Source organism: Bombina bombina, chromosome 6 (assembly GCF_027579735.1).
Source record: "Bombina bombina isolate aBomBom1 chromosome 6, aBomBom1.pri, whole genome shotgun sequence".
Lineage (NCBI taxonomy): Eukaryota > Metazoa > Chordata > Amphibia > Anura > Bombinatoridae > Bombina > Bombina bombina.
The window spans coordinates 58,298,690-58,564,702 of record NC_069504.1 but is presented as its reverse complement, the minus strand read 5'-3'; the positions used below and the strand labels follow the sequence as shown (position 1 = coordinate 58,564,702).

The following is a 266,013-nucleotide window of genomic DNA, read 5'->3' as shown; positions in this document are numbered from 1 at the left end:
CTCTGCAAGATATCTCACTATTTTTGACTTTTCTGAGCCTGTCAAGTCCTTCTTTTGACCCATTTTGCCAAAGGAAAGGAAGTTGCCTAATAATTATGCACACCTGATATAGGGTGTTGATGTCATTAGACCACACCCCTTCTCATTGCAGAGATGCACATCACCTAATATGCTTAATTGGTAGTAGGCTTTCGAGCCTATACAGCTTGGAGTAAGACAACATGCATAAAGAGGATGATGTGGTCAAAATACTAATTTGCCTAATAATTCTGCACCCCCTGTATATATATATATATATATATATATATATATATATATATATATGTGTGTGTGTGTGTGTGTGTGTGTGTATATATATATATATATATATGTGAGTGTGTATATATATATATATATATATATATATGTGTGTGTGTGTGTGTATATATATATATATATATAGTATATATATATGTATATATATATATATATATAATATATATATATATATATTTATATATATATATACCACTGAATAAAAGTAATTATGCCCAAATATTGAATGTGTAGTGGTGGTGTTGTTTTTTATTTTTTAAAAAAACATTTTTGTACAGAAATGAAAAAAAAATCAATAAGCATAAAAATAAACAATCCCTCCTGCTTTGGTATTACTATGAGCATAGTACATGACAAAACAAAAAAAAGTAAAACAATACTTTCTAACCTAGGAATCTGTATTTATCATGATCGTTTACCCTGAGAAATTCATCTTCCCAAAAACGTTTTCATTATATTATATAATAGACATGTATTTTGTTGCAATGCTTCAGACTTTGTTTTAGATACCAATTAAAGCCTTCAACCCGGGATACAGGGAACAAAAAAAAAAAAGGAAGAAGTTACAAAAAAAATAACTAAATAATTCTCTCTTCCTCTCTCCCCCCCCCCCCCCCCCTCCACATTTCCTCTCCCCTCCCCCTTTTAATGAACTTCACCAAAATTAGCAATCCATGACTGCGGGAAAACATTTAGTAGGGTCAATTCCGCAAAGCTAATAGATGATAAAAAATGGAAGAAGAATCCGTTTTTGGAGTGACATAGTATATGTTGTAATAACAGGTGTCCAGCTCATCAGAAAATTCTTAATTCTTTTCTCTAAAGCAGCCTGAAGATGATATGATTCATACACAATTTGATCCTGGACTTCCTTAAGAACCACAGCAAATCCCGGGGCCCGACTGGCTTTCCAGTTTTTAAGTATACAGTGTCTAACTGCCAAAATAATAGTATTTAAACTATTTATTGATATATTATCATCGGTACCTTGTGGAGGAAGTAAAAAAAAGAATATCCTCTAATGACAGAGCTTATTTACCCTTATGATTCTCAGATACTTTGTAACTATACTCAGTAAATAGATTTTACCCACAGGACAAGGGGTCACAATCTAAAGTTACAGGGTAGTAGATTCAGGAGAAATTTAAGGAAGCATTTTTTTTACAGAAAGGGTGGTGGATTTATGGAATAAACTTCCATTTGAGGTGGTAAACACAAAGACTGTAAAGGAATTCAAAAATGCCTGGGACATGCATAAGGCTATCCTAAGGAAAACGTAACATGTAATATGGGTAGACTTGATGGGCCTTTTTGGTTCTTATCTACCGTCAAATTCTATGTTTCTATGTTTCTAGGTAGCAAAAACTGACCAATTCATCTGAGAAAATCATCTGTTATCTTAAGCTACTGTAATGAGTACAGTATCTTTCTATGAAACCAGCCTTGTTGTGGAGATGTGGGATCAGCAAACAAATACAGTATGTTAGGCTTAGACCAGTCCGGACAGATTTACTCTGGTCTGACCAGTATAGTATTTAGCATTTGTAAAGCTCGTCAATTAGTAACAGACACCTACTCTCCTGTAATGCAAAACAGTTAAAGGGACATTGTACACTAGATGTTTCTTTGCAAAAATGTTTTGTAGATGATCTATTTATATAGCCCATCTGGCAGTATTTTTATAAAAAATGTATAGTTTTGCTTATTTTTTTAAGAACATTGTGCTGATTTTCAGACTCCTAACCCAGCCCCACAGTGTCAGATGTATACACGGCTTAACAGACTCCCGGAGACTCCTATTTATGTTATTTGTATATGTAATATGTAAATGTATACATGTTTAGTTATATCAGTATTACATTACTGTACTAAACTTTGTACTTTACCAAAAGAAAATAATTTACTCCATTCAATTTTGGATCCTAATGGACCCAATGGGCTAATTTTTTTGGCAAGAACAAGAAAAAAAATGCTGAAAATCTGGCACATTTTTCAGACGTTATTTTACATTTAAATTGTGAGTCTCTCAGGTCCCTGAAGGACACAGCAGCCATATGACTACAGTCAGCATCAACTCACTTAACAGAGGAGGAGATTTAGCACAGCTGAGTACACAGAAATATGCCATTTATTGCTCAGATACTCTGTGCTCAACTTCACACCAGATCTTTACATTAGTAAAGCCCAAGTGTTGTTTTGTTAGCCTGGGGAGTAAAACCTGACTTCAGTCACATACACCCCTGCACATAGTTTGTATCTAAAGATAGCGCTTCTTAAAGGGAGAAATAGGATATACAGTATATTCTGGCTGCAAATCGGTAGTGTATAGACAGTCATCTTTTCAGGTCCACATTTCTGAGCAAAGATAAAGAATATATTCTCTAATAGGAGGAATAAAGTAGATGTACGGGTAAAGTAAAGTAAGAAATCCGGGTAATCCCAGGATTACCTGGGTAAAATGGACATTACCCAAGCGGCTGTGGGTAAAGCCCAATGTATTGTAATTCCCCTATCAACACTTTCTTTTGCCTCCGCCTGGGGGGGGTTCAAGGAAGGTGCCCCGCTGATCCTCTGGCATTCGCCCCAAGTGAACCTAGGGGAATGAGGTCCCCCCTTGAACCCCCCAGGTGGAGGCAAAAATATATTGAAGATGGGGGAATTACAGTGCCTGCTATATGTTTCATGCAGTGACTTATAATATCAATATGTGACTTTACCCATAACATATACAGTATATATATATATATCTCAATATGTGACTTTACCCATAACATATACAGTATATATATATATATATATATATAATATCAATATCTGACATCAATATCTGACTTTACCCATAACATATACAGTATATAGATCAGGGCCGGAGTGGGAAATCAGACCACATCGGCAAGTTCTTCTCCACCTGACCCGCTGCCCATGATGATGTCACACTGGGCGTTAATGTCGGGTGGGGCTAACCGGCAGCCTGGTTTTATTTATTATTGTGACATGATGTAGTTTTAATACGGTGATGCATATTAAAACTACATCATGTCACAACAATAAATAAAATTTGAGGGCAAAGTAACGGCCACTGCGCTCCTTAACACTGTGCTGTGCTCACACTCACTGCTTGCTCTCCACACCACACACTATGTCCGGCCCTGATATATATATATATATATATATATATATATAATCAATTTGTGACTTTACCCATAACATATACAGTATATATATATATATATATATTATCAATATGTGACTTTACCCATAACACATACAGTATATATATATATAATTATCAATATGTGACTTTACCCATAACATATACAGTGATATATAATATAATTATCAATATGTGACTTTACCCAAAACATATACAGTATATATATATATATATATATATATATATATATATATATTATATATATATATATATATATATAAATCAATATCTGACTTTTACCCATAACATATACAGTATATATATATATATATATATATATATATATATATATATATATATATATATATATATATATATATATTATCAATATGTGACTTTACCCATAACATATACAGTATATATATATATATATATATATATATATATATATTATCAATATGTGACTTTACCCATAACATATACAGTATATATATACAGGGAGTGCAGAATTATTAGGCAAGTTGTATTTTTGAGGATTAATTTTATTATTGAACAACAACCATGTTCTCAATGAACCCAAAAAACTCATTAATATCAAAGCTGAATAGTTTTGGAAGTAGTTTTTAGTTTGTTTTTAGTTATAGCTATTTTTAGGGGGATATCTGTATGTGCAGGTGACTATACTGTGCATAATTATTAGGCAACTTAACAAAAAAACAAATATATACCCATTTCAATTATTTATTTTTACCAGTGAAACCAATATAACATCTCAACATTCACAAATATACATTTCTGACATTCAAAAACAAAACAAAAACAAATCAGTGACCAATATAGCCACCTTTCTTTGCAAGGACACTCAAAAGCCTGCCATCCATGGATTCTGTCAGTGTTTTGATCTGTTCACCATCAACATTGCGTGCAGCAGCAACCACAGCCTCCCAGACACTGTTCAGAGAGGTGTACCTGTTTTCCCTCCTTGTAAATCTCACATTTGATGATGGACCACAGGTTCTCAATGGGGTTCAGATCAGGTGAACAAGGAGGCCATGTCATTAGATTTTCTTCTTTTATACCCTTTCTTGCCAGCCACGCTGTGGAGTACTTGGACGCGTGTGATGGAGCATTGTCCTGCATGAAATCATGTTTTTCTTGAAGGATGCAGACTTCTTCCTGTACCACTGCTTGAAGAAGGTGTCTTCCAGAAACTGGCAGTAGGACTGGGAGTTGAGCTTGACTCCATCCTCAACCCGAAAAGGCCCCACAAGCTCATCTTTGATGATACCAGCCCAAACCAGTACTCCACCTCCACCTTGCAGGCGTCTGAGTCGGACTAGAGCTCTCTGCCCTTTACCAATCCAGCCACAGGCCCATCCATCTGGCCCATCAAGACTCACTCTCATTTCATCAGTCCATAAAACCTTAGAAAAATCAGTCTTGAGATATTTCTTGGCCCAGTCTTGACGTTTCAGCTTGTGTGTCTTGTTCAGTGGTGGTCGTCTTTCAGCCTTTCTAACCCTGGCCATGTCTCTGAGTACTGCACACCTTGTGCTTTTGGGCACTCCAGTGATGTTGCAGCTCTGAAATATGGCCAAACTGGTGGCAAGTGGCATCTTGGCAGCTGCACGCTTGACTTTTCTCAGTTCATGGGCAGTTATTTTGCACCTTGGTTTTTCCACACGCTTCTTGCGACCCTGTTGACTATTTTGAATGAAACGCTTGATTGTTCGATGAATCACGCTTCAGAAGCTTTGCAATTTTAAGAGTGCTGCATCCCTCTGCAAGATATCTCACTATTTTTTGACTTTTCTGAGCCTGTCAAGTCCTTCTTTTGACCCATTTTGCCAAAGGAAAGGAAGTTGCCTAATAATTATGCACACCTGATATAGGGTGTTGATGTCATTAGACCACACCCCTTCTCATTACAGAGATGCACATCACCTAATATGCTTAATTGGTAGTAGGCTTTCAAGCCTATACAGCTTGGAGTAAGACAACATGCATAAAGAGGATGATGTGGTCAAAAATACTCATTTGCCTAATAATTCTGCACTCCCTGTATATATATATATATATATACATATATATATTATATCAATATCTGACTTTACCCATAACATATACAGTTATATATATATATCAATGTCTGACTTTACCCATAACAATACAGTATACATATGTATTATATCAATATCTGACTTTACCCATAACATATACAGTATATATATATATATATATATATATATATATATATATATATATATATATATATATATAATATATATATATATATATATATCTATATATATATATTAATATCAATGTGTGACAGCCCTGCTTATGATACTTAAGAAAAATAATAAACCTCTATCAAATAGGTGCACGGGTCAAAAGGCTTATTATCAAATCAATAAATACAAAAATTCCCAGTATTCAATATACATATTTAAAATCATACTTATTATGAATATGCAATCAAAAATACTAACATGAAATGGTAAGGGGCCCCACTAAATGCTCAGACCATCCAATCACACACATACACGCAAACATACATAGAAAAAAATTCCAATACATCCCAAGGGAAAAAATGTTATCACACAAAAAAGGAAATATATAGATATATATATATATATAAACACAAAAAAGAAATATAGACACCATTGCCAGCACTCAACTATTAATTTAATATTAATTCACTCCTTATTGTTAACTGCTTAATAGTTGATATTTAATTCCAAAATTCCATTCAGCACAGTTAAACTGCTGTAGAAGGAAATACCAACTGCGGTTCAAAATACAAAAGCCGTATGTGATCAAAAGTAACGACAAGCTTACGGAACCAATATATACGTGCACTGAACAAGCAGAGCACAGCTGAATCCCTCTGCGGCTAAGTTACAGGATTACTGGAGCATACAACCTAGATGGAAGTATCACAAGGAATAAATACCCAGGGGGATCTGTCCGAGTCCGCTCCAAGAAATCAATATGGTCGAGAGGTTATGTGAGTTTCCTTGATTTGTGGTTAAGCTGAATAACAGGGAATCTGAATTCAGTGTGAAACACTACTAATAGTGTTGCCATATGCATATGAGCTGAACTTTCTTTACTTGGAATTCATTTTCATAATGCCTGGTCTTTATTTTGAGAATGTATCTTTATTTGGGACTCATACAGACATAAAAAAGCAATGACTATTGGTCAACATTGTTAGTCAATATATATAAATACTCCAAATGATACAGCAGGGAGTAGAACCAATTCAGTTTATGTGAAAACCTGGGGTGCTGTCTTAGTCCCCAAACAAGTAATCAATCACGTAAATGGTCCACAGCACTATAGTATAAAAGTTCACTTTATTGGATACAGCATAAAACGAATTAATCATGTATGAACCACGAAACGTCACTTCTTCATTTTTTGCTGTATCCAATAACTATACTATAGTGCTGTGGACCGTTTACATGATTGGTTAGTCAATATATGACTGTCCAGCTTGTTTGATTTCACATGGATGCAAATCCCTCATATAAACGGCTTGTTGATTAAGGGACTAACTTTTTATACTTGTAACTGTCTAACTGTGCTGAATGGAATTTTGGAATTAAATATCAACTATTAAGCAGTTAACAATGAGCAGTGAATTAATATTAAATTAATAGTTGAGTGCTGGCAATGGTGTCTATTTCTTTTCTGTGTTTAAATATTAATAGAATACACCTCCATGCACCGTTACCCATGATATTTACATATGGATAGCGTTAACTACTAGATATTGTTTCTATGGTGCAATGTATGAGAGAGAGAGTGTGAGAGTGTGAGAGTGAGAGTGAGAATGAGAGTGAGAGAGAGAGAGAATAACTCATTGTGTAGTTCATTAACAAATCTAGACAGGCCAGAAAGCTTGTTTTTCCCACAGATAACCTCTGGAATACATTGTTTCCAATGCAGCAAAGGATTCTGGGTAAGATATGCAAATTAAGTGCACAATGACACACCTTTTTACTTCAAGTCTGCTTTTCAGTAGAATCCCTTAACGCCAAAGCATCGCTGTTCACACAGCTTATAAGCTTAGCTAGGGATAGTGCAGTGATTCATAACCATCCCAGGACAGACTGTTTCGTAGTTATTGCTACTCATCAGCTTGGAGAAGGTTTGAATCACTGCTGAGTGAAGTTGATTCTGGGCAAAATACAACAACATTTAAAATTAGGGGGAGATAAAAGGTGAGTTTAAAATCCTCCACTACGCAAAAAATATAGATAAAATAACGCATTATGTAGTTCATTAACAAATCTAGACAGGCCAGAAAGCTTGTTTTTCCCACAGAAAACCTCTGGACTATATTGTTTCCAATGCAGCAAAGGATTCTGGGTAAGATATGCAAAATTAAGTGCACAAAGACACACCTTTTTACTTCAAGTCTGCTTTTCAGCAGATTTCCCTTAACGCCAAAGCATCGCTGTTCACAGTTTATAAGATTAGCTAGGGTTAGTGCAGTGATTCCTAACCATTCCAGTACAGACTGTTTCGTAGTTATTGCTACTCATCAGCTGGGAGAAGGTTTGAATCACTGCTGAGTGAAGTTGATTCCTGGATGGATATATATATATATATATATATATATATATATATATATATATATATATATATATATATATATATATATATATATATATATATATACACCACACATATATATATAATATATATATATATATACATATATATATATATATATATATATATATATACACATAGTATATACACATATATATATATATATATATATATATATATATATATATATATATATATATATATACAGTATATACACATATATACACACACACATACATAACTAGTTTTATCGTGCTTCACTTTATTACGATTCACAGATATTGCTCTTTTTACAAATTGAAGGTTGTGGCAACCCAGTGTCAAGTAAGTCTATTGGTGCCATTTTTCCAACATATATACAAACAATACACATGAATACACATAAATACACATATATATACAATACACACCTATATAAACACACCACTAGCAAAAATATTATGACTTACTGAAGGCTCAGATGATTGTTAGCATTTTTTTAGCAATAAAGTACATTATATATATTATATTATAGACATAATGCTATTGCGCACTTAATAGTGTAAATATAACATATGCTCTTGGAAACAATCAATAAGTGTGACTTTATTACTGTATTCGCTTTATTGTCGTGGTCTGGAACCAAACCCGCAATATCTTTGAGGTATGTCTGTATATATTTTAAATGCTTTTTGGAGGAAAAAAACTGCTATCTTAAGATAGTTCTATTGTCCCTTTAAATATCCCTCCTACTTCCCCTACCCTCTCAGTAGTTCAAACCGAGGATAAGGAAAAGTGGAGAGATAAAAAGGGGTAACAAAGTGCCATAAGACTGCTACCATTACATTAAAGTGAAGGTCAATTTTGATGAATTAGTGCCCTTGTTTTTAATAAACCTATTATAAACAAGGGCACTATAATTCAATTATTTCATTATAATTCAATGATTCACATTTCAATTCTTTTCTTCAAAAACTTAACTTTTAATCCTGGCAGCCGCTCCAGTGATTCCCCCGGCCGTCAGAAGCATCTGCAGACGTCAGAAATGATGAACCCGGCTTCCTCCAATCACGGCTTCCCCCCCCCCGGGGGAATCTTGGCCTGATGCAACGCCATGATTGGAGGAAGCCGGATTCATCATTTTGGATCCACGAAGACGGCTTGCGATTGGCGGAGGAAGTGCTGGAGCGGCTGCCAGTATTAAAAGGTAAGTTTTTGAAGAAAATGTGTGAAATGTCAATTTTGATGAATTAAAGAACCCTTGTTTTTAATAGGATTATTAAAATCTGGGCACTAATTCATCAAAATTAACCTTCACTTTAAGCCAGAAAATCATTTTATTAGGTAAGCATAAATTATGTTTTCTTTCTAATGTCAGTGAGAGTCCACGAAATCAAGAAAGTCAAGATGTATCTTCCTCAGACGACTTATGAGAAAGGGCAACTTGGGAAGCATAACTGATGACAGGCACCTTACTTTCTGAATTTCTAGATTTCCTCTAGCGTTTTCCCTGTAATCTGGGAATGACAGCTAATGCCGCAGATACCGCTTTAGATACATGGGCAGCAATTTCTGCTTTTAAATAAACTTCACTAGGAGTTAGAGGAACCGCAGGGCACTGCATGTGATGTGACACCATTAAGACTTGGGACATAGCAGGAGAAATCTGAGGTATTATTTTAACAGCATCATCCTGAGTCATTAGGCTCAAAAATTACACCTTAATTTCGCAAAGGTTTTCTTGACACATGAAGAACAAAATTGCATAGGGGCTGCAATTTGTGCATCTAAACATAATAAGCATGCATTCATGAGAGCAGGTTCTTGCTCCATATCATACATGTTGTTAAACAATAAATAAACTTGTACAGATAAGTTTCAAAGATGTTAATATTCAATTAAAATAAGCCAAGGAAAAAATTTACTTTAAATTTTATCCCAAATTAGGATCGATGCTCAGAAAGGTAATGAAGTAAAGCTGGTCATGTGACCGCAACTGTGGAGCTCAAATTACTGCTGAATTAGAGAGGCACTAAAAAACAAATTATGCTTACCTGATAATTTAATTTCCTTCTTTATGAGGAGAGTCCACGGCATCATTCCTTACTGTTGGGAAAACTATACCCAAGCTCTAGAAGACACTGAATGATAACAGGGGGGTAAAAGAAAAGGTGGAACCTTATCAGAGGGCACCACAGGCTGCAAAACCTCCCCCCCAAAAGGAGGACCAGGTAGTCGCCTTACAAATCTGATCCATAGATGCCTCGTTTTAAAGGCTCAAGAGGAAGCCACCACTCTAGTGGAATGAGCCGTAATCCTCTGAGGAGGTCTAAGTCCTGCTGACTCGTAAGCTAAGCGTATAACACTCCTCAGCCAAAAAGATACGTTGAAGAGGCCTTCAGACCTTTATGCTTCCCAGAGTAGATAACAAACAAGGAAAAAGTTTGTCTAAAATCCTTAGTAGCTTGAAGATAAAACATCAAAAGCTCGAACAACATCCAGATTATGAAGTAAACATTCATTGGAAGAAGAAGGATTAGGGCACAAGGAAGGAACCACGATCTTCTGATTGATGTTACGATCAGACACCACCTTAGGAAGAAAATCCAAGCGGGTACGTAGGACAGCCTTATCAGTGTGAAACACTAGAGATAGGGAGGCTCACATTGAAAGGCAGCCATTTCAGAAACTCGGCGTGCCGACGCAATAGCCAATAGAAAAAGAACCTTCCAGGACAATAATTTAATGTCAATCGAATGCATAGGCTTACACGGAGCCCATTGCAAAAACTTAAGAACAAGATTCAAATTCCAAGGAGGAGCGTTAGATCTAAACACCGGTCTGATCCTGATCAGAGCCTTAATGAAGGATTGCACATCAGAAAGCTCTGCAAGTCTCTTGTGCAGCAAAACAGAAAGGGCCAAAATCTGTCCCCTCAGGGAACTGGCAGAAAGGCCCTTCTCCAGACCCTCCTGTAGAAAGGAAAGACTTAGGTAAAGAGGGAGTCCCCTCTAACACATCAGAATCCTCCATTGTTAGTGCTTATAAAGCAGATTATTGATAAGATAAAACGGCACCTTTATATCCCTAATGGCTGGGGCACTCACCACCTCCTATGACCCAGGCCAAATAGAGAAACCGCTTCGTCTTCGGTAAACAGCACCGTCAGGAAAGAGGAAATAATTGTGACCACACCCGGTCACGTGGTGCGTAATGCAGGACTGCCCCTGCTATAGGAAAAAGTGCACCAAGCCTTTCAGACTGCTCAGCTTACAAAAACAAAAGTAAAACCTCTACATTCCAACATCTGCCTGAACCTCATTTCACACGTCGCAGCATAATCATAATAAAATAAATTATGTGATTAATCCCCCGTTCCATAATTGCCCTTCGGAGATATTAAGCCTTAATTCCATACAGATAAAAGGAGCCGCGCTGTGACCGTCTTCTTGCGTTATCATATATGTGTATATAAAAAAAAACGATCTTACCAGAAGCTATGCCGTGGAACAGAAACACAGCCTCAAGTTTGACAGTCCTGTAGCATCGCTCCTGACATGGACTTGAGTGATGGAAGCAGGCAGTGAAACTCGTCACCTCTGATTGCTTAGGAGCTGTTAATACGAGTCTGGATGGATTTGCAGAAAGACTCTCCCTGCATCTCCAGACTAACATTCGTCAATGCTCTCACTGAGGCACGGACAAGACTACTTCAAACTCCAGTCCCATTTTGAAGGGTAGATACCCTCCCTAAGGAACTACGCTGTATCTTCTGACACTTCTCTGCCAACCTTCTGTGATGAAAGGCAAAGAATGACTGGGATATGAGGAAAGTAGGGAGAGGTATTTAAGCCTTTGGCTGGGGTGTCTTTGCCTCCTCCTGGTGGCCAGGTTCAGTATTCCCAACAGTAAAGAATGATGCCGTGGACTCTCCTCATATTAAGAAGGAAATAGCTTCCTGGTACACTGAGTACCAGACATAACAGGTTTTTCAAACCGGACAATTTTAAATGTTGCATCGGTTTATTTTAAAGCAAAGGGGAAATGAATAAGCTGCTGAAATAGAAAATTCAGCCTAACATTCAGTTTAAACTTGTATTGTTTTATCAAGTAAATATGTGCCAGAAAATAAAGCCAAATAACATTTTACCCTTTCTTTTTAAAAGGGTTTAAATGTTATTCTTACGCATGCTACAGTGCCTGCTTCATGCCCCAGTGTAACCCATACAACAGGATTATCTATGTCCTAATAAAAAAGCAGTGTCTTAATTTGTTAAGTGCATGGTCTCCCCAACTGGAGGAAAAGTGATTTAATTCACAACCACGAATTTGGGAATTTAGTGGTATTGTGCTGGGTGGCTATGGCAGGCTACCTATCCTCCACCATAGATTTTGATAAATGGAAGCAGGAAGCTGAAAGAGTATTTACTCTAAAAGTTGGAAATGTATGCCCACAAGCTACCAACATTGAAGAGGCTTTTAAAAGTATTGCCAAAATAATGAAGAAACAAGTAAAATCTTTCTGGGAGGTCTTTAGCCTAGAAAGCTATGTCAAGAACAAACTAATCCCTAGGGGACTTAGGATTCAGATAGCACCCTCTTTTCACATTTCAGACGAAAACTTTGTATTAAGATGACAGGAAATACTCACACAATGCTCTTTAGACCTAATGAAGCTAACTCTGGAATATGAGAGAAAACAATATAAACAACTAACTAAGTTAATAGATGAGGCCAAAGTACAAACAAATAAGTTTACTACCCATAAAGACTTTGAAACTTTGGATTTAAAATTAAAATGTCATATTGATAAATTAAAAAGAAGAACTAAGTGAAGCTAAAAACAGAAAATTACAAAGAGATTGGTCTGATCACCAAAAAGGTAATATTTATAAAGTGAACCAAAAACGTAGAAACTTTAGATACACACAAGACCCAAGAGGTAGTAATAAAAATACCACCCCAGATAATTCCACCACAGATTCTGATCCCTCAGACGAGGAAACAGTACAAATACATATAGCAAATGTAGCCACAACAGAACCACACTTAAAAGATATAATATACACTAGTACCGATGCAAACAATGAAAACACTATATCATTAATGGTAATAATATTACTATGAAGTGTGTCCTCTAATTACACTGGTACCTTAGATGACAGTGTGTATGCTCTCCAGACTTTGTTTTTCTAAATATCGATGACAATATCACTAGTGAATATAAGTGAATATAAATCACAATTCCTCAGCAGCAATACACAGACTAACCTTACTTGAGTTTTTTCAACTGTTGTACATTTAATACGAGTGATTGTTATCAGCCCCAATACCATATATTTAATTTATTAAAGGTATTATATATCCACTATACCCACTTTTACATGTTCTATAATAAAGATTTTCTTGGCTCCTAAGAGTGTTTTTAAGTGTGTGTTTTCCAATTTTAATTAGCCTCTAATAAAAGTTAATTTTTAATGTAGACTAGTTTATCCAGACATTTTTGTCTTTGTTCTTTGCACATCTTTGCGCGATCTTCTCTGTTACCACAATTTGATGTAATAGAGTATTCCCCAGAGTGCTATCAATGTAGTCCTTTTCAGACAAGGCCACCCAGTCTATCTGACAGTTTTTTGTTTAAGCCACAACAGAACCATCTATAACGAGGATCTTTTTAGAGAAAGACCTATTCCCCCCAAAGAACCAGAAAACAAAACAAATCAAAACCTCCCAACAAAAATAAATAAATAAATAAGGATAATTTACAGATTATTAACCTGACTGACATTACCTTAAAGGGACATTATACACTCATTTTTTCTTTGCATAAATGTTTTGTAGATGATATATTTATATAGCCCATAAAGTTTTTTTTTTTAAATAAATGTATAGTTTTGCTTATTTTTAAATAACATTGCTCTGATTTTCAGACTCCTAACCAAGCCCCAAAGTTTTATTTGAATACCGTCAGCTACCTTCCAGCTTGCTCCTGTTTGTGTAAAGGGTCTTTTCATATGCAAAAGAAGGGGGAGGGGGAGAGTGTCTTATTTCCCACTTGCAGTGGGCTTTCCAGCTACCTTTTCAACAGAGCCAAACTGACAGCTTCTAAGTAAGTTTTTAAACAGTTTTATACTGGATTTTTATATCAGTATCTATGCATCTTATTCTTTATAGTAGTGTCTATTACATGCAGTTATATGAAAATGAGTGTATACTGTCCCTTTAAGAAGGGAACATCATACACTTCTATCTAAAGGATTGACTTTTACACCCACCCCACACTATGATACTTTTAACTGGATCAAAGATACACATCTTTTTGCTAGAAAATTAGCATTACACAAGTTTCATAAAATGGCAAATACAAATAGTCTAAATGACATGAGTATTGAACAAGAAGACCATGAAATTGTTAATTTAATTATTACATTACTCAATGAAAATGACAACACAACAGATATGAGGAAAGATAGTGTGGTCAAACCCAAAAGCAAATTTATGCCAACAATTTCGAAATACCCATCCATTGAGAAGTTTGTTTCCTTGGTAACAACTGAAATAGAGGGACTAAACAAAAAAAGCAAAATTAAAAAGAACCTAAGCTTTAAAGAACGTAAAGCCCTGACAGAACTGCAAAATAATACGGAAACCACCATTAAAAATGCAGATAAGGGGGGCAGTATGGTAGAAAACTTTTTTTACAGATATTCTGGAAAATGTAGAAAACTAGAGAGTCCTTAAGCAAGACCCTACAGAAATCTTTACAAAAGAGTTAAAATCCCTTCTAGACAGAGGTTTGAATGAAAGAGTAATAACGAAAGCAGAATATCTGTTCATGTGCAATATGACCCCTAGGGTGGCAACTTTTTATAGTTTCCCGAAAATTCATAAGAATATAAAAGACCCTCCTGGTAGACCCATAGTCTCAGGGAATGGATGTCTCACAGAAAATGCTAGTATATTCATTGACAAAAAATTAAGGCACTTTGTATGCACCCTCACATCAGATGTGCAAGATACAAAAGATGTTTTAAAATGCCTGACTGATATCAGTGTTAATGAAAACACTTTACTAGCAAGTATTGATGTTGAAAGTTTATACTCCATATTCTGGGTAGGGAAGCAGGGAAGGATTTTTTTCAGAAAACAGTCAACCCAAAAGGTAATGAAGAAGATGAGTTTATTATTGACCTGTTGGATTTTGTACTAAAACACAATTATTTTTTTTGTTTAACAAAAAGATTTATTAGCAAAAAAGGGAACAGCAATGGGCACATGCTGTGCCTAAACATATGCAAATATCTTTTTATGGTGGATTGAAAACAAATGTATACTAAATCAGGAAATAAATCCCTATATGAAAGATATGGATTTATATATCAGGTACATAGATGATGTACTCATCTTGTGGACAGGCACACAGACTGATTTCAGTAATTTCATGCTATGGTTAATCAACAATACATATGGGATGAGATATACATCTACAATAAATAATACACAAATTTCCTTTTTGGATTTGGAAATCAGAAAAGAGATTGATGGAACTTTGAACACTAAGTTGTACAGAAAAGAGACATCAACCAACAGTCTTTTACAGTGGAATAGTTTTCACCCAAAAAGTAAAAAAATGGGGATTCTGTTTGTTCAATATCTTCGAGCCAGACGTAACTGTAGCACAGAAGCAGATTATGAAGCAGAAGCAGGGGAACTAAGATGAAGATTTAAGGAACAAGGCTATCCAGGCAGATGCCTGAAAAAGGCATATCAAAGAGCTAAGGCTCTAGATAGATCCTCGCTGTTGGATAATCAAGATATGAGAACAGATATACAAAAAAATGAGCCACAGACTCTAAGAATCATAGGAACTTACGATGACAAAAACAGTTGTATTAAGAACATCTTCCAGAGACACTGGCATGTACTCCAGGAAGATGAAGATCTGAAATAATCTCTGAGAAACCAGTGATAACACACAGAATATCAAAGAACCTGAAAGACATCCTAATGAAGAGTCACTATTCACAAGAGTAAGCAAGAACATGGCTGAAAGAAACAAAAGGTTTCCATAAATGTGGCAGATGTCAAGCATGTAAAAATATGGCCCCGACCAAAATCTTCACACACCCAAAAACAGGCAAAAAATATGAAATCTCAGATTTTTTGAACTGTAGATCTAAAAGAGTGATCTATGTTGTGATGTGCAAATGCCCCAGAATCTATGTGGGTGAAACCTCCCGAGAACTACGCACCAGAGTACTGGAGCATGTAGGTGACATAAAATGAAACAGAAATGTACCTGTGGCGCAACACATGAACAGTGTACATCAGGGACATAAATATGAAATCTTTTTCTTTGCAATTGAGCAAATAAAATTGAAAGGAAGAAGGGGTGATATTACAAAAATACTACTACAGAAAGAATGCAGATGGATCCACAAGTTACAATCTGCCGCACCAAGAGGCCTTAATGAGGCAATATCATACAAGTGCTTTTTATAAAACATCTGGAATTATGACGCTTAAGCAAACAGATAATGATATCTAGAATCAAATATTGTTGGCTTAATGAGGAAGTTTGATTAGGAAATAGGGGAAGTAGTCCAAACGGAACTTATATATGTATAATTTAAGTAATGGGTATGCGGATAGATTACATGGATAATACGTAACTATACTTAAATGAAGGCATATATATATATATATATATATATATATATATATATATATACACACACACTAGTACTAAAGCCTGTGTATACATTTTTTGCAGCACAGCGGTCCCACCCCTTGCTCTCTCCCCACTCTCTTTTGCTCTCTCTCCCCCCTCTCCTTTGCGCTCTCTCCCCCCTTTCTTTTGCCCTCTCTGCCACCTCTTTCTCTTGTAAGGTGTATCCAGTCCACGGATCATCCATTACTTGTGGGATATTCTCATTCCCAACAGGAAGTTGCAAGAGGATCACCCACCGCAGAGCTGTCTATATAGCTCCTCCCCTAACTGCCACATCCAGTCATTCTCTTGCAACTCTCGACAAGCATGGAAGCAGTAAGAGAGATGTGGTGAAATGTAGTTGTTTTTTCTTCAATTCAAAAGTTTGTTATTTCTAAATGGTACCGGAGTTGTACTATTTTTTCCCAGGCAGAAAATAGCAGTAGAATCTGCCTGTGGTCTCTAATGATCTTAGCATTAGCAGGTTGTAACCAAGATCCATTGCTGTTCTCACACATAACTGAAGAGAGAGGTAACTTCAGCTGGGGAATGGCGTGCAGGTTATCCTGCTGTGAGGTATGTGCAGTTTAATTTTTTTCTAGAAGAATGTAAAGGCTAGAAAATGCTGCTGATACCAGATTTATTTAAGGTAAGCATGATTACAGTGATTTAATAGCGACTAGTATCATGCTTACTGTTAGAGGTAATACTCTTATTATTTTTCAATTCCTGTCATATAAAACGTTTTTATATATTTGTTGGTGATAAAACTTTATTGGGGCCTAGTTTTTCCACATGGCTGGCTTAAATTTGCCTAGAAATAGTTCCCTTAGGCCTCCCACTGTGTGGACATGAAGGGGAGGGGCCTAATTTCGTGCCTAAGTGCGCAGTAACTTTTACACACTGAGACATCCAGTTTCACTGCAGGAGCCTCCTGAATGCTATAGGACCTCTCTAAAGGGTTTTTAGGCTTTCCAAAGTCGTTTGTATGGCAAGGTAGGGCCACAGCAGAGCTGTGGCAGGTTGTTGTGACTGTTAAAAAACGTCTATATAGTTTTTTTGATCCGTTTTTTAAACTAAGGGGTTAATCATCCATTTGCAAGTGGGTGCAATACTCTGTTAGCTTATTATACACACTGTAAAAATTTCGTTTGATTTACTGCTTTTTTTCACTGTTTTTCAAATTCTGACCTTTTTTATTTTTCTTAAAGGCACAGTACCGTTTTTATTTTTTGCTTGTTAACTTGCTTTAAAGTGTTTTCCAAGCTTGCTGGTCTCATTGCTAGTCTGTTTAAACATGTCTGACGTAGAGGAAACTCCTTGTTCATTATGTTTAGAAGCCATGGTGGAACCCCTCTTAGAATGTGTACCAAATGTACTGATTTCACTTTAAGTAATAAAGACCATATTCTGTCTTTAAAAAATGTATCACCAGAAGAATCTGACGAGGGGGAAGTTATGCCGACTAACTCGCCCCACGTGTCAGAACCTTTAAATCCCGCTCAAGGGACTCATGCTCAAGAGGCGCCAAGTACATCTAGCGCGCCCATGGCGTTTACTTTACAAGACATGGCGGCAGTCATGGATAATACACTGTCAGCGGTATTATCCAGACTACCTGGGTTACGAGGAAATCGAGACAGCTCTGGAGTTAGAAGAAATACAAAGCATACTGACGCTTTAGTAGCTATGTCTGATACCCCCTCACAATATGCAGAAGCTGAGGAAGGAGAGCTTCTTTCTGTGGGTGATTTTTCTGACTCAGGGAAGAGGATTCAACCTGATTCTGATATGTCAACATTTAAATTTAAGCTTGAACACCTCCGCGTGTTGCTCAGGGAGGTTTTAGCTGCTCTGAATGACTGTAATACAATTGCAGTGCCAGAGAAATTGTGCAGATTGGATAAATACTATGCAGTGCCTGTTTACACTGATGTTTTTCCAATACCTAAAAGGTTTACAGAAACTAACGGCTAAGAATTCTGGTTTTGCTATTCAGGCGCGTAGGGCGCTATGGCTTAAATCCTGGTCAGCTGACGTTACTTCAAAGTCTAAGCTGCTTAATATTCCCTTCAAAGGGCAAACCCTATTCGGGCCTGGTTTGAAGGAGATCATTTCTGATATCACGGGAGGAAAAGGTCATGCCCTTCCTCAGGATAGGTCCAAATCAAGTGCCAAACAGACTAATTTTCGTTCCTTTCGAAACTTCAAGGCAAGTGCGGCATCAACTTCCTCTAATACAAAACAAGAGGGAACTTTTGCCCAGTCCAAGTCGGTCTGGAGACCTAACCAGACTTGGAACAAAGGTAAGCAGGCCAAAAAACCTGCTGCTGCCTCTAAGACAGCATGAAAGATTGGCCCCCGATCCGGTAATGGATCTAGTAGGGGGCAGACTTTCGCTCTTCGCCCAGGCTTGGGCAAGAGATGTCCAGGATCCCTGGGCGTTGGAAATTGTATCCCAGGGATATCTTCAGAGCTTCTCCTCCAAAAAGGAGATTTCACCTTTCACAATTATCTGCAAACCAGATAAAGAGAGAGGCATTTTTACACTGTGTTCAAGACCTCCTAGTTATGGGAGTGATCCAACCAGTTCCAAAGGAGGAACAGGGACAAGGATTCTATTCAAATCTGTTTGTGGTTCCCAAAAAAGAGGGAACCTTCAGACCAATCTTAGATCTCAAGATCCTAAACAAATTTCTCAGGGTCCCATCATTCAAAATGGAGACTATTCGAACCATCCTACCTATGATCCAGGAGGGTCAATACATGACTACAGTGGATTTAAAGGATGCTTATCTTCACATTCCGATACACAAAGATCATCATCGGTTTCTCAGGTTTGCCTTCCTAGACAGGCATTACCAGTTTGTAGCTCTTCCCTTTGGGTTAGCTACCGCCCCAAGGATCTTTACGAAGGTTCTGGGGTCACTTCTGGCGGTCCTAAGGCCGCGGGACATAGCAGTGGCCCCTTATTTAGACGACATTCTGATACAGGCGTCAAATTTCCAAATTGCCAAGTCTCATACGGACATAGTTCTGTCATTTCTGAGGTCGCATGGGGAACTCTAATAGATTCTGTAGAAATGAGGATTTACCTGACAGAGACCAGGTTATCAAAACTTCTAAATTCCTGCCATGTTCTTTATTCCACTTCTCGCCCTTCGGTGGCTCAGTGTATGGAAGTAATCGGCTTAATGGTAGCGGCAATGGACATAGTGCCGTTTGCCCGTCTGCATCTCAGACCGCTGCAACTCTGCATGCTCAGTCAGTGGAATGGGGATTACACAGATTTGTCCCCTCTACTAAATCTGGATCAAGAGACCAGGGATTCTCTTCTCTGGTGGCTATCTCGGGTCCATCTGTCCAAAGGTATGACCTTTCGCAGGCCAGATTGGACAATTGTAATGACAGATGCCAGCCTTCTAGGCTGGGGGGCAGTCTGGAACTCCCTGAAGGCTCAGGGATCGTGGACTCAGGAGGAGACACTCCTTCCAATAAACATTCTGGAACTAAGAGCGATATTCAATGCTCTTCAGGCTTGGCCTCAGCTAGAGACAATGAGGTTCATCAGATTTCAGTCGGACAACATCACGACTGTGGGTTACATCAACCATCAAGGGGGAACAAGGAGTTCCCTAGCGATGTTGGAAGTTTCAAAGATAATTCGTTGGGCAGAGATTCACTCTTGCCACCTATCAGCTATCCATATCCCAGGAGTAGAGAACTGGGAGGCAGATTTTCTAAGTCGTCAGACTTTCCATCCGGGGGAGTGGGAACTCCATCCGGAGGTGTTTGCACATTGATTCATCGTTGGGGCAAACCAGAACTGGATCTCATGGCGTCTCGCCAGAACGCCAAACTTCCTTGTTACGGATCCAGGTCCAGGGATCCCAAGGCGATGCTGATAGATGCTCTAGCAAAGGGAAGAGCTACAAACTGGTAATGCCTGTCTAGGAAGGCAAACCTGAGAAACCGATGATGATCTTTGTGTTTCCTCTGCTCCCTCGTCTGCCTGTCTAGGAAGGCAAACCTGAGAAACCGATGATGATCTTTGTGTTTCCTCTGCTCCCTCGTCTGATTGCCAAAATCAAGCAGGAGAGAGCATCGGTGATCTTGATAGTATGGTATGTAGATCTAGTGGACATGTCACCCTTTCCACCATGGACTCTGCCTCTGAGACAGGACCTTCTACTTCAGGGTCCTTTCAACCATCCAAATCTAATTTCTCTGAGACTGACAGCCTGGAGATTGAACGCTTGATTTTATCAAAGCGTGGCTTCTCCGAGTCAGTCATTGATACCTTAATTCAGGCACGAAAGCCTGTCACCAGGAAAATCTATCATAAGATATGGCGCAAATATCTTTATTGGTGTGAATCCAAGGGTTACTCATGGAGTAAAGTCAGGATTCCAAGGATATTATCTTTTCTCCAAGAAGGATTGGAAAAAGGTTTGTCAGCTAGTTCCTTAAAGGGACAGATTTCTGCTCTGTCTATTCTTTTGCACAAGCGTCTGGCGGATGTTCCAGACGTTCAGGCATTTTTGTCAGGCTTTAGTTAGAATCAAGCCTGTGTTTAAACCTGTTGCTCCGCCATGGAGTTTAAATTTGGTTCTTAAAGTTCTTCAAGGGGTTCCGTTTGAACCTCTTCATTCCATAGATATCAAGCTTTTATCTTGGAAAGCTCTATTTTTGGTAGCTATTTCCTCGGCTCGTAGTGTTTCCGAGTTATATGCCTTACAATGTGATTCCCCTTATCTGATCTTCCATGCAGATAAGGTAGTTTTGCGTACCAAACCTGGGTTTTTACCTAAGGTTGTATCTAATAAGAATATCAATCAGGAGATTGTTGTTCCGTCATTGTGCCCTAATCCTTCTTCAAAGGTCTATTACACAATCTTGACGTGGTTCGTGCTTTAAAGTATTATTTACAAGCTACTAAAGATTTTCGTCAAACATCTGCTTTGTTTGTTGTCTACTCTGGACAGAGGAAAGGCCTCGGCAACTTCTCTTTCGCTTTGGCTAAGAAGTATAATATGCTTAGCTAATGAGACTGCTGGCCAGCAGCCTCCTGAAAGGATTACAGCTCATTCTACTAGAGCTGTGGCTTCCACTTGGGCCTTTAAAAATGAGGCTTCTGTTGAACAGATTTGCAAGGTGGCGACTTGGTCTTCGCTTCATACTTTTTCAAAATTCTATAAATTCGATACTTTTGCTTCTTCGGAGGCAATTTTTGGGAGAAAGGTTTTACAGGCAGTGGTACCTTCCGTTTAAGTACCTGCCTTGTCCCTCCCTCATCCGTGTACTTTAGCTTTGGTATTGGTATCCCACAAGTAATGGATGATCCGTGGACTGGATACACCTTACAAGAGAAAACATAATTTATGCTTACCTGATAAATTTATTTCTCTTGTGGTGTATCCAGTCCACGGCCCGCCCTGTCATTTTAAGGCAGGTATTTTTTAACTTTAAACTACAGTCATCACTGCACCCTATGGTTTCTCCTTTCTCTTGCTTGTCTTCGGTCGAATGACTGGAGGTGGCAGTTAGGGGAGGCGCTATATAGACAACTCTGCTGTGGGTGATCCTCTTGCAACTTCCTGTTGGGAATGAGAATATCCCACAAGTAATGGATGATCCATGGACTGGATACACCTTACAAGAGAAAACAATTTATTCTTACCTGATAAATTTATTTCTCTTGTGGTGTATCCAGTCCACGGCCCGCCCTGTCATTTTAAGGCAGGTATTTTTTAACTTTAAACTACAGTCATCACTGCACCCTATGGTTTCTCCTCTCTCTTGCTTGTCTTCGGTCGAATGACTGGAGGTGGCAGTTAGGGGAGGAGCTATATAGACAGCTCTGCTGTGGGTGATCCTCTTGCAACTTCCTGTTGGGAATGAGAATATCCCACAAGTAATGGATGATCCATGGACTGGATACACCACAAGAGAAATAAATTTATCAGGTAAGCATAAATTATGTTTTTGTTCTCTCTCTCTCCCTTTCTTTTGCGCTCTCTTCCCCCCCCCCCCCCTCTTTGGCTCTCTCTCACCCCTCTTTTTGGCTTTCCCCCCCTATTTGGCTCTCACCCCTCTCTTGCTCTGTCTTTCAAACTCTTTGACTCTGACCACGCCCCCATCATGGCACCATTCCGGCCACGCCCCATCGCTGCGGCACCCACCCGGCCACGCCCCTCGTCGTGCCATGTCACGTCCCCACCGCGACGCTCCGTTGGCCATGCCCCCTGACACTCCGCTTCAGCCTTGCTCTGTGCGGAGCGTCAGGATCCAAACGGCAAGGTATGTTTGTCATGTGCAGTCTCTACTGCGCATGACTGCATCTGACAAACATACTTGGCCATTTATTATATAGCATATATAGAAGTACTAGCTTCTCTTATATTTATATAGAGATAAGTGCTGATGAATTACACATATGCACATCAATATGAAAATAAATGGACTTCCCCCTATAGTAATCACCAATAATAACTTCTCTAAAAAAGCAACTTGTGCCGATAATAGAAAGATGTTTTTGAATTGATATATCTTTTTGTATTACAATCTATCACCTTTTTTTCCTTTTTGTGGCATTTTGTTCCTTTCCCCTATAATGTGCGAGGGTTAAGTATGTGTCACACAGAGAGATTTTGATATGGCACAATGTTCCAAATAACAGTTCCTATATTGCTAGTGAATGATGGAATCAATATGGAACTAGTAAGGATTTTCACCTGAATTGCTGTGAGTACATAAACACAATTATCTGTACAAAGGGTTTGTAACTTGTTTTTCGTAAATTTTGCTCTAAATGAGTAGATCGAAATCCAAATAATTTTTTGGGCTATTACAATAAGCCTTTTGCACAAATATGAAACAATCAGAATTGCCATGGCGGTGTTACACCTCCGCAAATCTTTTACTAAGTAACAAGTATGTTACTATGGAAACCGGAAAGTACAAGAAGCGTTGTTTAACGCTGGGCTGACCCTATGCCCTGACAAAGTCACGTTCTGAGTGACTGAAACGCGTCAATGGACTTGGCCTTAGCGAATAGTGTGTGGTCTAACAGCACGCAACACTCCTAGCAGCGGTCTTTTAAATAGCGCTGTGGATCTTTTGTGATAATACAGGGAGCGAAAAAGTTTGGTTGATACACTGGTACTCAACATAGCTTTGATCTATCTATTGTGTACCATATTGATAACACACAGTGTTTTACCAAACTATTTACAATATCGCTCACCTGACTGGGTTAGACATTTAATATGCTCATGAAAAAGACATTTATAAGATCTCTTGTATAGGAGACTATTAATTAACATATGAGCTATATATAAGTGTCTCTACTTGACTTTTATGAGTGCATGTCGATGTCTGTACAGTGAATGTATGAATTTATATAAAGGGATTAAGCTAGAAATCGGCTGACTTTGTTCAATCAAAGCAGTACGCAGGCAGACAGGATGCCCTTGAACGCATAGTATGTTTGCAATCAGTGTGAATACGATTGTGAAGTGTGGGTTATGACACTATAGGGTACCCTGTATTCAAGCTTTAAACTTATTCCTCTGGGTCCACTGGCCCTTAATATTTATATTTTAATTAGTTAGATGCTTTATGGTTGGATTAATTGATTAAAGAGTTTGGAAGTGTACATTCCCATCTCTGAATATCCACTATAGCATCTTCCTATGGTTGTGTCCATTTGTATATATGTTAAAGTGTAATTTTTAAACTTTTTTTCTCAGGAAAAGGCACTTAAATGCTCCGCTGTCCAGCATGTAGACAGTTACAAGGTATGAGAAGACACAGTTCTTCACAGAGACCTTTGAAAAAAGAAACAGAGTAGCCAACTCTGGCTTTCTAAACTAGGGCAGCAATTGCTAGGAAAACTCAGCTTGGTTGAGATTGGCTATTAAACAACTGCAGAAAACAAAATGCTAATTTTAAACAGGTTTAGACTTGGCTCATGTGTCATTCTATAGCAAGAAAACAAAAGTGCAGAGTAATTACAAGTTATTTACTGCTTGTTTAAACTTTTGGAGACAAGGTTTTTGGTTTGGGCTCCCCCAAGCCTAAAATGGTGTTAGAACATATAACCAGAAAGGCATTGAACCAAACAGTTTTGTGCATAGTACTGTTTAAAATAGTGTATACACTTTCCTTTGCAGAAAACATCAACTAGGCCTGTGCATTCAGCAGTTTTGTTAGCTGCCAAAAGAAGAAGGCGGCGTCCGCTCTGGCCTTCAGCTCTTTTTGGAGCCGGATTCCTTCTTCTGAAAGTGCAACACAATAAGATCTGGATTTTCACAGATCTCGGTTTGTTTCATTTTCACAACAATAAATCAGTCACTGAAAAGAGCCAAAGGCCGCAAGCCGTAACCTTCTACCGTATTCAGCAGCTAACAAAAGTGCCGAATGCACAGGCCCAATATCAACTGATCAATGGAACCTGGTATGGGTTAGGTTAATAAAAACAAGATAATGGGGGGGGGGAATACTTAAAGGGAAACATATAAAGTGCAATAAAGTGAAACATACACCGTAAAATTGTTTTACAATTAATGTATTTTCAATTACTTGTTATACCAGCTGCAGAGTACAAAATGTTTGAGAATTTGCATCTTCAGGTTTATTTATGTATATGAAGTAGCTGGTTTTGTGCTTTAAAACCACAGCCTATTACAATGGCTTCAAGCTAATATCAGATCTCATTATGTTATCACTTTTATTCACACAGACTTGCTTCCTTATAACCATTTGTAAAGCAAAAGCTCAATACTTAGAAAGGACAATGGAAAATGAACATTTTATTACTTAAAGGGACATAAAACCCACATTTTTTCTTTCATGATTTAGAAAGAGAATGCATTTTTAAACATCTTTCAAATTTACTTCTATTATCTAATTTGTTTTATTCTCTTGATATTCTTTGCTGAAAAGCATATCTAGATATGCTCAGTAGCTGCTGATTGGTTGCTGCACATATAAGCCTCATGTGATTGGCTCACCCATGTGCATTGCTTTTTTCTTCAAATAAGAATATCTAAAAAACGAAGCAAAATAAATAATAGAAGTAAATTGTAATGTTGTTTAAATTTGTATGTTCTATCTGAATCATGAAAGAAAGATTTTGAGTTTAGTGGCCCTTTAAACTATCCTGCAACCCACTGAGACTAATTTCTTCTGCTGGCTGTGTTTACATAGTCTGTCAATAGCATATACTCCAGTATCAAATTTTTTAGTATAGGTTGTGATACCACAGGCTAAATTAGCTATTTCATATGCTGAAATAGAGGTAAAGGATCTACTTGTAAACAATTTAATATACTACAGGAGGTAAAATGGATCATTGGGAAAAAATTAAAAGGTGAGAACATTTTTGGGTGAACTGTCCTTTTAACACACAAATAAATATCAAGCAAGAATAATCAACAAGTTTTTTTCTTTATTGGTCCAGCAAATGCAAAACAAGAAAAAAATAAACAAATTCTTAAAGGCATATCCTGTAATAGCTGGTGAAGCTTTGAAAAAGGAGGCAATTATACCAGACAAATACACACATAAAATATACACTTAAAACAAGAAAGTATGCAAGCTGAGATAAATACATAAAATAAATAGCAAATCTAAGCCAAATATAAATATATAAAAAAAAATTAAAAAATATATATATATATGTTACTATATATAAGTGATTGGTCTCAAGTTACGTGGTAGCTATAGTTAGCGACTACAACTGCGGCCAGCAAAGTACAGCCAGTCTACAAACAGCAATATGGAGACGGAAAAAAAAAACAACAACCCACCAACACCAAAATGCAGTGTTTACAAATTAAACTAAATTCTAACATGTTCATGTACTTTTAAAATATTATGTTGTGTGCAGAGATCTTGAAATTATGTACAAGGTACCCAAAAATGACTAAACATGTATTTAAAATAAAAAGTTAGTTAATAAAAAAAAGGGATTATGAAAACTAGTGCAAATTGAAAAGAATCTTGCACTACTAAAGCGTGCAAATACACAGCATACAGTTCTCGTCTTGCCTATAACATCTAAAAACAGAATACAAATCAAAATATTTATAATAAAATAAAAAATATACAATCTTACAACTTAGGAATTGACAAGGTCCGTAGCAGTTTAGTGACTTTTGTAGTCATAGCCCAGTTGAGTAGCTTGAGAGAAAAGTCTGAAAAACATTTCCACTGCACATTCTGGAGCTTTCACAATCCATGGAGCAGTTGCAAGTAGAGGTAGGTTCAACTTTGTAAGACAAAACAGTCACAAGAAAAGCCACGCATCTTTTAACCAGACATCAGACATATCCAAGGGTTATAGTACATTGTCGTAAAAACACATCTTCCCGTCTCATTCTACACACACACGAAATTCAGCATCATCTGTACTTTAAATGGTGCACGTTACAACCCTGTTCTCACGATAAAGTGCAAACATGCATCTTTGCAATAAAGTGAAACATGCCTTTTTAAAAAAAAAAAAATCCATGTGTGACACAACCATAAAGTGCGTATGCGCACAGAGACAAAAGGGGCACTATCATCTGAGACAGTTCCAGAGAATTCAAGTACAAGGACGAAGAAAACAGTTCTAGATAACCCTGTTCTACAAGCTGCTTCTGGGAAGATAAAGGTTCTTGGTTCTACTACAAAAAGAAGCGCGATATTCAAACTGTGGCACAATGAATAGCTAACACTTTTCACTGTAAACAAAAAGTACTTGGTGTTTGGTCATGTGACAAAGGGGTAGAAATTATTTATTGCCTTAAAAGGGACACTGAACCTAATTTTTTTATTTCATGATTCAGATAGAGCAGATATTTTAAGCAACTTTCTAGTTTACTCCTATTAATTTTTCTTCATTCTCTTGGTATCTTTATTTGAAAAAGCAGGAATGTAAGCATAAGAGCGGGCCCATCTTTGGTTCAGAACCCTGGATAGCGCTTGCTGAATGGTTGCTACATTTAGCAACCAATCAGCAAGTGCTATCCAGGTGCTGAACCAAAGATAGGCCGGCTTGTAAGCTTCATTCCTGGTTTTTTTCAAATAAAGATACCAAGAGAACAAAAAAAAAATAGGAGCAAACTAGAAAGTTGCTTAAAATTGCATGCTTTATCTGAATCATTTAAGAAAAAAAAATTGGGTTCAGTATCCTTTATGTCGAAGGCTGAGCACCAAAGAAAGAGCATTTTACCTTTAAGTCCTGACATTCACATACAGTATATACACTACAAATATATATATACTTTTATTAAATTAGGCTGCACCTTTATATAGAACGTTTTAAAATTATTAAATTAGGCCACAGCTTGAATATCACACTAAAGGGTGGAAAAATGTATAGAGAATATACTAATTAAGCCTGGTTATTTGGGTGCTGCAATAAAATGCAGTCAAAGAAGAGGGGGTCACAATAAATTAAATAAAATCAGAGGAACAGTGAAAAAAATTCTAGAACTTTCTTCTCCTCACGTATATTGTTAATCAAGACTTTGACAAAATGACTAATTCTATCAATATATAACAAATAATAAAATTCAAACTTTGTATCACTATGACATAAACAGTAAAACTACAAAGAAAGAAAAAATGTGCAAATTACAAATAGGTCCAGCTGTGCACTCCACTGTATGAAATGTTCAGGGACTCCATTCTCAGTTCTTTAAAACAATAAATAAAATATAAAATTGCCATGATCCATTGTCCATTGCATTTTAATCCATTCTGAAGCAATTGAGGTCCTGAAACTTCAAATGAACAAGGAGAAGATTGCAAATAGGATTTAGCAATGAAAAAGTGGAATGTAGCAACCAAAGGGATCAGCTGATTTGTCTGTGACTTTGTTCCTCCTGGATAGTCCACTCAGGATCGCTCAAGCCCTATAAAACAAAGAAAAAAAAATATATATGGTGTATAGCACGTAAATGACAATATCCAGCATGCAAAATAAGTGTTATGGCATCACACACAAACAAAATGGTGGAAGAGGTTTCAATAACCAAAGAGATAAACATTTGAAAGAAAATGGAAGGACCATGGTTTTAAAGAGGTGTACCAACTACCAACTCCAAATAAAACTATCATGACCACATAGCATGATGCAACTTTTATTCTAAGGAAGGGAATGGCGGAATAATTATACCAATTTGAACAGGTGCAGAACCCAAATTGGACAGGATAAGATATTTGCACATTACTCTAGGGCTCCAAGGTAGAGATAATATATGGGGCCAATATACCCACATACAGCTTTTGAAATAGAAAATAATTGAAACAAATCTGTCCCATTGCAATCCAAAAATGGAAAACAGAGCATGCCAGCAAGAGAAACTCGTACATTATAGGTAAAAGGCCCCACCCGTCTCATGGTACTGATCGTACTGAGTCAGGATGGGTCAGCATGCACCCTAACAATTACCTCTGAAATATTAATAAGGAAGCCAAAGTGATGTAATGACAAATTGCTAGCCTTGGGAATGTGAGGAAGAGAAGGGACACTGAATTAAAAAGAATGTTGTCTGCTTCACTTAATACTTGTTTTAGAATTCAATTTGTTTTGATGGGGGGGGGGGGGGAAATCAAACCATTATACAAATTATCTATCCAAAATCGAAATAAACTATGCTCTTAACGCATTTCAGTTTAAACCGTGGGATATAGATATATATATATTTATATTTTTTTTTAAATTTATTTTTTTTAAACAAGAAGTCCATGGGATAGATGTTTACTGGTTGTTAAACACAACTTCCCCAGGGTGATTGGTATACAGTGATCTGTCTTACAACACATCGCTGTTTCTGGCAACAGAATCCTCCGTTAAAGAGATAGGAAAATAGAGCATATAAATTTAAGACTATGTTAAATTCAATTCTATTTTTAAATGTGCTTTGTTCTCTTGGTATCCCTTGTTGAAAAAGAATGTACACATATCGTACACTAGTGGGAGCTAGTTGCGGATTGGTGCCCGCAGACATTGGTCTCTTGTTATTGGCTGACTAGATGTGCTCAGCTTGCTGCCAGTAGTGCAATGCTGTTTCTTCAGCAAATAATAACAAGAGAATTAAGCAATTTTTAGAATAGAAAAACATTGGAAAATTGTATATTATAACCAAATTGTGAAAAAAAAAAATATATGTTTGGTGTTTCCTGTCCATTTAACACACAAAACAAGTGACGTTTTAAAACTCTTTTAGATATAAGGAAAAATAAATAAAATATCTAAATTAGCTATAACGAGGAGGTCAGTAATTCAGTGTTTAAGAAACTGGAATATTAGTAAACACAGCAAATCGCATTAAAAAGGTACATTAAACACTTTGAGATAATCTAAAATGATGAAATTTATATATATATATATATATATATATATATATATATATATATATATATATATATATATATATATATATATATATATATATATATATATATATATATATATATATATATATATATATATATATATATATATATATATATATATATATATATATATATATATATATAGTAAAGTCCAGCACCAGTTTCTCCCTTAGTTGATGGGTGCAAGCTGCCTCTGTCCCACCAAGACAGATAAATATAGAAACGTTGAATAAGCTGCAGCTCTCCAAATTTCTTTTTTTGTGCTATTTTATTACAAGCAGTAAGACATAGGCCTATGTCTTACTGCTTGTAATAAAATAACACAAAAAAAAGACATTTGGAGAGCTGCAGCTTATTCAACGTTTCTATATATAGAAAAAGGGGACAAAATAAATAATGAACATATTGCAATATGTTCATTATTTATTTTGTCCCCTTTTCCTGTAATTCCATTCTGAAATTGTGAGCTTTTCCCATTTAAAATGGAGATGCTGAACACTGTTATATTCTACACAGCTATTGGCTACACACTCTAGTGACCTATTTAACCTAAGTTACAATATGGCAGCTCACAATGTTTTATAGACACTACAAATTTATACTTATTTTGTCAATATTAAAAACCGCTAATGCAACTTTAAAAAAATACATCTACATATTATTCTCGGACTCATTTTTTCAATGAATGCATCAATCTATCCAGCATTTATTTAGTGTTTAATGTGCCTTTAAGGAAAACAAATTAAACTTCAGCCTATCACACAAATGATCAACAGTAGCCTTATGAGATTTTAAAGAAGAAAGTGGAAATAGGTTGTACTTACAGGCAAGCCTTTCCTAGAAAAGGCTGTAAGAAAAAAAGGAAAAAAAAACAGCTTAAGAGAAGGAGAAAAGACTTAAGTAGCAGAAAGGAAAATAATGATTTAGAGCCATTGATGACTATAAAAGAATTCCTGTACAATCTAACAGCCTCTGGTTAAAATGACAAAATAGTTTATTACATTTAGATCATTTTTATATTCCAGCTCTCATGCAGTTCTAAGGACCAAATGCAGCCGAATATGATAGAGGTAGTAACAAGCTATTCACCTGTGAAGACTGCGAGGTGGATGGCTCTTGAGAAGAACAAGCGCCAAACTCAAACTCCAAGCTATTGATTCGGATTTTCTTGTTTGGCTCAGGACTGGCAAGAGGGGTCACACTATTGCGCCTCATAAGTGGGTTGAGACCTTTTGATTCCTAAAAAAGGTTAAAAACACATAACCAGCAAGTTAAGATTCAAAAGCTGCACCACTTGAGAGTACGCAAATATAGGCAACATACAAAGGCAATAAGATCCGAACATTTTGATGGCTAATTGTTAAATCAGAACTAACTTGACATGGGAAAAATTAATATCAATCCAGCCCAGCGACTTTAAAATTCTTGAACTAGTGAAGCCTCCCCCTAATTCCCTGTCTATAAGCCATGCTTGAGAGCTCCGCTGCGGTAAATGTTTTACACAATTCCTAGACCAGATAGCACAGAGTATAAAGGATTGAGAGAGCAGAATAAGTTCTAGTCAAAATTAAACTTTCATGATTCAGATAGTTGCTTAAAATTGCATGTGCTATGTAATTTAATCAATTTTTCTTTGTTCTCTTTGTATCTTTATTTGAATGTAAGCTTAGGAGCCGGCCCATTTTTGGTCCAGCATCTGGGTAGCGCTTGCTGATTAGTGGCTACATTTAGCCAAGAAATCACTACCCAGGTGCTGAACCTAAAATGGGCCTGCTTCTAAGCTCACATTCTTACTTTTTCAAATAAAGTTAACAAGGAAACAAAGACAAATTAATATTAGGAGCAAATTAGAAAGAAGTATTTCGGTTTACTATCCCTTTAATATGTGTGCATATACACATATATTTAAATTTGCTGCCGATCGCTGCACAACTTACCCCCTTTCGCTGTGCTAGGTTCTCATGCTGTGCCTGATGGAATGAGAACGAGGCTTCCTTTGTATAGAAGCGCACTCTCATGAGTGCAATGCAAACGCAATTGCACCTAACTTATAATACCACAAGTTGCTGCTGTATCTGAATCATAAAAGTTTAATTTTGACTCGACTATTTCTTTAAAAGGGACATTAAACCCAATTTTATTTCATTTCTTTCTGTCACGATTCAGATGTAGTATACAATCTTAAAACTTTCCACTTTACTTTAGACTAATCTGCTTAATTCTCCTATCTTTTGTTGAAAGCGCAGCCATGCACTACTGGGTAAGACCAATGATAAAGCAGTCACTAATCAGCAGCTAGCTCCCAGTAGTGCACTGCTGCTTTTAATCATACCTAGGTATGCCTTTTTAACAAAAAATATCAAGAGAATGAAGCAATTTAGATAATAAAAGGTACTTTGGAAAGTTATTTAAAATTGTATGCTCTGTCTGCTGAATCATGAAATACAATTGGAGTTTCATGTCCATATAAGCAGAATTCATGAGAAAGAAAAATGCATACTTGCTAGCTACAGCTTGGTTTAACCTATCAAGGTCGCTCCATGGCTTGTGAATTGTTTTACAGAAAAACCCTTGCCTGGCTCCTAAATGCACAGCTGGCAACTAAGTTTTCTGTCTGGCTTCTAAGTTTGATATCAAATGTACAAAGCATTGCTCAACACTATACTCGTTACAACAACCATGCACATGATCTCCCACATTATCACACACCAAGATGTATTCTTCGTATGGTTTGAATAAAAAGAAAGTTATATCAACTACAAATTGTTAGTAATAAAAATTAAAAACAATCACCTCATTGCATCTCTCCCTGTGGGTATTAACAGCTTCAATGTTAAAATTTACTGACTCCACGTGACATCCTTGAAGAAAAAATAAAATAAAATTACATTCAGCATTTAAAAAATAAATTTAAAAAAAAGTGAGTCTACTTGAAAAATTGTGTTTAAAATAGATAATACCCACTCCCCAGTTTTGCAGAACCAGCACTGTTATATTAATACACTTTTTACCTCTGTGATTGCCTTGTATCCATGCCTCTGTAGACTGACCCTTATCTCAGTGCTATTAACAAACTTGCATTTTAGACAATCAGTACTGGCTCATGCATAGCTCCACAGTGGTGAGCACAAAGTTATCTATAACACACATTAAATACCATATAAAATAAAATGCACTGAGATAAAAAGCAGCCTGCAGAGGCTTAGGCATTTTAGCACTATAAAGTAAATTAATTTAACAATGTTGGTTGTGCAAAGCTGGGGAATGGGTACACTTTTTACATTTGGAGGGTAGGGAGTATATAAAATTGTGAATATTCATACGTAGTTCTCCAGTATAACCATTTATGGGACAATATAGCATTCACAAGAACATGCACACAGGTACTATATAAAGCACCATAGACTGGTGAAACTTACCATACGCATACGGAGTCAGCTTAAGCAATGAATGAAGAGGGCACCTTAGATACGGCATTTCATCTGGAATGGAGAGGATACACTATTTTAAACACTCTGTACAACTATTTCTTAACACTTCTAATTCTGTCTGGAGCTAAACAGACCTGGCTCAAGGAAAATCTACATCTAATGAAACATTGTGAGTAAATAAGAATCCTAGAAATAGATCTTAGAAAAACAAAATGGACCTAATTAACTCAATAAAATAGTTTAAAAATGATTCACAACAAAATTACTTATAGACGTTAGGTAAATTGTTAGATGTAGGCCTCTTTAGTTATAAAATGTATTTGGTTATGCTAGCTGTGCACAAGGCTAAAAACACTGCCCTCCTGTAAAGTGCACAGATCCCATAAATAATGAGTATAGTTATGCAAATGAGAAAATATATTAAAATGTTCTATTTAACGTTCTGTTTAAACAGCGCAGGATGAAATCTCCTGAATATACCAAGCGTCTTACCTGCAGGTTTGTCGAGGAAGTAAGACAAAAGACACCTCATTACAGCCTGGTGACAGATGACCACGACATTGCCTTGTCTTTCCAACTCCATAATAACAGGCTCAAGACGCTGAACCAGATCTTGGTAAGACTGCAAAATTAGACAAAGCAACGGTTAAATCAACTTTCTAGAAAACTATCAAACCCTTATGAAGTTAAAGGGATATGAAACGCAAATAATCTTTTGTGAATCAGACAGAGGATACGATTTAAAAAAAAAATGCCCAATTTACTTCTATTACCAAATTTGCTTCGTTCTCATGTTATTCTGTGTTGAAGAGGAGTTTGGAGCACTCTTGCAAATGTTTAACATTCTTGTAGCACTACTGCCATAAAGTGCTTTAGAAATGGGCCAGCGCCTAAGAATACACTTGCTTTTCAACAAAGGATTCCAAGCGAACAAAGAAAAAATAGAAGTAAAATAAGACAGTTGTTTAAAATCACATGCTCTAGTGTCTGGGATTTTACAGCGTTATATTTTTGGTAAAATCAGATTTATTAGTGCCTCACCTCTCCTGAAGGGTAACGATAGTGATATTTGTCCTGGGAACGCAGAGAGAACTCTTCTGGGTAAAATTCCTTCACTTCATCATAAGTCATCTCTTCACATACTCCCTGTTAGAAACAGATCGTGTAATGATTATCTAGGTAGGGCAAGATCATTTTGTACAGATTTAACAAACTGATTACCGAGATTCTGTAGTTGCTCTAAGCTAAAAAAATAAAATGCAGATTGTAGAACTTATCAAGGCAATTCGTTTGATACAGCAAGTCGTTTATAAGTTACATTTAGCTTACAATCTAATTCATTCATAAATCTGATGTTTAATGATAGAAGCAGAATATTAGTATATGTTACATGCAGGTAGACTTACAGCGTCCAGTTCGTTTAGCGCTTTCCACTGTTCATAAGGTACATCTAATCCTTGAGATGTCTGAACGGACCTTCTTAACTGACTTGACCACACCTTTAGTTCTTTCAAGTTCTGATCTTCAACATATTTTTTGAGAGTAGCTGCAAACTAAATAGAAACAATGTGTACTTCAGTTAATAGGACTTAAAGAGATAGGAAAGTCAAAAATAAACTTGCAGTAATCAGAGCATACAATTTTAAGACACTTAAGATCACTTTTTTCAAATCTGCTTTGTTCTCTTGGTATCCATTGTTGAAAATGAATTACGCACATATCCTACACTAGTGGGAGCTAGCTGCTGATTGGTGCCTGCAGACATTTGTCTCTTGTGATTGGCTAACTAGATTTGTTCAGCTAGCTGACAGTAGTGCAATGCAGTCTCTTAAGCAAAGAACAACAAGAAAATGAAACATATCTGATAATAAAAGTAAATTTAAAAGTTGTATGTTCGATCCAAATAATAAATTAAAATTTTTGGGGTTTACTGTCCCTTTAACACCAAAAGCTTTTTGCTATGAAAAAAACAGAAGATAAAAATATAAATTCCAAAACAAAAAAGGTTTATTGTTATTATCTAGAGTTAAAATTTCAAACACAGCTCAGTGGGAAACTGGGTATGTTAAATGACATATGTATAACCTAGCAGGAACATACATGGTTAAAGGGACACTCAATCAAAATTAAACTTTCACTATTCAGATAGAGCATGCCATTTTAAACAACTTTCCAATTTACTTCCATTAACTAAATGTGCACTGTCTTTTTGAGTCACCAGCTCCTACTGAGCATGTGCAATAATAAGTGTGTATGCATTTGTGAATGGCTGAAGGCTGTCACATGGTTTGTGTATGCATTTGTGATTGGCTGATGGATGTCACATGGTACAGGGGGGAGTGGAAAAAGACAACTTTTAAAATGGTCAGGGGAAAAAAAAAAATCTACTACTCATTTGAAGTTCAGACTAAGTGCTATTGCATTGTCTTGTTATCTTGCATTTGTTGATTATGCAAATCTACTGTGTTGACTGGTCTACAACAAGTTTGATGCTAGTAGTGTAAAATATTGACTGTAAAAGCAGAGGCCAGAGGGTCACAACCCAACTTTTTTTTCACAACAATATTTAAATAGCTGCACATCAAATATGGACTTATCGGGAACTCTTCAAAGATCAGCTAAAATGTAAGAACTCACAAATATTTACCTTCTTCCCTCTTGGAGACAGTCCAGAATCTCCCCCTATCTTTCCCTTGAGGTTGTTCTCACTCTCACCAGAACGACACAAATAAATTGAACGGGGCTGGACGTGAATGTTCATGAGATAGTATACGATCTTACTCTGGATGTGATCCTGGATACTGTTCACCAAAAATCTCCGGCCAACATCATACACAATAATCATGGAAAGATCCCTAAGAAGAGAAGTGACTTTTTTAAATTTTAGATTCACAGCTTGTAATTTAGACAAAAAAGGAATAGAAATATTTTTTTTTCTTTCTACAGCAGACTTCAGATTGGAGTGTTGTAACTTACTTGTCATGATTGTCTGGATCCAATGGTTCATAACTGTCTTTATAGCAATTAATTCTCTTCATGAAGTCGTCTACGGCTTGTTTAGAGGTACATCCTCTGTAATCTGGGCTGGACAACTTAACTTCCTGTTATAAAATATATATATATATATTAAAAGAAGAAAATGACATCAAGAGCGACTTCATCAGGAAAAAAAAACACAACACATCTTCTGACCTTTAAAGAGACTTAGTTAAAACTAAAATGCAAATCAGGTCATTTCAGTTTCATGTATTTTTAGAATACACTTACATGATTTAAAAAAAAAGAAAAAAAAAAAAGGGGGGTTCTATCTGAGCGTACTCTTCTACAATATACACATGTACTTACCAACACATTGCTGGCAACAACATTTGGATCATTGCATACAGATTCAAGGAAGAATACCTGGAAAAAAAGAAAAGTTTACCCTTTGTATAGCTTCTTAGAAGTGATGTAATTATCTTACGTAGCCTGTTCCTTTGCCATCTTTAACTCACCTTGAAGTCATTTTCTTTGGCAAAGTCAACAACCATCGCTCTTCGCTCTCTTGTGGTATTGGTGGCATCAAACACCTGAAACAAAGGCAAACCAGTTCACTCATCAGGATTTGCAAAACACAATAATAGCACAATGCTCCAGACCAGAATAAGACACTTACCGCAACCTGGCCACCTTCCTGAGTCAAGTAAGTTTTCACATCTGCTAAGGCAGCTAAGGCACATTGTCTGGAATAGCACAAGAAAATAATAAAATAAATATTTATTTTCGGCCATAAATACATATTTTTAACCCATCAAGTACCTAAACAGTATTGTTTGTGTATTCAAGGTTTTTTTTTTATGTTCAAAAAAAAAAAAAAAAAAAAAAAAAAAAAAAATTAAAAAAAAATAAATAAATAAAAAAATATATCAATCAGATGAGAAGCCAAAACCCTAGCTTAAAGTGAATGTAAAGTTTGCGGAATGAGTGCCCGGTTCTTAAAAATTCCTATTAAAAACAGGGGCACTTTCATTCATCAAACTTTACATTTCACTGGTTTTGTTAAAATACTTACCTTTTAATCTTGAAAGCCGCTCCAGTGCTTTTCCAGCCCGTCGCAAGCCTCTTCATGTGTCAGCAATGACGATTCCGGCATCATCCAATCACGGCTTCCCCCCTGGGGGGAATCATTGCCTAAAGCAACGCCATTATTGGAGGAAGGCCGGGATCGTCATTTCTGACGTAGGAAGAGGCTTGCGACGGGCGGGGGAAGCGCTGGAGCAGCTTTCACGAAGAAAAGGTAAGTAGTTTAATAAAACCAGTGAAATGTAAAGTATGATGAATGAAAGTGCCCCTGTTTTTTTTTTTTTTTTTTTTTTAATTTTTAATTTTTTATTGCGGAATTTGCGCATAACAATGAGTTCAGTTATACATAATACATGTTCTGATTTAAAATGCAGATATAATACAATGCAGTCATAAAAAACATGTTTGCATGGGCATAGTGACAGATATATTTCCTCCTTTTTGTGGTTTCAACATAAGATAGGCACATACACCACGCAATAAGTGTACACGATATACATCAATGAATGTGACAATTTAAGGTATCAGCGCATCTGTCCATAGATGATATATGATATATCTATTCCATGCAAAGTAAACAGGACACAAACCAGAAAAACGAACAAACCAGAAGAAGGGGGAAAAAAGGTGGAAAACAAAGGCTCTCAGTAAGATATTGGCTGGACAGTTAGTGTTCAGATTGAGATAAATGAATATCAGCCAACCTATCAAGCCTCTCCATCAGGGAATGTAATACTTAGGGATTAAATAAGTTTATGGATGGGTTTCCTATTATTCTACAGTGTTAGAGGAAGGGACTCTATTTACTGCTATATGAGGATATTCTAGAAAGACAGGATTCTCTAAAATAATAAAGTGAGGTCTGCCTTATGCTCGTCAATAAATGTCAAATGAATCCAACTCCCAGGCAGGAGACGTGGGTCTGGATATAAGGCAGTATAGAAAAGTTTACTAGTTAGATCATCAATCTTAATGTCCCTCCTCTAGAGTGTGTGGGGCATAGTTCAAGGGTGGTGAGTGAACATATTATGTTATTGCAGCTCATTAGAAAATATATAATTGAAATGACAGTACTCCGGGAAAATTTATGAGATCAGCGGTTTACATTCCACAACCTGTACAACCTTTGATAGAAATTATTGCTTCATGCACAGTGAACATTTATGCCATCTTGCCTGCAGACGCGGCCGCCAACCGCGGGACATGAGACAGGTCATGATGATAACTTCCCATCATGAACACAAGCAATAAACTAAAATACAGCTGGTAATTTTGTATCGTACATTCCCTATCTATAGAATTGTGTGGCTTGAAGGGAGCAAAGACTGTTCGGAAGAGTAAGGTCATAAGTATTATTTACATTTAAGTTAGTCTAGTTACCTCAGTATGAGCTAGATCGCTGCTTGAGAAATTGAAGGGGCATCAAGTAACTTAACACATATTTAGAAAACACAAGCAAACATTGAATAATAAGCCACAAAACTCAACAACAGATTACATCACCCCCACTACAGTTTGTCTTTATTTTATCTACCCCTCTCCAGTTTTATGAGCGAGTGCTCCTCTATGAATGCAGAGATAATCTCCGTTGCAAACCATTGATAGGGATGATTGATGACAAACTGCAAGATTCTTATCGCGTGTAGTACCAATTCTAGTCCGGGAGTCTCTCCACCTTATGTTAAAGGCCTCAAAGCAGTGTGGATTGAGCCATAAGGGTATGCTGTCACAAAGAAGCCTCTCGGACAAATAGGCTATAAGTTCGTCAGTTGCCAGTAATGCCTTAAGTGATTTTGTGTCCCCACTGAGCACTGTGGAAAAAGGTCCCACCGGGAGCAACAGGGCTGCGTCTCTAGAGGCTTGCGGCAGATGTGTATTGCCCTGCTCAAGGAGGGATATCGGCAAGTGTGATCTCGTTGTGCATATTGGAGCCTGTAGTATGCTATCAGATTGATTTACCTTTGGATCCGATGTTGTCCCTGTTAAGGTATGCTGAGCTGGATTGAGTGTTTCACTGGTATGTGGTGCGAGAGCATCTGGCAGGAGGCAACTCCTTACAGGTGTTATAGCAAAGGTAGCTGGCTCACCAACATCGGGAGAAATGGAGACGCTCCCGTCCGTCAGCCAAAGAGTGTGTGATCGTCTGTCAGCCTCGCCGGGGCCCTTCGGCGCAGCCTGCGAATCAGCCTCAACCTGGCCCATCTCTCTGTAGGGATAACAGTTGTCGTCTAGAGGAGCCTTGGTTAACACTCGATCTTCTGGATGGATCGGGGGAACTTGTACAAGTGGAAACTTTTCCTCCGTTGCTGGCCCCTTCTGACCGCCAACTTGATTCTCAGGTTTTGTAAAGTACTGTTCCAATGCTTCTACTTTCTCTGTCAGTGGTTCAGGGTTCTTTATGAGGTCGGGTGTTAGAGTTCTTTGGTATATTTTGTGGAGCAAGAGATCTAGTCTAGCGAAACGCTCATCCAGGTCCTGCGCTAGTTCTATCTCCCACGTGGTCGCCATTTTAAGTCGGCCTTCTGTCTGGTAGGTTAGAGACTGGAGGTTTGTAATATGTAGGATTGATATCGATATGCTATGCTGTGCTGTGTTGTTAGAAGGAGCAGTAAGGCAGGAACTTGCCGCCAGCACTGTTAACCCGGAGAGTCCGGGGGGGGATCGCTACCTGTGAATGGGCCGCCGCCCCAGGTTTCACTCTTCCGAACTGTGACCCAGAAATCATAAAAACAGCAGTCGAATTATAGTCCCCTTTTGTTTGGCAACTTTCATATGTTGAATGGTGCAGTTGGTTTTGCTGTTAAAGGCTCTAAAATCGGCAGATTAAAGAGGAATCTTTCAGAGCTTACAGTGAGTGCGACTTGTCAAGTGCGCGGTTCGGACACGCCCCCAGTGCCCCTGTTTTTAATAGGATTTATTAAAAACCAGGAACTGGTTCATCAAAATTTACATTCACTTTAAAGAGACTTTTCAAAAAAGGTGTGTTTGCACAAGAAGAAAGTTATCCAAAATCCTACTATGATTCTGCCACATGTGCATATTGTATTTGGCATGGACATCCTCAAAAAAAAAAAAATATATATATATATAATAATTAAATAAAGTAACAAACATAATAGAATGGGGAAAAAAAGCCATTCCATTTTTAAAGGTATACTAAACCCAAAATATTATTTTAAGCAAGTTTGTAATTTACTCCTATTATATTTTTTTCTTCGTTTGCTGAACCAACAATGGACCGGATCGTAAACGTTAGATTCCTGCTTTTTCAAATAAACATACCAAGAGAATGAAGAAAAATATGATAACAGTAAATCAGAACGTTGCTTAAAACTGTATGCTGTATCTGAACCATGAAGAAAATTGGGTTCAGTATCACTTTAACTGTAAAGCAACTATCTACTGAGATAAGTAATTGCCATTTTTAGGCCAACCTTATGTGACGAGATTCTGCACGTTATGAGGTCACATTAGTGTGTTAGGTTACTTGATCAGGTTTACTCTAGAGGATCAAGGGGAGATGCTGTCCCTTTAATGGTTCTAATGGGAGTAACAATGTATTTTTAAATAAAGACATTCAGACTGCACACTTTTATTACTCTAAACTTGCCAACAAGATATATGGGAGCTACATTTTTGTCCACTCTTGCTTCCCAAAAACACCCAAAATTGCACAAATGGTTCCACCTTCTTCTAGTCTTAGAACAAGGGCCTGGCATATTAACTGAATTAAAATAAATGAACTAATTACACTACTAGACAGTTTGTTCCGCCATGTAAAGTATTTTGTGTTATTGTTTGGAAGTAAAACAATTCATCTGCTTCCTTGCACGTTTACCAAAGAATACAATGATATGATTTCAGGACAAGGAGCAGAATGCTTCATACTACTACTACTACTTAATAAAAGACAAAAACAGACCATGAATGGAATACCAACCTTCTGACTTGCATAGCTTCCTGATTGTCAGCGCGGAAGAAATCGTATGAGCAGAAATCCTTAACACCTTCCCGTCTATACTCGCCCACATTGAAAACTGCAACAGAAATATAGTAGCATTTAACACAGAGTATAAAGTAAAATGTATCTAAAGATGATACAAGTTATCATACATAGAACAGGTGCAATTAGCAGTTAAATCAATTGGGTATAATATACAAACAGGCAAGAAATACAGAATAAAAATAAATCACCTTTTGTGGGCACCCCACTCCAGTTGAGATAACGAGTCAGCTTTTTGGAGATATAAGTCTTCCCCCGAGCTGGCAGCCCGACCATTACAATCACAGTTGGTGAGTTGGCAAGTCGAGGACCACTTACTGAAAACAGAGAGAGGGGGGGGGGGGAAATCAATGTTGCTGATGAGATCAAAAAGACACTAACACATAGGCACTCAATCTGCTGAAACACGACACTGGTATTCCCAGACTCTCATTAATTAAACACAACATGAGTCAGTAGAACAGTCACATTTATTTAAGCAGATGCACGGACACAGAAGTGACAGTTGCAACTCACAGGCAACTGAAAGCTAAAAATGCATCAATCCCCAGGCCTAACATACATACATTTTATATATACACACACACATTATATATCTATCACCTGCTGGTGTTGGAATCCTGTTGCTGCAAATTAACTTGATATAAGTTCTATTGACAGTCAGATAAACAGATATAATTAGTTTATCCCAAAAAGCACATTGTCTATATTCAATGCCAGAGAACTAGCACCACACAACGCTCCCCACACGTTTGGCTAAGAACAAGCGCTGGGGTCACTTATGACTCGTTAGATTTTAGATACAGAAGAGACTATAGCACATGAGGACATTTTCTTTTGGGGGCAAGAAGTTATAATTTCCTACATCAGTCTTCCCTGGTTTCAGCTATTGTCATGTCCATAAGAAACGGATTACCTTTATCATGATCTAAGAAATTCTAATTGCAAAGTGAAGCAAGCTTCTGCCATTCCTTTTGTCCTGTAATTAGACAATCTATAATTGCAGCCATTTGCCCTAGGCAGGGATAACAGGTGCAGATGGTAGAAACTGAGATGACCCCAAAGTAAACAAAGCCGTTAAAGGGACAGTATACACTCATTTTCATATAACTGCATGTAATAGACACTACTATAAAGAATAATATGCACAGATACTGATATAAAAATCCAGTGTAAAACTGTTTAAAAACTTACTTAGAAGCTCTCAGTTTAGCTCTGTTTAAAAATGTAGCTGGAAAGCCCACAGCAAGTGGCAAATAAGACACTCCCCCCTCCCCCTTCTTTTGCATATGAAAAGACCCTTTACACAAACAGGAGCAAGCTGGAGAAGGTAGCTGACGGTATTCACATAAAACTTTGGGGCTTGGTTAGGAGTCTGAAAATCAGAGCAATGTTATTTAAAAATAAGCAAAACTATACATTTATTTTTAAAAAAAAAACAACTTTATGGGCTATATAAATAGATCATCTACAAAACATTTATGCAAAGAAAAAATGAGTGTATAATGTCCCTTTAATAAAACATTCTTCTAAATATCCAACTAACAATAGGCGTAGCACAGAAATGTTTATCTGGCACAATTGAGTAAGGAAATGCTTAGAAAAGGGTCGACAAATCTGTTTAAAATTTAGTAGCCAGTAAGAATATTCAGGAGCAAGAACAAAAAAAAAGTTAATAACCAGGGGTAAAAATTCTACTAGCCAGTGGCTCCCTTGCTCCTGGGTTTGTCAAGCCCTGGTTTAGAAGGCCCCCCTCTATCAACGAGCCTTGATACTAAGAGGTAGATGACATCTCCATTAAGTTAACATCTCAAATCTTACTTTTAAAAACCTAGTTGCAACGCTATAAAAGTCAGCTTCTTAAAGATCATAAAAATATAAAATATATCATGATGGGTCAAGTAAACGTCATAATATGGATTTCACAGTATTAATCAGCAGTAAAAAGGTTTATTTAAAAAAACAGGATGTAATATTTAGATATTAATCTGACTATCTTTAAAATACTAAGCTACTAAAACGGTAAATTCCCATAATTTATATTTATTCAGGTAAATATTTTTAAAGCAATATTTATAAGCTCATTTATATAGGCCCTAGGCTGGCATTAGAGATAAGAGGCTCGCTAAAAAGTTTTGTCACTGGATGGATAATAAAAAAAAATTTGATTTCATGTCCCTTTAAAATACAATGAATAGAAAGCAAAATATTTTGTCACCTGAAACTCACTTAAATGTGTTTATTTCATGTTAGTTATCATCAGGGATTAGAAGATGCAGATACAGGTTATGCCGGCTAACAGTGCCCGATACACATGCTCTGCTGTGTGCCCAGAATGTAATCCTAAATAATCCACAATGTCCTGCAGATAAGTCACTAGCAATGACCTTATGAGACTACAGTTCCTAATTGATGGCTACACAGTGGTGTGACCGCTTACACAGCAATTCAAGAACTGTAAATACTGCTGGAGCATTAAAGAAACAGAAAAATAAGGGACGTGCTTAATTGTTAGAACATGATTTTTAGCTACGGAGACTAGCCGGTGTGGTTTTGCAGCTAAACACATGGGTAAGATTCAGCCAGCCAATTAAAGAGCAGCATGCGCAAGCAACCACCAATCATTTTCTACTTGGGAGCTGCGATAGGATCTGATTCTGTACATACTGTATATGTTTAAAGCCCTTGCAGGTACAGCAGACAACTAGGGTTAGTGCAATATTATTTAACAGAGCATCCATATATAGTGCAGCCCTACAGCATAGGTGTATTAGGTTATTGTACATTTTACAAAATGGCAATATATGTATACTTTGTGTGAGCAATAAAAAAATTTTTTTTTAAAAAGTCTGTATTCAAAAACGGTCATTTGCGATTGGCTAACTAGATATGTTCAGCTAGCTGTCAGTACTGCAATGTTTTTCCTTCTGCAAAGGTTAATAAAAGAATGAAGTAGATTTGATAATAGAAGTAAATTGGAAAGTTGTTTAAAATTGTATGTTCTACCCAAAATTTACTTTCATGATTTGGAGTTACCTGTCCCTTTAAGTACCAATGATAGTCAATGTATTAAAACTGTCGCTTTTATTGATTCTAATTTGCATTTACTTAATTCCAATGCCAGAGGGGGAAGAAAAGCAATGTAATCAACATCTGCTAAGTCACTAGTCAGTGAATCACAAAGCACATATGTCCCTTTGGGATTGGGGGGGGGGGGGGGGGCAATTCTCTGCTGATAAACAGCTGTCAATGAGGCACCACTGAAGGCCATGTCTCAGGCAGGTCCCTTTAAATAAACACATATTGATCAAGCTCAGAATAGGATATCGCCTTCCTGTGTTTTAACAGGAAATGTAGGTCAAAACTCATCTATAATTAAAGGGACATTGTACACTAGATTTTCTTTGCATACATGATTTGTAGATGATCCATTTATATAGCCCATCTGGGAGTGTTTTTGTAACATTGTATAGTTCTGCTGATTTTTTAGCTGATTTTCAGACTGCTAACCAAGGCTGAAAGTATCAGATGTAGACCTGCTTGCTCCTGTTTGTGTAAAGGGGGGGGGGGGGTCTGCTCTTCCTGCTTTCTTAATCCCTTTCAGTGGGTGTCCCAGCCTAACCTCATCAATAGTGCTAAACTGGGAGCTTCTAAGTAAGTTTGGATTTTTATATCACTATCTGTGCATACGATTCTATATAGTACTGTAGTGTCTATTACATGCAGTTATATTAAAATTGGTGTATACTGTCCCTTTAAAAAGGTTTTAAAAGGCAAACCACAGAGGAAAAAGCTAAATTCTCACAGGTTACCAGGAATTAATATTTATTATTTACAGGGTCCAGACAACTTTTTTTTTTTTTTTTTAAATCTATAGAGAAGATGAAAGTCTGAAGGATAATAAAATGTATGTCAATACAGCGTGCAATGAAATCTAATTGTAATGTTAAACATGCATTAAGTGGGAATGAGGCGCACCAACATCTGATCATATAGCTACCGCACAAAGTAAGCATTAGCCTGTGAAAAACATTCAGTGGTTCCTACCTATCCAGATTCACAGACAGAACAAGAAGGCATGCATGGTCACATGATAAGGTAACCCCCTCTTTCAGCCAGTTGTATAATAAAGCAATATTTTGTCATGGAGGACGGGGACAGGTGCATGACCTTACTTAGGAATGATGATCAAGCATAAGACTGGGAGCAGCAGAGAACAAAACTGACTTTTACAACAATGATGTTTAATTCATGTATAACTGAATCATGTAACCATTAAATTATAGGTGTATTCTACAAAATAGAAGCAAGTGTAATAAATGACAATGTACTATTTAATTATAGATACATCTTATATAATATTACGAACTGTGTGTTTTGTAACAGATTATCAGCGCTTAGATATATCAGCAGGGGTCCCATAATTAGGAAAACTAAACTTTTATAAACTGTTTCCTTGTATGTGTTAAACACTTATAGAATGTATTTTTATTTAGGACAAGAAAATAAATGCTCAAGACTATAAACATTATAAGTCACAATTTGAGAATAATACAAATCCAGAACCTTTGCTATGGCCAAAGAACCAGATCACAGATGGGGATCAATAATACATGATGAATAAACACATAGGAGATTCCAGGTTTAGAAAGATATCCTGGGACCTAGGCATCAGGTTCACTCCCCATAGCTGACATTTAACAAATGTGAAATGAGGATTAGAGTGTGACGCTCATAGCTGATACACTGCAGCACAGCTAACAACCTGTAGGGGCAGCACAGCACACACACGTGCAGCAATTGCAAGTTAAAATGCTTTATTAAAGAGATAATAAAGCCATTTTTTCCTTTAATAATTCAGAAAGAGCATGCAATTTTAAGCAAATGTAGCCACCAATCAGCAAGTGCTACCCAGGGTTCTGAACCAAAAATGGGCCGGCTCCTTCACTCACATGCCTGCTTTTACAAATAAAGATAGCAAGAGAAAGAAGAACAAATTATAATAGGAGTAAACAAGAAAGTTGGAGTTTATGGAGTTTAAAAGCAAACTAAGTACAATAAATACATAAACCATAATGTGGCATTTTATCATCAGATGATTAATATACACAGTCACTTATTAACACAATAGATGTCTGTATATTATACCAACATTATATTAGAAGTAGCAGTTGTAACCCCTGTTGTGTTGTAATTACAGAATTCCTGTTGTGACAAATACCTGCATGGATCTGCTCTGGCTAAACACATTAGAAAGGAAACACTCCAACCCCCCTGTGTGTCATGTATTAAGAAGTATAATCCTCTTCAATGGTACTCCCCCACCTCAGGGTATTGAACTGTGGGGGGTGGGATAGATCATCTTTAAATTCTCCTTGGCAACCTGCCAGGAATGGGAATACAATGTCTGATGCACAGCTGATCAGTGACTGATGGCTCAGCAATACGCCCCTTTTCCTCAGTCGTGTCCTCCAATAATCATTCAGCACCCACAACATGCAGATATGCTCAGCAGTTACAGTCAACGGTAACAAGAGATCCCTATGACTTATCAAAGAATAATTGGGTCAAATAGCCACCCAATAACTCCAGTATAAGCACTAGCTATTGGTACATCAACCCAATAACACCAACATATGTATAAGTACTTCACCCCAATAATCCCAGCATAGGTATAAGCACTAGATATAAGTACACCCCCCAAAAAAACCCAGCATATGTATAAGCACTAGCTATTGGTGCAAAACCCCAATAACCAGAGCATATGTATAAACACTAGCTATTGGTACATCACCCCAGCATATGTATAATTACTAGCTATTGGTACATCACCCCAATAACCCCAGCATATGTATAAGCACTAGCTATTGGTGCAACACCCCAATAACCAGAGCATATGTATAAACACTAGCTATTGGTAATAACCCCCATCATATGCATAAGCACTAGCTATTGGTGCAACACGGTAATAACCCCCATCATATGTATAAGCACTAGCTATTGGTAGATCACCCCAGCATATGTATAAGCACCCTAATAACTCCAGCACAGTTCTAAGCACACCACCCTAATAACTCCAGCACAGTTCTAAGCACACCACCCTAATAACTCCAGCACAGTTCTAAGCACACCACCCTAATAACTCCAGCACAGTTCTAAGCACACCACCCTAATAACTCCAGCACAGTTCTAAGCACACCACCCTAATAACTCCAGCACAGTTCTAAGCACACCACCCTAATAACTCCAGCACAGTTCTAAGCACATCACCCTGTACATCACCCTAATAACTCCAGCACAGTTCTAAGCACATCACCCTGTACATCACCCTAATAACTCCAGCACAGTTCTAAGCACATCACCCTAATAACTCCAGCACAGTTCTAAGCACATCACCCTAATAACTCCAGCACAGTTCTAAGCACATCACCCTGTACATCACCCTAATAACTCCAGCACAGTTCTAAGCACATCACCCTGTACATCACCCTAATAACTCCAGCACAGTTCTAAGCACATCACCCTGTACATCACCCTAATAACTCCAGCACAGTTCTAAGCACATCACCCTAATAACTCCAGCACAGTTCTAAGCACATTGCCTTGTACATCACCCTAATAACTCCAGCACAGTTCTAAGCACATCACCCTAATAACTCCAGCACAGTTCTAAGCACATCACCCTAATAACTCCAGCACAGTTCTAAGCACATTGCCCTGTACACCACCCTAATAACTCCAGCACAGTTCTAAGCACACCACCCTAATAACTCCAGCACAGTTCTAAGCACACCACCCTAATAACTCCAGCACAGTTCTAAGCACACCACCCTAATAACTCCAGCACAGTTCTAAGCACACCACCCTAATAACGCCAGCACAGTTCTAAGCACACCACCCTAATAACTCCAGCACAGTTCTAAGCACACCACCCTAATAACTCCAGCACAGTTCTAAGCACACCACCCTAATAACGCCAGCACAGTTCTAAGCACACCACCCTAATAACTCCAGCACAGTTCTAAGCACACCACCCTAATAACTCCAGCACAGTTCTAAGCACATCACCCTGTACATCACCCTAATAACTCCAGCACAGTTCTAAGCACATCACCCTGTACATCACCCTAATAACTCCAGCACAGTTCTAAGCACATCACCCTAATAACTCCAGCACAGTTCTAAGCACACCACCCTAATAACTCCAGCACAGTTCTAAGCACACCACCCTAATAACTCCAGCACAGTTCTAAGCACACCACCCTAATAACTCCAGCACAGTTCTAAGCACACCACCCTAATAACTCCAGCACAGTTCTAAGCACACCACCCTAATAACTCCAGCACAGTTCTAAGCACACCACCCTAATAACTCCAGCACAGTTCTAAGCACACCACCCTAATAACCCCAGCACAGTTCTAAGCACATCACCCTGTACATCACCCTAATAACTCCAGCACAGTTCTAAGCACATCACCCTAATAACTCCAGCACAGTTCTAAGCACATCACCCTAATAACTCCAGCACAGTTCTAAGCACATCACCCTGTACATCACCCTAATAACTCCAGCACAGTTCTAAGCACATCACCCTGTACATCACCCTAATAACTCCAGCACAGTTCTAAGCACACCACCCTAATAACTCCAGCACAGTTCTAAGCACATCACCCTAATAACTCCAGCACAGTTCTAAGCACATCACCCTGTACATCACCCTAATAACTCCAGCACAGTTCTAAGCACATCACCCTAATAACTCCAGCACAGTTCTAAGCACATCACCCTAATAACTCCAGCACAGTTCTAAGCACATCACCCTAATAACTCCAGCACAGTTCTAAGCACATCACCCTAATAACTCCAGCACAGTTCTAAGCACATCACCCTGTACATCACCCTAATAACTCCAGCACAGTTCTAAGCACATCACCCTGTACATCACCCTAATAACTCCAGCACAGTTCTAAGCACATCACCCTGTGCATCACCCTAATAACTCCAGCACAGTTCTAAGCACATTGCCCTGTACATCACCCTAATAACTCCAGCACAGTTCTAAGCACATCACCCTAATAACTCCAGCACAGTTCTAAGCACATCACCCTAATAACTCCAGCACAGTTCTAAGCACATCACCCTAATAACTCCAGCACAGTTCTAAGCACATTGCCCTGTACATCACCCTAATAACTCCAGCACAGTTCTAAGCACACCACCCTAATAACTCCAGCACAGTTCTAAGCACACCACCCTAATAACTCCAGCACAGTTCTAAGCACACCACCCTAATAACGCCAGCACAGTTCTAAGCACACCACCCTAATAACGCCAGCACAGTTCTAAGCACACCACCCTAATAACTCCAGCACAGTTCTAAGCACATCACCCTAATAACTCCAGCACAGTTCTAAGCACATCACCCTAATAACTCCAGCACAGTTCTAAGCACATCACCCTAATAACTCCAGCACAGTTCTAAGCACATCACCCTGTACATCACCCTAATAACTCCAGCACAGTTCTAAGCACATCACCCTAATAACTCCAGCACAGTTCTAAGCACATTGCCCTGTACATCACCCTAATAACTCCAGCACAGTTCTAAGCACATCACCCTGTACATCACCCTAATAACTCCAGCACAGTTCTAAGCACATCACCCTAATAACTCCAGCACAGTTCTAAGCACATTGCCCTGTACATCACCCTAATAACTCCAGCACAGTTCTAAGCACATTGCCCTGTACATCACCCTAATAACTCCAGCACAGTTCTAAGCACATCACTCTAATAACTCCAGCACAGTTCTAAGCACATTGCCCTGTACATCACCCTAATAACTCCAGCACAGTTCTAAGCACATTGCCCTGTACATCACCCTAATAACTCCAGCACAGTTCTAAGCACATTGCCCTGTACATCACCCTAATAACTCCAGCACAGTTCTAAGCACATTGCCCTGTACATCACCCTAATAACTCCAGCACAGTTCTAAGCACATTGCCCTGTACATCACCCTAATAACTCCAGCACAGTTCTAAGCACATCACCCTGTACATCACCCTAATAACTCCAGCACAGTTCTAAGCACATCACCCTAATAACTCCAGCACAGTTCTAAGCACATCACCCTGTACATCACCCTAATAACTCCAGCACAGTTCTAAGCACATTGCCCTGTACATCACCCTAATAACTCCAGCACAGTTCTAAGCACATTGCCCTGTACATCACCCTAATAACTCCAGCACAGTTCTAAGCACATTGCCCTGTACATCACCCTAATAACTCCAGCACAGTTCTAAGCACATTGCCCTGTACATTACCCTAATAACTCCAGCACAGTTCTAAGCACATTACCCTGTACATCACCCTAATAACTCCAGCACAGTTCTAAGCACATTGCCCTGTACATCACCCTAATAACTCCAGCACAGTTCTAAGCACATTACCCTGTACATCACCCTAATAACTCCAGCACAGTTCTAAGCACATTGCCCTGTACATCACCCTAATAACTCCAGCACAGTTCTAAGCACATTGCCCTGTACATCACCCTAATAACTCCAGCACAGTTCTAAGCACATTGCCCTGTACATCACCCTAATAACTCCAGCACAGTTCTAAGCACATTACCCTGTACATCACCCTAATAACTCCAGCACAGTTCTAAGCACATCACCCTGTACATCACCCTAATAACTCCAGCACAGTTCTAAGCACATTGCCCTGTACATCACCCTAATAACTCCAGCACAGTTCTAAGCACATTGCCCTGTACATCACCCTAATAACTCCAGCACAGTTCTAAGCACATCACCCTGTACATCACCCTAATAACTCCAGCACAGTTCTAAGCACATCACCCTGTACATCACCCTAATAACTCCAGCACAGTTCTAAGCACATCACCCTGTACATCACCCTAATAACTCCAGCACAGTTCTAAGCACATCACCCTAATAACTCCAGCACAGTTCTAAGCACATTACCCTGTACATCACCCTAATAACTCCAGCACAGTTCTAAGCACATCACCCTAATAACTCCAGCACAGTTCTAAGCACATTACCCTGTACATCACCCTAATAACTCCAGCACAGTTCTAAGCACATCACCCTAATAACTCCAGCACAGTTCTAAGCACATTACCCTGTACATCACCCTAATAACTCCAGCACAGTTCTAAGCACATCACCCTAATAACTCCAGCACAGTTCTAAGCACATTACCCTGTACATCACCCTAATAACTCCAGCACAGTTCTAAGCACATCACCCTAATAACTCCAGCACAGTTCTAAGCACATTACCCTGTACATCACCCTAATAACTCCAGCACAGTTCTAAGCACATTACCCTGTACATCACCCTAATAACTCCAGCACAGTTCTAAGCACATTACCCTGTACATCACCCTAATAACTCCAGCACAGTTCTAAGCACTAGATATTGGCAGATCTCCCTCTTATTATAATAACTCGTTATGTGCAGTCAGTGCAGATCACACCCAGATGAGAGATGAAACCAGTAAGCCCCGTAACATCCGTTTCCTTCTCCCGAGAGCACCCGCTTACCGTTCACGGGGATCTGCGGAAGCCGTTCTCTGGGAAGCCAGATCTTGTGAATCCTGTTCTGCGTTAGTTCCATAGGCATGACCGCGGATAATCACTGCACGTACTCGGAATCACTCGGGCTCCGTATCACTGGGTGCCGCGCATTACGGGAAACTACTAACTGTAATCGCGCACTGTCCGATCTGTTCTGTTCCTGGCGCAGCCTCTGCAGCCTGTAAAAAACCCCGGCCGGCGAAACTCCTGACGTCACACGGAGGAGGGCGTGCCTTCTACACCTGTATTTCACTGCTGCCACCTACCGCCCACATTCCGCTACTGCAGCCCATGCCTCGCACGTAACTTCTTAACCGCTTGCGCACCGGAGTCGTTTTATTTCACTCAGCATCAAATAGATATACTACACAGATATATTCACTCTCCTTATACAAAGTTTTCTCAAATGTTCAAAAATCATGTGCACAAGATATTTCGCCTTAAAATGAAGATTGAAAATGAATTATGGTACATTGAGAAAAAGCAAAAATAATTAATTTGCATTCATAATAATCATCATCATAAACACATAATGCGTATTATGTTTAAGATTATTGTACATTAGTCATGTTATGTATGAGATATATATATGTATGTGTATATAATGTATGTGTATATATATATATATATATATATATATATATATATATATATATATATATATATATATATATATATATATATATATATATATATAAAATGTGTTTTTAATTAGACCAGTATGCTGTGCATAAAATAAAAATAGATAATGCTGATAATATCATCTTATACAGAAATCTGAACCACAATATACAAAAAAATATTTTATTCTTCAGTTCAGAAGATGCAATTACTTGATACCATTTCATAAAGTTACATTAAAATAAGAAGTGTGAAACAGTATCTGAAGTTGGAATGATATGTTTTAGTGTTAGGAGGATGGGTGTCAGTCTGTTGGAATAATAATGACCACTGTAAATTGCCAGTAGTCAGGTTGGTACATATTCTGGGTGGGGGGTTGGAACAACAGATATTTCTTTTTTACAACTAAAGATACATTTAAAAAGGTTTTCTAAAGTGACCTAAACACATTCTGCTGCTAGTCTATGTGCAAAGCTTACAGAGCAAGATTATTATTTATTTTTTTGCACTAAACTAATCTTTGCAATTTCTTCTATTTTTTTTTTTTTCTCAAAAAGGTTTTCCCCCCTGGTCTTTCTTATTCCTACATCTTCATTTAAATTTGTAAAGAGCAGGCGAGTTGGTTTGTCACACATTAGATGTCCTTTGTTCTTAGGAATTCCTGTGATCCTCGCCTGGGGTGACAAAGAATGTGGCCACCAAACATCTGGTAAATTAGCCACTTGTCTTTACTTTCTTTTTCTCTTCTGTAACCCACTGATGAAATTACAGTATATATAAATATTCCAAACTATTTCAAATTCCCAAGTTATAATGGGTTGCACCCACTTGTTTAACAGCTGAATTAACTATTAATTATTGTCTATTAATTAATAATGCTCTGACAGCCTTTAAATATTACTTGCTTTTTCATGCCAAACATCCATATAAGATTCATGAGGCTAATATAATTCAGTATGTGGCAGCATATAGTTGTGTTGGTACCCAGGGTGTGTATAAAGTGAGGCGGGTGTATATATAGTAAGGTGGGTGTCAGTATATATAGTGAGGTGGGTGTATACATAGTAAGGTGGGTGTCAGTATATATAGTGAGGTGGGTGTATATATAGTAAGGTGGGTGTCAGTATATATAGTGAGGTGGGTGTATACATAGTAAGGTGGGTGTCAGTATATATAGTGAGGTGGGTGTATATATAGTAAGGTGGGTGTCAGTATATATAGTGAGGTGGGTGTATACATAGTAAGGTGGGTGTCAGTATATATAGTGAGGTGGGTGTATATATAGTAAGGTGGGTGTCAGTATATATAGTGAGGTGGGTGTATATATAGTGAGAGATAGGTGTATATATAGTGAGAGATGGGTGTATATATAGTGAGGTAGTGTATATATAGTGAGGTGGGTGTATATAAAGTGAGATGGGTGTATATAAAGTGAGATGGGTGTATATATAGTGAAGTGGGTGTATATATAGTGAGAGATGGGTGTATATATAGTGAGAGATGGGTGTATATATAGTGAGGTGGGTGTATATATAGTGAGAGATGGGTGTATATAGTGAGGTTGGTGTATATATAGTGTGCGATGGGTGTATATAAAGTGTGAGATGGGTGTATATATAGTGAGATGGGTGTATATATAGTGAGGTGGGTGTATATATAGTGAGTGGGTGTATATAAAGTGAGATGGGTGTATATATAGTGAGCTGGTGTATATATAGTGAGGTGGGTGTATATAAAGTGAAATGGGTGTATATATAGTGAGAGATAGGTGTATATATAGTGAGATGGGTGTATATATAGTCAGTGGGTGTATATAAAGTGAGATGGGTGTATATATAGTGAGCTGGTGTATATATAGTGAGAGATGGGTGTATATATAGTGAGGTAGTGTATATATAGTGAGGTGGGTGTATGTAAAGTGAGGTGGGTGTATATAAAGTGAGATGGGTGTATATAAGGTGAGATGGGTGTATATATAGTGAAGTGGGTGTATATATAGTGAGAGATGGGTGTATATATAGTGAGGTGGGTGTATATATAGTGAGAGATGGGTGTATATAGTGAGGTTGGTGTATATATAGTGTGAGATTGGTGTATATATAGTGAGATGGGTGTATATATAGTGAGGTGGGTGGGTGTATATAGGTAAGTATACAGAGCTATAACTTGAACATATGCATGACACTCGCACAAATGGAGGTTTTGCCCCGAGACAGTTATTCACTTGTCTCTCTGCCATCAGTTCCTGCACATAAGACCAGTGCTGAGAGATGTCAGCTGGCAGGAGGCTGAACTAGACAAGGAGGGAGTGGATGCCTTCCTGAGCTGGGGGGGGGCTACATGATCGGGGGGGGGGGTGGATGCTGCCTGAGCAGGGATGGACGGGGGGGCTGTCTGTGCAGGGATGGGGGGGCTGCCTGAGTAGGGATGGACGCGGGGGGGGGGGGGGGGGGGGGCTGTCTGTGCAGGGATGGACGCGGGGGGGGGGCTGTCTGTGCAGGGATGGACGCGGGGGGGGGGGCTGTCTGTGCAGGGATGGACGCAGGGGGAGGCTGCTCGGTTTCAGGCACGTTTCTCACGTTCACTCATTCTGATAGGAATTTCTTGTCCTCCTTAATGTCCCCTCCCTGCTCAGCTTATACTGTGGTCCCTGCTGCTGGCATCTCAGGTGTTTGTCACTTCACAAGTTCAGGCTAAGTGACATAAATAGTATCACTTACCTCCCTGCCCTGTAATGTCCTGGGTCACTATGTGCCAGAGAGGTGCAGCAGCAGACACGTGTGTGTGTATTGTAATTTGTATTAGTAATACACGTTATATATTGATAACTAGATAGATTATATATATATATATACACTCACATGCAGGGCTACTCATCTATCTAATCAATCAATCAATCAATCAATCAGTTTATCTATTATCTATCTAATCATTCAACTTAATCAATCATCTATCTAATCTATCGAATCTGTCTATCATCTATATCTATATATCTATAAATAATCATCTAATCTATATCTGATTATCTATATGATCAATTTAATCAATAATCTATATCTATCTAATAAATCAATTTAATCAATCATCTATCTATCTATCTATCTATCTATCTATCTATCTATCTATCTATCTATCTATCTATCTATCTATCTTAAATGCTTATCTTTAGATGCATTCTGCATATCATATTTATTAAAAGCCATTTGAGTGTTCTGTTACCTCCTAATACTACTTATAGTATTATTCTCTTTATCATGCAGGCATTTAAGTTTAGACTCAGCAAGTCTATTGACATATTAGGAGATATTTCATATTTCTTAAGTTCAATGTGTGAATAATATTGCCATAATTCTTACCCTATATCCTAGATCTCCAATATAAACCCTCGTTATAGTCCAATTATAGCATAAAAGAAAAACAATTACATTTAAAAAGTCTTTGTAATTAAATTCAGGTTGTCTTCTAAAAGCTATAGCCTATAGCAGCAATTTATATTTGTGCTGTATACTAATAGCTAAACACAAGGGTTCTGATGTTGGTGTAATTTATGTTTTACACAGAGCTTCTTTGTTCTTACCCATGAAAGGGACATTCAAGTCAAAATGACATTCTCAAGATCTAGATAGAGGATAACATTCTAATAAACTTGAAATGTGCACAATCTTTTTATACGCACACTTTCTGAGGCACCAAGTATATACATTTATGCGTTTTGTGATTGGCTAATGGCTGTCACATGATGCTGGGGAGGGAAAATGGAATTAACTTTGAAAGTTGCAAGAGAAAATCTAGTACTCATTTGAAATTCAAAGTAAATGCTATTGTTTATTATGTATTTGTCACAGTTATGCAATCCTACTGGTCCTCAAACCTGCAAGTGCAAATTTACTTTTGTCACACTATCATCTGCTTGTAATGAAAGTTTAGTAGGTAATCCTATGGACAACTGACAGCTCTCATACATACCTACATCTTAAAGGGAAAATACATTCACACAAACACATCTAGCACATTGCAGCCACATTCTGTTTATGTTTGCAACCTTGCATTAATACAAATAGATGGCATGAAGGATCTAATTATCACAGTGTAGTCTCAGTTTCATTAGTGCCCAATTTTCCCCTTAAAGAGGGTAATCAATGACCACCCTCTTTATGGGGAAAATTGTGAATTCTTTGATAATTAGATAGCTATTTTTTACATGCCAGTAATATAGTTGCTTGAGTTTAGTAGTGCCACTTCATTTAAAATATCACCTTCTCTTTTAATATATATATTAATATATATATTAATATATATATATATATATATATATATATATATATATATATATATATATATATATATATATATATATATGTGTGTGTGTGTGTGTGTGAAGAGTGTGGGCAGAGCTGTGTGTGTTATGGGCAGAGTTTTGTGTGTTATGGGCAGAGTTGGGCGTGTTATGGACAGAGCTGTGTGTGTTATGGGTAGAGTTGTGTGTGTTATGGGCAGAGCTGTGTTTGTTATGGGCAGAATTGTGTGAGTTATGGGCAGAATTGTGTGTGTTATGGGCAGAGTTGGAATTGTCATGAGCAGAGTAGTGTTTTTTGGGCAGAGTTGGGCATGATATGGGCAGAGTTGTGTGTGTTATGGGCAGAGATGTGTGTGTTATGGGCAGAGTTGTGTGTGTTATGGACAGAGTTGGGCGTGTCATGGGCAGAGTTGTGTTTGTTATGGACAGAGTTGTGTGTGTTTTGGACAGAGTTGGGCGTGTCATGGGCAGAGTTGTGTTTGTTATGGACAGAGTTGTGTGTGTTATGGACAGAGTTGGGCGTGTCATGGGCAGAGTTGTGTGTGCTACGGACAGAGTTGTGTGTGTTATGGGCAGTGTTGGGCATGTTATGGACAGAGTTGGGCATGTTATGGACAGAGTTGTGTGTGTTATGGACAGAGTTGTGTGTGTTATTGGCAGAGTTGTGTGTGTTATGGGCCAAGTAGGGCGTGTTATGGCCAGAGTTGTGTGTGTTATGGACAGAGTTGTGTGTGGTATGGGCAGAGTTGTGTGTGTTATGGACAGAGTTGTGTGTGTTATGGGCAGTGTTGGGCATCTTATGGACAGAGTTGTGTGTGTTATGGACAGAGTTGTGTGTGTTATTGGCAGAGTTGTGTGTGCTATGGACAGAGTTGTGTGTGATATGGGCAGTGTTGGGCATGTTATGGACAGAGTTGGGCATGTTATGGACAGAGTTGTCTGTGTTATGTATAGAGTTGTGTGTTTTATGGACAGAGTTGTGTGTGTTATTGGCAGAGTTGTGTGTGCTATGGACAGAGTTTTGTGTGTTATGGGCAGTGTTGGGCATGTTATGGACAGAGTTGGGCATGTTATGGACAGAGTTGTGTATGTTATGGACAGAGCTGTGTGTGTTCTTGGCAGAGTTGTGTGTGTCATGGACAGAGTTGTGTGTGTTATGGGCAGAGTTGTGTGTTTTATGGGTAGATTTTTGTGTGTTATGTGCAGAGCTGTGTGTTGGGCAGAGTTGGGCATGTTATGGACAGAGTTGTGTGTGTTATGGGCAGAGTCGTGTGTGTTATGGACAGAGCTGTGTGTGTTGTGGACAGAGTTGGGCGTATTATGGGCAGAGTTGTGTGTGTTATGGGCAGAGCTGTGTGTGTTATTGGCAGAACTGTGTGTGTTGTGGACAGAGTTGTGTGTTTTATGGGCAGAGTTGTGTGTGTATGGGCAGAGCTGTGTGTGTTATGGGCAGAGTTTTGTGTGTTATGGGCAGAGTTGGGCGTGTTATGGACAGAGCTGTGTGTTATGGGTAGAGTTGTGTGTGTTATGGGCAGAGCTGTGTGTGTTATGGGCAGAATTGTGTGAGTTATGGGCAGAATTGTGTGTGTTATGGGCAGAGTTGGAATTGACATGAGCAGAGTAGTGTTTTTTGGGCAGAGTTGGGCATGATATGGGCAGAGTTGTGTGTGTTATGGGCAGAGATGTGTGTGTTATGGGCAGAGTTGTGTGTGTTATGGACAGAGTTGGGCGTGTCATGGGCAGAGTTGTGTTTGTTATGGACAGAGTTGTGTGTGTTATTGGCAGAGTTGTGTGTGCTATGGACAGAGTTGTGTGTGTTATGGGCAGTGTTGGGCATGTTATGGACAGAGTTGGGCATGTTATGGACAGAGTCGTGTGTGTTATGGACAGAGTTGTGTGTGTTATTGGCAGAGTTGTGTGTGTTATGGGCCAAGTAGGGCATGTTATGGACAGAGTTGTGTGTGTTATGGACAGAGTTGTGTGTGGTATGGGCAGAGCTGTGTGTGTTATGGACAGAGTTGTGTGTGTTATGGACAGAGTTGTGTGTGTTATGGGCAGTGTTGGGCATCTTATGGACAGAGTTGTGTGTGTTATGGACAGAGTTGTGTGTGTTATTGGCAGAGTTGTGTGTGCTATGGACAGAGTTGTGTGTGTTATGGGCAGTGTTGGGCATGTTATGGACAGAGTTGGGCATGTTATGGACAGAGTTGTGTGTGTTATGGACAGAGTTGTGTGTGTTATGGACAGAGTTGTGTGTGTTATTGGCAGAGTTGTGTGTGCTATGGACAGAGTTTTGTGTGTTATGGGCAGTGTTGGGCATGTTATGGACAGAGTTGGGCATGTTATGGACAGAGTTGTGTGTGTTATGGACAGAGCTGTGTGTGTTCTTGGCAGAGTTGTGTGTGTCATGGGCAGAGTTGTGTGTTTTATGGGTAGATTTTTGTGTGTTATGTGCAGAGCTGTGTGTGTTATGGACAGAGTTGGGCATGTTATGGACAGAGTTGTGTGTGTTATGGACAGAGCTGTGTGTGTTCTTGGCAGAGTTGTGTGTGTCATGGACAGAGTTGTGTGTGTTATGGGCAGAGTTGTGTGTTTTATGGGTAGATTTTTGTGTGTTATGTGCAGAGCTGTGTGTGTTATGGGCAGAGTTGGGCATGTTATGGACAGAGTTGTGTGTGTTATGGGCAGAGTCGTGTGTGTTATGGGCAGAGCTGTGTGTGTTGTGGACAGAGTTGGGCGTATTATGGACAGAGTTGTGTGTGTATGGGCAGAGCTGTGTGTGTTATGGACAGATTTGTGTGTGTTATGGGCAGAGCTGTGTGTGTTATGGACAGAGTTGTGTGTGTATGGGCAGAATTGTGTGTGTTATGGGCAGAGCTGTGTGTGTTATGGGCAGAGCTGTGTGTGTTATGGACAGAGTTGTGTGTTATGGGCAGAGTTGGGCGTGTTATGGACAGAGTTGTGTGTGTTATGGGCAGAGCTGTGTGTGTTGTGGACAGAGTTGTGTGTTTTATGGACAGAGTTGTGTGTGTTATGGGCAGAGCTGTGTGCATTATGGGCAGAGCTGTGTGTGTTATGGACAGAGTTGTGTGTGTTATGGGCAGAGCTGTGTGTGTTATGGACAGAGTTGTGTGTGTTATGGACAGAGTTGTGTGTGTTATGGGCAGAGCTGTGTGTGTTATGGGCAGAGTCGGGCGTGTCATGGGAAGAGCTGTGTGTGTTATGGATAGAGCTGTGTGTGTGTTATAGACAGAGCTGTGTGTGTTTTGGACAGAGCTGTGTGTGTTATGGATAGAGCTGTGTGTGTTATGGGCAGAGCTGTGTGTGTCATGGGCAGAGTTGTGTGTGTTATGGGCAGAGTTGTGTGTGTTATGGGCAGAGCTGTGTGTGTTATGGATAGAGTTGGGTGTGTCATGGGCAGAGTTGTGTGTGTTATGGATAGAGTTGTGTGTGTTATGGACAGAGCTGTGTGTGTTATGGGCAGAGTTGGACATGTCATGGGTAGAGCTGGACATGTCAATGTGAGAGTTGGGTGGTTCAGGGAATGACAATGAAGTTTGGGTATGAGGGTGTTGCCAGATAGGAAGAAACAGTGTCAGGGAAAAGAGATTTTCATCCTCCCGCTCAGCGTAAAGAGCACAATGGGGGCTTGCAACCTACAATACTAGAGATACTTTACCACCCCTGTGCACCCCATAAAACGGCCACTGCTTTTTTACTATGACTTGGCTTTGTAAAAATCCATCAGGTACTTTGCATTAAAAATCCCTCAACCAATGTATTCCAATCCACCAGAAAACACTTTTGTTGCACCAGTTTTCTCACCGTCTTAAAATTCCATTTTGGCCTACTTCACACAGGCAGCATTTCTTGGGGGGTGTTTTAACACATTTTTGTAAAAATAAAAAATCTTAGTTTACTTTTGAATAAACTCTATCATGTTCTAGTTTAATGCCACTCTATAAATATTGCTTAAAGGGACAGTCTACACCAGAATTTTTATTGTTTTAAAAGATAGATAATCCCTTTATTACCCATTCCCCAGTTTATGGTTATAATAATACACTTCTGTGATTACCTTGTATCTAAGCCTCTGCAGACTGCCCCTTATTTCATTTATTTTCACAGACTTTCAGCCAATTAGGGCTGACTCCTAGGTAACTCCACGTGCGTGAGATCAATGTTATCTATTTGGCACACATGAATAAACGTCATCTAGTGGTGAAAAAAAAGTCAAAATGCATTCAGAAAAGAGGTGGCCTTCAAGGTCTAAGAAATTAGCATATGAGCCTCCCAGGTTTAACTTTCAACTAAGAATACCAAGAGAACAAAGCAATATTGGTGATAAAAGTAAACTGGAAAGTTGTTTAAAATTACATGCCCTATCTGAATCATGAAAGTTTATTTTGGACTAGTCTGTCCCTTTCAATTCCACTTTAAAACTTTAAAATATATGGAGAAATGGGGGCCCGACCGCCTCACATGGCTCAAGAAAAGACTATATGAACTTAGAACAGACCCAGCCGCATTGAAAAGTCTATACTATGTTATACACTGTTGTGTCAACTGATGAATATAATTGTGTAATGCTATGTGGTGCTGACCGGGTTTACCCTGAGAACATTTTTCAAAAATAAAATTATTAAAAAAAAAAAAAAAAAAAAATATATGGAGAAATAAAATATAGACAATTTAAAAATGTTAAAGGATTACTTTCTGTTATAATTTTTAAGCTAAACAACTAACATATTACAGTTAATAAACATTAATTAAAACCTACTGACCTATATTTTCTCCAAAACAAAGTTTCATAACGTTCTAAAAGTTATATTTTTTATTCGCCGATGATGTCACGTTATCCTGCCCACTATTTTCAGCACTGAGTGTTCAAAATACTGAAACCAATAACTTTGTGTTTAAAGCGCCATTTTGAAACCTAGATATTGTAAACGGATTGGTACAGAGCAAAGGATACCCACGGAGTGGGTTTGGAAAACAATTAAATTTGCAGACAAGATTTCTGATATACAGTAGAGATATGTTAATGAAATGCTATTGATAAAAAGCGTATTTGGGGTAGTTAGTTAGTAACAGGCATAGAAAATATTTACTTACAGTGGCCCTTTAAGTAAAAATTACCATGAAAGTGAAATTTGCACAAGAGTGACCGATTAAAGGAACATAAAAGAGTAATAAAAAAGTTAGTTTTTTTATTGGACTATTGCTTGAGCAGAAATATGTGTTTAAACCCTAGAAATAGGTTAAACACATAGTTAAAGTCAGATCTGGGACTGAAATTTCACTGCTGGCCCTGATCAGCTATGCACATATGCTGCTTCTGATTGACTCAGCAGCCATGTCCAGTTGGGGACTAGTAGTGCTTTGCCAGGGTGGCTTTAAGGGGCAGATTTATCATTGTCCGTAAGAACAAGGTTCACAGTTATTTAACGTGCCCATCCGGGATCACAAATTGCGAGCAGCATTCACCATCTGTATTTCTCATTGCACGAGCGGCTGCCTTCTGCTCTTGTGCAACCAGTTACGAGAGAGCAGGGCTTTTAAAACACCCTTGTCAGATCCTTCAAGGATAATTTTAATTTAAGTTGTTTAAATTGGGGCATTTGTTTTTTAGAGAGTTCTGTCCCTTAATATGTGCTTTACCACAAATAGTTCTGTTTTAGCAATAGTGCAGTGATAAAATATTAGAGAATTCTTTAATTTCACCTTTAAAGGGACAGTCTAGACCCAACACTTTTATTCTTTATTACTTATTGTTACATACCAGACAAGAATCTTGCAACAGGTTCCACATCATTAAGCTTGTAAGACGTGCATGAAACTTTTAAATAATCATCATTTGGCCACTAATCTGCGCCTATAGCTTTCTTCTTGTCCATTTAGCTGTTTTCTTGTATGAAAGTTTAGCAGTGTACGTTTAATATTTTTCAGTTAGCTATTTCAAATGGCACAAATCAGCATGGGTGAGTAGGAAAACTTATTTAAGAGTCGATCGTGATTGGAGAAACTTAACATACTACAATATACAGGTGGCAGAGCGTTGCAGCCATTTTGGGCTCCTAACAATGAATATTTAAATGTTTCATGTACTTCTTACAAGATTATAGATGTGGGATCTGTTGCAGGAGGCTTCTTTGGTGTGTAACAATAAGTTAAAAATAATCACACAGTCTAGTCAAAAATAAACTTTCATGATTCAGATAGTGCATACAATTTTAAGCAACTTTCCAATTTACTTTTATTATCAAATTTGCTTTGTTCTTACCAGTTTTTTTACAGTTAGACACTGTTAGTCCATGTGTGTTATATAGATAACATTGTGCTTACTCCCACGGAGTTATTTAAAAGTCAGCACTGATTGGCTTAAATGCAAGTCTGACAAAAGCACTGAGATAAGGGGGCCGCCTGCAGAGGCTTAGAAACAAGGTAATATCAGAGCTAAAAAGTGTATTTATATAACTGTGTTGGTTATGCAAATCTGGGAAATGGGTAATAAAGGGATTATCTATCCTTTTAAACAATAACAATTCTGGTGTAGACTGTCCCTTTAAGTGAATAAAAAGTGTTTGGCATTAAACAGTCATCAACAGTACAGAGTCAGCTAGTCACTGTGTTTTCCTTATGCATTCACACTGTATATATTGAGAACATGATAACAAGGACTCCTCGTGTATCTCTTACACAACCTTTTTATTTAGATTTTTGGCAGTGTTTTTCACAACTTCCCCTAAATGCTACTGTGTAAAGCTCCAGCACATTCATTCACAATACACATTCACTAGACAGATTTATGTTTGTGTAATCCCGTGGTTGTCAGGGTGATATGCAAAACATCACTGAGGGCATCACCAACATATCAATAATCATTAAAGGCACAGAGTACAAAATGTATACAATGTATGGGAGATTGCTTTATTTATGTTTATTTTAAATACAAAATAGCCAATTGAAACAATTTATTTAAATGGGCTGAGCTTCCTGGAAGAGCAGATTTCATTATCTTATATCTATCTATATACACACATGTCCCTATATCTAATCTTTGTTTATACAAGGGCAATTGAAAATAACCATTTTATTAACTATCTTTTCCACCCCACTGGGAAGTCATTATAGATTTTGCCTCTTGGTTACATATCATGTTATAGAGAATACAGACAGCAGTATTCATATGTACTATATTTGTGTTGGTTTCAACAGGCAAAAACAATTATTTCAAATGACAAAATAAAGCTAAATTAGCTATTTGTAAAGTATTTAATACCCTCCTTTAAGAAGCAGCAGCTTTTAAAACTAGTTGAAGGACTGCTATGGATAATACTGATATCTATCCTGAGCACCCCAGTGCATAATCTTGGTTGCTACAAAAATCACCAATATTGGGAGAGAACTATATTATATTATATATTATACAACTATATTAAGCAAAATATCATCTAATGATTAGGCAGATATATGAGCAATGTGCATTACTGAAATAATCTCTTTTTGCCATAACAACTGATTTAACTGGAATACGTTTGGATTTTTTAATATTGTTTTGATGGAAAACATTTAAAGGAGCATGAAAGGAAGAAAAAAATAAACTTTTATGATTCATATACAGCGTGTCATTTTAAGATACATTAAAATTAACTTCTATTATCAAATTTACTTTGTTCTGTTTGAATCCTTTGTTGAAAGGCATATGTGGGTAGGCTCAGGAGCAGTACTGGACGCTAGCAGGTCATTGGTGGCTACCAGGGCCAGACTGGGACCAAATATAGGCCCAGCAATTTAAAGGGACACTCAAGTCAATATAACCTTTTATGATTCAGAAAGAGCAGCAGTTTTAGGACACTTTCCAATTTACTTCCATCATCACATTTTGCACAGTCTTTTTATATACACACTATCTGAGGAACAAGATCCTACTGAGCATGTGCATAAGCTCTATACGTATACTAGTCTGTGATTGGCTGATGTCTGTCACATGGTAGAAGGGGCTGGATTATAGAAGAAAAAATGAATTTGTCAGAAATAAAATTTACTGCTTATTTGAAATTCAGAGTAGGTGTTAAATCATTGCCTTTTTATTATGTAATTCTGCTGCAGTAAGTGGTCCTCACTCCATCCTTTTGCTATTTAACCTTATCCCAAAACTGAGAAATATAGTCTTCAGACTCGCCAGAAACAGCAGTTATGAAGCAGCGGTCACAAAGACCGCTGCTCCATAACCTGTCCGCCTGCTCTGAGCAGGCGGACAGACATCGTCGGAAATCAACCCGATCGAGTACGATCGGATTGATTGACACCACCCTGCTGGCGGCCGATTGGCCGCGAGTCTGTAGGGGGCGGCGTTGCACCAGCAGCTCTTGTGAGCTGCTGGTGCAATGCTGAATACGGCGAGCGTATTGCTCTCTGTATTCAGCGAGGTCTGGCGGACCTTATCCTCACTGTTGGATCAGGTCCGACAGACTTTAATAAATACCTACATGGGTGGAACTGGACCTGGGCAAAATTAGATTCCTGGATTAAATTAGTTCAGCATGGCCTTTCCTCTATCTCTCCCTGGTATAGATTGTTATTGGGACTTAAAGAAGATGAAAATGTAACTTATATTTTCAATCTACTTGTAAATCTCCATACTTACTCTAAATAAGGTATGTGAAACCACATTATCGGTTTCCTGGAGAGAATCACATCTTAAACTTCTGTACATGACCTTTTACACTCTGCATAAGGGATATAAGTGGTACAATTTAGATTTTAATAAATGCCCTAAATGTCAATTACTAGGAGCTGATTTATTCCATATGCTGTCGGAATGCCCTAAGATAAAACAGCTGTGGCTAAAGTTAGAATACTGGATCAATACGGTCCTAAAGATATCTCCTTTTACTTTTTCCAAACACAACCTAGTCCTATAATATAGACTTGCCCAATAATAAACTTATTAACTTTTATATTGTGCATAAGAAGCCTCATCTTCCACAAGAGTTTTAGCTAAAAGCAATGTATTATCGAATAGAGAGACACGGATACCAACTTAGAACCACAAGTGTGGTCTTTTTTTGGAAAATGGTAAATTTTTATTAAATCACTCTCTAAGGAAGAACAGGACATTATTATATTTCCATTCAGAATTACAGACTTATTCCTACTTGGAATATGGCAGGATCTATAGATTGGGCTCCAGAGGGAGAGAGAGGGAGAAATTATACTTTGTTTTTCTATATCTTTTTTTAATTTAATTTTATTTTTATTTATTTTTTTATTTTTATTTTTCTCAAGGTTTGGTGTTATAAGAGAAAACTCAGACAGAAAGTGCAATTTTCAGTTTCAATTTAGCACAGATATTTTGATATCAGGAATTATTTATACTAACAATTCTACGTGTTTGTTCATAATATTTTGTGTTTCCCTTTCTTTTTTGCCTTCTGTACCTTGTCGCTTTATAAATAAAAGAAAAAAAACAACAAATAAAGTATATAATTTACTGAAATACGCGCATGATAAGGTTATCAGCTCCAAGGGTGTTTGTAGAAATCATATTTAGTGACAAATGTTTTATCACAGTATACACAACTGGGCCACTCTTATTGTGTAATGAGTAACTATCTATAGTATCTTTATATTAGCAAGACCAAGCTAGATGTTGTAATGCCTAGTAAGCCTCTCAGTAAAAAAACAACTCAGGGGGCGATTCTCTAAAGCTGATTCTGTAAGGTGCCTTATTTGTATTACAAGACATCACTCAGGGATTGTTTTAAACACATTTTTTTCGCTGGGATCTTTGTATCTCATTAAAGGGCAACTAAAGTCAAATTAAAGTTTCATGATTCAAATTAAAAAAACAACTTTCCAATATACTTCTATTACCTACTAAGTTCACAGTATATACGCATTTTGTGATTGGCTAGTGGCAGTCACATGGTACAGGGGACAGGGAAAATTTAATTAACTTCAAAATTTGCTAGAAAATAAACTACTTCTTATTTCAAATTCAAAGTGAGTGCTAATGCATTGTTTTTTTTATTGTGTATTTGTCAATTATTCAATTCTACTTTATTTAGTGGTCATTTAGGGGAGTTCACTAATATGCTTTATACTAAAGGGACACTAGAGTCAAAATGTAACTTTCATGATTCAGACAGAGCATGCAGTTCTAAGATACTTTCCTATTTCGTTTCCTTATCAAAATTTGCAGTATTTTTAATAGTAGTTAATTCTACCCAGTTATAAGAGATCAGTACTTGATGCACATTTCTGCCTAACATACGTATTGTTCCTCAGTCAATAACTTATTTCCCCTTAAAGTGAAAGTTCCCGATTCACACATGCGTTTTTTTTTTCAGTTGCAGCTGAGAACGTCATCTGTTGACACTGCTGCTCCGCAACATAGAAGAACAGCCTATTAATAGCGATCACCATTCTAAGTATATCAAATGCATATCAAAGGTGATGGAATCAATGTACTAATGCAGAATCTGAACGATCTATGAAATTATACTAACTTCAATTGATTAAACATTTAAAATATATTAGATATTGAGCTTATAAACATATAATATAACAGTGTGTATATATTCAATTAAAAAATACTAAATAAATATATTTATAGTTTTTGATATCGGCTCCCGGTTGTCGCAAATGCAGCTGCTCAGATTCGCAAATAGCATAGTACTGAATGAATACATTATTGTTATTCATTCAGTACTATGTTTCCAACTCTATTGACGCATGTACGTTGAAGACCGGGTGATAAGATAATCGCATGCACATTGAAGCAACGATCATGGATTCACGCATGAGCAATACGTTCCGTGCTTGTGAACGTGCATTTCTGCTACGTATAGAGCGGGTGGGACCGCTCTATATGTAAAGACAAAAAAAAATATGAAGTTGAGGGTGGGCGGAGCATGGATGATCACGGTAGGAAATTTATATATTAAAAAATAAAGTCACCTTAAAACAAAAACAAAAACATAGAGATATTAATATGTTATGAATATAGAATACATTGATGTGTTGCAGAGCATAAAAAATAACTTTCACTTTAATGTAACCTTGTAACATTTAGACATTATGTTATTATTTCCTTATGTCCATAACAACAATAAACAAGCAATGCAGAAGATCTACAGACATTTGCCTAGATTACAAGTTTTTGTCGGTAATGGTGTGCGGGGCTAACGAGCATTTTTTCTCACCGCTCACTTAAGACAACTCTGGTATTACAGGTTTTTACAAACCCGGCGTTAGCCTCAGAAAAGTGAGCGGAGAGCAAAATTTAGCGCCACATCTCACTGTAATACCAGCGCTGCTTACGGTAGCGGTGAGCTGGCTAAACGTGCTTGTGCACGATATCCCCCTAGGAATCAATGGGGCAGAGCCGGCTGAAAAAACCTAACACCTGCAAAAAAGCAGCGTTCAGCTTCTAACGCAGCCCCATTGATTCCTATGGGGAAATACATTTTATGTCTACACCTAACATCCTAACATGAACCCCGAGTCTAAACACCCCTAATCTTACATTTATTAACCCCTAATCTGCTGTCCCCGACATTGCCGTCACCTGCTTTATATTATTAACCCCTAATCTGCCACTCCGGACACCGCTGCCACCTACATTATACAAATGAACCCCTAATCTGCTGCCCAACCCCTAATCTGCCGCCCCTGACATCGCCAACACTGCTTTATATTATTAACCCCTAATCTGCTGCTCCGGACACTGCCGCCACCTACATTATCCCTATGAACCCCTAATCTGCTGCCCCCAACATCGCCGACACCTACTTTTTATTTATTAACCCCTACTATGCCGCCCCAATGTCGCCGCCACCTAACTACACTTATTAACCCCTAATCTGCCGCCGCCAATGTCGCCGCCACTATAATAAATATATTAACCCCTAAATCTAAGTCTAACCCTAACCCTAACACCCCCTAACTTAAATATAATTTAAATACATCTTTGTATTTATTTTAACTAGATAGAATAGTTATTAAATAGTTATTAACTATTTAATAACTTCCTAGTTAAAATAAATACAAATATACCTGTAAAATAAATCCTAACCTAAGTTACAATTACACCTAACACTACACTATCATTAAATACATTACCTAAATTAACTACAATTAATTACAATTAAATTAAATAAACTAAAGTACGGAAATAAAACACTAAATTACAGAAAATAATAAAATAATTACAACAATTTTAAACTAATTACACCTAATCTAATCCCCCCAAAAAATAGAAAAGCCCCCAAAAATAATAAAATTCCCTTCCCTACATTAAATTACAAATAGCCCTTAAAATGGCTTTTTGCGGGGCATCTTCTATTTTCATCCATCCGGAGCGGGTCCATCTTCAAGCCATCCGACGTGGAGCATCCTCTTCCATCCGATGACTAACACTAAATGACGGTACCTTTAAGTGACGTCATACAAGATGGCATCCCTTCAATTCCGATTGGCTGATAGAATTCTATCAGCCAATCGGAATTAAGGTAGAAAAAATCCTATTGGCTGATCCAATCAGCCTATAGGATTGAACTTGCATTCTATTGGCTTTTCCAATTGGCTGATTTGCTGATTGGATCAGTCAACTTGAACTTCAATCCTATTGGCTGATTGCATTAGCCAATAATATTTTTTCTACCTTAATTCCGATTGGCTGATAGAATTCTATCAGCCAATCGGAATTGAAGGGACGCCATCTTGGATGACGTCACTTAAAGGTACCGTCATTTAGTGTTAGTCATCGGATGGAAGAGGATGCTCCGCGTCAGATGGCTTGAAGATGGACCCGCTCTGCTCCGGATGGATGAAGATAGAAGATGCCGCCTGGTTGAAGACTTCTGCCCATCTGGAGGTCCTCTTCTGCCCGGATCGGATGAAGACTTCTGCCCGTCTGGAGGACCACTTCTGCCCGGTTGGGTGAAGACGTCTCAAGGTAGGGTGATCTTCAAGGGGTTAGTGTTAGGTTTTATTAAGGGGGGATTGGGTGGGTTTTAGAGTAGGATTGGGTGTGGGGGTGGTGGGTTTTAATGTTGGGGGTATTGTATTTTTTTTTACAGATAAAAGAGCTGATTACTTTGGGGCAATGCCCCGCAAAAAGCCCTTTTAAGGGCTATTTGTAATTTAGTATAGGGTAGGGATTTTTATTATTTTGGGGGGCTTTTTATTTTATTAGGGGGATTAGATTAAGTGTAATTCATTCTTGTAATTATTTTATTATTGTCTGTAATTTAGTGTTTGTTTTTTTTCGTACTTTAGTTTATTTAATTTAATTGTAATTAATTGTAGTTAGTTTAGGTAATTAATTTAATTATAGTGTAGTGTTAGGTGTAATTGTAACTTGGGTTAGGGTTTATTTTACAGGTAAATTTGTACTTATTTTAACTAGGAAGTTATTAAATAGTTAATAACTATTTAATAACTATTGTACCTAGTTAAAATAAATACAAAGTTGCCTGTAAAATAAAAATAAACCCTAAGCTAGCTACAATGTAACTATTAGTTATATTGTAGCTAGCTTAGGTTTTATTTTATAGGTAAGTATTTAGTTTTAAATAGGAATTATTTAGTTAATTGTAGTAATTTTTTTTCCGATTATTTTAAATTATATTTAAGTTAGGGGGGTTAGGGTTAGACTTAGGTTTAGGGGTTAATACATTTAGTATAGTGGCGGCGACGTTGGGGTTGGCAGATTAGGGGTTAATAAAATTAAACTAGTGTTTGCGATGCGGGAGTGCGGCGGTTTAGGGGTTAATATATGTATTACAGTGGCGGCGATGTCCGGTCGGCAGATTAGGAATTAAACATTTTATTTAACTGTTTGCAATGTGCAGGGGGGGCCTCGGTTTAGGGGTTGATAGGCAGTTTAAGGGTGTTAGTGTACTTTTTAGCACTTTAGCTAAGAGTTTTATGTTACGGCGTTAACCCATAAAACTCTTAACTACCGACTTTTAAATGCGGTAGGAGTCTTGACAGGAGAGGGTCTACCGCTCACTTTTTCCAAGACTCGTAATACAGGAGTTAGGCAAATCCCATGGAAAAGATAGGATACGCAATTGACGTAAGTGGATTTGCGGTATGCTCGAGTCGCGGGAAAAAAGTGAGCGGTACACCTGTACCTGCCACAATCGTAATACCAGCGGGCATTAAAAAGCAGCGTTGGGACCTCTCAACGCTGCTTTTTAACCCTAACACAAGACTCTAGCCGATTGTTTGCATTCCAGGGGTATCATTGCTTGAAAAGTCGCAAGTATGTTAATCTTATTTTCTTTGCTGTGACCAGTTAGAGACAGATATTAAAGGGCCATTATACACTCATTTTTTTTTCTTTGCATAAATGTTTTGTAGATGATCTATTTATATAGCCCATAAAGTTTTTTTGTTTTTTTGTTTTTTTTAAATGTATAGTTTTGCTATTTTTTAAAATAACATTGCTCTGATTTTCAGACTCCTAACCAAGCCCCAAAGTTTTGTAAGAATACCGTCAGCTACCTTCTCCAGCTTGCTCCTGTTTGTGTAAAGGGTCTTTTCATATGCAAAAGAAGGGGGAGGGGGGAGTGTCTTATTTCCCACTTGCAGTGGGCTTTCCAGCTGCCTTTTCAACAGAGCTAAACTGAGAGCTTCTAAGTAAGTTTTTAAACAGTTTTATAATGGATTTTTATATCAGTATCTGTGCATCTTATTCTTTATAGTAGTGTCTATTACATGCAGTTATGTGAAAATTAGTGTATACTGTCCCTTTAATGGCTTCTGCACTAATCAAGCAGTCAGTGTAGCATGTAGCAGGGACACAGACCTGAGGTCTGCAAGATGCATTTCACACTCTCTGAAAATACTTTTTTTTCCCTCTGCCCCAAATGTGAATTACAAGTGCAAACAGTTCACTGGTTTATTGTACCTCTGAGGTTGAGTAACTTGACATGTCCTTGCAGAATATAAACCTCTCCAGCTGGTCATATGGTCAGTTACATATCAATTTACACATCTTTAGTTACATGTCTATAGGGTTCATCTAATATACAAGTCAACTGCAGATCAGTGGGGATAGTATATATATCATTTATAGCACCATAACATACAGTGAGATTAGATACAAAAAACAAGCTAATGTTATTCACCCCAGAGAATATATTGTCAGGGAGATTGTGCTTTAAAAAAGAAACAATAGATATAGCTCTATGCATCTGAAACACAGAACTTCTTAGTTATATAGAATAATGTAGATTATATAAACATATCACCCTGGTATGCAAGTAAGAAAAAAATGGTGATAATTGAAACTTGACAGAGACAAATGATCCTAAACAGAATAAATATAATAATATACAACATTAATAATATGAATAAGACACAAATTATGTAAACAATTACTTTGATATACAGATAAGAAGGATTTATTCATTCATACATGAGGGTTTAATGGTTCTTTTACTTGCATTCAAATACATAATTATGTATTTGAACTTCAGAACAAAATAATTTATTAATTTATTAAAACTACATTAATTTAAGTTTTGAGATGTACAAACAGTTTCATATATTGACAATAGTATATTTTGAGAAGGGTTTATTTATTTATATTTTCTATACTAACTGTATTTATGAACCGTATACATGTCCCTCTGTATTTATGTGTGTAGTATATACTAACTTGTTGGCAGTGCAACGGTTAATTGTTTTTATCTTTTAAGAGGGTGGAAAAATGTCCTATATAACACGCTTTCATTTTGAAGGAATCATGTCTATGATTACGGCTGACACGGCTAAAACGCGTAAGCCAGTGTTACTTTACCAGATATTTCTGCTGTCAATTCTTTTATATGGCGCATCAATAAAGCTTTGATTTGATTTTTCTATTTGGGGTGCCTGGACTTTTTTTTATTTTTTTTCCTAATATGAATATATAATAATTAATTATCTTGCAATGCTCCAAATATTTTGGGAATGGGCCATATAGATAAAACTGTGTTCAGGCACAGGGGGTTATTTAAGATTTAGCACAAACCAATGCTAAATTTGAGACAATAGATAATAAACAGTCACAGTCATGTGATCAGGGGGCTGGAAGAAGGTTCCTAGATACAAGGTAATCACAGAGGTAAAAATTATATTATTATAACTGTGTTGGTTATGCAAAATTAGGGAATGGGTAATAAAGGTATTATCTATCTTTTAAAACAATAACAATTCTATGGTAGACTGTCCCTTTAAACTATAAACACTTTTCTTATATTCAGTTTTCAGATAAGGCATCACTAGCGCACACTGGCAAGCAGCAGACAGTTAATCAAAACAACCCACTGGAGAGTCATTTAATGTGTTCTGTGGAAACAGGCAGCTAATTTCCCAGATGCTGTGTATGAGATTTCTTCAAGATGTTACCCGCAGACTCTCACCCTACTCTAAGAATTTCTAACAATTAAACCTTCTGTTTAGGAGACGTGTCTAACGTAATGTAGATCATATTATTTAATTTAGCAACCAAGTGTTCTCATAACTGACAAGTATATTGCCCATAACTGACTCCAATGTTAGTGCCTGGTACTATCTTCCTTTGAATGTTACATCCCCCAATTGCAAGATAAGAACACCTGCCTGAGTGTAGCACAGGAAAACATGGTGGCAAACAAGTCATATACTTTTAAAGACATACTGTAAAAGGAATATTTTTAAAGACATATGTGTTTTATATATATATCAGTGTCGGCCAACCTTTACACCCCTTATGTTTTTAAAACTACATTTCCCATGAAGATTAGACTCTCTGCACTCTAGTTGGGCATCATGGCAAATGTAGATCACGAAAAATCAGGGATGCCAAGGTTAGCCATCACTAATGCGCTATTATAACGTGGGCCCAGATAAGAAATATTTAATAGGATGATAGCCTGGTAGAAACAGTTAGTTGGGGCTGCAGGTATAGCAAATATTTTGTCTCCTACAGATTTACGTAGACCGATAAAGCCTGATAATTCCTGGTCTTCAGGTGTAGCAACAACAGTTGCAAATCTTGTGAATATGTGATGCTGGGAAACACTTTCACCAGTACTGTCAAGGGGGAATATTTCACCATAGGTCATGTGCCAATTGTAGGTCCAGTTATGCCATTTACTTATTAACATGCACATAATGCCAGGTCCAATATGTTGGACTTACCACTAGAGAGGTTTGAACGAAAATACGTGAACACCTATTTGAGATTTTAAGAACATACACCAAAAGAGAGCGGATACTTGAAGATGTACTATAATAGAATTGATTAGTGCAAAACCCACAGGGGGCGACAAAGACAGAATCTTAGGCAAAGCAAGAGGTATTCTGGATACATAGACTGAGAATTAAAACCCAATAAGGTCTAAATTTAGAATATGATGTTATGCATTTTTGGTATTAGCTTAATATAGGATAGACAAAAGAGAAAAAAGATAAATTGTAATTTATGAATATGGGATATAGTGAATATTTGCTGAAATATGATTAAATCTCTGTAAGTCCTCTTTGAATCAATTAAGGCTTAAGGGACGATTTATCAAGGGCTGAACGACCCATGATGCTCCTATTTCTGCGTGAGCCTTCAGGCTCGCCGGAAACAGCAGTTATAAAAGAGCGGTCTTAAGACCGCTGCTCCATAACTGGTGCGCCTGCTCTGAGGCTGCAGACATCAATACGCCCGATCCTATACGATCGGGCTGATTGACACCCCCTGCTAGTGGGCAATTGGCAGCGAATCTGCAGGGGGCGGCACTGCACAAGCAGTTCACCAGAACTGCTTGTGCAATGATAAATGCCGACAGGGCACGCTGTCGGCATTCAGCGATGTCTGTCGGACATGAAACGATACAGTGTATCATGTCAGACAGACATTGATAAATTGGCTCCTTAGTATGTGTTAAAAGTGGAATCATGACTTGTATGTAGCACATTACAATATACAACTCCTAATTATTTTTTAGGAATGTTTCTGTCACATAGCGTTACGTGTTTTTCAACTATTAGGGTAAATGTAATTATTAAAGGATTGCTGCTGTTATAGTTTGAATGCATTGCATGCCATTTATATACATATCAATGAAGACATGAGAGGGAGGTGAATAGTGGATATGTCATATGTTTTTAGCCAATGAGATTGTAATAATCTGTTTTTAAGGTCTGGAGCCGGATTAGGAGTCATAGCTTTGACTACAGCGCATGCCAAAATGCGTCAGATGACTCATCTGACTCTAGCTATGTACCGTTTTTGTTCTGCTGTAATTGTATATTTTAACTTTAACTGAATGTTAAGGAGAATAAAAGTTACGTTTTATTTTAAGACCGGTGCTCAGAAGGACTTTAGCCATGTATCAAACTGTTCCTCAGCCTCATAAGAACTTGAGCAATGTATCAAAGCACCATTTCTCAGCCTCAGAAGGACTGTAGCCATGTATAAAACACAAGCCAGCCTCTAAATGGGTTTAGCCCTGTACCAAACCATTCATCAGCCTCAGAAGGAATTTAGGTATGTATAAAACCATTCATCAGCCTTAAGAAGGACTTTAGTCATGTATCAAACCGTTCCTCAGACTCAGAAGAACTTTAGCCATGTATCAAACTGTCCCTCAGCCTCAGAAGGGCTTTATCCATGTATCAAACCATTTGTTAACATCAGAAGAACTTTAGCCATGTGTCAAGCCATTCCTCAGCCTCAGTAGGACTTTACCTATGTATCAAACAAGCATCAGAAGGACTTTAGCCATGTATTAAATCATTACTCAGCCTCAGAAGGAATTTAGCCATGTGTCAAACCATTCCTCAGCTTCAGAAGGAATTTAGCCATGTGTCAAACATTTCCTCAGCCTTAGAAGGTCTTTAGCTATGTGTCATGCATTCCTCAGCCTCAGAAGGACTTTGGCCATGTATTAAACCATTCATCAGCCCCAGAAGGACTTTAGTCATGTGTCAAATCATTCCTCAGACTGAAAGAACTTTAGCCATGTATTAAACAATTTCTCAGCCTCAGAAGGACTTTAACCATATGTCAAATCATTCTTCAGCCTCAGAAGGACTTCTGTTTTAAGCACTTTGTGTGGTTAGACATAGTACAACTCTATCTAAAATGAAGCATAGTGGGAAATCACTGCTTGTAGTATGTATAATCGTATGCAAACATAAAGGCTTGTACTTGATTTTCATGTGTTTAAGAGTACAATTTGTCTTTATTCGTGAGAATTACAGTTTACTGGTTTGTTTTCTTTAGGGAGAGCATTAAAATATTTGCATGACAGAGCATATGGACTTAAGTTATAGGAAAATGCACATGCAAACATGAGGCATAACTATTTACAAAGTGATACTTGTGCAAACCCGATACAATCTAACTAATTAGAACAGTACGTTTTTGCTTTAAAATGATCCTTTACTTTAAGGGCTAGATTTAGCAAAGCTATTCTCCTATAATTCCTACAAAATAGCGCATAAAAACTGATCGTCATATTCAACAAAGCACTCTGTGCCTATAATTACACAAATCTGAAAGAAACTTCTTCGCACTCCGCTTGCATTCGCCTAGGCGCACGGGCGCGCTCCCGAGTGCAACAATATACATTAGTAATAGGCGTAACTTAACGGCCCGACCTACAAATACACACAGTTTCTTATTTATCATTGTCGCCTGTGCAAAGTTACGTCTATTTTATTGATGAATTCAGGCGCACATGTGCGCTTCTCCGGAGGCGAGCTGGGGCGCAGTTACAGGCGAAGCACATACAGAGTTCGCCTAGCCTTTCATAAATCTAGCCCTATGTTTATGAGATTAATTTGTTACGCTTTGCAGCCTCTGGGGTTTTAGCAGCGCAGTCGCACGAGTGAACAGTTCCTGCTTCTTATCCTTTCTGCCATAAATCTTCCCTAAAAAGCTGAGTTTTGGAGATTTACAGGCCTTGGTATTGTGTGATTGGTTACCTGAGAGCACAGGGTGAAATTGCGCAAGAGAGCTTTTGTGCAATGTTACGATTTACCATGTGACGTTGCATCGCAAATGACGTTTGCAGGTGGGCAGGTTCTCTATTTGCCTGCTCTAAGCCTTGATACATTCACCCCTATAATTGTGCAGAGCATATAGATTCACGCACACGCACAGATATATACACATACACACACAGATATATACACATACACACACAGATATATACACATACACACAGATGTATACACATACACACACAGATATATACACATACACACACAGATGTATACACATACACACACAGATATATACACATACACACACAGATGTATACACATACACACACAGATGTATACACATACACACACAGATATATACACATACACACACAGATATATACACATACACACAGATGTATACACATACACACACAGATATATACACATACACACAGAGATGTATACACATACACACACAGATATATACACATACACACACAGATGTATACACATACACACACAGATATATACACATACACACAGATGTATACACATACACACACAGATATATACACATACACACACAGATGTATACACATACACACACAGATATATACACATACACACACAGATGTATACACATACACACACAGATGTATACACATACACACACAGATGTATACACATACACACACAGATATATACACATACACACACAGATGTATACACATACACACACAGATGTATACACATACACACACAGATATATACACATACACACACAGATATATACACATACACGCACAGATATATACACATACACACACATACACGCACAAATATATACACATACATGCACAAATATATACACATACACACACAGATATATACACATACACTCCCATACACACAGAGATATATACACATACACACACAGATATATACACATACACACACACAAGCACAGATATATACACATACACTCCCATACACACACAGATATATACACATACACACACAGATATATACACTTACACTCCCATACACAGATATATACACTTTCACTCCCATACACACACAGATATATACGCATACACTACCATACACACACATATGCACGCATATACACACCATACAAACACACATACACACACAGATATATACACATACACTCCCATACACACATATGCACGCATATACACACCATACAAACACACATACACACACAGATATATACACATACACTTCCATATACACATATGCATACATTTACACACCATACAAACACACATACACACACAGATACACATACACTTCCATACACACATATGCACACATATACACACCATACAAACACACATACACTCCCATACACACATATACACACCATACAAACACACATACACACACAGATATATACACATACACTTCCATACACACATATGCACACATATACACACCATACAAACACACATACACACACAGATATATACAGTTACAAATACACTGCCATACACACATATGCACGCATATACACACCATACAAACACACATACACACACAGATACACATACACTCCCATACACACATATGCACGCATATACACACCATACAAACACACAGATACAGATTGTTACGGTTACCCTTAGTCTCGCTGAGAGATGGACCGCTTAGTAGCCTGGATCCCTATTGCTAAAGAGGGGAGAAGCTGCTTTCCATAGTATTCTATATGAGTCTCGCAAATATAGAATAATCTCCCTTAGCTGCAGTACAGCTAGGATACCCTTCTGCCCACAAAAACGAGTCAACGCTGCGATTGAGGGTCAAACAAGAACTCAGGACTGGGATGCCCAGCCTGCTTTTTATTAAGGTTACATGCACACAGGGCACTCCCAGGGGGAGAGGGGGGGAAGCACAAAATCCCCCATCACACATTTAGATAGAGAGCACTGTCCTTTGACAGGCCACAATAGGATTACAGTACTTAAGATAACAAGTTTACAAGTTCATCTTATCAATTAGCAGTCTGGCTCCGGAGGTGATTAGACAATGGGATTGGTTATCTCTAAACTTAGAGCTGAAGCCAGCAAATGTGTATTTAGGCAATAGTTTCTAAAAGCTGAAAAAAGTTAACTCTTTATGAAATGATACTTGTTACGGTTTTCTTGGAGCCCTTCTTAGGCGCTGGCTTGCTGGTTCAGGCATTGCTGCTGGGAAATAAGCTCTTCACAACAAAATAACTAATGCTTCTGTAACAGTGCTCCCTTTCTGTGGAACACTCTGGCAGACACGGTCTGACCCCTTTTCGGGGCAGACTAAGGCTGTCCAGACCGCTGGTTATGCGGGGCTGAGGTCGGTTTGTCTGGACAACCCGTCGGCGTTGCCATTCTGTTTCCCAGGTCTGTAAGTAATGGTGAAATTGAAGGGTTGCAACGATAAGCTCCAACGTAATAGCCTGCCGTTATCTCCAGAGACCCGGTTCAGCCACACCAACGGGTTATGGTCGGTGACCAGAGTGAACTCCTGCCCATATAAATAGGGAGTCAATTTCTTTAATGCCCACACCAAAGCCAAACACTCCTTTTCGACCGCTGCATAGCTGACTTCGCGGGGCAGGAGCTTCCGGCTGATGTAGGCAACTGGATGCTCCCCTCCATCTTCGCCTACTTGGCTGAGGACGGCTCCCAGCCCAAACATGGAAGCATCTGTATGGACGATAAAACGTTTGTTAAGGGCTGGGGCCGCCAAGACAGGAGCGTTAATTAGAGCATTTTTGAGAGCCTGGAAAGCCGTTTCACAGTGGGGAGACCACAGGACCTGTCGAGGTAAGTTCTTCTTGGTCAAGTCAGTCAGGGGTTTGGCAAGTGTGCTGTAGTCTGGTACGAACCGTCTATAGTACCCTGCCGTGCCCAGGAAGGCTAGGACCTGAGTCTTAGTGATGGGGGTGGGCCAATTGGCGACAGCTTCTATCTTGGCCGGCTCTGGTCGCTGCTTTCCACACCCCACCCGGTGACCCAGGTACTGTACCTCGGCCATCCCAAAGTGACATTTTTCTGGCTTCAGAGTCAGGCCAGCAGCCCGGATCTGATCCAGAACCATTCCTACATGAGCTAAGTGGTCCTCCCAGGACTCACTGTGGATCGCTATGTCGTCCAGGTAGGCGCAAGCAAAACTCTGGAAGCCATCCAGGAGCCTATCCACCAAGCGCTGGAATGTAGCTGGGGCATTCTTCATCCCAAACGGCATTACCCTAAACTGATATAAGCCGAATGGGGTGACGAATGCCGACTTGGGGATAGCCTCCGGGGCCAGGGGAATCTGCCAGTAACCTTTGCAGAGGTCAATAGTGGTCAGGTAATTTCCCCTGGCTATACGATCGAGTAGCTCGTCTACCCTGGGCATAGGGTAAGCGTCCGTCACGGTTTTTTCATTGAGCCTCCGATAGTCTATGCAGAACCGGGTGGTCCCATCTTTCTTGGGCACCAAGACAACTGGGGAGGCCCAGGGACTATCGGAGGGCTCAATTACCCTGAGCTGGAGCATCTCATCGATCTCCTTCTTCATTCCTGTCCTAACTGCTTCGGGGATTCGGTACGGAGCCTGGCGCAAGGGAGCTTGTCCCGGAGTATCTACCTGGTGGGTGGTTAAAGTAGTGTACCCTGGCTTCGGGGAGAAGGTGAGGTGTTTGGACTGGAGGAGTTGGCTGAGCTGCTCCCTTTCAGTGGGGCTAAGTCGGTCTCCTATCTGAACCTGAGCCACTATTCCGGTGGGGAGACTCTTTTCTAATAGGTCTGGAATGGGTAGACTGTCTGGGTCTTCCTGAGGGGAACAACATACGGCCGTCACGTTCTCTGGTCGCTCAAAATATTCCTTGAGCATGTTTATATGGAATGTCTTTCTAAGATTGTTGTCATGGCAGCTAGCTATCACATAAGTGGTGTCTCCCCTTTTCTCTACGATCTGGTAGGGACCCTGCCAGGACGCCTGCAATTTGTCTGTCTTCACTGGCTTAAGTACTAGCACCTTTTGTCCTATGGTGAAGATTCTCTTTCGGGCCCCACGATCGTACCATACTTTCTGTCTTCTCTGGGCCAACTGGAGATTAGCCCGCACGGATTTGGCTAATTGCTCCATTCGGTCCCTGAGTTCCAGCACGTATGGCACAATGGGGACACCGTCAGCCTCCATCTCTCCCTCCCAGTGCTCCCGGATCAGGTTGAGGGGTCCCCGTACCTTTCTTCCGTAGAGCAACTCGAAGGGAGAGAACCCTGTCGTTTCCTGGGGCACCTCCCGATAAGCAAATAGGAGGTGCGGCAGGAAGCGTTCCCAGTCTCGGTATTCCTGAGTGAACGTCTTGAGCATTTGCTTGAGGGTCCCATTGAACCTCTCACACAGCCCGTTCGTCTGGGGGTGGTATGGGGAGCTCAGGAGGGACTTAATTTTGCAAACCTGCCAGAGTTGTTGGGTCAATTCAGCTGTAAATTGGGTGCCTCGGTCGGATAGGATTTCTTTTGGAAATCCTACCCGGGAGAACACCTGTACTAGTGCATTCGCTACCGTATCCGCTTGTATGTTGGATAGGGCGACAGCCTCTGGGTACCTGGTAGCGTAGTCCACTACGGTAAGAATGTAGCGCTTACCGGAGGGACTAGGGGTAGCCAGTGGTCCCACTAGGTCAATAGCAACCCGGCTGAAGGGTTCCTCTACAATGGGCATATTTACTAGATGGGCTTTAGGGTGATCGCCTCGCCTTCCTACTCGTTGACACACATCGCAGGTGTTACAGTAAGTTCTAACGTCAGCGTGCACCCCTGGCCAAAAGAACGTGTGAGTAATGCGGTGTAGGGTACGGGTTACGGCTAGGTGGCCTGCTAAGGGGATGTCGTGGCCTATTTTGAGGATTTCTTGACGGTATTTGTGGGGCACTACCAGCTGTCGCCTACTCTGTCCCCTTTTCTCTGTCCAGCGGTATAGTTTCCCTTTTTCCCATAAGAATGTTTCGTTATCTGCCCCGCCCCCTCCGGTCTCTGCTCGTTCCCGGTACTTTTGTAAGGTCGGGTCAGTCTTAGACTCTGCCTCGAAAGCATCTGGGGTGTCCCAGGGTATGGGGCCTAACCTGTCAGGCAAGGTCGGGGTAGGTCTTACCTGTGTCTCCCGCACTGGTGAGAGCTCTCGCTCCGTCCGGGCTTGGGCCCGTGTAGTCACTGGGTCTGCCTCGTTGTTGCATACTGGAGCATAGGCAGAAGTCATGGGGCCCAAATCGTTGCCCAGTAGTACTTCGGCAGGTAAATTATCCATTAGGCCCACGTTCACAGCCCCCTTTCCCGCTCCCCAATCAAGATGCACTTTAGCTGTTGGAATTTTGTACACATCCCCCCCCGCCACTCTAACGGCCACAGTCTGTCCGGATCGCTTGTGCTCTGGCACCAAATGACTCTGTACCAGCGTGATAGTAGCCCCTGTGTCTCGCAATCCCTCGGTAGATCGCCCCTCGAGCCATACCCTCTGCCGATGGTGCTGGCGGTTATCTGAGGCAGCATATACAGGGTCTGCCTCGTGAAGCGGCCCCACATATCCCTCCATAGGGGCCTCTTGGTTAACACAGAGGGCCCGGGCCGGACGATAGGACCCAGAGGGGTAATTGTAATTCCTGGGTGTCTGGTGCGTATTAAGGGGGCAGCTAGCCATGAAATGCCCTGGTTGCTTGCATCGGTGGCAAGTCGGTCTGGGACGCTCAGAGCTGTTATTGGGTGGTCCTGAGTGTCGGACGGGCCCTGTGGGCACTGGGGCTCGAAATTCAGCACGAGGGGGTGCACGGTAAACCTCTCTGGGTTCGACCCGTGCTGGAGCTCGGTAGTTCATGGGTTCGTGAAGACGGGAGTCATAATGTTCATCGGCCAATTTGGCTGCTTCTTCTAAGGTAGAAGGCCGCCTGTCTAGCAGCCATTCCTTCCCTTGCTGTTCCATGCCATTATAAAAATGTTCTAAGAGAAACAATTGTAAAATTTCCTCACCAGTCACCGCTTTACTTCCGCTCAGCCAGTGATTTGCCGCTCTCCGCATTCGGTGCGCCCATTCCATATGGGTATCGTTAGGCTTCTTTTTCATGCCCCGAAACTGTCGGCGATATGTGTCCGGAGTTACAGCGTACCGTCGCAACAGTGTCTCCTTAACTAGCTCATACTGTGTCACTTCCTCAGCACCCAGAGTACGAAAGGCTTCCAGGGCTCGCCCGGATAGTTTCCCAGACAATATCGTGGGCCACTCTCTGTTGGGAATCTGGTGCAGGGCACATTGCCTTTCGAAGTCCGACAAATATTCATCAATCCCTGTCTCGCTCTCTAGGAAGGGTCGAAATGCCGCATAGGGTATCTTGGGCCTCCCAGCATTTTCGACAGGGATGATTACCTGCGGGGCTTCAGCATTGCGGTGTGCATTCGCTAGGTTGAGTTCGTGGGCTCGAGTCTCTCGTATATCCTCATCCGCCTCCGCCATCAACTGCTGTACCAATTCCATGGAGGGGTTCGGCCCGTATAATGAGAGCCTTTCCCGAACAATCCTGTTTTTTTCGTCACTAATCGTGGTCGGTGTTTCCGCCATTGTGAAGCTCTGATCCAGTTCGGTCAATTCTGTGATCAGCTCTCTCCTCGGCCGGTTGCTGGCGTACCCCCCTCTGCTTTCAAGTAAATCCTTTAGGGTTGTACGCTTCAATTTTTCGTAAGCGCTCTCCATCCGTTCTGTACCTCTCCTAGGAAATCCAGGAAAATCCCGCCGCTGCCGCCAAATGTTACGGTTACCCTTAGTCTCGCTGAGAGATGGACCGCTTAGTAGCCTGGATCCCTATTGCTAAAGAGGGGAGAAGCTGCTTTCCATAGTATTCTATATGAGTCTTGCAAATATAGAATAATCTCCCTTAGCTGCAGTACAGCTAGGATACCCTTCTGCCCACAAAAACGAGTCAACGCTGCGATTGAGGGTCAAACAAGAACTCAGGACTGGGATGCCCAGCCTGCTTTTTATTAAGGTTACATGCACACAGGGCACTCCCAGGGGGAGAGGGGGGGAAGCACAAAATCCCCCATCACACATTTAGATAGAGAGCACTGTCCTTTGACAGGCCACAATAGGATTACAGTACTTAAGATAACAAGTTTACAAGTTCATCTTATCAATTAGCAGTCTGGCTCCGGAGGTGATTAGACAATGGGATTGGTTATCTCTAAACTTAGAGCTGAAGCCAGCAAATGTGTATTTAGGCAATAGTTTCTAAAAGCTGAAAAAAGTTAACTCTTTATGAAATGATACTTGTTACGGTTTTCTTGGAGCCCTTCTTAGGCGCTGGCTTGCTGGTTCAGGCATTGCTGCTGGGAAATAAGCTCTTCACAACAAAATAACTAATGCTTCTGTAACACAGATACACTCCCATACACACATATGCACGCATATACACACCATACAAACACACATACACACACAGATACACATACACTCCCATACACACATATGCACGCATGTACACACCATACAAACACACATACACTCCCAACATTTGTGGCTGAGAATGAGGGACACAGGAGGTTGATAGGAGCCCATCACACTTTTGCGGGTGGAGCAGTGTTGGTAGGGGAGGGATCATGATAGGTTAGCCGTCAGGATTGTGGGTGTTTCTGGGTGGTCTGTGGTGTCTCAGGGTAGTTTGTGGGTGTTTCTTGGTGTTCCATGGATGGGGCTAAGCCTTAGCCCCATCCATGGAACACCAAGAAACACCCACAAACTACCCTGAGACACCACAGACCACCCAGAAACACCCACAATCCTGCCCACTAACCTATCATGATCCCTCCCCTAGCCCCTAAGGAAATTCTGTAAAGAGGGACAAATGGCTGTCTAAGAGGGACAGAGGCACATAGCTCAGAATCAGGGACTTTCCCTCTCAAATAGGGACAGTTGAGAGGTCTGCAAATTGCACACATATACACACCATACACACACATGCACACCATACAAACACACAATCACTCATACCTACACATATACACAACATACACACACATACACACCCTTCAAACACACAATCAATCATACCTACAAACACTCATACACACACATACACACCATACAAACACACACACACACTGTAAGGGTTTGGTGGTTGAAGCCCAGGATGCAGAAGGAGAGGCTGAATAAGATCGATTTCGAGGTACAGACAAGGAATGAGACAGAGATGTGGTCAAACAGGCCAATGGTTCTTATTTTTATTTGATATACATTGTGAAGAACATAGAGGAGAGGAGAAGGTTAAAAACAGAATTTATGCTTACCTGATAAATTACTTTCTCCAATGGTGTGTCCGGTCCACGGCGTCATCCTTACTTGTGGGATATTCTCTTCCCCAACAGGAAATGGCAAAGAGTCCCAGCAAAGCTGGTCACATGATCCCTCCTAGGCTCCGCCCACCCCAGTCATTCGACCGACGGACAGGAGCAAATATATATAGGAGAAACCATATGGTACCGTGGTGACTGTAGTTAGAGAAAATAATTCATCAGACCTGATTAAAAAAACCAGGGCGGGCCGTGGACCGGACACACCGTTGGAGAAAGTAATTTATCAGGTAAGCATAAATTCTGTTTTCTCCAACATTGGTGTGTCCGGTCCACGGCGTCATCCTTACTTGTGGGAACCAATACCAAAGCTTTAGGACACGGATGAAGGGAGGGAGCAAATCAGGTCACCTAAACGGAAGGCACCACAGCTTGCAAAACCTTTCTCCCAAAAATAGCCTCCGAAGAAGCAAAAGTATCAAATTTGTAAAATTTGGCAAAAGTGTGCAGTGAAGACCAAGTCGCTGCCTTACATATCTGGTCAACAGAAGCCTCGTTCTTGAAGGCCCATGTGGAAGCCACAGCCCTAGTGGAGTGAGCTGTGATTCTTTCAGGAGGTTGCCGTCCGGCAGTCTCATAAGCCAATCGGATAATACTTTTAAGCCAAAAGGAAAGAGAGGTAGAAGTCGCTTTTTGACCTCTCCTTTTACCAGAATAAACAACAAACAAGGAAGATGTTTGTCTGAAATCTTTAGTAGCCTCTAAATAGAACTTTAGAGCACGGACAATGTCCAAATTGTGTAACAAACGTTCCTTCTTTGAAACTGGATTCGGACACAAAAAAGGTACAACTATCTCCTGGTTAATATTTTTGTTAGAAACAACTTTAGGAAGAAAACCAGGCTTAGTACGCAAAACCACCTTATCTGCATGGAAAACCAGATAGGGCGGAGAACACTGCAGAGCAGATAACTCTGAAACTCTTCTAGCAGAAGAAATTGCAACTAAAAACAAAACTTTCCAAGATAGTAACTTAATATCTATGGAATGTAAAGGTTTAAACGGAACCCTTTGAAGAACTGAAAGAACTAGATTTAGACTCCAGGGAGGAGTCAAAGGTCTGTAAACAGGCTTGATCCTAACCAGAGCCTGAACAAAAGCTTGAACATCTGGCACAGCTGCCAGTCTTTTGTGTAGTAAGACAGATAAAGCAGAGATCTGTCCCTTTAGAGAACTTGCAGATAATCCTTTCTCCAAACCTTCTTGTAGAAAGGAGAGAATCTTAGGAATTTTTATCTTATTCCATGGGAATCCTTTGGATTCACACCAACAGATATATTTTTTCCATATTTTATGGTAAATTTTTCTAGTCACAGGTTTTCTGGCCTGAGCCAGAGTATCTATAACAGAATCTGAAAACCCACGCTTTGATAGAATCAAGCGTTCAATCTCCAAGCCGTCAGTTGGAGGGAGACCAGATTTGGATGTTCGAATGGACCCTGAACAAGAAGGTCCTGTCTCAAAGGTAGCTTCCATGGTGGAGCCGATGACATATTCACCAGGTCTGCATACCAAGTCCTGCGTGGCCACGCAGGAGCTATCAAAATCACTGAGGCCCTCTCCTGACTGATCCTGGCTACCAGCCTGGGAATGAGAGGAAACGGTGGGAATACATAAGCTAGGTTGAAGGTCCAAGGTGCTACTAGTGCATCTACTAGAGTCGCCTTGGGATCCCTGGATCTGGACCCGTAGCAAGGAACCTTGAAGTTCTGACGAGACGCCATCAGATCCATGTCTGGAATGCCCCATAATTGAGTTATTTCTGCAAAGATTTCCGGATGGAGTTCCCACTCCCCCGGATGGAATGTCTGACGACTCAGAAAATCCGCTTCCCAATTTTCCACTCCTGGGATGTGGATCGCAGACAAGTGGCAGGAGTGATCCTCCGCCCATTGAATTATTTTGGTCACTTCTTTCATCGCCAGGGAACTCTTTGTTCCCCCCTGATGATTGATATAAGCAACGGTCGTCATGTTGTCTGATTGGAACCTTATGAATTTGGCCTTTGCTAGTTGAGGCCAAGCTCTGAGAGCATTGAATATCGCTCTCAGTTCCAGAATGTTTATCGGGAGAAGAGACTCTTCCCGAGACCATAGACCCTGAGCTTTCAGGGATTCCCAGACCGCGCCCCAGCCCACTAGACTGGCGTCGGTCGTGACAATGACCCACTCTGGCCTGCGGAAGCTCATTCCCTGGGACAGATGGTCCAGGGTCAGCCACCAACGGAGTGAATCTCTGGTCTTTTGATCTACTTGAATCATTGGAGACAAGTCTGTATAATCCCCATTCCACTGTTTGAGCATGCACAGTTGTAATGGTCTTAGATGAATTCGTGCAAAAGGAACTATGTCCATTGTTGCAAGCATCAATCCTACTACTTCCATGCACTGCGCTATGGAAGGACGAGGAACAGAATGAAGCACTTGACAAGAGCTTAGAAGTTTTGATTTTCTGACCTCTGTCAGAAAAATCCTCATTTCTAAGGAATCTATTATTGTTCCCAAGAAGGGAACCCTTGTTGATGGGGACAGAGAACTTTTTTCTTTGTTCACCTTCCATCCGTGAGATCTGAGAAAGGCTAGAACGATGTCCGTATGAGCCTTTGCTTTTGACAGGGACGACGTATTAGAATGTCGTCCAAGTAAGGTACTACTGCAATGCCCCTTGGTCTTAGAACCGCTAGAAGGGACCCTAGCACCTTTGTGAAAATCCTTGGAGCAGTGGCTAATCCGAATGGGAGGGCCACAAACTGGTAATGTTTGTCCAGAAAAGCGAACCTTAGGAACTGATGATGTTCTTTGTGGATAGGAATATGTAGGTACGCATCCTTTAGATCCACGGTAGTCATAAATTGACTTTCCTGGATGGTGGGTAGAATCGTTCGAATAGTTTCCATTTTGAACGATGGTACCCTGAGAAATTTGTTTAGGATCTTCAAATCCAAAATTGGTCTGAACGTTCCCTCTTTTTTGGGAACTACGAACAGATTGGAATAAAATCCCATTCCTTGTTCCTTTATTGGAACTGGGTGTATCACTCCCATCTTTAACAGGTCTTCTACACAATGTAAGAATGCCTGTCTCTTTATTTGGTTTGAGGATAAGTGAGACTTGTGGAACCTTCCCCTTGGGGGTAGTTCCTTGAATTCCAGGAGATAACCTTGAGAAACTATTTCTAGCGCCCAAGGATCCTGAACATCTCTTGCCCAAGCCCGAGCAAAGAGAGAGAGCCTGCCCCTACCAGATCCGGTCCCGGATCGGGGGCTACTCCTTCATGCTGTTTTGTTAGCAGTGGCAGGCTTCTTGGCCTGCTTACCCTTGTTCCAGCCTTGCATTGGTTTCCAGGCTGGTTTGGATTGTGAGGCATTACCCTCTTGCTTAGAGGATGCAGAATTAGAGGCTGGTCCGTTTCTGCGAAAGGGACGAAAATTAGGCTTATTTTTAGCCTTAAAAGACCTATCCTGTGGAAGGGTGTGGCCCTTTCCTCCAGTGATGTCTGAAATAATCTCTTTCAATTCTGGTCCAAATAAAGTTTTACCTTTGAAAGGGATGTTAAGCAATTTTGTCTTGGATGACACATCCGCTGACCAAGACTTTAGCCAAAGCGCTCTGCGCGCCACGATAGCAAACCCTGAATTTTTCGCCGCTAATTTTGCTAATTGCAAAGCGGCATCTAAAATAAAAGAGTTAGCCAATTTAAGTGTGTGAACTCTGTCCATAACCTCCTCATATGGAGTTTCTCTACTGAGCGACTTTTCTAGTTCCTCGAACCAGAACCACGCTGCCGTAGTGACAGGAACAATGCATGAAATTGGTTGTAGAAGGTAGCCTTGCTGTACAAAAATCTTTTTAAGCAAACCTTCCAATTTTTTATCCATAGGATCTTTGAAAGCACAACTATCTTCGATAGGAATAGTAGTGCGTTTGTTTAGAGTAGAAACTGCCCCCTCGACCTTGGGGACTGTCTGCCATAAGTCCTTTCTGGGGTCGACCATAGGAAATAATTTCTTAAATATAGGGGGGGGAACAAAAGGTATGCCAGGCTTTTCCCACTCCTTATTTACTATGTCCGCCACCCGCTTGGGTATAGGAAAAGCGTCGGGGGGCACCGGAACCTCTAGGAACCTGTCCATCTTGCATAATTTCTCTGGAATGACCAAATTGTCACAATCATCCAGAGTAGATAACACCTCCTTAAGCAGTGTGCGGAGATGTTCTAATTTAAATTTAAATGTCACAACATCAGGTTCAGCTTGATGAGAAATTTTTCCTGAATCTGAAATTTCTCCATCAGACAAAACCTCCCTCATGGCCCCTTCAGATTGGTGTGAGGGTATGACAGAACAATTATCATCAGCGCCCTCTTGCTCTTCAGTGTTTAAAACAGAGCAATCGCGCTTTCTCTGATAAGTAGGCATTTTGGATAAAAGATTTGCTATGGAGTTATCCATTACAGCCGTTAATTGTTGCATGGTAATAAGTATTGGTGCACTAGATGTACTAGGGGCCTCCTGCATGGGCAAAACTGGTGTAGACACAGTAGGAGATGATGTAGTATCATGTTTACTCCCCTCATTTGAGGAATCATCTTGGGCAATATCATTATCTGTGGCAGTACTGTCCTTACTTTGTTTGGACGCTATGGCACAATTATCACATAAATTTAAATGGGGAGACACATTGGCTTTCATACATATAGAACATAGCTTATCTGAAGGTACAGACATGTTAAACAGGCTTAAACTTGTCAACAAAGCACAAAAAACGTTTTAAAATAAAACCGTTACTGTCACTTTAAATTTCAAACAGAAAACACTTTATTACTGAATATGTGAAAAAGTATGAAGGAATCGTTCAAAATTTACCACAGTGTCTTAAAGCCTTAAAAGTATTGCACACCAAATTTCAGAGCTTTAACCCTTAAAATAACGGAACCGGAGCCGTTTTTAAATTTAACCCCTATACAGTCCCAGCTATAGTCTTTGCTAAGACCCAACCAAGCCCTGAGGGGAATACGATACCAAATGACGCCTTCTAGAAGCTTTTTCAGAGATTTTTAGACCCTCACACATGCATCTGCATGCCCTGTTCTCAAAAAACAACTGCGCATTAATGGCGCGAAAATGAGGCTCAGTCTATAACTAGAAAGGCCCCCTGACTGAAAAAGGTGTCCAACACAGTGCCTGCCATTTTATAAGCGTTCCTCAAGATTATAAATGCCAATTGTTAGCCTAAATCTGAATAATATGCCCAAACAAAGCAATCGATTTAGCCCATAAAAATGTCTACCAGTTTTTTAGCCCATATTAAGCCCTTTATTCTGTTTGTTTGACTAAGAAAATGGCTTACCGGTCCCCATGAGGGGAAATGACAGCCTTCCAGCATTACACAGTCTTGTTAGAAATATGGCTAGTCATACCTTAAGCAGAAAAGTCTGCTAACTGTTTCCCCCAACTGAAGTTACTTCATCTCAACAGTCCTATGTGGAAACAGCAATCGATTTTAGTTACTGTCTGCTAAAATCATCTTCCTCTTACAAACAGAAATCTTCATCCTTTTCTGTTTCAGAGTAAATAGTACATACCAGCACTATTTTAAAATAACAAACACTTGATAGAAGAATAAAAACTACATTTAAACACCAAAAAACTCTTAACCATCTCCGTGGAGATGTTGCCTGTGCAACGGCAAAGAGAATGACTGGGGTGGGCGGAGCCTAGGAGGGATCATGTGACCAGCTTTGCTGGTACTCTTTGCCATTTCCTGTTGGGGAAGAGAATATCCCACAAGTAAGGATGACGCCGTGGACCGGACACACCAATGTTGGAGAAATACCTGTAGACCATGAAATAATGGGATCATGGATCCGTAACCAGGGAATGCCTAGGATGATTGGAAACAGAGGTGAAGGTACCAGATCAAAAACTAGAGTCTCTACATGTTTATTTATAGAAACCTGAATAGGAAGGGTTTGTTCCATGAGGGGACCAGAAGACAGAAAAGACCCATCTACGACTTGGATTTTAAAGGGTGGATTTTTATTGCATTTGGGAATAGATAGGGTTTTGGCTAATGCAAAATCGATGAAGCAGCCACTGGCCCCGGAATCAATTAAGGTTTGACATTCATGGGTGTTCTTGTCGCACTGCAATAAAAGAGAGAAGGATAAAGGAGGAGTTGAAGTATTCTGCATAGATATCATTAGAGAAAGTTCAGGTTTCTTACCCCAAGTATTTCTGTGTTTCTCTGGGCATGTTTTAACTGTATGATTAGAGCGTCCACATTATAGGCACAGATTATCTCATTTTCTCTGTTGTAGTCTTCCTTGGACTAATCCGACTTGCATTGGTTCTTCATTTTGTATTGGAGGAGGAGCATTTGTAGGAAACCCGGAATAGTTAGCTTCATACTTAGGATTGCTGGTATAGGAAGTGGGTTTTTCCTGGCATCGCTCTTGCAGGCGCCAATCTAATTTAATAGCTTGTTGCATAAAGGCTTCAAGTGTCTCTGGGATACCAAAATAAGCAAAGTCATCCTTGAGAGTCTCTGACAGTCCTAAATGAAACTGATTTAATAAGCCTATTTCGTTCCAGCATGTATCTGTGGGGTAGCGTTTGAAGTCAGTTATATACTCCTCTACTGGTCGACGGCCCTGACATAGCGCTCTAATGGCACTTTGAGCCGTTTCTTGTTTGTTGGGATTATCGTACATAGAGGACATAGCCTTTACAAATAGGTCCCATGACTGGACACAGGGATCATTGATACGAAGGAGAGCATAAGCCCATTCATGTGGTGGACCAAAAAGGAGTGATATAACAGAGCGTACTTTTATTTTTTCAGAATGGTATGTGCGGGGCTTCAAAGCAAACATCAGTTCACATGACATGACAAAAGAACGATATTTTGATCTATTCCCTGTGAATCATTCAGGAAGCAGTAGCTGAGTTTCTGGGGCTGTAGAATAAGGGAAGGGAACCGGATGCGCCGCCACAGGCAGTTGGGGTATTCCAGCTACTGGAGGTGGCGCGGCAGCTTGAGCTTGTAAGTCTTGGACAGCTTGAGTAAGGCTGGACACCTGCCCTGTTAAGGTATTTAGCGTTTCAATAACTTCTGCGAGCTCCATAAGTGTGTTCAGATATTCTGTAAGGGATTGGTGGTTGAAGCACAGGATGCAGAAAGAGAGGCTGAATAAGATCGTTTTTGAGGTACAGACAAGGTATGAGACAGAGATGTGGTCAAACAGGCCAATGGTCAGTTCAGGCGGCAAATTCCGTTATCGATTAAACAGGCAGCAAGGTCAATATCAGGATAACAGGATAAGAGCAAAGTTCATATCACAAGATACACAGTATATCTGAACACTGAGCAGACTAATCAGACAACTTTTATAGGGAGAGACCTCCTTCCTTCCTGTAACAGGCGTGGTTTGAGTTTCTGTTCCTGTGAAATGTAGCGTGGGTGAGCGTGCACCTAAGGAGTATTCAGAATGAAGTTTGGATGCTATATCGTGTTGTGTCTTGCGGCCTGTGAAGTTCCTGGTAGTTCCACACGCAGCTCCTGTCGCAGTGGAACGCGTGGTAAAGTGGAGTCGGCCGCCTGGGGCCATGACACGGAAGAGAGAGGTAAATAGTTTGCGACCTTGACACACACTTTACATGCACCTTACATACAAACACACACAAGCATGCACACATATACCATACAAACACACACATATATACACGTACACACACATATATATATATATATATATATATATATATATATACACACACCCACACTCATACACACCATATATACACAGACATGCACACATATTCCATACATACACACACATATAAACACATACACATGTACACATATACACACCATACATACACACACATTCACCTATATACATGCACATACACACACACACATATAAACATACACACATACATATACACACATATGTACACATATACACATACACACACACACAAATACTCACCATAAATACATACACACACGCATACACACTCATACAAACACACACATATATACATACATTCACACACATATAAATATAATCACCCATACACACACACATATACCCACACTCACATACACATACCCACACATACTCATATATATAAATACACACACATACATACACACACATATATACACATACACACACATACATACTCATTCACACACCCACACATACCCATACTCTATATATATATATATATATATATATATATACACACCCATCATACATACACTCACACACATTTACACACACACACACGTACATACACACACATATACACACCAATACATACACACACACACAAACATTTGACAAAACAACATCCTAGTTTTACCACGAACCTGGTACTTTGTGAACAAGATGAACATATGCATAGCTTTTGTTTGTTGCAATATGACATATAAATAGTTAATTCTGTTTGCACAGACAGTGTGGTGCGGAACCCATCCCCTATATCCATCACACAATTGGTGACTTTCTGTCAGTTCTGATCAGACCGTTATTTTCTCACTATTAGAATATAATTGTGCTGAGGCTCACAGAGCAGGATATTTCATTCCTTCTGTATTGACTGGAACAAGCTAGAAAATAGTTTGTTTACAGGTTTCACATAGAAGCAAGTAAATACAGCAGTCAGATGATCTCTTGCACAAATCCCTTTTATACCTCCTAGGTAGAGCTGTACGATAAAACGTAAAAGCTTGGGTCACAATAAAGACTGTTCTTAGATTGTAATTTCTATTTGTTTTCTCTGTGCAGATACACCAGATATAAGCAGAAGCAGTCTTGTTAAAGGGACAGTACACTCTAAAATTGTTTTTCCATAAATGTATTTTAAATGACTTGTTATATCAACTGCAGAGTATAAAATATTTGAGAAATTCCATTTTCATGCTTATTTGTGTATATGAAGTAGATGATTTTGTGCTTTGAAACCACAGCCTATTACAATGGGTTGAACTTAAGGTGATATCAGATCTCATTATGTTCTAAGTTTGTGTAAACAGATTTGCTTCCTTATCTTTTATTTGGCTGGAACACCATGCTCAATACATAGAGAGAACAATGGAAAATGATCATTTTATTACTTAACTATCCTGCATCCCACTGAGAGTGTAATCTCTTCTGCTGGCTGTGTATACTTAGGCTATTCAATAGCCTATACTCCAGTATCAATTTGTTCAGTGTAGGTGGCGATACAACAGGCTAAATCAGCTATGCTGAAATAGGAGTAAAGGAGCTACTTGTACCAATTTAATACACTCTAGCAGGTTAAAAGGATCATTGGGAATAATTTAAAGGGGAGGAATTTTTGGGGTGAACTGTCCCTTTAACACTACAAAATAATGAAATGCTATGTATTGATATACTGATGGATTAAATATGTGTGCATCAAATTATAAGGGTAAAATTAGTATATGCTGCACACTAATAATAAATGTAGTGGTGAATAGTATTTATGAAATACAAGTAAGCAGCTTCATTGGCACACACAAGTGAGGCAGAACTAATGGATATTGGATTATTACTATTATCATTTATGTATAAAGCACTGACATATTAAGCAGCACTGCAACTGTATACAGTTATGAAGCACAATAATCAGAAGACATAAGGGGAGAGGGCTCTGCCCTTGAGTCAGCTGTAAAATATCTTTACATAAAGTGATCAACAGGACAGGTGGACTTGTGAGTTTACAATCTAAAGGAATTACATGGGAAGTTGAGGGAGAGGGAAACAGTAACATCTAAAAGTAAGCTATACACATCACTGAACAGATATGTTTTTAAGAAACACTTGAAGATTTTGAGAATAGAGAAAAGTCTGACTGAGTTAGGCAAGGAGTTCTATAAGATAGGTGCAGTTCTAGAAAAGTCTTGCAGACGAGAGTGTGAGGACATAGGACCCGATGATCTAAAGCTCTCTGGGCTGGCAAGATTATTAAAGAATGCTCGCCAGTAATATTAGGTGGAACAATCTAAAACCACTTTTAAAGGGACACTCAAGTCTAAATTTAACTGTCATGATTCAGATAGAACATGCAATTTTAAGCAACTTTCTAATTTACTCCTATCATCAATTTTTCTTAGTTGCTATCCAGGTGCTGAACCAAAAATGGGCCTGCTACTAAACTTACATTCTTACATGTTGCGCAAACCTAATCCCGTTTTCTCAAGTGCACTAATCTGACATTAGATTACAATGTACTTCACATAGAAGAATATGTTCTATTATTTATTAATACATGTTTATACATATATCTGATGGGTTTTTTGCACAAATATATATTTATACCTAAATATATATATATATATATATATATATATATATATATATATATATATATATATATATATTAGATCTATACAGATATATATAGGAATATCTATTTATAAATACATATAGAACATATTCTGCTATGTGCAGTACATTGGAATGTTAAATATTTACGATAAATACACTGTATAATACTTTATTAAATATGAATATTACATAAATATGATTTTACAAGTTTTCATCTACTTAACTGAGCTCCTATCAGCCTACGTAGGTTTACTCTTCAACAAAGGATGCCAAGAACAAAGTAAATTTGATTACAGAATTAAATTAGGCCTAGATTTAGAGTTTGGCGGTAGCCGTGAAAACCAGCGTTAGAGGCTCCTAACGCTGGTTTTAGGCTACCGCCGGTATTTGGAGTCAGTCAGGAAAGGGTCTAAGGCTCACTTTTCAGCTGCAACTTTTCCATACCGCAGATCCCCTTACGTCATTTGCGTATCCTATCTTTTCAATGGGATCTTTCTAACTCCGGTATTTAGAGTCGTGTCTGAAGTGAGCGTTAGAATTCTAACGACAAAACTCCAGCCGCAGAAAAAAGTCAGTAGTTAAGAGCTTTCTGGGCTAATGCCGGTTTATAAAGCTCTTAACTACTGTGCTCTAAAGTACACTAACACCCATAAACTACCTATGTACCCCTAAACCGAGGTCCCCCCACATCGCCGCCACTCGATTAATTTTTTTTAACCCCTAATCTGCCGACCGCCACCTACGTTATACTTATGTACCCCTAATCTGCTGCCCCTAACACCGCCGACCCCTATATTATATTTATTAACCCCTAACCTGCCCCCCACAACGTCGCCGCCAGCAACCTACAATAATTAACCCCTAATCTGCCGACCGCAAAGAGCCGCCACCTACATTATAGCTATGTACCCCTAATCTGCTGCCCCTAACACCGCCGACCCCTATGTTATATTTATTAACCCCTAATCTGCCCCCCTCAACGTCGCCTCCACCTGTCTACACTTATTAACCCCTAATCTGCCGAGCGGATCTCACCGCTACTATAATAAAGTTATTAACCCCTAATCCGCCTCACTCCCGCCTCAATAACCCTATAATAAATAGTATTACCCCTAATCTGCCCTCCCTAACATCGCCGACACCTAACTTCAATTATTAACCCCTAATCTGCCGACCGAATCTCGCCGCTATTCTAATAAATGGATTAACCCCTAAAGCTAAGTCTAACCCTAACACTAACACCCCCCTAAGTTAAATATAATTTAAATCTAACGAAATAAATTAACTCTTATTAAATAAATTATTCCTATTTAAAGCTAAATACTTACCTGTAAAATAAACCCTAATATAGCTACAATATAAATTATAATTATATTATAGCTATTTTAGGATTTATATTTATTTTACAGGTAACTTTGTATTTATTTTAACCAGGTACAATAGCTATTAAATAGTTAAGAACTATTTAATAGCTAAAATAGTTAAAATAATTACAAAATTACCTGTAAAATAAATCCTAACCTAAGTTACAATTAAACCTAACACTACACTATCAATAAATTAATTAAATAAAATACCTACAATTACCTACAATTAAACCTAACACTACACTATCAATAAATTAATTAAATACAATATCTACAAATAAATACAATGAAATAAACTAACTAAAGTACAAAAAATAAAAAAGAACTAAGTTACAAAAAATAAAAAAATATTTACAAACATCAGAAAAATATTACAACAATTTTAAACTAATTACACCTACTCTAAGCCCCCTAATAAAATAACAAAGACCCCCAAAATAAAAAAATGCCGTACTTTATTCTAAATTACTAAAGTTCAAAGCTCTTTTACCTTACCAGCCCTGAACAGGGCCCTTTGCGGGGCATGCCCCAAAGAATTCAGCTCTTTTGCCTGTAAAATAAACATACAATACCCCCCCCCAACATTACAACCCACCACCCACATACCCCTAATCTAACCCAAACCCCCCTTAAATAAACCTAACACTAAGCCCCTGAAGATCTTCCTACCTTGTCTTCACCATGCCAGGTATCACCGATCGTTCCAGGCTCCGAAATCTTCATCTAAGCCCAAGCGGGGGCTAGACATCCATCATCCGATGGCTGAAGAAGTCCAGAAGAGGCTCCAAAGTCTTCATCCTATTCGGGAAGAAGAGTAGATCCGGACCGGCAACCATCTTCTTCCAAGCGGCATCTTCTATCTTCATCCGAGCATCCATTGAGCTCTCATTCTATTGGCTGATCGGATGAATCGGATTGAACTTGATTCTGATTGGCTGATTCCATCAGCCAATCAGAATTTTCCTACCTTAATTCCGATTGGCTGATAGAATCCTATCAGCCAATCGGAATTCGAGGGACACTATCTTGGATGACGTCCCTTAAAGGAACCGTCATTCGCCGGGAAGTCGTCGGAAGAAGAAGATGGGTCCGCGGTGGAGGTCTTCAAGATGGAGCCGGTCCTCATCGGATGAAGATAGAAGATGCCACTTGGAAGAAGATGGTTGCCGGTCCGGATCTACTCTTCTTCCCGGATAGGATGAAGACTTTGGAGCCTCTTCTGGACTTCTTCAGCCGTCGGATGATGGATGTCTAGCCCCCGCTTGGGCTTAGATGAAGATTTCGGAGCCTGGAACGATCGGTGATACCTGGCATGGTGAAGACAAGGTAGGAAGATCTTCAGGGGCTTAGTGTTAGGTTTATTTAAGGGGGGTTTGGGTTAGATTAGGGGTATGTGGGTGGTGGGTTGTAATGTTGGGGGGGGTATTGTATGTTTTTTTTTACAGGCAAAAGAGCTGAATTCTTTGGGGCATGCCCCGCAAAGGGCCCTGTTCAGGGCTGGTAAGGTAAAAGAGCTTTGAACTTTAGTAATTTAGAATAGGGTAGGGCATTTTTTATTTTGGGGGTCTTTGTTATTTTATTAGGGGGCTTAGAGTAGGTGTAATTAGTTTAAAATTGTTGTAATATTTTTCTGATGTTTGTAAATATTTTTTTATTTTTTGTAACTTAGTTCTTTTTTATTTTTTGTACTTTAGTTAGTTTATTTCATTGTATTTATTTGTAGATATTGTATTTAATTAATTTATTGATAGTGTAGTGTTAGGTTTAATTGTAGGTAATTGTAGGTATTTTATTTAATTAATTTATTGATAGTGTAGTGTTAGGTTTAATTGTAACTTAGGTTAGGATTTATTTTACAGGTAATTTTGTAATTATTTTAACTATTTTAGCTATTAAATAGTTCTTAACTATTTAATAGCTATTGTACCTGGTTAAAATAAATACAAAGTTACCTGTAAAATAAATATAAATCCTAAAATAGCTATAATATAATTATAATTTATATTGTAGCTATATTAGGATTTATTTTACAGGTAAGTATTGAGCTTTAAATAGGAATAATTTATTTAATAAGAGTTAATTAATTTCGTTAGAATTAAATTATATTTAAGTTAGGGGGGTGTTAGTGTTAGGGTTAGACTTAGCTTTAGGGGTTAATACATTTATTAGAATAGCGGTGAGCTCCAGTCGGCAGATTAGGGGTTAATGTTTGAAGTTAGGTGTCGGCGATGTTAGGGAGGGCAGATTAGGGGTTAATACTATTTATTATAGGGTTAGTGAGGCGGATTAGGGGTTAATAACTTTATTATAATAGCGGTGCCGTCCGGTCGGCAGATTAGGGGTTAATAAGTGTAGGCAGGTGGAGGCGACGTTGTGGGGGGCAGATTAGGGGTTAATAAATATAGGGGTCGGCAGTGTTAGGGACAGCAGATTAGGGGTACATAGGGATAATGTAAGTAGCGGCAGTTTACGGAGCGGCAGATTAGGGGTTAATAATAATATGCAGGGGTCAGCGATAGCGGGGGCGGCAGAAACAAAATTGATACTTACCTGATAAATGTATTTCTCTTGTGGTGTATCCAGTCCACGGATCATCCATTACTTGTGGGATATTCTCATTCCCAACAGGAAGTTGCAAGAGGACACCCACAGCAGAGCTGTAATATAGCTCCTCCCCTAACTGTCATAGCCAGTCATTCGACCGAAAACAAGCCGAGAAAGGAGGAACCATAGGGTGCAGTGGTTACTGTAGTTTAAATTTAAAAATTACCTGCCTTAAAATGACAGGGCGGGCCGTGGACTGAATACACCACAAGAGAAATAAATTTATCAGGTAAGTATAAATTGTGTTTTCTCTTGTAAGGTGTATCCAGTCCACGGATCATCCATTACTTGTGGGATACCAATACCAAAGCTAAAGTACACGGAAAGGGAGGGACAAGGCAGGAACTTAAATGGAGGGAACCACTGCCCGTAAAACCTTTCTCCCAAATATAGCCTCCGAAGAAGCAAAAGTATCAAATTTGTAAAATTTTGAAAAAATATGAAGCGAAGACCAAGTCGTCGCCTTGCAAATCTGATCAAAAGAAGCCTCATTTTTAAAGGCCCAAGTGGAAGCCACAGCTCTAGTGGAATGAGCTGTAATCCTTTCAGGAGGCTGCTGTCCAGCAGTCTCATAGGCTAAGCGGATTAAGCTTCTTAGTCAAAAAGAAAAAGAGGTTGCCGAAGCCTTTTGACCTCTCCTCTGTCCAGAGTAGAGAACAAACAAAGCAGATGTTTGACGAAAATCTTTAGTAGCTTGTAAGTAAAACTTTAAAGCACGGACCACGTCCAGATTGTGTAACACAAGGATGGAACAACAATCTCTTGATTGATATTCTTGTTAGATACCACCTTAGGTAAGAACCCAGGTTTGGTACGCAGGACTACCTTATCCGTATGAAAAATCAGATAAGGAGAATCACATTGTAAGGCAGATAGCTCAGAGACTCTACGAGCCGAGGAAATAGCTACCAAAAAAAGAACTTTCCAAGATAAAAGCTTGATATCTATGGAATGAAGAGGTTCAAACGGAACTCCTTGAAGAACCTTAAGAACCAAGTTAAAGCTCCATGGTGGAGCAACAGGTTTAAACACTGGCTTGATTCTAACTAAAGCCTGACAAAATGCCTGAACGTCTGGAACATCTGCCAGACCCTTAACTAGCTGACAATCCTTTTTCCAAACCTTCTTGGAGAAAAGATAATATCCTAGCAATCCTGACCTTACTCCATGAGTAACCCTTGGATTCACACCAATAAAGATATCTACGCCATACCTTATGGTAAATTTTCCTGGTGACAGGCTTTCGTGCCTGTCTTAAGGTATCAATAACTGACTCGGAGAAGCCACGCTTTGATAAAATCAAGCGTTCAATCTCCATGCAGTCAGCCTCAGAGAAATTAGATTTGGATGGTTGAAAGGACCCTGAAGTAGAAGGTCCTTTTTCAGAGGCAGAGACCATGGCGGAAAGGATGACATGTCCACTAGATCTGCATACCAGGTCCTGCGTGGCCACGCAGGTGCTATCAGAATCACCGATGCTCTCTCCGGCTTGATCTTGGCAATCAGTCGAGGGAGCAGAGGAAACGGTGGAAACACATAAGCCTGGTTGAAAGACCAGGGCGCTGCTAGAGCATCTATCAGTGTCGCCTTGGGATCCCTGGACCTGGATCCGTAACACGGAAGCTTGGCGTTCTGGCGAGACGCCATGAGATCCAGTTCTGGTTTGCCCCAACGATGAATCAGTTGTGCAAATACCTCCGGATGGAGTTCCCACTCTCCCGGATGAAAAGTCTGACGACTTAGAAAATCCGCCTCCCAGTGCTCTACACCTGGGATATGGATAGCTGATAGGTGGCAAGAGTGAATCTCTGCCCAGCAAATTATTTTTGAAACTTCTAACATCTCTAGGGAACTTCTCGTTCCCCCTTGATGGTTGATGTAAGCTACAGTCGTGATGTTGTCCGACTGAAATCTGATGTACCTCAGAGTTGCTAACTGAGGCCAAGCCTGAAGAGCCTTGAATATCGCTCTTAGTTCCAGAATATTTAATGGAAGGAGAGACTCCTCCTACGTCCACGATCCCTGAGCCTTCAGGGAGTTCCAGACTGCACCCCAACCTAGAAGGCTGGCATCTGTCGTAACAATTGTCCAATCTGGCCTGCGAAAGGTCATACCTTTGGACAGATGGACCCAAGATAGCCACCAGAGAAGAGAATCCCTGGTCTCTTGGTCCAGATTCAGTTGAGGGGACAAATCTGTGTAATCCCCGTTCCACTGACTGAGCATGCATAGTTGCAGTGGTCTGAGATGTCCATTTCCGCTACCATTAAGCCGATTACTTCCATACACTGAACCACCGAAGGGCGCGGAATGGAATGAAGAACCCGGCAGGAATTTAGAAGCTTTGATAACCTGGACTCCGTCAGGTGAATTTTCATTTCTACAGAATCTATAAGAGTCCCTAGAAAGGAAACTCTTGTGAGTGGGGATAGAGAACTCTTTTCCTCGTTCACTTTCCACCAATGAGACCACAGAAATGTCAGTACTACGTCCGTATGAGACTTGGCAATTTGGAAGTTTGACGACTGTATCAGGATGTCGTCTAAATAAGGGGCTACTGCTATGCCCCGCGGCCTTAGGACCGCCATAAGCGACCCTAGAACCTTTGTAAAGATTCTTGGGGCTGTAGCTAATCCCAAGGGAAGAGCTACAACTGGTAATGCCTGTCTTGAAAGGCAAACCTGAGAAACCGATGATGATCTTTGTGTATCGGAATGTGAAGATAAGCATCCTTTAGATCCACTGTAGTCATATATTGACCCTCCTGGATCAGTGGTAGGATGGTACGAATAGTTTCCATTTTGAACGACGGAACTTTGAGGAATTTGTTTAAGATCTTTAGATCCAAAATTGGTCTGAAGGTTCCCTCTTTTTTGGGAACCACAAACAGATTTGAGTAAAAACCCTGTCCCTGTTCCTCCTTTGGAACTGGATGGATCACTCCCATAACTAGGAGGTCTCGTACACAGTGTAAGAATGCCTCTCTCTTTATCTGGTGTGCAGATAATTGTGAAAGGTGAAATCTCCCTTTTGGGGGGGAAGCTTTGAAGTCCAGAAGATATCCCTGGGATATAATTTCCAACGCCCAGGGATCCTGAACATCTCTTGCCCACGCCTGGGCAAAGAGTGAAAGTCTGCCCCCTACTAGATCCGTTCCCGGATAGGGGGCCATTCCTTCATGCTGTCTTAGAGGCAGCAGCAGGCTTTTTTACCTGCTTACCTTTTTTCCAGGTCAGGTTTGGTCTCCAGACCGTCTTGGATTGAGCAAAAGTTCCCTCTTGTTTATTATTAGAGGAAGTTGATGCCGCACCTGCCTTGAAGTTTTGAAAGGCACAAAAATTAGACTGTTTGGCCCTAGATTTGGACCTGTCCTGAGGAAGGGCATGACCTTTTCCTCCAGTGATATCAGCAATAATCTCCTTCAACCAGGCCCGAATAGGGTCTGCCCCTTGAAGGGAATGTTAAGTAGCTTAGATTTTGAAGTCACGTCAGCTGACCATGATCTAAGCCATAGCGCTCTGCGCGCTTGTATAGCAAAACCAGAATTCTTAGCCGTTAGTTTAGTCAAATGAACAATGGCATCAGAATAAAAGAATAGGCTAGCTTAAGTGCTCTAAGTTTGCCAAGTATGTCATCCAATGGAGTCGCTACCTGTAAAGCCTCTTCCAGAGACTCAAACCAGTACGCCGCAGCAGCAGTGACAGGGGCAATGCATGCAAGGGGCTGTAGGATAAAACCTTGTTGAATAAATATTTTCTTAAGGTAACCTCTAATTTTTTATCCAGTGGATCTAAAAAAAAAGCACAACTGTCCTCGACAGGGATAGTAGTACGCTTTACTAGAGTAGAAACTGCTCCCTCCACCTTAGGGACTGTCTGCCATAAGTCCCGTGTGGTGGCGTCTATTGGAAACATTTTTCTAAAAATAGAGGGGAAGAGAACGGCACACCTGGTCTATCCCATTCCTTATTAATAATTTCTGTAAACCTTTTAGGTATTTGGAAAATTTATCAGGTAAGTATAAATTGTGTTTTCTCTTGTAAGGTGTATCCAGTCCACGGATCATCCATTACTTGTGGGATACCAATACCAAAGCTAAAGTACACGGAAAGGGAGGGACAAGGCAGGAACTTAAATGGAGGGAACCACTGCCCGTAAAACCTTTCTCCCAAATATAGCCTCCGAAGAAGCAAAAGTATCAAATTTGTAAAATTTTGAAAAAATATGAAGCGAAGACCAAGTCGTCGCCTTGCAAATCTGATCAAAAGAAGCCTCATTTTTAAAGGCCCAAGTGGAAGCCACAGCTCTAGTGGAATGAGCTGTAATCCTTTCAGGAGGCTGCTGTCCAGCAGTCTCATAGGCTAAGCGGATTAAGCTTCTTAGTCAAAAAGAAAAAGAGGTTGCCGAAGCCTTTTGACCTCTCCTCTGTCCAGAGTAGAGAACAAACAAAGCAGATGTTTGACGAAAATCTTTAGTAGCTTGTAAGTAAAACTTTAAAGCACGGACCACGTCCAGATTGTGTAACACAAGGATGGAACAACAATCTCTTGATTGATATTCTTGTTAGATACCACCTTAGGTAAGAACCCAGGTTTGGTACGCAGGACTACCTTATCCGTATGAAAAATCAGATAAGGAGAATCACATTGTAAGGCAGATAGCTCAGAGACTCTACGAGCCGAGGAAATAGCTACCAAAAAAAGAACTTTCCAAGATAAAAGCTTGATATCTATGGAATGAAGAGGTTCAAACGGAACTCCTTGAAGAACCTTAAGAACCAAGTTAAAGCTCCATGGTGGAGCAACAGGTTTAAACACTGGCTTGATTCTAACTAAAGCCTGACAAAATGCCTGAACGTCTGGAACATCTGCCAGACGCTTAACTAGCTGACAATCCTTTTTCCAAACCTTCTTGGAGAAAAGATAATATCCTAGCAATCCTGACCTTACTCCATGAGTAACCCTTGGATTCACACCAATAAAGATATCTACGCCATACCTTATGGTAAATTTTCCTGGTGACAGGCTTTCGTGCCTGTCTTAAGGTATCAATAACTGACTCGGAGAAGCCACGCTTTGATAAAATCAAGCGTTCAATCTCCATGCAGTCAGCCTCAGAGAAATTAGATTTGGATGGTTGAAAGGACCCTGAAGTAGAAGGTCCTTTTTCAGAGGCAGAGACCATGGCGGAAAGGATGACATGTCCACTAGATCTGCATACCAGGTCCTGCGTGGCCACGCAGGTGCTATCAGAATCACCGATGCTCTCTCCGGCTTGATCTTGGCAATCAGTCGAGGGAGCAGAGGAAACGGTGGAAACACATAAGCCTGGTTGAAAGACCAGGGCGCTGCTAGAGCATCTATCAGTGTCGCCTTGGGATCCCTGGACCTGGATCCGTAACACGGAAGCTTGGCGTTCTGGCGAGACGCCATGAGATCCAGTTCTGGTTTGCCCCAACGATGAATCAGTTGTGCAAATACCTCCGGATGGAGTTCCCACTCTCCCGGATGAAAAGTCTGACGACTTAGAAAATCCGCCTCCCAGTGCTCTACACCTGGGATATGGATAGCTGATAGGTGGCAAGAGTGAATCTCTGCCCAGCAAATTATTTTTGAAACTTCTAACATCTCTAGGGAACTTCTCGTTCCCCCTTGATGGTTGATGTAAGCTACAGTCGTGATGTTGTCCGACTGAAATCTGATGTACCTCAGAGTTGCTAACTGAGGCCAAGCCTGAAGAGCCTTGAATATCGCTCTTAGTTCCAGAATATTTAATGGAAGGAGAGACTCCTCCTACGTCCACGATCCCTGAGCCTTCAGGGAGTTTCAGACTGCACCCCAACCTAGAAGGCTGGCATCTGTCGTAACAATTGTCCAATCTGGCCTGCGAAAGGTCATACCTTTGGACAGATGGACCCAAGATAGCCACCAGAGAAGAGAATCCCTGGTCTCTTGGTCCAGATTCAGTTGAGGGGACAAATCTGTGTAATCCCCGTTCCACTGACTGAGCATGCATAGTTGCAGTGGTCTGAGATGTCCATTTCCGCTACCATTAAGCCGATTACTTCCATACACTGAACCACCGAAGGGCGCGGAATGGAATGAAGAACCCGGCAGGAATTTAGAAGCTTTGATAACCTGGACTCCGTCAGGTGAATTTTCATTTCTACAGAATCTATAAGAGTCCCTAGAAAGGAAACTCTTGTGAGTGGGGATAGAGAACTCTTTTCCTCGTTCACTTTCCACCAATGAGACCACAGAAATGTCAGTACTACGTCCGTATGAGACTTGGCAATTTGGAAGTTTGACGACTGTATCAGGATGTCGTCTAAATAAGGGGCTACTGCTATGCCCCGCGGCCTTAGGACCGCCATAAGCGACCCTAGAACCTTTGTAAAGATTCTTGGGGCTGTAGCTAATCCCAAGGGAAGAGCTACAACTGGTAATGCCTGTCTTGAAAGGCAAACCTGAGAAACCGATGATGATCTTTGTGTATCGGAATGTGAAGATAAGCATCCTTTAGATCCACTGTAGTCATATATTGACCCTCCTGGATCAGTGGTAGGATGGTACGAATAGTTTCCATTTTGAACGACGGAACTTTGAGGAATTTGTTTAAGATCTTTAGATCCAAAATTGGTCTGAAGGTTCCCTCTTTTTTGGGAACCACAAACAGATTTGAGTAAAAACCCTGTCCCTGTTCCTCCTTTGGAACTGGATGGATCACTCCCATAACTAGGAGGTCTCGTACACAGTGTAAGAATGCCTCTCTCTTTATCTGGTGTGCAGATAATTGTGAAAGGTGAAATCTCCCTTTTGGGGGGGAAGCTTTGAAGTCCAGAAGATATCCCTGGGATATAATTTCCAACGCCCAGGGATCCTGAACATCTCTTGCCCACGCCTGGGCAAAGAGTGAAAGTCTGCCCCCTACTAGATCCGTTCCCGGATAGGGGGCCATTCCTTCATGCTGTCTTAGAGGCAGCAGCAGGCTTTTTTACCTGCTTACCTTTTTTCCAGGTCAGGTTTGGTCTCCAGACCGTCTTGGATTGAGCAAAAGTTCCCTCTTGTTTATTATTAGAGGAAGTTGATGCCGCACCTGCCTTGAAGTTTTGAAAGGCACAAAAATTAGACTGTTTGGCCCTAGATTTGGACCTGTCCTGAGGAAGGGCATGACCTTTTCCTCCAGTGATATCAGCAATAATCTCCTTCAACCAGGCCCGAATAGGGTCTGCCCCTTGAAGGGAATGTTAAGTAGCTTAGATTTTGAAGTCACGTCAGCTGACCATGATCTAAGCCATAGCGCTCTGCGCGCCTGTATAGCAAAACCAGAATTCTTAGCCGTTAGTTTAGTCAAATGAACAATGGCATCAGAATAAAAGAATAGGCTAGCTTAAGTGCTCTAAGTTTGCCAAGTATGTCATCCAATGGAGTCGCTACCTGTAAAGCCTCTTCCAGAGACTCAAACCAGTACGCCGCAGCAGCAGTGACAGGGGCAATGCATGCAAGGGGCTGTAGGATAAAACCTTGTTGAATAAATATTTTCTTAAGGTAACCTCTAATTTTTTATCCAGTGGATCTAAAAAAAAAGCACAACTGTCCTCGACAGGGATAGTAGTACGCTTTACTAGAGTAGAAACTGCTCCCTCCACCTTAGGGACTGTCTGCCATAAGTCCCGTGTGGTGGCGTCTATTGGAAACATTTTTCTAAAAATAGAGGGGAAGAGAACGGCACACCTGGTCTATCCCATTCCTTATTAATAATTTCTGTAAACCTTTTAGGTATTTGGAAAAACATCAGTACACACCGGCACTGCAAAGTATTTATCCAGTCTACACAATTTCTCTGGCACTGCAATGGTATCACAGTCATTCAGAGCAGCTAAAACCTCCCTAAGCAACACGCGGAGGTGTTCAAGCTTAAATTTAAATGTAGAAATATTAGAATCAGGTATCTTTCCTGAGTCATTAACATCACCCACTGAATGAAGCTCTCTTTCCTCAGCTTCTGCATATTGTGAGGCAGTATCAGACATGGTTCTTAAAGCGTCAGTATGCTCTGCATTTTGTCTCACCCCAGAGCTATCTCGCTTACCTCTAAGTTCAGGTAGTCTGGCTAATACCGCTGACAGTGTATTATCCATGACTGCCGCCATGTCTTGTAAAGTAAACGCTATGGGCGCCCTAGATGTATTTGGCACCATTTGAGTGTGAGTCCCTTAAGCGGGAGTCAAAGGGTCTGACACGTGGGGAAAGTTAGTCGGCATAACTTCCCCCTCATCAGATTCCTCTGGTGATAAAATTTTTAAAGACAGAAAATAATCTTTATTGCATAAAATGAAATCAGTACATTTGGTACACATTCTAAGAGGGGGTTCCACCATGGCTTTTAAACATAATAAACAAGGAGTTTCTTCTATCTCAGACATGTTTATACAGAATAGCAATGAGACTAGCAAGCTTGGAAAAAACTTTAAATCAAGTTAACAAGCAAATATAAAAAACGGTACTGTGCCTTTAAGAGAAACAAATTTTGTCAGAATTTGAAAAACTGTGAAAAAATGCAGTAAATCAAACGAAATTTTTACAGTGTGTATAATAGGCTAACAGAGTATTGCACCCACTTGCAAATGGATGATTAACCCCTTAGTTCAAAAAACGGATCAAAAAAACGAAATAGACTTTTTTTTAACAGTCACAACCAACTGCCACAGCAAGCTGTAGCCCTACCTTCCCCAATAAACGACTTTGGAAAGCCTTTGGGCCCTTTAGAGATGTCCTATAGCATTCAGAGGGCCTTTGAGGGAAGCTGGATGTCACAGTTTGTAATTTTAACTGCACCAACTGTAACTTTTATACTACAACAGTGGAAATTGTTTCTAGTCAAAATTTAAGCCAGCCATGTGGAAAAAACTAGGCCTCAATAAAGTTTTATCACCAAAGCATATATAAAAACGATTAAACATGCCAGCAAACGTTTTATATTGCAATATCATAAGGGTATTACCCCTGGGAGTAAGCATGATACCAGTCGTTATTAAATCACTGTATTCAGGCTTAACTTACATTAATCCGGTATCAGCAGCATTTTCTAGTGTTTTCCATCTCTAGAAAAAAATTAAAACTGCACATACCTGATAGCAGAATAAACTGCACGCCATTCTCTCGCTGAAGTTACCTCATCTGTGTAATCCCCTCAGACATATGTGAGAACAGCAATGGATCTTAGTTACAACCTGCTAAGATCATAGAAACCTCAGGCAGATTCTTCTTCTATTTACTGCCTGAGATAAAATAGCACAACTCCGGTACTATTTAAAAATAACAAACTTTTGATTGAAGAAAATAAACTAGCTATAATTAACCACTCTCTCCTACAACGTCCTTGCTAGTTGAGAGTTGTAAGAGAATGACTGGGTATGACAGTTAGGGGAGGAGCTATATTACAGCTCTGCTGTGGGTGTCCTCTTGCAACTTCCTGTTGGGAATGAGAATATCCCACAAGTAATGGATGATCCGTGGACTGGATACACCTTACAAGAGAAATAGGGGTTAATAAGTGTAAGGTTAGGGGTCTTTAGACTCGGGGTACATGTTAGAGTGTTAGGTGCAGACGTAGGAAGTGTTTCCCCATAGCAAACAATGGGGCTGCGTTAGGAGCTGAACGCGGCTTTTTTGCAGGTGTTAGGTTTTTTTTCAGCTCAAACAGCCCCATTGTTTCCTATGGGGGAATCGTGCACGAGCACGTTTTTAAGCTGGCCGCGTCCGTAAGCAACTCTGGTATCGAGAGTTGAAGTTGCGTTAAATATGCTCTACGCTCCTTTTTTGGAGCCTAACACAGCCATTCTGTGGACTCTCAATACCAGAGTTATTTAAAAGGTGCGGCCAGAAAAAAGCCAGCGTTAGCTACGCGGGTCGTTACCGACAAAACTCTAAATCTAGCCGTTAGAAAGTTGTTCAATTTAATTGCATGCTCCATCTAAATCATGAACATTTAATTTTGACTTTACTGTCCCTTTAATATCCAAAGTTGTGGTAAATGAATCACATGTTATGTTGGTGCTTTAAAGGGACATCATACACTCGTTTTTTCTTTGCACAAATGTTTTGTAGATGATCTATTTAAATAGCTCATAATTATTTTTTTAAATGTATAGTTTTGCTTATTTTTAAATAACATTGCTCTGATTTTCAGACTCCTAACCAAGTCCCAAAGTTTTAGGAGAATACCGACGTATACCTACTCCAGCTTGCTCCTGTTTGTGTAAAGGGTATTTTCATATGCAAAGGAAGGGGGAGGGGGAGTGTCTTCTATTTCCAACTTGCAGTGGGTGTTCCAGTAACCTTTTAAACAGAGCTAAACTGGAAGCTTCTAAGTAAGTTTTTAAACGGTTTTATACTGGATTTTTATATCAGTATCAGTGCATATTATTCTTTATAGTAGTGTCTATTACATGCAGTTATATGAACATTGGTGTATACTGTCCCTTTAAGGAAAGTGAATTTTTCTCACAGTGCCCCAGGTGATGTGACTCACAGCAGCAGTTTACTGTTCAGTTGGAATACAGGCTTTATAATATACATCAGCACAGTCTCACAAACTAATAAAAAGTTTAGATTAGAGACTTAAAGGGGAATGGAACCTAAAATGTTCTTTCATGATTCAGATATAGCAATTTACTTCTGTTTGTATCCTTTTTGAAGGAGCAGCAATGCACTACTGGGAGCTAGCTTAAAGGTGGTGAGACAATGACAAGAGGCATATATGTTCAGCCATCAATTAGAAGCTAGCTCCCAGTAGTGCATTGCTGCTCTTGAGATGACCTAGTTAGACTTTTTTTAACAAAGGATACCAAGAGTACAAAGAACATTTGATAACAGAAGTAAACTGCAATGTTTAAAATTATATTAAAATGATATGTGCTACTACCTGAATTATGAAAGTTTAATTCTGACTCTACTGCCCCTTTAAGGTGAGTAATATAAGATTCTGTGTGTTATATATCTAATCAAACCAGTGGGCTTAATACAACAAAAGACAAATATTATGGGATACTTAGCAATATCAAGCAGCTAGAAAGATTTAAATACTGAGGATTCATTAGTGTATGTTCATGTATATGTACTGGGGCAGAATGATATAGCTTGTTCTATTATAAATCATAGATTTGTGCAATATGTATGGCATTAACCCTTTCATATATTTGATATATTTTATAAACATAAGATAAAGGGGGGGGTTGATGTACCATACCCTACATTATTAAATTTCCTTTGTTAACCAAAAATAATTTTGTATAACCTATATAAAGTCACATTTAACGTATAATTTATAACACAGAACTGCTTTAATATTAATTATTTTTTAGAACAACAAGGTCAAGTAGTTGGTATAAAACTATGCTGACAATTATATCAATTTAACATTATACAGAACAAGAGGTTTAAATGTAAAACAAGTGCCAGCATATAATAGTGAAGCACACCAACTACCTGCACACATGGGTTTAATTCACACATTTGTATTTGAATGAATTACAAAGGTTATATTTTAAATAGCGTGATCATATTTAAGTAATGATTTGATAAAATGAACTGTAAGTGCTATCAGATGTATACTTTGTAGTCAGTCAGTCTCTATAGTTAAAGGACCAGTAAATATAGTAGATTTGCATAATCAAAACATACATTTAAAAAAGGCAATGCAATAGCACTTAGTCTGAACTTCAAGGCCTCGATCCAATATGCAGCATCGCCCGCAAAAGCCGGCGACGCCGGTTTTTGCGCTGTTTTGGTATCACATATACGGTGTAACATACAAGTTACGCACGTATATTTCACCCGTCGCCCGCAATTTTTACTCCCATAAGCTAACATAGAACCGCGTCGCAAATCAGTATCCAATATCCAGCGCAAGGACTTACGTGGTGAAAATTGAGAAATCTTACTCCATTTTTACCTCGCCATAAAAGGCAGCTGTAGCAAGCCTTGTGCTGAGTATGGGAGCACCGTAACTCCCGAAAATGCCTGCAAAAATAAACTAACACCTAACGCATGTGCAATGTCTATCTACCTGTCAACCGCAATCCCCCACCACAATAACTAATAAAGTCTATTAACCCCTCTATCAGCCATCAAACCCACACGGCAAGTAATAACTCAATTAACCCCTAAATACGTCAACCCCAACATCGCAAACTACCTATTAAAACTATTAACCCTTATTCCGCCATTAACCCACAACGCAATAAACGTATTAAAGTATTAACCCCTAAACCGCCATAGCCCACAATGCAATAAACCTATAAAAGTATTAACCCCTAAACCGCCATAGCCCACAACGCAATAAACCTATTAAAGTATTAACCCCTAAACCGCCATAGCCCACAACGCAATAAACCTAACCCCCCTAACCTAACACCCCCTAAATGAACTAAAATTATCTAATTTACAAAATACTAAAGTTACTATTAAATTAAAAATAACTAACACTACTTTAAAAATACAAATAAACTAAGTATAAATTAAAGGGGCAGGCTAATCAAAATTCTGTAGTAGACTGTCCCTTTAAGATAGAATTACAGAAAATAATAAAGAAAATTAAAAAAAATTTAAAAAAATTACACCTAATCCCTATGAAAATAAAAAAGCCCCCCCAAAATAAAAACACCCCCTAATCTAATAAACTATCAGTAGCCCTTAAAAGGGCCTTTTGCAGGGCATTGCCCCTAGAAAATCAGCTCTTTTGCCAAAAAAAGACACAAAGCCCCCCTAACAGTAAAACCCCCCCCAAAAAAATAACCTAACACTAAAACCCCTAAACTACCCATTGCCCTGAAAAGGGCATTTGTTGGGCATTGCCCTTAAAAGGGCATTCAGCTCTTTTGCTGCCCACCCTATCTAAATAAAATAAACCCCCCAAAAAAACCTTAAAAACCCTAAGTCTAACCCCCAAGTGGTCCTCACCTGTCCTGAAGTCCGGCGGAAAAAGGTCCTGTTCCAGGCAGTGAAGTCTTCTTCCAAGCGGCAACCTCTTCTTTCTTCTTCAAGGAACCAGCCGGCGCGGAGTGGAGGGCGGAGTTGAAGACCGATGACCGCGGAGCTGAAGACCGCCGACTCTGGAACTGAAGACCGGCGACCACGGAGCCATGGAGCGTGGAGGATCCTCTTCATACGATCTCCGCCGTACACTGAATAGGAATTCAAGGTACGCGATTAAAAATGGCGTCCCTTGAATTACTATTGGCTGATTTGAGCCTTTAAATTCAAATCAGCCAATCGGATGAGAGCTACTGAAATCCTATTGGCTGTTCAAATCAGCCAATAGGATAAGAGCTACTGAAATGCTATTGGCTATTCAAATCAGCCAATAGAATTTCAGTAGCTCTTATCCTATTGGGTGATGTGAACAGCCAATATGATTTCAGTAGCTCTCATCCGATTGGCTGATTTGAATTTGAAGGCTCAAATCAGCCAATAGGAATTCAAGGGACGCCATTTTTAATCGCGTACCTTGAATTCCTATTCAGTGTACGGCGGAGATCGTATGAAGAGGATCCTCCATGTTCCATGGCTCCGCGGTCGCCGGTCTTCACTTCCAGACTTGCCGGTCTTCAGTTCCAGAGTTGCTAGTCATCAGCTCCGCGGTCATCGGTCTTCAACTCCGCCCTCCGCTCCATGCCGGCTGGTTACTGGAAGAAGAAAGAAGAGGTCGCCGCTTGGAAGAAGACTTCACTGCCTGGAACAGGACCTTCTCCGCCGGACTTCAGGACAGGTGAGGACCACTTGGGGGTTAGACAAGGTTTTTTAAGGGGTTTTTGGGGAGGTTTATTTTATTTAGATATGGTGGGCAGCAAAAGAGCTGAATGCCCTTTTAAGGGCAATGCCCAACAAATGCCCTTTTCAGGGCAATGGGTAGTTTAGGGTTTTTAGTGTTAGGTTATTTTTTTGGGGGGTTTGGTGGGTGGGGGGTTTCACTGTTAGGGGGGGGGCTTTGTGTATTTTTTGGCAAAAGAGCTGATTATCTGGGGGCAATGCCCTGCAAAAATCCCTTTTAAGGGCTACTGGTAGTTTATTAGATTAGGGGTGTTTTTTATTTTGGGGGGGCTTTTTTATTTTCATAGGAATTAGGTGTAATTTTTTTAAATTTTGGAATTTTCTTTATTATTTTCTGTAATCTTAGATTTTTTATTTTCTGTAATTCTAGCTTAAAGGGACAGTCTACTCCAGAATTTTGATTAGACTGCCCCTTTAATTTATACTTAGTTTATTTGTATTTTTAAAGTAGTGTTAGTTTTTTTAATTTAATAGTAACTTTAGTATTTTGTAATTTAGGTAATTTTAGTTCATTTAGGGGGTGTTAGGTTAGAGGGGTTAGGTTAGGGGTTAGGTTTATTGTGTTGTGGGCTATGGCGGTTTAGGGGTTAATACTTGAATAGGTTTATTGCGTTGTGGGCTTTAGCGGTTTAGGGGTTAATACTTGAATAGGTTTATTGCGTTGTGGGCTTTGGCGGTTTTGGGGTTAATACTTGAATAGGTTTATTGCGTTGTGGGTTAATGGTGGATTAAGGGTTAATACTTTAATAGGTTTATTGCGTTGTGGGTTAATGGTGAATTAAGGGTTAATAGTTTTAATAGGTAGTTCGCGATGTTGGGGTTGGCGGATTTAGGGGTAAATAATTGAGTTATTACTTGCGGTGTGGGTTTGATGGCGGATATAGGGGTTAATAGTTTAAATAGGCATATTGCATTGTGGGGGGGTTGTCGGTCTAGGGGTTAATACATTTATTATTAGTAGGGAGAGGGGGGGATTGCAGATATAGGAGTTTTACGTGTCGTGCTTATTTTTGGGAGGCGTCTTAGACTTTTACAGGAGATTTGTAATTTTCTTTACTTTTCTTAGGCGCCAGCAGTTTCTAAAGTGCCGTAAGTCACTGGCGACGACAGAAATGTGTATTTGCGCACATTTCTGAATGTCGCCAGTTTATCCGACTTACGCCACTTAGGAACTGCCGGCGCCGTATATGTAATACCCCGATGTGCGAGGTGAAATTACGGGCTGCGCGGGTTTCTGCGCTTACACTGAAACCTGCGCCGTATATTGGATCGGGCCCCAAATGAGTAGTAGATTTTTTTCTGACAAACATCAGTTATATATATTTCCACTACTCCTGTATCATGTGACAGCTATCAACCAATCACAAATACAATATACTTATATTCTTTGAATTCTTGCACATGCTCAGTAGGAGCTGGTGACTCACAAAGTACAAATATAAAAATAATGTGCACATTTTATTAATGGAAGTAAATTGGAAAGTTATTTAAAATTGCATGATCTGTCTGATTCATGAAAGCTTAATTTTGACTTGAGTGTAAAGGGTTGTTACTTTAAAATAGGCTAAAGTGGTGACATTAGGTCTAAACAAAAAAGTAACACCTATGGATGAGCCAACAAATGTGGAAAAAAAATGACTATAGACAAGGACAAGATTATGGGGCTTATCATCGTCCAAAAAAATCAAATGATTTATCTACAATGCTGAAAATGATTAGATACGTTTTTGTAAAGGATTGTGATTTAACCCCCATGTTTGTTGTGTGGCTGATTTTCAGTTGTTGAATCATGATGGAATTATTATTGTAACTGTCTGGGATTAAGTGTTTGTTTCCAGCGACAATGATCTGAAACACTTGGAGAGTCAACCATTTAAAGGACCAGTTAATACAGCAGAATTGCAGAACCAACAAATGCATAATAAAAATACAATACAAAAGCACTTAGTCTGAATTCCAAATGAGCAGAAGATTTGTCAAAAGTAGTTTTATTTTCCTTTCCCCTTCCTCATGTGACATCCATCAGCCAATCACAAAATGCATAAATGTATATACTGTGAATTCTTGCACATGCTCAGTAGGAACTGGTGCCTCAGAAAGTGTGCATATAAATAGACTGGGCATATTTTGATAATGGAAGTGAACTGGAAAGTTTGTTTAAAATCGGGTGCTCTGTTTGAATCATGCAAGGTTTAATCCATCAATATTGCTAGATTAGGGGCCATTCATATTCCCAGTACCAAAAAAATGATCCTTGAACAACAATAATGTACATATATTTGTGTATATTTGTGTATGTGTATAGGTTTTTGCAATATATATATGTATATTGCAATCTGTAAAAAAAAGTTTGCATTTACAATGTATAGTTTATCATATGCAGCCTAATCATTAAAGGGATCCAGTCAGCAGAACATAACCCATGAGCCAATCAGAGGAACACATCCTGTGAGCCAATCAGCAATTATTCCTCAGGCCCGTGTTTAGCTCAGGGTCAGCAGTCGTGCAATAAAAATCCTGTCATATATAAAAAAACATAATTTATGTAAGAACTTACCTGATAAATTCATTTCTTTCATATTAGCAAGAGTCCATGAGCTAGTGACGTATGGGATATACATTCCTACCAGGAGGGGCAAAGTTTCCCAAACCTCAAAATGCCTATAAATACACCCCTCACCACACCCACAATTCAGTTTAACGAATAGCCAAGAAGTGGGGTGATAAGAAAAAAAGTGCGAAAGCATATAAAATAAGGAATTGGAATAATTGTGCTTTATACAAAATCATAACCACCACAAAAAAAGGGCGGGCCTCATGGACTCTTGCTAATATGAAAGAAATGAATTTATCAGGTAAGTTCTTACATAAATTATGTTTTCTTTCATGTAATTAGCAAGAGTCCATGAGCTAGTGACGTATGGGATAATGACTACCCAAGAAGTGGATCTTTCCACACAAGAGTCACTAGAGAGGGAGGGATAAAATAAAGACAGCCAATTCCTGCTGAAAAATCCACACCCAAAATAAAGTTTAACAAAAAACATAAGCAGAAGATTCAAACTGAAACCGCTGCCTGAAGTACTTTTCTACCAAAGACTGCTTCAGAAGAAGAAAATACATCAAAATGGTAGAATTTAGTAAAAGTATGCAAAGAGGACCAAGTAGCTGCTTTGCAGATCTGGTCAACCGAAGCTTCATTCCTAAACGCCCAGGAAGTAGAAACTGACCTAGTAGAATGAGCTGTAATTCTCTGAGGCGGAGTCTTACCCGACTCAACATAAGCAAGATGAATTAAAGATTTCAACCAAGATGCCAAAGAAATGGCAGAAGCTTTCTGGCCTTTTCTAGAACCGGAAAAGATAACAAATAGACTAGAAGTCTTACGAAAAGATTTCGTAGCTTCAACATAATATTTCAAAGCTCTAACAACATCTAAAGAATGCAACGATTTCTCCTTAGAATTCTTAGGATTAGGACATAATGAAGGAACCACAATTTCTCTACTAATGTTGTTGGAATTCACAACTTTAGGTAAAAATTCAAAAGAAGTTCGCAACACCGCCTTATCCTGATGAAAAATCAGAAAAGGAGACTCACAAGAAAGAGCAGATAATTCAGAAACTCTTCTGGCAGAAGAGATGGCCAAAAGGAACAAAACTTTCCAAGAAAGTAATTTAATGTCCAATGAATGCATAGGTTCAAACGGAGGAGCTTGAAGAGCTCCCAGAACCAAATTCAAACTCCAAGGAGGAGAAATTGACTTAATGACAGGTTTTATACGAACCAAAGCTTGTACAAAACAATGAATATCAGGAAGAATAGCAATCTTTCTGTGAAAAAGAACAGAAAGAGCAGAGATTTGTCCTTTCAAAGAACTTGCGGACAAACCCTTATCTAAACCATCCTGAAGGAACTGTAAAATTCTCGGTATTCTAAAAGATTGCCAGGAAAAATGATGAGAAAGACACCAAGAAATATAAGTCTTCCAGACTCTATAATATATCTCTCGAGATACAGATTTACGAGCCTGTAACATAGTATTAATCACAGAATCAGAGAAACCTCTTTGACCAAGAATCAAGCGTTCAATCTCCATACCTTTAAATTTAAGGATTTCAGATCCTGATGGAAAAAAGGACCTTGTGACAGAAGGTCTGGTCTTAACGGAAGAGTCCACGGTTGGCAAGAGGCCATCCGGACAAGATCCGCATACCAAAACCTGTGAGGCCATGCCGGAGCTACCAGGAGAACAAACGAGCATTCCTTCAGAATCTTGGAGATTACTCTTGGAAGAAGAACTAGAGGCGGAAAGATATAGGCAGGATGATACTTCCAGGGAAGTGATAATGCATCCACTGCCTCCGCCTGAGGATCCCGGGATCTGGACAGATACCTGGGAAGTTTCTTGTTTAGATGGGACGCCATCAGATCTATTTCTGGAAGTTCCCACATTTGAACAATCTGAAGAAATACCTCTGGGTGAAGAGACCATTCGCCCGGATGCAACGTTTGGCGACTGAGATAATCCGCTTCCCAATTGTCTACACCTGGAATATGAACCGCAGAGATTAGACAGGAGCTGGATTCCGCCCAAACCAAAATTCGAGATACTTCTTTCATAGCCAGAGGACTGTGAGTCCCTCCTTGATGATTGATGTATGCCACAGTTGTGACATTGTCTGTCTGAAAACAAATGAACGATTCTCTCTTCAGAAGAGGCCAAAACTGAAGAGCTCTGAAAATTGCCCGGAGTTCCAAAATATTGATCGTAATCTCACCTCCTGAGATTCCCAAACTCCTTGTGCCGTCAGAGATCCCCACACAGCTCCCCAACCTGTGAGACTTGCATCTGTTGAAATTACAGTCCAGGTCGGAAGCACAAAAGAAGCCCCCTGAATTAAACGATGGTGATCTGTCCACCATGTTAGAGAGTGTCGAACAATCGGTTTTAAAGATATTAATTGAGATATCTTCGTGTAATCCTTGCACCATTGCTTCAGCATACAGAGCTGAAGAGGTCGCATGTGAAAACGAGCAAAGGGGATCGCGTCCGATGCAGCAGTCATAAGACCTAGAATTTCCATGCATAAGGCTACCGAAGGGAATGATTGTGACTGAAGGTTTCGACAAGCTATAATCAATTTTAAACGTCTCTTGTCTGTTAAAGACAGAGTCATGGACACTGAATCCATCTGGAAACCCAGAAAGGTTACCTTTGTCTGAGGAATCAAAGAACTTTTTGGTAAATTGATCCTCCAACCATGATCTTGAAGAAACAACACAAGTCGATTCGTATGAGATTCTGCTAAATGTAAAGACTGAGCAAGTACCAAGATATCGTCCAAATAAGGAAATACCACAATACCCTGTTCTCTGATTACAGACAGCAGAGCACCGAGAACCTTTGTAAAAATTCTTGGAGCTGTAGCTAGGCCAAACGGCAGAGCCACAAACTGGTAATGCTTGTCTAGGAAAGAGAATCTCAGAAACTGATAGTGATCTGGATGAATCAGAATATGCAGATATGCATCCTGTAAATCTATTGTGGACATATAATTCCCTTGCTGAACAAAAGGTAAGATAGTCCTTACAGTTACCATCTTGAATGTTGGTATCCTTACATAACGATTCAATATTTTTAGATCCAGAACTGGTCTGAAGGAATTCTCCTTCTTTGGTACAATGAAGAGATTTGAATAACACCCCATCCCCTGTTCCGAAACTGGAACTGGCATAATTACTCCAGTCAACTCTAGATCTGAAACACATTTCAGAAATGCTTGAGCTTTTACTGGATTTACTGGGACACGGGAAAGAAAAAATCTCTTTGCAGGAGGTCTCAACTTGAAACAAATTCTGTACCCTTCTGAAACAATGCTCTGAATCCAAAGATTGTGAACAGAATTGACCCAAATTTCTTTGAAAAAACGTAACCTGCCCCCTACCAGCTGAGCTGGAATGAGGGCTGCACCTTCATGTGGACTTAGAAGCAGGCTTTGCCTTTCTAGCTGGCTTGGATTTATTCCAGACTGGAGATGGTCTCCAAACTGAAACTGCTCCTGAGGATGAAGGATCAGGCTTTTGTTCTTTGTTGAAACGAAAGGAACGAAAACGATTATTAGCCCTGTTTTTACCTTTAGATTTTTTATCCTGTGGTAAAAAAGTTCCTTTCCCACCAGTAACAGTTGAAATAATGGAATCCAACTGAGAACCAAATAATTTGTTACCCTGGAAAGAAATGGAAAGTAAAGTTGATTTAGAAGCCATATCAGCATTCCAAGTTTTAAGCCATAAAGCTCTTCTAGCTAAAATAGCTAGAGACATAAACCTGACATCAACTCTGATAATATCAAAAATGGCATCACAGATAAAATTATTAGCATGTTGAAGAAGAATAATAATATCATGAGAATCACGATGTGTTACTTGTTGCGCTAAAGTTTCCAACCAAAAAGTTGAAGCTGCAGCAACATCAGCCAAAGATATAGCAGGTCTAAGAAGATTACCTGAACACAGATAAGCTTTTCTTAGAAAGGACTCAATTTTCCTATCTAGAGGATCCTTAAACGAAGTACCATCTGACGTAGGAATAGTAGTACGTTTAGCAAGGGTAGAAATAGCCCCATCAACTTTAGGGATCTTGTCCCAAAATTCTAATCTGTCAGGCGGCACAGGATATAATTGCTTAAAACGTTTAGAAGGAGTAAATGAATTACCCAAATTATCCCATTCTTTGGAAATTACTGCAGAAATAGCATCAGGGACAGGAAAAACTTCTGGAATAACTACAGGAGTTTTAAAAACCTTATTTAAACGTTTAGATTTAGTATCAAGAGGACCAGAATCCTCTATTTCTAAAGCAATTAGGACTTCTTTAAGTAAAGAACGAATAAATTCCATTTTAAATAAATATGAAGATTTATCAGCATCAACCTCTGAGACAGAATCCTCTGAACCAGAGGAATCATCAGAATCAGAATGATGATGTTCAGTTAAAAATTCATCTGTAGGGAGAGAAGTTTTAAAAGATTTTTTATGTTTACTAGAAGGAGAAATAACAGACATAGCCTTCTTTATGGATTCAGAAACAAAATCTCTTATATTATCAGGAACATTCTGCACCTTAGATGTTGAAGGAACTGCAACAGGCAATGGTACTTTACTAAAGGATATATTATCTGCTTTAACAAGTTTGTCATGACAATCAATACAAACAACAGCTGGAGGAATAGCTACCAAAAGTTTACAGCAGATACACTTAGCTTTGGTAGATTCAGCACTTGACAGCGATTTTCCTGTAGTATCTTCTGACTCAGATGCAACGTGAGACATCTTGCAATATGTAAGAGAAAAAACAACATATATATAAAGCAAAATTGATCAAATTCCTTAAATGACAGTTTCAGGAATGGGAAAAAATGCCAAAGAACAAGCTTCTAGCAACCAGAAGCAATAAAAAATGAGACTTAAATAATGTGGAGACAAGAGTGACGCCCATATTTTTTCGCGCCAAATAAGACGCCCACATTATTTGGCGCCTAAATGCTTTTTGGCGCCAAAAATGACGGCACATCCGGAACGCCGACATTTTTGGCGCAAAATAACATCAAAAAGTGACGCAACTTCCGGCGACACGTATGACGCCGGAAACGGAAATAGAATTTTTGCGCCAAAAAAGTCCGCGCCAAGAATGACGCAATAAAATGAAGCATTTTCAGCCCCCGCGAGCCTAACAGCCCACAGGGAAAAGTCAAATTTTAAGGTAAGAAAAAATGTTAAATTAAAATGCATTATCCCAAATACGAAACTGACTGTCTGAAAAATAAGGAAAGTTGAACATTCTGAGTCAAGGCAAATAAATGTTTGAATACATATATTTAGAACTTTATAAACAAAGTGCCCAACCATGGCTAGGAGTGTCACAAAAAATAAGACTTACTTACCCCAGGACACTCATCTACATATAGTAGATAGCCAAACCAGTACTGAAACGAGAATCAGTAGAGGTAATGGTATATATAAGAGTATATCGTCGATCTGAAAAGGGAGGTAAGAGATGAATCTCTACGACCGATAACAGAGAACCTATGAAATAGACCCCTTAGAAGGAGATCACTGCATTCAAATAGGCAATACTCCTCACATCCCTCTGACATTCACTGCACGCTGAGAGGAAAACCGGGCCCCAACTTGCTGCGGAGCGCATATCAACGTAGAATCTAGCACAAACTTACTTCACCACCTCCATCGGAGGCAAAGTTTGTAAAACTGAATTGTGGGTGTGGTGAGGGGTGTATTTATAGGCATTTTGAGGTTTGGGAAACTTTGCCCCTCCTGGTAGGAATGTATATCCCATACGTCACTAGCTCATGGACTCTTGCTAATTACATGAAAGAAATGTAGGATTGGAAGGGTTTTTCCAACTCAGGGGCGTAACTGTAGGGGTCTCAGATGTCTCAATTGTGACAAGGCCCACACCTCTAGGGGCCCCATTTGGCCCTGCAATCAGTAGTGTCATTGCTAGAGGTCTCACATTTTAAGAAAATATGTAATGATTTGCCTTTACAATAAAGTGGCAGAGTTTAAAAGGTGGGCATCACAGTGCTGCTATACAGAGAAACCTTCCTCCATATTTGCACAGATAGTCTGTACAATTGCAAATCCTCTGGTGCAGACTAACCAGAGAAAGGATAACTGTCAGTCAAAGAGAAGCAGAACCTCTTCTCCCATATGACTACTGGTCTGGACTGGCTCCAGTAATTACACTGTTAATGTGCTGCCTGAGTCTAAGAATAAAATGACCTCCAAACCCCCCCCCATCCCCGAACTCTCTTTCCACTACACTCTACAACCCACCATTGATCAGCATCCTAAAGAGAAAAGTGATTGATGAAAGCACTTTTTTCTCCACACATGTTAAAGGGACATGCAACCCAATTTTTTCTTTAATGATTTAAAAAGAGCATACATTTATAAAAAACTTTCTAATTTACTTCTATTATCTATTTTGCTTCAGTCTCTTGATATTCTTTGCTTTAAAGCATATCTAGATATGCTTAGTAGCTGCTGATTGGTAGCTGCACATAGATGCCTCCTGTGATTGGTTCACTGTGTGCATTGCTATTTCTTCATTAAAGTATATCTAAAGAATAAAGCAAATTAGGTAATAGAAGTAAATTGGAATGATGTTTAAAATTATATTCTCTACCTTAATCATGAAATAAAATGTTTGGGTATAGTGTCCTTTTAAGTGTTGGTTGGTTCCACTGGTCTCACCAGGACATATTATAGAGCCAGACGTGCTGCTAGCTTAGGTTCTGCATAATGCCAGGCACTGTTAAAATGGGGGGTTCCACAGCCTTTACCCTGGTGCCCAGTGAGGTCTATTTACGCCCTGTCCCTACTCTGTATAATGCACTATAAAGAAGTTGGGTTGCAGTGCTAATGAGTCAGCTGTAATGATAATATTTTGAAATGAAGCGAAAGAGGAAATCATCTTTCATCACAAGCACAAGACTAATCATTTGATTCATCCCAGGCAGAAAACCAGAACCAAATACCTTCTATATTAATTCAAAGTATTGTAATTTTTAGTCTCTCTACTGGTTAGAATAGTTTTTAGTATTGCATATTTCTTAAGATTAGAAAAAAATAAATCTAAAGTAATTATTTTGTGTCACTCCTATTGAAATTATAGTAGTTACTTGTTCCATTTAGGGCAAATCTTTATACTTCAAAACGAATAGATGAAATCTTTGATTTGGACACTGTTTTTGTTTTTTTATATCATTTTGTTTTGGGACTGGTGTTTTTGTTATGCAAAATGTTTTTATTGAAATCCATATCCACATAACATTTCATAAGAAAGTACCTGTTTGTATGGTTGCAAGTGTCCAATATTTAATAGGATAATCCAGGATTTTAAATGGCTACTCAGCAAAATATATATTAAAAATTGGACACTTTTTAATACTATCTGACTGTCACTTTAGTAACTAATTTATATTTGTATTTACTGGCCTCAGCAGAGTAGATAAAACAAGTTAACAGGCTTTTAAACCAAGGAAAACCAAAGTTTAAAGCATGGGAGGTGCCCATTAAAATTATGGAGATTAAATCGTTACACTTTACAGTTAGAAAAGGAATATTAAAAAATACACCTGCATTCTATTCTCATACATGAGTATGTTTAGCATTTATTTAATGTTTAATATCTCTTAAACAACCTGGGTCTGATCTGAGATCTGCTGTGGGCATATAACTGACAGAGGCTATAGGGCAATAGCACTGATCAGAGATCTGTTGTGGGCATATAACTGACAGTGGCTATAGGGCAATAGCACTGATCTGAGATCTGTTGTGGGCATACAACTGACAGTGGCTATAGGGCAATAGCACTGATCTGAGATCTGCTGTGGGCATATAACTGACAGTGGCTATAGGGCCATAGATCTTATCTGAGGTCTGTTGTGGGCATATAACTGACAGTGGCTAAAAGACAATAGCAATGATCTGAGGTCTGTAGTGGGCATATAACTGACAGTCGCTATAGGGCAATAGCTCTGATCTGAGGTCTGTTGTGGGTATATAACTGACCGTGAGTATAGGGCCATTGATCTAATCTGAGGTCTGTTGTGGGCATATAACTGACAGTAGCTATAGGACCATAGGTCTTATCTGAGATCTGCTGTGGGCATATAAATGACAGTAGCTATAGGGCAATAGGTCTGAGCTGAGGTCTGTTGTGGGCATATAACTGACAGTCACTATAGGGCCATTTATCTAATCTCAGGTCTGTTGTGGGCATATAACTGACCGTGAGTATAGGGCCATTTATCTAATCTGAGGTCTGTTGTGGGTATAAAACTGACCGTGAGTATAGGGCCATTGATCTAATCTGAGGTCTGTTGTGGGCATATAACTGACAGCAGCTATAGGACCATAGGTCTGATCTGAGGTCTGTTGTGGGCATGTAACTGACAGTCACTATAGGGCCATTTATCTAATCTGAGGTCTGTTGGGGGCATATAACTGACAGTGGCTATAGGGCCATAGCTCTGAACTGAGGTCTGTTGTGGACATATAACTGACAGTAACAATAGGGACATTTATCTAATCTGAGGTCTGTTGTGGACATATAACTGACAGTAGCTATAGGGCCATAGGTCTGATCTGAGATCTGTTGTGGACATATAACAGATAGTGGCTATAGGGCAATAGCTTTGATCTGAGATCTGCTGTGGGCATATAACTGACAGGGGCTATAGGGCAATAGGTCTGATCTAAGGTCTGTTGTGAGCATATAACTGACAGTGGCTATTGGGCCATAGATCTGATCTGAAGTCTGTTGTTGGCATATAACTGACATTTGCTATTGCGCGGCCATAGGTCTGATCTGAGGTCTGTTGTGCGCTTATAACTGACCGTAGTCAATTGTGGGCATATAACTGACCGTAGCTATAGGGCCATAGGTCTGATCTGAGGTCTGTTGTGGGCATATAACTGACCGTAGCTATAGGGCCATAGATCTGATCTGAGGTCTGTTGTGGGCTTATAACTGACCGTAGTCAATTGTGGGCATATAACTGACCGTAGCTAGAGGGCCATAGGTCTGATCTGAGGTCTGTTGTGGGCATATAAATGACAGTAGCTATAGGGCCATAGGTCTGATCTGAAGTCTGTTGTTGACATATAACTGACATTTGCTACTGCACGGCCATAGGTCTGATCTGAAGTCTGTTGTTGACATATAACTGACATTTGTTATTGCGCGGCCATAGGTCTGATCTGAGAAGGCATGGCACTACATTTAGAGTTGATTTAAAGCTTGATGTGGGCACAGGGGCTTCAGAGCCATGAGTCTGATCTTAGGGGCTGCAGGAAGTGGTGTCTGATTTGAGGTCCAGTGTGGACATCAGGCTGACAGGAGCTGCAAGGTTATCTAACTACAACCCCTCCTACCTCTGCTCATAACCTTCTGCCCATCCAGTATTTTGTAGAGGACAGTTGAGAACCCTACTTGTTCATGTGTAAATTAAGTGCCTGACCTCTGCTTTTCAATTCCCTTTCAACTCATTAGCATAATCTTGAGCCGAGTGCAAACCCTGACCCATATTTAATATTTATACATAATAACCCAACCCATTAATTCAATGGTGTATTTAGATTTTTTCGTGCTGCCATAAACACTGGGAAACTTTCTGTTCCACCCCCAATAAATTTAGCTTGTATTTGTCTCAGATATCACCCATCTGTGCAATTGCTGATTGGCTCAGCAGGTGTATCCTTTATGGGCCAGCAGTGCTCGGGGCTTATCTGGTGGTACTTTAACTATGTGTTTAACTCCATACCTTTGCAGGGTAGATAGTGCCAACTAATTAGGGTGTGCATATTTTCCCATTATGTTCCTTTAATGGATATTCAGAGACATCCACTCCAGAGAAATTGCATTTATTGTGGGATGTGTTATAGCTAAACCAAAACAATATGTAAAATATTCAGCCACAAATGTTGTTTTCTAGAGAGATGATTTTAGAACAGGTTTGGGTGAGATTGGATATAGCAATTTACCAAACCAGTTTCAGATAGTTTTAAGCTACTCTAGAAAGTCCCAAGGTTGTCTCTTTGTTCACTGCCTACTGGATCTGAAGTAAACAATGTCATTAGGTAACCTATTATCATTCAAATTAAATTGATTACCTGTGCTGTTTCTTCTATGGTAATGTCCCTCATTCAAGTGAAGAGGTTTGTTTTATAAATATGCACTTGTGTTTGCCAGGATGTGCTAAAGTAAATACCCAAATGAGCAGAGCTGATTTTTACATATGCTAAGTGACCCCTAGCAGGGGGTTAAGGAATGAACATGCTCTATGCAAATTGAGACCTATCACTGACCTCTTGGCTACCATAGGAGAATAATCAACATCTCAATAACTCATCAGTATCTCAAGTCCTATTAGCATTTGGAAGACAAAAACATCCTTAAATAGAATAATACACAGCATGTCAGCTGTAATCAAATTAAAGGGGTGTGGCTTTTTTCTTTCCTATTAAGATTAGCAGACAGGTCAAATTTATATCTTTGGTTTTGATGCTGACCTGTCTTGGGTCATGTACCTCCATTTTCCCCATTCTGGACATTCCAGGTTGGCTTTTATCTGTTCATTTACTGTGAAACAGTCCAATATAATCTAGTTCACATGTTGTAATGTACCCAGAATTCCACAGGACTGTTTCACAGTAAATTAAATTACATTACAGCAAAATTATGTTAAAGGACACGCAAGTAAAAAATGGAACTTTCATGATTTGTATAGACTTTAGCTTGTGCTTGTCTTGAGCTCTATATGCATAACATTGTTACAAACATAACATTGTTGCAGACACTGTTGCCAAGACACGTGCACACTCAGGAGCCTATGGGGTAGATTTATCAAACGGCGGATGCTGCAATCTACCCCCGAAGTTTCAGGTCCGCCTGAAACTTAAGTTAAGAAGCATTAGCTCATCCGCCACCTCTGAGGTGGCGAGCAGCAATCATCATGATTGGATACGATTGGGATGATTGACACAATGTGCAGGGGGCCCGCATTGCACAAGCATTTCACCAGAAATGCTTGTGGAATGATAAATGCTGACAGTGTATGCTCTTGACATTCGATAAATCTACCCCTATGTCTCTTAAAAATAATATAAAAAATGAATGTTCGTTAATCTGAGCATAACTGACACCGCGTCTTTTACTCTTCTAAATGGTCTATTCAAGCCTTTCCAACTACTTTATGGTTCCAACCTAATAATGAGACATATTTTATGTCCATAAAAATGAGCAGGAAAGTAGGCTATGTATATTAAACCAACCTGCAATATATTTTCCTTATTTAATTGGCTCCTTTTTTTGTAGCTCTAAAATTCCCACTGCATACTTATCTAGGCTAACCCTGCTACATGTATTCCCTAATTGTTTTTAACAGATATACTAACATAATGACACAATGACAAGACTTGTCACCTGCAGACTCACGCCTCCTCCTCCAAATGAGGCAAGTGGCGGTTGGAGTTTGGCTACTGAAAAACAATTGCAGTAAACACTATGTTAATTTGTTCTAAAAATGTTAAGACTTGGCTGTTATATTATTCTATAGCAACACCACAGAAATGAGCAGTTACAGATAAGCGCCACTTGAGTACGATAAAGAGTGACTCGCAACTTGAGGATAACAAGATATATTTCACATATGTGTATTATTAAATATAGACCCTTATATTGAACTTAAAGGGGGGGGCTTCTGACTTATCAAGGCTAACTCTGCTACATATGTCCCTAATTAGATTGATCAGATAACAGCTACAAAAAATGTTATACTAACTTTATGACAGTGCTTAGCCTTGTTGTCTGCAGACTAAAGCCCACATTGGCTTCTCCAAATAATGCAAATGGTGGGAGAAGTGTTTCTATTGAAAAACAATTGCAGTAAAAATGTAAATATGTTTTAAAAATGTTTACATTTGGCTGATATGTTATCCTATAGCAACACAACAGAAATGTCTTATAATTGCAAGACGTTTACTATCCCTTTAATGCCTCCATGTAATCTAGCTCTATGCTGGATTTGAGTACTGTTAGTTTTGTTACGATTTTGAGCCCCTCCTCTGTATAGCTGCACTTCTTCTGATTTCTGCAGCACGTCAACTAGATAGTTATCTTTCTATACAACATCTGTTTGTTTTTAAGGGAGGGGGCTTATTATGTTTCATGATGATCCCCATTGCAGTGTTAAGATAATTGTTTTAAATATTTTGAGGCCACATAGGACTAGATTACAAGTGGAATGCAAACTTGCTTTATCTGCGCTGAACTTTTTTTTACCATTGCGCACCCAGTTTCACAAACTTTTGCTCTCTTGCGGTCAAATCCCCGTGCAGAAAAAAAGACGTTGCGAACACAGGATTGTATTCCCCCATAGACTTTGACGAAGCCTCGTTTTAAACAAAAAAAATCAGTCGCCAGCTTGCGCAAGCACTAGCGCAGGATTGCAAAGAGATATATGTATGTATTTCTATACATTTGTATATCTGCATTTATATATGTATATATGTCTATAAATACAGATATACACATATAAATACAGATATACACATATAAATATATATATATATATATACATATAAATACAGATATACACATATAAATACAGATATACACATATAAATACATATCTACACATATAAATACAGATATACACATATAAATACATATATACACATATAAATACAGATATACACATATAAATACATATATACACATATAAATACAGATATACACATATAAATACAGATATATACATATAAATACAGATATACACATATAAATATATATATATATATATATACATATAAATACAGATATACACATATAAATACATATATACACATATAAATACAGATATACACATATAAATACATATATACACATATAAATACATATATACACATATAAATACAGATATACACATATAAATATATATACACATATAAATACATATGTACACATATAAATACATATATACACATATAAATACATATGTACACATAAATACATATATACACATATAAATACATATGTACACATATAAATACATATATACACATATAAATACAGATATACACATATAAATACATATATACACATATAAATACAGATCTACACATATAAATATATATATACATATAAATACATATATACAGATATAAATACAGATATACAGATATAAATACATATATACACATATAAATACATATGTACACATATAAATACATATATACACATATAAATACATATGTACACATATAAATACATATATACACATATAAATACAGATATACACATATAAATACATATATACACATATAAATACAGATCTACACATATAAATAACATAATTTATGTAAGAACTTACCTGATAAATTCATTTCTTTCATATTAGCAAGAGTCCATGAGCTAGTGACGTATGGGATATACATTCCTACCAGGAGGGGCAAAGTTTCCCAAACCTTAAAATGCCTATAAATACACCCCTCACCACACCCACAATTCAGTTTAACGAATAGCCAAGAAGTGGGGTGATAAGAAAAAAGTGCGAAAGCATATAAAATAAGGAATTGGAATAATTGTGCTTTATACAAAATCATAACCACCACAAAAAAAGGGCGGGCCTCATGGACTCTTGCTAATATGAAAGAAATGAATTTATCAGGTAAGTTCTTACATAAATTATGTTTTCTTTCATGTAATTAGCAAGAGTCCATGAGCTAGTGACTTATGGGATAATGACTACCCAAGAAGTGGATCTTTCCACACAAGAGTCACTAGAGAGGGAGGGATAAAATAAAGACAGCCAATTCCTGCTGAAAATAATCCACACCCAAAATAAAGATTAATGAAAAACATAAGCAGAAGATTCAAACTGAAACCGCTGCCTGAAGTACTTTTCTACCAAAAACTGCTTCAGAAGAAGAAAATACATCAAAATGGTAGAATTTAGTAAAAGTATGCAAAGAGGACCAAGTCGCTGCTTTGCAGATCTGGTCAACCGAAGCTTCATTCCTAAACGCCCAGGAAGTAGAAACTGACCTAGTAGAATGAGCTGTAATTCTCTGAGGCGGAGTTTTACCCGACTCAACATAGGCAAGATGAATTAAAGATTTCAACCAAGATGCCAAAGAAATGGCAGAAGCTTTCTGGCCTTTTCTAGAACCGGAAAAAATAACAAATAGACTAGAAGTCTTACGAAAAGATTTCGTAGCTTCAACATAATATTTCAAAGCTCTAACAACATCCAAAGAATGCAACGATTTCTCCTTAGAATTCTTAGGATTAGGACATAATGAAGGAACCACAATTTCTCTACTAATGTTGTTGGAATTCACAACTTTAGGTAAAAATTCAAAAGAAGTTCGCAACACCGCCTTATCCTGATGAAAAATCAGAAAAGGAGACTCACAAGAAAGAGCAGATAATTCAGAAACTCTTCTGGCAGAAGAGATGGCCAAAAGGAACAAAAAACTTTCCAAGAAAGTAATTTAATATCCAATGAATGCATAGGTTCAAATGGAGGAGCTTGAAGAGCCCCCAGAACCAAATTCAAACTCCAAGGAGGAGAAATTGACTTAATGACAGGCTTTATACGAACCAAAGCTTGTACAAAACAATGAATATCAGGAAGAATAGCAATCTTTCTGTGAAAAAGAACAGAAAGAGCAGAGATTTGACCTTTCAAGGAACTTGCGGACAAACCCTTATCTAAACCATCCTGAAGAATACTGAAATATTCTCGGTATTCTAAAAGAATGCCAAGAAAAATGATGAGAAAGACACCAAGAAATATAAGTCTTCCAGACTCTATAATATATCTCTCTGGATACAGATGTACGAGCCTGTAACATTGTATTAATCACAGAGTCAGAGAAACCTCTTTGACCAAGAATCAAGCGTTCAATCGCCATACCTTTAAATTTAAGGATTTCAGATCCTGATGGAAAAAAAGGACCTTGAGACAAAAGGTCTGGTCTTAACGGAAGAGTCCACGGTTGGCAAGAGGCCATCCGGACAAGATCCGCATACCAAAACCTGTAAGGCCATGCCGGAGCTACCAGCAGAACAAACGAGCATTCCTTCAGAATCTTGGAGGTTACTCTTGGAAGAAGAACTAGAGGCGGAAAGATATAGGGAGGATGATACTTCCAAGGAAGTGATAATGCATCCACTGCCTCCGCCTGAGGATCCCGGGATCTGGACAGATACCTGGGAAGTTTCTTGTTTAGATGAGAAGCCATCAGATCTATTTCTGGAAGTTCCTACATTTGAACAATCTGAAGAAATACCTCTGGGTGAAGAGACCATTCGCCCGGATGCAACGTTTGACGACTGAGATAATCCGCTTTCCAATTGTCCATACCTGGGATATGAACCGCAGAGATTAGACAGGAGCTGGATTCCGCCCAAACCAAAATTCGAGATACTTCTTTCATAGCCAGAGGACTGTGAGTCCCTCCTTGATGATTGATGTATGCCACAGTTGTGACATTGTCTATCTGAAAACAAATGAACAACTCTCTCTTCAGAAGAGGCCAAGACTGAAGAGCTCTGAAAATTGCACGGAGTTCCAAAATATTGATCGGAAATCTCACCTCCTGAGATTCCCAAACCCCTTGTGCCGTCAGATACCCCCACACAGCTCCCCAACCTGTAAGACTTGTATCTGTTGAGATTATAGTCCAGGTCGGAAGAACAAAGAAGCCCCCTGAACTAAACGATGGTGATCTGTCCACCATGTCAGAGAGTGTTGTAAAATCGGTTTAAAGATATTAATTGAGATATCTTTGAGTAATCCCTGCACCATTGGTTCAGCATACAGAGCTGAAGAGGTCGCATGTGAAAACGAGCAAAGGAGATCGCATCTGATGCGGCAGTCCTAAGACCCAACATTTCCATGCATAAGGCTACCAAAGGGAATGATTGTGACTGAAGGTTTTGACAAGCTGATATCAATGTTAAACTTCTCTTGTCTGACAAGGACAGAGTCATAGACACTGAATTTATCTAGAAACCTAAAAAGGTTACCCTTGTCTGAGGAATCAATGAACTGATTGGTAAATTGATCCTCCAACCATGAACTTGAAGAAACAACACAAGTCGATTCGTATGAGATTCTTCGAAAATGAGAAGACTGAGCAAATACCAAGATATCGTCCAAATAAGGAAATACCAAAACCCTATTTTCTGATTACAGAAAGAAGGGCACCGAGAACCTTTGAAAAAAATTCTTGGAACTGAGGCTAAGCCAAACGGTAGAGCCACAAAACTGGTAATGCTTGTCTAAAAAGAGAATCTCAGACACTAAAAGTGATCTGGATGAATCGGAATATGCAGATACACATCCTGTAAATCTATTGTAGACATATAATGCCCTTGCTAAACAAAAGTCAGGATAGTCCTACAGTAACCATCTTGAATGTTGGTATCCTAACATAATGATTCAATAATGATAGATCCGGAACTGGTCTGAAGGAATTGACCTTCTTTGGTACAATGAAGAGATAAAATAAGACCCCAGCCCCTGTTCCAGAACTGGAACTGGCATAAATACTCCAGCCAACTCTAGATCTGAAACACATTTCAGAAATGCTGAGCCTTTGCTGTGTTAACTGGGACACGGGAAAGAAAAGAATCTCTTAACAGGAGGCCTTAACTTGAAGCCAATTCTGTACCTTTCTGAAACAATGTTTCTGAAACCAGAGATTAAGAATGGAATTGATCCAAATTTCTTTGAAGAAAACGTAATCTGCCCCATACCAGCTGAGCTGGAATAAGGGCCGCACCTTCATAGGTACTTAGGAGCTGGCTATAGGTTTCTATAAGGCTTGGATATATTCCAAACTGGAAATAGTTTCCAAACTGATACCGCTCCTGAGGATGAAGGATCAGGCTTTTGTTCCTTGTGAGGAAAGGAACGAAAATGATTATTTACCCTGGAAAGAAAGGGAAAGCAAAGTTGACTTAGAAGACATGTCAGCATTCCAAGTTTAATCCATAAAGCTATTCTAGCTAAAATAGCTAGAGACATATACCTGACATCAACTCTAATGATATCAAAAGATGGTATCACCAATAAAATTATTAGCATGTTATAGAATAAAAATAATGCTATAAAATTATGATCTGTTACTTGTTGCGCTAAAGCTTCTAACCAAAAAGTTGAAGCTGCAGCAACATCCGCTAAAAATATAGCAGGTCTAAGAAGATTACCTGAACATAAGTAAGCTTTTCTTAGAAAGGAATCAATTTTCCAATCTAAAGGATCCTTAAATGAAGTACTATCTGCCGTAGGAATAGTAGTACATTAGCAGGAGTAGAGACAGCCCCATAACCTTAGGGATTTTTGTCCCAAAAAACTCTAATCTGTCAGATGGCACAGGATATAATTTGCTTAAACGTCTAGAAGGAGTAAATAAATTACCCAAATTATTCCATTCCCTGGAAATTACTTCAGAAATAGCATCAGGGAGATAAAACACTTCTGGAATAACTACAGGAGATTTAAAAACCTTATTTAAACGTTTACATTTAGTATCAAGAGGACCAGAATCCTCTATTTCTAATGCAAATAACACGTCTTTAAGTAAAGAACGAATAAATTCCATCTTGAACAAATACAAAGATTTATCAGCATCAACCTCTGAGACAGAAACCTCTGAACCAGAAGAACCATTATCAGTATCAGAATGATGATGTTCATTTAAAAATTCATCTGAAAAAAAGAGAAGTTTTAAAAGACTTTTATGTATACTAGAAGGAAAAATAACAGACATAGCCTTCTTAATGGATTTAAAAAATAAAATCTCTTATGTTATCAGGAACACTCTGAAAATTAGATGTTGACGGAACAGCAACAGGTAATGTAACAGTACTAAAGGAAATTTTATCTGCATTAATAAGTTTGACATGACATGCAATACAAATAACAGCTGGAGAAACAGATACCAAAAGTTTATAGCAGATACACTTAGCTTGGTAGCTCCAGCATTGTGCAGTGATTTTCCTGAAGTATCTTCTGACTCAGTTGCAACGTGGAACATCTTGCAATATGTAAAAGAAAAAAACAACATATAAAGCAAAATTGATCAAATTCCTTAAATGACAGTTTCAGGAATGGGAATAAATGCCAAAGAACAAGCTTCTAGCAACCAGAAGCAATAAAAAATGAGACTTAAATAATGTGGAGACAAAAGTGACGCCCATATTTTTTCGCGCCAAATAAGACGCCCACATTATTTGGCGCCTAAATGCTTTTTGGCGCCAAAAATGACGCCACATCCGGAACGCCGACATTTTTGGCGCAAAATAACGTCAAAGAATGACGCAACTTCCGGCGACACGTATGACGCCGGAAACGGAAATAGAATTTTTGCGCCAAAAAAGTCCGCGCCAAGAATGACGCAATAAAATGAAGCATTTTCAGCCCCCGCGAGCCTAACAGCCCACAGGGAAAAAGTCAAATTTTAAGGTAAAAAATGTTAAATTAAAATGCATTATCCCAAATATGAAACTGACTGTCTGAAAAATAAGGAAAGTTGAACATTCTGAGTCAAGGCAAATAAATGTTTGAATACATATATTTAGAACTTTATAAACAAAGTGCCCAACCATAGCTAGGAGTGTCACAGAAAATAAGACTTACTTACCCCAGGACACTCATCTACATATAGCAGATAGCCAAACCAGTACTGAAACGAGAATCAGCAGAGGTAATGGTATATATAAGAGTATATCGTCGATCTGAAAAGGGAGGTAAGAGATGAATCTCTACGACCGATAACAGAGAACCTATGAAATAGACCCCTTAGAAGGAGATCACTGCATTCAAATAGGCAATACTCTCCTCACATCCCTCTGACATTCACTGCACGCTGAGAGGAAAACCGGGCTCCAACTTGCTGCGGAGCGCATATCAACGTAGAATCTAGCACAAACTTACTTCACCACCTCCATCGGAGGCAAAGTTTGTAAAAACTGAATTGTGGGTGTGGTGAGGGGTGTATTTATAGGCATTTTAAGGTTTGGGAAACTTTGCCCCTCCTGGTAGGAATGTATATCCCATACGTCACTAGCTCATGGACTCTTGCTAATTACATGAAAGAAATATATATACATATAAATACATATATACAGATATAAATACAGATATACACATATAAATACAGATATACAAATGTAAAGAAATACATGCATATATATTTATATACATACATATATTTATACACGTGTTCCTATGGATCCCTATGTAAAAGCACCTTTGGCCCTGACATCTCATATCTTTGAGTTTTTATAACCTTTTTATTGCAATTTAAAAATAAAAAAATAAAAGATAATGTTATTATGAGTGTAGCTGTAGTTTTAAATGTATTTTTTTTTTACACTTTTTTGACTCGCATAACAGTTAACCAGAGCTCTGAAGTTGGGGTAATCATTCTAGCGTAAACTTTACTTTCAACTTACGAGTGGCCACAAAAAGCCAATATCACTTGTGCGCAAATGATAGAGTCGTAATCCAACCCATAGACAGATATATCATGCTGTAATATAATAATCCTGTGTTAAACAGATATTAAATCCCATATCAAAAGTTTAATCAAGCATGAGATAAAAGAACTCTAAAATATATTTTATTATTTATTTTTCCCCTTTTCTTGTAAATATGCTCTAAAATAGTTTTTCCACTGTCCCTCAAGGGACTGGAGGACATACTGTAAGATTCAGAATCCATACCATGCAACAAGCTATACAAGACTGCTTGATGAGAACAGAAGCTTATTTATATGTATATTTAATTGACCACATAAAAAACACACATGAAGAAAACTTCATATGGTGTGCCCTTAGACTGCAAAATGCAAATATGAATACAAAATTAAAATGTAAATCCCAAAACGTTTATTTTGCATGCAGATCATTTGCAATGCGGTGCTTAACTATGCAGTTATTTTAATGTCTTTGTAAATACAGACTCAATAAATTGTTTTGTTTACAAAGTACCTTAAGATGTACACAAACAAAATCATTAATTGCTGAGTGTCAAGTAGCCATGGCAACGAAACAAACCAGGATACATTAACTCCAGAAACAACAGGAAGTGATAGGAGACTATATTTTGGGATTTGCTATAATACTCTTCTCTCAGCTCATCAAAGGGATCCAGAGCCTAACTGTAAATTCTGTTTATAATAAATTGCAAATATTTAGCAATTCAGTAGCAAGTGGAAAACGTCAGCAACTTGACAATCTGCAATTAGCCTGTCAATATTTGTTTAGTAATGGAAGATTTAGTGAGATCAAACAGCTTTATCCCATTATCCCTGATGATCAGGACGAAGCCAGAGTATAACATTAGCAGGTTTCTTGCGCTTCAGGGTCTGATAGACATTTCTTGGCACCTCTAAGAATTATATTTAAACGTTTTGAGTCACCAGCTCCTACTGAGCATGTGCAAGAATAAGTGTGTATGCATTTGTGAATGGCTGATGGCTGTCACATGGTACATGTATGCATTTGTGATTGGCTGATGGCTGTCACATGGTACAGGGGGAGTGGAAAATACATAACTTTTAAAATTGTCAGAAAAAAAAATCTACTACTCATATGAAGTTCAGACTAGCAGGCCCATTTATCAAAGGGCTTGCGGACCTGATCCGACACTGCGGATCAGGTCCGCAAGACCTCGCTAAATGCGGAGAGCAATACGCTCTCCGCATTTAACATTGCACCAGCAGCTCACAAGAGCTGCTGGTGCAACGCCGCCCCCTGCTGACTCGCGGCCAATCGGCCGCCAGCAGGGAGCTGTCAATCAACCCGATCGTATTCGATCGGGTTGATGTCCGGCGATTCCTGTGCGCCTGTTCAGAGCAGGCGGACAGGGTTATGGAGCAGCGGTCTTTAGACCGCTGCTTCATAAGTTGTGTTTCTGGCGAGTCTGAAGACTCGCCAGAAACACGGCCCTTCAAGCTCCGTACGGAGCTTGATAAATGGGCCTGTTAGTGCTATTTCATTGTCTTATTATCTTGCAATTCATTTGTTGATTATGCAAATCAACTGTGTTGATTGGTCCTTTAAGATTGATATACCTTAAAGGGTTACAAAAGTCAAAATTAAACTTGTAATTTTAAGACACTTTTAAATTCACTTCTTTTTTCAAATAAGCTTTGTTCTCTTGGTATCCCTTGTGCACATATCCTACACTAGTGGGAGCTAGCTGCTAATTGGTGCCTGCACACATTTGTCTCTTGTAATTGGCTAACTAGATGTGTTCATCTAGCCGGCAGTAGTGCAATGCTGTTTCTACAGCAAAGGATAACAAGAGAAAGAAGCAACTTTGATAATAGAAATAAATTGAAAAGTTGTTTAAAATTGTATGTTCTATCCAAATCATGAAATAATATTTTGGGGTCTTTGGTCCCTTTAATTTGTTAGAGTGTGTCATTTTTGCACTACTCACTGTGTAATGCGTGTTTAAAAAAAAGAGACAGTAAAGTAAAAAATTCAACTTTCATAAATCAGATAGAGCATACAATTTTTAAACAACTTTCCAATTTATTTCTATAATCTTATTTGCTTCATTCTCTTGGTGTCCTTTGTTTAAAAGCATACCTAGGTAGGCTCAGGAGCATACATGCACTAATGTGAGCTAGCGGGTGATTGGTGGCTGCATAAAAATGCCTTTTGTCATTGGCTTACCCATTGTGTTCAGTTAGCTCCCAGTACTGCATTGCTGCTCATTTAACAAAGGATACTAAGAAAATGAAGCTAATTTGGTAATAAAAGTAATTTAAAAACTTCTTTAAAATGATTTGCTATATCTGAATCATGAAAGAACATTTTTGGGTTTTGTGTGTCTCTTTAAACCCTGCAAAGGGGTTAAACACACACATAAAGTCCCAATGTGGAGCCAAAGAGAACTGTTGGTCTCAAGCAGGGAACAGCTGGTGAGCTAATCAGCAGCAGCAGTCACACAACTCCACCAATCAGTGGCTGAGAGGGACTTATGTGTTTAATCTCTTTGCAGAGGTCCACTGTAAGTACTGCAGAAGTTCATGCTCTAACACATTAGGACATATAACGTTTGCACTATAATGCTGCCCCTTTAAAAGACATAAAGTAAAAATATAATGCTCTTTTGTTCAATAAGTTGTGCGGCGCGGCTTTACCGCTATAAAAATGGTCTTTGAGTGCGGAATGGTCAGCTCACCGGTATTACAAGTTGTGTGATTGTTATGGCCTATACCACAATGATCCATTCCGCAATAAAAGACCAGTAGTTGTGGATTTTGTGAAACAATTTTTTTTCACAAAACGCAAAAAATATGTTACAAAGTACACTAACACCCATAAACTACCTATTAACCCCTAAACCGCCACCCCCCGCATCGAAAATACTAAAATAAAACTATTAACCCCTAATCCGCCGCCTACCCACATTGCGACTACCTACATTACTGTATTAACCCCTAATTCGCCGCCCCCACATCGCTAACACTAAATAAACCTGTTAACCTCTAAACTACCATCCCCCGAAATCGCCAACACTAAATAAACATATTAACCCCTAAACCGCTGACCCCCACATTGCAACTCCCTAAATAAACCTATTAACCCCTAAACTGCTGCCCCCCCCCACATCGTGACTACCTAAATTAAAGTATTAACCCCTATACCTAACACCCGCTAACTTTAAATTAAAGTTACAATATAACTACCTTAAAATAAATAAAAACTTAACTGTGAAATAAAAAAAAAACTAAGCTTTAACTATAAATAAACCTAACATTACTATTTAACAAATTAAAGATACCAAAACTAAAAAACCTAAATTCGAAATTAAAAATTCCTAACACTACGGAAAAAAAAATCTAACATTACACAAAAACATAATTTATGTAAGAACTTACCTGATAAATTCATTTCTTTCATATTAGCAAGAGTCCATGAGCTAGTGACGTATGGGATATACATTCCTACCAGGAGGGGCAAAGTTTCCCAAACCTTAAAATGCCTATAAATACACCCCTCACCACACCCACAATTCAGTTTAACGAATAGCCAAGAAGTGGGGTGATAAGAAAGTGCGAAAGCATAAAAAATAAGGAATTGGAATAATTGTGCTTTATACAAAAATCATAACCACCACAAAAAAAGGGCGGGCCTCATGGACTCTTGCTAATATGAAAGAAATGAATTTATCAGGTAAGTTCTTACATAAATTATGTTTTCTTTCATGTAATTAGCAAGAGTCCATGAGCTAGTGACGTATGGGATAATGATTACCCAAGATGTGGATCTTTCCACACAAGAGTCACTAGAGAGGGAGGGATACAATAAAGACAGCCAATTCCTGCTGAAAATAATCCACACCCAAAATAAAGTTTAATGAAAAACATAAGCAGAAGATTCAAACTGAAACCGCTGCCTGAAGTACTTTTCTACCAAAAACTGCTTCAGAAGAAGAAAATACATCAAAATGGTAGAATTTAGTAAAAGTATGCAAAGAGGACCAAGTTGCTGCTTTGCAAATCTGATCAATCGAAGCTTCATTCCTAAATGCCCAGGAAGTAGAAACTGACCTAGTAGAATGAGCAGTAATCCTTTGAGGCGGAGTTTTACCCGACTCAACATAGGCAAGATGAATTAAAGATTTCAACCAAGATGCCAAAGAAATGGCAGAAGCTTTCTGGCCTTTTCTAGAACCGGAAAAGATAACAAATAAACTAGAAGTCTTTCGGAAAGACTTAGTAGCTTCAACATAATATTTCAAAGCTCTAACAACATCCAAAGAATGCAACGATTTCTACTTAGAATTCTTAGGATTAGGACATAATGAAGGAACCACAATGTCTCTACTAATGTTGTTGGAATTCACAACTTTAGGTAAAAATTCAAAAGAAGTTCGCAACACCGCCTTATCCTGATGAAAAATCAGAAAAGGAGACTCACAAGAAAGAGCAGATAATTCAGAAACTCTTCTGGCAGAAGAGATTGCCAAAAGGAACAAAACTTTCCAAGAAAGTAATTTAATGTCCAATGAATGCATAGGTTCAAACGGAGGAGCTTGAAGAGCCCCCAGAACCAAATTCAAACTCCAAGGAGGAGAAATTGACTTAATGACAGGTTTTATACGAACCAAAGCTTGTACAAAACAATGAATATCAGGAAGATTAGCAATCCTTCTGTGAAAAAGAACAGAAAGAGCAGAGATTTGTCTTTCAAGGAACTTTCGGACAAACCTTTATCTAAACCATCCTGAAGAAAAATAAGTCTTCCAGACTCTATAATATATCTCTCTAGATACAGATTTACGAGCCTGTCACATAGTATCAATCACAGAGTCAGAGAAACCTCTTTGACCAAGAATCAAGCGTTCAAACTCCATACCTTAAAATTAAGGTTTTGAGATCCTGATGGAAAAAAGAACCTTGAGACAGAAAGACTGGTCTTAATGGAAGAGTCCACAGCTGGCAAGAGGCCATCCGGACAAGATCCACATACCAAAACCTGTGAGGCCATGCTGGAGCTACCAGCAGGACAAATGAGCATTCCTTTAGAATATTGGAGAATACCCTTGGAAGAAGAACTAGAGGCGGAAAGATATAGGCAGGATGACACTTGTAAGGAAGAGATAATGCATCCGCTGCCTCCGCCCGAGGATCCCGGGATCCGGACAGATACCAGGTAAGTTTCTTGTTTAGATGAGAAGCCATCAGATCTATTTCTGGGAATTCCCACATTTGAACAATCTGAGGAAATACCTCTGGGTGAAGACCATTCACCCAGGTGCAACGTTTGGCGACTGAGAAAATCCGCTTTCCAATTGTCCATACCTGGGATATGAACCGCAGAGATTAGACAGGAGCTGGATTCCGCCCAAACCAAAATTTGAGATACTTCTTTCATAGCCAGAGGACTGTGAGTCCCTCCTTGATGATTGATGTATGCCACAGTTGTGACATTGTCTAACTGAAAACAAATGAACAACTCTCTCTTCAGAAAAGGCCAAGACTGAAGAGCTCTGAAAATTGCACGGAGTTCCAAAATATTGATCGGAAATCTCACCTCCTGAGATTCCCAAACCCCTTGTGCCGTCAGATACCCCCACACAGCTCCCCAACCTGTAAGACTTGCATCTGTTGAGATTATAGTCCAGGTCGGAAGAACAAAGAAGCCCCCTGAACTAAACAATGGTGATCTGTCCACCATGTCAGAGAGTGTCGTATAATCGGTTTAAAGATATTAATTGAGATATCTTTGAGTAATCCCTGCACCAATGGTTCAGCATACAGAGCTGAAGAGGTCGCATGTGAAAAGGAGCAAAGGAGATCGCATCTGATGCGGCAGTCCTAAGACCTAAAATTTCCATGCATAAGGCTACCAAAGGGAATGATTGTGACTGAAGGTTTTGACAAGCTGATATCAATGTCAAACTTCTCTTGTCTGACAAGGACAGAGTCATAGACACTGAATCTATCTGGAAACCTAAAAAGGTTACCCTTGTCTGAGGAATCAATGAACTGATTGGTAAATTGATCCTCCAACCATGAACTTGAAGAAACAACACAAGTCGATTCGTATGAGATTCTTCGAAAATGAGAAGACTGAGCAAGTACCAAGATATCGTCCAAATAAGGAAATACCAAAACCCTGTTCTCTGATTACAGAAAGAAGGGCACCGAAAACCTTTGAAAAAAATTCTTGGAACTGAAGCTAGGCCAAACGGTAGAGCCACAAAACTGGTAATGCTTGTCTAAAAAGAGAATCTCAGACACTAAAAGTGATCTGAATGAATCGGAATATGCAGATACACATCCTGTAAATCTATTGTAGACATATAATGCCCTTGCTAAACAAAAGGCAGGATAGTCCTACAGTAACCATCTTGAATGTTGGTATCCTTACATAACGATTCAATATTGATAGATCCGGAACTGGTCTGAAGGAATTGACCTTCTTTGGTACAATGAAGAGATAAAATAAAACCCCAGCCCCTGTTCCAGAACTGGAACTGGCATAATTACTCCAGCCAACTCTAGATCTGAAACACATTTCAGAAATGCTGAGCCTTTGCTGTGTTAACTGGGACACGGGAAAGAAAAAAATCTCTTAGCAGGAGGCCTTAACTTGAAGCCAATTCTGTACCTTTCTGAAACAATGTTCTGAAACCAGAGATTGAGAACGGAATTGATCCAAATTTCTTTGAAGAAAATGTAATCTGCCCCATACCAGCTGAACTGGAATAAGGGCCGCACCTTCATGGGTACTTAGGAGCTGGCTATAGGTTTCTATAAGGCTTGGATATATTCCAAACTGGAAATAGTTTCCAAACTGATACCGCTCCTGAGGATAAAGGATCAGGCTTTTGTTCCTTGTTGTGAGGAAAAGAACGAAAAATGATTATTAAACCTAAATTTACCTTGGATTTTTTATCCTTTGGTAAAAAAGTTCCCTTCCTTCCAGAAACAGTTGAGATAATAATTATTACCCTGGAAAGAAAGGGAAAGCAAAGTTGACTTAGAAGACATATCAGCATTCCAAGTTTAATCCATAAAGCTTTTCTAGCTAAAATAGCTAGAGACATATACCTGACATCAACTCTAATGATATCGAAAGATGGTATCACCATAAAATTATTAGCATGTTATAGAATAATAATAATGCTATAAAATTATGATCTGTTACTTGTTGCGCTAAAACTTCTAACCAAAAAGTTGAAGCTGCAGCAACATCCGCTAAAAATATAGCCGGTCTAAAAAGATTACCTGAACATAAGTAAGCTTTTCTTAGAAAGGATTCAATTTTCCTATCTAAAGGATCCTTAAATGAAGTACTATCTGCCGTAGGAATAGTAGTACATTTAGCAGGAGTAGAGACAGCCCCATAACCTTAGGGATTTTGTCCCAAAAAACTCTAATCTGTCAGATGGCACAGGATATAATTGCTTAAACGTTTAGAAGGAGTAAAAGAATTACCCAAATTGTTCCATTCCCTGGAAATTAAAAAATAGCATCAGGGAGATTAAACACTTCTGGAATAACTACAGGAGATTTAAAAACCTTATTTAAACGTTTAGATTTAGTATCAAGAGGACCAGAATCCTCTATTTCTAAAGCAATTAATACTTCTTTAAATAAAGAACGAATAAATTCCATCTTGAACAAATACAAAGATTTATCAGCATCAACCTCTGAGACAGAAACCTCTGAACCAGAAGAACCATTATCAGTATCAGAATGATGATGTTCATTTAAAAATTCATCTGAAAAAAGAGAAGTTTTAAAAGACTTTTATGTAAACTAGAAGGAGAAATAACAGACATAGCCTTCTAAATGGATTTAAAAAATAAAATCTCTTATGTTTATCAGGAACACTCTGAAAATTAGATGTTGACGGAACAGCAACAGGTAATGTAACAGTACTAAAGGAAATTTTATCTGCATTAATAAGTTTGTCATGACATGCAATACAAACAACAGCTGGAGAAACAGATACCAAAAATTTATAGCAGATACACTTAGCTTGGTAGCTCCAGCACCGGGCAGTGATTTTCCTGAAGTATCTTCTGACTCAGTTGCAACGTGGAACATCTTGCAATATGTAATAGAAAAAACAACATATAAAGCAAAATTGATCAAATTCCTTAAATGACAGTTTCAGGAATGGGAAAAAAATGCCAGTGAACAAGCTTCTAGCAACCAGAAGCAATAAATAATGAGACTTAAATAATGTGGAGACAAAAGCGACGCCCATATTTTTTTAGCGCCAAACAAGACGCCCACATTATTTGGCGCCTAAATGCTTTTGGCTCCAAAAATGACGCCACATCCGGAACGCCGACATTTTTGGCGCAAAAGGACGTCAAAAATGACGCAACTTCCGGCGACACGTATGACGCCGGAAGCAGAAAAGATTTTTTGCGCCAAAAAAGTCCGCGCCAAGAATGACGCAATAAAATGAAGCATTTTCAGCCCCCGCGAGCCTAACAGCCCACAGGGAAAAAAGTCAAATTTTTTAAGGTAAGAAAAAAAATGATTGATTCAAATGCATTATCCCAAATATGAAACTGACTTTCTGAAAATAAGGAATGTTGAACATTCTGAGTCAAGGCAAATAAATGTTTGAATACATATATTTAGAACTTTATAAACAAAGTGCCCAACCATAGCTTAGAGTGTCACAGAAAATAAGATTTACTTACCCCAGGACACTCATCTACATGTTTGTAGAAAGCCAAACCAGTACTGAAACGAGAATCAGCAGAGGTAATGGTATATAAATAAGAGTATATCGTCGATCTGAAAAGGGAGGTAAGAGATGAATCTCTACGACCGATAACAGAGAACCTATGAAATAGACCCCGTAGAAGGAGATCACTGCATTCAAATAGGCAATACTCTCCTCACATCCCTCTGACATTCACTGCACGCTGAGAGGAAAACCGGGCTCCAACTTGCTGCGGAGCGCATATCAACGTAGAATCTAGCACAAACTTACTTCACCACCTCCATAGGAGGCAAAGTTTGTAAAACTGAATTGTGGGTGTGGTGAGGGGTGTATTTATAGGCATTTTAAGGTTTGGGAAACTTTGCCCCTCCTGGTAGGAATGTATATCCCATACGTCACTAGCTCATGGACTCTTGCTAATTACATGAAAGAAATAACAAACTCTAAAATTACCAAAAATAACAAAATCTAAGATTACAGAAAATAATAAATGAAGTTATCCAAAATAAAAAAATGAAACCTAATCAAAAACCCTAAAAAACAAAAGCCACCCCAAAATAAAAACACCCCTTAATCTAACATTAAACTACCAATAGCCCTTAAATGGCCTTTTGTAGGGCATTGCCCTAAGTTTAACAGCTCTTTTACTTAAAAAAAAAATACTAAGTCCCCCCTAACAGTACAACCCCCACCCACCCAACCCCCCAAAATAGAAAAGACCTAACGCTAAAAAAAATCTCTTGTCCCTAAAGGGGCATTTGTATGGGCATATGGGTAATCAACTCTTTTACTGCCCATAAAAAAGAAGTCCTAATAAAATAAAAAAAAAACTTAAAAAAATAAAAATAACACTAACCCGAAATAGGTACTCACCATTCCTGAAGTCCAGCGGTGAAGGTCTTCTTCCAGGCAGCTCCTTCTTCATCCAGCACGGGACCATCTTCTTTCTTTATCCCGGTGGTGGGAAGCGAAGACGGTGCGGAGCAGGATCAGCGATTGCGCAGACTTTCGACGTGGAGCCTCCTCTTCATGCGATCGTCCGCCGCACACTGAAGATTGAATGCAACTATGCAAGATACCCATTTTATATTGGGGCATCTTGCATTCCTATTGGCTGAAAATTTCAAATCAGCCAATAGGGCGAGAGCTACTTAAATCATGACTTATTACCATGACATTATTAAAAAGTTATAATGATTATAAATATGGCTGGAAAATATCTCATGGGCTAACAATGCTAGGAAAGACAACATTGCAGGTTATAATATAATCTATAAAAAAAATTAAAGGGACATTAAACCCAATTTTTTTATTCAATTTTCAACAAATTTTACTTTTACTATTTAATTTGCTTTAATCTCTTAGTATGCCTTGTTGAAAAGCATACCTAGATAAATCAGGAGCTCAGATCTAGCTGCTGATTGGTAGCTGCACATAGATGCCTCTGGTCATTGGCTTACCAATGTGTTTAGCTAGCTCTTAGTTTGCTGCTCTTTCTAAAAAGGATACTCAGAGAATGAAGCAAAATTGATAATAGATAGTAAATTGGAAAGTTGTTTCAAATTGTATGCTCTGTCTTAATTATGAAAGAAAAAAAATAAAGGGTTTTATGTCCCTTTAAGTGATCAGAGCTGGAGGGAACTGGGCCCTTCTTGGCTGACAGTTACTAATGATCACATTAGACTTTATTTGCTACAGAGCGGGTCAAACAGTCTTTGTCCTGATCAGACAAGAATTTTCAGATCCTCACAAGGCAATTGGGAGTCACATGTCCTTATACAATAAACACAAACAACAATAGCAAGTTGTATACTGGATTCTATGTACCTTGCTATTGTTGTATAATCAGATACATAATAAAAAGTAGAAAACCTCTTCTAGATAATAAGGGACCACTGTGCCTGTTACTAAGTACTCACACTCTCAATTTAAATCTGAAGTGCATGTGAGAGAGGCCGGTGTCTTAAATTAAGTTGTCTACCATTGGAATTTGACTACCGCGTCACTTCCGGTGACGTGTAGTCAGCTGCTGGAGGGTTGTGGCGCTCTCTGCGCATGTTTAAGGCACAATAAACAGTGCTCACTGGAGGCCCAACCTCCTACAAACAGCTGTTTAAGGCAGGATAGCTGACAACTTAATTTAGAACACCGGTGTTGTAAAGTAAGTTGTCTACCGCACACAGAATTACCGCCTGATCGCTCTCTGTCCTCTCCATAACACAGATTTTATTTTGCAATCTTGTATTTAGTTCCTTTTTCGCCGTTCTATACCTTTATAGCAATATCTCAAAATAATTTGCGATATTGCTATAAAGGTATAGAACGGCAAAAAAAGAAATAAATACAGCAAGTAAAAACTATTTCAAAAGTATTGCAAAATAAAATCTATGTTATGGAGCGAAGGGCAGAACGATCAGGCGCCAATTCCTACGCGGTACACAACTTGCTTTACAACACTGATGTTCTCAAGTAAGTTGTCAGCTATTCTGCCTTAAACAGCTGTTTGTAGGAGGTTGGGCCTCTAGCGCATGAGCAGTGAGTGCCACAAACCTCCAGCAGCTGATTAAAGTCACCGGAAGTGACGCGGTAGTCACATTCCTACACGGTAGACAACTAACTTTAGAACACCGGCAACATCACTCATGATGTAATCAACTCCTTGAGATTCCCTCTAGGAATGTAAGCTTAGAAGCCGGCACATTTTTGGTTCAGACCTGGGTTGCGCTTGCTTATTGGTGGCTAAATGTATCCACCAATTAGCAAGCGCTAGCCAGGGTGCTGAACTAAAAATTGAAACGGCATCTAAGCTTACTTTCCTACTTTTTTAAACAAGGATACCAAGAGAACAAAGAAAATTTGATAAAAGGAGTAAATTAGAAAGTTGCTTAAAATTGCTGCTCTATCTGAATCATGAAAAAAAAGTGGGTTTAACCCCTTAGTGACCACAGCACTTTCAATTTTCTCACCGTTTGGGACCAGGGCTATTTTCACATTTCTGCAGTGTTTGTGTTTAGCTGTAATTTTCCTCTTACTCATTTACTGTACCCACACATATTATATACCGTTTTTCTCGCCATTAAATGGACTTTCTAAAGATACCATTATTTTCATCATATCTTATAATTTACTATAAAAAAAATGATAAAATATGATCAAAAAATGTAAAAAAACACACACTTTTTCTAACTTTGACCCCCAAAATCTGTTACACATCTACAATCACCAAAAAACAACCATGCTAAATAGTTTCTAAATGTTGTCCTGAGTTTAGAAATACCCAATGTTTACATGTTCTTTGCTTTTTTTGCAAGTTATAGGGCAATAAATACAAGTAGCACTTTGCTATTTCTAAACTATTTTTTTTTTCAAAATTAGCGCTAGTTACATTGGATCCCTGAATATCCCTTGACATGTATATATATTTTTTAGAAGACAACCCAAAGTATTGATCTAGGCCCATTTTGGTATATTTCATGCCACCATTTCACTGCCAAATGCAATCAAATAAAAAAAAAAAAACTGTTAAAATTTTAACAATTTTAGGCTTCTTACTAAAATTATTTACAAATAGCTTGTGCAATTATGGCACAAATGGTTGTAAAAGCTTATTTAGGATCCCCTTTGTTCAGAAATAGCAGGCATATATGGCTTTGGCATTGCTTATTTGGTAATTAGAAGGCCGCTAAATGCCGCTGCGCACCACACGTGTATTTTGCCCAGCAGTGAAGGGGTTAATTAGGGAGCTTGTAGGGTTAATTTTAGCTTTAGTGTAGTGTAGTAGACAACCCAAAGTTTTGATCTAGGCCCATTTTGGTATATTTCATGCCACCATTTCACCGCCAAATGCGATCAAATAAAAAAAATCTCTCACTTTTTCAAAAACTTTTTTACAAACTTTAGGTTTCTCACTGAAATTATTTACAAACAGCTTGTGCAATTATGGCACAAATGGCTGTAAAAGCTTCTTTGGGATCCCCTTTGTTCAGAAATAGCAGGCATATATGGCTTTGGCATTGCTTTTTGGGTAATTACAAGGCCGCTAAATGCCGCTGCGCACCACACTTTTATTATGCCCAGCATTGAAGAGGTTAATTAGGTAGTTTGTAGGGAGCTTGCATGGTTAATTTTAGCTTTAGTGTAGAGATCAGCCTCCCACCTGACACATCCCATTCCCTGATCCCTCCCAAACAGCCCTCTTCCCTCCCCCCCCCCCCCCACAATTGTCTCTGCCATCTTAAGTACTGGCAGAAAGTCTGCCAGTACTAAAAGTAAAAGTTTTTGGGGTTTTTTTTAAACATATTCTGCTGTGTAGGATCCCCCCTTAGCCCCCAACCTCCCTGATCCCCCCCCCCAACAGCTCTCTAACCCTCCCCCTCTACCTTATTATGCGCCATCTTGGGTCTGGCAGATGCCTGCCAGTACCCAGTTTGCCATAAAATATGGTATTTTTTTATCATTTTTTTTTCTTTTACATATTTTTCTATAGTGTAGCTGCCCCCCCTCAAAAATCAACCCTCCACCCCCTCCCAGATCCCTAAGATAAAAATTGTCCCCTTCCTCTCTCCCACTTTAACTAAAAAATTGTGCCATAGTGTAGCGTTCCCACCCGCCCCCGTGCTCGCGCGTGCGCCCCCCCCGGTGCCCCTGCATGTGATCCCGCCCCCCTCTGACGCATATCCTCCCATCGATGGCCGCCCACCCGCCTCCCTGCATCGGCTCCCACCCACCAACGATCGTGGCCATCGATGTCCGATGCAGAGAGGGCCACAGAGTGTCTCTCTCTGCATCATATGGCTAACAAATGTTATTGCAGGATGCCTCAATATCGAGGCATCACTGCAATAACATGAAAGCGTCTGGAAGAGATCAGGATCGCTTTCACCGCTTGGAAATACCAATCACCTACAGGGCACGTCCTTGGACGTTAATGACCTTTTTTGTAGGATGTACCCTGTACGTCGTTGGTTGTTAAGGGGTTAATATCTCTTTAAATTGCTGGGTACAAATACAGTATCATAGTTACTAATAACTGTGCTATTTCTTTCCTCCTGTGCCTGCAGTCATTCTCTTATTTTAACTCATTACAGAAGCCAGTTGGTAAAGCTCTACACCTTTATACTGGGCGCATCTTGGTACTCACATATTGTTGCTGTAACAGAAGCAGTGCACTTTCCCAGATCAGCAATATCACTGGCTTTTTGTCAGCTGTACCTTTGACATGTTATTACTCAAAATACCATCATGGAAATGAATTTAAATCAAATAAAGTTTTCAATCAAAGTATATAACTGAATTACAAAATAATATTCACTGAATCAATACACGTTTATTGTCCAAATGTGTAATGTTTGGTTGAATCTAAGTTCCTTTAATTGTTTGAATCCTATTATGTAAGATTTTTTTTATTAAATGTTTATATCAGCTGTTCCCATTGGAAATAACAGTAGTTAATTTGAATCACATTTTCGTCCGAACCAAATACCTGCATGGACGAAATTCTGCCGAACCATACATTTAAAAAAATCCTGTGCACATGATTATTGTTTAATGACAACTTAATCTAATAAACTAATAACAAATATATATATATATGAATTTAAATTCAATTGTTTTGCTTGTGAATGTTATTTTATAAGTAACACATGTTAATTAAAGGAACATTTTACCAAAATGTGTCTCCCTTTTAATTTGTTCCCAATGATCCATTTTACCTGCTGGTGTATTAAATTGTTTAACAATTATCTAATTTATTTACCTTTATATCAACATTTACTTTTGCCTGTGACATCCCTACCTACACGGAAAGTTTTTATACTTAAGTATAGGCTGTAGAAAAGCTGTGTAGACATAGCTAGCAGAAGAAATTACACTCCAAGTGGGAGGTAGGAGAGATAAGCAATACAAGTTATGTTTTAATCGTTCTCTCTAAGTATAGGAATTTGGCAGACAGACATAGTTAATATAATATATAGAATAAAATAAGTATATATAATAATATATAGAGAGATAAAATAAGGAAATCTGATTTCCCTGCAAGCTTAAAGGGGCATGAAACACAAAAATGTTATTTCATGATTCAGATAGAGAATACAATTTCAAATAACTAATTTACTTCTATTATCTAATCTCTTTCTTTCTCTTTGAATCATTTGTTGAAGGAACAGCAATGCACTACTGGTTTCTAACTGAACACATGGGTGAGCCAATCACAATCAATATATATATATGCAGGCACCAATCAACAGCTAGAACCTAGGTTCTATGCTGCTCCTGAGCTTGCCTAGATAAACCCTTCAGCAAAGGATAACAAGAGAAAGAAGCAAATTAAATAATAGAAGTACATTGGAAAGTTGTTTAAAATTGTATTTTCTACTATCTGAATCATGAAAGAAAATGTTTGGGTTTCATGTCTCTTTAACTGATTTTAATGGGTTGTGGTTTAAAAGAAAAAAAGGCTATTTCATATACAAAAATAACCCAAAGAAGTAATTTCTCATAAATGTTATACTCTTCTGCTGGTATAACAAGCCACTGATAACAGAAAAAGTATTAAATGTTTACTAGCAGAGATGAAAATTCGGATTATTTTTTAGACTAATACTTACTCAAGTAGTATATCTGTTTAATCATATAGCGCTATAAGGTTAATGTTTCACTGTGACGGCTCTTTGCATGCACACCAATGTCCTAGGTTGCCCCTCCTCCATGCAGCACTTTCTTCCCACCTAACCACTCCCACAGACCACCTAACCACACCCTAAACCCCCAGTCATATCCCCAGACCACCCAGCTCTGCCGCATACCACGTGACCCTGTCTCACCCACACTGACTGTCCTTTGAAATCTTATAACTGTCTCATCTTTCAAGTAGTAGGCAGAAGTGACAATCTATTATAGTTAAAAAAAAAACAAAAAAAAAACTGGACAACAGCATTTTAACTCTTATTAAAAGCTAATTACATGGAAATATTAACCCAAGTACCCTGAAACCTAAAGGGACAAGCAAAACAAAACAAAAACATATAAGACCATAATGATATGAAGAATACAGATTTGACTCATGCAAATAACAGATCTGCTTGCGTGACTGTCAGGATTTAGCATTATGCCCAAGAGTCAGACATGAGTTTCATGACTTTGCATCTTTTCCTTGTTGTAAATATTGGACTTATACCTTATGTTATTAGGAAGTTATTAGCTTTGGTTTTCATCTATTACATTTGCAAAAATTTAATATTAAATGAACATAAAGCTCAAAACTGAAATGAACGAGGATACAATTCATTCATAGTAATATTTTTGTACAATACAAATGTTTCTGTTAAAAGTATGACAGATTAACAGTTTTTGCTATGTACAAAACATATTATATACGTCCCGTGCCACTACCAGCTTTCTGAGTAGGTACTTTGTTTGAATGAAGATACTGAGGAAATGTGTGCATGTGCTTCTTGCATAATAAAACCTAAAATCTATGGCTGAACCAACGTGCATTTTACTAAATGAATACATGTGTGCTGCAAACATAGTTATATTCAAAACTTAAATGCATTTGTGTGTTTTAAATTTTGAGCTTCATTTCCCTTTAAATATTTCTTTGGAGTAACAATAAAAAATACTAACAGAGTGTGACAATTTTCTATACATGTTACAGCAAAAGAGCCTCAGTAATATAGCGGCATAGCATAGTCTTGTAATGGCATCAGTTTTGCTGGTGTTAAAGGAACAGTCAAGTCCAAAATAAAGTTTCATGATTCAAATATGGCATGTCATTTTAAACAACTTTCCAATTTACTTGTATCACCAATTTTGCTTTGTTCTCTTGGTATTCTTAGTTGAAAGCTAAACCTAGATAGACTCATGTGCTAATTTCTTAGACCTTGAAGGCCACCTCTAATCTGAATGCATTTTCACAGTTTTTCACCAATAGAGGGCGTTAGTTCATGTTTGTCATATAGATAACATTGAGCTCACACACGTGAAGTTACCTAGGAGTCAGCACTTATTGGCTAAAATGCAAGTCTGTCAAAAGAACTGAAATAAGGGGGCAGTTTGCAGAGGCTTAGATACAAGATAATCACAGAGGTAAAATGTGTATTATTATAACTGTGTTGGTTATGCAAAACTGGGGAATAGGTAATAAAGGACTTAGCTTTCTTTTTAAAAAACAAAAATTCTAGTGTTGACTGTCCCTTTAAATGCCATATTTGGCACCAAAAAATGTTCCAATTAGTAGAAAATAATTAATTACTTTAACAGGTTTAGATAAATAAAACATAAAGTGTGTGCAATACAACCAACCAATATCAAAACTCATTGCGCAAAGCTCCGGTGTATTTATATTTCAGGAGCCGCCATCTTTATGGAAAGCACTTTGAGATATCTCCTGCAAAACTGACAATGAGTCTATTAGCAGAAATAAATCTAAATATGGTATAATACATTGTAGAGAAGAATTACTACAGTATTTATCAGATATAGCTTATCTTCTGCTTACAGAATGAAGTATTTGTTGAAAGATAAAATGAGTGATGTTGCCGGCCTCTCTCACATAACACCTCTTAGGATATACTAAGAGGTGGGTCTTTTTTTAACCACTAATGTGATCTATAGTGCTGGAGAGATTATTGTTCTTTGGTGACTAAATGAGCCCTGTGCTTTCATAAATCTAAAAAAAAATCATAGATGAGCCACCAAATCTGTTGTGTGTGATTCAGCACATGCTGACTTGGAATAAAGAATGGATCACTAGGGACAACAAGAAAAGCTTGCCTTAGATTATAGACCAGATCTTGTAATAAAAAGAGAGGCAGCTCTGTCAGAAAGATGAGCACATTATTTTACCTATAACCCTTTCGCTACTGGGCTATTTAACATTCTTGTGATACACCTCATTGTAATTTCAGAGCTTTTTCTGTGAGCTACCCATACAAATTATATGTTGTTTTTTTCAGCAAACCAAGCACCTTTAGAAACTGAATTCAGTTTGTAGAACTACCCAATATTGTATTAGCTCAGATTTATAAACTATATCAACAACATAAAACATTGAGGTTGGCAATTGCTGACAGTGATTACTATGGTGATCACTGGACAGCTATAAGACCCCAGTTATTTAAGTGGGGAGGTACCCTTTCAAATGAGGGGTCCTATGATATAAGTGTGTGGTTAAGGGATATATTAGAGAAGCCTCAAAATAGGATTAATTATGTATTTGCTATTATTATGACCGTCACCTGGCTGTTGGACGGACAATGAGGGTTGGTACTTTCAATTTTAGGAGCATTTGTCTCTTTTTGTACTGTTGGAGGTAACAAAGACCCTCCCTTCCATATTATTTTACCTATAACCCTTTCACTGCTGAGCCATTTAACATCCTTGTGCTTCTGTATGTCAATGGCTTTATCAAGCAATCAGTGTTGCCATGGAGATCACATGATGATAGTCACTGAGCATGTGACCAATTATCTGAAAAAAGACCATGTGACCCTCTAAGAATCTCCTATTCCCCTATTCCCCTCTATGTGAATGAGGTGGAAGAGGTGCGACATAATTACATCACCATGTTGATAAAGGACATAGGAACTTACAATGATGAATGCAGCCATCATTAGAGAATAATATAATGTTGTGCACAATAACAGTAACATCTGTTTGTGGTTGATGTTGAATAATTAATTATTTAAATTTGTATGGTCATTATTTATTCCAACAAAAGCGGCACCATTACCAGCTAACAACCAGCTAAACTAATAATTTATAATGAAAATATAATAAGATGAGATGACATTTGTAACCTTGTATATGTGCTATTAATAACCATTCTGAATATGTTTCAAGTGGATGTAGAAACCCTTTATTCAAATGGACATGAAAGCCAAAAAATGTATTTCATGATTCAGATAGATCATGCATTTTTAAACAACTTTCAAATTTACTAATATAAGAAATAAATTGGAAAGTCATTTAAAATTGCATGCTCTTTCTGTATCATTAAATAAAAACAATTGGGCTTTATATCCCTTTAAGGCACAAATGTTGCACTTAAAGGGACATTAGACACTTTGAGGTGACAATATACAATTATAAATTGTAAATATAAAAATAAATCTGCAATATACTTTCATTATTTATTTTTACTTTTTTTCTTGTAATTCCATTCTGAAACTGTGAGCTTTTCAGTTCCTGTCAGAAATGGAAGTTCAGAACACTGTTATATTCCACACAGCTATTGGCTGCACACTCTAGTGACCTATTTATTCTCTTGACCATTTAAGCTTGAAAAAGGCCAGTATATGGGCCGAAACGCGTAGCAACTTATTTTCCTTTTCCTTTTTTTTGAAACCTGTCTAATTGCATGCCCCCAACTGATTCCAACGTGACCAGTTATCGGCCAGGAATAGCAGGGGTTTTGCTTCAAGTTACCTGTAACTTTTTTGGAACTTGGATTCAGGTTTCTATGTGTAAATTGGTTTTATTTATTTGTAGGTTCTTAGCACCGAGGTATCTTTATTTTAACTATTAGAAATAAAAGTGTAAGTTTTAATATCACTCATTACTTTTGGAGCTATTTGTGCACTCATAACCTCTTGTTTTGTCCCATCCTACATGGTGTGACCTCCATAGAACCTTGTTAATGCCTTTAGAGGAGTAGCACCTAGCAAATGTACCAGTAATTGGCCCCATAACAATAGCTTAGTGCCACATTCATCCCCTCTTTGGGGCATGTAAGAATATCAGACCCTTGTCAGTAGAGGTGAAAAATTTTGGGAATACCCCTATTTGGGGCAGTATATTCGCTACACATAACCCATTCTCTATTTAACAATAAACCAGGTACATTTTTTGTACAATTAGAATAGCTGTTTTTTCAAAAAGCAGTGAACAGTGCTAAATCTCTTATATCAAGAAATCGGAAACCTAATTAAATTCCCATGACAGAGATGTGGATAGATAGAACAGATGACTTATTAACGTTCGAAGGGTGTTATAAAAAAACAAAATGAGATGTTTTCCACTCTATGCAATTCTATTGGCATCAATTCAAATCTACCCCACCTTAGTAATGAGAAATCCCAATATATTCACTAATACTATTTATCATAACCGCTATCCCCTCCCTACTTCAACACCAACTTTCCTCTACTCCTCTCTATTTCTCAATGTGATGACGTTGGGGTATTCGGTAGAGGCCCTTTGTCCTTTTTGCCATCCCCCAACATCTACTTACTGCTTCTACATTTGGTGTCAAAATGAATCAGCTTTATCACTGTATATTGAAAGTTAATCTAGATTAAAGTAGGTATTGAGGAACTGAAACAAGACGGACTGCTTATTGTGACAGAGGAAGATATGTTATTGCTACAGTTAGGTTTTATAAATGTACCGTGACCTAATAGGTTAATTAGTTAACTTGTTAATGATCATTTCATTTGTTAATTATTCAAAGATTGGTTTGTATTCTGTACGATATACTTTATTGTATATTCTTGTTAACCTCATAAAAACAATAAATAAATAAAATAAATAAAAAAAGAGACCATTAATAAATATAATTTAAAACATTAATGAACATAATTCAAATGATTGAGATTTTCTAAAGCCCAGTAGATCCCTGCAGGTTTCACCTGTCTAGACGCACATGCAAATCTGTAAGGTGATAACAACACAAACAAAAGATTAAAATACAGCCGGACACACTTTCTCTGGACTTCCAAGCTGTTATACCTGAAGAACGATTTGCTTTCTGTCTTCGTTTACTCACTTTGCCACTGTGGCTACATCAGTTTAATGAGCGTAGAAACCTGTTCTTTCTGGGATCAGTTTAATCTGGAAACTGCTTTGTTTGTTTGTTGTTTTGTTTTCTCACTGCTATTTACAAAGTCTTCTCCATTTTTAGACCCATTTTCATTTTTTTGAACTCTCTATTTAAATTGCAGTTTAAAGGGATAATTAATTTGAAATGTAATTCCTTGTTTTTAATTATGCATAGTCAAAATTATTTGCAATTCAATTTCATTACATATTAGCCCTGTTCCGTATTGGTTTTGTTGTTGTCTTTTGACTAAAGAGATAATAAAGTTTAATTTTATATCTATATGCAGCTTGACAGTCATGAAGGAGTTATGGGTGTTCTGTGGTCAGTGTTAGACGATCGGTGGGGTCACGACATAGGGCTAGATTACGCTAAGTGTAGTATGAAAGCATTATGGCTTATTTATCTGCTTTTTCCGTGTGACAGAAGTAGCATGCATATTACAAGTTGAAAGTAAACACATTCGCTTGAACGCAATCTAATTTAACGATTTAGGTTAGCGCAACTTCAGAGCTTGCGTAAAGGCTAGCATGTTAAAATAAGTTGCATATAACACAACATAAATTAATGTAAAACTATAGTTACACTGTCTGCTGCAAAATATTTTTTTTTAAAAAATTAATAAAAAATATCTTAAAGATAGATGGTATAAGATGTATTTATGTATTTGTCTGTGTATATATGTATTTCCATACATATATATACAATCGCATACATACATATATACACAATCGCAATACTACATATGTACACACATCTATTCATATATATGCATTGAAGCCCTTTGCAGTCAATACCTTAAAGAATGAAAAAGCATTTTTATTCATTATTAAAATTTAATAATGGTTTTAACTATGTATTTACTGTAAATAGTTCACATTCCAATATTCTTCACACAGGGGAATATGTTCTAAGTATTTTAAAATATATATTCCTATATATATTTATGCATATATATATAATCATATAGATATATAGGATAACAGGAGCATGAACAAAATTTAATAATAGAAGAAAATTTGAAAGTTGATTAAAATTGCATCTAAATCACGAATGAAAATGTTGGGGCTTCATGTCCCCTAAATTTTGCCAATTTCATGTCATTTAGACAAATGTTTAACCCATATTTTTCAAAATGAGGTTTAAACCTTTCATGATGTAAACAAATTGAAAACACCGGTTTGTGCATGGTATTGTGAGATTTCAATGATTGGATTGGGTCAGGGGGAAGTCCCTATGATGCTAGGCACACCCTCCAGACCTCTATCCCATTCACAAAGCGCCATTGGCTTCAGTACAGTCAAACAGCTAGGACATTCCATGCTGACCTAACGACGCTAAAGTCCGGAAAGAGGTCAAGAGAGGCATCCTTTGAAGTTTTTAAGTTTTTAGATGTTTCTCACATTTAATCCCCACTGTAGGTATTTTTTTAGTGAGAAAACCACACACATGATTTATTGTTATTTCCAGCAGACCCAGCAGATTAAAACGGTACCTTTATTTTATGATAATATCCTGACATGTGAGAACTCAACAACACAATATGTAAAATAAATATATATTTTTATTAAAATTTAAATAAGCAAGGTTGTAAAAAATAGCGTATGTGTGTTTTTCTATAACTGGCAGATGCTCCCACTGTGTCTCACGAGTAGAATCTGTCTTGTAAAAATGGTTAAACTATCTAATTTTATATCCAAAACTCGTGCTGCCTTTTCTTTTTACAATACCTGTCTTCTTAACCGTCCAGTAATGTCATTTTTTTGGAAAAATAGGAAGCTAAGAACAGCTGCCAGGAAGCTGTATGCTTCATATCCTAGCAGTGGTTTGGGCCTTCCGAACTTCAAACTGAATAACTGTTGCATAAATAAAAAGAGAGAAGCGCTCAACCTGGGAAAGAACAATAGAATAATAGCTTGTTCTATAGCTAGTTACCACCCAAGAAGCAGCCTCTTTTTGCTCAACATGTGCCTTTCACAGAGCAGAACGTTCCTGAAGCATATCAGTCTGATCCTGACTTCACAGCACAGTCCAGCTCCGAAATACCAGGCAATCCCTCTCTGAACAAGAGAAACAGCAAAACCCCAGACGTACGTTTCGGCCTATTGTGGGCCTCGTCAGTGAGGTGCTGCCATATCCCTCTAGGCACACTGAGCAAAGGGTCCACATCTGGATTCCCGCATCACACCTAGGGAGACTTCCCTAAGTGTCATAACTTGCATAAATAAAAAGAGAGAAGCGCTCAACCTGGGAACGAACAATAGCATAATAGCTTGTTCTATGGCCAGTTACCACCCAAGAAGCAGCCTCTTTTTGCTCAACATGTGCCTTTCACAGAGAAGAACTTTCCTGAAGCATATCAGTCTGATCCTGACTTCACAGTACAGTCCAGCCCTGAAATACCAAACACAATACGATATCCCACAAATGCGTTTTTATGCTTATCTGCAACTAAGCAATTATATTGATGGGCTTATTCATCGTGATTCTGACTTTTGGGCCTCCTCTCTGTCTGAGATTCAACACAATGCTTATAAAATAGGTAGATGTTCTTTGTCTGACTTTTATAAAATACTACTTCAAAAAGAGACATGAAAAGTGGTTTATGCAATGGAGTTTAGGTATTACTGAAAGAGTGATGCTATAGCAGATTAAAGCTGGTCTAGAAGGAGCCACTTTCTCAATGATGTTGAGGGAGGCTCAGTTACATATGATTTATAGAGACTATATTACCCCTCACTGTTTTGCTAAATGGCATCCTACAAGCAGCAATAATTGTGTCAAATACAGACTTGAGGCACCAGATTTCTATCACTACTTTTAAATTGTCCGACAGTCAACCGGTTTTGGGGTCAAATTAATTTCTGGATTATTAATAAAATGTTTAAAATTAACATATACTTAGGAACTTTACAGAATTGTTTCTTGGACTGGGAAGCCTCTTTGACAAAGTTTCATAATATACTCTCCCTCATCATCCTTTTAGCAAGAAGATGTATTTTACAGTTATGAACGGATAATAAAACCTTCCTCTATAAATCTGTTTAAGTGTATTAAAGCAACTGTTTGTGGAACAACAAGATGTTAAACTGGACAATAGAATCAGACTTCACCATTTAAAAAAAAAAAAAAAATGGTGATTAGGACATAAAACGCGTCTCTTGAATAAAAAATACCCTTTCCTCAAACTAAATTGCTTCTCAAGGCCTCTATGGGAGGTGAGTGAGGTATTCTCTATCAGAGATCAGGAGATGAGTTACTTCTGAGGTTTGGGTGAGGGTAGAGGGGAGGAAACTCCAGCTGACTTCATATATCATGTGTGGGAAAATGTTTGTTTTTTCCTTTCCCCTTGGTTATTTTGCTCGCTTTAATCATATTGGCCCACATGGGGTTTATATTAACAGTTTTGGATCGCCTACCACTTTCCCCTTTACTTTGAATATTTTGGGCTAGATTACAAATGGGGCACAATCGTTTACACAACTAGCGCAAACGCGATCGCGAGATTGCTGTGTTTCTTACGAGTGAAGCAGTGTTTAAATTTGTTTGTTTGCACAAATTAATGATAATATGTGCTCCCTATCCTCTTAATGGGCCCTGCTGAGCGCAAAAGTGCTGTCATATTACAGGTTGAAAGTAAATGCGAAACTTGAAAGTTTGTGTAAAGAATTTGGGGGAGGAAAAAGTTGTACTAAACTATACTTTTAACCCCTAAACCGCAACACCAACATTGTAAAACTACCAACTACACTATTAACCCCCTAATCACCACCCCCCATCACAAACTACATCCCTACACTATTAACCCCTAAACCACCACACAGCCCACAAATACATACCCCATCCAGCCCCCCTAATTCCTATGCAGCTGAATTCCACTTCCTGGGGTCTACTGGACTACAAAGATTTGGGGATAAGTGCAGGGGCTCTGATAGTGCCCCTCCAGATGACGACAAATGTTCGTCACTCACACTTAATACATTGTGTGGAGTCCACCACGTGTCATCACAAGCAGTTAAAGTGACAATCTACTTTTTTTATTGTTTAAACATATAGAGAATCCCATTATTACCCATTCACCAGTTTTGCATGACCAACACTCTAATATTAATACACTTTTTACCTCTGTAATTACCTTGTATCTAAGCCTCTGCAGACTGCCCCCTTATCTCAGTTCTTTTGACAAATTTGCATTTTAGCAAATCAGTGCTGACTCACAAATAACTCCACTAGAGTGAGCACAATGCCATCTATATGGCACACATGAACTAGCGTTGTCTAGCTGGGAAAAAGTGTCAAACTGCACTGAGATAAGAGGCGGCATTCAAGGGCTTAGAAATTAGTATATGAGCCTACCTAGGTTTAGCTACCAACAAAGAATACCAAATTTGGTCATAAATTGGAAAGTTATTTAAAATTGCATGCCCTGTCAGAATCATGAAACTTTAATTTTGACTAGACTGTCCCTTTAAAAAAATGGAGAAATATTATTCAATTATTTTTCCCTGTGAAAGTACCTTTAATAAATGTATGAAACTAAAAGCTTGCATTAAGTTAGTGTCACAAGACCATTTGTTGTGAAACTACCTTTATTTCTGCAAAGAGTGTTGCAATTCTGTAGTTTATGCCATTTCCAGCAATGGAAAAAATTCCTTTAAGCAAAACTTAAAAACTGATCAGGGACACTGCACTCTGCACTGCGATTTCAGTATTACATATACGGCGTAGCATACAAGTTACGTGCGTATATTTCACCTGTCGCCCGCAATTTTTACTCCCATAAGCTAACATCGGACTGCATTGCAAATCGGTATCCAATATTCAGCGCAAGGACTTACGTGGCGAAAATGGAGAAATCTTACTTCATTTTCACCTCACCATACTAAGACAGCCGCAGCAGGCCTTGCACTGAGTATGGGAGCACCGTAAGTCCCGTAACTACGTGCAAAAATAAACTAACACCTAACGCATGCGCAATATCTAGCTACCTGTCAACCGCCAACCCCCACCGCAATAACTAATAAAATATATTAACCCCTATATCCGCCATCAAACCCACACCGCAACTACAAATAAGGTATTAACCCCTATATCCGCCAACCCCAACATCGCAAACTACCTAATAAAACTATTAACCCCAAAAATGCCATTAACCCACAACGGCAACAACCTATTAACGTATTAACCCCTAAACCGCCAAAGCCCACAGCGCAAACTACCTATTAAAGTATTAACCCCTAAACCGCCAAAGCCCACAATGCAAACTACCTATTAAAGTATTAATCCATAAACCGCCAAAGCCCACAACGCAAATAATTAAATTACTAAGCCCCCTAACCTAACACCTCCTAACCTAACATCCCCTAAATGAACCCAAATTACCTAAATTACAAAATACTAAAGGTACTAACTATTAAAATTAAAAAATCTAACACTACTTTTAAAAAAAAAAACAACTAAGTATAAATTAAAGGGACAGTCTAGTCAAAATAAAATTCTGGTGTAGACTGTCCCTTTAAGCTACAATTACAAAAAATAAAAAAATCTAAGATTACAGAAAATAAAAAACAAAATTATCAATTTTTAAAAAAATTGTACCTAATCCTAATGAAAATAACCCCCCCCCCCCCCAATAAAAACACCCCCTAATCTAAGAATAAACTACCAGGGCTTTTTGCAGGGCATTGCCCCAAGATAAACAGCTCTTTTACATTAAAAATACACAAAGTCCCCCCTAACAGTAAAAGCCACCACCCACCAAACTCCCCAAAATAAAAGAACCTAACACTAATAAACCTAAACTACCCATTGCCCTGAAAAGGGCATTTGTTTGGGCATTGCCCTTAAAAGGGAATTTAGCTCTTTTACAAAGTGCCCACCCTGATCTAAATAAATAACCCCCCCCCAAAAAAAAAAAAAAATACACCCTAAGTCTAACCCCCAGGTTGATACTCACCATTCCTGAAGTCCGGCGGAGAAGGTCCTGTCCCATGCGGTGAAGTCTTCTTTCAAGCAGCGACCTCTTCTTTCTTCTTCCAGGAACAATCCGGCGCGGAGCGGAGGGCAGAGCTGAAGACCGGCGACCCTAGAAATGAAGACTGGCGATCCTGGAACTGAAGACCGCCGACCCTTATAAGTAGTATTAGATTTTTTTATTTTAATAGTTAGTAACTTTAGTATTTTGTAATTTAGGTAATTTGGGTTCATTTAGGGGGTGTTAGGTTAGGGGGTGTTAAGTTAGGGGGCTTAGTAATTTATTTATTTGAGTTGTGGGTTTTGGCAGTTTAGGGGTTAATACTTTAATAGGTTTATTGCGTTGTGGGCTTTGGCAGTTTAGGGGTTAATACTTTAAGAGGTAGTTTGCGTTGTGGGTTAATGGCGGATTTGGGGTTAATAGTTTTATTAGGTAGTTTGCAATGTTGGGGTTGGCGTATTTAGGGGTTAATACTTTAATAGGTTCATTGCGGTGTGGGTTTGATGGTGGATTTAGGGGTTAATACTTTAGTTAGTACTTGCGGTGTGGGTTTGATGGCGGATATAGGGGTTAATAGTTTAAATAGGCATATTGCGTTGTGGGGGGGTTGTCGGTTTAGGGGTTAATACTTTTATTAGTTCCGATGTGGGTTTGATGGCGGATATAGCCATAACACTAGCCCTAACCTTAACCATAACCCTAATCAAGCCCTATCCATATCCATAATCCTAACCTTAACCATAGTACTAATCAAGCCCTTTCCCTAACTGTGTACCTAATAAACCATAATTTAACTATAAATGTAGCCATAACGCTAGCCCTAACCATAGTTTGATCTATAGCCCAAACCCTATCCCAAACCAAAGCTTAACCATAGCCTTAACCTTATCCCTAACTACAGCATTATCTATAACCTTAGCCCTAATTAAAGACTAAGGGGCCGAATTATCAAGCTCCGAATGGCCCTGTTTCCGCGTGATCCTTCAGGCTCGCCAGAAACAGCAGTTATGAAGCAGCGGTCTAAAGACTGCTTCTCCATAACTTGTCCGCCTGCTTAACTTGTCCGCCTGCTCTGAGGCCGAGGACATCAATCCGCCCGATCCTATACGATCTGGCTGATTGACATCCCCTGCTAGCTGTCGATTGGCCGTGAATCTGCAGGGGGCAGCATTGCACAAGCAGTTCACAAGAACTGCTTGTGCAATGATAAATGCCGGCAGCGTATGCTGTCTGCATTTATCGATGTGCGGCGGACATGATACGCTACATCGTATCCTGTCCGCTCGCACATTAGGAGTAAATTAGAAAGTTGCTTAAAATTGCATGCTCAATCTGAATCATAAAAAGAAAAAAATTTGAGTTTAGTGTCTGTTTGAAGGAACAGTAAACACCTTGTAATTACAAGACATTTATGTTATGTTGCTATAGAATAACATATTGGCCAAGTTTTTTAATACAAATTAACATTATTTTTACTGCAATTATTTTTCACTAGCCAAACTCCGCCCACCAATTGCCTTATTTGGAGAAGCCAATCTGGGCTTTAGTCCACAGACAACAAGGGTAGCCACAGTCATAAAACTCGTATAAAGTAAATTGCTTTGCAGGTTTTATCAGATAAAAGTCAATTAGGCATAGATATGTAGCAGAGTTAGCCTTGAGAAGTTAGCAGACGTCAAGATAATTAGAAATTGCTCAATTTTCAAAAATAAATTACATAAAAAAGGGACAAAATAAATAATTACAATATATTGTAAAGTTGTTTCATTACACATAACACTTTATATAAAAATCTCAAGATGTTTACTGTCCCTTTAACCTATTCCTTAATATAGTCTTATCCATAACCATAGCCTAAGTGTAAACATAGCACTTACTACAGCTCTAACCCTATCTCTAACCACAGTCCGATCCATAACCAAAACCCTCATTCTAGGTCTAACCCTAACCCAAATATTGCAAACCTCACCTAAAATCGTAGTTGATTTCTCGATTTGTCTAAGATGAAGCCGATACCAAATACTATTTTACCATAAAACACAGTCAGATTAAGGGCACTCACTGTTACCCTAAATACATTGATACATTTTAACCAATAAATAATCCGGTTTTAAAACTCTTTTATTAATCAAAACAAACATTTGGGGGGGGCTCTTACCTCAGGTATAAAGTTAACTAACAGCTCCGCTGATGCATATTTACTCCCTATGTTATTATATTCCCCCCCCCCTGAAGGTACAGTATGTGTTTACATGATCGAGCTGTGATCACTGGCACAGACTACGGATTTACTAGCTGAAACCAGTGTAAGTCTAACTGATGTCTGTTGCCATTTCATACGCGAAAACAGCAAGTGTTCACATCTGAAGGGTTTTCAGTATCAGATAAGCACAGTAAATAGTTCGGATTCATTTAGGCTTCTTGGCAGAGGTTTCATGCTATGATATTTTTGTACAACACAAGCTCTACTCATATTTCAAAACAAACAACATACAAACAACTTCCCACTTCACAATAAACAAGGCATAGAACTAGGCACTAGGCAGCATTCTAAATAAGATGTACATATAGTTCTAGGCTGGCTGGTCACATGACACATGTCTGCAAGCCACTCCCACTTTAATGATATTTTGTTATAAAAATAAGGGACTTATAGTTATGCTTTTCCCATAATGTACCTCTGCAAACTGTGCTTTTTTCCCCATACCATATAGAAGTTGGTAGAGATAAACTACAGAAAAAAATAGTTATGATAAATTATGAATGTAAATGTCTTTACTGTGTTTACACCATTTATGAGAACGTTAAGTTCCATTTAATGTCCTTTAAAAGGGACATAAAACTTTTTTTTTATTTTAATTTCACTAACAACTACATTGAAAGTTCCATTTCGCCCTAACAGCACCAGGCTTCAACTCCAGAGTTCCATGCTGATTTCACCACGTTACCATTCATAATATCACATATCATTATGCTTAATTACAGGCAAGACACTGTATTACCAAAATATACAAATCAAAAGCCCAGGAAACCCCTTCCAACGCACTTAACTCTAAAGTCATCTATAGTTACCCTTTAAGTAATCTAGAGTTACCCCTCAAGTCATCTATAGTTACCCTTTAAGTAATCTACAGTTACCCCTCAAGTAATCTATAGTTACCCTTTAAGTAATCTACAGCTACTCCTAAAGTAATTGTTACCCTTTAAGCAATGTACAGTTACCCCTCAAGTCATCTATAGTTACTCCTCATATAACCTTTAGTTGGGTCACACTGCTTCATAATGTGATACGCTATATGACTCCCATTTACAAAACATTACAACAATAGGATACAAGACAACAATAGTTCTCTATAGCAGCAGTGTTTTGCAGCATTATTTGTAGATTTCTTATACAATGTTGCAAAACACTGCTGCCATAGAGTCATAGAGAACTAAAGACTCGTGCCTACTCCTGACCTCTTATGAGCCTACCTAGTTTTTTTCTTTAATAAAAGATACCAAGAGAACAAAGAAAATTTGATACCAGAAGTAAATTGGAAAGTTGTTTAAAATTGCATGCTCTATCTGAATCATAAACGTTTAATCTTGACTTTACTGTCCCTTTAAGTTTTCAAAAATTGCATAACAAACTGATAGTTACTGTCATCCTCATAGTGAGGAAACTAATACTTAAATATATAATACTTAAATATTGGATATCTAAATGGGTACCAACATTTGCAGAACCTAGACAGAATTTGATACACCAACTAACATGAGAACATAATGGAACACCATGAGGTACCCAACTAAATGAACAACCCAATTCAGGAATCAAATCTGTAACTTATAACTCTCTTCTGTAAATATACCTTGTGTAATCCCCCCCCCCCCCCAACAGCTCTCTAACCCTCCCCCACTACCTATTTGCTACTATCTTGGGTACTGTACCCAGTTTGCCTCCCAAAAAAAGTTTTTTTAGCTTTTTTTTATATAATTTAAAATTTTCTGTAGTGTAGCTGCCCCTCCTCAATACCCTTCTCCCTCTCCCCCTCCCAGATCCTTTTGATCATTATTTTCCCCCCCTCCCTCTCCCTCCTTCCCATTGAAGTACATTGGTGGCAGGCCCCCCCGCACACTCCCGGCACCCGGCGTGCACATTGCACATACAGGAACTGGATGCCGGGTAGCGATGGGCCGCCCACCCACCTCCCTGCAGCTGCTCCCACCCACCAACGATCGGCACCATTTCTACCGGTGCAGAGAGGGCCACAGAGTGGCTCTCTCTGCATCGGTCTTGGAAAAAAGGTATTGCAGTGAAGCCTCAATATCGAGGCATCACGGCAATACCTTGAAAGCGGCTGGAAGCGATCAGGATCGCTTCCAGTCGCTTTAAACCCTATTGTCGTACAGGGTACGTCGCTGGTCTTTAAAGACCAGTTTGTGTGTGACGTACCCTGTACGACATGCGTCGTTAAGGGGTTAATATAACAGTGTTGGTTATGGGTAATAAAGGGATTATCTATCTAAACAATAAAAATTATATTGTAGACTGTCCCTTTAAAATGACATGCCCTGTCTGAATCATGAAAGTTTAATTTGGACTTTACTGTCCCTTTAACGTGCTTTTATTATCAATTTATTTTGTCTGCAGATTGTTTGCAGAGCTGTGCTTTAATTGCTGGTATATAATATCTAAAAAACATCACTTTGCTATTGCTTCAGGTAATAATGCTACTTGCTTTTGTTTGTGTAAAAAAAAAAAAGTTTCTCAATAGAACAAAAGTCATTTAAAAGTTACAAAATGAGCAAGTATAGGGCGTGAGTTCCTGCAAGAGGTATTACAGCTTGCGGCATCTGACTGTACATCTGGTAACAGGAAATTGTTACAGTAGCAAACGTTTAAAAAAATGCATACAATTAACACCATTTCTATGACAACCAAAGATGGTGAAAAAGATGACACAAATGGCACAAATTGGTGAACGTGACAGAGGAACAATATACATGTGTGTTATGTAATATATAATGGCACTGGTCTAGACTCTTCAGTAAACAGAGTCTTTACCAACTTGTGGATACAGTTCAGATGAACCTGCACACTAGTTAAAGGGACATGAAACCCAACATTTTTCTTTTTGTTATTTTTCATGATTCAAATAGAGCATGTGATTTTAAACAACTTTCCCATTTACTTATTTTATCCAATTTGCTTGATTCTCATGGTATACTTTTTTGAAGGTGCAGCTATGCACTACTGGGAGCTATCTGAAGACATCTTGTGAACCAATTAAAAGAGGCATTTTTGTGCAGCCACAAATCAGCAGCTAATTCCCAGTAATGCATTGCTGCTCATGAGCCTATCTAGATATGTTTTTCAACTAAGAATACCCAATGAATGATGCAATTTAGATAATAGAAGCACATTGGAAAGTTGTTTAAAATTACATGCTATCTGAATCATGAAAGACAATATTTTGGTTTCATGTCCCTTTAAGACTGCTGCTTCCTAACCAGTCAGCCTCCTCATAGGTGGTGACTTAAAACATCCCAGACTGATCTATCCATGATGATTGACAAGACATTCTCTCATGCTATTGGTTGTGCAAGAGAAGGGGTGGGGCTGTAAAAGGAAATTCTTATACAATACTAATTGTAGAAATGCCACCGTACCCCAAATCTGGGTGGCTAATAAATTGGGCAAAATTGCTTTTATCTAGGTTATGGGTTGCCCAGTTTTTCAAATAAAGCATTTAAGTAACATTTTATATTTGCAAAATAATTTAAAACAAGGCAGAGACAAAAAACAAAACAAAGATAAATTATTATGTTTTATATCTGGTAACCTCTTTTTCCCCTTAGTCTCCCCATCACTTTATTCCCTTCTGTAACTCCGTTTATGTTGTGTTAATTTGGATAATTAAATGTAATAGCAACTAAAATATAGAAAAGAGAAGACAAACAGTCAGCATTATAACATATTGTTTATTCATTATGACTTTTTATTTTCTCTTCCTCTTTTCCCTATTATTGCGGTCATTGTTTCTGCTTATTAGTTGTTATTGTGTGCACTGTGCATCTAATTATATTATACTGCAAAATTACCATACACCTTGTACCCAACAGCTGGTGAGTGAGAACAATAGGTGCAGATCATAATAAGGTGTTTTGTATCGTGGGTACCGAGAGGTACCGCTACAGAAAAGAGAGGTACCGCTACAGATACTGGGGTAGGGGGAGAGAGAACATAGAGTGCAACTATCCAATGTGCTTGAAGTGCTGGTTTAGAGAGAGTGACAGATATATAGAAGGCTTACCACTTTTGGAGAGAGTGCTGCCATATTGCTCATGTATATTGAGCACTGTGCGCTGTTCTACTGTTTGTGTAAAGTGAGTGTGTTGTATGAATGGCCAAGTTTACACTATGTACCCTGGAATAGTATCCTGGAAATGTCTGAGAAAAAGGTGGAATCTCACTTAAAGTGATTGTAAAGTTTAATGAATAAGTGCCCGGTATCTAAAAATAATCTTAAAAACAGTGGCACTTTCATTCATTAAACTTTACATAAGCGCTTATTTTTTAAAATATTTACCTTTGCATTATGGTAAACATAATGATGATCCTCCGCCTTTTCATTAGCATATTGATGACGATCCGGTTTCCTCCAATCATTGCATGCCTCATGAGCTGGATGCCAAAGGGGGCACACAACGATTTGAGGAAGCCGGATTCATCATCGATCTGCTTAAGAAAGCAGGAGCTTTGGGTTGAGGATCAGCGTTATGTTTACTATAACGCAAAGGTAAGTATTTTAAAAAATAAGCGTCTTTGTAAAGTTTAATGAATGAAAGTGCCCCTGTTTTTAAGAATATTTTTAGATACCGGACACTTATTGATTAAACTTTACAACCACTTTAAAGCCTTTGCTCTAACAGAGGTCTGCATGGCCTTACTACAATGCTGTCATCTCTGGCAGACAAGGGGTAAAAATGAATTTGACCAATTGCATAGCTGTTTTTGTTGTTAATACACTTTAGCCATTTTTGTAAACAGTTTTTTGTGTTTCAGCATTTCTAAGTATAGTACATACAGTATTCTTGGAAGGGTTCTAAAAATGTTCTAAAAATATTCACATCCTCAGTTTCTTAATTCTTATCAGTCTGTACACAACAGCTGTTCTCCCACCCAAGACCATAATATTTACACCACTTCACACTCTGTAAACCTCAAGCTTTCCGAATTCCTTCTGAATTGTGCTAGTTAGGGAACTCTGTGCTATGTAAGAGCAGGCTACAATAAAAAGGAAAACATGTTTTCTTCCTCTCTTGCTTGTTTTGACTGAGTTTCTATGTTCTGAGATTTCATAGAAGCCTGATGTAGATGCACAGGGAAGTTCCTATGGGCAGCACGAGCTGAGCACGCACTGATCACGGGGAAGAACTGTTGCCACGAGAGCTGTACGGAGCAGGGAGGCTTCCTGTATGCCACAGCTGCGCAGGAAAGTAAAATATCATAGCCCACGGTCAGACCATGCAGTGTCTGTCAATAGCACACGCTCTGTCATCTGGCTGGCAGCCACTGTTGTCTAAAGTCAAGTGTTGTGCTTGGAAAGCTGCCACTACTATACAATTCCTTCACATTGGAAATGATTATTATTTACCAATCCAAATGCAAAAATATTTAATAAGTATTTTTGATTGCAGAACAGGTGCTGCTTAACAGAGTCAGACTGTAAATAAAAAAAGCAGCCCTGGAAAAATTGAAGATCAGCCCTATTTTGCATTGAGTCAATAGAATGCAAAAGCCCCATTTTTCTAAAAAGGGGAAATACTGGGTTACTCACTTCCCCAATATTTTTTTTTTCAGAATTAAATTATATTATTTTGTATTGAAAAATGCCAGATTGTTGTTATATAGGCACCCTATAAACTTATTGCATCCAATAATTCTTTTAGCTGTGTGACCATGACTATCCATAGGGTGATGTGGAGAAGACACTCAAAATAGTGTGTCACTCTGTCTCACAGTCTGACTTGACTAGATACTAGACACAATTAAAAGGAGGGAAGTAAAAGAGTATATGGTGTAGGAAATAAAACTTACAAGGAAATACTTAATAAGCATAGTCAAGAGAGGTGACACAGCCGCATCACCCCTTTAAATTGTAGCTTTCCAGCACCAGCTGCTGCAGCCCACTGGGAAATCTCCTGGTATCCTGGTTGGCCAATCCGGCCTTACTGCTTAAACCTTTTCTGTGCCACCCCCAGTGTTATTAAAGGGACATTATATTTAAAATTGAATTGCTCATAAAATCTGCATGTATGAGTAGTTAAAAAGGAATTAAATTAAAAATTAAACTTTCATGGTCCACATGTATTTTTAAGATACTTTTCAATGTATTTATTTTGTCAAATTGACTTTGTTATCTTTGTTATCTATTGAAAAGCATATCTATGTAGGCTCAGCATCAGCAGCATAGCACTTCTGGAAGCTAATTGCTGATTGGTGGCTACTCTCATATGCCTCTTGTCATTGGTTTGCCAGATGTGTTCAGCTAGATTCCAGCAGGTCGTTGCTGCTCTGGAGCTGACTTTAACTATGTGTTTAACTATTTGCGGGAATTAAACAAATAGTTCTATGCAAACAACAGTGCAATGATACATATTAGCACTTTTATTTTTTTACAGTTTTAATGTCCATTTGACAACAATGCTGCAGTATACTTTTATTATTTTGTTGCCTATTTTCCTGCAATTCAGCTCTGAAAATTGTGTTTGTTTCTACTGCCACCCCAGATAGTCTGTAGTGTATTCCACAAGCTTCAGAAATCTACATGCTATACTCTGATTGCAAGATCAGTGCAGGAGCTCATATTTCTCTCTCTCTCAACTGAAATAGCAAAGGAGATAAGATAAACATAATCAAGAGGCTTTTCAAAAGGAATGGCTAAAAATAATACAAATTTTGCTAAAAAAAAAACCCAAGGTTTTTAACGGGGTTTAAAGCATAAATGCTCCCGTGCTGCTGAACGTGCCTGGAGGAAATCCCGCTCTGAACACGATTTCCTAAACTATAAGTTCATTCTTTATTCTTACTCCTCTGCCCTTCACTTAGCCAAGCAAAACTACTTCTCTTCTCTCATATCTTCTCACTCCTCAAACCCTAAACGTCTCTTCTCCACTTTCAACACTCTCCTCTATCCACCTGCACCACCCCCCTCATCTGACTTTAGTGCTCAAGACTTGGCAGATTACTTTTTAAACAAAACACTTACCATCAGAAGCAACATCCCACCACAAGACTGCAACCTTTCAACTGCACCCCCGGTCACCCCCTCCAACACTCTCAGTACCTTCCCCCCAACCACTGAGAATGAAGTGAGTTCCCTAATATCTTCCTCACACCTCACTACATGCCCCCTTGACCCTATCCCTTCACATCTAATACCCTCTCTGTCCTCTACCCTCACCCCAGCTCTTACTCACATATTCAACCAATCCCTTACTACTGGTTCATTTCCATCATCATTCAAACATGCAAAGGTCACCCCATCCTCAAAAAACCCTCCCTCTACCCCAATTCTCCTGCAAACTACCGCCCCATATCACTACTTCCGCTAGCTTCTAAAGTCCTAGAAAAACTAGTTTTCGATCGCCTAACACACTTCCTATCCTCCAACTCACTGCTTGACCCCCTGCAATCTGGCTTCCGTCCCCAACACTCAACTAAGACTGCCCTCACCAAGGTTACGAACGATCTTCTTTCTGCTAAAAACAATGGCCACTATTCTATACTTATCTTACTTGACCTGTCTGCTGCCTTTGACACTGTTGACCATCCACTCCTCTTACGGACTCTCAGCTCCCTTGGACTCTGTGACATTGCCCTCTCCTGGATCCACTCTTATCTCTCTAATATATCCTTTTCTGTCTCATTTGCTGGTGACTCATCCTCTCCACTGCCTCTGTCTGTTGGAGTACCTCAAGGCTCTGTTCTAGGTCCTCTACTCTGCTCTATTTATACTTCCTCGCTGGGTCAACTTATTAGTAGCTATGGCTTCAACTATCACCTCTATGCTGATGACACTCAGATCTACCTATCCACTCCTGCACTCTCTCCGTCTGTCCTTTCCCACATCAGCAGCTGCTTATCTGGCATTTCTTCCTGGATGGCCTCTCACCACCTAAAAATCAACATGTCCAAGACTGAGCTTCTTCTAATCCCCCCAACTAATTCTACTCCAGTTTCTAACTTTACTATCACTGTCGGTGACACCACTATCTCCCCATCACCCCAAGTTCGCTGCCTTGGAGTTACACTCGACTCCAATCTGTCCTTCATACCCCACATCCAATCGCTCTCTTCATCCTGTCGCAACCACCTACGCAATATCTCCAAAATCCGTCCTTTTCTGAGCGCTGATACTACTAAACAGCTAATCCATTCCCTAGTAATTTCCCGGCTTGACTACTGTAACAACCTACTAACTGGCCTTCCTCTCTCCCGCCTCTCCCCCCTTCAATCCATCCTAAATGCCTCTGCTAGGCTAATCCACCTCTCCCGACGCTCTGTATCTGCCGCACCCCTCTGTGAGTCCCTTCACTGGCTCCCCATTCACAGCAGAATTAAATTCAAAATTCTCACTTTGACCTACAAAGCCCTTACCAATGCAGCCCCCCCATACCTGTCCTCACTCATCAACAAATATACTCCAGCCCGTCCCCTAAGATCCAACAACGATCTACTCCTTGCCTCTTCTACCATCACCTCCTCTCATGCTAGACTACAAGACTTCTCTCGTGCGGCACCAACCCTCTGGAACGCACTTCCTCGTGCTGTCAGACTTTTCCCCAACCTCTCCTCCTTTAAACGCTCCCTAAAGACCTTCTTGTTCAGGGAAGCCTATAACCAAATCAGTAACTAATGAATTCCACTTGCCTAATAGTTGCCCTCATCTAACTTCACACTAACATCACTCCCACCTTTGCAGTCCCCACCTCCTGTTTCTCACCCTCCTACCCATTTAGATTGTAAGTTCCCACGGGAACAGGGCTCCCAATTCCTCCTGTATTTGTTTGTTAAATTTTGTCTGGTGTCTCATATTGTACTGTCCTTTTTATCTTTGTTACCTATGAACAGCGCTGCGGAATCTGTTGGCGCTTTATAAATAAAGAATAATAATAATAATAATAATAATAATAATAGTGACATTAAGCAGAGCTTAATTACTGATACATACTATGGATACAACAATGATTTAACTCTGACAAGAGCAATAGAACTGAGGCACTTTCCTGAGAGATATACAGGGGTCACGTCCTACAAAAAAAACAGTGGGAACTCACTAAGACTTCCAATTAATATTGTTTTAGACACAAACACTGTACTGTATTTATATGTATATAATCTATACACGTTTGTTAATAAAAGCAAATTGAAGTCAATGAAGGGTTTATTGGTTGCCTTTGGGCCTGAGACTCCTCCGCTGTCACAGTCTCACTCACTTAAGGTACAATAGTCCTATTTCTGCTGAGGTGAGCTAAATAACCCCAGAGCAAGCCACACAGAAATGTAAGCACCATGTGTTCCACACAGTGCAGGGTGATCACACAGCAGGACAGCTGTAAGGCCTGCATTTAGTGTATTGTAGGAAGTGTTACTAGAGGATCTCACTATCCCTCTAACCAGACTGTGCTCCAGCTCCTCCCACCAACAGCAGCAGTGTTTACTGAAGCGTTTCTGTTCTCTTTCCTGCAAAAATAGTGCAGAAACTCCATTCCTATGCGTTCCCGCTTGACTTGACCGCTATATATGTTACAGATAAAGTAAGAAATCCGGGTAATCCTAGCATTATCCGGGTAAAACGGACATTACCCAAGTGGCTGTGGGTAAAGCCTGATGTACTGTAATTCCCCCATCTACACTATTTCTTTTGCCTCCACCTGGGGGGTTCAAGCAAGGTGCCTTTGGCGTCATCCCCAAGTGAACCTTGGGGAATTGGGTTTACAAGGGGGCTTGCCACCCCTTGAACCCCCCAGACGAAGGCAAAAAAATAGTGAAGGGGGAATTACAGTGCATGCTATATATGTTTAATGCAGTAAGCACATGCACTCTGAGGGGATTTATGATCATACATTGAGCTTTACCCACAGCCGCTTGGGTAATGTCCGTTTAACCTGGTAATGCTAGGATTACCCAATATCAGACTTTACCCATAACATATATATATACATACATCAAATCAAAATCATAATACAGAGAAACACACATATTATTACTATTGCTTATTAATAGATTACTTTCAGGGGGAGCTAAAAACATGTTTGCACCAGGGCCCTTTATTGGGCAGGTCCACTACTGACCTAGGTGTCAGCTTCATGGGCAACTGAATATTTCTGCTAATTGCCCATAAGTACCAAGCAACTCTGGTGCGAAACAGAAAAATGGCTCGGCTATTTTTTAATATTGTATAAGAAAGAAATAACTTGTATCCTGAACATGCTATTTCATTTTTGGACTCAAAATCTATGATGTGTGAGGAAGTAGTTAGAAATTCTTCCTAGTTATCAATGCAAAAAGGTTAATGATTATCTGGCTTGAGGATATTTTACTTTCAGAATATTTCTCTGCAGAGGTTATCAACAGGATGTTTGAGGTGATATAAATACACATGCTGCATAGACACCCTACTTGAGAAATGGCTGTAAAACATATCAACTAAAATAGATGACCTGCAGATATTTGTAATCTCCAGTAGTCAGAAAGAGCCCTTTGATCTGAAAGGTTAGTCCCCTTTTTCATAGTCAATAAACTACAGCCATTACTGATCAATAGAATTATGTTTATCTAGAGTCCAGTAATACAGCTAGACCTGCCTTCAGTCTATATATATCATATGGGTTCAGCCATTTGCGTATTTAAAAAGAAATATAACAAACGTAAAAGATAATTCATGCACATCGAAGAGTTAAAAACTAAAAATCTTTGAATATTAGTGAAAGAACCATGCAAATGCTTCTTATCATATCTTTTTTTTAATTGAGGAATCATCATAGCAAAAAAGAAAAAAAAATAATACAAGAAAAATAATGAATAGATTTGATATCACATATAAAAAATAACAATCTGATAACAAGAATCAGCCTGTCAATCACTAGATATCTGAATTAGAAAACCATTATATCGGCATTTGTACATCAAAATAAACATCCTGGTAAATTTACTATTAAGCAGTAAAGAATCGCTTTCAACAAAAATGGAGAGATGATTTATTCTTCAAGCTTAAAATATGTACAGCAATTTCTTTCAGTTAACCAATCAATCGCTTATCTGGCGATAATTATTAAATTATACCATTTGATATCGGGAAGAGCAAAACCCCCAAACTCAGGTGCCTGTATCAGTTTGTGTATGGAGAAAATCTGTCTTCTCCCTCCCCATATCAATTTAGAGCATACCATGTTAACAGCCTTTATATCTTTATTTAGAATAAATAAAGGTATATTTTGCATAATATACAGTAATTGGGGGGGAAAGTATTATTTTTATTAACATTATTTGGGCTGAAATAGATAGAGGAAACAAAAGCCATCTTTGATTCTTAGGAAGTGATTCTGAGAAAAACGTAGAGTAATTAAGCTTGTACCAATTATTAGGATTCCTATCAAGATAGATTCCCAGGTATTTAATACAATCTACCTCTTTGAATGGATGAGACTTGCAACTGTTCCTACTCTTATAAATCCATAGAACTTCCGATTTCTCCAGATTAATCTTATAATCAGAGAAGGAACTAAAAAGATTAAATATTTAAAGACAAGCAGGAATACTGATATCAGTATTTTTTAGAAATAAGAGTAGGTCATCTGCATAGAGAGAGAGAGAGAGAGAGAGAGAGCACTATTTCTTTATAACATAAAAATATTCCTTTTAATTCTTGCCTGAGTAAAATAGCCAGTGTCCCAAATTATGGAGTCGAATGCCTTCTCAGCGTCCACTGTAAGTAAAGGGAAATCTATTATAGTATTGACTTTATTCTTATAAAATGTATTTCAGAAATACTCCAAATTTAATGTCACTTTACAAATATTTGGGGTTGGTGATCTGCCAGTCATAAAGCCTTTTTGGTCTTCGTGTTTGATATCACTTAAACAAATCTTAAATCTGTTTGCTAAAATTAAGGTATGAAGTTTGTAATCTAAATTCAGTAGAGATATAGGTCTATAGGAACCAAGTTCCACAGGGTTCTTTCCTTTTTTAAGAATTAGTGTGATAACAGAAGCAGCAAAATAGTTTGAAGTAATTTGATTTTCTATAAAATATCCATTAAACAGAGCAGTTAGAGTACTATCAGCTATCTCTTCCTTTAAGATTTTATAAAATCGGATCTTTATTTTGGTTAGCCAGATCAATAGCTTTAAACTCCTCCTCTACAGAGATATGAGTATTCATTTGAACTACAGGGAGTGCAGAATTATTAGGCAAATGAGTATTTTGACCACATCATCCTCTTTATGCATGTTGTCTTACTCCAAGCTGTATAGGCTCGAAAGCCTACTACCAATTAAGCATATTAGGTGATGTGCATCTCTGTAATGAGAAGGGGTGTGGTCTAATGACATCAACACCCTATATCAGGTGTGCATAATTATTAGGCAACTTCCTTTCCTTTGGCAAAATGGGTCAAAAGAAGGACTTGACAGGCTCAGAAAAGTCAAAAATAGTGAGATATCTTGCAGAGGGATGCAGCACTCTTAAAATTGCAAAGCTTCTGAAGCGTGATCATCGAACAATCAAGCGTTTCATTCAAAATAGTCAACAGGGTCGCAAGAAGCGTGTGGAAAAACCAAGGCGCAAAATAACTGCCCATGAACTGAGAAAAGTCAAGCGTGCAGCTTCCAAGATGCCACTTGCCACCAGTTTGGCCATATTTCAGAGCTGCAACATCACTGGAGTGCCCAAAAGCACAAGGTGTGCAATACTCAGAGAAATGGCCAAGGTAAGAAAGGCTGAAAGACGACCACCACTGAACAAGACACACAAGCTGAAACGTCAAGACTGGGCCAAGAAATATCTCAAGAATGATTTTTCTAAGGTTTTATGGACTGATGAAATGAGAGTGAGTCTTGATGGGCCAGATGGATAGGCCCGTGGCTGGATTGGTAAAGGGCAGAGAGCTCCAGTCCGACTCAGACGCCAGCAAGGTGGAGGTGGAGTACTGGTTTGGGCTGGTATCATCAAAGATGAGCTTGTGGGGCCTTTTCGGGTTGAGGATGGAGTCAAGCTCAACTCCCAGTCCTACTGCCAGTTTCTGGAAGACACCTTCTTCAAGCAGTGGTACAGGAAGAAGTCTGCATCCTTCAAGAAAAACATGATTTTCATGCAGGACAATGCTCCATCACACGCGTCCAAGTACTCCACAGCGTGGCTGGCAAGAAAGGGTATAAAAGAAGAAAATCTAATGACATGGCCTCCTTGTTCACCTGATCTGAACCCCATTGAGAACCTGTGGTCCATCATCAAATGTGAGATTTACAAGGAGGGAAAACAGTACACCTCTCTGAACAGTGTCTGGGAGGCTGTGGTTGCTGCTGCACGCAATGTTGATGGTGAACAGATCAAAACACTGACAGAATCCATGGATGGCAGGCTTTTGAGTGTCCTTGCAAAGAAAGGTGGCTATATTGGTCACTGATTTGTTTTTGTTTTGTTTTTGAATGTCAGAAATGTATATTTGTGAATGTTGAGATGTTATATTGGTTTCACTGGTAAAAATAAATAATTGAAATGGGTATATATTTGTTTTTTGTTAAGTTGCCTAATAATTATGCACAGTAATAGTCACCTGCACACACAGATATCCCCCTAAAATAGCTATAACTAAAAACAAACTAAAAACTACTTCCAAAACTATTCAGCTTTGATATTAATGATTTTTTGGGTTCATTGAGAACATGGTTGTTGTTCAATAATAAAATTAATCCTCAAAAATACAACTTGCCTAATAATTCTGCACTCCCTGTAGTTGTGCAGTCGATATTTTGGGAAGATAGATTTTATTTAAAAAAAATGTTATTATCTGAATTTATATCTATAGATGCATACATTTCTAGGAAGTATTTAAAAAACATGTTTTTTATGTCCTTAAAATCAGAGTACCGTGTATTACCTTCTATCATGGCCTCAATAATGTTACTGTTTTTCCTAGTTTTAGTCAGTCTTGCTAAGTATTTAGACGATTTACCTTGCTAACCTCTATAGATGGCATTTACTTCCATTAATCTTCCCAGGAGGTTTTCTGCAGAAGAAAAAGATCTCTTCCTGTCTAGCAAATATGTACTTATTCCATAAAGATTTAGCTGTGGTTATAATATAGGCCCTATAGGCATTCTTAACCGGATTTGATAATTGTAATTCACGCGCCTTAAATTTCTTTTTCCATTTAACCAGGTATGGTTTAATTTCGCCCTTAAAATATGCATCAGAAGCTTCCCAGAATATTTCCTTTTCAATTCTATAGGAACTATTAAATTGGGCATAATCTCTCCATTTCTGTATCAGCCATCTTCCAAAATGTACATTATTTACAAGATGTTTGGGAAAGAAAAAGTTAGAGATCTGTTCTGAATCTGATCTTTTAGTTTGAATCTCTATAGCGATAATAGCATGATCCGAGATAACAAAATAATTTATCTCTGATTTAATTTCCAATGTAAACAGAGAATCTACAATTAAGAAGAAAACCGGGCTCCAACCTGTTGCGGAGCGCATATCAACGTAGAATCTAGCACAAACTTACTTCACCACCTCCATAGGAGGCAAAGTTTGTAAAACTGAATTGTGGGTGTGGTGAGGGGTGTATTTATAGGCATTTTAAGGTTTGGGAAACTTTGCCCCTCCTGGTAGGAATGTATATCCCATACGTCACTAGCTCATGGACTCTTGCTAATTACATGAAAGAAACAATGCAGGATAAAGTTCCATTAGATTTGAATTTAAAGGTATAAAGTTTACTGTCTGGATGCTGTATATGCCATATATCATGCACTTTTCAATTTTTACATAGTTGCCTGAATATTATAGATCTTTGCCCTGCAGCATGGGGTTTGTTTGGGACTAATTCTGTCTAGAGCAGAAAAAGATTCTAGAGTCAGGTTAAAATTGCTTGCCAGAATTAAGTTTTGTCCAATATATTTAGATAGTTTAAAAGTTAATTTGTTCCAAAATTCAAAGTCTAATGTGCTTGTTCCATGGATATTGCATAAATAAATATTTTACCATGAACATTGATCTACAAAATCACCCATCTCTCACCTGGATCAAATTCTTTACATATAATGTTATAAGAGAGATTTTTATTAAGAAGGCTACACCTCTCTTCCTCATGGACCAAGGAGTGGCTAAGCCCTCCCCGACCCATTTACTTTTAAGTTTTGCAGCTTCCTCGTCTTTTGATGTGTTTCTTGCATAAATACTATATCAGGATTATATTGACCTAATTGTTTTAACAACATCTTTCTTTTGATCGGGGTGGTAATGCCCTCCATGTTCCAAGATAAACATTTAATGAAGTCCTTCTTCCTTTAGTGAAAATGGAAGAAAGGAGAAGTGCAGTACAGTGAGATGGAACTATCTAAAATGTTTTTTTTTATCCTGGGAACTCAACATCTAAACAGCCTTACTGCATTCACTTTATCTTGATATTTCTGTTGGTACCTTATCTATACCCTCATTATTTATTCTAGGAGGGCCAATCCTGTGTGTCCTCTCAACAGCTAGTGGCACATTTTGTTGTTGGATACCCAATTCTTTAGGTAGTAAGGTAGAGACAAAATACAATAGATCTTGACATTCTTTTCTTTCTGGAAGACCAATCATTTTTAAATCATTACGTCTAGATCGATCTTCCAAGTCGTCCAGCTTTGCTTGTGTTTTAAGATTGATTTTCTTGAGTATTAACTTTATGAACCTGATTATTAACTACATCCTACAGATCAGATAACCTGTTCTCTACCGCTGTTAAGTCTGTTAGCAAATTGTCTAACTTCTGTGGTTAAAGGGACATTCCAGTCAAAATTTAAATACACATAGATTTATTACATCTTTGAATAGAAACATATTTGCAATATGCATGTATTAGCAAAAATGCTTCTAGTAAAAGTTATCACTGTTTTAGTGTTCACATTTTTTTCTGCAAGTGCATGTGAAGCATAGCTAGATATTGTCACTGCACCCACATTTTAAATAAAACAGCTGCTCAGATAATCAGTGGGGCTTGTATCATGTCAGCAATAGTCATTACCAGATGGTACAATCACCTTAGCCTCTCTGAGCAAGTGCTTTGCTTAAAATGCTGGTGCACGGTGCATACTTAAATACACTTTTGAAACAGCTATAGCTTTTATTAGAAGCATTTTTGCTAATGCATGTATATTACAAAAATGCTTCTGTTCAATACAGAAATGCACCCATGTGGTTTTTAATTTTGGCTGGAATATCCCTTTAAGTTAGCCAGTTCTTTTTTCAAAAACTCAAATTGTGGTAGGAAAATATTTGATAGTTGACTTAAAAGTGTATGTACCTCTATATTATGCATAACTCACTGGTTCATTGACTGACTCAGAACTTGCATCTAAAATATATATTTTTCTTTTTGTTTAACAGGCATGGCTGGTGATTTTACCTTACTATGTGTAACCAATCTTTCCATGTGCAAATAGTTATCTCTAAAAAAGTGAATCAAACACTATGGGGCCGATTTATCATTTGTCTGGCGGACATGATCTGCTTTAGCTATTATGTCCGCCAGACATCGATAAATGCCAACAGCGTTTATTATTGCACAAGAAGTTCTAGTGAACTGCTTGTGCAATGCTGCCCCCTGCAGATTCGCAGCCAATCGGCTGCTAGCAGGGGGTGTCAATCAACCCGATTGTATGAGATTGGGCGGATTGCAGTCCGCCGCCTCAGAGGCGGCATACCATTTAAGGAGCAGCGGTCTTAAGACCGCTGCCTCTTAACTCCATGGAAACAGGGGTATTTGGCCCCATTCGGTCCATGATAAATCGTCCCCTATGTGTAAACCAGGTAAAATAAAAAGTATTATATCTGAAACCAAATTCACAGTTTGAATCCAATAACTTGATATTCTCTATATATTCTAACAGAGGAAGGGAAACCCCTTGTTTGGGAAGGCCAGGACTGTTTGCTTACATCCAGAATAGGAATAGAATATACATCAGGGTATAAACCGAGGCCACAGCGGCCAAACAATGCAACTTAGTTCCTCAAGGAGACAAAATAGGCAGTGTTTTCTTTATCTCTTTTCCTTTTTCTCATTTTCTTTTCAAGGGTTTCAAAGGGAGATGACAAGAGTGAACAGTTCCATGAAATCTTTTATCTTTCCAGGGGGATGCCAGGTTGCCACCTATTAACTGTTTCTTCTAACCGAATGTCACTGGTATATTCGTGTATTAGCCAAAGCCTTTCCTCAGTATCAGCATACAATTAGGCACCCAATAACATCCTTTTCTAATAAGGAAAGGGTATCACAGTGATTGTTCCCACAAAAATGTGAAGAAAAATCAAGGCAGGAACTGTAGAGAAAATTCAGCATATTATCGCAATGTGATCCAGAGGGAGATCAAGCATAAAGCTTTGAAACAGAGAGTCTACAAGAGGAAACCTCCAATAGACTTGTGCGCCAGAGAATTTAGGCCATAACCCCATCAGCCAGATCCATAGTTATATAATCACAGACAAGGAATTAGCTGGTAAGTAAATATTTGCGGTTTTACTCTGTCATTTTTTTAGCATCCGGACTAGGTGCGAAAAACTTCCGCTTCTACCTCAAAGGTGAGTCTCTCGGCAAAAGATCCCTCTTAAGCAGAACGTCTCAAGCCCCATATAGAGGATTATAGAAATAATTATTTGTTGTTTCTTTCCACTGCAATCCAGAAGTAGGGATGGGCGAATGTTTTGCAACATTCAAAAATTTAAATTAATTTTAACATATTTATTCGTTCATTTAAAATTTTGAATGTTTGTACAACATTCTAACATTCGTTTTATATAATAGTACTTCTAATGCTTTCTTTAAATGTAACATTCAATTTGAATACTTCGAATAATTCAATTTGAATTATGCAATATTCAAATTTGAAAAATTTGAATCTATATATTTGTAATAGTATTTCTAATGCCCTCTTTAAATGTAATATTGGAATTATCCAATATTCTAAATAGAAACAATAAAATTGATATATTTGTATCAATTTACTAAATTCCCTACCACACGAACTATTGAACTTCTGAATAGTATTTGTTAAATCGAATGTTACATTCGAAATTTTGAATGTGGATATTTGATTTCATTATAAACATTCGAAGTAACAATCGATCATCAATTTATAAAGGATTTTTATTCTTATCAATATTCGATTGTCCAAAACGAATGTCCACAGAACTATTCATTCTACCAAACGAATTACAGTTTCTGCACATTCACCCATCCCTAATAATAAGGTATATTAATAACCGCTCACCATCACTATTGGTTTTTCTGGTGTGATTGATGGGTACTGCCTACCACAGGATTCGGTCTCAGCCCTAGCAATTGGGCCTTCCAAGGCCACAGTGTGCTTCCTGGCTTAGCCCCAAAGGGACCGGGTGTCCTAGGGAATGAAATCCGGTCCAATGAACAGAAGCCTGGGTTGAGATAGTCATGGAGCTCTGTGATGTAACACGCTTTAGCGTTGCATGATCCACCTAGCTCCTCCCACTGGATGCCCCCAAAAGCTTCTATCTTACTATGGAAACCACATGGAAGTTTATAATCTGTCCCGTATTCAGGTTTTAGGGTAAAGAATATTTTATGTATTAAAAATGTGAAACTGCTCCTATTTCTATGCTACAGTAATACTAATTTGTAAATGTTGTGGGGCTGTGATAAAGAAATTGTGACATAAAACACAACATTGAGTGTGATCTGATAAATTTAAAAAAGTGGATTGGTGCGCGCTAAGGATGGTATTGCTAAACACTTACTCTAAAGATACAATCTCTGCTTGTATCAGACACAAGTAAAAGACCAATAACGAAGCCTAAGCCTCAAGATAGAGAAAGTGCGCTAACAAGCTAAAAGTATACACACCATATTAAAAGATATTTAAATTTATTAAATGAAATAGACAAATTACACAAAAACATATATAGAAATTAGCGGTAGGGACGTCTCCCTTGTATAAAAAATCAGTAGTACGTGCAAATATTTGCAAATAGCAACTAACAATTAATAGGATGTAAATAAATGTCAAAAAACAATCATAATTATAAAATGTATGGCATAACACTGATAATAATCATAAAAGCAAGGATTATTAATAAAAACAAGCACCAAGTTCAGAAATATAATCACAGTGCAGATGGCCGTGTGCAAATGAGCATCAATATTGTAGCATTACGGCTTGAATTCGTAACAAATTGGTGCCACAAACAGATACAATGTACTGTACCGTGAGTCAAGAGGGTGTTCGGAGGGTGTTACCGAGGAAAGGAAATCTTACGGTCAAAGCTTGGACCTCGGCTGTAGTGACTGCTGTTCCTGGAAAATAGAAGTGTACAGACCTCTGCACATGTGAGTCGGCGTCTGACGTCACAAACTTCCGCTCTTCTCAGGTTATGGATTGTCGTTCCAGCAGCGTGAGAAAGAAAACAGCTGATTGCTGTGTGCTGATGAAAACTTGCTGCAAGAGCAGATTTAACTGCTGTAGATGTATCCGTTGTTCCAATAAACTGGTAGGGCACAGGTTATCCCTTACCTTGGGATATACAAAGATACTGGTAACCCGGGTTAAAGTTGCAGTACAGGCTGTACTGAGATATCCCTTAGTGTTTCAAAGATACAGTGTCACAGTGTCACATATGCAAGCGACGCGTTTCGCCCTCCCTTGGGCTTTATCAAGATGCATGTGACAGGTAACTGAGAGCCTTTTAAAGTGATCCATTCATTTGTAATTGGTTAATACATTCAGTTGTAAAGGTAACACCCTCCAGGTGGTTAAGGTGGTATCTTCATTACTTCTCCCTTTGAGATCTCTTTTCTTTAGTTGCTAGGCAACACCCTCTAGGTAATTAAGGTGGTATATACTTGGTGAATCATTATGGATTTTATGTGCTTGTTGATAACAAATTATATATTAAAAACGTTAAACATAAAAAAGCTGTCTGTGCATTACATAAACAATAACGGCTGTATTGTAACAAAAAGCCATACTGGTTTTGTGAGTTGCTCATTCTGAATATAATTATAAGCTAAGAAAAATGTTCTTATATATTATTAGGCACTCCCTTGAGCGAACATATATGCTATAAAAATATATTTACATTATGTCAAGAAGATAAATATAAAATATCTTATAAATAAGTGAATGAATATATAGATGAAAGTAAATTAACAATATAAAAGTTGTGAACCTATCAAAATAATTGAGAGTATGTAAAGTGCCTGTGCATGTGAATAAAAAGTGCTACTGAACAGATTTATTCAAATAAAAATGGGGAAAGGTCCAATTCTGAGTTGAGGCCTTTTGGAAATAAAGTGTCGTATTTATAAATCAATTCAGCTTCTTGTATTAAAAGTGATTTTTCTGTGTTACCTCCTCTCCAATGTCCTTTGACTTTTTTTATCCCCCAGAAATTGAGTGCTTTAGTGTCCCTGTGATGTTTTTCTTTAAAATGTTTATAAAGTGAAGTGTCATCCCTACCTTTTTCTATACACAACAAGTGTTCCCTAATTCTGTCCTTTAGGGATCTAGTGGTTTCACCAAAATAAAAAAGATTACATGTACATTTTAATGCATAAATAATATTTTTATGATTGCACCTAATTAGATCTTTAATTCGAAAATTAATTTCTGAGCTGTTTATTTTTAAAGTCTTCAATTTAGAACTGTGTTGACAGGCCTTACACGTATAACATGGAAAAAAACCTGCTGGTATTTTACCCTCTAAGTCTTTCTGAATTGGATTTTTATTCCTTTTCAGTTCACTGGGAGCTAGCTGCATTTTAAAATTATTCGCTCTTCGAAAAATAAAAGTTGGTTTATCTGCCAGGTGTTTCCCAATTATGTTGTCTTCTTTTAAGAGGGGCCAGTGTTTCTTTATTATCTTTTTGATTATATTATGATCTACACTATAATTCGTGATAATGGGAACATTAATCAGACCGTTCTCTTCTCTCTTTTCAGTTTTATACTTTAAAAGTTCATTTCTATTAGTTAAACGTGCTTTGGAAATAGCATTTCCGATTTTGACTTTCTTATATCCTCTATCCTCAAATTTTTTTGCTATTAGAGTGACCTGATTCTCAAAATCTTCTATTCTTGAGCAATTCCTTTTAATGCGTAGCATTTGTCCATAAGGGATGTTATCTTTCCAGATATTCAAATGGCAACTATCTGCATGAATCAGATTATTACAATCGACTGGTTTAAAATGGGTCTTAGTTTCTAATTTATCTTTAACTGCCATAATTTCCAAGTCGAGGAAATTAACCTGAGTTTGACTATAATGACTTGTGAATTTGAGGCCATAGTTATTAGAGTTCATCCTCTCAAAGAGTTTAATTAATTCGTTCTCAGGACCTTTCCATATTAGAAACAAATCATCTATATAGCGCTTATAGAGCACGAGGTTCGCACCGAGGGGGTCATTATTGAAGAATTCTTCTTCCCAGAACCCCATAAACAAATTTGCATAACTCGGTGCGAACCTCGTGCCCATGGCTGTGCCCTCTATCTGTCTGTAAAATTTACTGTTAAAAGAAAAAAAGTTATGCTCTAATATATATTGGATGCTTTTTAATATGAAATCACTCTGTTTGACTTCCATATTGATATCACTATATAGAAATTTCTTAACTGCTGCTACTCCCTGTTTGTGGTCAATCACAGTATACAGTGATGATACATCGCATGTTGCGATTATCATTCCATCCTCCCATTTCATAGAGTTCAAAATATTTAGTAATTGGGTTGAGTCTTTCAGGTGTGAGTTTAACTTAGTAACATGAGGTTGCAGAAATCGGTCTATATATTGGGATAGATTGGCAGAAATCGAGTTAATCCCAGAAATAATGGGCCTCCCTGGTGGATTTATGAGACATTTATGCACTTTGGGGAGGAAATAAAAAATGGGGATTTTGGAATGTTTAGGTGTCAGATAATTAAATTCACGTTCATTAAGAAGTCTTTCAGATTTCCCTTCAATAAGAATTTTATTTAATATTTTAATATACTTATCAGTTGGATTCATTGATAGTACTTCATATGTTTTTTTATCATTTAATAATCTCAATGCCTCAGCCATATATTTGTCAGTATCCATTATTACAACCCCCCCACCCTTATCCGCCGGCTTTATGGTCACCTCTAAATCTTTCTGCATTTTTGTTAGTATCTCTCTTTCTTTCTTATTAATATTTTGTTTCCTAATATGAGGTAGCTCACATTTTTTGATATCATTTAAGACTATTTTCTCAAAGGTATCAAGATAGTTACCCTTTGAAGAAGCTGGATAAAAACGCGATTTGGGTTTTAAATCCGTATGTTGGTATTTTTCCACCACCTTATTGGGAACAGTGCTCTGTTTTTCTAATGGGTTTTTCATAAAAAAGCGTTTCAGGGTTAAATTTCTAACAAATTTCTTAATATGTATATGGGTGTTGAACTTGCTCATCCTAGTGGTAGGTGCATAAGAGAGGCCTAAATTAAGTAGTTTTTCTTGTTCTTTTGTCAGATTGGCTTTGCTCAAATTAAAAATCCCACTTTTCTTGTTATTATTATCTACCTCAATCTTTTTGGGTCGTTTAGACCTTCCTCCTCCCCTTCTTCCTCTAAATTTCTTTTTCTTCTTTGTATCTGTTCTGTTTCTTTTTTTTGTAAATTTTTTGAAAAGCCCTCCTTTAGAGGGCTGTGGCCTAAAAAAGGCGATTTAATGTCAGATCTATTTTTTTCGGAATTTGTCACATCTTCTCTCAGGGGGAGGAACCTATTGTGTGTGGGTGTTATGAAATCCCTATTGGTTTGTCTCATGTCTCTCGGTTTGTAGCTATTTCTGTGTCTGGGATATTCCCAATCATTCCAATTGTGATTACGGTTACTCCTCTGATAATCATAATCACGATTAGAATTATTATGATGGTAGCCATAATTATTATTTCGATATCCGTTATCATGGTTCTGATAATCGGAACGATTTCGATATCCCTGATTATATTGTCGGTAGTGTTCAGAATTCCAATAATTTTGGTTTCTGTAATTGTTATAATTACGTCTAGGATAGTTGTTAGTATTCTCCTGATTATAATTATAATTAGGATGGCTATTGTTATGACTAACATTTTGAGAGTGGTATTGTTGGTTGTAATTTCTGGAGGGGTTTTCTTTTTTGTTATTTCTATTATAAGGTTTTGTGGAACTTTGCTGATCTATCTCTTTGTTTGTGTCTGTACTTTTAACAGTATTATCCTTAATGTCCCTTTCCATTTTTCCCCATTTTGATCTCAGTAGATCTTTATTCAAATTATCTAGTTTGTTAATTATCACTTTTTGTTTTTCCTTGAATTCTGTTTCCTCCTTCAACCCCTTTAATTTATCTTTCAGACTAGAAATATTGGTCTCTATTGTTAATAATGTTTCTTTACGGGATTTTTTTAAAATTTCTATGAGCCCCCTAGAGGCTGTATTAAGTGTGTCTGTCCATTCTGCCTGTAGTTCATCACTTAATGTGAAAGTACAATTCTTACTGAACTGTAAACCTCTAGGGATAATACCCTTACTTGTGTACCTATTTAAGAATACTAGCTCCATTTTTTGTTTTAGCTCTTTTATCATAGCTGATTCTAGTTCATTCATTAAGTCTGATAAATTGGGAATAGAATGGTTATGTGTAATGGACTTGCTATCACTGTTTAATTCCAAGTATATTTTATCCCTAAAGTCAAAAAGGTCTTCCATAATGCTGTTCAGGGGTATGCAATAATAGAGTAAAATATGGTGTCCAAAGCAGCACACTCAAAATCAGAGATAAATGAAGAGATAAATTTAAAAAAGTGGATTGGTGCGCGCTAAGGATGGTATTGCTAAACACTTACTCTAAAGATACAATCTCTGCTTGTATCAGACACAAGTAAAAGACCAATAACGAAGCCTAAGCCTCAAGATAGAGAAAGTGCGCTAACAAGCTAAAAGTATACACACCATATTAAAAGATATTTAAATTTATTAAATGAAATAGACAAATTACACAAAAACATATATAGAAATTAGCGGTAGGGACGTCTCCCTTGTATAAAAAATCAGTAGTACGTGCAAATATTTGCAAATAGCAACTAACAATTAATAGGATGTAAATAAATGTCAAAAAACAATCATAATTATAAAATGTATGGCATAACACTGATAATAATCATAAAAGCAAGGATTATTAATAAAAACAATCACCAAGTTCAGAAATATAATCACAGTGCAGATGGCCGTGTGCAAATGAGCATCAATATTGTAGCATTACGGCTTGAATTTGTAACAAATTGGTGCCACAAACAGATACAATGTACTGTACCGTGAGTCAAGAGGGTGTTCGGAGGGTGTTACCGAGGAAAGGAAATCTTACGGTCAAAGCTTGGACCTCGGCTGTAGTGACTGCTGTTCCTGGAAAATAGAAGTGTACAGACCTCTGCACATGTGAGTCGGCGTCTGACGTCACAAACTTCCGCTCTTCTCAGGTTATGGATTGTCGTTCCAGCAGCGTGAGAAAGAAAACAGCTGATTGCTGTGTGCTGATGAAAACTTGCTGCAAGAGCAGATTTAACTGCTGTAGATGTATCCGTTGTTCCAATAAACTGGTAGGGCACAGGTTATCCCTTACCTTGGGATATACAAAGATACTGGTAACCCGGGTTAAAGTTGCAGTACAGGCTGTACTGAGATATCCCTTAGTGTTTCAAAGATACAGTGTCACAGTGTCACATATGCAAGCGACGCATTTCGCCCTCCCTTGGGCTTTATCAAGATGCATGTGACAGGTAACTGAGAGCCTTTTAAAGTGATCCATTCATTTGTAATTGGTTAATACATTCAGTTGTAAAGGTAACACCCTCCAGGTGGTTAAGGTGGTATCTTCATTACTTCTCCCTTTGAGATCTCTTTTCTTTAGTTGCTAGGTAACACCCTCTAGGTAATTAAGGTGGTATATACTTGGTGAATCATTATGGATTTTATGTGCTTGTTGATAACAAATTATATATTAAAAACGTTAAACATAAAAAAGCTGTCTGTGCATTACATAAACAATAACGGCTGTATTGTAACAAAAAGCCATACTGGTTTTGTGAGTTGCTCATTCTGAATATAATTATAAGCTAAGAAAAATTTTCTTATATATTATTAGGCACTCCCTTGAGCGAACATATATGCTATAAAAATATATTTACATTATGTCAAGAAGATAAATATAAAATATCTTATAAATAAGTGAATGAATATATAGATGAAAGTAAATTAACAATATAAAAGTTGTGAACCTATCAAAATATAATATTTTTATAGCATATATGTTCGCTCAAGGGAGTGCCTAATAATATATAAGAAAATTTTTCTTAGCTTATAATTATATTCAGAATGAGCAACTCACAAAACCAGTATGGCTTTTTGTTACAATACAGCCGTTATTGTTTATGTAATGCACAGACAGCTTTTTTATGTTTAACGTTTTTAATATATAATTTGTTATCAACAAGCACATAAAATCCATAATGATTCACCAAGTATATACCACCTTAATTACCTAGAGGGTGTTACCTAGCAACTAAAGAAAAGAGATCTCAAAGGGAGAAGTAATGAAGATACCACCTTAACCACCTGGAGGGTGTTACCTTTACAACTGAATGTATTAACCAATTACAAATGAATGGATCACTTTAAAAGGCTCTCAGTTACCTGTCACATGCATCTTGATAAAGCCCAAGGGAGGGCGAAACGCGTCGCTTGCATATGTGACACTGTGACACTGTATCTTTGAAGCACTAAGGGATATCTCAGTACAGCCTGTACTGCAACTTTAACCCGGGTTACCAGTATCTTTGTATATCCCAAGGTAAGGGATAACCTGTGCCCTACCAGTTTATTGGAACAACGGATACATCTACAGCAGTTAAATCTGCTCTTGCAGCAAGTTTTCATCAGCACACAGCAATCAGCTGTTTTCTTTCTCACGCTGCTGGAACGACAATCCATAACCTGAGAAGAGCGGAAGTTTGTGACGTCAGACGCCGACTCACATGTGCAGAGGTCTGTACACTTCTATTTTCCAGGAACAGCAGTTACTACAGCCGAGGTCCAAGCTTTGACCGTAAGATTTCCTTTCCTCGGTAACACCCTCCGAACACCCTCTTGACTCACGGTACAGTACATTGTATCTGTTTGTGGCACCAATTTGTTACGAATTCAAGCCGTAATGCTACAATATTGATGCTCATTTGCACACGGCCATCTGCACTGTGATTATATTTCTGAACTTGGTGCTTGTTTTTATTAATAATCCTTGCTTTTATGATTATTATCAGTGTTATGCCATACATTTTATAATTATGATTGTTTTTTGACATTTATTTACATCCTATTAATTGTTAGTTGCTATTTGCAAATATTTGCACGTACTACTGATTTTTTATACAAGGGAGACGTCCCTACCGCTAATTTCTATATATGTTTTTGTGTAATTTGTCTATTTCATTTAATAAATTTAAATATCTTTTAATATGGTGTGTATACTTTTAGCTTGTTAGCGCACTTTCTCTATCTTGAGGCTTAGGCTTCGTTATTGGTCTTTTAATTGAGTGTGATCTACTCATTCTCTTTACTCTATTTGACTCATTGTGCACAACTAACTTTTTCACCAAACAGATGGAATAACTTTTGTAGCACAAAATAGAAATGTTTTCATTTGCATCTGTATTCAGTGCATACAGTATCTAGCCCACCTCCAAAAGGCTTCTCACAGTTTTCCTTTATAAAAAAAACTACAATGGTGCATAATTATCCGTGCTCTGGTGAACACAAACAGTTGTAGACAATGAATTGCTGTGTCTATGGAATCTAAAGGATTATAATGACCTACAAGCGATGTAAGACATTTCCTACACTGTAAGCATGCAGCCTTCCTCTAGCACAGCACAGCTTGTCCATGCTCTGTTCACATGCACACTGCATGCAAAGCAACCTACTGCATTCCCTTCAGCACAATCAGAGCTCCAATTACATCTTGTGATAAGCTTATCTGTAATTAATACAATACAAACACCCTTAAAGTGTTTGCATACAATATGTGTGCAGTCAGATCTCCAAAATGATTTACTTTACAATATTCTAACAGAATGTTTATTAAAAAGTATTAAGATTAGTAAATTTACCTAAAAATAGCTGAGTAATCAGTCTATCTCATAGAGAAACTATGCTCATAATATACAATTGCTGGAAATGTTGTTATTATTACGTGTATTATTAACATTTAACTCTTAAATCTAGACACTGCTGAAAATATTTACAAAGTTCAAACTAAAGAGAGTTTTCAGTCCAATAATAAAATGCTTTAAATTGTTAATTTTTTTGCACTAATGTCCTTTGCAAACCATGGCTGAGATTCCAGTGATGGTTTAATAAACAGAACTGTAAAGCATTGAAGAAATCCGCTGGTATAAATTGTTATACATTTCTGCTTTTTGCTAGGTTACATACGGCCTCATTTCATTTGACAGGTGCATGGAAATGTTGATAAATGTAACACTAATGCATCCAGCCTCTATTATAGGAATTTCAGAGAAAACTTGCTCAAAATACCGGTGAATTTTTAGCATTTTTGCAATTATTCCATTTAAATAGAAGTAGGGCCTTGTTTTTTTTTTATTTACCTATCAAAACTATATATTATTTAGGAAACAACCCAAGGGATTGACAAGGCCAATTTTTGTATATTTTATGCCACTGTTACGCCGCCAAATGCGACCATATAAAAAACTTTCACAAACTTTCACATTAACTTTCTTACTGAGACCATATAAAAAAACTTTCACAAACTTTCACATTAACTTTCTTACTGAAACTATTTACAAACAGCTTGTGCAGCTATAACACAAATAGTTGTAAATGCTTCTCTGGGATCCCCTTTGTTCAGAAATAGCAGACATAGATGGCTTTGCCATTGCTTTTTGGTAATTAGAATGCTGATAAATGCTGCTGCTCACCACGCTTCTTAAATTCCTAGTAGTGAAGGGGTTAATTAGTTAGCTGACAAGGGTTATAGTATTCTAGTGTAAAGATTACCCTCCCACCTGACACCTCCCACTGCCCTGGCTCTCAAACGAGACTACAGCTAAGTGTATAACCCTTTTGTGGGGATTCAAAATTTAAAGGGACAGTCTAGGCCAAAATAAACTTTAATGATTCACATAGAGCATGTAATTTTAAACAATTTTCCAATTTACTTTTATCACCAATTTTGCTTTGTTCTCTTGGTATTCTTATTTGAAATCTTAACCTAGGAGGTTCATATGCTAATTTCTTAGACCTTGAAGGCCACCTATTTTCAGAATGCATTTTAACAGTTTTTCACCACTAGAGGGTGTTAGTTCACGTATTTCATATAGATAACACTGTGCTTGTGCACGTGAAGTTATCTGGGAGCAGGTACTGATTGGCTAAACTGCAAGTCTATCAAAAGAACTGAAATAAAGGGGCAGTTTGCAGAGGCTTAGATACAAGATAATCACAGAGGTTAAAACTATATTATTATAACTGTGTTGGTTATGCAAAACTGGGAAATGGGTAATAAAGGGATTATCTATCTTTAAAAATAATAAAAAAATTCTGGTGTAGACTGTCCCTTTAATTATCAAGGGTCATTAGTGGAAAAATAACATGCACTAACAGGTCATTTTTATTTTTTATATTTAATTCAAATGTCCCTTTAATGCAAGCTTTGTAAATATTGTTCAGTATTATCTAGATCAGGGTTCTTCAAACCCAGGTCCATTATACCAAATGCCTTTGTGACCGTATTTTTATGCTTGTACACAAGAGAGCTGCAATTTTTGACAAAGTGACTAAAATGTGTGTGTACTTTATTCCTGATTGTAGTCACCCTTGAAAGTGTTGTAAAAGGTAATAACACATACACTCTCATAAAACACACACACTCTCATATAACATACACACACTTATATAACACACACACACTCATACAACACACACACACTCATACAACACACACACTCTCATATAACACACACACACACACTCTCATATAACATACACACACTCATAAAACACACACACACTCATACAACACACACACACTCATACAACACACACACACTCATACAAAACACACGCACACACACTCATACAACACACACACACTCATACAACACACACGCACACACACTCTCATATAACACACACACTCATACAACACACACACACACTCTCATATAACACACACACACTCATACAACACACACACACACTCATACAACACACACACACTCATACAACACACACACACACTCTCATATAACATACACACACTCATACAACACACACTCTCATATAACACACACACACTCATACAACACACACACACTCATACAACACACACACACTCATACAACACACGCACACACATACAACACACACACACTCATACAACACACACACACTCATACAACACACACACACACTCTCATATAACACACTCACTCTCATATAAGACACACTTTCATATAACACACACACACTCATATAACACACACACACCACATACACACTCATTTAAAACACAAACCAGACATACTTTCCTACAACACATAAGTTGCGACCCAGTAAACATGGTGTTGAGACCCAGTAATGGGTCCCTACCCACAGTTTGAAGAACCCTGATCTAGATAACAGAATATAATACTGGTAATAATAATAATAATGATAACACTAATACCAATAATAATATCATTTACTTTTTACATTTTATTTTTTGCATCAGAATGTGCTTTTACCAAAGACAAAAAGATTAAACAGGTTATGAGGATACTGAGAAATAATAATAACAATAATCATAGGTTTACTGGGGAAACTCACAAAAGCCCATACTGCTTTGTAATAAAACGAATACATAAAACACGAGGAGAGCATAGGCGTGCATAGGTAACATACCATGAGCTACTCCTCAAAATTCGCTGTCCCCTTCCCAATCCTGCTGCAGAAAATACAGGATTCATTGACATAGGCCAGTGCATACCACTGAAAATAATTATAATTACTTAAAGAGATATTAAATAGTCTGTTTCATTGTTGTAATAAAAAAAAAAACACTTAGCAGTGGGTTATACTTAAAGGGACACTGAACCCAAAATTTTTCTTTCATGATTCAGATAGAGCATGACATTTTAAGCAACTTTCTAATTTACTCCTATTATCAAATTTTCGTCATTCTCTTGGTATCTTTATTTGAAATGCAATAATTTAAGTTTAGATGCTGGCCCATTTTTGGTGAACAACCTGGGTTGTCCTTGCTGATTGGTGGATAAATTCATCCACTAATAAAAAACTGCTGTCCAGAGTCTGAACCAAAAAAAATCTTAGATGCCTTCTTTTTCAAATAAAGATAACAAGAGAATGAAGAAAAATTGATAATAGGAGTAAATTAGAAAGTTGCTTAAAATTGCATACTCTATCTGAATCAAGAAAACATTTGGGTTCAGTGTCCCTTTAATATAAATCATTGTAATAGGTATTATTTGTCTATTTACATGGATTTTACCTTTTATTTATTTATGTGTAACTTAATTTGTGCAGTGTCCATTACTTCCGGTCACTGCCCCACAAAGGGACTGTGGTCTCTACAGGAAGCTTATCTAGCATGATGTCATAAAACTTCTAATTGGTTTAGTATTAAGTGAATAGACTAGATAAACATGGACTCAGGTTTGCTCTTGCTTAGAACTTGGCAGAATGCAACTTAAAGGGACATGAAACCCACATTTTTCTTTCATGATTTATTTAGAACATACAATGCTAAACAACTTTACATTTTACCTCTATTATCAAATTTGTTTCTTTCACTTGGTATCATTTGCTGAAGGGGCAGCAAATGCACTACTGGATTCTAACTATTCACATGGGTTAGCCAATGACAATCAGTATATATATATATATATATATATATATATATATATATATATATATATATATATATATATATATATATATATATATATATATATATATATATATATATTCAAACAATTTCCAGTTCAGCCCACCAAGAGACAGCAGCCTGGGTGCAAATATAAATAGTATATGTAACAGAAACAGATGCACTCTCAGGACTTCCACAAAATTCTTTAATGGAATGTTTTCGGGGTTCACAACCCCTTCATCAGCTGATGAAGGGGTTGTGAACCCCGAAAACGTTCCATTAAAGAATTTTGTGGAAGTCCTGAGAGTGCATCTGTTTCTGTTACATATATATATAACCTATATATATAACCTATATATATATATATATATATAACCTAGGTTATTTGCTGCTCCTGAGCTTACCTTGATACACCTTTCAGCAAAGGATAACAAGAGAAGGAAGCAAATTAAATTGTCTCACCCATGTGTTCAGTTAGAAACCAGTAGTGCATTGCTGCTCCTTCAACAAATTATACCAAGAGAATTAAAGGGAAATGAAACCCCACATTTTTCTTTCATGATTCAGATAGAGAATGCAATTTTAAACAACTTTCTAATTTACTTCTATTATCTAATTTGTTTAATTCTCTTGGTATCATTTGTTAAAGGAGCAGCAATGCACTACTGGTTTCTAACTGAACACATGGGTGAGCCAATGAAAATCAGTTTATATATGTAGCCAGTACCAATCAGCAGCTAGAACCTAGTTTCTCTGCGGCTCCTGAGCTTGCCTAGATAACCTTTCAGCAAAGGATAACAAATTAGATAATAGAAGTAAATAGGAAAGTTGTTTAAAATTGTATTCAGTCTATCTGAATCATGAAAGAAAAATGTTGGGTTTCATATCATGTAATGGAAGTAAACTGGAAAGTTGTTAAAATTGTATGTTCTATGTAAATCATGAAAGAAAATATTTGGGTTTCATGTCCCTTTAGGTTTAATAAATGTCTTCACTCTTCTCATCCTGAGATCCTGCGCTACAGTAAGAGATTCTGAGCTAATTTTAAAAGAAAACAAATACGTTATTTGCTGTTTTGTTTTTGGTTGTTTTTTCAAAAACTGTTTCTTTTTATTGTTTACTTTGATTTAACATATTTGTTTTTACCAAGGGAGCACTGATTAATATCCCTTAATGAATTGCTATGTCAGTAAAAGGCCTCCCTAAGTGCAAGAAATTAGCCGTTACCAAGCATTGAAGAGCAAGCAGTGAAAAGCGAGGTCTGAAGTGCTCATTCGCTTTACAGTGAACGCACTAAAGGAAAATACTGTGTGTGACTAGCGCAATAATGAGGTATAAGGAATGCTAAAAGTGTTTGTGTATGAGAGAGGACAGATGACAGAAAATACACTTAAAAGGACATTAATCAAATGACAATAAAGTCCAAATGCGTAACCTTCATGATAGATAGATAGATAGATAGATAAATAGATAGATAGATAGATAGAAGATAAATAGAAGATAGATAGATAGATATATAGATATAAATATATAGATATAGATAAAGAGATAGATAGATAGATAGATAGATAGATAGAAGACAAATAGAAGATAGATAGATAGATAGATATATATATAGATATAAATATATGGATATAGATAGAGAAAGAGATAGATAGATAGATAGATAGATAGATAGATAGACATACAGACAGATGATAGATATGAGTCTGTGATAGACTACAAATCACATGCTTTAATCCATTAGGAGTCAAATACACAGTAAAAAGGCCACTGGTGACCTGCAGTGCACTTCTGGTCTTGTGCGGAACCTGCCACTGATCCAGTCAGCAGCACTAGCTGTACATCTGAGTTGTTACAACTTATTACTGTTTTTCAGCAGCATATGTACATATCCTGTGAGGGCCCTGCACCAGTATACAAACCCCACACCTTCTCAGGGAGTTAGCAGTGGCTTATATGACACAAATGAAGTCTTCATAGACACAATACATAACACCGCTAGCTCTCTTAGCTTGAATACTAGTGCATGAGCCCTCACAGCATATGTGCGTATGCCTCTGAAAAACAGTAACGACTATTTTGCTAATGGAGATATATCACTAAAATGCTTCTATTTAAAATTGAAATGAGCCCATGCACATTTCAATTTGGACCTTTCTATCCTGTAAAGCAAATATATGCTATGTAAAACAAATGCAGGAGAGATTTCTACAAAAGGCAGATGCATAAAATGTAACAATTGTTATAATTTGCTAGTGAATTAGTAAGTGTGACTAACATGAGGGAATTCATGAAGGCAGGGACAGAATCCATTTATACAATACAGTAATTGTCCACTGATTCAGTTTTATTCTTAAGAACCCAAAATAAATAAATGAGTGCTGTATAGAGGTGATGTTTTGTGTCATTTAAGGGACATGAAACTCAAATATTTTCTTTCATGATTCAGATAGAACATGCAATTTTAAGCAACTTTCTCTTTAACTCCTATTTTGAATTTTCCTTTGTTCTCTTGGTATCTTTATTTGAAATAGCAGGAACGTAAGTGTAGGAGTGGACCATTTTTGGTTCAGCACTTTGGGTCATGCACACTGGCTCCTAACCTTACATTCCTGCTTCTGCAAATAAAGATACCAAGAGAACGAAGAAAAATTTATAAAAGGAGTAAATTAGAAATTTGCTTAAAATTGCATGCTCTATCTGAATCATGAAAGAAAAAATTGGGTTTCATATCCCTTAAATGTCCAGTGTAAACTTTTGCATAGAAAATGATAACTACAAAAGAAAAGCGAAGAGAAGCGCAACACGCTCTAAGTGTAGATGGTTAACACAATTTTATTGAGAGCCCCTTCCCAGAGCTACTTACAGGATAAACATTTAAAACAATGCACCTCGGTTGTATACAACCATGAAGCTTGCTTCAGCGTCTGACGTGTCCGCCTCTTTCTATGATGTCACAGCCAACAGATCAAGTCCTCCGTGTGCTTTATACACCGTCCATACAGATATCCACGGACAATAGTGCAAATGAAAGAGATACACTGCGGCACGTATTACATATAACTCAAAGTGCAATTAGACAGTAAAAGTTGCGGTTTCTTGGCTCACCACAATGGTCACGATATCGTGAGCCTGGTAGTCTCCCTGAAACCTTTTAAAAACAAAAAGGTTGTTTTAAATGTTTATCCTGTAAGTAGCTCTGGGAAGGGGCTATCAATAAAATTGTGTTAACCATCTACACTTAGAGCGGGTTGCGCTTCTCTTCGCTTTTCTTTTGTAGTTACATGTGGATGAGTCTGTGATGGGACTGTTGTGAGGAGCTGCATCATTAACACGCTGGATTTATGGGACATTATGAACTCCCGCTTCTAAAATCAAGTAACTCTGTATCCAAATAATTTGAGCTTCAAAAAGAGAAAGGTGGAGGCTGTTTCCATAAAATCAATTACTTTTAATTGATTTTATGGAAACAGCCAGACTGTGTTGCGCCTTCTACACCATGTCCTTTCATTGCTGTGTTTGCCGTTTTTAATTAAACAAATAAAGTAATTGATTTTATGGAAACAGCCTCCACCTTTCTCTTTTTGAAGCTATTATTGTCTGGAGTTTGGCTGTTTCCCACTGTGCATTACCTGTTTTCTATGCAAGAGAGAGTGTATTTTGTGCTACTTTGAACCCAGCAGTTTCCCGAACAGGAACTATCTTCACTACGTCACTGGCGAAGCGATATTGTTTCACCGGAGGAGCAAGTGTCTGGAATAAGTTGAGGCGGAGCAAGGATTTCCCTGCCTCGTTCCAGAGTGTGCTTCATTGGCCAGGACTAGGCCGCGCCCCCACAGAGGCGTCCGGACTGAACCCACAGCCGTGATCGGCGATACCTGCCTTACCTATTGGATTGGGTGAGTGAGATCTCCATTGTTGTATTTGGAGCAAGTGAACTAGTGAACACACTGCAAATCCTAAGGGGTTCTTGTTTAGCACTTTGCACTTCAGAGGGTAATTTTCATTGCTGACCATACTTAACAGGCTGCCTACTTATCTCTGGGTTTCTCTCCTTTTTCATTTGTCCAAATTATTTGATACATAATTTAGCGATTTAGCAATCGCATTAAGCTCAATAGAGACGCCGGTGTTCTCACATTGATGTAAAACATATGAGAAGTAGTAGCGCACTGTTTGTTTGTCTTTTCTACATAGAAAATGATAAATTATAAAGGCAGAGAAAGTTAAACACATTATACCTGAAGGGTATTCTGGCCCAGTTCAGCATCTATATAGAGAGCTGTATGGATAAAGCGCCACCTGATGGAATTACCTTGGTACAGAACAAGCGCTACATTTCTCATAGACAATAAACCATTGGCTGCTTTTCTCAAGCACCTTCCTGGATGGAAAAATCAGCAGCTTTTGTTATAGTTGTATTTTGACTAATATTTTGTATTCTGTAACTTGACTGCCTAATTCAGCCAATCAGACACTGTACAGATAGTAGTGAGTGGTACAGATAGTAGTGAGTGGTACAGATAGTAGTGAGTGGTACAGATAGTAGTGAGTGGTACAGACAGTAATGAGTGGTACAGATAGTAGTGAGTGGTACAGATAGTAGTGAGTGGTACAGACAGTAGTGAGTGGTACAGATAGTAGTGAGTGGTACAGACAGTAGTGAGTGGTACAGACAGTAGTGAGTGGTACAGACAGTAGTGAGTGGTACAGACAGTAGTGAGTGGTACAGACAGTAGTGAGTGGTACAGACAGTAGTGAGTGGTACAGACAGTAGTGAGTGGTACAGACAGTAGTGAGTGGTACAGATAGTAGTGAGTGGTACAGATAGTAGTGAGTGGTACAGACAGTAGTGAGTGGTACAGACAGTAGTGAGTGGTACAGACAGTAGTGAGTGGTACAGACAGTAGTGAGTGGTACAGATAGTAGTGAGTGGTACAGACAGTAGTGAGTGGTACAGACAGTAGTGAGTGGTACAGATAGTAGTGAGTGGTACAGACAGTAGTGAGTGGTACAGATAGTAGTGAGTGGTACAGACAGTAGTGAGTGGTAAAGACAGTAGTGAGTGGTACAGATAGTAGTGAGTGGTACAGACAGTAATGAGTGGTACAGATAGTAGTGAGTGGTACAGACAGTAGTGAGTGGTACAGATAGTAGTGATTGGTACAGACAGTAGTGAGTGGTACAGACAGTAGTGAGTGGTACAGACAGTAGTGAGTGGTACAGATAGTAGTGAGTGGTACAGACAGTAGTGAGTGGTACAGATAGTAGTGAGTGGTACAGACAGTAGTGAGTGGTACAGATAGTAGTGAGTGGTACAGACAGTAGTGAGTGGTACAGACAGTAGTGAGTGGTACAGATAGTAGTGAGTGGTACAGACAGTAGTGAGTGGTACAGATAGTAGTGAGTGGTAAAGACAGTCGTGAGTGGTAAAGACAGTCGTGAGTGGTACAGACAGTAGTGAGTGGTACAGACAGTAGTGAGTGGTACAGATAGTAGTGAGTGGTACAGACAGTAGTGAGTGGTACAGACAGTAGTGAGTGGTAAAGACAGTAGTGAGTGGTACAGACAGTAGTGAGTGGTACAGATAGTAGTGAGTGGTACAGACAGTAGTGAGTGGTACAGACAATAGTGAGTGGTACAGACAGTAGTGAGTGGCACAGACAGTAGTGAGTGGTACAGACAGTAGTGAGTGGTACAGACAGTAGTGAGTGGTACAGATAGTAGTGAGTGGTACAGACAGTAGTGAGTGGTACAGATATTAGTGAGTGGTACAGACAGTAGTGAGTGGTACAGATAGTAGTGAGTGGTACAGATAGTAGTGAGTGGTACAGACAATAGTGAGTGGCACAGACAGTAGTGAGTGGCACAGACAGTAGTGAGTGGTACAGACAGTAGTGAGTGGTACAGATAGTAGTGAGTGGTACAGACAATAGTGAGTGGTACAGACAGTAGTGAGTGGCACAGACAGTAGTGAGTGGTACAGACAGTAGTGAGTGGTACAGACAGTAGTGAGTGGTACAGATAGTAGTGAGTGGTACAGACAGTAGTGAGTGGTACAGATAGTAGTGAGTGGTACAGACAGTAGTGAGTGGCACAGACAGTAGTGAGTGGTACAGATAGTAGTGAGTGGTACAGACAGTAGTGAGTGGTACAGATAGTAGTGAGTGGTACAGACAGTAGTGAGTGGTACAGATAGTAGTGAGTGGTACAGATAGTAGTGAGTGGTACAGACAATAGTGAGTGATACAGACAGTAGTGAGTGGCACAGACAGTAGTGAGTGGTACAGACAGTAGTGAGTGGTACAGATAGTAGTGAGTGGTACAGACAATAGTGAGTGGTACAGACAGTAGTGAGTGGCACAGACAGTAGTGAGTGGTACAGATAGTAGTGAGTGGTACAGACAGTAGTGAGTGGTACAGACAGTAGTGAGTGGTACAGATAGTAGTGATTGGTACAGACAGTAGTGAGTGGTACAGACAGTAGTGAGTGGTACAGATAGTAGTGAGTGGTACAGACAGTAGTGAGTGGTACAGATAGTAGTGAGTGGTAAAGACAGTCGTGAGTAGTAAAGACAGTAGTGAGTGGTACAGACAGTAGTGAGTGGTACAGATAGTAGTGAGTGGTACACACAGTAGTGAGTGGTAAACACAGTAGTGAGTGGTACAGACAGTAGTGAGTGGTAAAGACAGTAGTGAGTGGTACAGACAGTAGTGAGTGGTACAGATGGTAGTGAGTGGTACAGATAGTAGTGAGTGGTACAGACAATAGTGAGTGGTACAGACAGTAGTGAGTGGTACAGATAGTAGTGAGTGGTACAGACAATAGTGAGTGGTACAGACAATAGTGAGTGGTACAGATAGTAGTGAGTGGTACAGATAGTAGTTAGTGGTACAGACAGTAGTGAGTGGCACAGACAGTAGTGAGTGGTACAGACAGTAGTGAGTGGTACAGATAGTAGTGAGTGGTACAGACAGTAGTGAGTGGTACAGATAGTAGTGAGTGGTACAGACAGTAGTGAGTGGTACAGATAGTAGTGAGTGGTACAGATAGTAGTGAGTGGTACAGACAATAGTGAGTGGCACAGACAGTAGTGAGTGGCACAGACAGTAGTGAGTGGTACAGACAGTAGTGAGTGGTACAGATAGTAGTGAGTGGTACAGACAATAGTGAGTGGTACAGACAGTAGTGAGTGGCACAGACAGTAGTAAGTGGTACAGACAGTAGTGAGTGGTACAGATAGTAGTGAGTGGTACAGACAGTAGTGAGTGGTACAGATAGTAGTGAGTGGTACAGACAGTAGTGAGTGGCACAGACAGTAGTGAGTGGTACAGATAGTAGTGAGTGGTACAGACAGTAGTGAGTGGTACAGATAGTAGTGAGTGGTACAGACAGTAGTGAGTGGTACAGATAGTAGTGAGTGGTACAGATAGTAGTGAGTGGTACAGACAATAGTAAGTGGTACAGACAGTAGTGAGTGGCACAGACAGTAGTGAGTGGTACAGACAGTAGTGAGTGGTACAGACAGTAGTGAGTGGTACAGATAGTAGTGAGTGGTACAGATAGTAGTGAGTGGTACAGATAGTAGTGAGTGGTACAGACAATAGTGAGTGGTACAGACAGTAGTGAGTGGCACAGACAGTAGTGAGTGATACAGACAGTAGTGAGTGGTACAGATAGTAGTGAGTGGTACAGACAGTAGTGAGTGGTACAGACAGTAGTGAGTGGTACAGACAGTAGTGATTGGTACAGACAGTAGTGAGTGGTACAGACAGTAGTGAGTGGTACAGATAGTAGTGAGTGGTACAGACAGTAGTGAGTGGTACAGACAGTAGTGAGTGGTACAGATAGTAGTGAGTGGTACAGACAGTAGTGAGTGGTACAGATAGTAGTGAGTGGTACAGACAGTAGTGAGTGGTACAGACAGTAGTGAGTGGTACAGATAGTAGTGAGTGGTACAGACAGTAGTGAGTGGTACAGATAGTAGTGAGTGGTACAGATAGTAGTGAGTGGTACAGATAGTAGTGAGTGGTACAGATAGTAGTGAGTGGTACAGACAGTAGTGAGTGGTACAGATAGTAGTGAGTGGTACAGACAGTAGTGAGTGGTACAGACAGTAGTGAGTGGTACAGATAGTAGTGAGTGGTACAGACAGTAGTGAGTGGTACAGACAGTAGTGAGTGGTACAGACAGTAGTGAGTGGTACAGACAGTAGTGAGTGGTACAGACAGTAGTGAGTGGTACAGATAGTAGTGAGTGGTACAGACAGTAGTGAGTGGTACAGACAGTAGTGAGTGGTACAGATAGTAGTGAGTGGTACAGACAGTAGTGAGTGGTACAGACAGTAGTGAGTGGTACAGATAGTAGTGAGTGGTACAGACAGTAGTGAGTGGTACAGATAGTAGTGAGTGGTACAGACAGTAGTGAGTGGTACAGACAGTAGTGAGTGGTACAGACAGTAGTGAGTGGTACAGACAGTAGTGAGTGGTACAGACAGTAGTGAGTGGTACAGACAGTAGTGAGTGGTACAGACAGTAGTGAGTGGTACAGACAGTAGTGAGTGGTACAGACAGTAGTGAGTGGTACAGACAGTAGTGAGTGGTACAGACAGTAGTGAGTGGTACAGATAGTAGTGAGTGGTACAGATAGTAGTGAGTGGTACAGATAGTAGTGAGTGGTACAGACAGTAGTGAGTGGTACAGATAGTAGTGAGTGGTACAGACAGTAGTGAGTGGTACAGACAGTAGTGAGTGGTACAGACAGTAGTGAGTGGTACAGACAGTAGTGAGTGGTACAGACAGTAGTGAGTGGTACAGACAGTAGTGAGTGGTACAGACAGTAGTGAGTGGTACAGACAGTAGTGAGTGGTACAGACAGTAGTGAGTGGTACAGACAGTAGTGAGTGGTACAGACAGTAGTGAGTGGTACAGACAGTAGTGAGTGGTACAGACAGTAGTGAGTGGTACAGACAGTAGTGAGTGGTACAGACAGTAGTGAGTGGTACAGACAGTAGTGAGTGGTACAGACAGTAGTGAGTGGTACAGATAGTAGTGAGTGGTACAGATAGTAGTGAGTGGTACAGACAGTAGTGAGTGGTACAGATAGTAGTGAGTGGTACAGACAGTAGTGAGTGGTACAGACAGTAGTGAGTGGTACAGACAGTAGTGAGTGGTACAGACAGTAGTGAGTGGTACAGACAGTAGTGAGTGGTACAGACAGTAGTGAGTGGTACAGATAGTAGTGAGTGGTACAGACAGTAGTGAGTGGTACAGATAGTAGTGAGTGGTACAGACAGTAGTGAGTGGTACAGACAGTAGTGAGTGGTACAGATAGTAGTGAGTGGTACAGACAGTAGTGAGTGGTACAGACAGTAGTGAGTGGTACAGACAGTAGTGAGTGGTACAGACAGTAGTGAGTGGTACAGACAGTAGTGAGTGGTACAGACAGTAGTGAGTGGTACAGACAGTAGTGAGTGGTACAGACAGTAGTGAGTGGTACAGACAGTAGTGAGTGGTACAGACAGTAGTGAGTGGTACAGACAGTAGTGAGTGGTACAGACAGTAGTGAGTGGTACAGACAGTAGTGAGTGGTACAGACAGTAGTGAGTGGTACAGACAGTAGTGAGTGGTACAGACAGTAGTGAGTGGTACAGACAGTAGTGAGTGGTACAGATAGTAGTGAGTGGTACAGATAGTAGTGAGTGGTACAGACAGTAGTGAGTGGTACAGACAGTAGTGAGTGGTACAGACAGTAGTGAGTGGTACAGACAGTAGTGAGTGGTACAGATAGTAGTGAGTGGTACAGACAGTAGTGAGTGGTACAGACAGTAGTGAGTGGTACAGACAGTAGTGAGTGGTACAGACAGTAGTGAGTGGTACAGACAGTAGTGAGTGGTACAGACAGTAGTGAGTGGTACAGACAGTAGTGAGTGGTACAGACAGTAGTGAGTGGTACAGACAGTAGTGAGTGGTACAGACAGTAGTGAGTGGTACAGACAGTAGTGAGTGGTACAGACAGTAGTGAGTGGTACAGACAGTAGTGAGTGGTACAGACAGTAGTGAGTGGTACAGACAGTAGTGAGTGGTACAGACAGTAGTGAGTGGTACAGACAGTAGTGAGTGGTACAGACAGTAGTGAGTGGTACAGACAGTAGTGAGTGGTACAGACAGTAGTGAGTGGTACAGACAGTAGTGAGTGGTACAGACAGTAGTGAGTGGTACAGACAGTAGTGAGTGGTACAGACAGTAGTGAGTGGTACAGACAGTAGTGAGTGGTACAGACAGTAGTGAGTGGTACAGACAGTAGTGAGTGGTACAGACAGTAGTGAGTGGTACAGACAGTAGTGAGTGGTACAGACAGTAGTGAGTGGTACAGACAGTAGTGAGTGGTACAGACAGTAGTGAGTGGTACAGACAGTAGTGAGTGGTACAGACAGTAGTGAGTGGTACAGACAGTAGTGAGTGGTACAGACAGTAGTGAGTGGTACAGACAGTAGTGAGTGGTACAGACAGTAGTGAGTGGTACAGACAGTAGTGAGTGGTACACACAGTAGTGAGTGGTACAGACAGTAGTGAGTGGTACAGACAGTAGTGAGTGGTACAGACAGTAGTGAGTGGTACAGACAGTAGTGAGTGGTACAGACAGTAGTGAGTGGTACAGACAGTAGTGAGTGGTACAGACAGTAGTGAGTGGTACAGACAGTAGTGAGTGGTACAGACAGTAGTGAGTGGTACAGACAGTAGTGAGTGGTACAGACAGTAGTGAGTGGTACAGACAGTAGTGAGTGGTACAGACAGTAGTGAGTGGTACAGACAGTAGTGAGTGGTACAGACAGTAGTGAGTGGTACAGACAGTAGTGAGTGGTACAGATAGTAGTGAGTGGTACAGAGTGGTACAGACAGTAGTGAGTGGTACAGACAGTAGTGAGTGGTACAGACAGTAGTGAGTGGTACAGACAGTAGTGAGTGGTACAGACAGTAGTGAGTGGTACAGATAGTAGTGAGTGGTACAGACAGTAGTGAGTGGTACAGACAGTAGTGAGTGGTACAGACAGTAGTGAGTGGTACAGACAGTAGTGAGTGGTACAGACAGTAGTGAGTGGTACAGATAGTAGTGAGTGGTACAGACAGTAGTGAGTGGTACAGACAGTAGTGAGTGGTACAGACAGTAGTGAGTGGTACAGACAGTAGTGAGTGGTACAGATAGTAGTGAGTGGTACAGACAGTAGTGAGTGGTACAGACAGTAGTGAGTGGTACAGACAGTAGTGAGTGGTACAGACAGTAGTGAGTGGTACAGACAGTAGTGAGTGGTACAGACAGTAGTGAGTGGTACAGATAGTAGTGAGTGGTACAGACAGTAGTGAGTGGTACAGACAGTAGTGAGTGGTACAGACAGTAGTGAGTGGTACAGACAGTAGTGAGTGGTACAGACAGTAGTGAGTGGTACAGACAGTAGTGAGTGGTACAGACAGTAGTGAGTGGTACAGACAGTAGTGAGTGGTACAGACAGTAGTGAGTGGTACAGACAGTAGTGAGTGGTACAGATAGTAGTGAGTGGTACAGACAGTAGTGAGTGGTACAGACAGTAGTGAGTGGTACAGATAGTAGTGAGTGGTACAGACAGTAGTGAGTGGTACAGACAGTAGTGAGTGGTACAGATAGTAGTGAGTGGTACAGACAGTAGTGAGTGGTACAGACAGTAGTGAGTGGTACAGACAGTAGTGAGTGGTACAGACAGTAGTGAGTGGTACAGACAGTAGTGAGTGGTACAGATAGTAGTGAGTGGTACAGACAGTAGTGAGTGGTACAGACAGTAGTGAGTGGTACAGACAGTAGTGAGTGGTACAGACAGTAGTGAGTGGTACAGACAGTAGTGAGTGGTACAGATAGTAGTGAGTGGTACAGATAGTAGTGAGTGGTACAGACAGTAGTGAGTGGTACAGATAGTAGTGAGTGGTACAGACAGTAGTGAGTGGTACAGATAGTAGTGAGTGGTACAGACAGTAGTGAGTGGTACAGATAGTAGTGAGTGGTACAGACAGTAGTGAGTGGTACAGACAGTAGTGAGTGGTACAGACAGTAGTGAGTGGTACAGACAGTAGTGAGTGGTACAGACAGTAGTGAGTGGTACAGACAGTAGTGAGTGGTACAGACAGTAGTGAGTGGTACAGACAGTAGTGAGTGGTACAGACAGTAGTGAGTGGTACAGACAGTAGTGAGTGGTACAGACAGTAGTGAGTGGTACAGACAGTAGTGAGTGGTACAGACAGTAGTGAGTGGTACAGACAGTAGTGAGTGGTACAGACAGTAGTGAGTGGTACAGACAGTAGTGAGTGGTACAGACAGTAGTGAGTGGTACAGACAGTAGTGAGTGGTACAGACAGTAGTGAGTGGTACAGACAGTAGTGAGTGGTACAGACAGTAGTGAGTGGTACAGACAGTAGTGAGTGGTACAGACAGTAGTGAGTGGTACACGACAGTAGTGAGTGGTACAGACAGTAGTGAGTGGTACAGACAGTAGTGAGTGGTACAGCACAGTAGTGAGTGGTACAGACAGTAGTGAGTGGTACAGATAGTAGTGAGTGGTACAGACAGTAGTGAGTGGTACAGATAGTAGTGAGTGGTACAGACAGTAGTGAGTGGTACAGATAGTAGTGAGTGGTACAGATAGTAGTGAGTGGTACAGACAGTAGTGAGTGGTACAGATAGTAGTGAGTGGTACACACAGTAGTGAGTGGTACAGACAGTAGTGAGTGGTACAGACAGTAGTGAGTGGTACAGATAGTAGTGAGTGGTACAGACAGTAGTGAGTGGTACAGACAGTAGTGAGTGGTACAGATAGTAGTGAGTGGTACAGACAATAGTGAGTGGTACAGACAGTAGTGAGTGGTACAGACAGTAGTGAGTGGTACAGATAGTAGTGAGTGGTACAGACAGTAGTGAGTGGTACAGACAGTAGTGAGTGGTACAGACAGTAGTGAGTGGTACAGACAGTAGTGAGTGGTACAGACAGTAGTGAGTGGTACAGACAGTAGTGAGTGGTACAGACAGTAGTGAGTGGTACAGATAGTAGTGAGTGGTACAGATAGTAGTGAGTGGTACAGACAGTAGTGAGTGGTACAGACAGTAGTGAGTGGTACAGACAGTAGTGAGTGGTACAGACAGTAGTGAGTGGTACAGACAGTAGTGAGTGGTACAGACAGTAGTGAGTGGTACAGACAGTAGTGAGTGGTACAGACAGTAGTGAGTGGTACAGACAGTAGTGAGTGGTACAGACAGTAGTGAGTGGTACAGACAGTAGTGAGTGGTACAGATAGTAGTGAGTGGTACAGATAGTAGTGAGTGGTACAGATAGTAGTGAGTGGTACAGACAGTAGTGAGTGGTACAGACAGTAGTGAGTGGTACAGACAGTAGTGAGTGGTACAGACAGTAGTGAGTGGTACAGACAGTAGTGAGTGGTACAGACAGTAGTGAGTGGTACAGACAGTAGTGAGTGGTACAGACAGTAGTGAGTGGTACAGACAGTAGTGAGTGGTACAGACAGTAGTGAGTGGTACAGACAGTAGTGAGTGGTACAGACAGTAGTGAGTGGTACAGACAGTAGTGAGTGGTACAGATAGTAGTGAGTGGTACAGATAGTAGTGAGTGGTACAGACAGTAGTGAGTGGTACACACAGTAGTGAGTGGTACAGACAGTAGTGAGTGGTACAGACAGTAGTGAGTGGTACAGACAGTAGTGAGTGGTACAGACAGTAGTGAGTGGTACAGACAGTAGTGAGTGGTACAGACAGTAGTGAGTGGTACAGACAGTAGTGAGTGGTACAGACAGTAGTGAGTGGTACAGACAGTAGTGAGTGGTACAGACAGTAGTGAGTGGTACAGACAGTAGTGAGTGGTACAGACAGTAGTGAGTGGTACAGACAGTAGTGAGTGGTACAGACAGTAGTGAGTGGTACAGATAGTAGTGAGTGGTACAGATAGTAGTGAGTGGTACAGACAGTAGTGAGTGGTACAGACAGTAGTGAGTGGTACACACAGTAGTGAGTGGTACAGACAGTAGTGAGTGGTACAGACAGTAGTGAGTGGTACAGACAGTAGTGAGTGGTACAGACAGTAGTGAGTGGTACAGACAGTAGTGAGTGGTACAGACAGTAGTGAGTGGTACAGACAGTAGTGAGTGGTACAGATAGATAGACAGACAAATTCATTTGTACCTAGGGGTGACTGCAGTATCAGTGCACGTTCTATACAGTCAGCACTTTATGACGCTTTCCATCAAACTTTAAACAGACATGAAATCCCTTTTTTTCCTTCATGATTCAGATAAAATGTAAAGTTTGAAAATGTTTTATTAAATTTGTTTCTGTTATCACCTTTACTCTGTTTTCTTGCTATCATTTGCTGAAAACCAGGTAGGTAGACTCCGGAGCATGCACAGGTTTAGAACACTATATTGAAATCAATTTTTTTCTTCTTTTCTGATTCAGATAGAACATACAATTTTAAATAACTTTTCAATTTACTGCTTTATTCTCTTGTTATCCTTTGTTAAAAAGCATACCTAGGTAGGCTCAGGACCTGGGAACTAGCTGCTGATTGGTGGCTTCACATATATGCCTCTTGCGATTGGCTTTCCGGTGTGTTCAGCTAGCTCCCAGTAGTGCACTGATGCTCCTTCAAGAAAGGATGCAAGAGAATAAAGCAAAATTGACAGTAGAAGTAAATAGGAAAATGTATGCTCTATTCTGTATCATAAAAGAAAAAAAAAATAATGTTATGTCCCTTTAACAATCATATACATGTGCAAGAGCACTAGATACAGTGCTCACTACCTACCTAGGTATGCTTTTGTTTTCAATAATGAATACCATGAGAAATGGAAAAGAATTCTGCACAATAAATAAAGTACATTTCAGCATCTTGTTTCTTTTTGTTACTATTTTTTATTGAACATTTTGTGGTAGAATGTTGAGTCTACTAGTAAGGAAATACAATTAGATACGTACAACCCCATGTTTGTGTGGGGATGTGTCGTTCTTAATATTAACCTGTATGTCGCGGGTCTTTCTATGGGGCTTGTTTTATGTAGTATGGTCTGGCCCCCAGCGGCAAGACTGCAATTTTCTGGGAGGCTTGTAGGAGGGAGGTCATAATAGCGCGGTCTTCCCGCTGGTGGCCAGACTCGTGCTATTATTAACTAAAAAAAACCTTAACAATTAGCAACGTACAGGGTAAGTTGTGGTCATTAAGAGGTTAAAGGTATTAAAGGGACACTAAAGTCAGAATTTAACTTTCATGATTCAGATAGAGAGTACAGTTTTAAGAGACTTTCCAATTTACTTCTAGGGGCCCATTTATCAAGCTCCGGATAGAGCTTGAGGGTCAGTGTTTCTGGCGAGTCTTCAGACTCGCCAGAAACACCAGTTATGAAGCAGCGGTCTAAAGACCGCTGCTCCATAACCTGTCTGCCTGCTCTGAGCCACAATTCAACCCGATCGAGTAAGATTGGGTTGATTGACACCCCCCTGATAGCAACCGGTTGGCCGCGAATCTGCAGGGGGCAACGTTGCACCAGCAGCTCACAAGAGCTGCTGGTGTAATGCTGAACACGGAGAGCGTATTGCTCTCCGCATTCAGCGAAGTCTTTCGGACCTGATCCACACTGTCGGTTCAGGTCCGACAGACCTTTGTTAAATAGGACCCCCCAGTATCAAATTGTGCGTCTTTTTATATACACAGTTTCTAAAGCATCAGTTCCAACTGAGCATGTGCAAGATGTCCCCGTTTATACTTTACTAATCTGTGATTCGCTGATGGCTGTCACATGATACAGGGGGTCAGCAAATTGAAGTCAATTTTAAAATGTGTCAGAAAAATCTACTGATGGTTTAAAATTCAAACTAAGTGCAATTGTATTGTCTTTATCGTGCACTTGTTGATTAGGCTGTAACTGAGAACACTTTGTTCTTTTATCTGTTCTCACAACCTATACTAATATAATAAATATTATGTTGCCATATTATTTGTACATGTTTATGAGGCATAGTGCCAGGATTACAGAATACAAAAAAGATATATGGAAAGCTTCGCACTTGGCAAAATAATAATTGGATAAAGGCAATTTTCCAAAACTTGCAAAATATGTTTATGCCTTATCGTAATGTTCTATGTCACATAATGTTCTTAAACATCAGGAGCTATAGCCAGCTGAGATACACTTAAAGGGACATCCTACATTAACACCTTCTACCACCTGCATGAGCGTATCATCTAAAGGGACATTAAACAGTTTGAGGTTGCAATATAAAATGTTTATGTGTTATACGTTTATATGTGTGTAGTAACAAATATTTTGCAATATGATTTTATTATTTATTTTGTTCCACTTACCCTTAAATTAATTTTAAATGTTGTTTTTCTCAATTACATTGAGTTATGAGTGCCACCACCTTTCTCTTCTGTTGAGGACAATTAGGTACAGTAAAATGAAATGTGCAGACAAGGCTGTGTGCAAACCCTGTTAGATGGTTACTGTAACAATCCTATATTTCACACAGCTTTGTGTGAACACTTTCTTTTATTGCCTGTTTTATATATGTCCCTAATTGAAATGACAGAAGGGAAACCCTGGTCACAACATTACAGGAGCTATTGCTCTATAGAAACTACAGTTTTACGTGTATATATTCAATGTTTGAGCAACAAACTTAAAGGGAAAATGTACTGTAAAATTGGTTTTCCCTTAATGTGTTTCCAATGACATCTGCAGAGTATAAAATGTATGAGACAGCCGAAGAGCCAAAGATATAGTGGAGGCGGCAGAAGAGGTTCCCGAAGTCCTCCTCTGCCGCTGCACAGAGGGGGTAAGTTTAGAGGGGTTATGTGTAAGGTTCTTTCTTGCTTAGGGGATTTAGTTTAGAGGGGGTTAGGTGTTAGATTAGTTTGCGTTTGGGGTATATGGTGGCATAGGGGTTAATAGTAGAGACATAGGGGTTAATATTTAGTTTATTGCAGTGGGTATATGGCGGCATAAGGGTTTATAGTTAGATACTAGCGGTGGTTATGTGGCAGCATAGGTGTTAATAGGATAGTACTTGCGGTGGATATGTGGCGGTTTAGAGGTTAATAGTTAGCGACTTGCGGTGGATATGTGGCGGCATAGGGGTTAATAGTTAGAGACAGGTTGTTGGTATTTGGCGGTTTAGATCTTTATTAGTGTAGTGTTAGTTTGCGATGGTATGGTACTTCGGTTTAGGGGTATTAGGATTAGTGGTTAGGCACTAACATTTTTTATTTTTTATTCTGTATTATTATATTTTATTTTTATTCTCATTTGTTTATATGTTTATATATTTTTTTTCATATTTTCCATTATGGCCCCATTTTTTATTGAAGAAACAATACTCCTCAGTCTTTTGACAGTAGAAGTAAAAACTTCTTAAAATAAGCGCATATTGAAGCAATGAAAAACATAAATTAGGTTATTTGTATTATATTATATACAAAAAGTAACAAATCTCTAAAGTGTTCAGGAAATAAATCCCCTGGGTTCCCTGACGTATATATGAGAGACCCAAACTTAGGGGGATAAGTCCCAATATAATCTGTGTCGGAAGGGACAAAGCAGTCAAAACAGTTTTATAAGTCCACTGCAAGTGGTTCCAAACTTGACTCTCTGAAAAAAGTTCCCAGAATGTCCGTGCACTCTTAACTTCAGCCTAGGTGTCAGCGGTAACAAATGTATATAGAAGTCACTATAGTAACAGATCGTCCGTTTATCTCTTACCCTCCACTGGTCTGGTGGGGTGCCTGGGCACACTGCTGTACTTCACCTCGGACTGGAGATGAGACTCTTCAGGCGGGGTGCAGTTGGTGTGTCCTCCTTAGCGTGCAAAGAGATCCGGCTGTAGTGAGAAAGTGCTTCTCAGTGCGTCACCCGTGACGTGACTAGGCAAAGCGTAGAGGGGAGGAGAGCAAGCCCGGGAACCAGAGTGGATACGGCAAGGTGAGCAGCTGATCCAAGAAGCGGTATACCCAACCGCTATTGAACACAAAGAACACAGGAAAGGAGGCGCTCACTCAAAAGTAGATATGCTGGAAAAAAATTGTTTATTGGAAATCCAAACATCAGTGGTAAAGTGATGGGGTCACAGTCAAGAAAGCCTGGAGGCCTCCGAAGAAGCGCATCTACGCATGCACGAAACGCATCAGGCATTCTTGACTGTGACCCCATCACTTTGCCACTGATGTTTGGATTTCCAATAAACAATTTGTTTCCAGCATATCTACTTTTGAGTGAGCGCATCCTTTCCTGTGTTCTTTGTATTATATTATATATATTTAGTTATGTAACTAATCTCCTGAATATGATACCATCCTTGTATATATTCAACATTATGCACCATCGATAGGAAAGTATACGGAGCACCCATTAATAGGTCTCTATACAAGAGATTGATTTTTGCAATGGCATATTGTGTGAATTGTTTAACTAGCAAATCAAAGGAATACTTTACATGAGCCAATTATCAAGAAGAAGATTGGAGAGTCGGTCTATAAATAGACACAGGACCATTGAGAAACTAATACTGCTTGAGAAAGACGTCAATGGTCGTTGAAACGCATTGCTGAGCCTGTTTTGGTCCTGTTTTTGTCCTAAGAAGGCCAACGTATCCCAGAAGCAGAACCGGTTTTCTAAAATAAGTTGTATACCGTATAAGAATGCATGACCTACGTCACTTCCGGTGACGTGGATCAGCTGCTGGAGGTGTGTGGCACTCACTGCGCATGCGCAAGAAGCCCGACCTCCTCCAAACAGCTGTTTAAGGCGACATTGACTTCACGGACAAACGGACCAATCAGATAATGCAGTAATGCTTTTTTATGTATTATCTGATCGGTCCGTAGTCCGTTTGATTTGCCCACCTCCATTCAATTTCAAAATTGGTCCATCGCACGCCACTGACTTGTCCGGGGGGGGTGCTTATGGGGGTTACAAGGGGATGCTGATGGAGCTTACGTAAGTTACACAGGGGGTGCTTATAAGCCCCATCAGCACCCCCTGTAACCCCTATAAGCACCCCCTGTGTAACTTACATAAGCCTTATCAGTATCCCCTTGTAACCCCCATAAGCACCCCCCCCCCGGGCACGACAAGACGGTGGCGCATGATGTATCAATTTTGAAATTGAATGGAGGTGGGAAAATCAAACGGACTACAGACCGATCAGATAATACATAGGAAAAAAGCGTTACTGCGCATGCGCAGTGAGCACCACACACGTAGTGCACGCATTCTTATGGTATACAACTTATTTTAGAACACCGGATAGAACTCCATGATTGTTTTAAAAAAAAAGAAACGCTGAGGTTTCCACGCTGGTTTGAAGGGCTGGAGCGGACTCCAGGAAGCGGTATAAAGAAACGAAGGAAAGTATAAGTACTTGCAATACGGCTACTACTTATAAGGGACGGTAACTTTGACATCTATAACTATTCTTGTGCAATAATACCGGTATTAACTACAGCTTTGAGCGAGGTTTGCTCTCAGGATACAGTTTATCATTTGGAAAGAGCTTGTGATTTGGATACAATGTATCAGTTGTTCACAGTAACTATTCTTTAAACGGGTGCTTCTTCAGGACTGGTTGATTTTAACTTGTGTAAATGATTATATTTTTTATATAGATGTATTTATTCCATCGATTATGCTTTTTCATTGTGATGTTTTAATATAGTAGGATCCTACGGTGTAATTATTTATTGTTTTATTAGGTAATATTTATTGATTTGTCCCTTTTTTATTTTAACAAACTTCAATGTTTTCTAGTGATTCAGTTTTTCTATGATTGACAAAAGTTTTAACTTTTTGGCGCAGGCTTTATACATTCGGTTGGTTGTCTTTAATTTGTTTTTGTCCCTTTCTTGGAGAGGTTGGGATTTAGTATAACACCTGCTAGTATAGATAATCAGCGCACCCCTATTCTATCTTTTGTTTTGACATTAGTGGTTAGGCAGACAGCAGTTATATTCCAGGGATCCTTTACTATAGATCCCCAATATGGTCGACGAGGATGTGTGTTATCTGAATCAACCAATGGCATGTACAGTAAACGCCTCTCAGCAATGCCGCTATGTCAGGAGCTTGGAATATTCTGACAGGCTCGATCAACATAGTGGCAGACCCCTTAGTATATTTTGCTGTCTCGTAGCACTTTCGATCATCGGGAACTTAGAGAGAACGATTAAAAAAATAAAAATTTTGTATTACTTATCTCTTCTAACCCTCACTGGAAGTGTAATTTTTGACTATCAACTTAAACTTTGTAATGGGCTTTCGTTATTTATTTTGCCTTATTGTCTTTTACTGTAATTTAACTCTTAAAAATATTTTAGTGTCCTCCTCCCAGAGACTAGAGTGCATATCAATGCAGCACCCTGACACACAAACATAATGCACAGTGATTAGTTTATATCTACCAGCAATTGGTTGATAAACTTTTTTTTGCATGCAGTGAATACATTCTAATGCATGAATAAAAATTTGACATGAATGTCCCTTTTCAATCAATCAGCCTCATGGCGGCATAGGGGTTAATAGTAGAGACATAGGGGTAAATAGTTAGTTTATTGCGGTGGGTATATGGCAGCATAGGGGTTAATAGTTAGATACTAGCGATGCTTATGTGGCATAGGAGTTAATAGTTTACTGCGGTGGGTATGTGGCGGCATAGGGGTTAATAGTTAGTTTATTGCGGTGGGTATGTGGCGGCATAGGGGTTAATAGTTAGTTTATTGTGGTGGGTATGTGGTGGCATAGGAGTTAATAGTTTACTGCGGTGGCTATGTGGCAGCATATGGGTTAATACTTAGTTTATTGTAGTGAGTATGTGGTGGCAAAGGGGTTAATAGTTTACTGCGGTGGCTATGTGGCAGCATATGGGTTAATACTTAGTTTATTGCCGTGGGTATGTGGTGGCATAGGGGTTAATAGATACTAATGATGCTTATGTGATAGCATAGGGGTTAATAATTAGTTTATTGCGGTGGGTATGTGGTGGCATAGGGGTTAATAGTTTACTGCGGTGGGTATGTGGTGGCATAGGGGTTAATAGTTTATTGCGGTGGGTATGTGGTGGCATAGGGGTTAATAGATACTAATGATGCTTATATGGTAGTATAAGGGTTAATAGTTTATTGCGGTGGGTATGTGGTGGCATAGGGGTTAATAGATACTAATGATGCTTATGTGGCAGTATAGGGGTTAATAATTAGTTTATTGCGGTGGGTATGTGGTGGCATAGGGGTTAATAGATCCTAATGATGCTTATGTGGCAGTATAGGGGTTAATAGTTAGTTTATTGCGGTGGGTATGTGGTGGCATAGGGGTTAATAGGATAGTACTTGTGGTGGGTATGTGATGGCAGAGGGTTTAATAGGATAGTACTTGCGGTGGGTATGTGGCGGTTTAGATGTTTATTAGTTTAGTGTAAGTTTGCACTTGTGAGGTACTTCGGTTTGACATAAATGTCCCTTTTCAATCAATCAGCCTCATTTAACTCCTAGGATTTCAAAAGGGGTACCCAAAGGGTTAATATTTGTTGGTCTGCACTAAAAATATGGATTCATTTGAACTTTGTTTTGCTTTAATATAAACAACTCAGTTGAATATCTCTCTAGAAGAGACTCGTTCATTACAATATAAGGTCTAAAATAAAAATATTTTGTGTTGATTTCTCTCTATTCCAGCGAATGCTTGATCAACTGGCCCTAAGTATTTCATCTTTGTGAATGGAGTGAGATATAATGAGGAAAATGAAAGGTAAAATAACCATTTAATACTAACAGAGGAATCTTTCATTAAAGGAAAAAACACTCTCACACATTTTTATTCATGGCATAAATACTGAAGTGGTAAAAACACGTTTTATATCTATTGATTTGCTGGCTTATGTGACATATAAAGCCCAGCTCTGAATAGCATATGATTCATGTAAAAATGACAAAAACATAATTTATGTAAGAACTTACCTGATAAATTCATTTCTTTCATATTGGCAAGAGTCCATGAGCTAGTGGCATATGGGATATACAATCCTACCAGGAGGGGCAAAGTTTCCCAAACCTCAAAATGCCTATAAATACACCCCTCACCACACCCACAATTCAGTTTAACGAATAGCCAAGCAGTGGGGTGATAAAGAAAGGAGTAGAAAGCATCAATAAAGGAAATTTGGAAATAATTGTGCTTTATACAAAAAATCATAACCACTATAAAAAAGGTGGGCCTCATGGACTTTTGCCAATATGAAAGAAATAAATTTATCAGGTAAGTTCTTACATAAAGTATGTTTTCTTTCATATAATTGGCAAGAGTCCATGAGCTAGTGACATATGGGATAGCAATACCCAAGATGTGGATCTCCACTCAAGAGTCACTATAGAGTGAGGGAACAAAATAAAAACAGCCATATTCCGCTGAAAAAATTAGTCCACAACCCAAAAAAATAAGTTTATTTTCATTTTTGAAAGAAAAAACTTAAATCAAAAGCAGAAGAATCAAACTGAAACAGCTGCCTGAAGAACTTTTCTACCAAAAACTGCTTCCGAGGAAGCAAATACATCAAAAAGGTAGAATATAGTAAATGTATGCAAAGAGGACCAAGTTGCCGCTTTGCAAATCTGATCAACTGAAGCTTCATTCTTAAAAGCCCACGAAGTGGAGACTGATTTAGTAGAATGAGCTGTAATCCTCTGAGGCGGGGCCTGACCCGACTCCAAATAAGCTTGATGAATCAAAAGTTTCAACCAAGAAGCCAAGGAAATAGCAGAAGCCTTCTGACCTTTCCTAGGACCAGAAAAAAAAACAAATAAACTGGAAGTCTTCCTGAAATCTTTAGTAGCTTCCACATAATATTTCAAAGCTCTTACCACATCCAAAGAATGTAAGGATCTTTACAAAGAATTCTTAGGATTAGGACACAAGGAAGAGACAACAATTTCTCTACTAATGTTGTTAGAATTCATAACCTTAGGTAAAAATTTAAAAGAAGTTCGCAAAACCGCCTTATCCTGATGAAAAATCAAAAAAGGAGACTCACAAGAAAGAGCAGATAACTCAGAAACTCTTCTAGCAGAAGAGATGGCCAAAAGGAACAATACTTTCCAAGAAAGTAGTTTAATGTCCAAAGAATGCATAGGTTCAAATGGAGGAGCCTGTAAAGCCTTCAGAACCAAATTAAGACTCCAAGGAGGAGACATTGATTTAATAACAGGCTTAATACGAACTAAAGCCTGTACAAAACAGTGTATATCAGGAAGTATAGCAATCTTTCTGTGAAATAAAACAGAAAGAGCGGAGATTTGTCCTTTCAAGGAACTTGCAGACAAACCCTTATCCAAACCATCCTGAAGAAACTGTAAAATTCTAGGAATTCTAAAAGAATGCCAGGAGAATTTATGAGAAGAACACCATGAAATGTAAGTCTTCTATAATAAATCTTTCTAGAGACAGATTTACGAGCTTGTAGCATAGTATTAATCACTGAGTCAGAGAAACCTCTATGACTTAGTACTAAGCGTTCAATTTACATACCTTCAAATTTAATGATTTGAGATCCTGATGGAAAAACGGACCTTGAGATAGTAGGTCTGGCCGTAACGGAAGTGGCCAAGGCGGGCAACGGGACATCCAAACCAGATCCGCATACCAAAACCTGTGTGGCCATGCTGGAGCCACCAGCAACACAAACAATTGTTCCATGATGATTTTGGAGATCACTCTTGGAAGAAGAACTAGAGGCGGGAAAATGTAAGCAGGATGATAGCACCAAGGAAGTGTCAGCGCATCCACTACTTCCGCCTGAACATCCCTGGACCTGGACAGGTATCTGGGAAGTTTCTTGTTTAGATGAGAGGCCATGAGATCTATCTCTGGAAGACCCCACATCTGAACAATCTGAGAAAACACATCTGGATGGAGAGACCACTCCCCTGGATGTAAAGTCTGGCGGCTGAGATAATCCACCTCCCAATTGTCTACACCTGGGATATGCACCGCAGAGATTAGACAGGAGCTGGATTCTGCCCAAACAAGTATCCAAGATACTTCTTTCATAGCTTGGGGACTGTGAGTCCCACCCTGATGATTGACATATGCCACTGTTGTGATATTGTCTGTCTGAAAACAAATGAACGGTTCTCTCTTTAACAGAGGCCAAAACTGAAGAGCTCTTAGAATTGCATAGAGTTCTAAAAAATGTATTGGTAATCTCGCCTCTTGAGATTTCTAAACCCCTTGTGCTGTTAGAGATCCCCAACCTGAAAGACTCGCATCTGTTGTCATCACAGTCCAGGTTGGCCGAACAAAAGAAGCCCCTTGAACTAAAAGATGCTGATCTATCCACCATGTCAGAGAGTATCGTACATTGGGATTTAAGGATATTAATTGTGATATCTTTGTATAATCCCTGCACCATTGATTCAGCATACAAAGCTGAAGAGGTCTCATGTGAAAAAAAGGGGATCGCGTTCGATGCTGCAGTCATGAGACCTAAAACTTCCATGCACATAGCCACTGAAGGGAATGACTGAGACTGAAGGTGCCGGCAGGCTGCAACCAATTTTAAACGCCTCTTGTCTGTTAGAGACAGAGTCATGGACACTGAATCTATCTGGAAGCCTAAAAAGGTGACCCTTGTCTGAGGAATCAAGAAACTTTTTGGTAAATTGATCCTCCAACCATGTTTCCGAAGAAACAACACTAGTTGATTCGTGTGAGATTCTGCAGTACGTAAAGACTGAGCTAGTACCAAGATATCATCCAAATAAGGAAACACCGCAATACCCTGTTCTCTGATTACAGAGAGTAGGGCACCCAGAACCTTTGAAAAGATTCTTGGAGCTGTTGCTAGGCCAAATGGAAGAGCAACACATTGGTAATGCTTGTTTAGAAAAGAGAATCTCAGAAACTGATAATGTTCTGGATGAATCGGAATATGAAGGTATGCATCCTGCAAGTCTATTGTGGACATATAATGTCCTTGCTGAACAAAAGGCAGAATAGTCCTTATAGTCACCATCTTGAAAGTTGGTACTCTTACATAACGATTCAAAATTTTCAGATCCAGAACGGGTCTTAATAAATTTTCCTTCTCTGGAACAATGAATAGATTTGAATAAACCCCCAAACCTTGTTCCTGAAGAGGAACTGGCATGATTACCCCTGAAGACTCCAGGTCTGAAACACACTTCAGGAAAGCCTGAGCTTTTACTGGATTTGCTGGGATACGTGAGAGAAAAAATCTTCTCACAGGAGGTCTTACTCTGAATCCTATTCGATACCCTTGAGAGATAATGCTCTGAATCCATTGATTTTGGACATATTTTATCCAAATATCCTTGAAAAACCTTAATCTGCCCCCTACCAGCTGAGCTGGAATGAGGGACGCATCTTCATGCGGACTTAGGGGCTGACTTTGGTTTCCTAAATGGCTTGGATTTATTCCAATTTGAGGAAGGCTTCCAATTGGAAGCAGATTCCTTGGGGGGAGGATTGAGTTTTTGTTCCTTATTCTGACGAATGGAACGAAAACGGTTAGAAGCCTTAGATTTACCCTTAGGTTTTTTATCCTGAGGCAGAAAAACTCCCTTTCCCCCAGTGACAGTTGAAATAATAGAATCCAACTGAGAACCAAATAAATTATTACCTTGGAAAGAAAGAGATAGTAATCTAGATTTAGATGTCATATAAGCATTCCAAGATTTAAGCCACAAAGCTCTTCTAGCTAATATAGCTTAAGACATGGATCTAACATCAATTTTGATAATATCAAAAATGGCATCACTAATAAAATGATTAGCATATTGCAGTAAGCGAATAATGCTAGATAAGTCAGAATCCAATTCCTGTTGCGCTAAATTCTCCAACCATAAAGTTGATGCAGCCGCAACATCAGCCAAAGTAATTGCAGGTCTGAGAAGATGACCTGAATATAAATAGGCCTTCCTTAGATAAGATTCAAGCTTCCTATCTAAAGGATCCTTAAAGGAAGTACTATCTTCCATAGGAATAATGGTACATTTAGCAAGAGTAGAAATAGCCCCATCAACTTTGGGGATTTTTCCCCAAAACTCTATAGATTTTGCTGGTAAAGGATACAATTTTTTAAACCTTGAAGAAGGAATAAAAGAAGTACCTGGCTTTTTCCATTCCTTAGAAAACATATCAGAAATAGCCTCAGGAATAGGAAAAAACCCCGGAGAAACCACAGGAGGTTTAAAAACAGCATTTAAACGTTTATTAGACTGAACGTCAAGAGGACTGGTTACCTCAATATCCAAAGTAATTAACACTTCTTTTAATAAAGAACGCATATACTCTATTTTAAATAAATAAGTAGATTTGTCAGTGTCAATGTCTGAGGAAGGATCTTCTGTATCAGATAGATCCTCATCAGAAGAGGATAAATTATTGTATTGTTGGTCATTTGAAATTTCATCAACTAAATGAGAAGTTTTCAAAGACCTTTTACGTTTATTAGAAGGTGGAAATGCAGACAAAGCCTTCAGGATAGAATCAGAAACAAATTCTTCAAAATTTACAGGTATATCATGCACATTAGAAGTTGAAGGAACTGCAACTGGCAATGTACTATTACTGATGGATACACTATCTGCATGTAAAAGTTTATCATGACAACTATTACAAATGACATTCGGCGAGATAATTTCTACACTTTTACAACAAATGCACTTTGCTTTGGTAGAACCGATGTCAGGCAGCAATGTTCCAGCAGAAACTTCTGAGGCAGGATCAGATTGAGACATCTTGCAAAATGTAAGAGAAAAAACAACATATAAAGCAAAATTATCTATTTCCTTAACCCCTTAATGACCGAGGACGTGCAGGGTACGTCCTCAAAAAAAAGGCAGTTAACGCCTGAGGACGTACCCTGCACGTCCTCGGTTTGGAAAGCAGCTGGAAGCGATCCTGCTCGCTTCCAGCTGCTTTCCGGTTATTGCAGTGATGCCTCGATATCGAGGCATCCTGCAATAACCATTTGTAGCCATCCGGTGCAGAGAGAGCCACTCTGTGGCCCTCTCTGCACCGGACATTAACGGCTACGTTCGTTGGTGGGTGGGAGCCGGTATGGGAGGTGGGTGGCGGCCATCGATGGCCTTTGTGATGCGGAGGGGGGCGGGATCGGGGGCGGGGACGACCGGGGGGACGCGCACGGACGCGCGCGCGTGCACGGGGAGGCCGGGCGGGCGCGTGCACGGGGAGGGAGCGGGTGGGAACCACTACCTACAGAAAATGTTTATGTTAGAAGTGGGGATCAAAGGGGTTAATATGGTTTTTTTGGTGATCGGTTTGGCTGGTGGGGTATTGGACTGTGGGGGGGAAGCTACACTACAGAAACAAAAAGTAAAACATAAAAAATAAAACATTTTTATTTGCAAACTGGGTACTGGCAGACAGCTGCCAGTACCCAAGATGGCCCCAATAAGGCAGAGGGGGAGGGTTAGGGAGCTATTTTGGGGGGATCAGGGAGGTTGGGGGCTAAGGGGGGACCCTACATAGCAGCATATGTAAATATGCTTAAAAAAAAATTTTTTTTTTTTTTTTTATACCTTTTATTTTAGTACTGGCAGACTTTCTGCCAGTACTTAAGATGGCGGGGACAATTGTGGGGCGGGGGAGGGAAGAGTGCTGTTTGGGAGGGATCAGGGGGTGGGATGTGTCAGGTGGGAGTCTGATCTCTACACTAAAGCTAAAATTAACCCTGCAAGCTCCCTACAAACTACCTAATTAACCCCTTCACTGCTGGCCATAATACACATGTGATGCGCAGCAGCATTTAGCGGCCTTATAATTACCAAAAAGCAACGCCAAAGCCATATATGTCTGCTATTTATGAACAAAGGGGATCCCAGAGAAGCATTTAAAACCATTTGTGCCATAATTGCACAAGCTGTTTGTAAATAATTTTAGTGAAAAACCTAAAGTTTGAAAAAGTGAACAATTTTTTTTTATTTGATTGCTTTTGGCGGTGAAATGGTGGCATGAAATATACCAAAATGGGCCTAGATCAATACTTGGGGTTGTCTACTACACTACACTAGAGCTAAAATTAACCCTAGAAGCTCCCTACATGCTCCCTAATTAACCCATTCACTGCTGGGCATAATACACGGTTGGTGCGCAGTGGCATTTAGCAGCCTTCTAATTACCAAAAAGCAAAGCCAAAGCCATATATGTCTGCTATTTATGAACAAAGGGGATCCCAGAGAAGCATTTACAACCATTTATTCCATAATTTCATGAGTTGTTTGTAAATAATTTCAGTGAGAAACCTAAAGTTTGTGAAAAAATTTGTGAAAAAGTAAAATAATTTTTTTATTTGATCGCATTCGGCGGTGAAATGGTGCCATGAAATATACCAAAATGGGCCTAGATCAATACTTTGGGATGTCTTCTAAAAAAAAATATATACATGAGGGGCGGAGTTCGGCCGTGCAGGCAAATGGCCGCAGTGTGAATCAGCTCCGTGCTGGGGAAAAAGACCCAGGACTATATACCTGCAAGAATCGCTTTACAAAGTGGTATACAGGCGCCTAAATATGTGGGGACACTAACCGCTATGACATGAAGGCAATTTGACAAGCGACTAAGCTAAAAACGGACTGTTATTTAGCCGCAAAGGAAAAACGACCGCCGCCATATTGGAAAGGGCCGTGTGCGAGCCATGCGGACACAGATACCGGAGCCCATCTCAGACCCAGCTCATATATGGAGGTAAGCTGAACCAAATGAAACGCAACACATAACGACCGCACAGCGGGACAAAGGGCCATCTAATGTTACATATTAGCACCGTCAGAAAAAGAAATATAACGCCCATAAACTCAAAAGCTACCTCGAATGCATGCCTGATTAAATGGGCCTCACTATGATAGGAGAGGAGGACATAAAGCACTGCCCGAAGATATAAGACCCTGAGTAGCAATAATGTAATAGGGTGTGGAGTGCACATCCTGCTCTCAGTAAACCATCACAAATGTACACCACATCTGACCGTAAAATTTCAATGGGGCATCACTAACAACTTGAATGGTTATTATCTACTCCTCCAAACAATAATCCTGGAAAAGGGCATACAGGTCAACTGAACACTCTCCAGCACTTAAGCAAAACATGACGACTAAACGCTTGAATAAAGGAGAGAAGCTCCCGAAAAGCCAGACCAATGTGCCAGTCTCTGTGAGCACATTCTTTCAACTGCCAGACACAGCAACCAACCCTGCACATCAGACTGCAAATACTAATGAGACTCCTCATGATTTATCAAGCGCTGCAGAATTACAGATAGCTACCTCTTATATTACACAACTAAAACAAGACATTGCTAACCTGCCATCAAAAGAGGACTTTGCCTCCCTAAAGGCATTAATAACTAAAGAGCTTACCTCTATGAGAACTGACATAAACGCCTTAGGGTGCAGAGTAGAGGAAGTAGAAGACACGCAAACTACCATCTCTGAAATGGTGGGGAGCCTAGAAACACATGCCAACGTTCAATCCTCACAAATAGAAACAATGCAAGAAAGAATTGAGGATCTCGAAAACCGCAGTCGGCGGTCTAACTTAAGAGTAAGGGGTATACCAGAGTCAATAAAAAGCTCTGAACTTAGAGAATATATGCAGAACCTCTTTCACCATCTGATGGGGGACCCAGATATACCTGATATGGAACTGGAAAGAGTACATCGGGCTCTGCGCCCACCTCCACCAACTGGTGCACCCCCTAGGGATGTTATCCTTAAATTTTTGAGATTCACTGACAGAGAGGAAATCTGGTCCAAATCGAGACAACTGAGGAAAATAATGTATCTGGATCATGCCCTACAAATTTACCCAGACCTATGCCCAAGCACTTTACAACGTAGAAGAGACGTCCGATTTATCACCACTGCACTACAAGAGAATGATATCAAGTATCGTTGGGGGTTTCCCTTTAGTTTGGTGGTATCTAAGGAAGGCCAGATTCACACCTACAGAGGGCCTCAAGACCTGGAGTCTTTCTCTAAGGGCTTGGGCCTATCAATCCAGCCGCCTCAACTATCTGAGAAGTCTCCTGACAACACAGCTTCATCATCACATCTCTTGGCAGGGACACAATGGCACAAAGTTGCTAATAAGAAGAGGAAAGACAGACTGAACTCATGATGTATTATTGAAGGACTTAATTGTCTCCCAAGATCCATGGTTGGGTGAGATTGGTGTAAAAATCACTTGTCATGCCTTTATTATCTGTTGTTGTTTATTTTAACTACAGGCACTCATTTGCTTGAAACGCCCACAAAGACAATTCTAGTGACTATACGAAGTAATTACGTTATATATGGATAGTTTTAACCTGTCATAACCAGGCCACTCCCATAGTGCAAAAATATATGAACCATGTTACTTTTACCCACTTATATCATCCTCTCAATGGATGTTAAATAATTCCACTTCTGCCTGGGCCTAAGTACCCGGCTGACCCCACATCCTATTAGGATAACTGTTTTGCCGGAGGGACTATCCCTCAGCCGCTCCGGCGATATGTTCACATGTTCTAATGTTTACTCGTTAACTTTTGTTTTTGTTGTTGTTATCCTTGATGTTTGTTTTTGTTTTACACATTGTGCTTACATAATCACACATACCCCTTCTAATACCTGTATATTGATTTATAAGGTATGGCTCCTCACTCTAACACCTACTCCCCATTATCAACAGGTGGACACCAGCACCACTACCAAGCGACAGATCGTGATCATACTGACATATAATGGCTCCCAATAACGCACAGCTGCACATCATAACAGTTAATGCTAAGGGCCTTAATTCCCCAAACAAAAGAAGTATAGCTATTAAGGATTTTAAAGATAACAAGGGGGATATCATAATGCTGCAGGAAACCCACTTCCTTCACAAGAAAGAACCCAAAACATTTAGTTACAAGTTTGGAGAGGCATACTTTGCATCGAACCATAGTAAAACCAATGGGGTGGGAATCTTAATTAAACGAGGTATACCCTTTACTCTATTTAGCTTAACACGAGATCGAGAGGGCAGATATTTAATCTTGACTGGCAAACTCTATAACACAATAGTCACAATGGCCTGTGTATATGCCCCTAACACCCAGCAGGACATCTTTTTCAAACGCCTTTCAGATGCCATACTTGAGATTAAAAGGGGTCTACTGATACTAGGAGGGGATCTCAATGTCTCTCTCAACACAGCATTAGACACATCAACTGGGCTCTCCTCAACACCAAACCGGGTTCTTTATAGAATCAAACAACATATTAGAGACCTAGCAGTACACGACACCTGGAGGATACATCACCCGGTAGACCGCCAATATACCTTCTTCTCCTTTCCACACTCCCGATTTTCCCGCATAGACTACATCCTTTTAGACGTGTCCTGCTTGTCCATGGCAATAAGGTCAGCGATAATCCCCACAGGCTGGACGGATCACTCTATGGTGACCTGTTCTATTGAATGGCCCTCAGCCCCACACTCCACATTTCTTTGGAAATTAGACAATAATTTATTAGACCACCCACTGTACCAAGAAAAAATAGAGAACCGCCTGCAAGAATACTTTCAACTAAATGTAGCATCCATAGATGATTTTAGACTTATATGGGAAGCACATAAAAGCACACTTAGAGGGGATCTTATCAGTATACAGTCCCATAATCATAAACAACAGTGCACCGCACTACAGACCGCACTGAACAACATTACCTTGACTGAGGAGAAACTTAAAAAAACACCGACAGACACGACATTGAAAAAGGATTTACAGATGCAGAGGGAAATAGCTGGCACCCTTTTAGACAGAGATTGCAAACTACTTGCACTCAAACTACAACAAACTTATTATGACAGCGACAATAGATGTAGTAGATTGTTAGCACGCAAATTGAAACGACGGACTCACCGCTCATATATTATGTCTATCAGTAGACCAGGGAAAGGCATGGTATACTCTACCTCTAGCATATCAGAGACATTTCGCACATACTATGAGTCCCTCTACAACTTACCAACTGTTCCCCCTACTGACGCAACTAATATTAACCTCATAGAATCTTTCCTCAAGGACTTTGACATACCTCAGATCACCCAGGAACAAAAAGAATCCCTTAATTCCCCTTTCAATATGAGAGAACTCCTACTGGCCATAAAAGACCTACCGACCGGAAAAACCCCTGGCCCAGACGGCTTCACTAACTACTATTATAAAAAATACAGTAAGATTCTAGCTCCACACATGCTGACCCTCTTTAACTCCATTTCCGGTAAAGAACCATTCCTTAACAATTCCCTCGCTGCACACATAACACTAATCCCAAAGGAAGGTAAGGACCACTCAAGAGTCGAAAACTATAGACCGATATCACTATTGAACACCGACGTGAAAATATATGCCAAGCTGCTGGCGACCCGGTTGAACGCCTTACTCCCAAATTTAATCCACGCTGACCAAGTGGGCTTCGTTCCCACAAGGGAAGCCAAAGACAACACTGTACGAGCCCTTAATTTGATAGATTATGTTAATAACCGTGGTGTCCCAACTGTGGTAATATCCACAGATGCTGAAAAGGCGTTCGACCGGGTCAACTGGCAGTTCCTCCGGGTGGTCCTTATGAGAATGGGCCTTGGCGAGACATTTGTAGATAGGGTATTTGCAATGTACCACTGTCCGACAGCTAGAATCCGGGTAAACGGATCTCTATCAGCCCCATTTGTGATATCTAACGGAACTAGGCAGGGATGCCCCCTGTCCCCGCTCTTGTTTGCCTGCGTCATAGAAATGCTTGCACTTAAGGTTAGAAACACGGTAGACATTGAGGGAGTTGAGGTTAAGGGACATCAACATAAGATGCTTTTATATGCAGATGACGTGCTTTTTTTCTTGACGAACCCCAGACAATCTATACCAGAATTATTGAAACAGCTAGATGCATTTGGAAGGATTTCAAACTTTCTTATCAATCAGAATAAATCAGAAATCCTAAACATAAACATACCAGAGGGGGATTTAATACCTATCTCACGTATATGTACATTTAAGTGGCAAAAAAGCAAACTGAAATATCTAGGGATATTTTTAACCCCAAAGATTACTCAAATATTCGAGACAAATTTCCTACCACTTCAATCATCAATAGTATCCACCCTGTCTTCCTGGCGTAGAAAACCTCTATCCTGGATAGGCAGGATCAGTGCCATTAAGATGAGTATTCTGCCAAAAATATTATATATTATACAGACACTACCCATAGCCCTTCCACGCACTTTTCTTACGTCCCTGCAAACTAAAATATTTGAATTTATATGGAACAAACGACACGCTCGGATCAATAGGAAGGACATGTATCAGACACTAGATAACGGGGGAATGGGGGTACCTGACCTCGTCGCATATTGGAAGGCCACACACTTACAGAGAATAGTGGACTGGTATACTAACTTTGACTTTAAAATCTGGGTTCGCCTCGAACATGACATAGCCGGTACATTGCATTTAGGCACAAGATGCTGGACACCATCAATTACTAGATCACCCCAGATATACGTCGCACACACAGTACAGGAGACCATGCTGATATGGGAAAAGATATTAGTAGAGCACCCCAACATTTCGTCCACTTACTCTCCCCTTACCTCTTTCATCTCTAATAAAGAATTTACCCCTGGCCTAGTAGCAAAGATAAAAAATGACACACAACCGGACAGGGAATTGATGATGTGCCACCTAGGTACTGAAACTCAGCTGTTCCCTAGAACGGCCCTAATCGAACAAGGCTTTAATTGTTTCAGAGATTGGTATTTTTATATGCAGTGTTACAATTACCTGTCAGGACATCCGCATAAAAGGAATATGCTGAGGCCACTAACGACATTCGAGTCCCTATGCCATAAAGAATCTCCTACAAAACACACCTTATCAATGATTTATGCACTACTGAAACAAAATCCACCAGGTCACACCCCTCACTTCATCAACAGATGGGGGGAGGAATTGGGAATTCAGATATCACACATTGACGCCTCTAAGATATTTATAGCCATTAAGAGATCCGCCACATCTAGTAATCTCATTGAGTTAAACCTGAAAATTCTCCATAGATGGTATCTTACTCCATCAAGATGCCAGAAAATATTCAGAGAAGCCTCCAACCTCTGCTGGAGGTGCCATGATCAAATCGGCCATATGGCACATATCTGGTGGCTTTGCCCTAAAATAACCCCAATATGGGATGAAATCTCAAAGGAAACATCAAAGTTACTAGATAAAGCCTTACCAATAGACCCACTCTTGTGGCTGTTTCACTTAGTCCCCAAAAAATTCACTTCAGAACAAACTAAATTATTTAACATAGCAAGTAACAGCATTAAGAAACTAATAGTCAAGAACTGGAAAAGTTCTATAATTCCAACCGCTGCGCAATGGGTTCAGGAGTGCAATCGCACTATACAGCTAGAGGAATACCACTACCTTAAACAACGAAGGTTAGACAAGTACATACAGATTAAGATTTTATGGGAAGAATACTTGAGGAATAAGTTTGATACCAATAGGATATAAAACACTGAAACATACGACACTAGATACTGTCAGAGGAGGTGGAAACCGACCATGAGATACCAGAGGGGGAAAACATGAGGGGCAACAGGAAGCACAATGTGTTGTTGTTTTTTTTTTTTTTTGTTGTTGTGTTTGTTGTTTATTCGTTTAATCTGTTACTATATGATTTATTGTTCATTACCTTTCTCACTACATGCATATTTGTAAACAGCACTGTACATGTACAACCCATACAGCTGTAAAGTCATATTGACTTGTAATCCTATCAAAAGTGCACTTATGATGTATAACTTTATTATCTGTAAAATAAAACTATTTTTGAAAAAAAAAAAAAAAAAAAAATATATACATGTCAATGGATATTCAGAGATTCCTGAAAGATATTAGTGTCCCAATGTAACTAGCGCTAATTTTGAAAAAAAGTGGTTTGGAAATGGCAAAGTGCTACTTGTACTTATAGCCCTATAACTTGCAAAAAAAGTAAAGAACATGTAAACATTGGGTATTTCTAAACTCAGGACAAAATTTAGAAACTATTTAGCATGGGTGTTTTTTGGTGGTTGTAGATGTGTAACAGATTTTGGGGGTCAAAGTTAGAAAAAGTGTGTTTTTTTTCATTTTTTCCTCATATTTTATAATATTTTTTATACTAAATTATAAGATATGATGAAAATAATGGTATATTTTGAAAGTCCATTTAATGGCAAGAAAAACGGTATATAATATGTGTGGGTACAGTAAATGAGTAAGAGGAAAATTACAGCTAAACACAAACACCACAAAAATGTAAAAATAGCCTTGGTCCCAAACGGACAGAAAATGGAAAAGTGCTGTGGTCATTAAGGGGTTAAATGACAGTTTCAGGAATGGGAAAAAATGCAAATAGCAAAGCCCTCTGAAAGAGAAAAAATCAAGAGGCAAACATCAATGGGGTATTGAAATAATGAAAAATAACCGGAAATGACACACTCGCGTCACTAATGACGCAACCGCGTGAAAGGTCTTGGCGTCAAGTATGACGCCGGAAATGACAAAATTGCGTCAGACGTATTTTTTCATCGCAAATATAAGTACAATACATATATTTAGAACTTTATATAAATGCATAAAGTGCCAAACCATAGCTGAGGTGTCTTAAGTAATAAAAAACATACTTACCAAAAGACACCCATCCACATATAGCAGATAGCCAAACCAGTACTGAAACAGTTATCAGTAGAGGTAATGGTATATAAGAGTATATAGTCTATCTGAAAAGGGAGGTAGGAGATCTCTACGACCGATAACAGAGAACCTATGAAATAGAACCCCGTTAGGGAAATCATCGCATTCAATAAGTGATACTCCCTTCACGTCCCTCTGACATTCACTGTACTCTGAGAGGAATCGGGCTTCAACAATGCTGAGAAGCGCATATCAACGTAGAAATCTTAGCACAAACTTACTTCACGACCTCCATAGGAGGCAAAGTTTGTAAAACTGAATTGTGGGTGTGGCGAGGGGTGTATTTATAGGCATTTTGAGGTTTGGGAAACTTTGCCCCTCCTGGTAGGATTGTATATCCCATATGTCACTAGCTCATGGACTCTTGCCAATTACATGAAAGAAATCTTATCTTGGGCTTTGTAGTTGAGCATTTGGGATGAAAAACCCAACTTATAAATATGTATTTGTTTGTATACACTGATATTATTCCCAAATCTAACCCTTCTACATATCTGTATTTAATTGGCTTCAGTAGAGATAATAAAATAAGAAACTGCAAAACAATTGGTATTTTGCTAGCTAACAAAATGGTAGTGGATAGCAGTGTATTTGCCTCTAAATAGGGCAAGTGGTGGGGGTAGATTGGCTATTGAAAATCTATTGCAAAAAACAAGATGTTAATGCATACATAGCGCTTTAAATGTCACCTAGTATGTTACATTATTACAAGACTGCAGAAAAATCATGTAATTAGTTAAACCGTGTTTACTGTCCCATTATCTCTCTGTTTACTTGTTGTTAATGTTATATTTACAATCTTTTTAGCTAGTGTATATACAGGGCTGGCTCAAGATATTGTGCTGCCTGGGTCCAAGAATGAAATGACACCCCCAGCAGTAACATTACTGATAAGCATGTCAACCAACTAGCCTGGCTGCTGACCTTACTAAGCCTACCTACCTGCAGCCAATGCTTATGCACACTTGTTCAATAAGTAGTTATGGAAGAGATGTACTTATCCCACTTTGAATGTTGCCCCTGACCGGTTCTGTGTCTATGTGCATGATGATGTCATGCTGCTGGGAACCTGCGACTTCCCCCACGGAGACAGAAGACAGGAGTGGTCTGGTTCTGACAATGACTGACTTAGTCACTGAAGTGCTGCCCCTTGTCAAGTGCTGTCTGGGATCATTGGACCCACTTGGCCCCATGGTTGAGCCGGCCCTGTGTATATATATATATATATATATATATATATATATATATATATATATATATATATATATATATATATATATATATATATATATATATATATATGCAGATATTTGCCAGAGAACTAAAATGCCCTAAACAAAATAATACCAGTGGGATCATGTACAGCAGGAGAGAGTTGTTTGCTGCACATCATTTTAAACATGATGACTCACTGGCCTGAAAAATTGACATTGTATTGTGATTTATTTTTTCTATTACAGTACTGTAATATTCTTACCTCTCCTTTAAAGGGGCAGGAAAACACAGGTTTTTTTGCTTACTTGGATAGAACATACAAATTTAAACAACTTTGCAATGTACTTGTATTATCAAAATTGTCTTGTTATCCTTTGCTGAAGGAACAGCATTTCACTACTGGCAGCTTGCTGAACACATCTAGTCAGCCAATCACAAGAGACAAATGTGTGCAGGCACCAATCAGCAGCTAGCTCCCACTAGTGTAGGATATGTGCGTATTCTTTTTCAACAAGAGATACCAAGAGAACAAAGCAGATTTGAAATTAGAAATTCATTTACAGGTGTCTTTAAATTACATGCTCTGAATCGTGCAAGTTTAATTTTGACTTTCCTCTCCCTTTAAAGTGACACTCTACTGTGATTTTTTTTCTCTACTTTAAGAGGCATTGTACAGTGATTTTTTGCTCTCCTTCAATATGCTCCTAATGATCCATTTTACTGGCAGGAATATAATAAAATGTTTACAAGCCACTAGTTTACCTTTATTTTGTCATTTGAAATAGCTGATTTTCCTATTGAAACTACCACCGATACTGCTTGTTTTCAACTGCTCTCTCTAAGGGCCCGATGATCTAAAGTTCTTTTCTCAGGCGAGGTACCTCAAATAATTATATAATCTAAATTTTACCTTAAGAGATGTGTATCTCACTATGCAGGTTCTGTATGTGAAGAAGAGAAGAGTTTTTAATCAACAGGCCCTTAAGTATTTGGTCTTTGTGTATAGAGTCAGATATAATATGAGGACTGTGTGTTTATAGAGAGAAGATAAGGAGGTCTGCTATTCCACAACTGTAGTCCATTTAATTGATATGTCATTTCAATTAACAAAAACAGCTATTTAATTTACAAAAATAAATCTAAAGAAGTACTCCTCACATATTTTACCTTCTGCAGCTTTTAGAACAACTCATTGGAAACACATTTAGGGAAAACCAATTATTTTGTACACTGGCCCTTTAACTGGATATTTATGATAGGATATCTTCCCCTCTTGTCAACCCCCTCTAGACGCCAATGTTAATTCACAAATGCAATATTTTTTAACAAAGAACGATTGGGCTGAATGTCCAGATGTCCCAATTTTCAAGGACAGCTCCCTGAGACTTCTATCCCTGGGGAAAATGTTTCCCAAAAAAATATCCCCAGCCGCTAGAATTTAAAGTAACTGAATTTTATTATTGAGAAATTCAGAGGTTAAAGTTCCATTTATATTTTTGGTTCTTAATGTCATTTTCTGACTGACCGTGCTGAGCAGCCAAGTTTAAATCACACAAAAAAAAAAAAAAAAAAAAGACTATAAAATGCATCTCATATTCTCATTACTACAGGGAGTGCAGCATTATTAGGCAAATGAGTATTTTGACCACATCATCCTCTTTATGCATGTTGTCTTACTCCAAGCTGTATAGGCTCGAAAGCCTACTACCAATTAAGCATATTAGGTGATGTGCATCTCTGTAATGAGAAGGGGTGTGGTCTAATGACATCAACACCCTATATCAGGTGTGCATAATTATTAGGCAACTTCCTTTCCTTTGGCAAAATGGGTCAAAAGAAGGACTTGACAGGCTCAGAAAAGTCAAAAATAGTGAGATATCTTGCAGAGGGATGCAGCACTCTTAAAATTGCAAAGATTCTGAAGCGTGGTCATTGAACAATCAAGCGTTTCATTCAAAATAGTCAACAGGGTCGCAAGAAGCGTTTGGAAAAACCAAGGCGCAAAATAACTGCCCATGAACTGAGAAAAGTCAAGCGTGCAGCTGCCAAGATGCCCCTTGCCACCAGTTTGGCCATATTTCAGAGCTGCAACATCACTGGAGTGCCCAAAAGCACAAGGTGTGCAATACTCAGAGACATGGCCAAGGTAAGAAAGGCTGAAAGACGACCACCACTGAACAAGACACACAAGCTGAAACGTCAAGACTGGGCCAAGAAATATCTCAAGACTGATTTTTCTAAGGTTTTATGGACTGATGAAATGAGAGTGAGTCTTGATGGGCCAGATGGATGGGCCCGTGGCTGGATTGGTAAAGGGCAGAGAGCTCCAGTCCGACTCAGACGCCAGCAAGGTGGAGGTGGAGTACTGGTTTGGGCTGGTATCATCAAAGATGAGCTTGTGGGGCCTTTTCGGGTTGACGATGGAGTCAAGCTCAACTCCCAGTCCTACTGCCAGTTTCTGGAAGACACCTTCTTCAAGCAGTGGTACAGGAAGAAGTCTGCATCCTTCAAGAAAAACATGATTTTCATGCAGGACAATGCTCCATCACACGCGTCCAAGTACTCCACAGTGTGGCTGGCAAGAAAGGGTATAAAAGAAGAAAATCTAATGACATGGCCTCCTTGTTCACCTGATCTGAACCCCATTGAGAACCTGTGGTCCATCATCAAATGTGAGATTTACAAGGAGGGAAAACAGTACACCTCTATGAACAGTGTCTGGGAGGCTATGGTTGCTGCTGCACGCAATGTTGATGGTGAACAGATCAAAACACTGACAGAATCCATGGATGGCAGGCTTTTGAGTTTCCTTGCAAAGAAAGGTGGCTATATTGGTCACTGATTTGTTTTTGTTTTGTTTTTGAATGTCAGAAATGTATATTTGTGAATGTTGAGATGTTATATTGGTTTCACTGGTAAAAATAAATAATTGAAATGGGTATATATTTGTTTTTTGTTAAGTTGCCTAATAATTATGCACAGTAATAGTCACCTGCACACACAGATATCCCCCTAAAATAGCTAAAACTAAAAACAAACTAAAAACTACTTCCAAAACTATTCAGCTTTGATATTAATGAGTTTTTTGAGTTCATTGAGAACATGGTTGTTGTTCAATAATAAAATTAATCCTCAAAAATACAACTTGCCTAATAATTCTGCACTCCCTGTATAGAAACAGCCTATCCCCCCCCCCCCCCCCCCCCCCCCCAAGTAAAGGTTCACCTAGGCATTTGCCAGTTGTGCTATGTCTGGAATGTTTTCTGTTTTTCATACAAAACTGACCATTGAATCCCTCCCCCAAATTATTATCATTATTTATTTTTAGAAGAATCTTGTTTATTCAGTAAATGATGAAACAATTGTTAACTAAAAGGTTTTTTTTAACATACAATATAGATTTATAGTGAGTTATGTAACATAGAAACATAGAATTTGACTGTAGATAAGAACCAAAAAGGCCCATCAAGTCTACCCATATTATGTTACTTTTTCCTTACGATAGCCTTCTGCATGTGCCAGGCATTTTTGAACTTCTTTACAGTCTTTGGGGCCGATTTATCAAGCTCCGTATGGAGCATGATGCCCCTGTTTCCGCACGAGCCTTCAGGCTCACCGGAAACAGAAGTTTAGGAAGCTGCGGCTCCATAGCTTGTCCGCCTGCTCTGAGGCCGCGGACAGAAATCAACCTGATCGAATACGATCGGGTTGATTGACACCCCCTGCTAGCGACCGATTGGCCGCGAATCTGCAGTGGGCTGCATTGCACCAGCAGTTCACTGAGAGCGTCTGCTGTCTGCATTTATCGATGTGCGGCGGACATGATCCGCTACATTGTATCATGTCCGCTCTCGCACTATGATAAATATACCCCATTGTGTTTACCACCATAGAAGTTTATTCCATGAATCCACCCCCCTTTCTGTAAAAAATGCTTCCTCAAATTTCTCCTGAATCTGCTACCCTCTAACTTTAGATTGTGACCCCTTGTTTTGGCTTTTTTTTTTTTATGTGAAAAATGCTTTCAGCTTCTATTTTATTAAGTCCCTTCATATATTTGAAGGTTTCTATCACGTCACCTCTTTCCCTTCTATCCTCTAAACTATACATATTTAGATCATGGAGCCTTGCTATTTCTGCTACTAATACCTCTCCCAATGCAACCAAAAATTCAACTGGGCCACTGGCCTTACTGGCTGCACTGCTGCATTGTGTACCAAGTTTTAAATAATCTGAAATAATAATTCTCAAGTCCCTTTCTGTACTACGACTTTACTCAATATATTATACAATGTATAATGCTAGTTCATCAACCTGATACCATATGAGCTCAGAATTTGTTAAAAGAAACGTGTAACAAATATAAAACTGGGAGCACAGAATAACAATATTGGATCCATATAGAGATGGCTTCTGAAGTGGAAATTTTTAAAGGAACATGAAACCCATATTTATTCTTTCATGATTTAGATAGAGCATGTGATGTTAAATAACTTTCCAATTTACATCTATTATCTAATTGGCTAAATTCTCTTGGTATCCATACCTGAAAAGCATACCTAGGTTGGCTGAGGAGCTGTAATGCATTTCTGGTAGCCAGATGCTGATTGGTGGCTGCACATAAATGCCTCTTGTCATTGGTTCACCAGAAGTGTTCAGCTAGTTCCCAGTATTGTATAGGTGCTCCTTCAACAAAGGATACCAAGAGAATGAATCAAATTTGATAATAGAAGTAAATTAAAAAGTTGTTTAAAATCACATGCTCAATCTGAATAATACAAGGTGGAAATATGAATGTCTTGCCTCTTTAAAGGGCCATAATACCCAAATGCTTAAACACTTGAAAGTGATGCAGTATAGCTGTAAAAAGCTGACTAGAAAATATCACCTGAACATCTCTATGTAAAAAACATAATTTATGTAAGAACTTACCTGATAAATTCATTTCTTTCATATTAGCAAGAGTCCATGAGCTAGTGACGTATGGGATATACATTCCTACCAGGAGGGGCAAAGTTTCCCAAACCTCAAAATGCCTATAAATACACCCCTCACCACACCCACAAATCAGTTTAACGAATAGCCAAGAAGTGGGGTGATAAGAAAAAAGTGCGAAGCATAAATATAAGGAATTGGAATAATTGTGCTTTATACAAAAAAATCATACCCACCACAAAAAAGGGTGGGCCTCATGGACTCTTGCTAATATGAAAGAAATGAATTTATCAGGTAAGTTCTTACATAAATTATGTTTTCTTTCATGTAATTAGCAAGAGTCCATGAGCTAGTGACGTATGGGATAATGACTACCCAAGATGTGGATCTTCCACGCAAGAGTCACTAGAGAGGGAGGGATAAAATAAAGACAGCCAATTCCGCTGAAAATAATCCACACCCAAACAAAGTTTAAAACTTATAATGAAAAAAACTGAAACAGCTGCCTGAAGTACTTTTCTACCAAAAACTGCTTCAGAAGAAGAAAACATATCAAAATGGTAGAATTAAGTAAAAGTATGCAAAGAAGACCAAGTTGCTGCTTTGCAAATCTGAACAACCGAAGCTTCATTCCTAAACGCCCAGGAAGTAGAAACTGACCTAGTAGAATGAGCTGTAATCCTTTGAGGCAGAGTTTTACCCGACTCGACATAAGCATGATGAATTAAAGATTTCAACCAAGATGCCAAAGAAATGGCAGAAACCTTCTGACCTTTCCTAGAACCGGAAAAGATAACAAATAGACTAGAAGTCTTTCGGAAATTCTTAGTAGCTTCAACATACTATTTCAAAGCTCTAACTACATCCAAAGAAAGCAATGATTTCTCCTTAGAATTCTTAGGATTAGGACATAATGAAGGAACCACAATTTCTCTACTAATGTTGTTAGAATTCACAACCTTAGGTAAAAATTTAAAAGAAGTTCGCAACACCGCCTTATCCTGATGAAAAATCATTAAAGGAGACTCACAAAAAAGAGCAGATAATTCAGAAACTCTTCTGGCAGAAGAGATGGCCAAAAGGAACAAAACTTTTCAAGAAAGTAATTTAATGTCCAAAGAATGCATAGGTTCAAACGGAGGAGCTTGAAGAGCCCCCAGAACCAAATTCAAACTCCAAGGAGGAGAAATTGACTTAATGACAGGTTTTATATGAAACAAAGCTTGTACAAAACAAGGAATATCAGGAAGATTAACAATATTTCTGTGAAAAAGAACAGAAAGAGCAGAGATTTGTCTTTTCAAGGAACTTGCAGACAAACCTTTATCCAAACCATCCTGAAGAAACTGTAAAATTCTCGGAATTCTAAAAGAATGCCAGGAAAAATGATGAGAAAGACACCAAGAAATATAAGTCTTCCAGACTCTATAATATATCTCCCTATATACGGATTTACGAGCCTGTAACATAGTATTAATCACAGAGTCAGAGAAACCTCTTTGACTAAGAATCAAGCGTTCAATCTCCATACCTTTAAATTTAAGGATTTGAGATCCTGATGGAAAAAAAGGACCTTGTGACAGAAGGTCTGGTCTTAACGGAAGAGTCCACGGTTGGCAAGAGGCCATCCGGACAGGATCCGCATACCAAAAACCTGAGAGGCCATGCTGGAGCCACCAGCAGAACAAATGAGCATTCCTTCAGAATCTTGGAGATTACTCTTGGAAGAAGAACTAGAGGCGGAAAGATATAGGCAGGATGATACTTCCAAAGAAGTGACAACGCATCCACTGCTTCCGCTTGAGGATCCCTGGATCTGGACAGATACCTGGGAAGTTTCTTGTTTAGATGAGAAGCCATCAGATCTATTTCTGGAAGACCCCATATTTGAACAATCTGAAGAAATACCTCTGGGAGAAGAGACCATTCGCCCTGATAAAACGTGTGGCGACTGAGATAATCCGCTTCCCAATTGTCTATACCTGGGATATGAACCACAGAAACTAGAGAGGAGCTGGATTCCGCCCATACCAGAATTCGAGATACTTCTTTCATAGCCAGAGGACTGTGAGTCCCTCCTTGATGATTGATGTATGCCACAGTTGTGACATTGTCTGTCTGAAAACAAATGAACAATTCTCTCTTTAGAAGAGGCCAAGACTGAAGAGCTCTGAAAATTGCACGGAGTTCCAAAATATTGATCAGTAATCTCACCTCCTGAGATTCCCAAACACCTTGTGCTGTCAGAGACCCCCACACAGCTCCCCAACCTGTAGGACTTGCATCTGTTGAAATTACAGTCCAGGTCGGAAGAACAAAAGAAGCCCCCTGAACTAAACGATGGTGATCTGTCCACCACGTCAGAGAGTGTCGTACAATCGGTTTTAAAGATATTAATTGAGATATTTTTGTGTAATCCCTGCACCCCAGGACACTCATCTACATGTTGTAGAAAGCCAAACCAGTACTGAAACGAAAATCAGCAGAGGTAATGGTATATAAATAAGAGTATATCGTCGATCTGAAAAGGGAGGTAAGAGATGAATCTCTACGACCGATAACAGAGAACCTATGAAATAGACCCCGTAGAAGGAGATCATTGAATTCAAATAGGCAATACTCTCCTCACATCCCTCTGACATTCACTGCACGCTGAGAGGAAAACCGGGCTCCAACCTGCTGCAGAGCGCATATCAACGTAGAATCTAGCACAAACTTACTTCACCACCTCCATAGGAGGTAAAGTTTGTAAAACTGATTTGTGGGTGTGGTGAGGGGTGTATTTATAGGCATTTTGAAGTTTGGGAAACTTTGCCCCTCCTGGTAGGAATGTATATCCCATACGTCACTAGCTCATGGACTCTTGCTAATTACATGAAAGAAAAGAAAGATATTTAACCTCAACATGTCCTAAGTATTCGCATCCCATTGTAAAGGACTTTAAGTAACAAATCAGTGTGTCTGTCCCGGAACAGCGGAAGGAGGAAGCTTTCGTGCACTCTCATATTATTTCCCTATTCAGCTTAAGGAACTTTACTATGAAATCTCATGAGAGTTAAGTGAAATCTCATGAGATCACAGTAAAAGAGTTCATGACCTCAGCACTGCTGATGCTGATTGGCTGCTGTTCATTTCTTCATTTTTTTTACCTGCAGCTGGACAGCAGCTGAGTATAACTTTTTACACAGAACTTACTCTGCTGAGCTGAGGAGATTGTGAGGTAAAATATCTTCCTTTTTTACATAGAGATGCTCAGGTGATATTTTTCTGTCAGCTTTTTACAGTTATACTGCATTAGTTTCAAGTGATTTAGCATATGATTATTATGTCCCTTTAAGTACAAACCCATTATTTGTATCATGTCTCAAACAATTATAGAATAACACAAAAACATGTAGTGCTTTTATTGGGGTTTCTATTTTTCAGTTTCTGTTCTGAAGTAGTAATAAACTAATACTGAAACTTGTATAAAGCATGCTGCCCCCTCCTCCCCAAAATTATTGAATCATAAATAGGAGAAAATGTAATGTACTTCATTATTTATTTATTTATTTTTGCTAGCTTTTACTAAAATGTAAATTATGTATTATATATATTTTCTCTTTCTTTGTTTTTTTTGTACCTCTCCCCCTGAGTGGCTGAAATGCTTACTTGAAACATATGACCCTTTAACAAGCTAGTCATGGACTGCTAGATCATTGTGGGACATAGTTTATTCATTTAGTCACAGCAATGGATAGAAGAACACAAGATTTTGTTTCTAGGGGTACCAAGTCCCTGGATAGGAAAACAACACAATTGTCTAATTTGCTTTGTTCTCTTGGTGTCCTTTGTGTTTCTCTAAACAAAAGGTGCTTATCCCTAATTACTGCGTAGCTAAGGATTCATTGCTAAGATTTGCTATAAGAAGCAGGATTTAAAGGGACAGTCTAGTCAAAATTAAACTTTCATAATTCAGATAGAGCACGCAATTCAAAACAACTTTCTAATCTACTCTGATTATCAATTTTCTTCATTCTCTTGGTATCTTTATTTAAAAAAGCTGGGATGTAAGTTTAAATGTTTTTTAAAACACGTAAAACCATAACTTGTTCTCACAACAAGATTTTCCATTTCTACCCTTAAATAAAGATACAGTTTAGTTAAATGGGTCCCCAAAACATTGAGGTTGCAATATAAAATGTTTAAATAAAAAGTAGCAAGAACACAATTTCATTACATATTATCTTCCTTCTCTTGGTATCTTTTGTTGAAAAGCAGGGACTTATGTTTAGGAGCCGGCACATTTCTGGAACACTATATGTCAGCAGTTTTACAAGAATGTTATCCATTTATGAGAGCACTCGAGGGCAGCGCTATTTCCTGCCATATAGTGCTCTAGATGCCTACCTAGATATCTCTTCAACACACAATATCATGGGAACTAAGCAAATTTATAATAGAGATACATTGGAAACTTTTTTTTAAATAGTATGCTCTGTCTGAATCAGAAAATAAAACTTTTGGGTTTCATATTCCTTTAAGTTACAACATGGCTGCCCCCATAGCTTTGTGGATACTACATTTTTGCATTTAATTTTAAATATTTTTTAAAAATGCATCTGTATACTAATCTCATGATAGTTCTTTGCTTTGCTTTCCCTATAATGTGGACCTATTAACCAGGAATAGTATTTAGTTTTTTCCTTGAAATTACTGTATTTGATATTTTTTATTTTTTATTTTAACTTTAAGATTTTCTTTGTTTGCTTTGCAATATTTTTTTTCTTTTAACTTATTCCTGGCAGCCGGTCTGCATTGCTGACTCACAGAGCGACTTCCACATGTGATCTATTCATTAATACAGTAGCTATACTGAAGAATTTGCTAACTAAATCTCAAGGGAAGGAAATACAGCAGGATCTCCGATTTCATCTGTGTCAGATTTTTCCAAACCCAATTCTGTAGAACTCAAATAATCTTGTGTCATTCTGTCCAAATAGACAATTATAAAACAGATCTACTTCCCTTGACAATAACATTATATAAAGGGACAGTCAACACTAAAATTGTTATTGTTTAAAAAATATATATAACGCATTTACTACCCATTCCACAGGTTTGCACAACCAACATTGATACATTAATATACTTTATAACATTTAAACCTCTAAATTTCTGCCTGTTTCTAAGCCACTATAGACAGCCTCTTAATCACATGCTTTTTTATTTGCTTTTCACAACTGGATACTGATAGTTCATGCGAACCATATAGATAACATTGTGTTCACGCCCGAGGAGTTATTTAAGATTCAGCACAACACAGTACTAAATGCAAGTAAATAGATAATAAATAAATAAAAAAAACATGTGATCAGGGGGCTGTCAGAAGTGGCTTAGATACAAGGTAATCACAGAGGTAAAAAGTGTATTAATATATTTGTGTTAGTTGTGCAAAACTGGGGAATGGGTAATAAAGGGATTATCTATCTTTTTAAACAATAACAATTCTATGGTAGACTGTCCTTTTAACCCCTTAATGACCGCAGCACTTTTCCATTTTCTGTCCGTTTGGGACCAAGGCTATTTTTACATTTCTGCAGTGTTTGTGTTTAGCTGTAATTCTCCTCTTACTCATTTACTGTACCCACACATATTATATACCGTTTTTCTCGCCATTAAGTGGACTTTCTAAAGATACCATTATTTTCATCATATCTTATAATTAACTATAAAAAAATTATATAATATGAGAAACAAATGGAAAAAAACACACTTTTTCTAACTTTGACCCCCAAAATCTGTTACACATCTACAACCACCAAAAAACACCCATGCTAAATAGTTTCTAAATTTTGTCCTGAGTTAAGAAATACCCAATGTTTACATGTTCTTTGCTTTTTTTGCAAGTTATAGGGCCATAAATACAAGTAGCAGTTTGCTATTTCCAAACCCCTTTTTTTCAAAATTAGCGCTAGTTACATTGGAACACTGATATCTGTCAGGAATCCCTTAATATCCTTTGACATGTCTATATTTTTTTTTAGAAGACATCCCAAAGTATTGATCTAGGCCCATTTTGGTATATTTCATGCCACCATTTCACCGCCAAATGCAATCAAATAAAAAATTTTTTTCACTTTTTCACAATTTTGTTCACAAACTTTAGGTTTCTCACTGAAATTATTTACAAACAACTTGTGCAATTATGGCATAAATGGTTGTAAATTCTTCTCTGGGATCCCCTTTGTTCAGAAATAGCAGACATAGATGGCTTTTGTTGTTGCTTTTTGGTAATTAGAAGGGCACTAAATGCTACTGCGCACCACACGTGTATTATGCCCAGCAGTGAAGGGGTTAATTAGGGAGCATGTAGGGAGCTTCTAGGGTTAATTTTAGCTTTAATGTAGTGTAGTAGACAACCCAAAGTATTGATCTAGGCCCATTTTGGTATATTTCATGCCACCATTTCACCGCCAGATGCGATCAAATTAAAAAAAAACGTAATATTTTTCACAATTTTAGGTTTCTCACTGAAATCATTTACAAGCAGCTTGTGCAATTATGGCACAAATGGCTGTAAATGCTTCTCTGGGATCCCCTTTGTTCAGAAATAGCAGACATATGTGTCTTTGGCATTGCTTTTTGGTAATTAGAAGGCCGCTAAATGCCCCTGCGCATCACAAGTGTATTATGTCTAGCAGTGAAGGGGTTAATTAGGTAGCTTGTAGGGAGCTTGCAGGGTTAATTTTAGCTTTAGTGTAGAGATCAGCCTCCCATCTGACACATCACACCCCCTGATCCCTCCCAAACAGCTCCCTTCCCTCCCCCACCCCACAATTGTCCCCGCCATCTTAAGTACTGGCAGAAAGTCTGCCAGTACAAAAATAAAGGGAATCTTTGTTGTTGTTTTTTTAAATTGTATAGCATATTTACATATGCTGCTGTGTAGTATCCCCCTTATCCCCCAACCTCCCTGATCCCCCCCAAACACCTCTCTAACCGTCCCCCTCTGACATTGTGGGGGCCATCTTGGGTACTGGCAGCTATCTGCCAGTACCCAGTTTGCAGAAAAAATGTTTTCTGTTTTTTTTTTTCATAGTTTTTTTTCTGTAGTGTAGCTTCCCTCCCACATACCAACCCAACACCCCCTGATTTAGCTTTTTTTTAAATTTTATTAGCGGTATAAACCTGTCCTATTACCAATGCTATTTTCTGTAGTGCAGCGTTCCCACCCGCTCCCTCCCCGTGCACGCGCCCGCCCCCTCCCTATCATGCACGTGCGCGCCCCCGGACATCCCCGCCCACGATCCCGCCCCCCTGCACATCTCCAGGGCCATCGATGGCCGCCACCCGCCTCCCGGTACTGCTCCCACCCACTAACGAAGGAAGCCACCGATCTCCGGTGCAGAGAGGGCCACAGAGTGGCTCTCTCTGCATCGGATGGCCATACATTGTTATTGCAGGATGCCTCCATATTGAGGCATCACTGCAATAACCGGAAAGCAGCTGGAAGTGAGCAGGATCGCTTCCAGCTGCTTTCCACACCGAGGACGTGCAGGGTACGTCCTCAGGCGTTAACTGCCTTTTTTTTGAGGACGTACCCTGCACGTCCTCGGTCATTAAGGGGTTAAAGGGACAGTCAACTCCAAAATGTGTATTGTTTAAAAATATAGATAATACTTATAATATAAAAATAGAATTAAAAAAATAAAACAATGTTGGTTGTGCAAAGCTGGGGAATGGGTAGTAAAGGCGTTATCCAATTTTGGTGTTGACTGTCACTTTAATATTCCATCTAACTAAGCACTCTCTTCCCTATCATCTCAGATGATACTTTCTATCAGTTCACATATGGAATTCGACTCTGACAGCAACATTGTTGCTGCCTTATCTGAGCTATGATGTTGCCTTTGGCACAGAATGGCTACATTAATTTAATCAATACAGCAGCATTGCAGACCTCCCTAACACTAATCCTTAGTGTCACTAAATTTCAAGTTATTTTAAGATTGTCAGCGGTGACGTTCTCACAAAGGGATGTCAATGGCAGTGTCATCTTGGTATAGTGAAGGCCTCTGCTCCTGATATTTGAGACTTAAGACTTGAGCTATATATATATATACACACACAGTAGATCTATCGATGCATATAGCTACAATATTTACCTTAATCTGCTCTGGAGACCATGTAGACTGCGCTATTAACCCATTAAAGAAATAAAAGATTGAATATTGACAATTTTAATCAGTATTTTTTTGTGTTTTTTAATTTTCTTTGTGCATTCATTCACATATTTATTTTGTTAAAACATCTTTATTGAGTATGCAATTCTAGTTTATGTAATGGTTCTTCAATTCCTTAGTCAATAGTCTTATGCCTTTTTTATTTCCATATTTGATTTTCCCTTACCACCTCTAGTAAAAGTCTATTGAAATATGAGTAAAGATGTACATTACTCCTAAATTTATTACCCTCGTACCTTAGATCATGATCTCTTCTGGTGATCTTTTTTTGTAAATAATGTGTGACCCACAAGGAATTTCTTTATACAAAGTAACCTACAGGGAGTAAGACACTATCAGCTGTGTTACTAAAGAGGCTTGGGTTGGGTAAATGATATAGACTGCTGAAGAATAACTTTGTTCTCTGTGAATTCATTTCTGGCTGTGAATAGGGGAGGAGCATCTTTCAGCAGGTCCTTTCAGAGGTTGTTTGGAGCAAAATTGTGCTGTGGTTGTATTGATCTTAATTATTGATCTGGAGTGAAGACTGGGTCATTGTTTTGTTAAACCTCTTTTTATGTCTGTATACTGTAGTGTTACAATGAAGAGGGGACTGGGATAGGTGGATTACCAAAATAATGAGACAAAGCAAGAGAGTAAAACAATAAGAGGAGAGATAAAGGAAAATGAGTGGGGGGTCTGCTCAGAAAGAGATGTAAAAGAAGGGAAAGATGAGTGAAATGAAGCTGAGAAGGAAAAGGGGAATAATAAAGACTGAAAATAGAGATCTGAACCAAAAAAATAAAAAATAAAAATAAATAAGAGTATATAGGGTTAAAGGGTCATTATAGTGATACAATTAGATGCTGTGATTCATCAGAGCATGTCATTTTATTACTAGCATCGCTGCAAATATATGTGTTTAACTCCTGCACATGGATTACACACATAGTTAAAGTACCTCTAGACAGCACTTTTTTATTGGTGGATGAATTTATCCACCAATCAGCAAGGACAACCCAGGTTGTTCACCAAAAATGGGCCGGCATCTAAACTTACATTCTTGAATTTCAAATAAAGATACCAAGAGAATGAAAATGTTTTGATAGTAGGAATACATTAGAAAGTTGCTTAAAATTTCATGCTTTATCTGAATCACGAAAGAAAAAATTTGGGTTCAGTGTCCCTTTAATAACTGCAGTTGGTTTATTGTTTGAAGTAATATTTTATTAACAATATTATGTGTTGTAACTATTTCCTTACAATGATTATTTGATCAATGATCACAATAAACAGTATCATTCTCTTTCGTTTCTGGTTTTAATCAGAATGAGAGGATCCCTGAGTTCAGTTGTAACCGTACTAAACCAGTTAGTTACTGTACATGGAAACAAGATACTAAATGAGTCTGCAATTGAGTCTTCTCATTTGCTCAACTTGAATTTTATTGCTTTTACTGAGACACATCAATAAACATTCAAAAAGGTAATAAACACACCTTCTTGCCTACATGTCATCCTACATTGCTTCACTTTCTGTAGTTGTAAAAGGCCATTGATTGTGTTTACCTGGAACCTTTGCTGTGATTAATCTAAAGCCATATGTAAATGAGCTCATGCACTGATCTAAGCAATCACTGTGTAAACAAACAAATTGATATTATCATACTGGGGAAAAATAGGAGACTGTACTGTAATTGTTTTTACTGCTTTAATGTGTTCCCAGTGATCTGTTTTAAACATTGGAACCTATAATTGTTTATAAAAGCTTGTTTAACTTTATTTTGTCATTTAAAATAGCCTGGTTTGTCCTTTGAAACCACCACCTATACTGAAATATACATCATTCCCTTTTCAATTGCTCTCTCTGCGTAATGGTCATTGTGAGCAGACAGAGAGACATGGTAAGGAAGCCTTAATAAATAGAGAGGTATATATGATTATGAAGTATGCTATTTCTGCAGACTCAGGCCATTTATATGGACATGTTCTTGAGAATAAATAATTGAGGTATCAAACACAGCTATTTCATGTACAAAAATAAACCTAATAGTAATATTCCATACCTTTTATACTCTGTATATACTATAACAAGTCATTAGGCACACATTGATGTGAAACCAATTTTACAGTATAAATGTCCCATTAAATTGACACTTTCAGTTTAAACATGAAAAAAGTGTAAAAATCATGTGTGTAAAGTTCTATTGTAAAAATCATAGCTTATAAAATTATACAATCACCTCTAAAATAAGTTAATATCAGTTTTTAGACATTGTAAACATCTACTTTTTTCATTATTAAAGGGAAACTGTAATCAACCTGTCATCAGTATGAATAAAAGAACATAAATCTAGTCATTTTTACCTCAAAATTATGAAATAAAAGCCGTTTCAATGCGAATCAACAATTGTTTTGTCATTTGCACTAATTCATTGGTTGACTCATTATTTATTGCATTTCAGAATTTTAAAAAATTGTGTAAATTTGTAAGTTTTAACATTTATATGAAAACAAAAGCACATATCTAATGCTGCCCTAGGCACACGCCTAACATGTTGTTGTTTAAAGACTGATTACAAAGCAGGTTTTGTACTATGTCAGATTTATCTCACTATCATATTTTGTACACTCTAATTGAATGACTTGTTGGGCTCCATGTACTAAGTAGCGAACGCTACTTTTGAGCCATTGTGAGGCAGATTTTCAATGCAAGACGTAGCGGTCATATGACCACTGCTTTATGACCACTCCTTTTTAACCACACGTTAGTTCGGGTGACTGACAGGCTACGTGGGAGCAGGGGGTGGTGCTGGGCACACAAATGCTTGTGCAATAGTGCATGCAGGCAGCTGATGTACAGTGCCCACTGCCCACATGCTGCAAAGATGGCCAATAGGTTCCCAAGTTGGAAGGGATTCATTGCTGTAATAATAAAGCACAAGTAATAACATATTTAAAGGGACATTGCATCCATAGCAGCTTCAGTATTTAAAATGCTGGTGCACAGAGAATATTTAGCTATGAATCACATGCACGTGCAGAGAGAAAAAGTTAGCACTAAAACAGTGATAACTTTCACTAGAAGCATGTTTGCCAATACATGTATATTGCAATTATGTTTCTATTCAAAAATGTAGTTCATCTATGTGCATTTGAGTTTTAACCAAAATGTCCCTTTAAAAGAAATCATAGCGGGGGCGGAGCCTGGAGCGACATGAAGTCAGTCGCATAGTGGAGCAGCTCCGTGCATAGCGGAGTGCAGGGGGGAGCAACATAAACCCTCATCCCAGCTGAACATCTACTGAACTACAGTGAAATCAAAGTCCGGAATGGTTTAGGAGCGTGCTGCTGGAGAGAGATTGCTCCTGGTAGTACTATCTTGGGGAGCCACGAGGCAATCCGGAGCATGTAAAGTTACAAAGAGCTAGGAGGCTATGGCTGAATGCAGAAAGCTCCAGTCTGGAGGTAACGGATGCTAGCGAAAAATGTTGTGAGTTGAAAGAGGTATGCTGGCAGTAGTGAAAACCCAGAACACCGCCATTAAAACCTTAACCCTTATCTCATATTAAATATACCAAAGACTGCTCAAAGTCCCAGATATAAATATGAGCGGAAGCTGTATTATCTACATGGGGGCAAAGGAGAGGTAAAATTGGGGCAACAAAAAACCTCAAGTTACACGGACATGAGGATATAAACTGAACGATAAACAACCATTCCTATAATGCAGCTACTCAGTTGAACAGTTATACTGCCTCAGGCCCTTATATTTAGATATACACAAATATTTCAGGATAACCACTGCAGCATGAAAGGGGGCATAACTTCTTGCTGAGGACTCTATCTTAGTATCTTACTAACATTTTCCTGGGGGACACAGACCAGACCCATTTTAACCCTGCGGGCATTGCATCATATGGGACTACCCATCTAAACATGTCGGCTAGAAAATCAAATAAACCAGCACAAGTGGGTAAAGCCCCAACTACGCACAACTTCTTTAAACAAATAAAGGGAGATAAGATCATGGAGGCCTCTATAGTAGACCAGGAGGGGGAGGAAGACCCAAACGCCAATATTATGCAACAAGGAGATGACCAAACCCCAGTAACCAAGGCAGATATAAAAAAATCTGGTCTCAAAACAAGATATATATTCTAGATTCGATAAGCTATGGGAGAAAATGGACGCTATGCAGAATACTGTAACAAGTAGCCTGGCCGAAATTAAACATTATATCCAAGACCTGGGTAACAGAGTGTCCACCCTGGAAGATAATGAAAATTCAGCCATGGAGGAGGTTGCCTCAATCTCCCAGCACTTGACTTTGCATCAACAGGAGATGGAGACGATACAAGACAGGATGGAAGACCTTGAAAATCGCAGTCGCAGATGCAACCTGCGCCTGAAAGGGATTCCAGAGTCTGTGGGGCTGCTTTCAGATGCCCCACCAAGAGATGTCATAGTCCGTATGTTCCGGTTTCCAGAGAAAGAGGCTATTCTGGCAGCCTCCAGGAAGGACCCGACCTTTAAATTTCAGGGTTCGGTGGTTCAGTTCTTTCAAGATCTTTGCTTAAGGACCCTGCAGAGGAGAGGAGCCATTAGACCGCTTGCCCAGATGTTGAGGAAAAATTAGATCAACTACAGATGGGGATTCCCCTTTGCCCTTATTATCATCCATAATGGGATCACCTACACCATAATAGAAGTTCAGGACATCCCCGAGATTTGCAGCCATCTGGGTTGGACAAGGATTTCCAGGAGGACTCAGAAGACTTGAAACCCTGATTATAGGTACAATAAGGAGAACATAAGTATGGGTCCTCTATGGTTCTACACATCCTGACAGGACATGATGCAGATAAGTATTAATCTATTTCTGTGAAAATAATTGTTTATCACTAATGTGAGACTTATTAGGTGGACACTCATGCTGATATTTGCTGGGGGAGGGGTGTGATTGGACACTACAGCAAAAGGAGCTAATTTACAGAGACAATGTTGGCACTCTACAAATATGAAAGGCTACAACCTTATATATATACTCTTTCTGTTTGGGGAAGGGTAGAATGCTTTCCATTACGGGGGAGAGGATTATGTTTGATGACTATGCAATACAGACTTCTCCTGCACTCACAATCTATATTCTTGCAAATAACTGTTTTAATTCTTAAATACTGGTCAAAACCCTTCACTCTACATTTCCATTCAACTACAGACACAAAAAAGAGGGGGGTGTTGATCCTTATTCATCAATTGTTACAGTTTCAAACAGATGAGGTGATTAATGACCCCAATGGCAGATATCTTGTTGTCAGGGGGCGCATACACAATACCCCGGTCACTTTATGCAATGTTTACGCCCCTAACGAGAAACAAGATATCTCAATCTAGGGTGGTGTAAGCCGGGGACTTTAACATTACTCTAAATCCCTTCAAGGAGAGAGAAACAGTAAAATTAACTCACAAACAACATAGACACAACATCATAGTGAAAGCCATAAAAGAATCCCTAAGTGCACACAACATACTGGACACATGGGAGGCCAAATACGGACAGACAACAGACCATACATTCTTCTCGCACGCGCATAGATCATATTCCAGGCTGGACTATATTTTTGTTAGCCAGACACTGTTACCTAATGTCCTGTCCCCTACAATTCAGCCGTGCGTGTGGTCTGACCACTCTCTTATACAAATAGAACTGACGGGGATAACGGGTCATGGACTTTTGACCCGACGATGCTTACTCCCCAGCATATACAAAATGACTTAGCTGGGAAACTAGAGGAATATTGGACTTTGAATGTAGGATCGACCACTAACTCGATCAATACATGGGCAGCCCACAAATCATATCTTAGGGGTTTGTTGATTAAACAGAAAGCGATAGTTACTAAGAGGGCCACTGACACAATAAATAAACTACAGGTAGAAATAAAGGAATTGGAAAAACAACACCAGAAAACCTCTGCCACATCTTCTTTCATAACACTTCAATTGAAAAGGCAAACGCTGTCCAAAATTTTAGACTCTAATTCAATCAGAGCTGTCCAAAAATGAAAGGCCCAGTATTTTATTTACTCTAATAAGCCTGACAGATATCTGGCCCATAAGATCAGAGAAAAGGTTAAAAGTGTACCTATATTACAGAAAAAGGACAGTAAAATTACTTCACACCCCTAGGAGATTGCAGACACATTTGCTGAGTTTTATTCCACTCTCTATGATGGGAGAAAAGTTGAACAATCCCCGCACACACAGAAACTACTTCGACAATTTCTGAAAGATGCAAAGTTAAACAGACTAAGCCAACAAGACAGTCAGGAACTGAATGCAGAGATCACTAGGGGGGAAATCATAATGGCAATAAAAGATCTAAAAACAGTATTATAAAGTGTTCAGGTCTGAACTGATCCCCCATCTACAGAAATTTTGCAACGACATTATGCAAGGTAATACCATCCCTCCAGAAGAACTAAGTGCAAAGATTGTAGTGATTCCAAAACCTGGTAAGAACCCTGAGAAATGCCAAAACTACAGGCCAATTTCCCTGATAAATCAGGATGTTAAAATTCTGACCAAAATATTGGCTTAAGAAACTGGCCCCACAGTTGGTTCACCCAGACCAGGTGGGGTTTATATTGGATAGGGAAGCACCAGATAACGTAAGGAAAACCATAACTTTGGTAGAATATCTTGGGGAAGAAAAAACGCCTTCTCTGCTCCTATCTCTGGATACGGAGAAGGAGTTTGACAAAATAAATTGGACATACTTGAGTACTGTTTTGACTGAGATGGGCTTTGGGGGTGCCTTCATGATGGCAATTAAGGGTCTATATTCTCACCCAACGGCGGTTATAAGGGCTGCAGGGTACCAGTCTAAAACAATAAAGATTTTGAACGGCACCCGTCAGGGATGCCCCTTGTCCCCACTGCTGTTCGCCCTATGTATGGAACCACTGGCTGCAAGTATTAGGAACAACCCAGATATTGCGGCAGTGGTAGTGGGTGACCTGGAATATAAACTGTCATTATTTGCGGACGATGTCCTCTTGACCCCCCTGATTTCTCTACCCAACCTATACCAAAAATTGCACAATTTCTCGCTGATCTCGGGCTACAAAATAAATTTAGACAAAAGCGAAGCACTCCCTATACACATCCCACCACATACTAAAAAACTAATCGAGACCAACTTTGAGTTTGTATGGGCCACAAAATCAATTAAGTATTTAGGTATCAAACTCTCAGTATCATCAATAGAGATCTTAAAAAATGGAGAGCCCACAGATTCTCCTGGTACGGCAGGCTCTCAGCAATTAAAATGAACATTCTCCCAAGGATTTTGTATCTCTTTAGGGTCCTCCCGATCAGGGTAGCTAAAGCAGACTTACAAAAATTGCAGGCTTCTCTGAACTCAATTGTGAGGGGGGACAGAAGGGAAATATAGCCTCACACATACTGTCACGACATAGACAATTAGGGAGAGTGGGCCTCCGAAACTTGACAAACTATAATCAGGTGGCCAGACTGGCGCAGGCCTCCTTATTAAGTAAAAATGACCATACTATTCTGTGGACCAGATTAGAGGCGGACCTGGGGGGATACGGGGCCCCTGATGACATCTTATGGGAATTGGAGCACAAATTTAATAGCCAGGATTTCAAAACGTCAGCCACAGGTGAAACAATAAAGATCTGGAAATTATTCACTGGGACACTAATCAATACACAATCTAGGTCAAAACCAATTAAACTTCTTCTACACCCAGACGTACATACACAGGTGGGGAAATGGGCTAACAAGGGACTCTACAGAGTTGCCGACTTTTTGGTTGGTACCTGAATAATAAAGTTTTCTCAGTTACAAAACAAAATCCAACCTCTGAAACTACAATGGTTTCTATACCTTCAGCTTTCCTCAGCTGTTCATAGGTTTTGTTTCCCATGGGTTTCACAAACAATGACACCATTAGAACGTCTGTGTACTATCCCAGATAGAACGAAAAGTTTAATCTCGACACTTTATCTAGCTATTCAAGGAACACAAAATCAAACTTACTCGACAATAACTAATAAATGGACAATAGACACGGGAATAGACGTCCCAGGTCATACATGGGATAGGATCCTACATGACTCAAGTAAGGGGCTAATCAACGCTGACCTAAGAGAAAATTGTATTAAGACGGTATTTATATGGTATCTCACCTCGGAGCAGACAAAACACTTCTCCGCTGAGGGAACCATAAGATGCTATAGGGGATGTGGGGCTAGGGGGACATACATACATATGTGGTGGGATTGTCCAGGAATTAGAGCTACTTGGAACCAGCTACAGATACTTCTAAGCATAGTACTGGGGGACCCAATAACCCTGAGAGTTGAACATGCTCTGTTAAACCACAGACTCAAACCATACAACAAGGCTATAAATACATTCATTAAAACTTTATGTACAGCAACCAGGATCTGTATAGCCAGACACTGGAAGGTGGGAGCCCCAGTCTGGACTGAAGTGCTAGATAAAACAAGACACATATATTCAATGTCGGAGATAGCCACGTCTATTCAGGGTGGTAGAGAACAGTTCATCAATATCTGGTTTTACTGGATGATGTAGGAGAAAATAGAATAGTGGAAAAGAAGGAGGCTGGAGGGGGACAACTGACCAGACAGAGAAGTCTAAGGGAATTTCCCTTCAAGAAGATTAAAGGGACAGTATACTGTAAAATAGTTTTTCCCTTAATATGTTTACAATTGCTTTTTTTACTAACTGCAGAGTAAAAAATGTATGAAAATTAGCTTTTTAAGGCTTAATTGTGTATATTAAAGCTCTGATTTTGTGTTTTGAAGCCACAACCTAATAAAATGGGTTGAGCTTGTAGGTATAATCAGATCTCATTACTGTATCACATTGTGCACATATACCTGCTTCTTTATCTTATATCTGTCCTTAAAACAATCACCAGTACTTTGAGAGAACAATGGAAAATCAACATTGTATTACCTTATCTCTGCTATATCCGACTGGGAGTGTAATTTCTTCTGCTGGCTGTGTTTACAAAGCTTATCTATAGCTGGTACGCACGGCCACAAACTTTCAGAATAAGTGGGGATGCCACATGCTAAATTAACAATTTCAAATGCCAATATAAGGGTAAAGGAGCTACTTGTAAACAATTTAATACACTCCAGCAGGTAAAGTGGATCATTGGGAACAAATTAAAGGGGAGAAAACTTTTGAGTAAACTGTCCCTTTAAGGCTCAAGTCTTGGCCATTATCTTATATTAGGACTAAAAGGAGACTTGACACTAATGGAAAAGGGTGTAGTGCCACTTAATAGTACCACTGAAATATTTTAGTTAAGTTAGGAAATGTTACTTTAGTTTTGTTATTCGTTATGGGTTTGTAATTAAAAAAAAAAAAAAAAAGAGGGGGGGACAAGGAGGATAATTTTTTCATAAAAAATTATTGTAGCACTCTATTGAGTGGGATTTGGGGAGGTGCTAAAGCTTCTCATAAGTCAAAGGGATACTATTTGTGACATCACTCATTACCCAATGTTGGATATTGGTGAATTTTCTGTTATATTGTGATATGTATTCCTTGTTAGCCATATCAATAAAGAAATATTTCAACTAAAAGAAATCATAGCAATTAGTATTATTTATTATTTTAAAAGGATTTTACTGTTAATGTTTTTTATCTTCATTTGTGCAAGGTCCATTACTTCCTGTCACAGCCCCACAAGAGGGCTAAAGTCTCTACTTAGCATTGCGGAATCTGTTGGCGCTCTACAAATAACTGATAATAATAATACAGAAAGACAGCATGATGTCATACATCGTCTAGAGCAACATGAGGTGGTTTACTATTCGGTGAATGCTAGAGAAACAGGAAGCCAGTTTCTTGCCCATGCTCAGAAGAGGCAGAATGTTAACTCCCTTAAAGTTTAAAAAGCGATGGGAATTACCATCACTAAAAATAAACTGAAGTTTCATTAATAACTTATTAAAGAAAAGGTGCTAAACTCACCTTTGTCTGTGCAGCGGCAGCTCGCTAAAGTCAAAGACTCTGGCTGCCCACGGCACAACAATATTTATTAATGAGGTGACATTTCCACCTCTAAACCAATAGCTGTGCTAGAATACAGAATACTGCCACATGACAAGCACGGCTATTGGTTTAGAGGTGGAAACGTCACCTCATTGAGAGAAGAGCGCTGTTGTGCGGACGGCCGGAGGCTCTGACTTTAACGAGGTGCCGAGGAACTGAATTTAGCACCCTTTTTTCATTAAGGGATCACTGAACCTCCAGCTTATTTTTAGTGATGGTAAACTTGCCTTTACTTCCTTTAGTAATTGTAATTTCTGCACCATTTTATTACCTTTCCTGAGAAATGTTTATTAGGTGTTTATTCTTTAGCCCAGACAGGGAGCGGCCTGGACTGGACTATGTATCTTACATGCAGATGAATAATACAGCATGCTCACATATTCAGGTGTGCAATGTATTGCACGTTACAGTCATAATCATGTGATTAAGTGACCCCCATTTAATCTATTTTGTGCTATTAAAGAGTTTACAGCAGCAAAACTAGTCCTGTTTAGTAACATAGAATATAATTATCAATAATTTGAAGGGGGAAAAAACAGAAATAAAAATCATGCACACAAGGTGCCATATACAGAGTATTTCTTCTCTAGTATGAAAAATTCATAAGCCTTCATCACGCACATATATAATAAATACATTACCCCAAAAAGGTCCCTCTCCCTTTGCTTACAACCTCATGATTTCCCAGTAAAGGTATAATCTTTCCCAAGAGGTCAGTGTTTGAGTATTTACATGCAATCATCTTTATGTATCATGTACATGAATTTAGAACCTAAGTATATATTGGTTTCTTTTTAATGATATAGTGGTGGTCGTCTGGTTCTGCCATTTTGAAGGGATGAGACTGGTTCCTGATTGCATTTTATAGGTATAAGTTGCATTGCATGAATCAGTAATATATGAAATAGGTGAAGTATCATTTTACAACAAATAGGAATACCAGTCTAACGGAAGCTTGCAGGACTTTCAAGAACATATGACATATGGGCAGGTTCACCAAATATGGACCAAATTGGCTGTTTATCTGCAACGGTTTTTGGGTGTCCCTGATAAAATTATACTTAAAGGGACTGTCTAGGGCAAAATAAACTTTCATGATTCAGATAGAGCATGTAATTTTAAACAATTTTCCAATTTACTTTTATCACCAATTTTGCTTTGTTCTCTTGGTATTCTTAGTTGAAAGCTTAACCTAGGAGGTTCATATGCTAATTTCTTAGACCTTGAAGGCCACCTCTTTTTCAGAATGCATTTTAACAGTTTTTCACCACTAGAGGGTGTTAGTTCATGTATTTCATATAGATAACACTGTGCTTGTGCACGTGAAGTTATCTGGGAGCAGGCACTGATTGGCTAAACTGCAAGTCTGTCAAAATAACTGAAATAAAGGGGCAATTTGCAGAGGCTTAGATACAAGATAATCACAGAGGTTAAAAGTATATTAATATAACTGTGTTGGTTATGCAAAACTTGGGAATGGGTAATAAAGGGATTATCTATCTTTTAAAACAATAAAAATTCTGGTTTACACTGTCCCTTTAATCTATTAGGTGCTAAATATAATTAGTTTCGAATTGGCTTCAATCATATTAATTATATAAAGAAGAGGGTGACCACAGCCTCTCCCATGGGCATAAGTTAAAGGACCAGTCAACACAGTAGATTTGCATAATCAACAAATGCAAGATAACAAGACAATGCAATAGCACTGGACCCAGGTGCAAGAATCTAAGAAGGGACCCCCACCCACCCCCCAAACAAAATGTGAATTTGATACATATCTTTTTTTTTTTTCAACATAATAATGTCAAAATGAAACTTTCATGTTTTAGATAGAGCATGCAATTTTAAACAAATTTCTAATTTACATCTATTATCTAATTTGATTTGTTCTCTTAATATGCAGACTTAAAGGGACACTAAACCCCCCAAAAAAACTATCATGATTCAAGTAGAGAATACAATTTTAATCAACATTTTAATTTACTTCGATTATCTAATTTGCTTCTTTCTTTAGATATCCTTTGTTGAAGAAATAGCAATGCACATGTGTGAGCCAATCACACAAGGCATCTATGTGCAGCAACCAATCAGCAGCTACTGAGCCTATCTATATATGCTTTTCAGCAAAGTATATAAAGAGAATGAAGCAAATTAGATAATAAAAGTAAATTAGAGAGTTTAAAATTACATGCTTTTTCTAAATCATGAAAGAAAAAATGTGGGTTTCTTGTCCCTTTAATAAATTATCTCTGAATTATAGTGCCTGTTTGGGTGACATTCTCTGTTTGTGGGTGTGTGCCCCCCCCCCCCCCCCCCCCCGGTGATTCTTGAGCAAAAAAGAGTGCTGAAACCCCTCTCTTTTTATTATACTGTTAGTATATATTTTTTCTTAAAGTCTATCTTTTATATATATATATCATGGATTATTTTGAATTTTTTATAATATGTATATTTATTTTTAATGATAATTATTAATATTTTTAATATTTTTTATTTAATATTTAAAGAACAAGCTTTAAGATTATTAATTCTTCATGTGCGCTAACAAAACACCACATTAGACCTAAAGCATTCCTATGTTCTTCACATAGAATAAAAATTTAATTTTTATTATTAAAGGGATAGGAAATCCAAAAAATATTTTTAATTCATTCAAAACTTCTCAATTTTACAAAGTAATCTGTAATTGGTACCTTTGTGCTCTCCAACAGATAAGTTGAATTTTTTTTCTTATTTTGTTGTATATGCTGGAAGCGAGGAGGTAACCACTAAGTCACCTACATGCTAGAAAGACTCATCATTTAAAGGTTTAGACTCAGCTCTTTTTAAAGTGTCACATGTCCTGTGCTGCAGGGGCCAATATATGGGCAAAGCAAAATGTCCCCCAAGTGTAAAAATCCATTTGATTCACTCTTTTGATGCCAATACACTAATTTGTGTCTTCTGCTGCACAAGTTGACACTAATATAACTGGTTGTTTTTTTTTATTTATACTAATATAACTGTGCTTGGAGCATTTAGTATTATTTGCTCCTCCAAAAATATCTGCAGACACCCATACATACCACGTATCAGAACACAGTTTTTAATTTTATTCTTTGGAATCTGCTTGACTCGTTATATAAACTTAGTTCTTTGTCTTACACACATTTTTCATAAATGAAGTCACAGATACCTTTATTTGAAGTTTGCTACCCTATTTATCATGTCATTTGAGTCTACAAGTCCCGACTTGTTTGTATTTTTTTCATTTTTGAAATATGTCTCCCCCCTCTGTATAGAATTCCTCGTTGTTTGTGAAAGTATGAATAAAAAATACCTCTTGATTTTTATACTTTCCACCATAACACATGCTAGTAAATTTTAGACGTATTTTCAAAATATATGCTACATTTGACTTGATTTTATTAACACACCAAAATGTATCTATAGGGAATCTCCATCTGAAAAGCTATACAGCAAAAGAACACACAGGATTATCTGTTATTATAGAAGAAGAGAATCTTATTAAAGGGACAGTCTACACCAACATTTTTTTTATTTAAAAAGATAGATAATCCCTTTATTACCCATTCCCTGTTTTTGCATAACCAACACAGTTATATTAATATACTTTTTACCTCTGTGATTAACTTGTATTTAAGCCTTTGCAGACAACCTCCTTATCTAAGTGCCTTTGACAGACATGCAGTGTAGTCAATCAGAGAAGACTCCCAAATAACTTCACGGGAGTGAGCACAATGTTATCTATATGACACATGTGAACTAGCACAGTCTAACTGTGAAAAACTTTCAAAATGCTCTGAGCTAGGAGGCGGTTTTCAACTGTTTAGAAATCAGTTTGAGCCTAGCTAGGTTTAGCTTTTCAAAAACACCACCAAGGGAACAAAGCAAATTTGATGATAAAATTAAATTGGAAAGTTGTTTAAAATTGCATGCCCTATCTGAATCATGAAAGTTTAGTTTTGACTAGACTGTCCCTTTAAAGGGACATAGAGCATTCCGTTTTACCAGTATATGAGAGTACCAGTGATGTGCATTTTGGATATGGACAAATGCAAATAACTAATTTTCCATAACAGTCCTTCAATGAAAAAAACAAAAAAAACAAATCCATGTGACAAAAAAGATTTTTTTTTATCCACTAAAGATATATTATATACAAATGAACATAAAGAGTATTCAAGTATCTAAAATAACTTTTAAAAACATTTTTGCATGAATAAAAGTATAGTTTAGAGGTGTCCATCTTCAGAAACTAGTTAGAGACATTAAAGAGACACTCAGGTTAAATTAAATTTTCATGATTCAGATAAAGCATGTAATTTTAAACAACTTTCCAATTTACTTCCATTAAAAAAAAATGTGCACAGTCTTTTATATTTACACTTTTTGAGTCACCAGATCCTACTGAGCATGTGCAAGAATTTACAGACTATATGTATATGCATTTGTGATTGGCTGATTGCTATCACATGGTACAAGGGGAGTGGAAATATACATAACTTAGAAATTTGTTGTAAAAAAAAATCTACTACTCATTTGAAGTTCAAACTAAGTGCTATTGCATTGTCTTGTTATCTTGCATTTGTTGATTATGCAAATATAATGTGTTGACTGGTCCTAAATAACTGCTAAATAAATGCTAGATAGAATGATGCATACAAAGAAAAGATTAGTCTGACAATAACATGTAGATGTATTTTTTAAAGTTTCCTTAGTTGTTTAAATATTGACAAAATAAGTGTAAAATTTTGGGGGCCGAATTATCAAGCTCTGAATGGAGATTGATGCCCCTGTTTCCGCGTGAGCCTTCCGCTGCTCCATAACTTGTCCGCCTGCTCTGAAGATGCGGTCTGCAATCCGCCCGATCCTATACGATCGTGCCGATTGACACCCCCTGCTAGCGGCCAATTGGTCGCAAATCTGTAGGGAGCGGCATTGCACAAGCAGTTCACAAGAACTGCTTGTGCAATGATAAATGCTGACAGCGTATACTGTCGGCATTTATCGATGTGCGGCGGACATTATACGCTACATCGGATCATGTCTTTCAGCACTTTAATAAATTGGCCCATTAATGTCTATACAACAATGGGAGCTGCTATGTTGTAACTTAGGTTACCTTCTCTGCTGTGGCCAATTAGGTACAGTTATATATAGGTCACTAGAGTGTGCAGCCAATGGCTGGGTGTAATATAACAGTGTTAAACGGATACTGAACCCAAATGTTTTCTTTCATGATTCTTTGTATCTTTATTTTAAAAAGTAGGAAAGTATGCTTATGAGCTGGCCCAATTTTGGTTCAGAATCCTGAATAGCGCTTGCTGATTGATTGGTGGCTACATTTAGCCACCAATCAGCAAGCACTACCCAGGTGCTGAACCAAAGATGCGCCGGCTCGTAAGCATACTTTCCTACTTTTTAAAATAAAGATACAAAGACAAAGAAGAAAAATTGATAATAGGAGTAAATTAGAAAGTTGCTTTAAATCGCATGCTCTATCTGAATCATGAAAGAAAACAATTGGGTTCAGTGTCCCTTTAAGGACTTCAGAATCTCCCTTCTCGAACACATGAGTCAATAAAGTGCTGTGAATTATTCCAAAGCTGAGAGATCCTAAAATGGTGGCCTTGCCTTCTTGAATGGCCCTGGGCCTTTGTTTTTTGTATCTATAGTAATATTTGCTTTGTCGGTATACACAGTGTTTTGCAATGTTACAATTACATGTCAAAGAAATAAGTGCATTTTGCATGAATACAAATGTGCATTTAATGTACGTAGCTGTAGGAGATATTTACTGAAATAAAGCTGGTAAGTGCCCAAGACAATGTTAGGCAGGAATTGTAGGAATGCTTCTACATGCACAGACAACCAGAAACTAAACAACTACATACACACACAAAACAAACTACACACACACACACACATAACCCAAACCAAACTACACACACACACATACACTAAACAACTGCATACTTGCACATGCACATTCTAAGAAAACTACATACTGTACACACACAAACATTAAACAAACTACAGACACACACACTAAACAACTACATACGTGCACATACACACACACTTAACAACTACATACATGCACACACACACACACACACTTAACAACTACATACTTGCACACACACACACACACTTAACAACTACATACTTGCACACACACACACACACTTAACAACTACATACATGCACACACACACACACACACTTAACAACTACATACATGCACACACACACACACACTTAACAACTACATACATGCACACACACACACACACTTAACAACTACATACATGCACACACACACACACACACACACTTAACAACTAAATACATGCACACACACACACACACACTTAACAACTACATACATGCACACACACACACACACTTAACAACTACATACATGCACACACACACTTAACAACTACATACATGCACACACACACACACACTTAACAACTACATACTTGCACACACACACACACACTTAACAACTACATACATGCACACACACACACACACACTTAACAACTACATACATGCACACACACACACACTTAACAACTACATACATGCACACACACACACACACACTTAACAACTACATACTTGCACACACACACCCACTAAACAACTGCATACTTGCTCATGCAAACTCTAAGAAAACTACATACTGTACACACACCCACTAAACAACTGCATACTTGCACATGCACACTCTAAGAAAACTACACACTGTACACACACACACACGCATACACACATTAAACAAACTACAGACACACACACTAAACAACTACATACGTGCACACACACACACTTAACAACTACATACGTGCACACACACACACTAAGAAAACTACATACACACACGTCACATACACATAAACAAACTACATACACACACGTCACATACACAAACTACATGCATACAACATAATATGCACACACCTTAAAAGATAACTATCCCTATGTATACTTCCTACTATAGAATTGAAACCTGATGTTTAGAAATATTGCAGCTGCGCCAGGCTGTGGGGTGTGGCATATGCCCTCGTGCTTACCTCTTCTGAAAGCCATTGTTAAGGTCACAAGGGTCAGATTGAGAGAAGTTAGGATTATCAGAATATCAGGTCACACACTGTCTGGTCAGCGGAGATTCCCTGGGAAAGCAGGAAATAGACAAATGGTAAACTGCACAGACTCTCACGTCACTTCAGGGAAGGAGCTTAGTGAGAGACAAGGAAGTTATAGTTTGCACTTTACAAGCAAGATAAAAAGAGAGCATTAACCCTTGTACTGCCATACTGATTGGCAGACACTGGCACAGTATATAATTGTTGCATAGCATGACTCACTATAACTGACTTCTAGGACAAAGACACAAGAGCTGATTTGTGTAATAAAATATATTTGTTTTGCAAAATATGAAGCAAGACACACAATACTGAGAGATGTGATCTCAACTGGGAATGAATACAACTGTTTATTTTTGTGAAACCTTTTCAGGAAATAGCATTCAGTCTCCAAGGCTAACTATTTATGCTCATGTACAATTAAAGGGACATAAAAGTTTTTCTCTGCAATAAATTAACATACTAGGAGAGTGTGAACATGTTTTAAATGCATTAACACTTTACTAAAAAAAAAAATTCCATAGTCCAATTCCATCTACCATTTGCATTATTGGTTTCCAGTTCTTTTTTTTTTTTAAATCCTTTCAGATAAATATGTAGCAATGTTAGGCTTGTTTGTACTCCCATGACTCAAAATTAAAGAACAGACAATTTTAAGGAAAAAGGGCAAAATCAGTAAGGAACGTATATTGCAAAGTAGTTTTACACATACATATTTATGGTACAGTGTCAAAGTATTTTATATCCCTTCAATCTATAGCGCATGACTAAGTGGTATAGTAGCATACCTCCCAAATTTCATTTTTTAACTCAAAATGGGAGACGTCTTGATCATCAGGGTTGTAGAGCAGAATAACATAATTTATGTAAGAACTTACCTGATAAATTCATTTCTTTCATATTAGCAAGAGTCCACAATCACAATCACTTTAAATGGTGAATACAAATCTATGACAAAAATAAAGGTTTTGTTGCTCTTTTCTTATAATAAGCAAGAAGAAATCACTTGTTCAACTTGTTATATAAGGTGAGGCATTAGTTTAGTAATTGATTTAATATACATGAAATTATATCTTGCAATAAAACATAAGAAAATGTGGATAGGCACTGATATAAGAATGATATAACAAGGAGAACCACAGAGAAAATGAGAGTAATAAATGGGTTTAATCACTCAAATGGCAGTTCAATAATATCCAGGGTAAAGTTGTTGCTTTTATGTATAAGCAAGGTTTTCACGCACTCACACAAGCAATCAATAAAATATATACAGTCCAAACACACTCTCATATATCCCAAATACGTATCAAAATACTTTTCCAGATGACAGGTTAATATACAAAAAGGCAATCGTTTATAGGATTGATGCAAAAATAACAAGGTAAGTATTTGTGCGTGGAGAGCGGTACTTAGCTTGTAACCAGGGAGGTTGAGGCAGCGTGGGTATGAGAGAGCTAAGAGGAGCTGACAGGCAGGCAGATTGAGCTCCGGTGACGCTCAGTGTGAGCGCGACTTCTGCGTCTGTAGTAAGAAGTTCCGGTAAGCGTAGTAATCTGGGAGGCTGGTTCCGGTAGAGAGTAAAGGCAGCAACAGAATATGCAGCGCATATAGTAAGAAATGAGCTTAAGGACCTGAAAGACTTAGTAAAGTCTAAGAGAAAAGTTATTTCACAGGAGACAAAGTGAACTGTGAAGAAACAACTTCAATTTTCAGGCCCAGAATGAGGCTAGAGTGTTTCCTTAAATAGGAAGGAAGTACTTGTGATGTGCAAATTTAAAGGTATATCACAGAAAATTGCACGGAGTTCCAAAATATTGATCGGTAATCTCACCTCCTGAGATTCCCAAACCCCTTGTGCCGTCAGAGACCTCCACACAGCTCCCCAACCTGTAAGACTTGCATCTGTTGAAATTACAGTCCAGGTCGGAAGAACAAAAGTAGCCCCCTGAACTAAACGATGGTGATCTGTCCACCACGTCAGAGAGTGTCGTACAATCGGTTTTAAAGATATTAATTGAGATATCTTCGTGTAATCCCTGCACCATTGGTTCAGCATACAGAGTTGAAGAGGTCGCATGTGAAAACGAGCAAAGGGGATCGCGTCCGATGCAGCAGTCATAAGACCTAGAATTTCCATGCATAAGGCTACCAAAGGGAATGATTGTGACTGAAGGTTTCGACAAGCTGATATCAATTTTAGACGTCTCTTGTCTGTCAAAGATAGAGTCATGGACACTGAATCTATCTGGAAACCCAAAAAGGTTACCCTTGTCTGAGGAATCAATGAACTTTTTAGTAAATTGATCCTCCAACCATGATCTTGAAGAAACAACACAAGTCGATTCGTATGAGATTCTGCTAAATGTGAAGACTGAGCAAGTACCAAGATATCGTCCAAATAAGGAAATACCACAATACCCTGTTCTCTGATTACAGACAGAAGGGCACCGAGAACCTTTGTAAAAATTCTTGGAGCTGTTGCTAGGCCAAACGGCAGAGCCACAAACTGGTAATGCTTGTCTAGGATAGAGAATCTCAGAAACTGATAGTGATCTGGATGAATCGGAATATGCAGATATGCATCCTGTAAATCTATTGTAGACATATAATGCCCTTGCTGAACAAAAGGCAGGATAGTCCTTACAGTTACCATTTTGAATGTTGGTATCCTTACATAACGATTCAATATTTTTAGATCCAGAACTGAAGGAATTCTCCTTCTTTGGTACAATGAAGAGATTTGAATAAAACCCCAGCCCCTGTTCCAGAACTGGAACCGGCATAATTACTCCAGCCAACTCTAGATCTGAAACACATTTCAGAAATGCTTGAGCCTTCGCTGGATTTACTGGGACACGGGAAAGAAAAAATCTCTTTGCAGGAGGTCTTATCTTGAAACCAATTCTGTACCCTTCTGAAACAATGTTCTGAATCCAAAGATTGTGA

General features: G+C 38.7%; 1 protein-coding gene across 3 annotated transcripts; it reads right to left on the bottom strand.

Annotated features, from left to right (window-relative positions):
• Nucleotides 1-26,215: 26,215 nt before the first annotated feature.
• Nucleotides 26,216-263,124, bottom strand: PFKFB3 (6-phosphofructo-2-kinase/fructose-2,6-biphosphatase 3). Of its 3 annotated transcripts, XM_053716422.1 has the most exons (16): nt 52,253-52,594; nt 41,864-41,989; nt 41,610-41,706; nt 37,263-37,329; nt 37,102-37,176; nt 36,953-37,009; nt 36,584-36,708; nt 36,255-36,462; nt 35,014-35,160; nt 34,649-34,753; nt 34,100-34,229; nt 33,596-33,658; nt 32,970-33,037; nt 31,266-31,415; nt 31,001-31,023; nt 26,216-28,690 (listed from the first exon to the last, which is right to left on the bottom strand). In XM_053716422.1, the coding sequence occupies exons 1-16, from the start codon at nt 52,329-52,331 to the stop codon at nt 28,684-28,686; spliced, it is 1,527 nt and encodes a 508-aa protein (XP_053572397.1). In that variant the 5' UTR covers nt 52,332-52,594; the 3' UTR covers nt 26,216-28,683. The 3 variants fall into 3 exon arrangements, with proteins under 3 accessions (XP_053572397.1, XP_053572398.1, XP_053572396.1); XM_053716423.1 differs by lacking the exons at nt 31,001-31,023; nt 52,253-52,594 and adding an exon at nt 262,996-263,124; XM_053716421.1 differs by lacking the exon at nt 31,001-31,023 and having other exon boundaries at nt 52,253-52,595.
• Between the last annotated feature and the right edge of the window lie 2,889 nt (nt 263,125-266,013).

What these genes read in the sequence shown, in the direction of transcription:
- PFKFB3 (XM_053716421.1), bottom strand. Translation starts at nt 52,331, where the DNA reads ATGCCTATGGAACTAACGCAGAACAGGATTCACAAGATCTGGCTTCCC. An exon ending in CCAAAGAAAATGACTTCAAG is followed by an intron (nt 37,010 to 37,101) that starts GTGAGTTAAAGA and finishes CTTTTTTTCCAG; the next exon opens with GTATTCTTCCTTGAATCTGT. An exon ending in GATCCAGACAATCATGACAA is followed by an intron (nt 36,463 to 36,583) that starts GTAAGTTACAAC and finishes TTCTCTTCTTAG; the next exon opens with GGATCTTTCCATGATTATTG.